This window comes from Delphinus delphis, chromosome 3 (assembly GCF_949987515.2).
Source record: "Delphinus delphis chromosome 3, mDelDel1.2, whole genome shotgun sequence".
NCBI lineage: Eukaryota > Metazoa > Chordata > Mammalia > Artiodactyla > Delphinidae > Delphinus > Delphinus delphis.
In genome coordinates this window covers 36,086,785-36,375,142 of record NC_082685.1, presented here as the reverse complement: position 1 = coordinate 36,375,142, position 288,358 = coordinate 36,086,785, and the positions used below count along the sequence as shown (strand labels likewise).

Here is a 288,358-nt window from a genome sequence, read left to right as displayed (position 1 = left end):
TGCTCCGTGGCATGTGGGACCTTCCCAGACCAGGGCTCGAACCCGTGTCCCCTGCATTGGCAGGCGGATTCTTAACCACTGTGCCACCAGGGAAGCCCTAAGCTTCTTAAGAATAAGGATATCCCTTACTCTCTGAGTCTGTTTCGCTTCTGAGTTCATATAGAATCTTTGGGTAGGGAGGGATATTGGGTTATCAAGCACTAAGACGTTCCTGAGTTTGAGAGAACAAGTGGCTGGAGTTCAGATAGAGAAAGACAGCTGTCATAACCGTAACTTGTGCGCATCACCATTAACAAGGACCAGGGCTGAACATCTCACATGCCTTATCTCCTTTAGCCTTCATCACAGCTCTTGGGGGTTGAGGGGTGGGGAGTCGGTTCTTTAAATATCCTGATTTTACAGATAAAGAGACAGAGGTTCAAGGAGGTGACCTGATTTTCTCACAGCCGCCCAGCAAGGACATGGTGGATCCTTGGTGCCCCTGGAGTCTATTCCGCCTCTCTCCAGAGCTTGAGCTGGTGCCTGTTGCGCCCTCCTAAAGAGAACAGCCACTCCCAGGCACCTCTGCGTGGCCAGAGACATCGCTTTGCACATCGTAAATGCTCCATCAGTCTTTCAAATGAATGGATGCTTTCTAATTGATATTGACAGATTATAATCTTTCATTATCTTCTATCATTAACATTGATAACAACATGGTACCTAAATGCAACCCTTTTGTCTATTTAAATAGAAGCTCTGCATGTGAGTGATAAAAAAAATTAAATCGTACAAGAGCATATAGAATGAAAATGAAGTTTCGTTCTCTCTCAGGCCGCCTAGTCTAATCCCCAGAGGCAACCACTGGTAATAGTTTCTTGTTTATCCTTCTGGAAATATTCCACGTATAAATCAGCATATATGAATATAGACTTCTTTAAAAGAAACACAAATAGAAGCCTACCGTGCATTGCTCTGCATCTTGTTTTCATTTAGAAGTGGGTTCTGGAGGATGTTCCATTCCTCACATGCAGATCTACTGCAGTCACTTTAAGGGCACCTAGTGTTCTGTAGAACGAATGTGGCTGAGATTGGCTTAACGAGTGCTATGTTGATGGATATTTATTTTGCTATTGCAAACAATGCTGTGAAGAATACCCTTGCAGGTCTTCCCTGGTGGCGCAGTGGTTAAGAACCCACCCGCCAATGCAGGGGAGACGGGTTCGAGCCCTGGCCCGGGAAGATCCCACATGCCCGGAGCAACTAAGCCCGTGCGCCACAACTACTGATCCTGCGCTCTAGAGCCCGCAAGCCACAACTACTGAGCCCACATGCCACAACTACTGAAGCCCGCGTACCTAGAGCCCGTGCTCTGCAACAAGAGAAGCCACCGCAACGAGAAGCCCGTGCACTGCAACGAAGAGTAGCCCCTGCTCGCTGCAACTAGAGAAAGCCCGCACACAGCAAGGAAGACCCAGTGCAGCCAAAAATTAAAAAAAAAAAAAAAAGAATACCCTTGCACACACTTCTTTGCCCTCACGGTGAGTGATCTGTATCCCCTTACATGTAAATGTGTAAGAGGTACACGTTAAGAGGTAACTCGGCAGTTTTCTCCCCTTTTAAAAATAGGAGAGCAAGGTACAGAAGTATTTAGGAATCTTCTTGAAGGGAGGGAGGGAGGGAGGGAGGGAGGGAGGGAGGGAGAAAGGAAGTCAGAATATTCTACATTTTTAGAACAGGGTCAGATTGGAAGGTTAACATGGAAAGATGTCCCCTGCCATACACCATTAGTAAAAATCATAACATAAAAAAGTTCAGATGTTTTTCCACAGGGACAACCTCATGGTTTTTGTTGAAGGATCTTTTGCTTTTAAGACATTCCTTTTTTGGTGTCCCTACTTTTTTCTGAGACCCAAAGCCTGGGCTTAGCCTGCCTGTGACAGTGGCCAGAGTGAGGAATGGGGCAGCACAAAGAACAGGGGTCCTCGGCCCTGGGATTGACCAGAGTCAGAACTCAGAGTGCAACAGAGCCCAAATTCACAGCCCTTATGCCAGCCACCCACTTGACAGATGAAGAAACTGAGAGCCAGAGAGCTGTCATCTGACTGTCAGAAACTAATTGACATCATCTTGACACAGGTCTACCAACTCTCAGACTAGTGGCATTTTAAAGTAAGTGAAACCCTAGGCAGATACCCATTAACAAATATAGCCCCAGTGTTTCATTTTTATTTCACAAATGCAAACAGGCAGCAGCAAGACACTCATGAGCCTGCTCTGGGTCGATGGCATGTTAAATGTCAGCTACCCCCTGCCCCGAAAGGATGCATCGCCCAGATGGAACTATGGTTTACGATGTTCTGGTAGATATGGAGAGCAGCGGTCAGTGGGTCTCAGGGGCCTAATGTGTGCTGACACTGCCCATCATTCAGACCCTTGCACGTTCTGAAGGATGACGGTCAGCTGCCTCTTAGATAATATTTCACGGCTGGCCCCAGTATTATCTGTCTTGTGTCCTGTTGATGTGGCTTGGAGAACTCCTAGACACCACACTGATCTAGGTAAGATCTGAGCTGGCAGCACTTCCTGTCGAAAGAACCTTGTAAGTCAGAACTTTCCAGAGAGCACACAGGGTGGCTTTGGTGGCTGATGTGAGTCCTTGGGGACAAGGAACCTCCTGGGCGCTCCTTGGTGTTTACAGGCACGCAACTCTCCAATTTATTTTTTCTTCATTCTGGCCCAAGTGCAGGCAGTGTGGTGTGGTGCTGGAGGGTAAGCTCAGGCATGAGGAATATCTGGATTCAACTCCACTGCACAGAGCAGTGTGACCTTGAACGAGTTACTTAAATCTCATTGTGTCTTCAGCCTGGACAGGTGCACGATTCTCTTGATGCTGTGTCCACCTGTGAAAGTAAAGGAGTTTGGACTAGAGTGATTTATTAGTGGCTTTATAGGATTTCACTTGCATTAAAAGGCCACTGGCCTGAGTGGAAATTGGAGTTGAAGCTGGGGAACCAGGCCGCTGCATTTGGATCCCTGCTGTGAATTCTTTCCCCCTTCCCACTGTGTGACCTTAGACAAATCACTGCACTGGTCTGTGCCCAAGTTCCCTCCACCCTAAAAGGGGGTAACAACAGTACTTAACTCACAGGTCATTGTGAGGATTGCCTGAGATGTGTGTATAAGGTGACACAAACACATCTCATGAAATATGTGGTAGGTTATATGCATAGGTCTTGTTTTGAAAGACAATGTCCGTACCTATAACTCCCCTGCTCCCTCCTCCAAATACAATATGCCTTTCCTTTTCCCTACACTTTAATTCACTCTAATTGTTAAAAGTATGTGTGTAATAAAAGATGCTCACACACGGGCAATTCATTCATATTTATCCATTCAACAAACTTTTTTAACATCTTTATTGGAGTATAATTGCTTTACAATGGTGTGTTAGTTTCTGCTGTATAACAAAGTGAATCAGCTATACATACACATATATCCCCATATCCCCTCCCTCTTGCGTCTCCCTCCCACCCGCCCTCCCTATCCCACCCCTCTAGGTGGTCACAAAGCACCGAGCTGATCTCCCTGTGCTATGCGGCTGCTTCCCACTAGCTACCTATTTTACATTTGGTAGTGTATATATGTCCATGCCACTCTCTCACTTCGTCCCAGCTTACCCTTCCCCCTCCCTGTGTCCTCAAGTCCATTCTCTACGTCTGCATCTTTATTCCTGTCCTGCCCCTGCCCCTATGTTTTTCAGAACCTTTTTTTTTTTTTTAGATTCCATATATATGTGTTAGCATACGGTATTTGTTTTTCTCTTTCTGACTTACTTCACTCTGTATGACAGACTCTAGGTCCATCCACCTCACTACAAATAACTCAATTTTGTTCCTTTTTATGGCTGAGTAATACTCCATTGTATATATGTGCCACATCTTCTTTATCAACAAACATTCTTTAACTTTGTCCTGTGTGTGCCAGTGACTATGTTTGAGGCACTGGGGACACATCAGTGAACAAGACAGACACAAATTCCTGCCCTCAAGAAGCTTACACTTTAGTTGGGGAAGATGGATGACAGCTAATATACTAAATAAAAAAGTTATATAGTATGTCAGAAGGTGATGAATGCTATGGAAAAAAATGTTGGGGAGTGGATAAGACAGGAAGTACTGAAGTGTGTGGGCTGTTTAAAATGTGGGGCAACTCCTTGAGAAGACGAGAGCTGATCAAAGCCTTGAGGGGGGTGAAGGAGTGAGCCATGGAGACGGTAGGGAGGAGAGAGCTCTGAGGAACAGCAAGGAGGCCTTTGTCACCCACTGGAAAGGGCAGGGCAGATGGCAGAACATGAGGTCCCAGAGCTGAGAGGTGGTGGGTTGGGTGCACATTTCCCTGGGCCGTGTAGGCCATTGGATGGATTTTCATTTTTGCTCTGAATGAGAACAGGTTCCACTGGAGGTTTTTGAGTAGAGGAGTGCCATGATCTGATGTAATTTTAAAATAATAATTTAAAATAGTCTTTTCAGCATTGGTCATTTGAGCAAAGACAGGCAACAACCTAGATGCCCATTAATAAGGAGCAGATTAAATAAACGCACTGTAGAAAAGAAAACTCGTTCTGTATGGATATGATATGTGCTATGGACTGAATGTTAAAATTTGTGTTGAAGCCTAATCCCCAATGTGATGGTATTTAGAAGTGGGCCTTAGGGAGGTAATTAGATCACAAAAGTGGAGCCCTCATGAGATTAGTGCCCTTGTCAGTAGAGACAGAGAGAGCTTGCTTTTCCTCTCTCTGATCTCCATCACCTGAGGATATGGCAAAAAGATGTCCATCTGCAAACTAGGAGGAGGGTCCTCATCAAGTACTCGACCTTGCTGGTGCCCTGATCTTGGATTTCCAGCCTCCAGCACTGTGAGATCTAAATGTTTGCTGCCTAACCCAGCCAACCTCTGGTATTCTGTTATAGCAGCCTGAGTTGACTGAGAAAATAGAATATACAAGATACATTGTCAAGTGAAAAAATGCAAGATGCAGTGTTTGTACCGTGCATTCACACAGAGATCTCCGTTTTTGCATTAACTATGTCTGAAAGATATAGAGGAAACTGATAGCCCATGGGAACCTGGAGCCTCTAGGAGGATGGAGTGAGGAGGACCCCTTTTACTCTATACACTTTTCTCTCTCTTGAATCTTGAGCCATATGAATATATTACCTATTCAAAAAATGATCACAAATAAAAGGCATACACGCTTGTACCAAGTCAGATGATATAATTTGAATATAAAGAAAATTAATAATGGTCCCGTCTGTCTTCCTTTCCTAGCCCCTGAGAAAACCCAGTGATGTATATCTTTTAACATCTTTCTCTATGTTTAAACATGAGTATATAAAAGTTATAAATACATCTACATTTTCTCCTTGAAAGCAAGAAACCAACAAGAAATGGGATTATGTTATATTCATTAGTCTGTAACTTGCTTTCCCCCAAGCTTCATAAAGCACCGTGGCCATTCTCTGGACCAAGCCAATAAAACTCATGTTTATTATTATTATTTTTTAATAGCAAAAGCATCCATCATATGAATGTGCCATAGTTTATTATTTAACAACTCCCTGTTTGGAGCACATTTAAGTTGTTTCCAGTGTGTATGTGTGTTTGTGTATATGTGTCTTTGTGTTATGCCACTTCTGACAGTGCTGCAATGAACATCTTTATATCTTTCAGCTGCTTTCAGATACTCCATCTGAGCTATTTTGGGGTGAGGGCAGGCGGTTAATCTTCTTCCCATTTGTTTGTTTGTTTGTTTTGGCCGCATCGTGTGGCTTGTGGGATCTTAGTTACCTGACCAGGGATTGAACCCTGGGCCCACGGCAGTGAAAGCACCAAGTCTTAACCACTGGACCACCATGGAATTTGCAATCTTCTTCCTATCTGTGAAGCACTGCAGTGGGTCGTATGAAGAGCTGGGCTTTAGTCCAGCTTGCCCACTGACTATAACTCACTGTGTAACTATGAGCAAGTCTCTCCCCATCTCTGGGTCTCAGTTTTTCCATCTGTCAAAGGGGGAATTGGACTAGGTGATCCTGAAGGGCCTTTCCATTTTCTAGGCTCTTCATGGGGTTACAAGTTCCACAAGGAGAGGGACCATGTTTTGTTTTATTCACTGTTGTTTTCTTTTTTAAGTTTTAAATAACTTCTATTGAAATATAGTTGTTGTGGGTTTTTTTTGTTTTTTTGGCTGCATTGGGTCCGGTGCGCAGGCTTCTCATTGTGTTGGCTTCTTTTGTTGCGGAGCACGGGCTCTAGGCACTGGCTTCAGTAGTTGTGGCACACGGGCTCAGTAGTTGTGGCTCACAGGCTCTAGAGCGCAGGCTCAGTAGTTGTGGCGCATGGGCTTAGTTGCTCCGTGGCATGTGGGATCTTCCCCAGCCAGGGTTCAAACCTGTGTCCCCTGCATTGGCAGGCAGATTCTTAACCACTGCACCACCTGGGGAGTCCTATTCACTCTTGTTTTCTAAGTATTAAGCACATAGTAGACCTTAACGAGTAATTATTGATCAAACAAGTGAATGGATTCTTTGTCTTGTTTAAGCTCATGAAGTTCAATCATAGCAGAGTAGTGTGAGCTTGTGCTTCTTTTTCCCTCTACATCATGCTTCCTCCCACCTCCGTAAATATCTTTGCCCTTGACCTTTACATCTTGTAACCACATGACCTTTTGTTCTTCTACTGATACTCATGTGATGTGTGTTTCACTATAATTTGTCTTTTACATATTAGGCCAGGATTCTGTGCCATCATTTACTACTTGTGTGGCCAGGGGACAAATTGACCCTGTTTCCTCCTCTATAAATAGGAATGGAAGTTCACTATTTACTATGCACATGTGCTTTGAAGTAAATTATCTAAGCCAATATGTGTGAATTGCCTAGCAAATCGCCTGGTGGATAGTAAGTACTCAAAAAATGGTTGTAGTTGTGGTTTGAGCAGGGTGTAGCCTACACGATGGGCATTTCAATTTGACAAGTGATCGTTGTCATCTGTTAGATGGGAGACAATGGCCTGGGTACTGGGGTGATTCAAAGCTGTGTGATAATGTGCCCTGTCCTTCAAGTAGCTCATCACGAAATCCCAGAAACATCCATTTTGTAGTAGAATTTCATCAAAATGATTAAGTATGTTACAACATACATATTTCTTGTTTTCCTTCTTGGGTAGTTACCACATTAAAAGATACATATGCACACAACATAGAGTTTTTTTTTTTTTTTTTTTTTCGGTACGCGGGCCTCTCACTGCTGTGGCCTCTCCCGTTGCGGAGCACAGGCTCCGGACGTGCAGGCTCAGCGGCCATGGCTCATGGGCCCAGCTGCTCCGCGGCATGTGGGATCTTCCCAGACCGGGGCACGAATCCGTGTCCCCTGCATCGGCAGGCGGACTCTCAACCACTGCGCCACCAGGGAAGCCCCAACATAGAGTTTTATGCATTTGACTATGTTTTTCTTTTTCCAAATGCCTGGACCATTTTTCAAGTCATGTTGTTGGTTTGGGAGGATACCTTGAAAATTGGGGTGGGTTGAAATAGTTGAGGCAGGAAAGGGTGAAGGCAGCTGAAGGCCTGTTTCCTTTCATTTTCTTCATAGAAAGGGTCTGAGACTCAACTCAAATTCTATTGATGTAGAGAATGCCTAGAACATGGTTCCAGGGAAAGAAATGCAAAGGATTATTCATCTCAGAAAAGGGAATCGATTAGTGCTTCTTATGTGCAAGTTACAGAAAGCCAAAACAAACGGCTTAAGTAATACACAGTTTATTGTCTCACATAACTGAATTGTTTAGCAGTGCTTTTTTAATGACGGCTTCATTTTCAGCTCTTACATGAGTCCCTGTGGCAGCTGCAGACCCCCCTTATGGTAGCTAAATGGCATGGCAGCTGTAGACCCAATATCCATATACTACATCATCTAGGGGGAGAGAGAGGGTGTCTTTTGGAGATTCCTCAAGGAGCCTCAGAATTGCTTCTCTTTCATTGCCCTGACTTGGGTCATGGGCCCTTTCCTGAACCAATCATCATTGTTCTGAAGTGTGGTTTAAGCCCATCAGTAACCACTTTTGGAGGGGAGCATAGGATCAATTCCATTCAAAATAACAGGGTTGAGAATGAGGGAGTGGTGATTTCACAAAGGAGATCTCCAGCAGTGTTTGGAAGGGAAGTGGATATTAGGCAGCCAGTATATAGTAAGTGCCTACTAGAATCATCAATTATTTATTTATTGAGTATCTACTGTATGTTGGCCATAGTTCTAAGTATTTTACATGTACCAACTCATTTAGTGCTAAAGAAAACCCTATGAGGCACTACTATTTTTTCTATCCCTAGGATGAGGCAACAGAGACAGAATGAGATCAAGTAAGTTGCCTACTTGGTAAGTGGAAGCAAACAAATTCAACTTAGGCAGTCTGGCTCTGGACCTGCTGCTTCAACGTTACACCATGGTTTTTACCAGACCCATGTTGGAATCTAAAGTAGTTCTGCTCCGCAAAGTCACTTCCCTAATTCTATTTGCTGTAATCTGTAGTTTTTCTCAGGATGCTTTTTATTTTATTTTTTAAAATAAATTTATTTATTTACTTTTGGCTGCATTGGGTCTTCGTTGCTGCACGCAGGCTTTCTCTAGTTGTGGCGAGCGGGGGCTACTCTTCGGGTGGTGCGAGGGCTTCTCATTGCGGTGGCTTCTCTTGTTGTGGAGCATGGGCTCCAGGCACGCAGGCTTCAGTAGTTGTGGCATGCGCCCTCAATAGTTGTGGCTCACGGGCTCTAGAGCGCAGGCTCAGTAATTGTGGCGCATGGGCCTAGTTGCTCCGCGGCATGTGGGATCTTCCCGGACCAGGGCTCGAACTCGTGTCCCCTGCATTGGCAGGCAGATTCTTAACCACTGTGCCACCAGGGGAGTCCTCGGGATGCTTTTTGAAGAAGATGATGTTCCTATATTGCTCTGGATCTTTTCACTTAGTTGAAAGCTTTTGGGCAGTTTCAGGGTCCCATCATGCTTTTAGGAGTTCATGGGAAAGACAGAGTAATTTTTGCTTAAAATTACCCTTAAATTGAATTTATCTTTGATCTATAAATATTTACACTCTGTTAACGCATGGGGTATATATTCCTGGGCTTTTATCTAGCATCTTTTACTAGCAGCATGGCTGGTATTGTTTTTCCTCAGCAGAAGCTTTGAAGGAAGAAGAGCAGAAAGGTTTGCAGAGGGGAAGCAGCTTGGTGGGAAGATGTTTATGAACCCCTGCTTGCTGACCTCCTTCCCTTTTTTCCTTCTCCTCCTCCTTCCTGTTCATCCTTTGTCTCTCTCTCAAACTAAGACTTTCCCTCTTTTTATAAAAGTAATACACTTGGATTATTTTTTAAATGTAGAAGCACAAATGAGAAAATTTAAGAAACATCTCATGTAGTTCCATCTCCCTTTTGCACGTAACTACTCTTCTTGGTGTGTTGCTTTCACTTTTTCTTATAGAAATTACATGAAAACAGCTTTTTGTAGTATTATTTCCTTTTTAAAAATATCTATGGGCTTCCCTGGTGGCACAGTGGTTGACAGTCCGCCTGCTGATGCAGGGGACGCGGGTTCGTGCCCCGGTCCGGGAAGATCCCACGTGCCGCGGAGCGGCTGGGCCCGTGAGCCATGGCCACTGAGCCTGTGCATCCGGAGCCTGTGCTCCGCAGCGGGAGAGGCCACAACAGTGAGAAGCCCACGTACCGCAAAAAAAAAAAAAATCTATAAGATCTTAAAACCTGTGATGAAGCATTCTTTAGCATCATCACTGTATTTTTAATTTATTTTTTAAAATTAATTTTTATTGGAGTATGGTTGCTTTACAGTGTTGTGTTAGTTTCTGCTGTACAGCAAAATAAATCAGTTATACATATACATATATCTACTCTTTTTTAGATTTCCCTCCCATTTAGGTCACCGCAGAGCATTCAGTAGAGTTCCTTGTTCTATGAAGTAGGTTGTCATTAGTTATCTATTTTATATGTAGTAGTGTGTATACGTCAGTCCCATTCTCCCAATTCATACCACCCCACCTTCCCTTCTTGGTAACCATAAATTTATTCTCTACATCTGTGACTCTATTTCTGCTTTGCAAGTAAGTTCATCTGTACCATTTTTCTAGATTCCACATATAAGCGATATTATATATTTGTTTTTCTCTTTCTGACTTACTTCACCCTGTGTGGCAATCTCTAGATCCATCCACATCTCTGCAAAAGGCACGATTTCGTTCCTTTTTATGGCTAATATTCCACTGTGTATATATACCACATCTTATTTATCCATTCCTCTGTCGATGGACATTTAGGTTGGCATCATCACTTTAAGTAGAGTGAATACACTTCTTTGGCAGATGCACCATAATTTATTTTGCCAACTCCCTATTTTTGACAGTTAGACTTGTCAGTGTTTTGATGTTAAGACAGCTTTACTCGTGAGCATTGTTTGGCCAAATCTTTGCTACATTATTGATGACTTCCTTCATTTGCTGGGTCCGATTGTGTCAGTCTTCCACATCTGGGGATGGTGATGCTCTGCTCTTTCAGGCCCACTGTGTCGTTCCCACCTTAGAGCTGCTTGGTTTTCAGGTTCAGGAGCAGCCTCTGAGAATGCAGGAATGCAATGGGCGTCATTATTATCTTCCTGCCTGTTTCTGTCACAGTGTAGTACCATCCCTGCACTGGGCACTAGCTCTCTGGAGGTCCAGCTTGGGGAAAGGCCATACAAGAAATACAAAGCTCTTTAACAGGTGATCTTTTTGCTTTGTCATTTTCAGGGCGTGCCAAGGACCATGTATTATGTTTGGCACTTTACTGCTTTTTTAAAATAAATTTAAGCTTTAACACACCCCTGTCAGATAGGAGTTATTCCCAGTTGTGTTAGAAGTCAGTAAAAGCTAAGTTAGTTTTTCTCAGCTGGAATCTAATGGTCTGGCTCTTTCTACTACTACTTCTTGTCTTAAAGGGTGTTAAGCTAGTTGGAGAGACCAGCTGTGCACAAACGAAAAGTTAAAAACGTTGGACAAGGCACACATGCCAGACAGTCCTGCGATACGATGGAGGGAGGGGAAGCTGGGGTGTGGCAGCCTGGAGGCCTTCTGCTGCTCACATGCTCTGTATGAGGCAGCTGAGCCGAAGGGCACTTGGTGACATTGGGTTTTCCTTTGGATAGAGGCTGTCCACCAGGGACAGCTAACCCTCCCTTGAACTTGCAGAGAGGAGGGTGAGTTGAATCCTCATTCTGAGCTCTAGCTGAACTATAAGCTGTTTGAGGCACCAGCTCTAACCCTCACCCCAACAGAGCCTGTCTTATTGGGGATTTCCTGGGTTCAAGAACCCCAAGCATCTCAGCTACTGAGTGGGCTGGAAACACAAGCATCATCGTGACACTTGGAGGTATTTTTCATAGCTATCTATGTCACAATTTCCTAGTACTGGATCAAAGCGTCTGAGGGCCAAAGAACTCAGGTGGAGACGTCCCTAAAGTACTCAGGGGCACGTTTGAGGTCATCTTTCCAGTATGACCTTTTTGTACCCCTGAGCCCACACTGTGATATTTTCAGAGAGTGGCAAGATTCTCAAGCTTCGTGTATGTGCGTCGTGAACCGTGAAGCAAGGCCATCTCTTAAACGTGGAACCAGGTAGCATATCAGAGACTCTGGATGTTGCCTATTTGTGCTTTTCCAGGGCTCATTAGGGAAGAACTGGCTGGCTCCAAAATTCAAAAAGAAAACTATAAAATCAAAGCTAATAAATGTTTAATTAAATGCCTCCCCAACATAACGTCATAATATTGTATCAATTTATGAACTTTAAGCCAAGTTATATATCAACATTAGTTTCAGTTAACACAGTTTTTTTTTTTTTTTTTTTGCTGTACGCGGGCTTCTCACTGTTGTGGCCTCTCCCGTTGCGGAGCACAGGCTCCGGACGCGCAGGCTCAGCGGCCATGGCTCACGGGCCCAGCCGCTCAGCGGCATGTGGGATCTTCCCGGACCAGGGCACGAACCCGTGTCCCCTGCATCGGCAGGCCGACTCTCAACCACTGCGCCACCAGGGAAGCCCTCAGTTAACACAGTTTTGTGGAAAATCAAGGACTGCCTTATGTAATATTTCCTGTGGGATATGGATTCATTTAGAAATGTCTAATACAATGGTAGAGGGTGGGGGATGGGTGAGTGAGTTATTCAAAAGGAAGGGTGGCCCTGCTTGGATTTAAAATAAAACAATGCAGGGCTTAAACTTTTTCATATTGATGTTGTACACATTGCCTCCCAAGTAACTGGGTAGAAAATAGGTCCAGCCCAGTAATCCTATTAATTTTCGTGTTTGTGAGCACCTGTAAGGAACGTAGCATGGCATTTAGTTAGTTTGGGGCTCCAAACCAGGAAAGGCAGTGTTCTTGTCACCCAGGAAGATTCATATTCATTCAAAAATTCCCCTCCTCCCAGCATCACCTCTCTAACTGTAACTCTGGGAAGTGATGGAACTTCTCTGAGTCTCAGTCAGTCATCTGTACATTATCACCTGTAGGATGGATGTTAACACCTATTTTATGTGCATTAAATGAGAATGTAGCTGAAGTGCCTAGCACTTTGCCTGGCATATAAATTCCATAAATGGTGTTTAAGTTCACCACCCCCGTCAACAAAATAAAACAAAAGTGATATAAATTTTGACTCTAAAAGGATGAGGCTAAATTCCTATATTATCCATGAAAACCTGGCTCAAGATTTTAGAGTCTGTTCTTACCCAGGTAATAGACAATGGAGGTGCATACAGCTGGCCGCCTGTAGCTATTTAAATCCTGGCTCTGCACATCCACTTGCTTGGTTCTAGAAAACCATACCAAAGGAGCCCCAGGTGTTGTGAAGGAGCCCTTAGGAATGCATAAGTCAAGTTAACTGACTGGAACAGGGTAATGAGCTTGTTAGCAGAAACCAGCCAGGCCTGGGTTTCTTCTGTGTATTCCATTTGAGTCAAGCCCCAGTTAATGGATCCAAATGACTTCAGATCTCTTTCAACAAGATCGTCACTAATTGGCATGACGTAGCTCTTAACCCTTTGTAAAAGCTTCACAAATAGGTCATTTACTCTTTATTTCAATGTGGAATGGGTAAAGAGTACACTTAACCCTTCTGGTCAACTTATCCTTCCTCTCATCCATCCAGTGTTTCAGAAAATGCTACGTGATGCCTAAAAGTCAGCCCAGAGCTGACTCAGATGCCTGGGGCCAGGCCCATACTCCCAAGGAGCTCCTTTCTCGTGAGAGAGACTCTCACATAAATACAGAGTTTTAATGTTGGTCCCCTTCAGCGGCAGTGTAATGCAGCACGTGGGGTTCAGAGATCCCAGGAGAGGGAACCTCAGTTCAAACCCTGGCTCTGCTAATTTCTGGCTATGTGACCTTGGGCAAGTTTTTAATCTCTCTGAGCCTCATTTGTAATCGGGATAATAATAGGATATACTTTTTGGTGTTGTTGGGAGGATTGAATAAGAACCTGTATGTATGTACAGTGTCTGGCATATAATAAGTGTTCAATAAATATGTGCTTTTAAAAAAGTTACCTATAATAGAAGGGCAAACAAAGCTTTTCGGAGCCCAGCAAGGTGAGCAATGAACACCTTCTGGGGAGGCAAGGGAAATAACAAACTCTGCTTGGAAGCAAAAACCTTTAAATTGGCTCTTTTCTGTCCATGGGTAAATTTCCAGTGTAGGGAGGGTATATTTATCTTGTCCGGGAATCTTCATTTGCAATTGCATATTCCAAGGGTTTAGGAGGGCCTTTCCAGTTTGGGAAAAGGAGCGGCAAACGGTGGTACCCCCTGGCAGCAGTTCCTAATTGTGTGACCTTGGGCAAGTCACCCTAGCCTCCTGGGAGATAAGACTCTCTTCTCAGTAAAATGGGGATCATAATACCGGCTCCCTGACATGCTGCTGTGGGATTGGGAAAGCCCTTGCCTGTGAAACACTGAGCAGAATGCCTGGTGCATAGTAAGAGCCCATTAAAGTTGAGCTATTATTGTTATCCTTAGCTGAGTGAGGCAGCTTTGTATCTCCACATTTCAGAGAAAAGTACTGGGAAAAACATTTCCGGGTCTCCTGCCTGCCAGGTCAGCGCTCACTTCAAGCAGCCAGTTTAAAAGCACCCATTTGTTCAAACAGATTCAGGCCTTGTGTATCTGCAGCACCGATCTTGACCCCAAAGGCTAATTCTCTTTTCTTTTTTTCTTTTCTTCTCCTCTTTTTCTTTTCTTTCTTTTTAAATGAATGCCTGCACACGTGTTATTTATCTATTCATTCTTTCTTTATTTACTTATTTATGGTTAACGTTAAATTGAGGTTTGAGCCGAAACTCAAGCTGCGCATACTTGAAAGGTGGACGGGCTCGTTGGGCAGCGGTTAGAGCTCTCGGGGTTTCCCCGCGGGGCTGCGAAGAGTACAGACAGGAAGCCCGGGACCCGAGCGCCTGACCAGAACTTCCCCGGGGGAGGCTGGAGCAGAGCACGAGCATCCTGCCCAGAACTCTCCAGAGCGCGCCGGCCGAGCGCGTCGTCGGCTTCCCCAGCGCGCGTGCAGAGGGTCCCGGGCCCCCGCCCGTGGGTCCAGACTCAGCGGGCAGCGGGAGGGAGGTTGAGGCTATTCCCCAGGGAGAGGTTGGCCCTGCCAGGCTGGAACCTTCCATTCCGGCCCAGCCTTTTCCCCCTTCTCTGCGCCCAGGAGGGAATCGAGAAGGGACTTTCCAGAGAGCGTTAGCGTGCAGGGTGTGGAAATGGAATAAAAGCATATGCAAATAGGCCCTTGCGTGCCTTCCTCTACCCCTGCGAGCAAGAGCCTTTCTCCAGAAAGATGTTCTTGCTCCAAGACACTTGACAGCGCTCTTCCTTCCCTGGACGGCGGCAGCAGGGCCGAGTGAAGTGGTAACACCCGGGCAGCGGCAACGCCTGGGTGGGCCGGGTGGACAGGAGGGAGTAGCAAACAGAGGAGGGGAAGAACGGCCGCTGAGTTGGAAAGACAAAGTAAAACGAAATTTTAGGAGCTCGCTGTGAGTATGAGCTGGGAAGAATAGTCATGGCAGGCTGATTTATTATGTACGTATCCTCTGTCTGAAAAGTAGCTGGCTTTTGTACAGTGGGTTATTGCAGAGTAAATGGCACATTAAAGATATAATCAAGATGTTTAAGGCATATTGAATGACGTTAAAAAGTAGGTGAGACTTCTGTCACGGTCCATAAATATAAAACTGTCAGGGCCTTGGAGAGATTTCCAGTGCTTTAGTTAAGATGTGGCTCCATTCCCACAAGGAAAATATTTTTAACCTTTCGTTATTTTCAGGGTGGGGTGGGATGGAGTCTGGAAGTGGTGTAGAACCTATAGGGATGATAAAATAATATGCTTTAAACCCTGGAGTTGTAGACTGTAACCTCTACTTAGCAAGTCATGAACTTCCTTGCAGTGACAGTAGCATGAAAATATTACATAGTGCATATGGTACTTCTTATTTTATACTGGAGTATAGTTGATTAACAATGTTGTGTTAGTTTCAGGTATACAGCAAAGTGATTCAGTTATACATATACATGTATCTATTCTTTTTCAAATTCTTTTCCCATTTAGGTTGTTACATAATATTGGATCTCATTCAGTCCTGCCTTTGGGTGTAAGAGTTTTTTGTTTTGAAAATAATCTTTTTTTTTTTTAACATGCTGAACCTGACTTTATATTATTGGGGCAAATAGCGTAGCTTTTCTTTCTTAAAGACTTAACTGTATTATTGTATTTTCTTGTCTTTTGGGACCTGTACATTCAGTGTCCATTATTTCACTTGCTTACCCAGAATTCTGCCTGATTTTTCCCCAAACTCTTCTGATTGCTGTACACTGGTGACATTTGCCCCCATGTTGTAAACTATGGATTTGAATAGAGTGGATTTCTCTTCATTTGTTAATAAAAATCACCTTGCTATCCTTAGTCATAGCACTTTTGAGAACAGATAAGCAAACTCTTTATGCTGGAGTTCACAGAGGGAGAAGAAGGTAGAAACTTGACTTGGGGGTTTGCTCAGATAGTTTGGAGCTGCTTGGATTGGTAGCACGTGGACTGGCTGGGGTCGGAGTCTTTTCTTCAGGATCTGTCCAGGCCCAGGCATGGGATGGGGTGCAGTGCTGACTGGAAGGCCGGTGATGATTCTTGGTTATCCTCTTATCTCTGAATTCCTATCATCCCACCTTTTTCCAAGGACCCTGAAGAAACTTAGTGTAGTCTTACCTTCTCAGTGTGGGCCTTTGGGCTAAATCTGTAGCAAATGTTTATTTTCTCTGACTGTCAGCATTTTATAGGCTTGGGTGTGATCCGAAAAGCCAGCTTTGGGTACTTTTTAAAATTCAAATGGTGATTCATCCCTCTGGTTGTTCTACAATCTGGCAAAAGTTCCTTATTTTGGTCCTGGCCTCAATCTTAATAACAACAAGACATTCTTTCTATTTTAATGATCACTAATGAAGTATTTTTATGGTTTACAATTTGCAAAGCATTCTCATTTGGGTCATTTCGTGTAATTCTCCCATAAAATCTGTAAGGTTAGTAGAGATAGTAGAATTGGCACATAATGGGAGCTTATTAAATATTTGTTGAATGAATGAATTATCCCCATTTTACCCATTGAGACTCAAAGAGGTCAAGTGACCTACTGAAAGCCCCACTGCCCAGGAGGGACTCGAACTCAGATCTTCTGATTTTTTTCCGCTCCAGATCGGCTCTGATATAATGTTTTACATGATATTTGTTGTCTTTTCTCTAGGAAAATGTCTTTGATTCTCCAAAAAAGATACTGAGAAACTGCAAACAGTTGCCTGTACTATCAGAGGGTGGCCAAGAGCTTCCCTACCCCTTTATACAGACTTTTCTTAGGCTCCTTACTCTGCCAGAAATTTATATCTTTAAGGTCATGACCGTTTGGATATGTTCCTTATTGGGGATAAACATTCAAGGGTATGCTGAAAAAATGACTGTCTTGGATTTTTAGTATTTCTTGGAGGTGTGGGCATAAAACCACACAGATCTCAGAGGAAACTAATACCACGGTTTTGCGTGTGTAGCTGAACAGCTGTCTCTAGCTTTGTCTCCTGAGGTATGGGGGGAGGCATGCAGTGCCATCTTTTGGCCGGGGGCCTGGTGTGCGGGGACCAGAGGTTGCCTGGCCTACAGTAGTTGTGACCACTGCTCCCACTGCTTGAGGAACTGTCATCCAGATCCGCTCGGATATTAAAATAACAAGGAAAGAGCCCCCTGTTCTCCCAAAGCCGAGACTTAGGCTCTATGCACCAGTAACACTCCATCTGCTTGCCAGAGACTTCCTTCAAGCCCCGTGACACCAGGAAGGAGAATTTCCCTTCTAAATCTAAAGCTAGTTAGAGAGGAATGACAGCGGGAGTCCACCTGGGCCCTTTCCCTTTGACTTCTGTAATTGGAGATTCAGAGCTTTGGCTGTGAAGTTTCTCCCAGAGGAAAGTTGAGAAAACAGTTCTGATTCCTTCTCTACTGAACTGACACCCCTTCTGTCTTCAGTGTGTGATTGTATGGCCACGTAGGTGGTCTCAAACCTGCCAGTATTGCCCCTGATGGCTTATGTGCCTTGTTTAGAAAGGCCTTTCTGAAGTGAAGACTATAAAGATTTATTCTTACATTTATTTTATTTGCAGTTAACTCTTTCATCCAGCTGAAGTGTAGTTTTCATAAGGTGTGAGACAGATCTGAGGTTAGTATTTTCCTCTATAGATGCCAGTTTCCCCCTCTGCAGTTCGTTTGTTTGTTTGTTAATAAGCTTTTAACTTTAGGATAGCTTTAGATTCACAGAAAATTTGCACAGAGAGTACAGAGAGTTCCTGTGTACTCCTCTCGGCTGCTTTTTGACTTGAAAGGATATATTTTTGCCTGGTCCTAAATTCCCACATATACACAGATGTCTTTCTAGAATCTTACTTTTATTCTATTGATGCATTTGCTATTTCTGCCTCAACGTCCTATGTTTAATTAATATTAGTTCTAGAGAGTTCATAGCTTTTGCTAGGGAATCTGAGATCTTACAAGGCTTTTAAGAGGTCATGTCCAGACCTCAGGGAAGGAAGGCAGTATTAGCCCTGTGTATGGGTGTTAACTGCTGCTGAGGTGACTGGCCAGGAAGGAACACATGTACCTCTCTAGTACACAGGGAGGGGTCATCATTGGTGACCTGCGTCTTGTAGAGAACGCCCTGTTCCTTGAGCACAAGCCTCGGACACAGTAACACGGACTAGGCTCTGGGGTAGGGTTTTTCCTCCTTAGTACCACTGATATTTTGGGACTGATTGTTCTTTGCTGTGGGGCTGTCCTATGCATTGTAGGATGTTTAGCAGTATCCCTGGTCTCTACCCACCAGAGGCGTTAACAGCCCTAACTACTCACGACAATCAAGTTATGTTCAGACACTGAAATATCTCCTGGGGACCAACCTGCATGCCTCACCCTCACCCCAGCTGAGAACCACTGGTCTGGTTCTAGCTGCCTGAGCGTTAACCCTGGCTCCACCGTTCAGCAGCTGTGTGCCTCTGTTTCTTCCTCTGTAAAATGCAAACAATAATGGTGTTTGTCTCCTAGGATGGTCCTAGGAGACCATTTTACCATTTGGGCAAATACACATAAAACACTCAGAACAGACACTGGTGGGACAGATCCTAGCCCAATGTTAGCTATTACTATTATTTAAAAAGCCCTTTATATTTGCTCACACGTCTAATAAACACACAGACTTCCCATTTTTCTACTACCTCCATAGCTTCCCCACCACAGAGCAAACGTGTTTAAAGCCTAACAATATTTGCCCCAAAGTTACATGTTAATGAAATGGAACTCTATTTTCAGGGTTCTGTAACTGCTAATTAATCAGCTCCCATGATAAACTCATCCGAGCTGCCTGCGATTTTTATTTGCAGCTACAGAAGAGCAATTCCAGTTAATGACAGGCCTTTAAGTGACAGTCCAGCTTTGTGGAACAGCAGAAAGGCCCAGAAACGATTCTCTAAGCAAGACAGTAATGCCAGTGGGAAGAGAGAAATCTGGGATGAGGAGAAGACTGAGCGTTTGCTCGATTCATTCACTTGGTGGCTTTGGAAATGCTGTGTTCATTTATCGTTGAAACACACCATCATCTTGCAGTTCAGAGAGGGCTGGATGGAAGACTTGTCTTCCAGCAATTCATGTGACTTAGTCACCCAGAGGTTTTTTTTTTCCCTTTTGTAGCAGTAGCTTTTATAAAACCATAATGTTTGCTGTTAAGCTTGTCCGAGAACCCCTCTCATGGGGATGATTATTTCCAGTGTGTAAGAAGAGCTGGCTGATATGGGGGAGGGGGTGTGGGCTCTTTCTACCTTCGTCCAAAGGGCTCACTTCCTCCAGTGAAACCAGGAGTGGTTTGAAGAGGCGAGGACTGCCCTGGCTTGAGCTGGAGGGGCTGGAGTCTGGGTGTGGCTCATTAGTTTGCTGGCTTCAGTGAAGCTTGGTTAATTCACTTAGCCTGTACCGCTGGGCTGTTGGGGACCTGGGTTCGGGAATTGGAATGATTAGGTTGAAATCCCAGTTCCTTAACTCTCTGGCTGTGTGGCCTTGGGCAAGTCTCTTGAACCTTTTCTCATCTTTAAAATGATGTTGATGATTGTACCTTCCTCATAGCTTTTTTTTGTGACTTTTAAGTGAGATAATTCATTTAGCCCAGTGGCTGGTGCATAATAAGCACTTAATACATCTTAGCTGTTATGGTAATTGTATAATTATCATTTATTTGAGTGTCCTCTGTGAGTACATTCAGGTCAAAATTCTACAGTTTGTGCCTCCGAAGAGTTTAATACTCTGGAAATTAGTGTTTTGACAGGTGAGCATCGAAGGCTGGGGAAGTGGGAGGGAGTCAGAGAAGTCCCCAGAGACTGGTACCTTAGTAACCACAAGGGCATGGACCCTGGATAAGGCAGAGCCTGTGGATAGAGGGAGAGACAGTCAAGGCCGTGGACACAGGGACAGGGAACTTAGAATCCTCCCCCACCCCGCCAATAGGAGACAGTTACCAAGTTTAAAGTGGATAGGCTGGAAGACCAGAGAGAGAAGTATCTCCCACTTCTGCTGAGTGAATCCAGCCATCAGTTTCTGCAGACTTTAAGCCTGTTTTGTAGTAAGCTCTGCCTGATTCCTGGCCAAGTGGGCCCTAGAGCCTAGAGGTGCCTCCCTGACCCTCTTCCCGTGCATGGGCTGCAATCAGTTGTTTGGTGAGTTGTGTTTTAAGTCTCTTTTCTCTTCATAGGAACTCACCTCATGTTTATAAGGGGATTTTGTTTTACACAAAGGGCTAGTGAAGTTCAACCCTGGAGGATAACCCTGCAGTTTCTTACTGGCAAAGATTTGTCAACTCAGTTTCTTTAATATGGCCACGTCTGCTCCAGCTTTCCTCCTAAGGCTGTGTGTGGAGACCTAAATGAGATAATCACTCAGACTGTTTAAGATAAAAAAAAATAATAATAAAGTGCTATGTAAGGGACTGTTTTTTTAGTAGTGAGCATATACAGCAATTTGGAAGCATCTCCTTTATACCTTTGGGAAATGAACTGGAAGACCAGGATTCATTTAGCTCTGAAAGGATTTTAGATTTGCAAAGTTATACCAGATGAGTAGCTCTCCTAAAAGCCTCACATACTAGAAGCTCATTCCTATATTCTAAGTGTATATAGCAAGAGCAAAGTGCCACAGTAGTAATTTTGGGGCGGCAAAATCTTATTTATAACAACTTTTGGGTTAGTTTTTATTTTTTCCTCAAAGAGTGGGGAAAATGCATGAAGGAGAAGGGCATGAATTCTTGGAAACGGAAATGAATAATTTGTCTATCATAACACACCAAGACCAAAGTCAGGTGTGGGTTTCTTTCCGTAGGATAAATTACATACGTTTACCCAACAGAGTTACACAAGGAGTTCTGTCTTAAAAGAGAATTCAGGTTTTTATTGATTTAATACAACTTTAGGTTTCCTGGGCTCTGTACCGGGGAAGTGCTAATAATGGGTAGAACAGGAGTGTTGATAAATGTGAACAGTCAATGGTTAAAAGGCCTTTGTATTGTTCTTTTGTTTCCGTGTTTTCTGACAACAGAGCTCATGAAGTTGATAAAATGTTTTATAATGTGGAGTACGTCCCGGTAAGTAGGAGGCAATTACTTTGCTGAGTTGCTCTGTCCTGTTCTCCATTCCGGCTGAGAAATGGTTCTGGCTGTGCAGTTGAAGTTCACTGTGACCTGGCTGCTTCAGCAGTGCAGGAGCAAACTCCTGCCTCACTGGGGATGCAGACTCTGAAGAACCAGAGGTTGGAGGGTCTGGGTGACCCCGTACAGGTGGGGTCCCTGATATCCCCTGTCCAGGTGATGCAGTGACTGTTCAGAGAGCTTGTGAGGAGGTTATCTGAAAGGTGTGGTGGTCTTCAGAACGAGAACATGACAGTTGGGTGGAGGGTGGGAGAGCAACTGGGAACAGGAGGGAATCTTTCAGAGGGCAGAGGGAACGAGGTGTTCATTATAAGAAAGACATAGAATTTGTTATCGCAGAACAATTACTTGAGAAATGTTTTCTAATTGTCTACCATGTGTAATGTACCCCTGTTATGGGGAGGGAGGGCAAAGAGGTTGAAAATATCACACCTGTCTTTGAGAATTTCCATCTCACAAGGCATGCACTGATGGATACAAGACCCCACAGGATCAAGTGTTAAACTGCATGATGGATATGCGGGACTATTTCATGCCCTCCCCACAACTGTTCATCACATCTGGCCAGAATATTTTAAAAATGCAGGCAGGATCACATCACTTCCCTGTTTCTTCTGTTTTCCCCTGATTCCTAAGCAAGGGTGATGCGAACTGCCCCTTGGCTGCCTGGGCCTCCTTCACTTCTGTGCCATGGCTGGTCTCAGTACCATCCCCAGGAGAGGCGTCCATCTCGGTCCCCACTTGTGTGCCTGCTCATGTCCTATCTCAGAGTGTTTGAACATTCTGTTCCCTCTGCCTGGACTCCTGACCACAGCCTATTTTTCCTTCAGGATTTCTCCTTAAATGTCACTTTTTCCTAACTACCAGGTGCTTGGTAGGATCGTGTACTTTTCCATTGGCAGTGCTTCTCACATTTGAGCTCACTTGTTTTGTATGATTGTCAATGAGACCTCAGTCTTTCCTGCTATTTGGTCACCTCCAGGAGCATCAGGGCAGCAGCCGTGTTCATCTTCTTCCCTGCTGTCTCCAGCATCGTGCTCCAGAGCCTGACACATAGCAGGTGCTCTGTAAATGAGTGATGGATGAATGGATGGCTGGATGTGGACGGAGAGATTCCACTGTCCTTTAAAAGCACTCTGTCCCTTCTCCTACTGGGGCACTTGGTATGTTGTACTAAACATCCTGTCTACCCTCACATGCCTACAACTTCCAGAGGGCAGGAATTGGATCATAATCATCTTTTCATCACCAGAGTCTGGCTCACATAGAAAGCCATGAAGGTTTGTGGATGAAGAATGTATTATGCATGAATGGGGTCGGGGTGGGGGGCTTATCTGGGTTTTAAAGTGTGCCTGGGGATGAGGGTGAAGGAAAAGTGAATTTAAGCATCTAAAATAGCAGTGGGAGTTGGGATGCAAAATAAGATTAGGGTTAAAAAAAAAAAAAAGCTGAAAACTGAATTAGACATATACCGCATAGTCACCAGACACAGCTTGACAGGATGTACTCACACTGCAGACTGGAGGCTTGGGTGGCAAGGTCGCTGGGAATTTCCCCACCCGAACTTAATGCCTTGAATAATGTCTGTCTTTCAGCCTGCTGTCCACCTCAGGAGTTTTATCTATTCTACAAATATTTATCAAGCACCTATTCTCCGCATTCCCAACAGGGGAACTGTCACCCCCAAAGGCACAAAAATTGGCTTGCAGGAGGTGAAAAATTTCATTCTTTTTATGTATAAAGCACAGATATACATATAGTACAGGAACTGATCTATAGTATGTCTATGGTATTAAAATTTCCTAGCGGGGGTGATTAGGAAAAAATCTTTCTAAAAAGGCTCTTTTGGGGGATGATAATGAAAAAAAGGTAGAGAACTGACTTGCTCTATGCCAGGCATTATTCTTGTCAAGGTGCCTACCCCCATGGAATTTTCATTCTTGTGGGGCAGGCAGTAAATAAGTAAGTAGCCATAACTGTCAAAGAGTGAGAAATCCTGTAAAGAAGAAAAAAGTAGGCATAGAGATAGTGTGCATGGGGGTGAGTATGGGCACGTCTGTGGCTCTTTGAGGTAGGGGGTCAGGTAACTTGGATGAGGTGACACTTGAGAAGACTCTGGAAGAAGTAAGGGGGAAGAGCATCCCAGGAAGAGGCAGCAGTGTGGAGGAATTGGAACGGCAAGGAGGCCACTTGGGCAGGAGTGGATGAGTGAGGGAAGGATGGTGGGAGATGAGGCTGGAGACGGGACAGGGGCCAGGTCACACAGGCCTTATATGCCGTGCTAGGGGTTTGGGTGTTGCTCTGAGCAAGCTGGCAAGCTTTATGCAGGGGAGTCACTGACCTGATTTGCCTGGCTGCTGTTTGGAGGGTGGACAGTAGAGGCAGGAGTAGAATCAGGGGACCAGCAAGGAGGCTATTGCTGGGGTCTCCGTTGGAGGTGAATGGCGGCTTGGGTGAGAGAGAGGGGTTAAGTTCCATTGTACTGTGAAGGGAGGGCTCACAGGCCTTGCAGAGGGATGGAAGGGAGGGTGCGAAAGAAAGAGGAGTCAGGTAAGCCAAGGTTTAGCCCAGGCACTGGGTTCCATTTATGGAGACGAGATCGACCGTGGGCAGAGCACGCCTTCCCGGGGACCATTCCTAGAGTGAGGTCTTCCTTCTATCAGCTGCAGGCCCCTCTTGTTGACGCTAGGCTTAGCATGTATATATATTTAATTTAATATGTATATATTTAATTTTAATTGAAAAATGTTATTTTTATACAATTTTTAAAGTTTACTTTCCATTTACAGTTATTATGAAATATTGACTATATTCCCCGTGTTGTACAGTATCTCTTTGAGCCTATCTTAGCATATATTATATATTGCCTTCTACAGTTACTTATCTTTCATCTGTATGCATCGCTACCTTACCTAGTCTTTAAATTTCTTTAGGGAAGGAACTTTTTTTGTTGTTGTTGTTCTTTCTTCAAGAGGCAGGCAGTGGGGCAGAATGGTTACAATTGTTAGTTGTTTGTGCTAGGGTGTTTTAACTGCTTAGCTTTTACCCTCTTTCCCTTTCTCTTCCCCCCTTCCTCTTCTTCCTCAGTGTTTTTTTTTGTTGTTGTTCAGTGAAGAAGGCAACCGTATCTACTTCCTACCACCACTTTGTGAAAGCAAAGTGAGACTTGCATATAAAGCCTTGCGTAGGTCTGGCAAGCGGTTGGTGGTTGGTGGTTTTTACGTCATGTGGCTCTCCCCTTCCCACTAGGTTTCTGTGTTGCTGGCTCTTGTATCTCAGGGTCATCTAAGCTGGAGCTCTTTGCGGTAAGGGTATCCCTTTTCCCCTTCCATGTCTTGGTTTTCCTTCATAAAAAAAGGGGGAAGCGAGGAAACAGTGGAGCCCCTCAAATGCGGGTATTTGCTCTGTACGTGATGTTGAATCCTAAGTGTGACAAGCTCTGTTGAGTTGAGGATGATGGAGAAGCCTTTCCATGCCACCCGGGGGGCAGTGAGCGCCAAGTGAATCATTTTCAGTAAGCGGAATTGATGCTGCAGCCTGAGCAATACAAGACGTTTATATAGTAATCACCAAATTGTGTGGATCCAACCAGAATGAAAAATGCCTGGAGCCTTGGCTTAGGGCCATGGATGAACAGAGCATGAAGCCTGGCATGGAACAGAAGGAGTGGAAGGCATGGGGGTAGCACGGTGATATAAACAGATGTACATTTAAGTAGAGATGAAAATACGTCGTTGCCTCTTTCCCTTTCTGCAGTCATGGCAGACTTCGTTAATCTATCACATCATTCATTCCTGATTCTGATATAAAGCTAACATTTCTTGAGTGTTTACTGCATGCCAGACACTGTGTTCTGTGCACATCATCTTCTTTACTCCCCACAACAACTCAGTGAGGTGGGTCTATTATTATCCTCCTAGTCCGATGAGAAGACAGTCTCAGAGTGGTCAGTAATGTGCCCAGGGTCTCCAGGCTGGCCAGTGGCAGAGCTGGGATTACAACCCTGGCCACCAAACTCTAGAGCCTGCTCTCTAATTGTTACGCTTTACAGCCTCTAGCTATGCCCAGATGCTACCTCAGAATCCTTCTACCCCGTAAATTTATTCCCATCTGCTTCATTAAGGTTGTGGGATAGAGGTTCATACTACATGTGCTCATTTGTTCATTCATTCGCTCATTCACTAAACAATACTTCTGTGCGTCTGCCATGTGCCAGGCACAGTGTCAGGTGCTGAGGATTCCGTAGTGAATGAGACACAATCCCTGCTCGGGGGCTACGCTTAGTAGATCATGACTTCTTGTCTGAGACTCTCTGCGGGTAGGAAGAAGACTCAGAATTTGTGTGATTCGGGATACTTCCCTGTGTTGAACCAGAAGGTGTCCCGATTGATGATGGAAATCAGCAACAACCTGAAAAATGCATTATAATGCCCAAGCATGCACCCTGGACCAGAAATCGGGCCACCTGCCACCTTTTTCTGACTTGACTGATTGAGCTATTTGATCTTGGGCCTCAGTTATAACTCATGTTCAAGCAGTGCTTTCTTATGTGTTCGTTCACTTTGTTCCTTCCAGTAGCTGAAGGAGTTCTTCCAGGAGTTCTCTGAAGTGCAGAGAGGTTATGTGACCTGCCTGGTTCTCACAGCTGGTTGGAGACAAGCAGGTTGGAGACTAGAACCCAGTTCTAACTTCTAGCTCCTTGTTCTTACTATCTCATCATGCAGTATCTTAATGTCTTGAGGCCTTCAGTTTCTCCATCTATAGAATAGGGAAATTAAACCACATGGTCTCTAAAAGTTCCTCCCTCCTTCCCTCCTTCCCTCCTTTCCTCCCTCCCTTTCTTCCTCCCTTTCTTTCCTTTCTCCCAAATCACTGCAGTGCCTATGTGATCCAGACATTATGCTAGAAGTTGGAAATAATGTTGTGGAGAACACACACACACACACACACTCACACTCACTCCTCAAAAAAGTTAAAAGCCCATAGAATGGGAGAAAATATTTACAAATCATATACATGGGACTTGTATCCAGAACATGTAAAGAACTCTTACAACTCAATAATAAAAACAGCCCAATTAAGAGCTTGGCAAAGGTTATGAAAAGACATTTCTCCAAAGACGTGCAGGTGGCCAGTAAACACATGAAAAGAGCCTCCGCATCATTAGTCATCAGGAAAATGCAAGTCAAAACCACAATGAGATACCACTTTACACCCAGCAGGATGGCTATAATCAAGAGAAAGATAATAACAAGTCTTGGCAGAGGGTGTGGAGAAACTGAAGCCCTTATACACTGCTCGTAGCCTTTGAAAATGGTGCCGCCCCACTGGAAAACAGTCTGGAATAGAGTTACCATATGACCAGCAATTCTACTCCTAGGGATGTACCCAGGAGAAATGGAAATGTATATCTACACATATGCTTGTACACAGGTGTTCACAGAAGCATTGTTTATAATAGGCAAAAAGTGGAAACAATCCATTTGGATTGTTTGAAGAAAATGTTTTAAAACTGGTTATGTTGATGGTTACATAACTCAGTGAATATACTAAAAACCAACAAGTTGTACACTTTAAATAGGAGAATAGTATGATATGTGAATTATATCTCAATAAAACTATTATATATACTTTAAAAAGCCCTAGCATGAGCTCTGCCCTTGTGGAAAACATAATCTCGTTTGGGAGATAAGTATGAATCAAATAACTATACAAAAGTTGTTTTGTTTTTTTTTTTGCGGTACGCGGGCCTCTCACTGTCGTGGCCTCTCCCGTTGCGGAGCACAGGCTCCGGACGCGCACGCTCAGCGGCCATGGCTCACGGGCCCAGCCGCTCCGTGGCATGTGGGATCTTCCCGGACCGGGGCACGAACCTGTGTCCCCTGTATCGGCAGGCGGACTCTCAACCACTGTGCCACCAGGGAAGCCCACAAAATTTTGTAGTTACCAATTATGGTAAGTGCTATGAAGGGAAAGAACCAAATCTTATGACAGAGACTAGCAGGAAGTTAATGGGGGTTAGGGAATAGATATTGATACTAGGAAAGCTGTAACATTCCAGTGCTCCAACAGAGATCCTCAAATAGCAGTGGCTTGAACAAGGTAGATGTTGAATTCTCGCTTATACAGTACTGCAGGTGTAAGCAGTGCGGGGCTCATATGGAAGCCCACAGTTGCAGGGATCTTCAGGCGTGTTGCTCTGTCTTTCCCCTGGGGGGGCTGCCCTCATCTGCATGGTCCACGGCAACTCTCCATCAAGTCTACAGGCCGGCACTGAGATGGGGAAGGGGGCGCTGGAATGCTCATCATTTCTGCTCACATCCAATGCTCAGTCACATGAGGCTGGGAAAGGAAGTCATATGCCAGGTGTCCATGTGCCCTTAGGGGCTCTGTTATAACCTTGGAGATCCTATTACCAAAGAAGGAGGGGAGAACAGATGTAGGGTGAACAATTAGCAGTTTCTGCCGTGGATGGCCTCTCTGAGGAAGTGACATTGAAGGTGAGAACCTGAGGATGAATTGGTAGAGAGAGAGAGGGAAGAGTTTTCCAGGCAGGGGGAGAGCGTGTGTAAGGGAAGGCAGGAAAGCCCAGCTACAACGTTTAATGATGTTTAATGATGCGCGTGTCTGCGAAGCACAGCCTCCAGGTGCTTAGGACTCAGGAGTGCCAGAACTAGACCTGGTCGTGGGAAGCAGCGGCTCTGGATTCACCTGGCTTTTCTCTCTTGTATCTTACAGGGCTGGGACGGGCCTGGGCCGTGAGGAGGGGTGCTTTGTGCCGACTCTGGAAAGCCTATGTGTATCCCCAGCTCTGAGAACTGAATTCCATGGGTTGTGTCAGTGTCAGACCTGTGAAGTTTAGTTCTTCAGCTGGGATATCTCTATCATCCTGGACTCGAGGGACATTGGAGAGAACAGATCCGAGGTCGGCTGAAGAACCTGGAAGACTGGAGACAGAAGGGCCAAGTCTCAGGCTCTGAAGCAATAGGGAGGATGGGTTCACAGGAGGAGCGCTCATTTCATTGTGAGAAGACTCGGATTCTAGCCGAGCAGCGTTCTAACTAGCTAAATGGATGCTCTAGGCAAGTCAGTTTTGCTGCTGCTGCTGCTTTTACTAGTTTACCTTTATTGATTACTTACAACGTTCCAGGTGCGGTACTAAGTGCTTTCCATGCTGTTATAGGAGACTCTTGGGAAAAATCACTTTAGTGAAGCTTGGGACGCCTGGCGCTGCCATGCAATGATTTTTTCCCCTTCTACATGGAATCAGACAGAATTAACAGAATGTGACAAGTACTCTTCAGCATGGATTGCTGAGCTAACTGGCTGGTCCCTCTTTAGGATGAGATACATGGATACATCCCTCTTGTGGTCCCCCTCTCCATTTATTTGAATCTCTACTTCCTTGCCTTCTGTAAGTACATTAGGGCTATATAGTGTCTTTGTATTCCAAACTAGGCAAAAGGAGGTTGTGATTAGACCTTACTGTGGTTCCCAGTTTCTCCCAGGGAAAAGGGATATGAGGGTTTTGAAGGCCTGCTCCCTTTGCCAGTATGGTCAGCTGTGTGCTGTAGGTCAAGCCCTCTGTTGTCCTCCTGTGTCACTGTCAGCTTGGTCTGCTCTGAGGGTCACGCTTTCTACAATAATGATGATTTCCACCTTTAGGCAGAGGGCTGAGGTCTGAGGGCTGCCTAAGTAATATCTGGGCTTTATTAGGCTTTAGATTTGATGGGGAGCCAGGCATTCCCATCTATTGGAAATTCATCTTTGAGGGTCTTGGTGTCCTGAAATGTCCATCTCCTTATGTGTACAGAATGCTCTGGGGGTAGGGGTGGGGAGCCAGGCATCTTGCCCCATTACTCTTTGTTCTTCTTGGCATTAAAGTGCTTTGAGGAACTGTTTTTGAAGGAAGTCCTGCTCCTACCTCCTAGGGCGGCCCTTCCAAGTAGAAGAGCTAATTTCAATTTTTCCTAGGAAAGGCAACAGTATGATTACAACTTTCCTATAGTAGGTGTTTGCAGTGCTCCAGGTGTCTTATATGAAGAAAGATATCATCTCCATTTTCTAGATGAGAAAACTGAAGCTCAGGAAGGTTATGTACCTCGCCTAAATTTCACACACTATTAAGTTTCACAGCCAGGATGTTAATCAAGGCTGCCTAATCAGAGCCTATGTTCTTTTCACTAAAGTTTGTACTGGGCTTTACAGTTTATAAGGCACTTTAACACACATTCTTTTATTTGTTGACTGTAGCTTTCCCCAGTGAAGTAGATATTATAACCATAATTTTAGAGATGGGAAATAGAGTTTTCAAAGGTTACACATCTTGTCTATCTCCTGTGTCATGTAGCTAGAAACTGCTGAAACAGGGACACAAATCCAAAATCTCAAATAAAAAGATAATTTTTATTCTAAAAAAATTCATAGGAATACACATAAACTTAGAAGGAAGGTAAGAAAGAAAAAAAATCCCCTGCCTCAGTTTCTCTAATGTGACTGAAAACAGAGTAGTATACATTGAGGTCCACCCTAATTCCCCTGCCTATGTCTTTGGTAAGCAGGAGTGAGCCCTTATACATGATCAATTCTGCCCTCTGGGGCACAGTTATACTTTAAAATATATTAAAATTACATTGTTGGTAGCTTTTAAGAAACCATAATATATTTTTGCCCTGGGTCTTGCCATACGGCTAAGACTGGTCAGATTCCACCTGCCTCTGGGCAACAAGTGTGTTTTCTTGTTTAAAAAAACTAACATATTTTTATTATATGAGTAATATGAGTTTACTGCAAAAGAATTCTGAAAATGCAGAAAAGTGTAAAAGAGAAAAAAATTTAAACTATCAAAAAATTTTATTGTACAGTAAAGTATTTTTTAACTGGGAATTGGGAAAATTCAGAAAATCATACAGCAGAAAAACTACCCATAAGATTATAGATGACTATTTTGGCTTATACCTTTTCATTTTCACTTTTTAAAAACACAATTGGGGTCATCATTTAAATGTCATTAGTTTGTGTTTGTTTTCCTGTTTTTGTCATAAGCATACCCTCATGTCCTTATATGATCTTTTTCATGCATTTTAAACGGCTGCATATGTAGTTCATGGAGTGGATGTGCATTTGTTTGCATGATCTTCCCCTATTGTTGGACATTTAGGACTTGGATGTCCTGAATCCAAATCTGCTGCTCCCCCCACCCGCACATATCTGTCTTTATTTCCTTTTAGCCTTTTGCTTACGTTGATTCAGGCATTATTTGTGATGACCTTAGGAGTGTTCAAAAAATAAAAGCCTAGTAGCTTCTTATTCATTAATATGTAATGACGCTAGTGTTAAGGATTTACTATGTACCAAGTTCTATTTTAAGACGTTGAACAGATTTTCATTAAAGTTACCATTTCTGTTATTCTCATCATACAGATGACACCACAGAGGCACAGAGAGGTTGAGATACGTATCAGAATGCACTCACTTGTACTGAGCAAAACATTCAGCTTACAGAGCCTTATACAGATAGGCCTTCATTCATTCTGCATTTGGGCAGCTATTGATATTGGTTTGGAGGCTCAGACACATTAAGACTGCTGTCACTGCCGTCCTCTTCTCCCATGCCTCTTGGTTTTAAAATGGCTGCGACTGATCTAGACATCACATCCCAATTCAGGGCAGGAAGAGAGTGAAACGGGTGGTTCTGACTGATCACTTCTGCCCCTTTTATCAGGAAAGCACATTTTCTTCTCAGAACTTCCTTTTTCACTCAGCAGAATTCCCCTCATGAATTATTGTATTTTATGTGATCACTGCCAACTGCAGAAGAGGCTGGGGAAAAACCTTACCTCTAGAGGAGAAGTTGACTAGATGAGAGCAATTTGGTTAGGACTGTTGGGTCAGTTAACCTACTACAGTGGCCACCACAAGATACTTGCCAAGGTCAAGTGTTGGTCTTATTTGACCCAACCAGCCTATCTCATACAGGTGCTAATACCCATTAGCTGGGAATTGCTGTTTCTCACACCTCTAGAAGTGGCTAGACTAGAAGTGGCCTGGAGCCTGCCAAAACTCATCTTTCACTGAATATAACACCATCTAACGCGTGCTAACATTTTTTATCAATATTAATATCACCGCAAAGTGCCATTAAAATAGAAGTGATTTTCATACATTATTTAACCGCAGTGTGTCCACCAAGCCATTCTTTTGCTGGAGCGCCGTCTCCTTGGCATTTATAAACTAGGTAATAAATCTGCAGCTCACTGGGTTCGTATCCTCGGTCTGTGGCAGAGGGAGAGGAGGATCCACAAGCTTTCTGGGCTAAAACAAGTTGCTGCATCACTTTTCTCTCAGCCCTGAGCATGTTCATTAAGGGCCTGGTTGCAGGTGAGCTGAACTAGGGGCTGCACAGTGGCAATGCTGAAAATGATGGCTGTACCCCACTTCTTGAAAATATGGCTTTAATTAGGAGGGGGCTCAACAAAGATCCGTCATTTACTGGAACCTTTCAATTGTGGTTATTTCTAGAGCAGAAGTCTAAAGTAGCAATTAATAGGAGTGTTTTGTTTTAGGGCTGGGACTGGAGTGAGGTGAGTGAGGTGCTTAGGATATTTAAGCAAAATTTAAGGGGATGTTCACTCCCATTGTCGTGTATTACTTGCATGGCCCTGGTTTTGTTTTGTCTTTACTAGTTGCTAATATTTAAAAATTGGAATAATTATTCAACAAAGGTTTTTTGATCACTTCTGTGTGCCTGACACTATTCTAGTCACTGGGGATACGGTAATGAATAAAATAGTCATTATTGTCCTCATGGCACTGATATTTTAGTAAAGAAGAGATTTCATAGAGAAATTTGGATTTTTGGCTCCTTAAAGTATCAGAAGAACTGATAACTGTGAGCTGGCCTTTCCTTATGACAGCCATCACTCACATCTGGGGAGCTGCCACTTCCTTTCAGTTGAGGCATGAGTTCGTCACACTCCCCATCGCTCCCTACTGTGTTGTTTGATCCACACGGGATCTCTATGAGTGGATACCACTATTATTGCCAAGTTTCAGATGAAGAAACTGATGCTCAGAGAGGTAAAGTGACTGGCCTGGGGTCTTCTAGCTATAGAAGGCAGAGTGGGATATGAGACCAGTTCTATGCAACTTCCGAGGCTGAGATTGCTGTCTCTGTGCAGAGCAGTGATTTAGGAGGCAGGAACACAGAAGTATCAGTAAGCAAAAACATTCAGCCCATATAAGATCAAATTAGAGAGGGGTATCAGCAGGAAACAGATAGCACCCTCAGATTAGGATAGCTCAAGCAGAGTTTCATAAACTATTTACAAAGGTGTGGGCAGAGTATAGGGAAACCACAAGGCATAGTGCAAGACCCCAGATTAGTAACAGTGGGACTGTACTGCCACTCCTAGACCTCTAGGCAGGTGACAGGGTGGGCTACTGGAATCGGGGAGATAGGACTGTAGAGAGGGCTGCACACTTGAGCTGAGAACTTTGGATGCAGCCGGCCCCTTGGCACCCTACGGGGAGGGAACTTGGAGAATAAATACCCCAACCTTACCAAGTTCTCTCTACTCCTTCCCATTGATCTCTTGCCAGTGCCAAACTCAATTGGAAGTTGGAGGACAAGAAGCCCATTGATGCATCCCTCCAGGTTCTGGGGGTACAGAGCAGGGTGGAGAGCAGTGGAGAGTGGCTCAGGAGGGGCAAACAAAGGCAGGGGCAGGTGAAAGCCAAGGGCATTTTAGGGGGCAGGGACTGATGATGGGTAGGGGAAGAAATTAAGATAATTGTGAATACGGGGTCCAGCTTTGTTTTTTTTCATCAATATATTTTTAAATTGAAGTATAGTTAGTTTACAATGTTGTGTTAATTTCTGCTGTACAGCAAAGTGATTCAGTTATACATATATATAAGTCCTTTTTTAAAATATTTTTTCCATTATGGTTTATCATAGGATGTTGAATATAGTTCTCTGTGCTATACAGTAGGACCTTGTTGTGTGTCCATTCTGTATATAAAAGCTTACATCTGCTAACCCCAAGCTCCCTCTCCACCCCTCCCCTAAACCCCTCCCACTTGGCAACCACTAGGCTGTTCTCCATGTCCGTGATTCTCTTTCTGTTTTGTGGATATGTTCATTTGTATCATATTTTACTTTTTTTTCCCCTGGCCATGCCGCGCGGCATGCGGGATCTTAGTTCCCCAACCAGGGATCGAACCCATGCCCCCGGCAGTGGAAGTGCAGAGTCTTAAACACTGGACTGCCAGGGAAGTCGCCATTTGTGTCATATTTTAGATTCCACATATAAGTGATATCATATGGTATTTGTCTTTCTCTTTCTGACTTATTTCGCTTAGTATGATAATGTCTAGTGGCACCCATGTTGCTGCAAATGGTATTATTTTGTTGTTTTTTATGGCCGAGTAGTATTCCATTATATATATATACCACATCTTCTTTTTCCATTCATTCTGTTGATGGACATTTAGGTTTTTTCCGTATCTTGGCTGTTGTGAATAGTGCTGCTATGAATATAGGGGTATGTGTATCTTTCTTTTGTCTGAATATATGCCCAGGAGTAGGATTTGCTGGGTCATATGGTAATTCTATTTTTGGTTTTCTGAGGAACCTCCATACTGTTCTCCATAGTGGCTGTACCAACTTACATTCCCACCAACAGTGTAAGAGGGTTCCCTTTTCTCCACACCCTCTCTAGCATTTATTATTTGTAGACTTTTTAATGATGGCCATTCTGACTGGTGTGAGGTGATACCTCATTCATGTTTTGATTTGCATTTCTCTAATAATTAGTGATGATGAGCATCTTTTCATGTGCCTCTTGGCCATCTGTATGTCTTCTTTGGAGAAATGTCTATTTAGGTCTTCTGCCCATTTTTTGATTGGGTTTTTTTGTTGTTGTTGTTATTGAGTTGTATGAGCTGTTTGTATATTATGGAAATTAAGCCCTTGTCGGTTGCATCATTTGCAAATATTTTCTTCCATTCTGTAGGTTGTCTTTTCGTTTTGTTTATGGTCTCCTTTGCTGTGCAAAAGCTTGTAACTTTGATTAGGTCCCATTTGTTTAGTTTTGTTTTTATTTCTATTGCCTTGGGAGATGAAAGGAAGAGCTTAGATGGGGCTAGGAAATTTCTTTCTCTTTCTCTCTCTCTCCCCGTCAGCTATGTTTAACCACCTGTCTACTAGAAACATCATTGATTTCATGTCAGAGATTCCTCAAGTTTGTAACACAGGGCTTGAAACTTTTGTTGTGATGACTTTCCAAATGGACAAAATTCTGAACAATGTAGGGAGGTAACTTCTTCCAAGTTTTCAGAAGGGTGACAGAGTTCATTGAACCCTAGCATTGTGGAAGCCTGTAACTTTAAACATCCAAGACTGATCTGTCTGTTTTTAAGTTTCTCCTCTAAAGTCTATTCAGCTTAATACTTCTTGTCAAACACGATATATCTTGCTAAACTGAGCCACGTATTACCACCACGAAAAATCATTTACTTGCTTGCTTTCAGAATTCTCAGTTTCTGAAATGAACTGGACCATGGCTTTGGATCTTTAGTGGATTTTAATCAGTATGTTTCAATCATCTTTACAGTTACATTTCCCATATGAGTATCCCTGTCAGCATAGTAACAGTAACAAAAGCAGGAGCACTTTAGCTAATATGGTAACAATGCAAATAGCCGTTAAACCTAGTATATGTGGCTCAGAAACAATGTACTTCTGAGAATACATAGCTGCAGGGAGGGACATAGAATGTGGCTGGGTGACAACACTCATATGAGGAGCATGGTGTCATAATTAATTTAGGGAACAGTTGTGACACCATTGGTTGGGTACCTATGAGCCTTTCCCCCTCTTTTTCCTTGTTAATAGAACCCCAATATTGTTCAGTGAGTAGGCAAGTCATGTGCCTTGAAAGGGGGCTGGCCTCTCCAGTGCCAAGGAGAAAATCACTTGTCCATTCCAGACTGGATAACCTTGTCCCTTTTACCAATGATTGGATTAGCAGGGTCATGGAGTGCAGTCCTAATAGGATGTGAGAAGTCTGCTGTGGATATCTCTAGAATAGGTTCTTCTTGTTGCTAAAAAGAGTCACATAGGAAGAAATAGTTGCCTCTTCTTTACCAGACAGTATCATAGCAGCTTGTGGTGCCTAGAACTGTGGCAGCCAGGTAATGATGTGAACGGAGCCAGGTCTCATGCTGTGGGTGGCAGAGCACAAAGATGCTCTAGGATGTCATAATTCAGGTAACCACTGAATTCACCGACCTGAGTCCTAGCCTACCTCAGGTCTTATTATTTGAGACACTGTGTTTCTGATTGTTGACACCACAGACACAGGCGGCTCAGATCTTTATGCATCGTAGAGATGCATGTAATTCAGGAGTTTAAGGGAAGGGTAACTGATGATTTTAACATTTTGTTTTCCTAATTTTTTTGAATTCCAAAGGTAATACATAGATGTAAAAATTCAGTCAAAACAGAAATGTTAAGAATAGAAGCCGGAGTAAATCCTGAGTTCTCATTGCAAGGAAAAAATACTTTTTTCTTTTTCTTTTGTTTTATATCTATATGAGATGATAGATGTTCACTAAATTTATTGTGGGAATCATTTCATGATGTATGTAAGTCATATCATTATGTTGCATATCTTAAACAGTGCTGTATGCCAATAAAACAGGAAGGAAAAAAAAAAGCTGGAAGTCTCCTATAATTCTCCACCTCCTACCTACATATGTTAATATAATGTTAAAAAAATAGGATCTTGAACAGACATACTTAACAGGACATCTTAGATGTCTTTTATATGAATAATGTAGATCTACATCATTCTTTTTAGCAATTGTGTAATATTCCTAAGTATGGCTAGATCATACTTTTAAAGACCTGATGTGGGTGGTGCTTTAAAAAAATGTGATCCATGGGTAACTATATTCATCTCTGCCCCCAATCTCTGTCTTCAGCCATTTCTGGCAGGTGTTGCTGTTGTTCAGAGGGGCGTGCACAGGGAGAAGTTGTGTGGCACAGGGAGAAGGTGTGTGGCACAGTGAAGGGACACAGGATTTGGGGTCAGGCAGGTTGGGGCTGGGATTCAGCCCTACCATGTATACTAGCTGTGCCATCTTGGAAAGTGATTAAACACTTTATGTCTCCGTTGCCTCACCCCACTAAAAGGGATAATAAAACCTACCTCTTAAAGTTGTAAGGGTTAGAAATAATGTATTAAATCACTCACAACCTAGAATGATATTCAATGAATGACAGCAATTATTCTATGAAAGGAGCCGACTCCATGAACTCGTGTAACTGTCTTTCGTTATCCTCACCGAGCACACAATGGACAAAGATGCACTAGGACTTGTTAGCCGAAAATAATTTCTTGAAATTATTGAGCAAGTGGTACAAAGTAGGTCCATGGAAACAAACAATCTAAATTCATGTTTGTGTCAATCTTGTAAAGGAGTTAAACATTTAACCTTCATTTCATGGACAGAGGCCTGCACATACAGTATGAGCAATTTGTCAAATAGGCCAAGAAAAGACACCACAGTAAGAAGGTTTCGGTAGGCTGGAGTGGTAGGCTAAATTAAACAAGGTGAACTTAATTAGGGGAATACGTAAAATTTAACTGTTTGTTTCCTTTTCTTTCTTTTTTTTGCACAATACAGAATGGGAGAAATGTGATTTAATAACAGGTATGAAAAAGGCTTAGGGTTTTCTGTGGCTGAGGTTCAATGTGAAGCCATAGTGTGATACAGCTGTCTAAGCAAGCAACTGGAATCTTGGGCCTTATAAAGAGAAATAGGAAGTTCAGAATGAGGAAAGTGATGCCTCCGCTTAGTCTGCCCTCGTCAGACCACATGCTGTAACACTAGGATGGCGAGTCACGGGCGTGCAGGCTGAGGCAGATAACACTCACTCATCATATTCCATTGTGTTTCGATGCAGCCTCTGAATCCTTCTCAACACTGTCTTTAAGGCGGCCAATATTTTTTCCACGGAGTTGGCATGCAAGATGAAACCTGTCGGTAGCCAATGGACTGCAGGCTTCTCCTATGGTCTCCTTCTAAGGACACATTTCATGCTTAAATCACATGGTTCAACTTTTTACCAGCCACAGGAGATTGGATATGGACCCAAGTTCCGCCAACCTATAGGATGCTTAAAGAGCTTTATCCAAACTAGAACAAGTTCCTCACTTTGATTCTTTTGGGAATTTGAACTGGGAAGAAGAGAGTAAATCAGGCAGTTGCTGGCGGGCTCAGAGTGGACATAATGAACGTAAGAAAAGGGAAGCAAGAATGAGGAAGCAGAAGCTCTGAGGTAGAGATAATCTATATGGGGAGAGGGGATAAGGGATTGGCTGGTGGCAGCAAAAATGGTGGAAGAAGAGGCAGAGCGCTGAGGATAAATGTCACCCTGCTGCTGAGGGACCGGCAAGATCTCTTGTCCTCTGGCTGGAGATCCAACTACATTGCCATTTCTACTCTTCCCAAGAGGCCTCATCAGCCTGGGGTCCGTCAGGCAGGCCAGAAATGTGAGGTTCCTGTTTTTCTTAAGTCCACTATAAACACCCCCTCTTACTTGAGGTGACCGAGGGAATCTTTGCTCCTTGTAACCCAGAACATCTACTTAAGGTTCTTTGTCTAGCTCCGGGCGCCATAGTGGCAAACCAGAGCAGGTGCCAGAGAGAGAGACTCAGAATGGTAAAGAAGCCCGGGAATCTCACACAGAAGGAGCTTTCAAAGCTATGAGGGTGTTCAGCCAGAGCAGTGGTTCTTCAAGTGTGATCCCCAAGCAGCAGCAGCGGCAGCAGCATCTTAGAGATGTAAATTGCTGGGCCCACCCCAGACCTACTGAATCCGAAACTCTGGGGGTGGGGCCCAGTACTCTGTGGTTTAGCAAGATCTTCACATCTGATGCACGCTCAAGTTTGAGAACCACTGGCCTAGAGGAGACCAAGGCAGAACGTTAGTACCATCTCTGGTTATTTGAAGGACTGTCAGGGCAGGTGTGATATGAGACCCCCTGAGGGCAGCACGAAAACTAGAGCTTAGACAAAATGCGGAGACAGATTTCAGGGCAATAGAAGGGGGACTTTGCAAGCAGTTAGTGTGGTTTGAGAATGGTTTGGGTCTGTTGGGTAGTGAGCTGCCCGTCCCTGGTGGTGTTCAAGGATGGGGCTGCATGACCGCCAGGTGGTAGGTATTGTAGAGGGCTGTGAAGTCCACAGGAGGGAGAAGAGAAGACTGAAGGAGGAAGTGTGAATTAGGAAGACTCTAAATCAGGAACCGTGATTGAGGACTGGCATCCTGGGTCCCTCAATGCCATGGTGACAGTGGTGGGGTGGAGCAGTAACAAGCCAATGTGTGTATAGGAGTTTCAGGTGGGGCTTCTTTCCATTAGAGGCAGATCCACAATCCTGGTCTCTGTCAGGAAACAAATCCTAACATCTAGGACCAGGATCCCACCTTGGGATTTGCTTATTATCCCTATCTCTAGATTCTAGCCCTTCATTAAACGATCTTAAGCAAAGGCAGAGACTCTGATATTGGGGCAAACAGGTGGAGGCAGTCTGATCACTCACTCACCCAGTCCTCTTGGGACAGGCAGTAGAATAACGAATATTAACATCAAAGTGTCATATTGTGCTTAGTGGGTACAAGTTTTGGCTCTGGAGTCGGAAGACCAGACATGTCATTGCATGACTTAAGCATACTTCTCTCTGCCTTATTTTTCTTGTCTCTTAAATTGAGGCTTATATGAGTTGCTATCTCATAGGATTGTTTTAGTGTTGAGATAGTAGCCGTGTGCCCAGTCCACGATGAGCACGCAATATGTTTAACTATTATCATTGCTGTTATTGTTGTATCTCATCAGACTCCTAAAGTGCCTATGAGGAGGGTAGGGTAGGTTTTGTCACCCCCATTTTACAGCCCCAGGAGCCGAGGCACAGGATGGTTAAGACCAGGCTGACATCACACTGCTTCAGTATTAGTGGCAGACTCGAGCTAGGACTTGGTTTTCCTGACTTCAGGTGGCCAGGACAAAGGACAGATTCTGTATGTGTGCTCTAGAAAGAAGAGCAGAATTAGTTTTTTGAAAAGGCCATATATGCACGTGAGAAACATTCTACAAAAAAGGCATGTGGTGCAAAGTAAGTCTTACCGTGCCGCTAACGGGCTGGTCTCCTTGTCCCTTTCTGAGCATGGACTCTGTGCATCCTCCAGGAGCTGGTTCGTGCTTGGACAAGCCTGGGGTGTATGGATCCCTGGGTACTATTTCTAAGGCCTGTTGCTGTTTTGGTCTCCGGCTCCAGGCACGCGCATGTGTGTATGTGCGCGTGCGAGTGTGCGTGTGTGTGTGCGTGTGTGTGTGTGTGTGTGTTGTGAGGAGGGTTTATGAGGGCAGAGTGGGGTTTAGGATCTAACCTTGCCCTTGGAAAGAGAGGCCAGTAGGTCTGGGCAGCACCAGAGATAGGCCAGGGCCAGTGCTGGGTGGCCTCCTTCAGCCTCCCTCAGGGCTGGGGGACTTTGAGTTCTCCACCCTGTTCCAGAAGACACAGGCGGGTGGCCTGGGGGTGTGAATGCTGGCCCACGTCTCCCTTGCTCTGAGTCTGGCTTTCATCTCTTTCTTAAGGTGCTTTCATTCCCCCTGCTCCTCCCAATCTGCCTGGGGAAAGCTGATGGGGACCCCTAGACCCCAAGCTGCTGGATCATCACACCTGAGGCACAGCACAGGGGTGGGGGTGCAGGTCATGGAGGTGCAGGTCACAGGTCCAGGGGCCTGCACTCCTTGGCTCTTCCCCTTCCTCCTGGGGTCTCTGCTCAGCCAGCTCCTGGGGGAAACGTCAGACTCACTCAGCTTCAGTAATCCTGCCAATTTCCCGGCTTAGAGGAACAATCTTAGTATTTATTATCATTAGTACTATTATTTTTTAACTTCTAGAAGCCATGCTCTGACAAACACAGCATGGCCGTAGTTGCCTGCCATTTTTGTCAGGAGACAAGGGATGGGGCCAGCTGAGAATGCCGGTCCTTTCCGGGGTCAGCTGGGCCGAGACCATCCCCTGTCAAATCCCCTGACAAGCATTCTGGTGTCAGAGCAGATTTCTGTGCTTCCTGGTTACTGGTTCTCTCCAGGCTTAGTTCCTGGCTTCCCCTTTCCCTGGTCTGGAGTTTAAAAGGTTCTGCGTGAAGGCCTTGGTGTGTTGCTTCTCTGAGCCTCCCTCATCAGGGTCCTGCCTCTCTGATGACTGGAACTATTTAAAAACATGCTGCTTATCAGTCAGCTCCTTGCTGGCCTATGCAGGCTTGAGTATATCCACTCACGGGGATACAGTCCACCACTTCTGGAATCTCCCATCTCATTCTTAGATGGTGCTAGAGAGAAGAGCAGAACTAGAATTTGTGGCCAGGACTGTTTGTTTTGACAGGTACTGGGCTTCTAACCTCAAATTCCTCTTTCACTTAAAAGTCCTATGGGTTCTTAATCTCAGGATGTCTTTGAACATTTCTCTTAGGGTCAAGTTTCCAGCGGCTCATCTAAAACTTGGATGGGCTGGGTGGGCCCATTGTTCACCGGAAGGAGTGTAAATGTAGGAGAAATCCGTCTGCCACAAGAGACAATCAGGTAGGGGATGGGCAAAGTGACTTGAGGTCCTGTCCTCATCATGCATTTGGGCTCCACATTCTCTTATTCTCTGAAGGAGCCAGAGTCTGCAGTTTTGGGGCCTTATCCTCGGTACAAGGAGAACAAGTTGAAGAAGCTACCGAGTCCTGGGATGAGCCCAGCAGCTTTCTTCCTTTTCTCACTTTGCTTCTCTCCTTCCCCCCACCCTTTCCTGCCTGAGGCGGTATGGCCAGCAGCCAGAGCTCCTGAGCCCTGTTATTTAAAAAAAAAAAAATTCAGCCATCACCATGGCAACCTTCATCCTGCACCACCTCAACCAGAGATACAAAGAAGCAGTGAAAGGGAAAGTTTAATAAGATTTTTAATTTATTTATTTATTTTATGAATCTCACTGACAGTGTCTATCTTTTTGGGAAATAGAAATGTTCCATTTTCGTGTCATTATCAAAATGCTATTCATTTTCTGCCCCTTGGCTTCAGGAGGGTCACCACCACTGCTTGCTTTCTAAGGGCTCCCTTCAGAATGCGTGAGGGGTCTTTTTTTTTTTTTTTTTGCGGTACGCGGGCCTCTCACTGTTGTGGCCTCTCGCGTTGCGGAGCACAGGCTCCGGACGCGCAGGTTCAGCGACCATGGCCCACGGGCACAGCCGCTCCGCAGCGTGTGGGATCTTCCCGGACCGGGACACGAACCCATGTCCCCTGCATCGGCAGGCAGGCTCTCAACCACTGCGCCACCAGGGAAGCCCTTTTTTTTTTTTTAATTTATTTTGCTGTGTCAGGTCTTCATTGCGGCGTGTGGGATCTTTCGTTGCAGTGCACGGGCTTCTCTCTAGTTGTGGCATATGGGTTTTCTCTTCTCTAGTTGTGGCGTGGGTTCCAGAGTGCATGGGCTCTGTAGTTTGTGGCACGCAGGCTCTCTAGTTGAGTCACATGAGCTCAGTAGTTGTGGCGTGTGGGTTTGGTTGCCCCACGGCATATGGGATCTTAGTTCCCTGACCAGGGATCGAACGGGTGTCCCCTGCATAGGAAGGCGGATTCTTTACCACTGGACCACCAGGGAAGTCTCTGGGTGAGGGGTCTTATTTGGCATTTTGGCTTTTTGAAAGGGTTTGGGGTTGGGCTAATGCTAGAGCATTTCCATGGCTTTATTCTCCCTTCCATTTCCCTGACATCCAATCAGAGTCACATCAGGGTATTGAAAGCTGGAAGGGTCCTTAAAAATCACTTAACTCTGCAGTGCCATTTCTGTTGCTGCACGTCTAGCAACTGTTCTCCCACATTCCGAGAGTACTTCCTTGATCACCCCCCGGGGTGCCTGGTCTCTGGCCGTGTCAGTCCACGTGATTCAGGTGGAGCCCAGAACTTCCCTTGACCACAGCTGCTGGCTCATCGGTGAGCGTGTGGCCCAAAGGCACCTGTGAGGGCAGTCCAGGGCCTTTTGTGTGCTACGTCTAAGAGAAAGCCCCTCTATTTTTCTGCTGTGGGGATGAAAGCCTGGAGCTGCTGGAGACCCCCATATACAAGGAACCTTCCTGCAAGGGGACCAACAGAGAGGGAAGCAGAGCTGAAGGATGGAGGAGAGAGACCAGGCTCAGAGGAAGTTGCTTGACATCCTGGACTAAGTCCTCAATCCATGGCTTTTCAGTTTCATGAGTAATACGTATCCCCCTTTTACTCCCCTTAAGGTAGTTTAGGTTGGGTTTTCTGACACCTGAAAAACAGTGGCTTTGATGTTACATACCCCAAGAGTTTAGAAATGAGACAACAGACAGCCGGGGCAGGGAGGCACCACCCAAGGTTACAGAGAGACAGCCCCGAAGGTCAGGTGTCCTGATGTCCGTGTAGCCTGTCAATCTGCTGTCCTTCAGTTCTCAGGCTGATTTCCCCACCATGGCAGGAACGAAAGCTGAGCTGGTGGGGGCAGAATGTTAACAAGTGTAATTACGGTAAAGACACCTGCCCAGCTACCTGCCCCAAGGGTGATGGTGAGCATTTGCGGTCATATTCAAGGAATGTCTCCATCCTCAGAAGATTTTTGTGCCTTTTATAGGTTAGGAGGGATCCCAAGACATGTCAAGAAAAGCACTAATCACATGATAAGTGCCGCGTAGCTGTGAAACCCCAAGACGTAGCTCACCTGCTTTCTCCACTGAGATCTGCTTTTTAACTCTGTAAACAGATATAATTCAGTCAGTAAACCAACACTTGTGATTTCATTAATTCCACGGAAAAGCATTAATTGAGGGCCTCCTATGTGCTAATCACTAGTTTAGAGACACAGATTCAGTAGTCAACAAGGTAGCCTCAGTGCCTGTCCTCAGGGAACTTACACTTCAGGGTGGGCATGAAAATAACCAGAGAAACACAGACTTAGGGACTGTGAAAAGTCTTATGAAGGAAAAGTACCCAGTGCCATGAGAGCATATGAAGAGGACCCATCTCATCTGCTGAGGCAGGGGAAGCGCTGAGCAGAGATGGGCAGAAGGAACAGATATTAGCTAAGCAGCGTGGGGACCAGTATTTTGAATACTGGACAGAGCCTGGGCAGTTAGGGGGGCAGGGCTTTGAATTCATTCATGCCAGTGTTTGTTGGGTACCATATGTCAGTGTTCCTCTCTTTTGCTTGCTGTTTTAGGTCCTTTTCTTCCTGCCATAGATTCTCAGAGCCCAGGAGTCCTTGAGTCAGTTATATAAACTATTTTCAATCTAGGATCCTTGGTGCTCTGGCCTCACGGCTCCGCAGGTTCAGATACGCTGCGGGCTAACGTCTAGTTAGTCACGCTTTTGTGTGTGAGGTTAAAAAACTCCGCCATCGTAACCAAGCCTGCTCTTTTAGAGAAGGGTGCGGATTGCTTCTATCCATCCTCAAAAGTGCCTCCTCTCCCCCCACCACCCCGCCCCGATTTCCCTTTCATTTGTCTGTAGAAGAATGTGGCGGCAGTGAAGCTTGCTGCCACTAGGGGGCAGGAGCGCCAAAGCAAAGGACTAAGTTCCGGGAAAAAAGCAAATGAAGCCCGCAGGTAACACGCAGACGGTCCGACAGGGTTTGCGCTGGTGTAGGCCCCGTCAAGCTCCGAAGCCCAAGCTTTACGTGTCTCGATTCTGATACACCAAGTGTGCTTACAATGATGATTCCCTCCTGCACACTGTTGATTGCTACAGATACTAGTGCCAGCAGAGAAATTTTAAAAAGGAGCCTCTGGTGGGGGTGGTTCTTTTTGTCCATAAAACAAAGGAATGGAGTCTTGGATTAGAATTTAAGCTTGAAAGAGCCCTTCAAAATGTGCAGAGGGGCCAGGGGGCCCCAGTCCTGGTTTGCAGTGTTCTGTGTGACCTTGCTTAAGAACATAACCTCTCTGGGCCTAAATTGCCCCTTTATAAAAGGATGACACGATGTGAAAAGTCTCTTCTGATTCAAAGAATCCAAGTGGTGAAGACAGTTAAGAGTGGAGAACTGCCCCCTCAGATGACTCCTTGTGTAATTTCTAATTTGGGGGGTTCTTTCCACTGAGGGAGTTCTGTTTTCCTGACTCACACCTCCTTTCATTTTACAGATGAATACACTTTACCACGAAGGAATGAAGAGCTATGGGCGGGGTTCTGGCAAGTGGTGAGAGAGACACTGTTGGTTCTTTCAAATCGCACCATGACCAAATCCTCTTTGCCTTTGATAGGGACGAGCTGTTTGGCTCTGATGTGGGAGACAGGGTGAGTATCTGTGAGAAGCAAGTATCTCCCTGAAACTCAAATTAAACCCTCCGTTATCCTGGAATCCAGAGCCTCGTTGAACTAGCTCACGAGGCTGCCGGCTTGAGAACAGCGTGGAAACAGGACTGCTCTGGGACTGAGAGATGATCTTTAAGTCCCTTTTCTGCCTTGTCACTCTAGAATGAGAAGATTTATGCCCAGACAAGGCTATCCCTGGGAGGCCCCACCAAGAAGTAGAGCTTCGGCCTAAAGCCACAGTCTTGTTCTAAGACGGGCCCCCTGGGACTGGCCCCTGAGGACCTGTGCTGTCCTCACCGTCCACTGCTGCTTTGGGCTGGGGGAAGATGGCGGACGATAACGGAGACAAAACCTCCAAACAAATCAAAAACCAACAACAAAAACCCTATAGGAAAACCTCCTTTCTCTGGCAGCACCAGTTTCTGGGATTCACGACTTAGACCCAAAATGTAGAGTGAGAGGGGTCAGCAGGGGCCCGGGGAGGCTCCGCTCGGATTCTCCTTCCCGCTTTGGGTGATGGCTCTCTCTCCCCGCCCACCAATGCCTGATCGACAGCAAGCGGTTGCCTTGCGTGGCTGCTGCCTTTCCCACCGAGCAGGATGTCATAGATACCTTCGCTGTCAATTAATATAGATCAGCACCATGATTCGTGTTTCTCTAAAGATTGTTTTAATGTTGACGTACATTTTAATGGAAGTTTATTTTTTGGTTGGGTGACATCAGTACCACAATTTGTAATGATCGCAGAATGTTCCAGTTATGACTGTTTTTGGCTTTTTTTGGCCAGGCCTTGCAGCTTACAGGATCCTAGTTCCCCGACCAGGGATGAACCTGTGCCTGCTGCAGTGGAAGTGTGGGTCCTAACCGCTGCACCACCAGGGCATCCCCCTGCCCCACGGTTTTAACTGGCAACTCCCCACCCAACCCACACATTGCACATCCCCTATGTCGCCTGTCTTCATCTTGACACCGGGTGGAGGCGGGGAATCACCGCATCTTAGGGATCATCCTCTCTAGCCCTTTCATCTCCCAGAGCAGGGATGCGGCTTCCAGCTGGTGGCTGACCGGGGCTAGAATTCAGGTTTTCTCAGGATTACTGAGAAATCCTCTCAGGATTACTGAAGGTGGCCAGGAAGGGAGGAAGAGGGGACTTCACCCTCCAATGCCTGGCAGTTTACAGATTGTTAAGAGTGTCCCCTCTTACACATTTTTATATTCTCTTCCATGTTTCTACAATAAGTGTCCAAAATCCTGTCCCTGGCTGCTTGCTTGTTGGACAAATTTGGCCTTCCCGTCCTTCCTGTGCCCGAAAGTGGCATTTTAAACCCCTCCTTCCTCTCTCCCAGATCTGTCCCACCTCTGCATCCCCCAGATTGAATTTCCCAAGGGCGACTGCCACACAGAGCTAGCAACCCGTCACGAGATGGCTAAATATAAACTGTACAGACTGCAAATAAGCCTCCATGATCATCTGCTCCTTTGTTTAGCTTATTATCCTCCCAAATCAGGCTGGCGGGGAGGCACGCGCCTCGTCCGTGCTGCACAGGACCCAGTGGGTGTTGGTGTCCCACAGGACAAGACAAACAAACACGCTCTGCTGTGTGCCGAGTCGTTCCCTTCTCCATGGAGCAGGCCCTGCTTTCCAGATAAAGCTGACAACCCCAGGCTCCGATTTCCAAAGCAAATAACTGTGAATCCCCTCAATATGGGGAACAGATGCAACAGTCTGGCTGAGGGCTGAGTGCAGCTAGGGACAGAGACACATGATGTGCTGTGGAAGTCGTCTTACCTCCCTCAGGGGAGGATGGGGAATGGGGGACGATGACCTGGGAAGGGATCGAGGGTTCAGAGCTGTACCGCCATCCTAGAACATGGCATGTAGGGAGAGTGACCCCCAGAGGCACACATTTTTCAGGGGGGACTTCTGATCAATTAGTGATGTCTGACATGGACCCAGGTTTGGTGGGTGTGAATAGGTGTGCCTCACACTTGCCATCTGTGATCTAGAGGAAACCAATCTCAGGAGGTAGGATTTCTTGGTATGTAGGGTGGAGCGGTGGTTCCAGAAAGTTACAGGCTTAGCTGAAGCCTCAAACTGTCATGTTGAAAACATTCCTAGTGTTCAGGATCTCATGAATGGTTGGTTTTTCTAGAGAGTTGAGGTCCATTTTGAACCTTGGATTGTAATGGGGACAAGGGCACAGGAAAGAATCTGTGTTTGGAGAGGACCCAGAATGGGATGCTCTCATGAAAGGACACCGGTGACCTGGATATTTGGATATCCTGATGGATATTTACCTGTCTTCATCTTAAATGACCCTTATCAGCGCTTGGTGCTACTGGCCATTTCTTTCTTCTTGAATTATGCTCTTCCCTTGCTTAAAAACACTCTTCTGCTTTTCCTTCTGTCTCTTTGATCTTGCCTTAATTTCTCTTAAGTTTCATCCTCCTCTGTCATTAAATATTATGGTCCCTTGTCCATAGACTTGTCCTAGGTCCCTTTCTTTTCCCACCCTGTGTTCTCTCCCTAGGTGATCTCATCCTAGCCAATTACTTTAATTCCCACCTACATGGATATACTCAACCTTTTATATCTTGAGCTACACAGAAGCCCTCAGCTCCAATGGCCTATTTAGCATATCTGCTTGGGTGCCCCAAGGGCGAGTCAAACTCAACATGTGCAAAAGCAAGTCTGTGATCTCCCTTCTGTGCCCCGCCCACTTGGATCTCTTCTGGTGTTTCTTAACTCCAGTGAAATAAGCCAGAAATGTCACCCTGAACATACCCCCTCCTTCTCTCTTCCTGTATCCAATCCATCACCTAGCCCTGATGGTTTTTTTCCCCAGTTTTATTGAGATATCACTGACATATAGCATAACGACTTGCTATATAAGGGGTACAGTGTAATGACTTGACGTACATATAAATACCGTAAGTTTAGTTAACATCCATCTCATATAGTTACAAAAACATTTATTCTCCTTGTGATGAGAATTTGTAGGATTTGCTCCCTTAGCATTTTTCAAAGATGTCCTACAGAAGTGTTAGCTGTAGTCATCATGTTGTACATGACATCCCCAGAGCTTATTTATCTCATAACTGGAAGTTTGTACTTTTGACCACCTTCATCTAATTCCTCTGCACCCTGCCCCCCCCAACCCTGATTCTAGTAAACACACATCTGTTCTCTTTTTCTATGAGTTTGGTTTCATTTTTTTAAAGATTCTACATATACATGAGACCATAACAGCTTTTGTCTTTCTCTGCCTGACTTATTTCACTTAGCCTAATACCCTCAAGGTCTATCCATGTTGTCACAAATGGCAGAATTTCCTTCTTTTTAATGGATGAATAATATTCCACTGTATGTATATATCCCTCACATTTTCTTTATCCATTCATCTGCTGATGCACACTTAGCCTGATAATTTTACCTCATAAATATTTTTGAATTTGTCCACTTTTTTCTGTCATGACCACCATCCTAGATCGTTACTAAATACTTTCCTTTCTTGCTCAGACTACAAATGGTCCAAAACACCCCAATTCCTTTCCTTAAATTAATTTCAGCTCCCAAGTTGTCAAAAAAGGTCTTTGTCAAAAGGCACCTTGGATCACCCTCTCTTTCTCCTCCCACTGTTTCTACTCTGATATTGGCCTCTAGTTTACTGCAATGCTGAGGACTGTTAAAATCCCAACATTCACATGGTGCTTTCATTTCAAAGCACTTTTTTTTTTTTTTTTTCCGGTACACGGGCCTCTCACTGTTGCAGCCTCTCCCGTTGTGGAGCACAGGCTCTGGACGCGCAGGCTCAGCGGCCATGGCTCACGGGCCCAGCCGCTCCGCGGCATGTGGGATCTTCCCGGACCGGGGCACGAACCCGTGTCCCCTGCATCGGCAGGCGGACTCTCAACCACTGCGCCACCAGGGAAGCCCCTCAAAGCACTTTTGTTCTCATCATCTCATTTTATTTTCAACTGGCCCCGTGAGTGGGTCACAATTACCGCATTTTAGGGATCTTATCTGCCTTCCTTGGAAACAGTCTCAGAGACGTGGATCACCTCTTCTAAGGTCATCACTGGTTAGTGAGCAGGGCTTACGTCTGCTGACTCCCCACACTGACCTCACTTTTCCCCCCACTACTCAGAAGAGGACTTTGGATGAGCCAGATGCCCTTTAAGGCATATTCTAGGGCTAACAGTCTGTGATTCTGTGGTTTACAGGGACCAAGAGGAAGTTGCAAAAACATTTCAAAGAGAACTTTAGAGGTGAGGTTGAGAGAAAAGGTTCAAAGTGAAACTTGCCTTTCTCCACAAGTGAGTTTCACATCTGAAGCCTGAAGACAACAGATCAATTCTCTCTGCCTCGTGGCTGCTGCTTCTCTGGCCTCTCAGTGACCATGACTGGAGGTTGGCTTACAGCCTGATGGTGACCCAAGAAGGGCCAAGGGGTTTTAATCTTGCTTGGGGAAAAGATTGAACGTGGGAGGAATGAAAACCTCATGTTGTGCTAAAGAGGGTAATGAGAAGTGAAAATAATCCACTGTGAACGAGCCCCTGTGACAAATTGAAATAGAAGCAGGTGAGCCGTAGGGATGGAGAATTTGAGGGAAGAAAGAGTCAAAGCAATGAAGGGCTAGTGATTTCATGTTCCCAGGTGCAACCCACATAGTCTACATCTGAGAACATAGCAGAAGTTTGTGTTTGTGGTATAGATTGCTATGTCTTCTTGTAGGTATGTGTGAATTAAGGGCTTCTCAAGCTGCAAAAAGATTGTTAATGGACTGAATGATCAGGAGGGACTCCGTTGATGAGATAGATGGTCATACTTCATGAACTTTTCATTAGGCTGGATACAAAAATATAGACATTTCCTTATCCTGGGTGTGAATATGACAAATGGTGAGCCTGTGGACAGGTAAAGTAGGGATGGTAAACAAGTTTAATTTCCTGTGGTATCCCTGATTGTGTACATGGTTGTGACTGTCTTTTTTCTTTTTTCCAAATGTATAAAATGTCCAGAACAGGGAAGACAGAAGACAGAAAGCAGATTAGCGATTGCTTAGAACTGGGGTTGTAGGGGAAGGAAGAATTGGAAGATGACAGGTAAATGTTACAGGGTTACTTTCTTTTAAATACCTTTTAACTCCCTTCACCCATTTCTCCCCCCCACCTCTGGCAACCACCAATTTGTTCTCTGTATGTATAAGCTTTTTTCTTTTTTAAAAAAGACTCTACCTATAAGGGGGATCATACTCTAATTTGTCTTTCTCAGTCTGACTTACTTCATTTAGCCCAATGCCCTTGAGGTCCATTTATGTTGTTACATATGGCAAAGTTTCATTCTATTTTATGGCTGAATAATATTCCATTGTAGATATATAAACCATAATTTCTTTATCCATTCATCCATCGATGGACACTTGGGTAGTTTCCAATATCTTGGCTATTGTAAATAATGCTGCATTGAACATGGGGTGCATGTATCTTTTGGAGTTAGTGTTTTTGTTTTCTTCAGGTAAATAACCAGAAGTGGAATTGCTGGATCATACGGTAGTTGTGTTTTAGTTTAGTTTTGTTTTTTTTTAACAAGTTTATTTTCTTTTTTAAAATTTTATTTATTTATTTATTTATTTTCGGCTGTGTTGGGTCTTTGTTTCTGTGCGAGGGCTTTGTCTAGTTGCGGCGAGTGGGGGCCACTCTTCATCGCGTGCGCGGGCCTCTCACTGTCGTGGCCTCTCTTGTTGCGGAGCGCAGGCTCGGTAGTTGTGGCTCACGGGCCCAGTTGCTCCACGGCATGTGGGATCTTCCCAGACCAGGGCTCGAACCCGTGTCCCCTGCATTGGCAGGCAGATTCTCAACCACTGCACCACCAGGGAAGCCCGTGTTTTGGTTTTTAAAGGAACATCCGTACTGTTTTCCATACTGGCTGTACCAGTTCACATTCCCACAACAGGGCATGAGGGTTCCCTTTTCCCCATACCCTTGCCAAAACTTGTTATTTCTGGTCTTTTTGATAATAGACATTCTAACAGGTATGAAGGGTAGTGGCTTTCTTGAACACTGGGATAAGGAAGATTTTAAAACCAAGCATGGGCTTCATGGGGAAATGTGTGATGACTGATTAGCAATTTCTGCCATGGTTGAGGAATGAGGCAGTGGGAGTACAAGTGCTGACCTGGGTCAGTGCTACTCAAAGTGTGATTTGCAGATGGATGTAGGTCTAGAAATATTTGTTACCCGTGAAGAAATGAGTACAGAAACGGTAAGTAAGCATTTAAAAACTTTTATAGCAATTTGACATTGCAGCCTCATCCAAGTATATAATTCCCGTTATTTTATAAAGTATTGATCTGTGGCAGATTGAAAACAAAATTAAAACCTGGCCCTTTACCAGAGATAGTTTGAGAAGCAGTGACCTGATGGACTGTATTTGACCCCATTAGTTCCTATAAAAGACTTTGGACTTGAAAAGCTTATGAACGCAGCCGAGGTCCTATACATGTTGGCATTTACGTGGACTTGTTGACTGAGCATGGGTGTTTGCCAGTTTTCCTCCTCTTGCTTGGCAGAAGGATTAAGGTAATAACTACTCAGAGATTGCCAGAAATGCCTTCCTGGACTTCTCTACCCATTTCTACTTTCCATTTATTCCATAAAGCCTTCACTAACATTGGCTTCTTCCAGTGGAGAGTCAGTGAGGCCAGCAAAGAGATGATGTCATAGAAGGGCCTGGAGGGTGATCAAAGAGAGGTGTCCAACGTCAGCTGTTGAATTGGCCTGGGTGGCCGCTGGGATCATACATGAAATCACCCATTCATTTGCCCATTGATGCATTCTTACTCCTTCATTCTGTCATTCAGCAACTCTTTGTGGAATGCCAAGTATAAGCGTCAAAGTGCCAGGTCCTGGAGATATGATGGTAACCAAGGCAGACGCGTTCTCTGCTTTCACGAAACTGACAGTTTAGGAGGGGGACAAGTCTTAAAGCAATAATGCGTATGAGTGGTGATATAAATCCTGGTGGGTAGTCTGATGGAGAAGCATTGGTTTCTCTGAGAATATTTAGCAGGGGCCCTAACCTAGCTAGGGCATCTTGGAAGGCCTCTGAGGAAGTGACACGTCTGCCGGAGTGGCTGGACCATGATGAATGACTGGAGAGCAAAGGAAGTGACTAAGATGATCCTGGGGAGGTGGGCGAGGGACAGAAGGTGCAAGGCCTTGCAGGCTGCAGAAGGAGTTTGCACTTGATCCCAAGAACAGTAGGGAGCCTAATGGAATTACAAATATGGTTACGCCATGGTCTCTGCTCTCAAGAGACCATCAGCACAGTGGGGGAGAAAGATACCTAAACAACTACCTATAATATAATGTGATCTGGGTTGTACAGAGGTGTACACACAAATGGGAAATAATGGGGTGAGGGGACCGAGATGCTTTAACAGGTGAAATTTGACCCTGTCATTCTCCTGCTTTAAACACTTCGGTGGTTGCCTGTTGTGCTTAGAATATAGATGAGATCTTTCTGTATCGCCCCACATGGTCTGGTTGCTCCCTCAATCCCCAGACCCTTCTGGGGGCACTGTCTTGCTTCCTCCACTTCTGACCGGCATCCTGACTGATCATTCTTTAAGTCCCCAGAAACCACACACTTTCTTCCTATAGAGTGGCTTTTATTTATTTATTTAATTAATTTTTTGGCTGTGTTGGGTCTTTGTTGCTGTGCGCGGGCTTTCTCTAGGTGCAGCAAGCGGGGGCTACTCTTTGTTGCGGTGCGCGGGCTTCTCATCGCACTGGCTTCTCTTGTTGCGGAGCACGGGCTCTAGGCACGCGGGCTTCAGTAGTTGTGGCACGCAGGCTCAGTAGTTATGGCTCGTGGGCTGTAGAGCGCAGGCTCAGTAGTTGTGGTGCATGGGCTTAGTTGCTCCACAGCATGTAGGATCTTCCTGGGCCAGTGCTCGAACCCGTGTCCCCTGCATTGGCAGGCGGATTCTTAACCTCTGAGCCACCAGGGAAGCCCTAGAGTGGCCTTTTGTTTGGAATGCAATCTCCCTAGGCCCCCACTGCACCCCTGTCTGCTTCACTCATTCTCTAATTTTTCAGATCTCAACTTAAATATCCCTAGTTCCCCAGAGGACCTTGTACTTCTCCCTGCAAGTGCTTAGGACAAGTAGAATTCTTTGTTTGTATGATTTGTTGTTTAATGTCTGTCTCCCCTGATGCAGTAGGCATCCGATACATATTGAATGAATGAATGAATGAATGCATAAGAAGACAGCTGGCCTGGCCTGGGAAGATAGAAGTGCTGGCATGAGAGAGTGGACATGGGGCATGGAGTTTGGGTCGAGGGTGGGGGAGTGGGCATGACTGGTCCCAGAGCACAGCTGTTCCTTCTCTGTTGGCTTTTCCTCTCTCCCAAGCATGTGTGAAATGAGCCACAACATGATGGGACTCTCTGAAAGGCCACTTTTGAGGGATTATGAGTGCCAATCCTTAGCTCTTCAGGGAAAGCAAGTATCCCAGGAGATAAACCGTGCCTAGTCCTATCTCTGTGAATTACAAGAAAACCCTTCAACCTTAAAGTTGCTCAGGACTACAGAGCTTCTGTTGGGGTGTGTCATTTAGCAGGTGATGAGCATGTTGGAAGGCTGGGGGCTGGGGCTGTGGTCAGCCACAGCTGAGCCCTCCCTCGTCATTCCCCTCTGCCCTGTGTGAGTCAGTCCCTGCTGGCCTTAAGGTTTTGGTTCAAGAACTAAGAGGCCCATGTCTGTAAAATTTTCTCTGTGAGTCATCTATTGCCGTGTAACAGCTTATCTCCAAATGTCGTGGCTTAAAATAATGCATATCATTGACTATGTCTCATGGTTTCTGTCGGTCAGGAATTCAGAATACAGGGGGCATGCCCTGTGTCTGATGCTCCAGGTCTGGGGCCTCAGGTGTGGGAGCAGGAGGGTTGAAGGCTGGGTGCTGGAATCATCTAAAGTCTCCTTCAGTTATGAATCTGGTGGGTGATGGTGTTGCTGGCCTGGGGACCTCACTGGGTCTGTGGGCCGAGACACCCACGTGTGGCTTCTTCATGTGCTTGGGCTTCCTCACAACATGGTGGCTGGATTCCAAGGGCAAGCATCTCAAGGGAGAGCCAGGTGGAAGCTGAATCCGTTTTAGAGCCTAATTCTCAAGTCACACAGCGTTCTTCTGCTACATTTTATTCGTTAAAAGAGAATCACTAAATCCTCCTCATGTTCAAGGGGAAGGAAATTAGACTCCACTTTTTATGGGCATATTTGAAAACTACCACATTCCCTTCAACAAAAGTCCAGAGAGTACCCTGGAATAGCGGTATATGTTCCAGTGTAAAATAATGACGTCCGGGAATTTGCTGGTGGTCCAGTGGTTAAGACTCCACGCTCTCACTGCTGAGGGCTCTGGTTTGATCCCTGGTCCCGCAGCCACGCGGCCGAAAGAAAAAAAGAATGACATCATAGCAAACATTTCATTTCTGAGATTCTCTAGGACCCTACCCTGGGCAATGTTTTGACAGCTCCCCACATCCCCCATCTCCCTTTAGGAAGAGGCACTAATTTCTGAGAAGCTTCTCTACCCCTGGTTAAATAAACATAGGACAGTCTGATTGTACTGTGTGTGTGTGTGTGTGTGTGTGTGTGTGTGTGTGTATGGTGGGGACCATCCACAGTTCACCTGAAACTCTGCAGACAGGCTACTCACTATCCTGGAACATTGGGAAGCTTCTCAAGGTTCAGTACACATTTCTGATATTTCAGAGCTGCCCAAAGACATAATAAAGAAAGAAATAAGCCACACTAATAGTGAAGAGTTACATTTAAGGGAAGGTTCTTCGACTGAGCTAGTTTAAATGTTAATTTTGTTACTCAGGAGGACGCTTTGGAACTCCCTGCCATTATCAAACAATTAAACTGTAGTTCCTTATTAATTTTTACTGCCTTCCTAGGGTAATTAGTGGCACGTAATGTGAATTGCATCCCATTAATGAATAGATTTTTGAATGTGAGTGGGCAGAACCTTTTATTTGGCTATCCAACTAGACAAGGCTCACAAAAGGAAGAAAGGTGGACCCTTGCCAGAATAGAGGGCCTCTGCATGTCTCCCTGAGTCCAGGGTGAAGCCCGGCAGTGCCCTTTATAAAATATGTAGTCATCAAGCTTCAGGAAGTATGATGGTCCTGGCGCCTTCCTTGAACTCAAAGTTGGCAGTCAGAAAAAGGATAGTTCTATTGGAACAAAGATTTGGAAACCAAAACCACGATATGGAGATTCCTGAAGTCTTAAAGGAAGACTCTCACTTGCGGATTCATCTTTTTGGTTTTGTTGAAAGTGCAGTTTATAAAGCACCTACTATAGGCCTGGTACTTTACCAGGCAACATGAGTATATTATTTAATTCTCCACACTCCTTCATGAGATCGCTATTATTATCTCAATTTCATAGACAAGGAAAACTCATCTTGGGCTTAAAAACATGAGATCATATATTAAGTGACAGATCTTGGCCCTGAGGCCAAGTCCAGCTGAGTCTCAAGCCCCAATCCTCAACCACTGCATCACTGCCTGATGGTCGGGCCATATCTTTATTCATATCCTCTGTTGCATCACTCTGATTTATTTTAACATTTTTCTTGTTTGCAGATTCTATAACTAACAAAATTGAACACAAGTGTTAAAGGACCTTAGAGATGTAATGTGATCCCTTCATCGTTTTTTTTTTTTTCCCACTTCATCTTAGAAATGAGAAAATTGAGGCCCCGGGAGGAGAAGGGACTGTCGACTGAAAACAGATGCACAACCTAAAAGTTGAGAATTATGTTTTATTTAGTGGACTTTCTGAGGACCTCAAGCCCAGGACACAGCCTCTCAGATAGCTCTGAGGGACTGCTCCCAAGAGGTAAGGAAGGAGGTAGGATATATAAGGGTTTTTGCAACAAAGACCAGGTTGTTGGAACATTAAAAGATTACCGTTAATTAAAGAAAACCAGAGAGCTCAAGTTAATGAATTTAGCACTTTTCTACGTATGGGAAGATGCAAGAGTCTGGGCTCACTGAACTCATTCCTTTGCTATGCACCTCAGCTCTCTGGGGCCAGTGTCCTGTTCTTGCACATCCTGAGTCCCCTCAGGGTGCACAGTTGGGGATGGCGGCCATGGCTGAGGGCTTGGCAGTGGGCAACCTGGCAGCCCGGAAGCCATTTGTCACCATGCTGAGTTCCTGCAGGGCTCACCACGGGGGCGGCTGTGGTGGATTGATGGCTGAAACACCCTTTGTTTACTGACATGGCAGGACACTTTTTTCATCCACAGGACCACCTGACCCAGTGAGAGAGTAGTGAATCTGGTTCCATGTACATCCTAGAGGTGGTCCTGGCTGCCAGCGGTTCCCCTGATTCCTACTCTGTTTGCAGAATCCTCAGATCCTAACAGAGAGGCTGACCTCTGGCTTCCTGGGTGGGCTTCTCACCAGCAGTGTCACCTGCTCTGAGACTCTAGGTAAGTCACATTCCCTGTATGGGAAAACCATAGCCAGCTCTGTCTTGTCCCCTGGCAACCCAAATGTCACCAGCCTGAAAATACAAATTGTGTTGGCACAAGTCCCCACCTGCCTGGATGATAGCATTCACCCTCTCCTCGGTTGACCTGGGGGTAGGTGGGGGAAAACTGCTGAGACCACAGGAAGCAAAACTGCAGATAAGGGGGGACTACTGTATAGGAGAGCCTGGATCCTGATGGCTTGGTTGAGTTGCCCAACCAAGCCTAAGGGCGCCTTCCTCTGGGCTTCTCACTTAAAAACAATCAATGCAGAATGGTTTAAGACATTCTTAACCTCTTTATCAGTTATTTCCGACTGAAAGCTAGCCTAATAGATAGTAGCATGTTGAGTGACGGGACACAGTCCCTGCCCCGACGGAGCGATGGAGCTTACACGCAATCGCTAGATGACAGAGATGCCGGGCAGGGAAGAGAGCGGAGTTGTCAGCTGGGGCAATGCCTGGGTACCAGCTCAGCCGTTCTCTTCTGCTTATCAAAGGAGAAGAACAGCATTCCTTGCTCACTGTGTCTCTGTTCAGTATAATTAAATTCCATCTCTATTTGCTTTTACTTTTAACTTCTAATTTCTCAGAGTAAATCTGAGCCAGGAAGAGCTGACCGAGGAAGCAGCTGCTCCTAGGAGCCTGGCCGGTCTGCAGGCGGCTGTGGTAGACTGCGAGCTCATTTAGAGAACACTTTTGGATCGATAATGATTTCAGTTCCACCAGAGGCAAGTGTTTGGAGCCAGTGACTCTGGAGGAGGAGTGATGCTTACATTCGGAGCGCCGGTGTCACGGGTAGAGGCTTTTTCCTTCTTGCCTACTCTGCGTGGGAGAAGTCATCTCTTTTTTGGCTGGAGGGTTGCTAGGTCAGTCAGTCCTGGCAATGGTTGATTCACAGTTCAGATTTTCTCTCGCAGGTGACAAGTTTTGCCAAGAGAGAGGCAGTGGAGGGTGGTGGTTAAGAGCTCCAGCTCTAAGAATCCAGACTCTACCTCTTTACAGGCCGTGTGACCTTGGGCAAGTTACTCAGCCTGGCTGAGCCTGGATTTCTTTATCAGTGCTCTGTGGATAATCACAGGAGACAAGGCTTCTGCTGGCCCTCAGCAGGCCTTGCATAGATCTTTCGAGGAGCATGGTCGCCAAAGGCTGGAATGGGGAGGGAGTGAATTTGTGGAATGCACAGAAATGAAAACATCCCCAGCAGCTGGGGGCGTAACATCAGTAAAGGCACAGAGGTCAAACAAAACAAAATAAAAACACAAAACAAAACCCAAAACACGTTGAGGGAGGGGTACCCAGGGCGTTACCAGGAGGTGTTGAGATGAACTCTGTCTCCCTGCCTAGATCTGGTACTGCCAAGGTCCTGCCCTGTGAGAAGCGCCTCCTGTTAAAAAAGGACTAAAACACTCCCCCAAACGTGACGTCCATAAACAAATACTTTTAATGATATTCAAAGTTTCTGTGTTTTTAATGGAAGAAATAGGCACCTTTATGCTGTAGGTAGACAAGTATTCTATTAAAATATTTTAGTAGGACAATTGTCAGTATGAATCAAGAGCCCTAAAAGTGATCACATCCTTTGACTTGGCAGTTCCACTTTCAGGAAATGATTAAAGGAACTAAGATTATGGTTGTGAGAAATTTAGTTCACATGCTTTTGGCACAGTGTTGTAAAAATAGAGAGGAACTGTCCAATAATTTCTTAAATTCTGGTGAATCTGTAAGTGGAATACCATGTTACCATTAAAAAATGTAGAACATTGCTTTTTAAAAAAATGTTATTGAAGTATAGTTGATTTAAAATGTTGTGTTAATTTCTGCTCTACAGCCGGGTGATTCAGTTATATATATATATATATATACATTCTTTTTCATGTTCTTTTCCATCATGGTTTATCACAGCATATTGAATATAGTTCCTTGTGCTATACAGTAGGACCTTGTTGTTTATCCATCCTATATATAATAGTTTGCATCTGCTAATTCCAAACTCTCAATCCTTCCCTCCCCCAGCCCCCTCCCCCTTGGCAACAAGAAGTCTGTTTTCTATGTCTGAGTCTTTTTTTGTTTCGTAGATATGTTCATTTCTGTTGTATTTTAATTCCATCTGTAAGTGATATCATATGGTATTTGTCTTTCTCTTTCTGACTTACTTTGCTTAGTATGATAATCTCTAGTTGCATCCATGTCACTGCAAACGGCATTATTTCATTCTTTTTAATGGCTGAGTAATATTCCATTCTGTATATTTTTCACATCTTCTTTATCCATTCATCTATCGATGGACATTTAGGTTGTTTGCATGTCTTGGCTACTGTAAATAGTGCTGCTATGAACATAGGGGTACATGTATCTTTTCGAATTATAGTTTCTTCTGGGTATATGCCTAGGAGTGGGATTGCTGGATCATATGACATCTCTAATTTTGGTTTTTTGAGGAACCTCCATACTGTTTTCCATAGCAGCTGAACCAATTTACATTCCCACCTACAGTATAAGAGGGTTCACTTTTCTCCACACCATCTCCAGCATTTATTATTTGTAGATTTTCTGATGATGTTCATTCTGACTGGTGTGAGGTGATACCTCATTGTAATTTGGATTTGCATTTCTCTAATAATTAGTGATGATGAGCATCTTTTCATGTGCCTCTTGGCCATCTGTATGTCTTGTTTGGAGAAATGTCTATTTAGGTCTTCTGCCCACTTTTTGGTTGGGTTGTTTGCTTTTTTGTTACTGAATTGTGGGAGCTTTTTTTTTTGCGGTACGCGGGCCTCTCACTGTTGTGGCCTCTCCCGTTGCGGAGCACAGGCTCCAGACGCGCAGGCTCAGCGGCCATGGCTCACGGGCCCAGCCGCTCCGCGGCATGTGGGATCTTCCCGGACCGGGGCACGAACCCGTGTCCTCTGCATCGGCAGGCGGACTCTCAACCACTGCGCCACCAGGGAAGCCCCTGTGGGAGCATTTTGTATATTTTGGAAATTAAGCCCTTGTCAGTTTCATAAAAAGTGTAGAACATTGTTGAAAGCCTGAGAAAAGGCTCAAGATGGATGCAGATGTGAAACATGAAGACTGGATTATACTTCTGAGGTTTAAACCTGCTTCTACCACTTCCTAGCTGTGTGGCATGGGACAAATTACACAACTTCTCTGTGTCTAGGATTTTTCATCTGAAATAGGGGTCAGAAATCATAGTTGCTTTATGGGTTTATTATAAGTGAGATAATGCTTGTAAAACTTAGGGCAGTGACAAGTACATGGTAAGTGCCTCATCTATTGTTAAGTGAAACTATGAGGACATATTTCAAAAAAAAAAAAGGAAGGGAAGCATATGTGCAAAAAAGAAAAAGAATTTACTTATCTATTCAATACATATTTATTGAGTACCTCCCATATGTCAGGCTCTGGAATACAGTGGTGAACAGAAGAAGCCCAAATATCTGCATTAGCAGGGTTTACCGATCCGAAAGGAAGTCATCCTAAGGATCGCTGGCGGTGCCTTTGCAAAATGCAGGTGCTGGGAACCCATCCATACCCAGAAATCTGGATTCTGCAGACGTGTGGACATGCCCAGGAGTCTGATTTTGTGTATGCATGGGGAGATTCTGCTGCAGGCTTTGGGAGACTGTGCTGGTGGAGGTACCACCGAGCGATGGTTGGAGAGGGATGAGGAGGACTGGTTTTTTTCCTTGTATTTTGTAAAGTTTTAACAGTAAGTAAGAATATTTTTTTAAAAATTTTATACCTTTGTAAACGTTTTTTATATATAAATATTCGGCAGCTCTGCCCCTCCAGTCTGCCTTCCCCCACATCCGGCACAACCCTTATTTCTTCCCCAATAGCAGAAGCACATTGCATAGATTCCAGATTAGGAAAGCGCTCTGGGAGTGGATAGTGGGGCTGTGATTCTCAGATACCTGCAATATCACAAAGGGAAGGTGGAAAATTTCTTGCCCAAATCATCTACTTTTACTTGAATCTGCTTCGGAGCAGGCTCTCTTATGCAAAAGCCCTCTTTAAAGATGCATTTCATTTGCTTTCTTTTTCCTGCAAATTCTCCTGACCTTGAGATTTCTCTGGTGGCTCTAGTAATTGGTGCTGTTTCCAGAGTCATTTGTATGGACACTGTAATGCGGAGGTAGGGGGAGAAATCTCCGCAGTCATCCTGTGCTTGTATCAGGTGAATTTATATTTTATGGGTTTTGGTCAGATTGATTTGTGTGAAACACCCTGGGGTGTTTGCAAATATGAAAGTTCTTGTAGTGCTGGTCGCTTGTTTGCATTTACAGGAAGAATATAAAGAAGAAAAAAAATTTGCTCTCTCTGTCGACAAACCCCATTGTCCCAGGAGCGTGGTAGAGAAGCAGATGAAGGGGTTCCAACAGGAGAGAAAATTAGAGGCAGGGAGATCAGAGATCAGGGTGAGAAGCTGCCAGTGAAGGCTCATCTGCCCCGGGAATTATTGACAGGTGTGGGCTGCATGTTTTTAAGTACTGGGTAGGTCTCACTAAAGAAACAGGTTAAGATAAACACAACTGCTATGATTAAAGGCTTTAAATCTCTGAATTCTTTTATAAGTGGGCTCCGTGGTCCTACCTTGAGTTCATTCAGCGAAACAATGTCCATTTGGGGCTGATCTTAGTAGTTACAGACACATAGAAGGAATACCTGTCAGCTTGGTTATATAAATTGAAAAACATATCTTCCCCAACCCCAAACCAAACCAAACCAAACCAGAATAGCTAACTTCTTGTATCAGTTGGTTCTGATGCCTGAAATACTTTTAGTGTGGTTTCTTTTGGTAAAGGTAGGCACAGTAAGTATGTAGCATGCATACGGCTACTTCTTACTTCTGAGCTCATGACAGCCATCACTAATCAATTATAGTATTCTCTGCTGCTGAGGCCAGATGTCAGCACTAGTGCCTAATAATCTTACTTATAGTCTGGGCAGAACATTCTTTTGGGGTTGGTCTCAAGCATAGATAGGGTTGGTGTTTGACCTAACTAGTAGAAATTATAAGGCCTTCCCTACACCACCAACCTTACCCCATTTAGCAACTCCATTCCTAAATTTCTCATCGTGATAGCCATCCCCCCTTTTTAATTGAAGTATAGTTCATTTACAATGCTATGTTAGTTTCAGGTGTACAGCCAAGTGGTTCAGTTACATATATATATATATTCTTTTTCCTTATAGGTTATTACAAAATACTGAGTATATTTCCCTGTGCTATACAGTAGGTCCTTGTTGGTTATCTATTATATAGTAGTGTGTGTATGTTAATCCCAAATTCCTAATTTACCTCTCCTCTCTCTTTCCCCTTTGGTAACCGTAAGTTTGTTTTCCATGTCTGTGGGTCTGCTTCTGTTTTGTATATAAGTTTGTTTGTATCATTTTATTTTTTAGATTCCACAAATAAGCAATATTGTGTAATATTTGTCTTTGTCTGGCTTATTTCACTTAGTATGATAATCTCTAGGGCCATCTATGTTGCTGCAAATGGCATTATTTCATTCTTTTTTATGGCTGAGTAATATTCATTTTATATATATATATACCACTTCTTCTTTATCCATCATTTGTCGCTGAACATTTAGGTTGCTTCCAGGTTTGGGATAGCCATCCCTTTTGGATAAAGCACAATTGGCAAAGGCAAAGCATCTGCATTGCTTTTCTTACTGCAATGCCTCCGTGTTTTATCCTTGACAGGCACCAGTTATAAATCACAGCGCTCACAATGAGTTCAGGAGTCATCTTAGAATCTTTCTCAACACAGCTTCCCTTGCAGCTTCTACCAATAGATGAGATTTTGTATAAAGCAGGAAAGGTATTTGCCATCCATGGGTTTCTGGTAGTGAGGCGGCCAGGCGTCTGCTTGTGAATTTTCCCATCTGATTAGTGTCATGGGGGAATGGGGGGAAGGGAGGGAATAAGGGTAGGTGTAAACTCTTCAGTCTGGTGTTTAAGACCCTTTGTGGTTTGGCCTCACTTTCTATCTCTAATCAAAGAGCCTAGGTTTGCTCAGACAAGCATTCCCACTTGCTTCCATACTTCATGTTTTTTTCCTTTTTTGGGTCCTCTGTTCACTGTTTCCCCCATTTGGAACACCCTCCCTCCTGTCCATCCAATTCTTGCTGTTATTTAAGGCTTAGCTCATGGTCCATCTCTTTTTGCTAAGTTTTTTCTAAATACTAGCAATGCTTTCTTTGTGGTTTAAAGTCCCAGGACATTTGCAATTCATTCTACTCACCTGGTATCAAACATCTTCCCCTGAAACATTTGTTTCCTTTTAATATCTATGTGTTTGAATTTTTTAGCCACTAGATAATAGACCTTGACAGCAGGGTCTGAGCCCTCATCTTCCATTGTGCTGAGTGTATATGTTGGGTAAGAACGATTTGTCTGTCCAGGGCTGGTGGAAAGAGGGGATGCTGGTGGAGGGTAAATGAGCCACACTTCATCTGCTCTGCATTCTGGTTTAAGTCCCTCTCTGTTTCCATTTGAGGCCTTTGAAATAGGATTCAAAACATAGACTAGGATGTCGGTGGGTTTTCCCACAGAAAGCTAATGCAGTATTGAGAGATGATAAAAGGGAGGATCTGGAGGGTGCAGAGCAGCGAACCGCCAACTCCAGGTAGTGGGGCGGAGCACTGAGGGAAGTTTCACTTCCCTTTGGTTCTTCCCGCCTTAGTAGGAAGTGATGACAATATCTAACATTCAAAATCATTTAATCTTCAGTCTTACCATTAGGGAGGAGTTGCATTTTATTAAAGCAACTATCTTCATTGTCATTCTGCCCCGCTCAGAATCCGGTGTCAGAGAAGTAGAGCTCATTTTGTATGTCTGAAATATTTCTTAGTAAGTTTTTAAAATAAATATTCAGTGCTACATAAAAGTGATATAAAGTTCATCACATATAAATGCTTGCTTTCTGAGTGTTTTCTATATATTTCCAGATTATATGAGGATGTTTTATTCAAAATGATTCAAAATGATTTTCCTTCATTACAATATCAACATATTTGTATTTTTATTTTACTTAGATAACAGATACACAAGTTCATAAAAGTATTCAATGAAAAATTTGTACCAGTCACTGAGCATATAAATGATCATTCTTTTTAGGGTAGTAGATACTAAGGCAGAAGTTATTGAGAACCAAAAGTTCAGTGGAGAAGCTGAAACCCAAAGGGCATGGGACTTGGCTAATGCCCTGGCTTTGTTAATTCAACTTGAAAAAATTAGCCCCAATTTTCTTCCACATCCAGTTTCCATAGCTAGTTGGTAGCTTCCTTGATATCAGAGATCCAGCTTCTGTGATCTTTGACAAGCAATTAGACCAGTAAACCCCCCCGTCCTCATCCGTAACATGAAGAAGTTGGATGAGCTGTGGTTTACAAACTGTGCTCTGCGGGATCCTAGGGTTCCCTGGGGAGGGCAACAGGACAGCTCTCTACCAATCTCTCCCATTACAGCAGCTCTTTTTAATTACTGTTTTTCAGTGTTACAGTTAAGATTTGATTTGGAAAAAATGGACTGGATGATATCCAAGTTATTGTTCAGCTTTCAAAAATTCTATGTCCAGTCTTTACTCCTAAGGTCTAATTCAGTGAACAAAAAAGGGCTTAATTGGGGCTTCCCTGGTGGACCAGTGGTTGAGAATCTGCCTGCCAATGCAGGGGACACGGGTTCGAGCCCTGTTCTGGGAAGATCCCACATGCCACGGAGCAACTAGGCCCGTGAGCCACAACTACTGAGCCTGCGCGTCTGGAGCCTGTGCTCTGCAACAAGAGAGGCCGTGCACCGGCCCGCGCACCGCGATGAAGAGTGGCCCCTGCTCGCCGCAACTAGAGAAAGCCCTCGCACAGAAATGAAGACCCAACACAGCCACAAATAAATAAATTTTTTTTTTTTTTTTTTAAAAAGGGCTTAATAGGGCTTCCCTGGTGGCGCAGTGGTTGGGAGTCCGCCTGCCAATGCAGGGGACGCGGGTTCGTGCCCCGGTCCGGGAGGATCCCACATGCTACGGAGCGGCTGGGCCTGTGAGCCATGGCCTCTGGGCCTGCGCGTCCGGAGCCTGTGCTCCGCCGCGGGAGAGGCCGCAACAGCGAGAGGCCCGCGTACCGCAAAAAAAAAAAAAAAAAAAGGGCTTAATACATTTTATTGGCTAAGAAAATAAAAGGAAACATTTTGTGAATAATGGCTGACATTGATGGGCTATCTATAATGTGCTAAATGCTTCATAATTATTATTTCATTTATCCCTCACCACAGCCCTGTGAGGCTTAATCCTTTTAGAGAAACATATTTTTAAGCAACTTGGATAGAGCATATTACTGGTAAGTGGAACTACACTGATATTTTAAAAGTATAAAGTAGTTATATTTGGGGTCCATGCTCAAAACCTTTGTGTACCATCGTAGTTTTCCCTTGAGTTCTCTCGTCCCCTTTATTCAAGAGTTCATAGCCCTCCTGAATCAAAGTTTTAAAGAATCTCAGGAAAAAAATGGAAAATCATTTCCCTAGATCTGGGCTCCTGAGGATGCTTTAATCATGCGACCCACGGGAGGCAGAGGACTAGATGAAATGACCCAGAGAGGTTAATTTCCAAGTTCCTCATTCTATGTTCTCATTCAGTGATGGCCAAGACGGCTGTTGCACGGAAGGCCATGTTTCTGAATTGACTTCTGTCTTCAGCATCCAGGGAACATGTGCCCTCTAATCACCTCCCCCCACCCTACCAACCCCCAAATGGGAATTATACACCCTCAGTGGTTCAAGATGTCCATTTTGGAGCTAGGTGGTGAGGCTAGGTTTAGGGCATTACATTTGAGTTCTTCCCCCTGTGGCACAGCTTTGACTAATGTTTCCAACATGTTCTCTGTAAGTAGCAGGAGACAATAAGGGAGCATCTGGGGTTTCCAGGAGCCTTGGAAAACAACTTTGCATAAGTCCTCTTAGGAATCAGTGTGATAATTTCTCGGGGGTTTATACCAGGAGTAAGATCCGTGAGTGGTAGGTAAGCTACACTGACCCTGGGGTAAGGTCGGGTGGGGTACACCGTGAGCACTCGTACAGTGCCCTCCAGAACGACCTTAGCTTTTCACTCCCGTGAAGATCCCATTCTCCCTTATCCTCACCGAAAGTCTGATATGTCTACAGAGGTTTCTCACTGTCATTTTAATTTGCATTTGTCTGATTGCTAGGGGAGTTGAGCAGAGGATTATCTTTCTCTTCCATGAAACTGTGAGTTCCTCTAAGGCCATGCGATAATCGTGTGTATCCTTGGCCTCTGCTACCCAGTAGGACCTCCTTACTTACATGAGTGCCCGGCTCGTCCCTCAGCAGAGGCTTCAGGTGTTCCAAATACAAGCTTTTTCTTGAAATTTCTTTAAGTTGGAAGCATCTGTGTCTAGCTAGTGTCTGCCAGAACTGCAATCAGGATAATGACCAGAGTATTCATTTGTTTCTGTAAAATCAGAGAGCTAGTGAACTTCAAGGACACGAAGAGGAATGGTCGGCTAATGACAGGTTTCACTCAGTAAACTCTGATTTCCTCTCTTGTTTTTCCTCAGTGTGATACGTCATCTTGTCAGCTTGCGTGCCGCTCACTTTTGATCTGTTTGAAATGCTTGCCTGGGGCCATCCGTGGGAAATCGTCTAGTCTGACCCATCCTGTCCCCATCTCTACACCAGTGGTTTTGAGCACTTTGGGGTCATGTGTCCCATTGATACTATGATAAAAGTTACGGACCCATTCTCTGGAAAATTCACGTGTGCACAAAATTTTGCATGTAATCTCAGTGGACGTGACACCTAAAGACTTATGTGGCAATTGTTTGTGCACTCATTTATTCATTTACTTGCTCATTCACTTATTCACGCGTTCATTCATTTATTGTTAGTTAATGCTGTGATTTAGGTGCTGTGTTAGATATTGGAGACCCATGAACAACAGTCCCTACCCTCAAGGAGTTTATAGTCCAAGCGTACAGGTGGTAAATAAACCACCTGTGATGGTAAATTTTGTGTGTCAATTTGATGGGGTTAAGGGATGCCCAGATAGCTGGTGAAACATTATTTCTTGGTGTCTGTGAGGGTTTTTCTGGAAGAGATTAGCATTTGACTTGGTAGACTGAATAAAAATGCCCTCCCCTGCACCCCCCACCCCAATGCTGGTGGGCGTCATCCAATCTGTTGAGGGCCTGATGAGTACAAACAGAGGATGGAAGGGCAAGTTTGTTCTTTTTGCTTGGCTGAGACATCCATCTTTTCCTGCCCTCAGAAATCAGCATTCCTGGTTCTCAGGCCTTCAGACTTGGACTGAGAATTAACCCCTGGCTCCCCTGGTCCTCAGGCCTTTGGACTCAGACTGAATGACTCCACTGGCTTTCCTGGTTCTCCAGCTTGCTTTTTTTATTGTGGTAAAATATATACAACATAAAAGTCACCATTTTAACCATTTTTAAGCGTACAACTCAAGGACATTAAGTACATTTACAATGTTGTGCAACCATGCCACTATCTATTTCCAGAGCTTTTTCATCACCCCAAACAGAAAGTCCCTATTCCTCCCTCCCTTCTCCCCACCTCCTGGTAACCTTTGTTCTACTTTCTGCCTTTATGAATTTGCCTATTCTAGATACCTCATATAAGTAGAAGCCTACAATATTTGTCCTTTTGTGTTTGGCTTACTTCAGTTAGTGTAATGTTTTTGAGGTTCATCCATGTTGTAGCATGAATTCAGAATTTCATTCCTTTTTAAGGCTGAATAATATTCCATTGTATATATAGACCACATTTTGTTTACCAGTTCATCTCTTGTGGACACTTGGGTATTTCCACCTTTTGGCTATTGTGAATAATGCTGCTATGAACATTGATATACAAATATCTGTTTCAGTCCCTGCTTTTTTTTTTTTGCGGTAAGCAGGCCTCTCACTGCTGTGGCCTCTCCGGACGCGGAGCACAGGCTCCGGACGCGCAGGCCCAGTGGCCATGGCTCACGGCCCAGCCGCTCCGCAGTATGTGGGATCCCCCTGGACCAGGGCACGAACCTGCGTCCCCTGCATCGGCAGGTGGACTCCCAACCACTGTGCCACCAGGGAAGCCCTGAGTCCCTGCTTTTGATTCTTTTGGGTATATATCTAGGAGTGGATTGCTGGATCATATGGTAATTTTATATTTGACTTTTTTAGGCTATATATAATTTTCTCAGAAATTTTTGAAAGGATTTTCAAATTGTGCTTTGTAAATTACTTGGCTACTTATTTAGTTTATGATTGGTTATTTTAATTTTTATTCTATAAGATTATTATCCTTTTATTTTGGTAATCGTCTAGCACAGTGGTCCTCATATTTAAGCTTGTATCAGAGTCGCTTGAAGGGCTTGTGCAAACAGAGCATTCACTGAACTCCATTCCCAGGGTTTCTGATTCAGTAGGTCTGGGGTGAGGCCTAGGAGTCTTCATTTCTAGCAAGTTTTCAGACAAGGCTGATTTTGCTGTTCTGGGGGCCACATTTTGAGAACCACTGACAATGCATACTCAGGAATTCTTGAGGTAAAAATAGAACTTACCAGCTGTTTTCAAATGTAATAATTTTATGAATACTAAACCTAACAATTGCTGAAGCTGGCATGATATATTTTATAGACAAACACATTCGTTGCAACTTTGCAGTTTTATTTTTGTATTTTGTAATCAACATTCTTTTTTCAGGTCTTTAACATTTTTATAGGCCTCTCCCAAACTTATAGGCCTTAATTGTACCCAAAGTATTGATGGAGAGAATGGTTTTTCCTAACGCTTATAGATTTGCCTTATTAAAAAAAAAAGAAGACTGGTAATTATCCCATTGTGTAGATGCATCATAATTTAATCACACCCAATCAATAAACTATAAGTTGTTTGCATTGTTTTCCTTCTAAACAAAGCTACAGTGAACACCTCTCTATCCCAGGGGTTCACATTTCTGACTGCCTGTTAAAATCACCTTTTCTAATCAGTTTTCTATTCCTATCCTTGGGCCTCACTACCAGAGGTTCTGATTTTATTGGTCTGAGTTCATGCTGCCCAGGCATGAATAGTTTTTAAAAGGTCCTCAGGTGATTTTAATGTGTAGCCAGGGTCGAGGATCATTGTCCTACATGCAACTTTGACCACATGTGCTCTGTCTTGTCTGGGCCAGGACATTCCCTTGAGATCTGATGCTAACCCGGAAGAAGATTCATTGTTATTTTTGTAAGAAAGATGTTCAAATGATTGTCCCACAAGTGAAGGCATGCTATGTTATTGCTGCATTGGCAGTGGGAACAACTGTCCTGCTGGTTCTCCTCTGCTCTAAAAACATGCACACTCCCAGCCTTTTCTGTCACGGATGCTTGTCTTGTAATTGCCAGGGAGGAGGGAAAAAGAGTGTTAAAAAGACAAGCTTCATTGCAGGAATCAGGATGGGAGTTCATTCCTTATCCTTAAGAGTCTCTGAATTTAGTTGTTTTCATTATTTAAATTCTAGCATTGAAGAAATCTTCAAGTGTAGAAACATTAGGACAGATTAATAAGTGAAAGGAAAACTACCTAAGTGTCTATTTTCTATTTAATGAAGAATAATGAGAATCAAGTCTAATCATCTTAATCAACAGCAGTGTTCAAGCGCAAATGTTACATTTTGGGTTGAAGATGAATGACTAGCAACAGATGCAGAGATTTTTGTCACTATTGTACGTACTTGGAGACAGACGTGACTCTGTAAACCAAGCCGAAAAAACAAAGGTGATGTTCAAAATATATAACAGCTGGTATGGCATGGGGCCTGGTGCTGCTTGGGACACAGTTCTGGTCTGTTTTGACCAAAACCAGCCCTCCAAAAGCATTTGATGTGGGGGTATTAAGAGTCCCCTGCTTTCACAAGCCTACCCCACTTGCCTGTCACATTGCCTGAGATTCCACCCCTCACCTGAGTAAAAATTTTATCTTTCTTGTAAGATCAATACAGATATCTTTTGGAGGAGAGTATGTGTATATATGTGAGAACTTCATTTCCTAATAGCTTTTTACCCTTGCTATTGATTATTTTATAACCTGAGCAGGTTCCCTGTTGGAAATGTTCCCTGGTGGACTGGACATAGGATATAGATCAGTGTTGGTGGGGAGAGAGAAAATTCAGGACTCTGGGCTTCTGCCTGGGAGGAAAGGCCTCCCTCGTGTAGTGACATCATTAAGGATGAGGTGGAATGGGAATGGGAAGAGGACTTGAAGATCAACGTGGCCTGTTTTTATCATTTTGCCAAGCAATTAACTTTAGCAGAGATGCCTAGATCTGGAAGGAACTGTAGAGATCATCTCTTCCACATGCCCCAATTTATATCTCAGGAAGCTGAGCCCAGAGAGGGAACGTGACTTGTTCAAGGCCACACAGTTGTTTAGTTTGGCAACGTGGGAAGAATTTTAGTGTCAGAACTGGCTTTAAGGTGGGACTCTTCTGCTGTCCTGGGAAATGGGGCATACATTTCAAAAAAGTGAAAACATGTGAAGGGATGAAGAAGTCCAGAGTATGCCCTTGTTACATAAAAATTATTTTGAGCTGAAGGCATTTGAGATCCTGAAATCCCTTATCTGCCTAAAAGCAGAGCATCTCAAAAGAACTCAGTTGTCATAAATCCCCTCCCTGGGAGCAACTCTCTAGTCTTCTTGGAGATGTAAAGCTGGCACCACACCAAAACAGACATTATTACAAAACTATCATGTCCCCCATTTATTCTAAGTGCCCTTTCTTCCCTCTCTTTCTAAAAAGTCATTTGTTTCCCAGAAGTGCCCTTCTCCCCCTTCCTTTCCCCTATTAAGATGGTATATAAGCCCCTTTGGGTCACATCTTTTTTATGAACTCCCATGATTAAATCTGATTTTTCTCTTGCTACTCTGTCTGTCTGAGTTTAATTTGCAGGCACGCAAAACAAAATGTAAGAGGTTAGAGAAAAAGTTTTTCTCCATGACACATGACTCATACAAAAGACAGTAAACATGTAAAGATTTTATTCAAAGAACATAGAGCTGGTTCCAAAAAATTTAAGAAACACATTTATATAGTATGTTAGTCAAGGGAATGTGAAAATGAATTTGCTAAAAGATACAAAATTGGTTAATGTTCTACAGGGCAATGAAATTGTAACCTTTGGGACAGAAATCTACAAGTTAACATTATTTTCACAGTGTCTGTTCTCTAAACAAGTAGTGAATGGCAAAATCATACAAAGTCCTAATTAATAATCCTCGGATGAGTCTGTTAAACAATGATACTGAAAGGAGGTACGTTTACTATGGTAGTTTATTTCCAAGTTTTGGGTAAGTTTGGCTTAGTATGGGAATGTGATGAAAAAATGTCTGCAGTACTCCTCAGTTGTTACTGTTTAGCAGGAAAATGTGCTTTTGGAGTGTTCTGGGTCCTTGATTATGTGAGAGTCCATCCATCTATACATCTCCTATGCACATACTGCAAGAGGAGGTGATCCTAGGAAAGAGAAAGTCTCATTCCATCAATCCTCCCAGTATCAATCAGCCAAACTGCTGAGGGTTTGAAATCCCGGACCCAGGAGGGGCCTATTCTTTGCTAGAAGCCATAGTAAACAGATTTAGTTGTCAGTTTTGCCAAGAATGAATGGAAATAAGTGAAGATTTAAAGTTTTTGGAGCAGAAGGCCTGTTGAATTTGGGGGTAGGGGTTGGGCAATGACAGCTCTCCTCTGGTGTTTTGGGAGAGGAGAGCAGTGCCTGAAATTAATTTACTTCCTTTTCTCACCTCAGTGACAAAATATGTCCACACACCTTGGTGATTCTCCAAGTCCAGGACTTGGCCATGAGGTCTGGTCAGGGCTGAATCTGCCCCAGTCAAGGTTCTCTTGGGAGTGCCTATTTCTTTTTGTTGTTGTTGTTTTTTGTTTGTTTTTCTTTTTGCGGTACGCAGGCCTCTCACTGCTGTGGCCACTCCCGTTGTGGAGCACAGGCTTCGGACGCGCAGGTTCAGCGGCCATGGCTCACGGGCCCAGCCGCTCTGCGGCATGTGGGATCTTCCCAGACCGGGACACGAACCTGTGTCCCCTGCATCGGCAGGCGGACTCTCAACCACTGCGCCACCAGGGAAGCCTTCTTTCTTTTTTTTTTTTTTTTTAAATAAATTTATTTATTTATTGTTTTTGGCTGTGTTGGGTCTTCGTTGCTGCAGGCGGGCTTTCTCTAGTTGCGACAAGCAGGGGCTACTCTTCGTTGTGGTGCGCGGGCTTCTCATTGCGGTGGCTTCTCTTGTTGCAGAGCACGGGCTCCAGGCGTGCGGGCTTCAGTAGTTGTGACACGTGGGCTCAGTAGTTGTGGTTCATGGGATTAGTTGCTCCGCGGCATGTGGGATCTTCCCAGGCCAGGGCTCGAACCCATGTGCCCCTGCATTGGCAGGCGGATTCTTAACCACTGTGCCACCAGGGGAGCCTGGGAGTGCCTATTTCTGAATTTACCTCTGTTTGCATTTCAAACACCTCTGTTATTTAGTTAAAAACTAGGGTGTTCCTTCTTCTTAGGCTGTCAATGACCCCACTGAAACAGTGTTTGGAAATACCACATATATTTGTATTTCTCAGCTCCTGCCTCTGAGCTGACCTCTGTGTCTACTCTCTCTCACATACCTGCAGAGGCAGGGCTGTCTTTGGCCATGTTGTGAAATGTTTGGGGAACACATTCCTCCTTGTGCCTTTGACAGCTCCCACCTCAGTTCTCATATCCTCTACACACCCCAACAGAATGGGTGGTAAACACACTATTCATTCATACCAAGGCACAAATGACTGATAGCTTTTAATTTGTTAACTATCCCAGAGGTCTCATTTCTTAATATTGAAGTATAATTGGTTTACAGAGATCTCATTTTTAAGAACTTTATTATTGTTTTTTTTTAATAAGAAAAGGTCTTGTTCATTATGAAAGGCTTAGGAAATACAGAAATGTATTAAGAAGAAAATTTAAATCACCTAGAATACCAGTATCTGGAGATAACAAATGTGGCTAACATTTTGCTATACCTGCTTATGGATATACACATACTTCAAAACATTGAGATTATACTGTTTTATTAACTTTTGACTTGTGGTTGAAAGCAGTTCCAAGGGTGGAATTTCATGTATCAGTTAGCGGATTGCAACGATTTTTTTTTTTTTTGATCTGGGGAGGAAGTAAACGGGAGTGCAAGTGGGCAGTGGGAGCTGGTGGATACTCATGAACTAACACCCTAGAGGCACCTCTATCCAAGGAAACAATTTTCTGTCCACAGGTTGTGCTGGCAGAGGTGGTCTCTGAGACAGAGAAGATTTTTGGAGCTATTTACATTACTGTGTGTGCAGAGAGTAGGTGAACACTAGGCATTTTTTTCTCCTGTTTGCGAATGTATGTACTCTAGCCTTCCCTGACTTTCTACGTGGCACCATTGCCTACCTAGCTGTTCAAGCTAGGACTTGGTTCTCACTCCCCCTCCCTGCTTATATTTTGAAGGTTCTACACTTATTTCTTTATTTTTAATTTTTAAAGTTTACTTTTGGCTGCACTGGGTCTTTGTTGCTGTGCACGGGCTTTCTTTAGTTGTGGCGAGCGGGGGCTACTCTTCATTGCGGTGTGTGGGCTTCTCACTATGGTGAGTTCTCTTGTTGTGGAGCACGGGCTCTAGGCGTGCAGGCTTCAGTAGTTGTGGCACGTGGGCTCAGTAGTTGTGACACACGGGCTTAGTTGCTCCGCGGCATGTGGGATCTTCCCGGACCAGGGCTCGAACCCGTGTCCCCTGCATTGGCAGGCGGATTCTTAACCACTGCACCACCAGGGAAGTCCCTGAAGGTTCTCCCCTTAAAATATTTCCTGAATATAATCACTTTTTACTATCTTCACTGTTATCACCTTGATCTAAGTCTCCATCGTTTCTAACCTGAATGAGTCCAGTTAACGCTTGTGGAAATAAAGACCAACCCAGTGAGAACAGGCAAAGGCTATTTGTACAGAGCTTGCTGTAACAAAGGAGCCAGCCACCATCACTTGTGTTTTGGCCGAGACTCAAAAGCAGGCAGAGGAATTGGAAAACTTCATAGTGGAGAAAAAGGAAGATTTCAGGTATGTCCCTATTGAAGGCTGTTATTGTGGGGAAGTTGTAGGTGGGCCAATAAGAGGTAGGACATCTTATGTGACTGGTGAAGGCTGCATATTTGGCTTTCTCTGGTTGGTCCTAAGTTGGAAGCTGCCAGTTATTAATCAAGTCCTGCCTGTTTTGGGCTGGTAGTTATAGGAGTTTGGCTTTATGGAATTTTTTCTAGAGATGGTGGTCTGACTTTGTACAAGTCTGACTTATAAATAATAAGTAGGCTGGCTTCCTGAGCTCCCTAGATAATGGGTCGGTTTCTAGGGCTGGTTGCAGACAGTAGGTTAGAGATCTATTTTTACATATGGTTTGGCCATTGTATATTCAGTCTGTCATGCTGCATTCAAAATTTAATGGTGTTTCTTTGGTGAACACTTGGAACCAACTTGATTGGGAAGTAACTACTATTACTGTCATCTCCATTTACCTAGAAAGAACCTGAGGGTCAGAGAGGTTAATTAACTTGCCCAAGATCACAAGGTAAGAAGAGCCTGGCTTTAAACCTTGGCAGTTTTCATTCCAGAAGTCACCACCTTAGACTACCTCCCTCAGCCACTTAGAGACTGGGGTCACCCTGTCCTTGCCAGTGTGTTAGATAAGGATTTAAAATGCAGCCTCTCCACCAGCAGAATTTGCATTTTGCCTCTGCTAATTCTCTCCCTGAGGAAGTCAGTCCATTCTGTATGACCTAACTCATCTTATATCTTCTCAGTGAGACTTGACTCCATTCATCCTATTTTCCTTTTAAATAACCAATGGATTATAGCAGATAAAGGAGTGAAACTCTGAGAGGAAAATAGAAAGCCTTGGGACATCCCTGTATACACATTTAGGAGTCATACTGCCTAGGTTTGATTCTCAGCTCCCCCACTTAGTAGCTACAGACCTTGGGCTGATCTCTGAATTTATCTAAGCCTCAGTTTCCAAATCTGTAAATGGGGATGATGATAAAATACTACCTATCCTATGAAGCATAAAGATTTAAATAACAGACACAAAGCACTTGCATGATGCCAAGGCAGATGGTAAGTGCTCAATGTAAATTAAAACACAAATACCCTTAGAAGATTCTTTCCTATGGCCTTAACTAACGTAATATGGAAAGTGGGAATTTTAATTGTCAATAGTTTGGGCTGGAAAGGGAGGAGAGAAAAATCCTAGAGTACTCTTTTTCAAAAATTTTCGGGACTTCCCTGGAGGTCCAGTGGTTAAGAATCTGCCTTCGAATGCAAGGGACACAGGTTCAATCCCTGGTTGGGCAACTAAGATCCCACATGCTGTGGGGCAACTAAGCCCGCACGCAACAACTACTGAGTTCACACGCCTCAACTAGAGAGAAGCCTGTGCGCCGCAACGAAAGATCCCACGTGCCTCAATGAAGACCCCGTGTGCCACAACTAAGACCCGATGCAGCCAAAAAATAAAATAAAATAAATAAATATTAAAAAAAAATTGTCTGGGAAAAGTGAAGACTTTTCAAAAAAGTTGACCAAAAGTGGCATTCCCACCCATCCCCACGCACACACATGCTTCTCGCTCCCATACGCTATTCACTTTTGAGATCCTCCAATGATTACAGGGAAAAGACTGAATAAGATTTTATTTTTACTGATTGAATTGAATAATTGGTCTTTGTAAATCCAAGCAAATACACAGCACATTAAGAACTTCAAATCCTATTTTATTTGTCTTCTCTGGGTCACTGTACTTGAAATAAGTAGAAGCCAGATAAATAGGCATTCACTGGAGTAACAATTCAGAGACGCCTAGCCTTTTGTTTGTAGAAATAATCGCATATCAAGGGCCTTATCCTCTACTTGGGTACAAAGCACAAAAGAATAATGTAAATTTCCAGTTCAAAAGAGAAGCGATCCACACCCTCCAACCACAGTTTATTTTCTGTCTCGGTGGGATCTTCCCATCTAGCGGAGCTAGGGAATGTGGCACAAAGAGGGTAGAGAATTGGTTCAGTGGTGCTGCAGCGTCTGGAATCCCTGCATGGCCAGAGGGGAAGGTCTCTGGAGTCCTCCCCCGTAGCCATAGTGAGGCGGAGAGAACGTGGGTGCAGGTGCCGCAGAGTGAAGTGAGGTGGGAGCTGGTGGAAGTTCCTATCTGATTGCCTTTATTTTCAAATGATTTAGAGAAGCAAGGTCAAGTGCTGAAAATGGGGACGGGGACTCGAGGTTTGTAAAGAGAGGCAAAAGCAGGAATTGTCTAGGAGAGTGGAAGAGTGAATGGGCTAGCAACAGGACCCGCTTGAGGTTCAAGGTCATGACTTGACAGTGACCAGTCAGCCCCTTTCTCTAGCCGCTTTCAGCTCTCAGGGTACAGGGGCAGAGCAGGCAGAGACTTGGTTTTAACTGAGAAATATGTGGTTTAGCCAAGTGAGTCTGACAAAGTAAGAGGAGGCCAGGGGACTGGGCAAGAGGGAACAAGGATAACAGTGGGTTGGGGAATCTGAGCCTCTGTTCACTGTCCCTCCCCCTCCCCCATGCTGTGTCCTCACTTGGAGGGTGGGATACTTGAAAGTGAAATTTTGGAGGGGTTTTAGTGATTGGTAGTGACATGGTTTAGTATCTGGGGTGAGACCATGGGGGTGATGGGTGAAGTGGGATAGAGACCAAGCTCATCAGAGGTGAGAAAATCAAGAAATCGAGTGAACAGGGTATTGGAAGGGTCAACAATGTAGATATTGGAATCATCAGTAATTAAGACAGATTTGTATTGGAGAGAGGGACAGTGAGCCAGGAGCTAAATATTCAAGGAATAAAAGGGGTGATGCTGGGAGCAGGACGGTAACAAGGAGGGGTGGGTAGTGGTGTCATCTGATAACATGAGATTCAGAGCTGCAGGGATTTTACAGAGGAAGGAAGGACAATGGTCTGGAGGAGAGGACAAACGCTCCATCTCCAAGCCTCGTGGGTGGGAGAGAGTATAGTTCTTACTCGAGGGATCTTCGGGGAAAGTCACATTCTCAGAGCAGAGCCAGGATTCTCTTAAAAAGGTCCCTTTGGAAATTCAGCAAACAGATTAAGGGGGTAGAGAATAATACATAGTAACCCTAGAATAAAATGTGATACACATGCTGCTTTGATCGCTCAGAGAAGAGGCACGCGAGAGGATTATGGGTAGGAAGTGACAGGTGACCTGAGTTTTAGAGGATGGGTAGAAGTTCTCCAGGCAGATAAAGAGAAAGGAAAGACAGAGAAGAGCAAGAATAAAGGCATGGTGGCATGGTTAGATTTGGGGAACTGAAAAGAGGCTGTTGAGAACAGAGGAGGAGGGATGCGGGGCTGCAGAGTCCGAGGCAGGGGTTCCATCATGAAGGGCCTTGAATGCCGTATTTGGAGGTTGAACTTTACTTGGAAGTGGTTATAAGCCATATGAGCAGGACAGTGACTGGATTTTTAAGTAGTATTGAATTCAGTAAAACAACCATTCTGTGATTTGCATTTGTTTTTTTCATGTATGTATCTATGAATACAGATCTCTTTCTATCTAATCCCAAATATGAAGAGGATTCCAGTTATTACAGCGCAGATTGTTGTCATCTGGATGCAACCAAATACTGAAGATTTAAGGCAGGGACCAGAGCACTAAGTGGCTTGGGGAGGGGCCTAAAGACCCCTAGGGGTTAGGAGTCTTGGCACAGACAAAACCCTGAACTGGATTCTTAGCTTGTCACTTACCATTTTGTGGCCTAGACAAATTACTTAATTTCTCTGACTCTCCTTATTGGTAAAATGGGAATAATAGTCCTTACTTGAAGGTTCCTGTGTGGATTAAATGAGGTCATGCAGTAATGTACTCAGCAGAGTGACTGTCTCATGGTAAGTGAATATTAGCTGTTATTAGCTGTTTTTTTTTTTTTTTTTTTTTTTGCGGTACGCGGGCCTCTCACTGCTGTGGCCTCTCCCATTGTGGAGCACAGGCTCCGGACGCGCAGGCTCAGCGGCCACGGCTCACGGGCCCAGCCGCTCCGCGGCATGTGGGATCTTCCCGGACCGGGACACGAACCCATGTCCCCTGCATCGGCAGACGGACTCTCAACCACTGAGCCACCAGTGAAGCCCAGCTGTTATTTTATGGTGTATGAACTTCAAGCTCACACATGCGCCTACATTACTTCCTCTCTGGTTTGGCTGCACATTGCAATGACCTGGTCCTACTTTTTAAAAACAGGCATAACTTGTTTCCACCCCCAGGGATTATGATGGATTTGGTCAGGGGTACCGCCTGGGTGTTTTTATAAGCTCCCCAAGGTGATCTTAATGTGCGATGAGGTTGAATGCTGTTGGCTCTCAGAGGGCTGCACCCTGAACTGGCAGCATTAGCATCACCTGGGAATTAGTTAGAAAGGCAAAATTTCCCTGGTCTACTGAATCAGAAACTCTGGGGGTGAGTCAGCAATCTGTATTTTAACAAGCTCCTCATGCAGACTCAAGTTTCATAAGTACTGATCCAGGGCTAGCCGTTCAGGGTGGTCATTTCAGCTGTTGACATCACTTGCACCTGAACCAACAAGTCTCTCAGACCCTCCCCCTCCACTTCCTCTGCATTCCTCTGCTTGCTCTCCTTTTTTTTTTTTTTCCTTCAGAAGAGGATGGTTAGATTTAGGGCTGAGATTTCTTTTCTTTTGCTTATTTAATTTTGTATATTTTCTTTTTCTTCTTTCAGGTACGCTTCCATTCTCCCAACAAAATGTCGGTGCTGGCTACTGGGGGTAAGGAGCAAATAAGGAAGACACGGTTCCTAATCCCATGGAACGCCCAGTTGTCGTATTGTGATTTATAATAAATGTGTACTTGGCCTTTGTCCCCACTTCTGGCACAGACCTGCGAAATTGGAAATTTCCCTTGGAATTTTCTGTGATGAGAGCGTTTAAAGGTGTCTTTTGTTGTGTTGATGGTAACTTCTGAACCACACCTGAGGATGGAGGCTGGTTGCCAGGAGAGCCCATCCTGTGATTATAAGTTTCAGTTCCACCCCCGACCTCGGGGCAGGGGAGAGGGGATGGCGAATGAGTTCAATCGCCAATGGCCAATGATTTAATCAGTCGTGCCTACGTCATGAAGCGGCCATAAAAGCCCGGAAGGACTGAGTTCAGAGAACTTCCGCGTTGGGGATCATGGAGGAGCCGGGAGAGTGTTGCACCTGGAGAGGGCATGGAAGCTCCGTGCTCTTTCGCCACATCTTGTCCTATGAATCTCTTCCTGCTGGTCGTTCCTGAGTTATCGCCTTTCATAATAAACTGGCAATCTGGTAAGTAAAATGTTTCTTTGAGTTCTATGAGCCACCCTAGCAAATTAATCGAACCTAAGCAGGGGTTTGTTGGAACCGCCAATTATCGCTGGTCCGTCAGAAAACCTGGGCTTTTGACTGGCGTCTGAAGCAGGGGTGGCGGGTGCAGGGGGCAGCCTTGTGGGGCTGAGCCCTTATCCTTGGGATCTGATGCTACCTCTGTAATATCAGAAGTGAGTTGAATTGTAGGGCACCCAGCTGGTGCTGGAGAATTGCTTGGTGTGGGAAAGAACCCGCCGCACATTGGAGTTGGAGTCAGAAACTTACGAGCATTAAAAAAAAATAAACCCTGGTGGCGCAGTGGTTGAGAGTCCGCCTGCCGTTGCAGGGGACACGGGTTCGTGCCCCGGTCCGGGAAGATCCCACATGCCGCAGAGCGGCTGGGCCCATGAGCCTTGGCCGCTGAGCCTGCGCGTCCGGAGCCTGTGCTCCGCAACGGGAGAGGCCGCAGCAGGGAGAGGCCCGCGTACCGCAAAAAAAAAAAAAATGTAGCCTACTGGGCCTGTCTTGGGCAGGGAGAAGGGTGATTTTAGGTCCTCAGCTTGGCTGTTTCATATCCTCCTCTTCCTGTGATCTTGTCCTCTCTCCCCTGCCTGTGTGAAAACCTATTCTCACGTTTGGATTTGACCTCAGTCATTTGTAATTTAGTTTGAGCTACTCTGAGAATAAGCCTTGTTTGCCTACCAGACTGCATACACCTGAGGAAAGGGGCTGTGTCTTTATTTCTCTGAATGCACACACTTCTGCAGTTCACAGTCCTGTAATAAGATGCCACTTGCACTTTTAAGTGCTGAACAGCACTGGCTTTGGCACCACAGATGAGGGTTTGTCTGCAGCCTGCTAGCTGTGTAAACTTGGGCAGCTCATGGCGCTTCTTAGCACTTCAGTTTGCCCATCTAAAATGGGCTTGATGATCGTTAACGTCATACAGTTGTGAAGACTGTGTAAGAACGCATGGAAAGTGCTTAGGTCAATACTCTACTGAGGATATTCACTGAGAGCGCTCAATGAATGGTACATGTTAATGATCATTATTAAATTTCACTTCCTGCTGGGAAAGGATAGGTTTCATCCAGAGCAATATGGTAAAATGCCTGTCAGACTCCAGTGAGCTGTTGGGAAACTTTTGGACAGAGTCTCTTTTCCCTGAGGTACAATTTCTACTCTGACAGCCCCCTTTCCAGGCAGCCCAGAAATGTCACCGCCACCAATGTCTCCAGAAACCCCTCTTACTGAGCCCTTCATACAGTTTCCTGTGGTCTCACCAATGCTGGTGCTGAAGCGCCTAGAGCAAGTCCTAAATCTTCTCTTCAGGAAGTTAATACCTTGCAGAAGCCTGAAGCCTATTTTATTTTATTATTTATTTATTTATTTTAAAATAAATTTATTTATTTATTTATTTTTGGCTGAGTTGGGTCTTTGTTGCTGCGCGTGGGCTTTTCTAGTTGCGGCAAACAGGGGCTACCCTTCGTTGTGGTGTGCAGGCTTCTCGTTGTGGTGGCTTCTCTTGTTGCGGAGCATGGGCTCTAGAGCACGGGCTTCAGTAGTTGCTGCACGCGGGCTCTAGAGCACAGGCTCAGTAGTTGTGGCGCATGGGCTTAGTTGCTCTGTGGCATGTGGGATCTTCCCGGACCAGGGCTCGAACCTGTGTCCTCTGCCTTGGCAGACGGATTCTTAACCACTGCGCCATCAGGGAAACCCCTTGAGCCTATTTTAATTGAATTATTTCATTCAGTGTCAGGCTTAAAGAGCACCCCTACAGGGTCTCAGCTCTGAATGAATGCATTAAAAAATCAAATACTGTAGATGATGGCATAATCCTCGAGGCAGTTATAAATAGAATCTCCTCTGGTGCCGTTTCATTTCCCTGCATTAGTTAATAAACACATTTTTATAGCGTCTGCTTTTCATTTTCGTCCCTTAAAGTTCTTTAGTTGCCTTAGTAAGAAAGAGAACAAAACTCAGAATAAAACAAGATATTGGGGAAGAATTTACCATCTTAATTTTCGGGGCTGGAAGGGATTTTCAACATTACCTGGTCTAACCCTTCATAATTTACCTGGCATGAGGCAGAGGTCTAGAGAAGGAGATAGCTTAGCTAGGGTCACAGAACTTCACCTCCAATGAACTTAGCTGGAAAAGACACAATCTTTGTTCTGGACGAGTATTGGGAGCCACAGTGAAACATGGTGTAGGAGAATGAGCAGACCAGGGCCATGATTAAGGGGAGCGCTTTGGCCTCAGACTACCAGGGATTGAATCTTTGTCCACTTCATGCTGTCTGCCTTTGGATAAGTGATTTAACATTGCTGGGGCTTAAGTTTCCTTACCTCCAAATAGGGATAATAATCGTACCTACCTCAGAGTGCTGTTGAGTCAGACAACAGTTCACTAAAAAGCTTAGAACTGTACCTGGCACATAGTAAGTGCTCAATACATTTTAGTTGTTATTGTTAGTAAATAATTTTTTTAAAAGCTCTCATTGGGATGGTAATGGGCAGGCCCTGCATCTTTAGCACTTTATGGCAGTGGCTGTGGGCTCCCCATAAGGATTGAATTCCTTATTTCCTCCAGTAGGAGGAAAGTCCCAGAGGTCCTTAATCCAAGGGCAGGCTTCTTTGCTAATGAGAGTATGTAGAAGAAGGGCAGGTGGTAAGGGGTCAGCTCCATCAGAGAGGGCTGAAAATGATGCTGTCTGATCCTTTGAGAAGATCAAATACAAAGTGGATTTTAAGTGCTTAAAAAATGTGGGAGCTCAGTGAAAGGGAGGTGTTAGTAACAATAGTAAAACTAATGTTACCAAGTACATTAACAGCCATTATCTCATTTGATTCTTAATTATATATGAATATATAATCTATAGATATTATGTAGTAAGCCATCAACTCTCTTGAATAAACAGATGAGTAGTTGGATAGGCATTATTGTCCCTTTTTTTCTTTTTTTTTTTTTTGCGGTACGCGGGCCTCTCACTGCCATGGCCTCTCCCGCTGCGGAGCACAGGCTCTGGGCGCGCAGGCTCAGCGGCCATGGCTCACGGGCCCAGCTGCTCCGCGGCATGTGGGATCTTCCTGGACCGGAGCACGAACCCATGTCCCCTGCATCGGCAGGCGGACTCTCAACCACTGCGCCACTAGGGAAGCCCTATTGTCCCATTTGAATGAGGAAATAGGGATGCAGTCTTTGCTATGTAACAGACCACCGCAAAGATTAGTAGCTGAAAGCAACAGCGACTCCTTTCTTTTTCTGTATGTTTATCTTTTATTTATTTATTTTTTCTTATTGGTCATCCATTTAATACACATCAGTGTATACATGTCAATCCCAAGCTCCCAATTCATCACACCCCCACCCCCACCGCTTTTCCCCCTTGGTGTCCATACGTTTGTCCTCTACATCTGTGTCTCAACTTCTATCCTGCAAACCGGTTCATCTGTACCATTTTCTAGGTTCCACATACACGCGTTAATATACGATATTTGTTTTTCTCTTTCTGACTTACTTCACTCTGTATGACAGTCTCTAGGTCCATTATGTCTCTACAAATGACCCAATTTCGTTCCTTTTTTATGGCTGAGTAATATTCCATTGTATATATGTGCCACGTCTTCTTTATCCATTCGTCTGTCGATGGGCATTTAGGTTGCTTCCATGACCTGGCTATTGTAAATAGTGCTGCAGTGAACATTAGGGTGCATGTGTCTTTTTGAATTATGGTTTTCTCTGGGTATATACCCAGTAGTGGGATTGCTGGGTCATATGGTAGTTCTATTTTTAGTTTTTTAAGGAACCTCCATACTGTTCTCCATAGTGGCTGTACCAATTTACATTCCCACCAACAGTGCAAGAGGTTTCCCCTTTCTTCACACTGTCTCCAGCATTTATTGCTTGTAGATTTTTTGATGATGACCATTCTGACTGGTATGTGGTGATACCTCATTGTAGTTTTCATTTGCATTTCTCTAATGATTAGTGATGTTGAGCATCCTTTCATGTGTTTGTTGGCAATCTGTATATCTTCTTTGGAGAAATGTCTCTTTAGGTCTTTTGCCCATTTTTGGATTGGGTTGTTTGTTTTTCAGATATTGACCTGCATGAGCTGTTTATATATTTTGGAGATTAATCCTTTGTCTGATGATTCATTTGCAAGTATTTTCTCCCATTCTGAGGGTTGTCTTTTGGTCTTGTTTATGGTTTCCTTTGCTGTGCAAAAGCTTTTAAGTTTCATTAGGTCCCATTATTTTATGTTTTTACTTTTTATTTTTTTGCGGTACACGGGCCTCTCACTGTTGTGGCCTCTCCTGTTGCAGAGCACAGGCTCCGGACACGCAGGCTCAGTGGCCATGGCTCACAGGCCTAGGCGCTCCATGGCATGTGGGATCTTCCCGGACTGGGGCACGAACCTGCATCCCCTGCATCGGCAGGTGGACTCTTAACCACTGCGCCACCAGGGAAGCCCCCATTTGTTTATTTTTGTTTTTATTTTCATTACTCTAGGAGGTGGATCAAAAAAGATCTTGCTGTGATTTATGTCAAAGAGTGTTCTTCCTATGTTTTCCTCTAAGAGTTTGATAGTGACCGGTCTTACATTTAGTTCTCTAATCCATTTTGAGTTTATTTCTGTGTATGGTGGTAGGGAGTGTTCTAATTTCATTCTTTGACATGTAGCTGTCCAGTTTTTCCAGCACCACTTACTGAAGAGACTGTCTTTTCTCCATTTTATATCCTTGCCTCCTTTGTCATAGATTAGTTGACCATAGGTGCGTGGGTTTATCTCTGGGTTTTCTATTCTGTTCCATTGATCTATGTTTCTGTTTTTGTGCCAGTACCATATTGTCTTCATTACTGTAGGTTTCTAGTATAGTCTGAAGTCAGGGAGTCTGATTCCTCCAGCTCCATTTTTTTCCCTCAAGACTGCTTTGGCTATTCGGGGTCTTTTGTGTCTCCATACAAATTTTAAGATTTTTTTGTCCTAGTTCCGTAAAAAATGCCGTTGGTAACTTGATGGGGATTGCATTGAATCTGTAGATTGCTTTGGGTAGTATAGTCATTTTCACAATATTGATTCTTCCAATCCAGGAACATGGTATAGCTCTGCATCTGTTGGTATCATCTTTAATTTCTTTCATCAGTGTATTATAGTTTTCTGCATGCAGGTCTTCTGTCTTCCTAAGTACGTTTATTCCTAGTTATTTTATTATTTTTGTTGCAATGGTAAAGGGGAGTGTTTCCTTAATTTCTCTTTCAGATTTTTCATCATTAGTGTATAGGAATGCAAGAGATTTCTGTGCATTAATTTTTCTTTCTTTTTTTTTTTTTTTTTGCTGTACGTGGGCCTCTCACTGCAGTGGCCTCTCCCCTTGCGGAGCACAGGCTCCAGACATGCAGGCTCAGCAGTCATGGCTCACGGGCCCAGCCGCTCCGTGGCATGTGGGATCCTCCCGGACCAAGGCACGAACCCGTGTCCCCTGCATCGGCAGGCGGACTCTCAACCACTGCCCCACCAGGGAAGCCCTCTGTGCATTAATTTTGTATCCTGCCACTTTACCAAATTCATTGATTAGCTCTAGTAGTTTTCTTGTGGCATTTTTAGGATTCTTTATGTATAGTATCATGTCATCTGCAAACAGTGGCAGTTTTACTTCTTCTTTTCCAATTTGTATTCCTTTTATTTCTTTTTCTTCTCTGATTGCCGTGGCTAGGACTTCCAAAACTATGTTGAATAATAGTGGAATTGTCTTGTTCCTGATCTTAGAGGAAATGCTTTCAGTTTTTCACCAGTGAGAATGATGTTTGCTGTGGGTTTGTCATATATGGCCTTTATTATGTTGAGGTAGGTTCCCTCTGTTCCCACTTTGTGGAGAGTTTTTATCATAAATGGGTGTTGAATTTTGTCAGAAGCTTTTTCTGCATCTATTGAGATGAGCATATGGTTTTTATTCTTCAATATGTTAATGTGGTGTATCACATTGATTGATTTGTGTATACTGAAGAGTCCTTGCATCCCTGGGATAAATTCCACTTGATCATGGTGTATGACCCTTTTAATGTGTTGTTGGATTCTGTTTCCTAGTATTTTGTTGAGGATTTTTGCATCTATATTCATCAGTGATATTGGTTTGTAATTTTCTTTTTTTGTAATATCTTTGTCTGGTTTTGGTATCAGGGTGATGGTGGCCTCATAGAATGAGTTTGGGAGTGTTCCTTCCTCTGCAATTTTTTGGAAGAGTTTGAGAAGGATAGGTGTTATCTCTTCTCTAAATGTTTGATGGAATTCACCTGTGAAGCCATCTGGTCCTGTACTTTCGTTTGTTGGAAGATTTTCAATCACAGTTTCAATTTCATTACTTGTGAGTGGTCTGTACATATTTTCTATTTCTTCCTGGTTCAGTCTTGGAAGGTTATACCTTTTTAAGAATTTGTCCATTTCTTCCAGGTTGTCCATTTTGTTGGCATAGAGTTGCTTGTAGTAGTCTCTTAGGATGCTTTGTATTTCTGCAGTGTCTGTTGTAAGTTCTCCTTTTTCATTTTTAATTTTATTGGTTTGGGTCCTCTTCCTCTCCCTCTTGATGGGCCTGGCTAATGGTTTATCAATTTCGTTTATCTTCTCAAAGAACCAGCTTTTAGTTTCATTGATGTTTGCTATTGTTTTTGTTGTTTCTGTTTCATTTATTTCTGCTCTGATTTTTATGATTTCTTTCCTTCTGCTAAGTTTGGGTTTTGTTTGTTCTTCTTTCCCTAGTTCCTTTAGGTGTAACGTTAGACTGTTTATTTGAGATTCTTCTTGTTTCTTGAGGTAGGCTTGCATAGCTATAAACTTCCCTCTTAGAAGTGTTTTGCTGCATCCCCTGGGTTTTGGATCGTCATGTTTTCATTTTCATTTGTCTGTAGGTATTTTTTGATTTCCTCTTTGATTTCTTCAGTGATCGCTTGGATATGTAGTAATGTATTGTTTAGTCTCTATGTGTTTTTGTTTTTTACTTTTTTTCCCCTGTAATTGATTTCTAATCTCATGGCGTTGTGGTCAGAAAAGATGCTAGATATGATTTCAGTTTTCTTAAATTTACTGAGGCTTGATTTGTGACCCAAGATGTGATCTATCCCGGAGAATGTTCCTTGCACACTTGAGAAGAAAGCATAATCTGCTGTTTTTGGATGGAATGTCCTATAAATATCAATTAAATCTATCTCGTCTATTGTGACATTTAAAGCTTGTGTTTCTTTATTAATTTTCTGTCTGGATGATCTGTCCATTGGTGTAGGTGAGGTGTTAAAGTCCCCCACTATTATTGAGTAGTCGATTTCCTCTTTTAGAGCTGTTAGCAGTTGTGTTATGTATTGCAGTGCTCCTATGTTGCGTGCATATATATTTATAATTGTTATGTCTTCTTCTTGGATTGATCCCTTGATCATTACATAGTGTCCTTCCTTGTCTCTTATAATATTCTTTAAAGTCTATTTTATCTGATATGAGTATTGCTACTGCAGCTTTCTTTTGATTTCCATCTGCATGGAATATCTTTCTCCATCCCCTCACTTTCAGTCTGTATGTGTCCCTAGGTCTGAATTGGGTCTCTTTTAGACAGCATATATATGGGTCTTGTTTTTGTATCCATTCAGCAAGCCTGTGTGTTTTGGTTGGAGCGTTTAATCCATTCATGTTTAAGGTAATTATTAATATGTATGTTCTTATTACCATTTTCTTAATTTTTGGCAGTTTGTTTTTGTAGGTCCTTTTCTTCTCTTGTGTTTCCCAGTTAGAGAAGTTCCTTTAGCATTTGTTGTGGAGCTGGTTTGGTGGTGCTGAATTCTCTTACCTTTTGCTTGTCTGTAAAGCTTTTGATTTTTCTATCGAGTCTGAATGAGATCCTTGTTGGGTAGAGTAATCTTGGTTGTAGTTTCTTCCCTTTCATCACTTTAAGTATATCATGCCACTCTCTTCTGGCTTGTAGAGTTTCTGCTGAGAAAGGAGCTGTTAACCTTATGGGAGTTCCCTTCTATGTTATTTGTCTTTTTTCCTTTGGTGCTTTCAATAATTTTTTTTTTGTCTTTAATCTTTGTAAAGTTGATTACTATGTGTCTCAGTATGTTTCTCCTTGGGTTTATCCTGCCTGGGACTCTGTGTGCTTCCTGGAGTTGGGTGGCTATTTCCTTTCCCATGTTAGGGAAGTTTTCGACTATAATCTCTTCAAATATTTTCTCAGGTCCTTTCTCTTCTCCTTCTGGGACCCCTATAATTGAATGTTGTTGCATTTAGTGTTGTTCCAGAGGTCTCTTAGGCTGTCTTCATTTCTTTTCATTCTTTTTTCTTTATTCTGTTCAGCGGCAGTGAATTCCACCATTCTGTCTTCCAGGTCACTTTTCCGTTCTTCTGCCTCAGTTATTCTGCTAGTGATTCCTTCTAGTTTATTTTTCACTTTAGTTATTGTATTGTTCATCTCTGTTTGTTTGTTCTTTAATTCTTCTAGGTCTTTGTTAAACATGTCTTGCATCTTCTTGAATTTTGCCTCCATTCTTTTTCCAAAGTCCTGGATCATCTTCACTATCATTATTTTGAATTTGTTTTCTGGAAGATTGCCTATCTCCATGTCATTTAGTTGTTTTTCTGGGGTTTTATCTTGTTCCTTCCTCTAGTACATAGCCCTCTGCCTTTTCATCTTGCCTATATTTCTGTGAATGTGGTTTTTGTTCCACAGGCTTCAGGATTGTAGTTCTTCTTGCTTCTGCTGTCTGCCCTCTGGTGGATGAGGCTATCTAAGAGGCTTGTGGAAGTTTCCTGATGGGAGGGACTGGTGGTGGGTAGAGCTGGCTGTTGCTCTGGTGGACAGAGGTCAGTAAAAGTTTAATCCACTTGTCTGCTGCTGGGTGGGGCTGGGTTCCCTCCCTTTTGGTTGTTTGGCCTGAGGTGACCCAGCACTGGAGCCTATCCGGGCTCTTTGGTGGGACTAATGGCGGACTCTGGGAGGGCTCACGCCAAGGAGTACTTCCCAGAACTTCTGCTGCCAGTGTCCGTGTCCCTTGGTGAGCCACAGCTGCCCCCGCCTCTGCAGGAGACCCTCCAACACTAGCAGGTAGGTCTGGTTCACTCTCCTGTGGAGTCACTGCTCCTTCCTTTGGTCCCGATGCACACACTAGTTTGTGTGTGCCCTCCAAGAGTGGAGTCTCTGTTTCCCCCAGTCCTGCTGAAGTCCTCCAATCAAATTCTGCTAGCTTTCAAAGTCTGATTCTCTAGGAATTCCTCCTCCTGTTGCCACACCCCCAGGTTGGGAAGCATGACGTGTGGGTCAGAACCTTCACTCCAGTGGGTGGAGTTCTGTGGTATAAGTGTTCTCCAGTTTGTGAGTCACCCACCCAGCAGTTATGGGATTTGATTTTATTGTGATAGCACCCCTCCTTCCATCTCATTGTGGTTTCTCCTTTGTCTTTGCACGTGGGATATCTTTTTTGGTGAGTTCCAGTGTCTTCCCGTCGATGATTGTTCAGCAGTTAGTTTTGATTCCGGTGTTCTCAAAAGAGGGAGTGAGAGCATGTCCTTCTACTCCGCCATCTTGAATCAATCTGTCAACGACTCCTTTTTTCAATTTAATTTTATTGAAGTATAGTTGATTTACAATGTTCTGTTAGTTTCTGGTGTACAGCCAAGTGATCCAGTTATACGTATATATGTATTCTTTTTCATATTCTTTCACTTTATGTTTTATAACAAGATATTGAATATAGTTCCCTATGCTATACAGTAGGATCTTGTTGTTTATCCATTTTATATATAATAGTTTGCATCTGCTAATTCCAAACTTCTAATCTGTCCCTCCGTCAACCCCCTCCCCTTTGGCAACCACAAATCTGTTCTCTATGTGTGTGAATCTGTTTCTGTTTCATAGATAAGTTCATTTGTAACAATGACTCCTTCTTCATTCTTCTGTAGGTTGGCAGGGTGGCTTCTCTGCTGGTTTTGCCCAGACTCAAAATGCTGGAGGGTCCATTGGGTTGAGGGTCCAAGAGAGCCTCAGTGGTATATTTGGCAGTTGATGTTAGATGTGGGTTATGATGCCTTGCTTCTCCCCACGTTGCTTCCCCTCCTGCATAGACTAGATTAGCTTCCTTACATGGTGGTCTCAGGGAAGCATTCCAAGATGGTGGAGACAGAAGCTGCAAGGCTGTTGCTTCCACCATATTCTATTTGTCAAAGCAAGTCTCAAGACCAGCACAGATCCTAAGCCTGGAGAAACTCCCTCTGTCGATGAAAGAAGCTGTAAGGAATATGTAGTTATATTTAATTACTAGGAGATAGCAGATTTCATCTTTCATTAGCATTTGGCCAGGGTCCCAGAGCCTGTACGAGTCAGGGTCATGGCTTGAACTTGGGTTCTGTGACTCCAGGGCTCGTGGCGTTTCTTCTACAGCACAACCGCCTTTGCTGCAAGAGGAAATGCAACTCAGGGATGAGGCAAAGATTTTCTGCCCTTAGACGTTTTAGGGCACTGGGCACCTGCTGTGTCTGTTGAAAAATGTCATAATCTGGAAACATTGTGGTTTGGACATAACATAGTTCTTTATTTGTACACAAAAATACCCATAATATGTTTACATGGTATAATTCAGTGTAGGCTCTTTAAAATGAGAACCTGACAGAATGGCTTGCTGTTCCAGGAGAAGTAATGTGCGTGTGTGTGGCTTGACTTAAGAGAGATTTGTTTAGGTTTCATCCTCTCAGTTATTCACAGAAATCTAGGCCTAGGAAAATAAGCTCTTTAAAAATGGTGAGGTTTGTGTAATGGTCACATGGTTCCCAAGCATTTGGCTAAAGCTTGAGAAGATGAAACAAGGGCGACTGAAAACAAAAAAGAGATTAAATTTCAAGCCAACAGGGGCTCCTTTAAAGCCTTAGAAAAGAACAGAGCAGTCTGTTGAATAGAAAACCTATAGAAGAATCTGCCCCAATAGATTCCCAAACAGAAATGATCTGTTTTGAGTAGTAGAAGAAAGTGTTTCACAGAATAGTTCGATTTTTTTTTTCTTCTTCAGCGCTTGGGTTGGCGACCTTTATAACTGTACTGTCGCCTGCAAAATGTACTTAATGTTACTCAAAATGGTTTCTTAGAAGAGAATGCAGTAAAGTATAAATATTTGGTCTCCCATTCCTGCCTGCTAAGGGGGAGGAGATTGCTGCTCAGCGGCCTGCTTCTGCAGTGCTGGCTGGGGCAGCAGACAGAAGAAAGTGCCAGGAGGTGGGCAGCTTTGCAGGAGGAAGGGACCCAAGCCACCAGGGAGAAAGGACCCTGGATGGGATGCTGCTGAGAAGCTCTGAAGGAGGAGAAGGACAGCAGTGCACAGGGCACCTTTGAGGAGAAGGAGGTGTGCTTGTGAATCACCTGGGAGGAGTTTTAGGAAATTCAATCTTGTTCTGTAGCGCGGGGCGCAATTTCCCGTTTGTGCTTCAAGATACCTTCCCTAAAGTCTTCGCTGCTTCTTGAGACTTTTGGGGTCCAGTATGTGTTTATTTTGAATATGACCCCACATGGAGAAGCAGGAGCTAGAAGACCTAGTTTCATTTGAGTTATGCTAATTTTCTCCTAATCTTATTTTCTAGGCATTTTCACCTTTCCAACCATGAATTTTTTTCCGTTGGTGGGGGGTTTACCAACCCTGCAGGTTTTTTTTTTTTTTTTCTTTCCTAATTTTGTTGTTGGTTTTCGCTAGTGGTGAGTTCTGATGTCTGTCTACAAGGCTCTCACTGAAAAGTGCTCCCTGGGCCAATAGTGAGAGTTCAAGATATTGCTGATGCAACAGCAGGCTTTTTCAGGGCCCAGCGCAGGCTGCTGTGAGCTGCTCATCTGAGCACTGGCCTGCTTTCCCTAGCACAATTTTGCAAGTAATTTAGCAACTATGATGCTGCCCCAGGGCCACGCTGGCATTGGAGCCAGGAGGCATTCAAGTCATGCCGTTTGTATTCCTTGGTGTTTCCAGACAAGCTTTGTTACTCATATGAGAATCAGTTGTCATTGTGTTCCATTTCCCACTTCCGGCCCTTTCATGTTCCTTTTGTGACTGTGGGAGAGGGCATCTGAGTGGAGGGATATTTGGATTAAGATGAAAAAATAAGAGTCTTCCCTGGGGTAGTGTCAAAACCATAATGATGATAATGAGAGCACATACATGTATAGGTGTGTTGACTCTTACAGCCTTAGGAAGTAGGAGTGTCTAAATTTTGCAGGGGCTGGGAAATTATTATTTTTTAAAATGGTTTTTTATATTGGAGTATAGTTGACTTACAACGTCATGCTGGTTTCAGGTGTACAGCAAAGTGATTCAGTGATACATATACACGTATCCCTTCTTTATCAGATTCTTTTCTCATATAGGTTATTACAGAGTATCGAGTCTAGTTCCCTGTGCTATGCAGTAGGTTCGTGTTGATTATCTATTTTATATATAGTAGTGTGTATATGTTAATCCCAACCTCCTAATTTTCCCCTCCCACCCACGTTTTCCCTTTGGTAACCATAAGTGTGTTTTCTAAGTCTGTGGGTCTGTTTCTGTTTTTAAATAAGTTCATTTGTATCATTTTAAATTAGATTCCACATATAAGTGATATCATATGATATTTGTCTTTCTCTGTCTGAAGGGCTGAGAAATTAAAACTGACTTTTTAAAAGAAATATCTTTAATTTTTTAAAAAATTAATTTAAGTTTTGGCTGTGTTGGGTCTTTGTTGGTGCGTTCGGGCTTTCTCTAGTTGCGGCGAGCCAGGGCTACTCTTCGCTGCAGTGTGTAGGCTTCTCATTGCGGTGGCTTCTCTTTTTGTGGAGCATGGCTCTAGGCGCACGGGCTTCAGTAGTTGTGGCTTGCAGGCTCTAGAGTGCAGGCTCAGTAGTTGTGGCTCATGGGCTTGGTTGCTCTGCGGTATGTGGGATTTTCCTTGACCAGGGCTCAGACCCGTGTCCCCTGCATTGGCAGGTGGATTCTTAACCACTGCACCACCAGAGAAGTCCCCCAAACTGACATTTGAACCCATATCTTGGCATAAGTTCCTAACCCTTAAGCTACAGTGTACCTCCTAGATGAGGGTCAGGAGGTCTGGGTTCTAGCATAGCTGTTTGCTGTTGTGCAAGTCAGTTCCCCTGCCCAGATCTCAGTTTTTTTCAGGTGTAAAGTGAAATTTGGCTATAATCTTTAAAGTCCATTCCAGCTGTATGAGTTTGTGATTCAGGAATTTACAGACACTTCTTATGTGCCAGGATGCTGATCTTATGATAGAAGGGAAGGCATTCCTGCCTTCTGAGTGGGCCATGGAACCAGTTATAGTCTAACAGGAGTAAATAAGAGTATAATGGTCCTGGCACGTAGCAGGCAGAGGTCATGCTCAAAGTAGTTAATAACTTGTTTGGTAATGAAAATCAACATATAAAATAAACTAATTTGAAAAGCACTTTTAGTGTATATACTATCTATCTATCTATCTATCTATCTATCTATCTATATATTTTTTTTTGCGGTACGTGGGCCTCTCACTGTTGCGGCCTCTCCCGTTGCGGAGCACAGGCTCTGGATGTGCAGGCTCAGCAGCCATGGCTCATGGGCCCAGCCACTCCGCGGCATGTGGGATCTTCCCGGACTGGGGCACGAACCCATGTCCCCTGCATCGGCAGGCGGACTCTCAACCACTGCGCCACCAGGGAAGCCCATCTATCTATATTTTAAAACTGCTTGGCAAATAATGTAAGTTGTGGTGCATATCATTGGTCAAACCTTTCTAATTTCCAAGTCATTTGTTGAGTTTTAGATTTTTTCCAGTTTTATTGAGATATAATTGACCTATTTAAGATGTACAATGTGTTGATTTGATACACTTATATATTGCAAAATGGCAACTACCATAGCATTAACTAACACCTCCATCACATCACAGAATACTTATTTTTGTGGTGAGAACATTTAAGATCTAGTCTTTTAGCAACTTTTAGCAACTTTCATATATATAATGAATAACTTTATATCATGCAGTATTATTAACTATAAGCACTATGCTGTACACTAGATCCCCAGAACTTTTTCATCTTATGACTGGAAGTCTGTATTTTTTGACCAACATCTCCCCCTTCCCCCCAGACATTGGTAACCACAGTTCTAGTCAGTTTCTATGAATTAGGTTTTTTGATTCCAAATATGTGATATCATAGTAGTATTTGTCTTTCTCTGTCTTACTTATTTTACTTAGCTTTATGACCTCAAGTTTCATGCATGTTGTCACAATGGGCAAGATGTCCTTTCTCATGGCTGAATAATATTCCATTGTGTATATACATATATACGCTACATCTTTATCCATTCATCTGTTGACTAACACTTAGGTTGTTTTGATATCTTGGCTATTGTGAATAATGCTGCAATGAATATGGGAGTGCAGATAGCTCTTCCAGATCCTATTTTCATTTCCTTTGGATATATACCCAGAAGAAGGATTGCTGGATTATGTGGTAGTTCTGTTTAATTTTTTGAGGAGCCTCCATACTGTTTTCCATAGTGGCACCACCAATTTACATTCTGATCAACAGTGCACAAGGGTTCCCTTTTCTCCACATCCTCCCCAAAACTTGTTGTCTCTTTTCTTTTTCATGGTAGCCATTCTAATAGGTGTGAGGTGATACCTCATATGGTTTTGATTTGCGTTTTCCTGATGATTAGTGATGTTGAGCACCTTTTCATGTACCTGTTGGCCATCTGTATGTCTCCTTTGGAGAAATGTCAATTCAGTTCCTGTGCACCTTTTAAAATTATATTGTTTGTTTTTGAATTGTATGGGTTCTTTATATATTTTGGGTATTAAACCCTTATCACATAGGTGGTTTGAAAATATTTTCTCTCATTCAGTAGGTTGCCTTTTCATTTTGTTGATGGTTTCCTTTGCTGTGCAGAAGCTTTTAATCTGATGTAGTCCCACTTGTTTGTTTTTGCTACTGTTGTTTTGCTTTTGCTGTCAAATCCAAAAAATCATTGCCAAGACTGATGTCAAGGAGCTTACCTCCTATGTCTTTTTTTTTTTTCTAGGAGTCTTGTCATTTCAAATCTAAATCTTCACACCATACACAAAAATCAATTCAAAATGGATTAAGATAGGGGTCTGGTTTCATTTTTTTGCATGTGGCTTTCCAGTTTCCCAGCACCATTTATTGAAGATACTATCCTTTCTCCATTGTATATTAATGGTTCCTTTGTTGTAAATTAATTGGCAATATATGTGTGGATTTGTTTCAGGGCTCTAAATTCTGTTCTGTTGATCTATGTCTTTATTTTAATGCCAATACCATACTGTTTGATTACTATAACTTCATAATATTGTTTGAAACCAGGAAGTGTTATACCTCCAGCTTTGCTCTTTCTCAATATTGCTTTGGCTATTTAAGATTTTTTGTGGTTGCATACACATTTTAGGATTGTTTGTTCTATATCTGTGAAAAATGCCATTGGAATTTTGATAGAGATTGCATTGCATTGGGTAGTATGGACATTTTAACAGTATTCCTCAAATCCATGACCATAAAATATCTTTCCATTTGTGTCTTCAATTTCTTTCACCAATGTCCTATAGTTTCCAATGTATACATCGTTCACCTCCTTGCTTAAATTTATTCCTAAGTATTCTTTTGGGTGCTATTTTAAATGACTTTATTTTCTTAATTTCTCTTTCTGGATAGTTCACTATTATTGTATAGGAATGCAGTTGATTTTTGTATATTTTTACTGAGTTTGTTTTCGTTCTAACAGGTGTTTTTTTTTTTTTTTTTTTTGAGACTTTAGGGTTTTCTGTATATGATAGGTCTTCTGCAAGTAGAGAAGATTTTACTTCTTCCTTTCTGATTTGAATAACTTTTCTTTATCTTGCCTAATTGCAAGTCTAGGACTTGCAGTGATATGTTGAATAGGAGTGCTAAGAGTGGACAGTCTTGTCTTGTTTTTGACCTTAGAGGAAAGGCTTTCAGCTTTTTACCACTGACTATGGTGTTAGCTATGGGCTTGCCATATATGACCTTTATTATGTTGAGACTCCTAGAAGAGAACATAGGTGAAACATTCTTGCATATAAATTGAGTAATATTTTCTTAAATCATCTCCCAAGGCAAGAGAGATAAGAGCAAAAACAAACAAATGAGACCTAATCAAACTTAAAAGATTTGCACAGCAAAGAAAACCATAAGCAAAATGAAAATATAACCTATGGACTGGGAGAAAATATTTGCAAATGTTGTGACCAAAAAGGGCTTAATTTTTAAAATATACAAACAGCTCATACGATTCAATACCAAAAAACAAACAAACAAACAAAAAAACCAAAAAACTGCAACAACCCAATCAAAAAATGGGTAGAAAGAAGACCTAAATAGACATTTCTCCAAAGACATACAGATGGCCAACAAGTACATGAAAAGATGCTCAACATTGGTAATTATTAGAAAAATGCAAATCAAAAGTACAATAAGTTATCACCTCATACTGGTGAGACTGGCCTTCATCAAAAGGTCTACAAATAATAAATGCTGGAGAGGGTGTGGTGAAAAGGGAACCCTCCTACACTGTTGGTGGGAGTGTAAATTGTTGCATGCACTATAGAAAATAGTAAGGTGGTTGCTTAAAAACTAGAGTTTACCGTATGATCCGGCAATCCCACTCCTGGGCATATGTCCAGAAAGATGAAAACTCTAAAAACATACATGCACCCCAGTGTTCATAGCAGCACTATTTACAGTAGCCAAGACATGCAAGCAACTTAAGTGTCCATGAATGGATAAAGATATGGCATAATATACATCAATATATACACATACATACAATGGAATATTACTCAGCCATAAAAAAGAATGAAATAATGCAATTTGAAGCAACATGGATGGACCTAAAGATTATCATACTAAGTGAAGTCAGACAGAGAAAGACAAATATTATATGATATCACTTATATGTGGAATCTAAAAATAATACAAATAAACTTATTTACAAAACAGAAGCAGGCTCACAGACATAGAAAACAAACTTATAGTTACTAAAGGGGAAGGCAGGGGGAGGGATAAATTAGCAGTATGGGATTAACAGGTACACACCACTATATATTAAAAAAACAAGGATTTACTGTATAGCACAGGGAACTATATTCAAAATCTTGTAATAACATATAATTGAAGACTCTAAAAAAGAATATATATGTATGACTGAGTCACTTTGCTGTATACCTGGAACTAACACAATAGTGTAAATCAACTATAGTTCAATTAAAAAGAGAAAGACAACAAATAACAAGTGTTGGAGAGGATGTAGAAAAAAGAGAACCCTTGTGCACGTTAGTAGGAATGTAAATTGGCACAGCTGCTATACAAAACGGTACGGAGTTCCCTCAAAACATTAAAAATAGAACTGCCATACGATCCAGCAGTTCCACTTCTGAGTATTTTTCTGAAGAAAACAAACACTAATTCAAAAAGATATATGCACTCCTATGTTCATTGCAGTATTATTTGCAATAACCAAGATATGGAAGCAACCTAAGTGTCCATTAATAGGTGAATGGACATAAAGAAGATGTGATATACACACACAATGGAATATTATTCAACCATTAAAAAACAATGAAATCGGGCTTCCCTGGTGGCGCAGTGGTTGAGAGTCCGCCTGCCGATGCAGGGGACACGGGTCCGTGCCCCGGTCCGGGAAGATCCCACATGCCGCGGAGTGGCTGGGCCCGTGAGCCATGGCTGCTGAGCCTGCGCGTCCGGAGCCTGTGCTCCGAAACGGGAGAGGCCACAACAGTGAGAGGCCCGCTACTGCAAAAACAAACAGACAAACAAAAAAAACAAACAATGAAATCTTGCCATTTGCAACAACATGGATGGACCTAGAGGGTATTATGCTAAATGAAATAAATCAGCCAGAGAAAGACATATACCATGTGATTTCACTTATATGTGGAATCCAAGAAAACAAAACAAATGAACAAACAAAACAGAAAAAGACTCATAGATACATAGTACAAACAGGTGGTTGCCAGAGTGGAGCGGGGTGGAGGGATGAGTGAAGCAAGTGAGGGAGATTAAGAAGTGCAAACTTCCAGTTACAAAATAAATGAGTCACAGAGATGAAGGGTACAGCAAGGGGAATATAGTCAATAATAATGTAATATCTTTGTATGGTGACAGATGGTAACTAGACTCACTGTGGTGATCACTTTGTAATATATAGAAATATCAAATCATTATGTTGTACATCAGGAACTAATTACATTTTTCTTTTTTAATTCCAAGCAGCCAGAATGAAAATTTAAAGAATTTGGCTGCAGCTGTTTAACCTAGGGGGTAAAAAATGTTTTACTTGTAGAGGATATCTGCCAGCCAGTTTTTTTCTTTTCTTCTAAGTTAGAAATACAAGGAAAGAGACAAAAACTGCAGCTTGAGGGAATGAAGCTAGGAAAAGAAAAGATCCCCGACAGTGCTGTGATGTTTCTTGGACATTGGAATTGGTTACCAAATATTTGATCAGACTGAGGTTTTGCCTAAAGGTGATCCTATCTATAAACTGCTTGAGAGGTGAGAGTTTAGACAAGATAATTTCCACAGCCCCTTGAAAGCTGTGTTTGGCAAAGAATGTTCTGAGGCCACGTATATCAAAATTGCCTGGGGTGCTTCAATTGGGCTCTTGCATTTTTAGTAAGTTTCCTTTATCATTCATGATCCAGTCAGAGAAACAGCAATGGAAGAGAGATTTAATGAAAGGAAACAATTATTACATGAATTATCTGTTGTGGGGTTATAGAACACCCTAAAACTAGTAGCGTAAAGGAACAATTGTTTGTTATTGCTCCCCAGTCTAGTGGACAACTGGATTGCTCTTCTGATCTTGGCTGGCGTCCCTCATGTATCTGTGGTGGGTGTCAGGCCAGCTAGGTGGCTCTGGTTCTGTGGTCTGACTGATTGCTGGCTGGGGAACTTGCTTCTCCGTGAGGTCTCTCATCCTCCAGCAGGCTAGCTCAGGCTCATTCACGCAGAAGCTTAGTGAGATTCCAAAAGGAAGCATGCAAGGTCTTTAGGTCTAAAATCGGAACTGGCATATTGCTTTTGCTACTATTTACTGGCTTAAGCAAGTCATAAAGCCGGCCCAGACCCAAGAGATGGAGAAACAGATTTCACCTGTTGATGGGAGGAGCTTTTTTTTTTTCTTTTAACAAATTTATTTATTTATTTTTGGCTGCATTGGGTCTCTGTTGCTGTGCGCGGGCTTTCTCTAGTGTGGCAAGCGGGGGCTACTCCTCGTTGCCGTGCGTGGGTTTCTCATTGCTGTGGCTTCTTTTATTGCAGAGCACGGGCTCTAGGCATGTGGGATTCAGTAGTTGTGGCACGCGGGCTCAGTAGTTGTGGCTCGTGGGCTCTAGAGCGCAGGCTCAGTAGTTGTGGCGCATGGGCTTAGTTGCTCCACGGCATGTGGGATCTTCCTGGACCAGGGCTTGAACACGTATCCCCTGCATTGGCAGGCGGATTCTTAGCCACTGTGCCTCCAGGGAAGTCCAGGAGGAGCTTTATAGTCACATTGCCAAGGGGAATAAATAGAAGGGATTAATGGGGACCATTTTGCCTATAGTCTGTCATGGTAATAATGGTGTGAGGAAGAGGGGGAGTAAAAGGAACAAGGGATGTGCTGAGGGTGAGGACTTCGTTAGTAGGATTTTAATGGGACTGCTCCTTTTTAATAGGTGGAGTCTATCCCTCCATCTCTTGAGTGGGCTGGACTTATGACTTGCTTTGGGGAGTGTGGGGCTGCGAGCAGACTGGAAAACAACTGCCACGCCCCTGTGGAATTCTTATCCCATTAGAGTTTTGAGATCTATTGCTCTAATATGCTATGATTCTAGGTGGGTAGTGAACTATAAGCCCCATCCCAAAGATGAACACTGGCTTGGTGAAGAATTCCTGGGAAATTACTCTTGCTGATTTTGACCTATAACTAGGCTGGAGGTAGGGGTGAAGACAAGATAAGTATGCTGAATGGGCAAGAAAGTCCGAGTTTGGTCTCATTCATTATTATCTCAAAGGAGATTATCTGTATGGAGAAGCAATAGACACAAAAATCTTGATGTTTGTCATCTGATAAGTTGCTTGGCCAATGGCTTTAGCCAGCAGCACAGAGGATTTGCATGATGGTGTGAGTGAGTGGGGTATAGAGAGGCAGGCAATCAGCATGAATATTAATCCAATCAGTCTGTTAAAGGTCTGTAAAAAGTCACAATTCTGGATCCTCTAATGAGCAGAGGGAATTTACATATTGTTAGAGAAACCCAGTAGCTTCCACTTAAGTCAGATAATGACTAACTACCACAGCTGAGGGGACATCCAAAGGATGGGGCAAGGGGCAGGAAGACAGAAGGCAGGGTGACAAATGGTACAAGGATGACTCTGCTACTGGGGAGTTTACAAAAATTCCACACCGAACGCCGCAGAAGCTTAATTATGGATCCCGAAGACAATTAAATATGTAATGGACTGATGTGGCACGAGTGTGTTTTAAATATGCATTACTTTCCTGTAAGAACTATTTAACAGTGATTATTTATACCAAGTCTTAATCAATTAGTGTTTGAAACTGGCCTGCACATGTAAAAGAAATAACTCCATAACCTGAGCTCTTTAAGACACTTTGGAAATCATCTACTCCTTCTCCCCTCATTGTGTCTCTAATGAAACTGGGGCCCAGAAAGCTGCAGTGGCTTGTCTGAGGTCACACAGCTGATTAAAGACAGAATCAGGACTAGCGCTTGAGCTGGGTGATTCCCAGTCACATGGGTTTCATAATCTCTACCTTGTATTTTGACACCAGTGAGGCCTGTATCTATATGAAACTTGAAGACAGTGTTTTCTAGATTCATCAGAATCACCCATGGGTGCTTTTATAGATCTGCCTGGAGCCTAGGCCAGAACTGCAGAGGCAGAATTCTGGGACAGCAGAACAAAACCTTAGGAGTGTGTATTAAAAACAACAACTCCCTTACGCGTTTTCGATGTCCTGTCTCCCTTTTCCCTTGCCCAGCTCTGGGTAAGGATATGGTTTTAGGCATTGATTAGCAGGAGAGAGAATTCTTTCCAGAGGTCTACATACTTTCAGTTAGGTAAGGCCTGAAGCCCCTTCTTGACTGAGTGACTTCCTGAGGGGCTCATGTGCCATACACCCTCACTCATCAGTGATTTCCATGGGCCCATCCTTTGTACAGGGAGTATTAACACTGAAGGTGCAGCGTTGGCTATTGACAAGTTGGCTCCCCCAAGTACCTTCAGAAAATTGTAGGATGACATCCAGTTCAGGCCACCTCAAGTATTGATCCCCAGGTGCCACATTGTTGGTGTGTTTGGCCAGTAGTGAGTGTGAGTTAACAGGGAGGGAAGCCAGCTCTAAGGATAAATGAGTCTTTCTTGCCCGTTGTGTTATCTGCAGTTTCTAAAACAGTACTGGGCATATGTTAGGTGCATAGTTAATATTTGTTGACTGACTGAATGAAATGGAGCCCCTTATTGGGTGCCAGCTGTGAAATAGCTGTACTTAATGTATCTTGAGTCATTAAGTGTCCTCTTTCCAGAAGTGTGGTTGGATTCTGAGTGTAGTTGGGATTCATCCTGTAAAGCTCCACAGGGCCTAATGGATGATGATAAATCATAACCTTCCTAGGTGTTCAGAATCAATTTCACACCTCATCTGTTATCGTGAGCAGAATGTGTGAGAAAGTACCCTCATCGTGGTAATACATCAGCTCACAAAAATAAAAAATGCCTGAAGATCGGAAAAGGGAACACCGTTATAGTCCATGGTGCTTAATCAACTACCCAGACATTGATGGATTTCAGGGGATATTTACATTTGAATCATGGCATCTAGAATGTCTCGAGTACAACCCGTAGTTTATGGAAAGCATGGAAGCAATTTAAAAAAATCATTTCTCATTGTCTGTAGTTAAAAACAAGGTCTCTCTTTGTAGAAATATTCTTTCTACCAAAAAACAACAACAACAAAGGATAAATCCTATCTAGAGCAATGATAGCCTCGACTGCCAGAATCCTCAGCGTGTCCCTGACAGACATCACTAACTGATGACAATATATTTTCCTGCTGTGCCCAGTACAGTCTCATTGCTTCTCCATCCAAGGCTTTAAGAAACCATTACTGATTGATCTGAGGTGAACGGAAACTCACTATTGCTGATCTAGAGTTTGTCTTTGTTATTTCTCTGAAAAGCTAATATTAGCAGATAAGAGGATGAAGGGAAAAGCAGAGGAAATGCTATCAGTTTGGAAAGCATCTTGAATTGGTCAGCTGGTCCACTCCGTTGCTTCTGGACAGGGTCATATTCAAAGCCATGGGCTGAGGATGATTTCCTCGCTGGCAGTGTTTCACCAACTGAGATTTGGGGGCCGGGTGCATCAGAATCACTTGGGTGATATTGTAGGTACTTGCGCCTCACTCAAGACTTACTGGATCAGAACCTCTGGATTTGAAGTCAAGTACACTGCATTGGAACAAGTATCCAGGTGTGTCGTAGTCACTCTAATGTTGGAGAACCACTGCCCTACGGAGATCTGGGGTCTAGTCTCAGCTCTTGCCATTCACTTGGGCCCATCCCTTACTTGAGCCTCAGTTTTCTTGTCTTAAGGAGAAATAATAACATCCTGTGCCGTCTACGTCCTAGGGCAGCCATGAAGCTCACTTGAGTTGAGACACCTGAGAATACTTTGAGGCAAAGTGACTGCTATAAACATGGGGTATATTGCTGTCCACCTATTAAACTTGGTGGGGAATTGGGGTATATTTTCAAAAGTTTATTTTAACTTTACCAGGAGCCAGTGATCTACTAATACACAGAATGACATAGGAGAAAAATAAAACAACTCTGCTGAAGAGACCAGAGCAGTAGTTCTCAACCATGCTTACAAATTAGAATCATCTGGGGAAGTTTTAAAAACTGCCTAAGGCAGAGCCCCATCCAGGACAGAGTTCCAAGAATCCAGGGAGTGAGCTTGGGACTTGGCAACCCTTGTGGGATGTATTCTGGTTTCCAGCCTTCCTGAAGAATGGCTGACGTGTTTGTCTTTCAAGCCTATCGGCATTTCAGTATTTTGCCAACACATTTCATTTTATTTAAGTTACTCAGGCTCACACTTGTTGCTTGCAACCAGAAAACCTTAATTGACATCTCATTAGCTGGTTAACCCTCAAAGCTAGGGACTGTGGCTGTCTCCTTCACATCTGGATCCCGAGTGACTCACGCAGTTCCTGACATAGAGTGGAGATGAAAAATTGGCTTATATAAATTGCGAGCTACACAAGTGCTGATCCTAATTGGGGCAGAGTAAATCTAGGTGTCCTCAAAGTGAAGAGATAATGCCTGTAAGGTTCCTGGCATTTATATGTGGACACTCAGCAAATGATTGTAGTGGTCGTTTTTGAACACTGTGGAGATACAAAGGTGGGTAAGACTTAAATGAGTTTGTGGTAAACAAAATTTTATAAATAAAGAATGAAAGTCCAGTGTTATTGAACACAGTCATGCTCATTCATTTGTGTTGTCTGTGACAGATTTTGTGCTATGAATACAGAGTTAAGTAGTAGCAACAGAGACCATATGGCCTGCAAAGGCTAAAATATTTACTTTCTGGTTCTTATAGAAAAGGTTTGCTGACCTCTGGTCTAACGGTGTAGATTGGATAAATGAGTGTGTGCTGGATAGTCTCCTTTTGCCCCTCAGGATCAACTTTTCACCCCTTCCACCATGTTCTGTACCCTAGGAGGCTGGCCTCTAGGGTAGGGTTTCTGGCAGTTGTTCTCAGTGTCTGGTCCTGGAATCAGCATCATGCTAGCATTGATGGTGATCTTGTGGCAGATTCTTGAGCCCCATTCACCCCAGACCAATTGAATCGGAAAATCTGGGGGTGGGGGCCCAGGAATCTTTAACAGCCCTCAGGTAATCCTGATGTACGTTAACATTTGAGAACCACTGATCTATGAGTTCCCTTGCTCTTCAGCTTCCTGTCGATTTCTGCCAGTTAGGAGCATCGGCGAAAGATGGATTGAGGGAGGGAGGAAGGAGAGCGAGGCAAGGTATTCGTTCACTGTCTCTCACCCTGTGGAGTGATTTGTGTATGTATGTCTGTATGTATTTATGTCTTTCCCCATCTGGGATTCTTTTAAATTGAAGTATAGTTGATTACAATATTTATGTTAGTGTCAGGTGTACAGCAAAGTGATTGTTTTATATATATATATATATATATATATATATATACTTTTATAAATATTTATACTTTAAAAAGTTATTTTCCATTATAGGTTATTACAAGGTATGGAATATAGTTTCCTGTGCTCTACAGTAAATCCTTGTTGCTTATCTGTTTTATGTATAGTAGTTTGTTATCTATTAATTCCATACTCCTAATTTATCCCTTCCCTTTCCCCTTCGGTAACTGTAAGTTTGTTTTCTATGTCTGTGAGACTGTTTCTGTTTTGTATATAGATTCGTTTGTATTATTGTTCAGATTCCACATGTAAGTGATATAATATTTGTCTTTCTCTGGCTGACTTACTTCACTTAGTATGATAATCTCTAGGTCCATCCATGTTGCTGCAAATGGCATTATTTCATTGTTCTTTAATGGCTGAGTAATATTCGTGTGTGTGTGTGTGTGTGTGTGTGTGTGTATCTCACATCTTCTTAAGCCAGTTGTCTGTTGGTGGGCACTTGGGTTTTTTCCATGTCTTGGCTGTGATAAATAGTGCTGCTATGAATATTGGGGTGCATGCATCTTTTTGAATTAGAGTTTTAGTCTTTTCTATGGAGTTATTTAATTCCTCAACTGATAGTCCCAGCTCCTGTAAGGCAGCCCTCTCCAGGCAGCCTTCTTTGTATTGGGTCCCATTAGCAATAACTGTTGCCTCTTCACATCCTTTCTTTAGGCCTGCGAGTGGTTATAGGGGCTTCTATTGCCAGACTTGGGGCTCACACTAGCTGCCATAGTTTCCCTCTAGACTTCCCACACTTCTGTAAACAGTCCCTTTATGAAAAACAACTCCAATTATTCTAAAGTGAATGTGCTTTGTGCTGGGACCGTGACACATACCATACATAAAATGCTAACTTGTAAGGTGTCATACTGTAAAGGCAAAATGACGGATACTCAGTAAGGGTTTGGGGACCCCAGAGGACAGAAAATCATTTCAGAAACTTTTAGGTGCTAAAGTCCTCACAGAAGGCTTCAGAGGAGGTGTGACCTTGGCCGGTCTCTTCAAGATGGATAACATGCACCTTAATGTAGGAAGCGTTCCAGGACTTGGGTAGTGTGTATGACTGTCTAGGCAGCCATGAGTCATTGAATTCGATGAACATATAATGTTGGGTTGAGAACCACTGTCATAGGTAGTAAGGTGCCATTGAAACTTTCTAAGTAGGTAAGTGATGTGGAGATAGCTTAAGAATGAACAATCCAGAATTTGGTGGTTAAGCAGACAGGCTATGGGATCGGAGGGACTAAAGTTAAAATCCAGGCCTGCCTCATACTAGCTGTGTGTCTATTAGTAAATAATTTAATATTTCTGAACCTTAGTTTCCTCTATAAAACAGAATTGGTGATACCTTGTATAGATGTCATAAAGGTTAAGTGAAGAGTTGTATGTAGAGCACTAGTACTGTGCCTGGAATACTGTAAATGATCAGTACATCGTGTCATAAGTATGGTCACTCTTATTATCCTTCTGAACCCCAAGAACTTACCGCATGCCCAAGAGCTGTGAATGTTAGACGGGAGACCAGTGGCCTGGGCTCCGACAGCTAGAGGATACATCATTGTTGTGACTTAGCGTCATCTTCCAACATGCTTCTCCTTTCTCTGATGGCCTTCTGGAGAAGTTGCTGTGCACGCTCTAAGCAAGCTGCTATCCCTACAGCTATCTCTAAGGGACACAGGGTCAAAAGAGTTCTCATTTAAGGGTATCAGTACAGAAATCACTTGCACATTCTTAATTTTTAAAATTTTATTCAAGTATAGTTGAAGTACAATATTATATGTTACGGGTGTACACCATGGTGATTCACAATTTTTAAAGGTTATACTCCATTTATAGTTACTACAAAACGTTAGCTGTTTTCCCCATGCTGTATAATATATCCTTGCTGCTTATTTTATACCTAATAATTTGTACCTCTTACTCTTGTACTACTATTTTGTCCCTCCCCTGTCCCCTCTCCCTACTCATAACCACTAGTTTGTTTCTATATCTGTGAGTCTGCTTCTTTTTTGTTATATTCACTAGTTTGTTGTGTTTTATTAGATTCCTTATATGTGATATCATACAGTGTTTGTCTTTCTCTGTCTGACTTATTTCATTTAGTATAATGCCCTCCAAGTCCATCCATGTTGCTGCAAATGGCAAAATTTCATTCTTTTTTATTGCTTAGTAGTATTCCATTGTGTGTGTGTGTGTGTGTGTGTGTGTGTGTGTGTGTAAATCTATATAGTTATATGTATATCACATCTCTTTAATTGTTTTTGTTGAAGTATAGTTGATTTATAATGTTGTGTTAATTTCTGCTGTACAGAAAAGTGATTCAGTTATGTACATACATACATTCTTTTTTTAATGCTCTTTTCCATTATGGTTTATCATAGGATATTGAATATAGTTCCCTGTGCTATACAGTATGACCTTGTTGTCCATCTATTCTGTATATAATAGCTTACATCTGCTAACCTCAGCCTCCCACTCCATCCCCCCCCAACCCCCTCCTCTTTGGCAACCACAAGTGTGTTCTCTGTGTCCATGAGTCTGTTTCTGTTTCGTAGACCTGTTCATTTGTGTCGTATTTTAGACTTTACATATAAGTGATATCATATGGTATGTGTCATTCTCTTTATGATTTATTTCACTTAGTATGATAATCTCTGTTTGCGTCCATGTTGCTGCAAATGGCATTATTTCATGCGCATTTATGGCTGAGAAGTGTATATATGTAACATCTTACAGAAAAACCCGAACGAACTTTTTGGCCAACCCAATATATCATCTTTTTTTTTTTTTCCTGAAGGATGTATAGTTTTGTTTTTTTTAACTTTTTATACTGGAGAACTGTATAGTTGATTAACAATGTTGTGTTAGTTTCAGGTGTACAGCAAAGTGATTCAGTTATACATATACATGTATCTATTCCTTTTCAAATTCTTTTCCCATTTAGGTTCTTACATAATATTGAGCAGAGTTCCCTGTGCTATACTGTAGGTCCTTGCTGGTTATCCATTTTAAATATAGCCTTGTGTATATGTCAATCCCAAACTCCATAACTATCCCTTCCTCTGACCCTTCCCCCCGGTAACCGTAAGGTTGTTCTCGAAGTCTTTGAGTCTGTTTCTGTTTTGTGAATAAGTTCATTTGCATCATTTTTTTTTTAGATTCCGCATATAAGCGATATCATACAATATTTCTCTTTCTCTGACTTACTTCACTTAGTATGACGATCTCTAGGTCCATCCATGTTGCTGCAAATGGCATTATTTCATCCTTTTTAATGGTTGAGTTAATATGTACCACATCTTTATCCTTTCATCTGTAGATGGACATTTAGGTTCATTCCATGTCTTGGCTATTGTAAATAGTGCTGCTGTGAGGATAGGGGTGCATGTATCTTTTTAAATTATAGTTGTCTGGATATATGCCCAAGAGTGGGATTGCTGGATCATATGGTATTTCTACCTTTAGTGTTCTGAGAAACCTCCATAATGTTTTCCATAGTGTCTGCACCAACTTACATTCCCACCAACAGTGTAGGAGGGTTCCCTTTTCTCCACACCCTCTCCAGCATTTGTTATTTGTAGACTTTTAAATGATGGTCATTCTGACTGGTGTGAGGTGGTACCTCATTGTACTTTTGATTTGCATTTTTCTAATAATTTGTGATGTTGAGCATCTTTTCATGTGCCTGTTGTCCATCTGTATTCTTCTTTGGAGAAATGTCTATTTAGGTCTTCTGCCCATTTTTCGATTGGGTTGTTTGTTTGTCATTGGGTTGTATGAACTGTTGTATATTCTGGAAATTAAGCCCTTGTTGGTCGCATCATTTGCAGGTATTTTCTCCCAGTTCATAGGTTGTCTTTTTGTTTTGTTTATGGTTTCCTTTGCTGTACAAAATCTTGTAAGTTTGATTAGTTCCCATTTGTTATTTTTGTTTTTATTTCTATTGCCTTGGGAGACTGACCTAAGAAAACACTGGTATGATTTATGTCAGAGAATGTTTTGCCTATGATCTCTTCTAGGAGTTTTATGGTGTCATGTCTTTTTTTTAAAATTTATTTTGGCTGCGCCAGATTATGGCATGCGGGATCTTTAGTTGTGGCATGCGGGATCTGCTAGTTGCAGTATGCAGACTTCTTAGTTGTGGCCTGCATGTGGGATCTAGTTCCCCGACCAGGGATCGAACCAGGCCCCCTGCCTTGGGAGTGTGGAGTCTTACCCACTGGATCACCAGGGAAGTCTCAGTGTCATGTCTTATATTTAAGTTTTTAAGCCATTTTGGGTTTATTTTTGTGTATGGTGAGAGGATATATTCTAACTTCATTGATTTACATGCAGTTGTCCAACTTTCCCAACACCACTTGCTGAAAAGACTTTCCCCATTGTATATTCCTGCCTCCTTTGTCGAAGATTAATTGACTGCAGGTGTGTGGGTTTATTTCTGGCTCTCTATTCTGTTCTGTTGATCCATATGTCTGTTTTTGTCATACCATGCCATTTTGATTACTGTAGCTTTTTTTTTTTTTTTTGCCGTATGTGGGCCTCTCACTGTTGTGGCCTCTCCCGTTGCGGAGCACAGGCTCTGGACGCGCAGGCTCAACGGCCACGGCTCAGGGGCCCAGCCGCTCCGTGGCATGTGGGATCTTCCTGGACTGGGGCATGAATCCGTGTCCCCTGAATCCGCAGGCGGACTCTCAACCACTCTACCACCAGGGAAGCCCGATTACTGTAGCTTTGTAGTATTGTCTGAAGTCTGGGAAGGTTATGCCTCCTGCTTTGTTCTTTTTCTGCAGGTATATCACATCTTCTTTACCCATTCATCTGTTGATGGACACTTAAGTTGCTTCCATATCTTGGGTATTGTAAATAGTGCTGCTATGAACATTGGGGTGCATGTATCTTTTCAAATTAGTGTTTTTAGTTTTTTTGGATATATACCCAGGAGAGGAATTGCAGGATCATATGGTAGTTCTATTTTTAGTTTTTTGAGAAACCTCCATACTGTTTTCCACAGTGGCTGCACCCATTTACATTCCCACCAAGAGTGTATGAGGTTTCCCTCTTCACCACATCCTCACTGACATTTGCTGCACATTCTTAATTTAAATGCAAGAAAAAGGGTAGAATTTTCTCCTCAGAGAATGCCAAAATGAATTAAGTTACACTGCATGCAAAGACATTGGGGTGTCCTTGGTGCTTATCTGCAGATGGTTTCATTTGAGGGGGTGGTCTTTTTTGACCATTTTAAAAATGAGCAATTCTCAACCAAGACATGCTGGTGGGATGCAGACAAATAACTGGGTAGTCTGGATGTGGCAGCCTCTGTTCTTTCCTGATGCCCCTTTGAGGTAGGACATGGAAGTTTGATTCATCTCCAAAGTAGATACAGTCCAAGGAGTGTCCAGGAGAAGTGACATTTAACTAAAGATTGTGTATGGGGATTAGAAGAGGGACCTACCTTTATACATCTTGTCCTTCTCCCTAGAGTAGTTCTTCCTTGCAAGCCATCTTTTGTATCCTTTCTTTTCTTTTCTTTTTTTTAACATATTTATTGGAGTATAATTGCTTTACAATGGTGCGTTAGTTTCTGCTTTATAACAAAGTGAATCAGTTATACATATACATATGTTCCCATATCTCTTCCCCCTTGCGTCTCCCTCCCTCCCACCCTCCCTATCCCACCCCTCTAGGTGGTCACAAACCACTGAGCTGATCTCCCTCTGCTATGTGGTGGCTTCCCACTAGCTATCTATTTTACATTTGGTAGTGCATATATGTCCTTGCCACTCTCTCACTTTGTCACATCGTACCCTTCCCCCTCCCCATATCCTCAGGTCCATTATCTAGTAGGTCTGTGTCTTTATTCCCGTTTTACCCCTAGGTTCTTCATGACTTCTTTTTTTTAGATCCCGTATATATGTGTTAGCATACAGTATTTGTTTTTCTCTTTCTGACTTACTTCACTCTGTATGACAGACTCTAGGTCCATCCACCTCCGTACAAATAACTCAATTTCGTTTCTTTTTATGGCTGAGTAATATTCCATTGTATATATGTGCCACATCTTCTTTATCCATTCATCTGTTGATGCACACTTAGGTTGCTTCCATGTCCTGGCTATTGTAAATAGAGCTGCAGTGAACATTTTGGTACATGACTCTTGTTGAATTATGGTTTTCTCAGGGTATATGCCCAGTAGTGGGATTGCTGGGTCGTATGGTAGTTCTATCTGTAGTTTTCTAAGGAACCTCCATACTGTTCTCCATAGTGGCTGTATCAATTTACATTCCCAACAGTGCAAGAGGGTTCCCTTTTCTCCATACCCTCTCCAGCATTTATTGTTTTTAGATTTTTTTGATGATGCTCATTCTGACTGGTGTGAGATGATACCTCACTGTAGTTTTGATTTGCATTTCTCTAATGATTAGTGATGTTGAGTATCCTTTCATGTGTTTGTTGGCAATCTGTATATCTTCTTTGGAGAAATGTCTATTTAGGTCTTCTGCCCATTTTTGGATTGGGTTGTTTGTTTTTTTGTTATTGAGCTGCATGAACTGCTTGTAAATTTTGGAGATTAATCCTTGGTCAGTTGCTTCATTTGCAAATATTTTCTCCCATTCTGAGGGTTGTCTTTTGGTCTTGTTTATGGTTTCCTTTGCTGTGCAAAAGCTTTGAAGTTTCATTAGGTCCCATTTGTTTATGTTTGTTTTTATTTCCATTTCTCTAGGAGGTGGGTCAAAAAAGATCTTGCTGTGATTTATGTCATAGAGTGTTCTGCCTATGTTTTCCTCTAAGAGTTTGATAGTGTCTGGCCTTACATTTAAGTCTTTAATCCATTTTGAGTTTATTTTTATGTATGGTGTTAGGGAGTGTTCCAATTTCATACTTTCACATGTACCTGTCCAGTTTTCCCAGCACTACTTATTGAAGAGGCTGTCTTTTCTCCACTGTATATTCTTGCCTCCTTTATCAAAGATAAGGTGACCATATGTGCGTGGATTTATTTCTGGGCTTTCGATCCTGTTCCATTGATCTATATTTCTGGTTTTGTGCCAGTACCATACTGTCTTGATTACTTTAGCTTTGTAGTATAGTCTGAAGTCAGGGAGCCTGATTCCACCAGCTCCATTTTTTGTTCTCAAGGTTGCTCTGGCTATGCGGGGTCTTTTGTGTTTTCATACAAATTGTGAAATATTTTTGTTCTAGTTCTGTGAAAAATGCCAGTGGTAGTTTGATAGGGATTGCATTGAATCTGTAGATTGCTTTGGGTAGTAGAGTCATTTTCACAATGTTGATTCTTCCAATCCAAGAACATGATATAGCTCTCCATCTATTTGTATCATCTTTAATTTCTTTCATCAGTGTCTTACAGTTTTCTGCATACAGGTCTTTTGTCTCCTTAGGTAGGTTTATTCCTAGATATTTTATTCTTTTTGTTGCAATGGTAAGTGGGAGTGTTTTCTTGATTTCACTTTCAGATTTTTCATCATTAGTATATAGGAATGCCAGAGATTCTGGGCATTAATTTTGTATCCTGCTACTTTATGAAATTCATTGATTAACTCTGGTAGTTTTCTGGTAGCGTATTTACGATTCTCTATGTATATTATCCTGTGATATGCAAACAGTGACAGTGTTATTTCTTCTTTTCCAATTTGTATTCCTTTTACTTCTTTTTCTTCTCTGATTGCTGTGGCTAAAACTTCCAAAACTATGTTGACTAAGAGTGGTGAGAGTGGGCAACCTTGTCTTGTTCCTGATCTTAGTGGAAATGGTTTCAGTTTTTCACCATTGAGGACGATGTTGGGTGTGGGTTTGTCATATATGGCCTTTATTATGTTGAGGAAAGTTCCCTCTATGCCTACTTTCTGCAGGGTTTTTGTCATAAATGGGTGTTGAATTTTGTCAAAAGTTTTCTCTGCATCTATTGAGATGATCATATGGTTTTTCTCCTTCACTTTGTTAATATGGTGTATCATGTTGATTGCTTTGCGTATATTGAAGAATCCTTGCATTCCTGGAATAAACCCCACTTGATCATGGTTTATGATCCTTTTAATGTGCTGTTGGATTCTGATGAGGATTTTTGCATCTATGTTCATCAGTGATATTGGTCTGTAGTTTTCTTTCTTTGTGACATCCTTGCCTGGTTTTGGTATCAAGGTGATGGTGGCCTCGTAGAAGGAGTTTGGGAGTGTTCCTCCCTCTGCTATATTTTGGAAGAGTTTGAGAAGGATAGGTGTTAGCTCTTCTCTAAATGTTTGATAGAATTCGCCTGTGAAGCCATCTGGTCCTGGGCTTTTCTTTGTTGGAAGATTTTTAATCACAGTTTCAATTTCAGTGCTTGTGATTGGTCTGTTCGTATTTTCTATTTCTTCCTGATTCAGTCTTGGCAGGTTGTGCATTTCTAAGAATTTGCCCATTTCTTCCAGATTGTCCATTTTATTGGCATAGAGTTGCTTGTAGTAATCTCTCATGATCTCTTTTATTTCTGCAGTGTCAGTTGTTATCTCTCCTTTTTCATTTCTAATTCTATTGATTTGAGTCTTCTCCCTTTTTTTCTTGATGAGTCTGGCTAGTGGTTTATCTATTTTGTTTATCTTCTCAAAGAACCAGCTTTTAGTTTTATTGATCTTTGCTATTGTTTCCTTCATTTCTTTTTAATTTATTTCTGATCTGATTTTTATGATTTCTTTCCTTCTGCTAGCTTTGGGGTTTTTTTGTTCTTCTTTCTCTAATTGCTTGAGGTGCAAGGTTAGGTTGTTTATTCTAGATGTTACCTGCTTCTTAAGGTGGGCTTGTATTACTATAAACTTCCCCCTTAGAACTGCTTTTCCTGCATCCCACAGGTTTTGGGTCGTCGTGTCTCCACTGTCATTATTTTCTAGGTATTTTTTGATTTCCTCTTTGATTTCTTCAGTGATCACTTCATTATTAAGTAGTGTATTGTTTAGCCTCCATGTGTTTGTATTTTTTACAGATCTTTTCCTGTAATTGATATCTAGTCTCATGGCGTTGTGGTCAGAAAAGATACTTGATACAATTTCAATTTTCTTAAATTTACCAAGGCTTGATCTGTGACCCAAGATATGATCTATCCTGGAGAATGTTCCATGAGCACTTGAGAAAAATGTGTATTCTGTTGTTTTTGGATGGAGTGTCCTATAAATATCAATTAAGTCCATCTTGTTTAATGTATCATTTAAAGCTTGTGTTTCCTTATTTATTTTCATTTTGGATGATCTGTCCATGGGTGAAAGTGGGGTGTTAAAGTCCCCTACTATGATTGTGTTACTGTTGATTTCCCCTTTTATGGCTGTTAGTATTTGCCTTATGTATTGAGGTGCTCCTATGTTGGGTGTATAAATATTTACAATTGTTATATCTTCTTCTTGGATTGATCCCTTGATCATTATGTAGTGTCCTTTGTCTCTTCTAATAGTCTTTATTTTAAAGTCTATTTTGTCTGATATGAGAATTGCTACTCCAGCTTTCTTTTGATTTCCATTTGCATGGAATATCTTTTTCCAACCCTTAACTTTCAGTCTGTGTGTGTCCCTAGGTCTGAAGTGGGTCTCTTGTAGACAGCATATATATGGGTCTTGTTTTTGTATCCATCCAGCCAGTCTGTGTCTTTTGGTGGGAGCATTTAATCCATTTATATTTAAGGTAATTATCAATATGTATGTTCCTATTCCCATTTTCTTAATTGTTTTGCGTTTGTTATTGTAGGTCTTTTCCTTCTCTTGTGTTTCTTGCCTAGAGAAGTTCCTTTAGCATTTGTTGTAAAGCTGGTTTGGTAGTGCTGAACTCTCTCAGCTTTTGCTTGTCTGTAAAGGTTTTAATTTCTCCATCAAATCTGAATGAGATCCTTGCTGGGTAGAGTAATCTTGGTTGTAGGTTTTTCTCCTTCATCATTTTGAATATGTCCTGCCACTGCCTTCTGGCTTGCAGAGTTCCTGCTGAAAGATCAGCTGTTAACCTTATGGGGATTCCCTTGTGTGCTATTTGTTGTTTTTCCCTTGCTGCTTTAATATGTTTTCTTTGTATTTAATTTTTGACAGTGTGATTAATATGTGTCTTGGCGTGTTTCTCCTTGGATTTACCCTGTATGGGACTCTCTGTGCTTCCTGGACTTGATTAACTATTTCCTTTCGCATATTAGGGAAGTTTTCAACTATAATCTCTTCAAATATTTTCTCAGTCCCTTTCTTTTTCTCTTCTTCTTCTGGAACCCCTATAATTCGAATATTGGTGTGTTCAGTGTTGTCCCAGAGGTCTCTGAGACTGTCCTCAGTTTTTTTCATTCTTTTCTCTTTATTCTGCTCTACAGTAGTTATTTCCACTATTTTATCTTTCAGGTCACTTATCCGTTCTTCTGCCTCAGTTATTCTGCTATTTAGCCCTTCTACAGTATTTTTAATTTCATTTATCATGTTGTTCATCATTGCTTGTTTCCTCTTTAGTTCTTCTAGGTCCTTGTTTAATGTTTCTTGCATTTTCTCTATTCTGTTTCCAAGATTTTGGATCATCTCTACTATCATTATTCTGAATTCTTTTTCAGGTAGACTCCCTATTTCCTCTTCATTTGTTAGGTCTGGTGGTTTTTTACCTTGCTCCTTCATCTGATGTTGTGTTTTTCTATTGTCTCCTTTTGCTTATTTTACTGTGTTTGGGGTCTCCTTTTCACAGGCTGCAGGTTTGTAGTTTGCGTTGTTTTTGGTGTCTGTCCCCAGTGGCTAAGGTTGGTTCAGTGGGTTGTGTAGGCTTCCTGGTGGAGGGCACTAGTGCCTGTGTTCTGGTGGATGAGGCTGGATCTTGTCTTTCTGATGGGCAGGTCCATGTCTGGTGGTTTGTTTTGGGGTGTCTGTGGCCTTATTATGATTTTAGGCAGCCTCTCTGCTAATGCATGGGGCTGTGTTCTGTGCTAGTTGTTTGGCATAGGGTGTCCAGCACTGGAGCTTGCTGGTCGTTGAGTGAAGCTGGGTGTTGGTTTTGAGATGGAGATCTCTGGGAGATTTTCATCGTTTGATATTACGTGGAGCTGGGAGGTCTCTTGTGGACCAGTGTCCTGAACTTGGCTCTCCCACCTCAGTGGCACAGCCCTGATGCCTGGCTGGAGCACCAAGAGCCTTTCATCCACACGGCTCAGAATAAAAGGGAGAAAAACTAGAAAGAAAGAAAGAGGATAAAAGAAAATAAAATAAAGTAAGGTCAAAATAAAATAAAGTTACTAAAATAAAAAAATTATTAAGAAAAAAAGTTTTTTACAAGTAAAAACAAACAAACAACAGACAGATAGAACCCTAGGACAAATGGTGAAAGGAAAGCTATACAGACAAGTATAGCTTTCTATACAGAAAGCTATACTTCTCACACGGAAGCATACACATATACACTCACAAAAAGAGTAAAAGGGGAAAAAATAATAAACCTTGCTCTCAAAGTCCACCTCCTGAGTTTGGAATGATTTGTTGTCTATTCAGGTATTCCACAGATGCAGAGTTCATCAAGTTGATTGTGGAGATTTAATCTGCTGCTCCTGAGGCTGCTGGGAGAGATTTCCATTTCTCTTCTTTGTTCGCACAGCTCCCGGGGTTCAGCTTTGGATTTGGCCCCGCCTCTGGGTGTAGGTCGCCCGGAGTGCGTCTGTTCTCCGCTCAGACAGGACGGGGTTAAAGGAGCCACTGCTTCGGGGGCTACGGCTCACTCAGGCCGGGGGAGTGGGAGGGGCACTGCGTGCGGGGCGAGCCTGCGGCGGCAGAGGCTGGTGTGACGTTGCACCAGCCTGAGGTGTGCCGTGCGTTCACCTGGGAAGTTGTCCCTGGATCCCGGGACCCTGGCAGTGGTGGACTGCACAGGCTCCCCGGAACGGGGGTGTGGATTGACTTGTGCTCACACACAGGCTTCTTGGTGGCGGCAGCAGCAGCCTTAGCGTCTCATGCCCGTCTCTGGGGTCCGCGCTTTTAGCCGCGGCTCACGCCCGTTTCTGGAGCTCCTTTAAGCAGGGCTCTTAATCCCCTCTCCTCGTGCACCAGGAAACAGAGGGAAGAAAAAGTCTCTTGCCTCTTCGGCAGGGCCAGACTTTTCCCCAGACTCCCTCCAGGCTAGCCGTGGTGCACTAACCCCCTGCAGGCTGTGTTCACGCCCCCAACCCCAGTCCTGCGCTCCGACCGAAGCCCGAGCCTCAACTCCCAGCCCCACCCGCCCCGGCGCGGGAGCAGACAAGCCTCTCGGACTGGTGAGTGCCGGTCGGTCCTGATCCTCTGTGCGGGAATCTCTCCACTTTGCCCTCCGCACCCCTATTGCTGTGCTCTCCTCCGCGGCCCCGAAGCTTCCCCCTCCGCCACCCGCAGTCTCCGCCCGCGAAGGGGCTTCTAGTGTGTGGAAACCTTTCCTCCTTCACAGCTCCCTCCCACTGGTGTAGGTCCTGCCCCTATTCTTTTGTCTCTGTTTATTCTTTTTTCTTTTGCCCTACCCAGGTACGAGGGGAGTTTCTTTCCTTTTGGGAGGTCTGAGGTCTTCTGCCAGCATTCAGTAGGTGTTCTGTAGGAGCTGTTCCACGTGTAGATGTATTTCTGGTGTATCTGTGGGGAGGAAGGTGTTCTCCGCGTCTTACTCTTCCGCCATCTTCTCAAATCTCGTATCCCTTCTTTTTTAACTCACAAATCTCCAGTATTAAAAAAAACACTCTGCACTCACATTCTGTGGCATTTCACCCTCACCCTGTGCTTGTACACCTGCACTCAGCAATACCTACCATTATAAGGTATGCTACTGATTACCCTCATTCCGCCCCCCGCCCCCTGCCAATGAAATGGGGTAGATTCGATTAAAGCCTCCATTCACCATACTCTAGGTAGAGTTCAGCTAATGGTGGTGGCAATGGAATTCCAAACAGAAAAGTGTTGGGTTGTGTCTCTCTAGGGCAGAGGGAAACAGTGGGTCTTGAACACAGTTTGCTTTTCAAATGATGACCCGCCTGCCTTCTTTTTTATTAAATTATTATTTTTTATTTTTATACAATTTTAAGGGTTAATTTTCATTTACATTTATTATAAAATATTGGCTATATTTCCCATGTTGTACAATACATCTTTGAGCCCATCTTACACCCAATAGCTTGTATTTTCCACTCCCCTACCCCTCTGTTGCCCCTCCCCACTTCCCTCTCCCCACTGGTAACCACTAGTTTGTTCTCTATATCTGTGAGCCTGCTTCTTTTATTCACTAGTTTGTTGTGTTTTTTAGATTCCACATATAAGTGACGTTGCACAGTATTTGTCTTTCTCTGTCTGACTTATTTCACTTAGCATAATGTCCTCCAAGTCCATCCATGTTGCTGCAAATGATAAAATTTTGTTCTCTTTTATGGCTGAGTAGTATTCCATTATGTGTGTTTATATGTGCCACATCTTCTTTACCCATTCATCTGTTGATGGACACTTAGGTTGCTTCCATGTCTTCTGCCTGCCCTCTTTTGATGGTAGTACCTGAAAATCTCTTCTCTTAGGCTAGTCAGCTTACCAAAACAGAGTTCTCCAATCTCCTGTTTGGGAGGGGCCTTGGCTTTGGGGCTGCCCACATTCTAAGAGCTGAGGGTCTAACCTTCTGATCAGGGAGGACCTTGCTCTCAGCCTGTGCTCTGCTCATGGTACCTCCTGCAGAGTCTGCATTTCAACCTCCCACCTGGTTTGGGGAATGGAGGTTCCATGTCTGCACTGGTTGGGGTAGGGGAGCTGGCTCAGGCTTGGAAACACCTTGTTTTCGGCTCTACTCCCTGGATCCCCAGTTTTAGAGTTACCTGGTGCTTTTGATTCCCAAACCTCTGAGGTCTGTTTGTAGGCACTGCCGGGATTTATGTTGGTTTCTCACCCTGCAGGTCCTTTGCAGAGAGAAGACAGCTGAAGTGTAATCCAGTTACCCTTCCTTTATTTCTTTTCCATTTTCCTAAGTTTTTTTTTTTTTTTTACTCCTCTTTGTCTTTAGTTCTCTCCCCTTCTCTTTGTTCTTGAAGATTTGCACCTTTCTACTCCCTTAACTCGTATTCTAGTGGGATTTTAGGAGAAAGTGGAGATAAGTGCGTATGTCAATCCACCTCATTTAACTGGAGGTTGAGCTGATGTTCTCTTTTTCTGTTTCAAAAGTTAACTTTTTCTGTTGCTGGTTGTGTGGGTTTGCCAGCCTTTCATTAACCAGAGTCATTTGTTTTCATTCTGGAATACCCATGGAGATTTCTTCTAGGTTTCAGAATTTGTCTTTAGAAGATTTTCAGCCAAGGAGCTGATATATGCCCTATTTTCAAAGCTTGCGTGGGTGAGCAATGCATCCATTCAAGAGAGAAGTGGTAGAAGGTCTTATCAGTCTGGATCTGTCAGCCTGGATAAAGGGGCCTTGCATCTTCCCAGGAAATCTGCCACAGAATGATGCTGAGCTATCTTAGTTATTAAAGGAAGCCTACACATCACTCAAATCAGCTCCCAGCTCCCCTGTGCTCTGAGTGTCTGTCTACAGTCATTAGTATCATCTCTGGGTGTTTTCTCTGCTTTGCTGGGATTCCGTGTTAATCTGCTTCTTCCTTAGCCCTTGTGTCTCCTTCATCACTCAAAATATACAGCTGCTCTGTCTTGGCACGGTGGGTTCCTTACACCATTTCAGTTCTTGCTACTTCATATGCTCCAGAGCTATGAAGGATTTTAGAGATCACCTAGTGGCTTCAAACGTGCAGTCTACAGATCAAAAAGAAGAGTTTTAACCAATCTTGGGGGAAAGCCTGGTACATGAAGCAGGTAGAATGAGAGCGGTTCTGGGTAATGTAGGGGAGGGAACCTACCCCATCCCGATCACATCTCCCCAAGGAGATGGATTAACCACCACTGATCCCGTTTTACTCTCATCTTGAACGTGAGAGGCTGAGTCCCTGAGTTGGGAAGTAACTTGCAGAAGGTCGGGTAGTGGACTAGTTCAGGATTTGAATCAAGGCCTCCTTACACTTTACCATTTCCTCTAGATCCACAAATGATGAAGCCAGAAGGGTGACTGTGGAGACCTTCAAGTGAGTGATCAAACCGTGGCTGCATCCTATGAGCCTGACTGCCCCTTTTTTCAACGGCTCCACTCATCCATAGTCTTGTATGAAAAAATCATAAATAATAATTCTCGCTGAAACGGCCTCCTGTCTGCCCCGGAATTGGTGTCCCGCTGGCTTGTTAATTTTAGTTTGGGAGTCAGAGACCTAGTGACACCTGCTATCGTGCAGGGCTCCTTGGCTGTTCAGTAAATGCTAATAAACCGTAAGTTGCAATCCTAACAATCCCTGCCGCCCGAACCAAACTGCAAGGGCAGAGATGACTTTGGTCTGAATTGGATTTGAAAAGGCTGAAAGAACAGGCTTTGAGTACGCAGTGGAAATGCCAGTCGAATATTAATTATAGCGGCAGTGCCGGCCCGCGGAAGGCGCCATGGTTCAGCCCCGAGAACGAAGAACGGGAGAGGGATGATGAATGCAGATGAGATGCTTCTGCCTGTGAAATCCAAGTGTGGCTTCACAAAAGAGGCCAGGGAGCCTCCGGTGGTTTTCTGCAGCTCTTCTGGTGTTCAGAGAGGTCTTTCTGGTCTTCTCATTTGCTCGTTTTATTTATTCCTCAGAATCACCAGGGTGACGCGGCCATGAGCTATCTTAGGGGCAGGTTTTAATTAGTGGCTTGGGATTCCAAAAGTGGCAGCGAGGTAGATGGGGCCTCCGTAACCTCTTTGACCCAGTGATTATTTACCACATTCCAGGAATGGGCTGTTCTGGTCCACAGTGAACCAGACACATAATTATAACCGGTCCCTTTATGCAGCAGACGTCTACACACAAACGCACACCTACCCCCCCCCCCGCCCCCCAACACACACACACACAGACACACAGCATTAACAGCATCGGGCTGTAGTGTGGGCAGGGATAGAAGTTTGCTTACGAAAACAGGGAGCCATAGGTAAGGGATAATTTCCATATATCTCACCGCCTGGCAAACTTTTAAATTATGTATACTGAAGAATTTCCTACAGCTCTAACTGCCCAACAGATTGTGTGACTAATTGTTTCTTTCTACTTAAAATGGGAGCCTCCTGGTAGGCTGTATGTTTCGGTGCAATTATGTCAACCGGACCAGGGCCGAGGCCATTTTAGCCACCTGAGGGGTGTGCTAATTGTTCTGAAGTGTGCCGCCTGGGGTGCGCCTCATTGCTGTAGTGGTTTTAACGGAAATTCTAATTAAGAATAAGAAGCGAAAAGGGGCTGGGTGCATTCCTCCCACGTCAGGGGTTCAGGCAGGCTGCCTTTGAGCACAACAGTGTGAACATGCCCATGCTGGGAGCCAGCTGGGGCAGAAATTGATGTGCCTCAGGTGTGGTTTGTCTACAGGCTTGGTGCAGGCTGTTGGAGCTGTAATTAGAGCTGGGCCAATGTCAACGTGGTGTCCGGGCTTCCAGTCTTTCCAGGCTCTGTGTCAGTGTTTGGAGGGGGTGCCTGTGGAGGAGCTGGAGGGGAGGAGGCTGGAAAGTTTAAGTAGCTGGAAGTACAGCCTGAGGGAGTTGGTGAGACAGGACTATTCTGGCAAATCGCACGCCCTGATGCTTCTGTAAGACCAGGCTGCCCTGGTTGTTAATTACAGTTGGGCTGGGAATCCCACCGGGGTTCGGAACACTAGTTTTGTCTCTTGTTAACAGAGCATCTTTGGGTAAACTGTTTAACTTTTCTGAGTCTCAGTTTGCTTTACCTGTAAAATGGGGATTAAAAATATGAATTAAGTTTGATGTTATTTTGGCATCACGGACTTAGAACTCAGGAATGTCTGCATCCCACATGGACAATCATTTCTCCCCTCTGTGGGACTCCACTTCCCAATTCCCCTTACTCCGTCCTTCGCAGACTAGTACCACAAGGAACATTAGCAGAATGGGAACAAAAATAATTAATTTATAACTGAGCCCAGTGAACCAAAGTAGGAGAAAGAAAAGGGAACGAAAGAGAGGTTGGCTTCCTCCATGAGACGAGTCTCAGCTTAGTGTGCTGACTGACCTCATGGAAGGAGGAAAGAGAGACGCAGGAGAGCTCAGATGTGTCTGGAACTCTTTTTTTTTTTTTTTATGCGGTACGCGGGCCTCTCACTGTTGTGGTCTCTCCCGTTGCAGAGCACAGGTTCCGGACGCGCAGGCCCAGCAGCCATGGCTCACGGGCCCAGCCGCTCCGCGGCATGTGGGATCCTCCCGGACCGAGACGCGAACCCGTGTCCTCTGCATTGGCAGGCGGATTCTCAACCACTGCACCACCAGGGAAGCCCTGGAACTCTTTTAAAATATAGGCCGTCAAGAATCACTGATTTTCCTGGCACTCTGACCATTGGATCATTCTCTGGTCTTTGTCTATAGGGAAGAGAAGAGTGGGAGGCTGAGACAGAGACCTCATGGTATGAGAGAGGCAGAGGAAATGTCTCTCCCCACCTCTGTCTCCTAGATTTGTAGTCAGGACTAGATGAAAGAACATTCTTAGGAGCCAGTCTGCTACTATCATTTGGCCAAGGCTTGGTTCTAGCCCTGGAATGACCTGTGATTTCAGGCTCTGACATTCTATCAGGAGTGATTAAAAAAAAAAAGACGCGAGTCTGTATTGAGTTCCGTAAGTGGTGTGCAGAGAGGTTTGAGAGTTAGTGACTAGGGAAAGCTTTATGGAGGAAGTGGTCGTTAGAGGTCTGAATTTGAGATTTGGGCTTTGATCAGGCGTTCTAGGCAGAGGAAGTGGCCCAACCAAAGGAACAGAGGTTGGAAAGTGTAAAATGTGTTTAGGATGGCAAGCAGCCTGATTGCCTCAATTGCAGGCTCTGAGCTCGGCAAGGTAGGTCAGGGTCAGGCGATGGGGGCTCAGTGAACACCTGGTTCAGGAGTTGGGCCATAAATAGAACACACAGCTCTTGCTTATCTCCTTTGGGAGTTATTTTTATTTTTTAAATTTATTTATTTATTTATTTTTGGCTGCGTTGGGTCTTCATTGCTGCGCGTGGGTTTTCTCTGGTTGCTGCGAGCGGGGGCTACTCTTCGTTGTGGTGTGCGGGCTTCTCATGGTGGCTTCTCATTGGGGAGCACAGGCTCTCGGCGCACAGGCTTCAGTAGTTGTGGCTCGTGGGCTCAGTAGTTGTGGCACGTGGGCTCAGTAGCTGTGGCTCACGGGCTTAGTTGCTCTGCGGCATGCGGGATCTTCCTGGACCAGGGCTTGAACCCGTGTCCACTGCATTGGCAGGCGGATTCTTAACCACTGAACCACCAGGGAAGCCCGGGTGTTATCTTAATATCCTTCAGATTCCTTCCCTGCCACCTGCTTACTCTCCCTGCCCACCCCCCACCCTCCAACTATGTTTGTGGTTTGCTAGTGCTTAGCCAGCCAGCAGGTTTTCAGTTGACTTAGTAGTGGCTTTAATTATCCTTTTGAAAAGCTGATTAGTCTGGTTTCAAACACATCTACTGAAAAAAAGATTTCTTACTGATAGCTTGAGTGGAAGCTTCAAGGGCATTTAGGAGTCAACTGAGTATGTGTTCTTACAGAGGAGAATCATGAATTCAGAAAAATGTGGTGGCCTTAGTCGTCTCCAGGCCAGCCTCTTCATTTTACATATAGAGAAGAGTGAGAGAGGAAAAAGTCCCACAATAAGAAATTTGCAGATCTGGGAATCAGATCTCCTGACTCTTAATTCAGTCAGGTGTCTTTTCACTACATTGTGGAAGGAGTGTAACCTAGAGGTTAATATTTTGGGCCCTGAAGTTGGGCTCCTCGATGTTGAATCTTGGCTCTTAGCCACATAATTGCCTGTTGACTTTTGGGAAAGGTATCAAGCCTCAGTTTACCCATCTATAAAATGGGACAAGGAAGCCAAGTGGAAAAATACATTATCATTTTCAGGGAACAAAAAAAAGGGTGTATATTGATATTTCCTATTTGTAAAAGAGCTGCCTGATGTGTAGGCAGTCATGTCCAAGGGGTGAAGCAAGGGTCTTCTAAAGAAAGGGTCTTTTGGCCAAAGATGTCGATATCCTCACTGTGGCCTGCCACCCTGCCTGCTTTATCTTCGGGATGAAGGACCCCAAGACCTCCTAAAATAGATGAATTACCAAGGTGGGGTCTCACATTAGATCATGATGTTCATTAAGACCGTGGTTTGAATGACATCCTCTGGTTTATCCTGAGCCGATAGTGAGGCCAGGAGGGTGACATGAGGTCCTGCTTGGAAGGGTATCCATGGGCCCATTTGGTAAAAGCACTTATTGAGGGTACCTCAGAGATTCCATTTTCTTTTTTCTTTTTTTTAAATATATATATATATATTTATTTTATTTATTTACTTTTGGCTGCATTGGGTCTTCATTGCTGCGTGCGGGCTTTCTCTAGTTGCGGTGAGCAGGGGCTACTCTTCCCTGCGGTGCGTGGGCTTCTCATTGTGGTGGCTTCTCTTGTTGCGGAGCACAGGCTCTAGGCGTGCAGGCTTCAGTAGTTGTGGCATGCGGGCTCAGTAGTTGTTGTGGTGCACGGGCTTAGTTGCTCCGCGGCATGTGAGGTCTTCCCGGACCAGGGCTCGAACCCGTGTCCCCTGCATTGGCAGGCGGATTCTTAACCACTGTGCCACCAGGGAAGCCCCTCCATTTTCAACATGGAACAGATCTTCTAAATCTCTGTCCTCTGGCCAGCTGGGGCAATTGAAGGTAGCAGAGGTGACCCTCAACCTCCGGCAAGTTCACATCCCCTCTTTGGGCCTTTTATCCCTTGTCTGGTTCCTTGCTCCTTAAAAAGAGGAGGACTTGGCTAGAAGCCTAGCAATCGTTAAGCTCTCAGGGTTTCTGTATTCCCTTCTTGAAAGAGAACCCTCACTGTCCAACATACTAGTCTGTTACAAATGGGGAAAGCAAACGTGTGCTGCTCTTCACACTTTTGTCTTTTGCATCCAGTAAAAGGGATAAATGCTGCTTTTTCGTGTGTGTGTGTGGGGGTGTGGGGGGGGGGACGGTGAGTTGTCTTAAAGGCAAGATTGGAGGTTCAGAAGAAGCAGCTAGGGGAGCTTCAGAATTCTGTTCTGCCTCTGCAGACCAGAGAACTCCAAGGTGACTTTAAAAAAAAAATTAATTAAGTTTTGGCTGCGTTGGGTCTTCATTGCTGCATGTGGGCTTTCTCTTACGGCAAGTGGGGGGCTACACTTCGTTGCAGCGCGTGGGCTCCTCATTGCGGTGGCTTCTCTTGTCGCGGAGCACAGGCTCTAGGCGTGTGGGCTTCAGTAGTTGTGGCACATGTGCAGGCTCAGTAGTTGTGGCTCGTGGGCTTAGTTGCTCCGTGGCATGTGGGATCTTCCTGGACCAGGGCTCGAACCCGTGTCCCCTGCATTAGCAGGTGGATTCTTTTTTTTTTTTTTTTTTTTCGGTACGTGGGCCTCTCACCGCTGTGGCCTCTCCCGTTGAGGAGCACAGGCTCCGGACATGCAGGCCCAGCGGCCATGGCTCACGGGCCCAGCCACTCTGCAGCACATGGGATCCTCCCGGACCAGGGCACGAACCCGCGCCCCCTGCACCGGCAGGCAGACTCTCAACCACTGGGCCACCAGGGAAGCCCCTAGCAGGTGGATTCTTGACATGCGCCACCAGGGAAGTCCCCGAGAGGTGACTTCTTACTAGTATAGCCCCATCCTTCACCCCCGAGGCTGCCCTTTTGCAAACAGGCTGATATGAATTTCATAGTCAAACAGATCTATGCTGGCTCACCTGCCGTGTGGCCTGATATTTTAAAATTTTACCCTTTTGGGTTAATCTTCCCATTTTTAAATGTGCAAGCAGAGCTGGAAGGGACTGCCAGTTCATCTCTAGCTGATGAGATGGTTGAAGAGACCTCCTTGGGGGGTGTCAGGAGACTCCAATTCCAATCTCTGCTCTAACTCCAAATTACTGGGTGACCCTGCGCACAGCCACTTATGTCTCATCTCAGTTTTGTCATCAGCATCTTAAGGAATATCTCCCACCTCAACCTGTGGGAACATAAGAGAGCTGGGGTAGGAAGGGCTCAAGACACGGAGGAAAGAACACTTTTCCTCAAAGTTCAGTCAAGTGTCTGTCAGGCAGCCTCCCTTTGCTGCACTGGGGTCTGAGAACAGGCTCTGAGGATGCTGTGCCTCCCAGGTGGTCTGGGGCTTTGTTGTGCCTGAGCTTACCTTCCTCCAGCCCTGATCGGTGAGGGGCTGGCTCCTCCGATAGCCTGGGAGTCAGGGGAGAGATGGTGGCTGTTTAAATTTGGGGTCAGAGGAGGGGCGTAGGGGCGGTGATGTGCATGGTATTGGAGCTGGGCTTGGTGTTTTATTTACACAGCAAGCCAGCCATGTTTCCGGAGGGGTGTGGAGGTATTGACAGAGATTATAGGAGAGTGAATTTCCTATTCGTCCACCCCTTTGCACCTGGAGCCAGCTGACAGTGTGTGAGGGAGAGGCGTCCTGGCTCCAGCTCCCTGCTGACAGCTGGAAATGCCGGCTGCCCTGTCCCCTTCTGAGGTGTTTGTAATTCCTTAATACCTACTGATCTCAGAAAGGCAACGTGGCGCCTCCCCGGGTGCATTATCTTCCCAAATAGGGTTGCTGCCCTCCTGCCTTCTCTACTCTCTCTGAAACCAGCCCCCATCTATGATTTTCTTCAACAGCAAGAGTCACCATATTGCTGAGCTCTGACATGGGCAGGGCGCTGGGAACACATCAGAGAACAAGACCACTCGCTCCCTCCCTTATGGGATCGTTCGTGTGTGTGGTGTGCGCATGCGCACGCGCAAGAATCAAACAACTGCGCGAACAGTACATTGGTTTACCAGAGGTCCTTCCCCCACTGTAACCAGCCTCCCCAAAAGAGCTTTTAGAATCACAGAATATTAGAACCAGGCCAATTCCCACCCTGAGTGTTTGGGGAATCTGAGTGAACCTCAGTTTGAGGTTGAAACCCCGGGGAAGGGATTTGTCCAGAGTCAGAGCAGAAACTGTGGGCGGGGCCAGAGTTGAAACTTGGCCTCCAACTCCTGGCTCGGCTTCCCCTGCGCCTTGTTATTCCTGCTCCAGCTGCAGGAGGAATCCTCAGGTGTGGCAGCTCCTCCGCCGATGCTAGATGCTAGGTGGCACCAGCACACCTTGGAACAAAAAGGCTCCCAATCTGGCTCCCATCTGAAAATGCCCGAATCCTCACTGCTGGCAGCCTGAAGTCCAGGCTGGGTGCTGTCTTCTCCTAGTGCCCTCACAAGGCCTGCCTGCTCGGAGGGCTGCCCCTGATCACAGTCCCACTTCCTTCATCCCTTCCTGGGTCCCAGGTGCCTTGGGGACCTGTTCGCTGGTTACCTGGAAGAATTCACTCCTATGTGATTGATTTCTTCTGGGGGCTCTCTGTGCAGAATGGAAAGTTCTGGCTGGGTGATCAGCTCAGGGGAGCTATTTTAGGGCCATGCAGGCACAAATTCCTCTTAGGTGCTGGTATCTTTCTTACTTACTGAAGCTTCTGTCTGGGTGAACAACCCAGCTGAACACGGTGTGGTCTCTCCCCAGGTCACATTGCCAGTCTGTGACAGAGGGGGGATGGAGTCCAGGCTTGCTAAGGACCGCACTACTTTGTCTCTCAAGAGAATGTCCAGAAGACAAGACCCTCTGTCACTTGGTCCCTACCTACCCTTCCAGTGCCATCTCACAGTTGTGGAGCTCTGTGGCTAAGAGTATGGCTGTGGTTTCAGACTCCTGGGATTGGAATGGCGTCTCCCCAGTTGTTAATTGTGTTACTGTGCCATGTTTATGGAACATTTCTCTGCCTCAGTTTCTCCCTCTGTGAATGGGATGGGGTAGGTTACATAGGATCTCAAATTTCTTTGCAACTTCCCAGCTGGCCTTGTGACTTGCTTCCATAGGAATGGGTGGCAATAATGTGTGAGCTCTGAGCCTAGGTGTCAAGAGGCTTTGCAACTTCTGTTCTTTCAGGACATTGCTGCCATGTGACAAGCCCCGCTGATGCCACTGAGGATGTGAGGCCACGTGGAAGGAGATCCCAGCCATCCAGCCCAAATTGCCCACTCACAGCATTGTGAGTACATGAATTATTTTGGGGGTGGTTTGTTATGTTGCTGAAGCTGACTGAAATAGGGGAGAATAATAGTACAGTAGTCTCTCCTTATCCATGATTTTGCTTTCTACAGTTTCAGTTACCTGTGGTCAACCATGGCCCCAAAATACCAAATGGAAAATTCTAGAAAGAATTTGTAAGTTTTAAATTGCATGATTTTGTGCGTAGTTTGATGAAATCTTGTGCCTTCCCACCTGGGACATGAATCATCCCTTTCTCCAGCATATCCGAGCAGTATATGCGACCCCCATTACTCACTTAGTAGTGCTCTAGTCTCAGTTATCAGATCGATGGTCCTGGTATTGCAGTCCTGGGGCAGGTAGGGACCAAGTGACAGAGGGTCTTGTCTTCTGTCCAAGTCACTCTTACTTCACTTAATAATGGCCCCCAAACACAACAGTAGTGATGCCAGCAATTTGCATATTCTCTTACTGTGCCTAATTTATAAATTTTATCATAGGTATGTATGTATAGGAAAAAACATAGTGTATATAGGGTTTGGTACTATCTGTGGTTTCAGGTATTTACTGGGGGTCTTGGCGCATAATCTCCTAGAATAAGGGGGACTGCTGTACCTACCTTGAAAGGTGGCGGTGAGGTTTACATAATAATGGGAACTTAGATCAGCGCCTAGCACACGTGAAGCAAATACAGTCGTTACTACTAACATCATCATGGGGCACTTCCTCTTGCTTATTGCATTCTAGTTCCACCGACCTCCTTTCTTCTTATTCTGCTTTTTTCCTTGTTCCTTCTTTCCTCCTCCTTCTTCTCCCCCTCCGTTGTCTTCTTCTTTTAAATATACCAAACTCTTCCTTTTTCAGGGCTTTCATACTTAATTCTCTCCGTTTGAAATTGTCCTTCCCTGCTGTCTTGTTTTCATGGTTGCGGTCTCAGCTGAAACTTCTTCTCCTTGGAGAGGTCTTCTCTGAATCTCCCTCCTCCCTTCCTCTCCATTTTTGCTTCCTTTCATTGTCTCTGATCATCACATTTATTGATTTCCTTGAATGTTGTCTGTCTCCCCTTCTAGATTTCAAGTCCCTTGAGGGCAGGAGCTGGGCTTTTATCCTTGCTGCCCACCACGGTGCCGTGCACAGCAGGCACTCACTTGGTATTTGCTGAATGAGTGGATGAAAAGAGGCATCTAGTCAATATGAGTTTGAGGTTGGTGTCTGGTTTCCAAGAACAGGGGAGTATCCATCCAGGTTGGAGTTTCAGAGAGAGGAGACCATGTGTGCTGCTTCTCATTCTTACAGCCGTTTAGGTTTTTGTCACACTCTTTGTTGGATCAATTATGTTCCTGATATCCTATGCCCAACAAGGCTATGGGCTTCTTTAGAAAGAGATTGAGTCCCTCACAGCCCCAAGCACATTGTCAGGCACCTAGTAGAGGCTTAACAGAAGTTTATTGGATAGATAAATGGATGGACGGGTGGATGAATAGATGAATAAATGAGTGAATGTAAAGAAGGATGGATGGACAGTAGTACTCAGACTGCAGGCAACAATGGAAAACCATGTTTATTTTTTCCTTCTAATAAAGGACAGTACATTTCCAGTCAATCTGTAAAACATCATGAACATATAAAAATGTATTAAGTACAGTCATTAGCATTACATTGCAGAGAAATAGTTGTTATAACCTTTTCCCCTAAGATGGTACTTGGATGGTCACTGTTGGTTTGCTTTAACAAAAGAGGGCAAGAGTAGGTGACCAGTTGGCCTGGTTGGCCCAGGACTAAGGAGTTTCCCAGGATGTGGGGCTTTCAGTGCTAAAACTGGGAAAAGCCCAGGCAAACTGGGATGGTTGGTCATGCAAGAAAGAGAGCAGCACGAGAATGTTGGGTGTGCTTTGGTGTTTAGGTACACGGGGCCGATATTTTCTCAACTTCCCATGACCTCGCTTCCTCTTAGCTCTGGAATAAAAATCCCTGTGTTATTATCAAGGGTGTTGCAGCTTTCAAAGGGTTTTAACAGCCCCGTGTAATTTTGACTTGATCTTTATGCCAAGCCTGGGAGGTAGGGCAGTTCTAACCTAATTTGCAGGTGAAGCATGCTACATCAGTGCTCCTAGCTCCTAGAGAATACGGGGCAGAGAAAAGACTGCCACCCCCATCTCCTGAGGCCAGTGTTCTTCCCACTACTCTGTTCTCTTCTGAAACATCCTGCCTGTCTCATCTGGCTTTCAGGAGTGAGCAGGAATCATACGGGGGAAAGGAAGGACCCTGAGATCCAAGCTTTGGCTCAATCCCCTCATTTGGGACAATTTTATATGATTACTACTTTGCCTGATGTGTTTACCTGCTCCTCCTCTAGCAATCCTCATGAAGGATTCCCCTGAAGACCCACCAGCTGGTCAGTGCTGGCATCATTATGTGGCAAAGTCAGTGAAAGAGATCCAGTATATTTGGGCCATGTCCCAAATGGCCCTTCCAGTTAAGGTTTGCCAGCAGGATGGTCAGAGGACCAGCTCAGTCTGCCATGTGCCAGCTTGATTGTTGAGCTCTTTTTGGGTACTTCTGCTGAGAAATTACTCAAGTGATAAGTCAATTCATGGGGTGGCTGTAACTTGCCACACTTGTTCCCACCCTTGTACTTTTTGCCTGACATAAATGGGTACCACCTTAAGGCGGGAGGGTTCAGTAGTCCTCCCTGGCTCACCTTAAAAGACTAGGGACAGGCTATCCTTGCCCATGGTAGACCTCACTTCTTTTGACAGTGTATTAGAATCCTATCATCCATTCTTTTATTCCAACACTGTTTTGAGCTCGTTTGCATTTTTGGCATTTATGACCTCTAGGGATAAGAAGTCTATGTAATCCTTCTTTTCCCTGTGAAGTGAGACTTCCTCTGGCTCTCCCTAATTCAACTGAAGCCTGTGATATTCTGGGATAAGCTTAATAAATGGGGTTTGACACTGGTCCTACTCTTTCAGATGTTGTTGTTTGGGCTCAGAGTTGCTCTGTCATGCGGGTCGTCTGTTTTGGGTGCAGCTGTGTAAAGGTCTGATCTTAGAGCTTTCCTTTTCTGAGAGTTGAATGAGGAATGGGTACAGGCTTCCCCTGCTATCTGAAAGTAGAGCGTTAGTATGAAAATTTTCGTAAGCTGAAATGGTGTAAACAAAGAAGCAATTACCTTAGGACACATCTTGCTAATGGATGCACAAAATGGATAGATCCAGATAAAGCACAGCTGCTTAGACACAGTTCAAAGCTATGGCGGTTTGATTCTGAGATGCTGAGTGGAGTTCCTGGGGAAGGAGTTGGGTGGTGCCACTCAGTGCTCAGTGCTCTATAACCGCTGGCTGCAAAATAAATGCTGAATGCTATTTTCACTTTTCACCTTTTTTGGAGGGTAAAAGCAGAAAGAAATGCAACTCTTTGGATTTCTTTCGGTTAGCAACAACAGGTACCAATGTAGGTCTTTGGTAGAAGTGAAATGGCTTAAGTCAAACTTGAAAAGTGGGGCATATTTGTACTTTTATTTAAAAATAAATAAAGTAAATATCTTTAAAAGAAGGGTGTTGCCCATGCCCTCTTGGTAGATTCCCCAGACTGTGGGACATGTAGCCTATTAGCTGAAGCGTGGAGTTTCTGCTTCACGTGCTTATGTCCATTCATTTTCACATGCTTATGTTCTTTCTGCCTCTTAAACTAGCTGCGGCCTTATGACCCTCAGAAGTGTCTGTGGCTCTGAGTTCAAATTTGATTTTAGGGCTTCCCTGGTGGCGCAGTGGTTGAGAGTCCGCCTGCCGATGCAGGGGACACGGGTTCGTGCCCCAGTCCGGGAAGATCCCACATGCCGCGGAGCGGCTGGGCCCGTGAGCCATGGCTGCTGAGAGCCTGCGCGTCCGGAGCCTGTGCTCCGCAACGGGAGAGGCCACAACGGTGAGAGGCCCGCGTACCGCCAAAAAAAAAACCCAAAACACACACACACACAAATCTGATTTTAATCTTTAGGTGTGATTTTCTTTGGTTTAGAGCAGACCCAACTCTGGAAGGGATGTTAACCCCGATATGACCATCCCTGCAATACATTTGAGATGAGGCACTTGTGTGTATGAGACTCTTCTGAAACTTGAACTCTTGACACCGAGGGGTGAGGTGATGGTTTGACAAGCCCAGAAACTTCCAGATCTTGAGATATTGGCTGGCTCGCTACACACTTCTTGGCATCTGGGAAACTGATGGCCCAGTTGCATTGGGTTGTAGGCTGTACTTATCTAGAGGGTCAAAGAATGTCTCTGGGTTAAAAAATGAAAAATGCTCAATGCAATAGAAATATAGCCTCCTTATAGAAAACCTTTTGCAAGAAGTGCTGCCTGGCAGCAGGAGAAAACTAGAGGTCGACTGGTTTCCAGTCCTTTTTTGTCAGACCCCTTGGGGCCAGCACTTCCTCTAAGGAAGTCAAGCCTGGTGGGGAGAAGAGGATAAGACGGGCACATTCTTCCCTTCATGAAGAGGAAGAGTCGTGGTTAATTAAGCCAGTGATTAGGCGGCCTCCTCTGAGTTTGTGCAGATCTCTGCAGGCCCCTCATATGGTCACTGAACTCTGGGATCGGCGATGGCTGCCCTGGCTGAAGGGCCGGTTCGACTTAGTCTGTCCACTTGAGTAGGCTCCGGACGCCATCATCCTACTAGGCTCCAGGAGAAGGTGCTCCCCAGATGAGAATTTAGCCCAGGAGTCCCGTGAGCATGGGTCATCCCTTATGTGGTCTCCACTGGATCTCTCTCCGGGCAGCACCCAGTCCTCTTTGTACTTGCACTCCACAGGGCTCGAGCTCTTTGGGGTGCTGGCTCTGAAGCTCGGTTCTGGGGCAGGTGGGCCTCTCCAGGGACAGTGGCAGGCCTCTGTCGGCTTCTCCAACTCCGGATTTCCAGCTCTCTTTTGTCCATGGGGAGTTTGTCAATTTTCTGAGCTTTTAAGATCAAAGACTTCCCATATGTCCCTTGTAGAGCCAGGAGAAAGTACCTGGTGGGAAATAATAGAATAAAGATATTTTCTGACGTCTGACTTCTGAATTTCAGCATTGAGAGGGTCCTTAGAATCCAACTCCCTGCCCAGGGAAAGATCATCTTTTTTTTTTCCAAACAATGGTAATTTAATGTTAGTTACTATAAAGAAAAGGTTACCATGTATTGGCCTTTAATGACTGCGTGAATCATGGGGTACTTCCTTGGGGAAGCCTTATTTGATTGAACTTCCTTCTCATAAATGCTTGTACCACCTCTTAGTTCGTAATGATGGCACTTAAAAATTTTTTTTAATTTTTCATTTATTTATTTTTAACATCTTTATTGGAGTATATTTGCCTTACAATGGTGTGTTAGTTTCTGCTCTATGACAAAGTGAATCAGCTATACATATACATATATCCCCATATCTCCTCCCTCTTGCGTCTCCCTCCCTCCCACCCTCCCTATCCCACCCCTCTAGGTGGTCACAAAGCACCGACTGATCTCCCTGTGCTATGCGGCTGCTTCCCACTAGCTATCTGTTTTACATTTGGTAGTGTATATAAGTCCATGCCACCCTCTCACTTCGTCCTAGCTTACCCTTCTCCCTCCCCATGTCCTCAAGTTCATTCTCTGCATCTGCATCTTTATTCCTGTCCTGCCCCTAGGTTCTTCAGAACCTTTTTTTTTAGATTCCATATGTATGTGTTAGCATACGGTATTTGTTTTTCTCTTTCTGACTTACTTCACTCTGTATGGCAGTCTCTAGGTCCATCCACCTCACTACAAATAACTCAATTTCGTTTCTTTTTAGGGCTGAGTGATATTCCATTGTATATATGTGCCACATCTTCTTTATCCATTCATTTGTCGATGGACACTTAGGTTGCTTCCATGTCCTGGCTATTGTAAATAGTGCTGCAGTGAACATTGTGGTACATGACTCTTACTGAATTATGGTTTTCTCAGGGTATATGCCCAATAGTGAGATTGCTGGGTCGTATGGTAGTTCTATTTTTAGTTTTTGAAGGAACCTCCTTACTGTTCTCCATAGTGGCTGTATCAATTTACATTCTCACCAACAGTGCAAGAGGGTTCCCTTTTCGCCACACGCTCTCCAGCATTTATTCGGGAAAGGTCATCTTTGCCACTCTCTTGACTGATGGATCAAATCTATGCTTGTATGCCTCTGGTACTGGGGAGTTCAACAACAAAATATAACAGCTAACATTTGTTAGGTAGCAAGATTATTCTAAGTGCTTTACATATTATTAACTCATATTATTCTCCCCCACATCCCACGTGGTTGGTACGTTTGTTTCCCGCTATGTACAGACATGGAAACTGAGGCACCGAGAGACTGAATGGTTTGTCCAGAGCCACACAGTGGTCAAGCTGTGGTGAAGACCAAGTGCTGTGGATCCTGAGGCTTTTCTCTCATCTACCATGCATGAGGCAGTCCATTCTATTTCTGAGCTGTTCTAATTTAGGCAGATTTTCTTGCTTTGGAATGTCAACTCTTTGTGGAACTTAATAATTTTAAAGTAGTTTCCCAATACGTCCTTTTCTTGAATCCACAGGCTGTGCTAGCTTCACAGCATCAGTGTATTATCACTATTTTCCAGATGAAGATACTGAGGTCCCAAGTGATGAGATGGGTTTCCTCAGGTCTCCCGAGAAGTTGATAGATCTCCTTGATGGTTAACTCAAGGTTCCTTTCCCCTGCCAAGCTTCCTGTAGCCTGTAGTGGACTCTGGAATCGGGGGTCTCTATATGTGCCTAGAATATTTTCCTGTTCCAGGTTTAGGTAAGAAGGTAACTAAAACTATGTGATCTGTGGTAGAAGCATATACCATCTTGTGATGCTGGGCAGCTCATACCCCCTCTCTGGGTGTCAGTTTATCTAAAACGTAATCCAGTTGGGCCAGAGGACATCTAAGGTCTTTTCCAAAAATAATCCTTAAATGTTTTTTTTTTTTTTATTTCTAAAGCCTTATAAGCAGAGAGGCTCCCATCCTTCTATTATGTCTAAAAGATTCAGGATGATCTAAAGTGAGCAGGGGTTTCTGAAGACCACAGTAGATCCCACGGAAACAGAAACTTCTCCCTATTCTCTCTCATCTCACCCAGGGCGGCAGTGCAGGTGACCATCACATATGTGTTTCAGGAAAGACTCTTCTTGCGGGAAACTGGAATTTTCTCAGTTTAAACATTCCCCCAAGTTACCAATTTCCCTCTCTGTCCATTTAGTGAACATATACCTGGCAAGTTCCTACAATGGGCCAAGCCCCAAGGGATTATTAAGCTGGGAACCAGACTGACCGGAATCTTGCTGTCAGGAAGCACAGGAACAGAGTTAGAAGCCTCAGGAGCAGTGAGAGTATCAAACACGTGATCTGGTGCAAGAAATCTTCCTTGAGGAGGAAACATTAAAGGTGAGGACTGAGGGATGCATAGGAGGAAGCCAGGCAAAGAGGGGGTGAGAAGCAAATCCTGGGCTCAATGGCTGCAGTGTGGAGAGTGAGGGCAAGAGTGAGGGACTAGGACACAGAGGGGTTGGCAGGGTCAGAGCAGGCAAGGACCATGGGGAATGTTTTGGGTTTTGTGCATTATTGTAAAGGCCTTGGAAAGTTATGAACATGACACGATTACACTTTGACACAATGATAATGGATTAGAGTAAAACCCAGTAGGAGACTATTGAAGTAATTCAGAATGAAAGTCTTATAACCTATCCATGGTGGTGGCTGTAGAAATGGAAATAGCAGATGGCAATACCTACTGAGAAATAGGTTAGCAGATAAAATTGTCGGGTCTTGGTGATGGGCGAGAGAGGGGCATGTGGTGGGTGGTATCAAGGATAAGTCTCAGGGGCCTGCCTTGATCCTAAGTGGTCACAGTGGATGAAAGGAACTCGGGAAGAGAGCCAGGTTTCTGGGATGGTGATGGTGACAGAAAGTAGATAGCGAATTAAATTACAGATGTCTCCCACTTTCCTCAGATGTAGCAGGCCCAGTGCTGGTGAGGCATAGGTAGCTTAGAAAGATGTATCTGGGATTCCGGAGAAGGATCTGGGCTGGGAGTTTATATTAGAGATTCATTTGTGAAAAATGATATTTAACTTCACAATAGTGGTTGCTATGTTTATGGAAAGAATTAAAGTGAGAAGACAAAAGAACCTAGGACAAAGGCTTGACAATACACCATGTCAAAGACATGAACCAGCAAAAGAAACAAAGAAGAAGTAGGAGAAAAACCAAGAGAGTTCTGTGTTACTGAAGCTAAATGAAGAGTGTCCAAGGGCTCTGTTGTAGCGAATTACGATGCTGCATTGTGTTTTAAAGTTTGTGTGTTTGTTAGTTATTTAAGAGATAAAACAAAAGAAACTTACTTTCTCTTAGTTTAAGAGAATCCATAGTTCCTTTATACTGGTTGAAGTAATTAGACCAAGATAAGTGAGGTCACGGTTAGTGGCTAATTATCACAAGCTTGGTGAGTGAAATCAATCTTATTATGAGTACAGCTTACATCTTTAAGTGAACAAATAGAGTTTTCGATAGCAAACATTCTATCATGTAGATTTCTGTAACAAAAATTAATTGTTCTAAGGTTACAAGTCAACAGTCCTTGGAGCTATTAAAATAATCCTTTCTCTGTCAAAGGAAATCTCTTTGCCTTTCTTAGGCAACAGAATTAAACAGTAATTCAAGTTTATGATGATAATATAGAATAAGCAGGAATTTAACTTGTGCACTGTGGTAACTGGCAAGAAAATATTTGCCTGCTTTTCCCTAAGTTGTCCCTCATTTGTTTAACAAGCTGTAATGTTGAGTGTTTGTCTTTTCCAAGAACGTTCACACTTTTCAACAGCCCTCATCAAGCTGGCAGCCTCTGGCTCCAAATGTGTCTTCTAACCAAGGGTGGGACAAGAATCCTCGGCTGTTGATTTGCTCTTTCCATACCCCAGATAAGACACAGAACAGAGGAGGTCAGTCCTCGGTCAGAGGTGATCATAACCATGTTTAACCCCAAAAGCGTGGACAAAAAGATTTAACCCACATATCTGATGCCCTTTTCCAATGAGGGCAGGACCTTCACGGTCTCTCCCAGGCTCCGTCTCCCAAGGGGTTGGGCTGAGAAAGGGGGTGGGTGGGAAATAATGTCCTCCGAGGCTTGTGCTTAATTGCTTCCCACCCTTCAGTCCCAGGGCCCTGTTTTAATACTAGTTACTTTCACCTGTATTACGATCAAACTTCTGTCTGAATTGTCCACTGGGCTGTAGACTTCTGGAGAGCAAGAGTTCTGTTTTATTCATCTTTCTGTTTCTTTAGCATCTTTTTCTCATTTATCTCTGAGGGCAGCCTACATGACAAGAACTCTGCTAACTGTGGGTTATATAATGATAAGGAGACACCTTCCTTCCCGGAGTTAATGGTCAGACCAAGACAAACAGATAAAACAGATGATGTGGCTAAACGGAGTAGTGACAGATAGACCCAGGTCATGGGAACACAGGAGCGAGGGGGATCTGTTTCAGCCTGAGGGAGGTAGGTGAGGTCATGCAAGGGTTCTGGAATTGCTCATGCCTGAAATGATGTCAAAGGGTGAGGCGGTCTGGTAACGAAGGGCATTTTGAATAGAAGGGACAGCATGAACACAGGCAGGAAGGGGAGAGGGCAGGGAGCCTTTAGGGAAGTCCAAGAAGCTTGGTGATGTGGAGCCCAAAGTTTGAGCTTTGGGAGCAGGGGGATGAGGCTGTAGAGGCCAGTAGGGGCCAAGCAGGGAGGCTACGTCCACAGTGCATACTCAGCCGTTTGCTGAGTTCACAGTAGTGTTTGTCATATTGGTATCTTCAGCCTCTAAACCCTGCATCAGATGTCAAGGTTCTGAGGTGGCTTATGAAGAAGAAATGGAGCCCAAACTAGGTTAAGCAAGCTTCCAAACTTATTAAAGGAAGCAAAGCATGCTAATGGCTCTCTGCCTATTAGAAAAAGTTCTACACAATGTTGCAATGGCTTCTTGACTGTGGCTTATAACGATAAAGTAGCTGAATTTCAACGTTCAGAGCAGACGCGATCCTAAGGATGGAGAGAGGCTGAGTCTTGCCTCTGGGTGCAGCATCGTTAAGTTCACCGAATGCTCTGACTATAGAGAGCGTGGGATGGAGAACAGAACGCTGGCCTCCGAGTGGGGAGAACTCAGCTCCCACTGTGACTTGCGGTGGGCTGGAGGACACATTCTGGTCCCCCGTAGGACTTAAGCTGTTCCATGAGCAAGTAAGACTACAACCACCGCTTTGCCTAATTTCTAGGTGATTTTGCAAAAGGCAGTTTTTGCACAAATGGAGGAGCTAGATAGAAAAGCATGTGTCAAGAGTAAGTTCTAAGGACACGCCAGGCGTTGTTGCTGTTTTTCGGGAAAAGGCGAATGTAGAGGATTTAGGCTGGAAATGTTAGAAATAGTCCCTCTGCATGAATGACTTATTTGGCAAATGCAGGGTGTGTGTTTTAACAAATTTGAGTAGTATTAAAAAGTTGGCTATTTCATGCAAAATTTGAATTTCTGGGAAAAAGCTAAAGCTCTGAAATGCTGGTCTTGATCTTTCCTTGTGGCAGTGATAGGCTGAAGCTTAGAAGTTCCTTCTCCTAATGTCTGTCTGTACCTCACCTGGTTTGCTGCTGTTGCTTACCTGTCCCTGTAGGCATTTGAGAGTGAGACTCCTGGGCTAAGGAGTAAAGGACTATAGAGCTTTTCCAAATGATTCTTTTTACACAACAAAGTTTGTATGGCAGGAGGGTAGGAATTAGTACTCTCATTTTGCAGGTGGTATAACAGAGGTTGTGCCAGATTTGGTGACTTTGCTGCTCTGTGGCTGAGCTGGGACCAGAGTCCGTGCTATTTGCCTCCAAGTTCATTATTCTTTCTGTCCTAGCTCCCTATCTTTGAAACAATAGCCTCAAGCATCCCAGCTGGAGTCAAACTCCTGACTCTTGGGCTATGAAAATGGCTGATTGAGGGGAGAGTGGTAGTTCTAGGAAGAAAATAGCACCCCCTGTTCAAACCTTGGGAGAAGAGCCACGACCGGTGTGAGGAAGCAGACGAGGTAGAAAGTGGGGTCCGAGAGCTGGCCTTCCATCACCCAGTAGGGGTTGATGGGACTGTTGCAGGTGACGCAGGTGGCGTTGTACACTAGGGATACCACAAAGTACATCAGGAAGCTGCCTGCGAGAACAAGCCCATGGATGATGGTCTGTGGAAGGAAAGAAGTAAACACTGTTGAAGGGATAGCTTAGATTAGGGGGGAATGCAGTCACGCTACTTTAACTTGTTTTAAACTTCTTTTTTTGGAAATGCCACATACCTATAAACAATTTAAAAAACTGTGCCATTTAATGGCTTATGATAAAGTAAACACCTATACTGCTACCACCCAGAATTTGAACACACATACCCCGGAAACCCCTAAATCACCTTGACTTCGGTGATAATTTTCATGATATTCTTTAGTTTTACTACCTATGTTTCTCTCCTAATAGTCTGTCTTTAAAAATTAATCATATTTGATGTGACTTTTGTCTTTTTTCCGCAGTATTATGTTTGTGTGATGAATTCATTTTTTCCACATGTGGCTGTTAGTTATTCATTTCCAAAGCAGTGCAGTCTTCTGCAGTCTGATCTCATTTTGCCCTGCCTGTTTTATGCTGCTTTCCTTCCAATTCTTGTCCTCTTTTAAACTTACTGACGATTCCATATAATTTCATTTCCCTGTCTACTAGTTTGAAAGTTATATATTTCATTTCCATTCCTTAGTGATTACTCAATAAATGCTAATAAGCAGTTTTAACTTACTGTGGTATATAAAGTTTCTATGTTTCCCTCCTCCTGAATACATTAACTTTAGAACACATTAACTTTGTTTACCTCCCTCCTGACTCATATCTCATTGCTACTGTGTATTTAAATTCTATCATCTTTTTAAATCACATAAGTCATTATTACAGTGTAATATGGTCAGTATTCATTAAGATTTACTTACATGCTTGACACTTTTTATGCCTTCATTCCCTCTTGCATTTTGGACTTTCCATCTGAGCTTTCTTTCCTTATACTTTTTTATCTCTTCTTTTTCAGATTCTTTTCCCATTTAGGTTACTACAGAATATTGAGCAGAGTTCCCTGTGCTATATACAGTAGGTCCTTGTTGGTTATCTATTTTAAATATAGTAGTGTGTACATGTCAATCCCAATCTATCCCTCTCACCCTCCTTTCTCCCTGGTAACCATAAGTTTGTTCTCTAAGTCTGTGAGTGTTTCTGTTTTGTAAATAAGTTCATTTGTGTCATTTTTAAAGATTCTGCATAGAAGTGATATCATATGATTGATATTCATCTTTCTCTGACTTACTTCACTTAGTATGATAATCTACAGGTCCATCCATGTTGTTGCAAATGGCATTATTTCATTCTTTTTAATGGCCGAGTAATATTCCATTGTATATACGTACCACATCTTCTTTATCCATTCCTCTGTCGATGGACATTTAGTGTGCTTCCATGTCTTGGCTATTGTAAACAGTGCTGCCATGAACATTGGGGTGTCTTTTCTTATACTTTAAATAGAGTTGACCTTTGAACAACATGGGTTTGAACTGTGCGGGTCCACTTACATGTAGATTTTTCTCAACAAATACTACAGTATTACCTGATCTGTGGTTGGTTGAATCCACAGATACGGAGAACTGATTATCGGACTTGAGCATCCACAGATTTTGGTATTTGCATTGGGTCCTGGAACAAATCCCCTGTGGGTACTGAGGGATGGCTGTACATCCTTTAGAATATCCTTTCGTGAAAGTCTGCTGGTGATGCATTCTCTGATCCATTATTTCATTCTCATTCTTAAAAACTATTTTTGATCTTGTTGGGAAGTTATTTTCTTTTAGTATATTTAAGATAGCATTTCACTATCTTCTGGCTTCTGTTGTTGCTATTGAGAAGTTAGCAACTCTTTATCTGTTATTCCTTAGAAGGAAGTCTCTTATAACGTGGCTGCTTTTATGATTTTTATTTCGTCTTCAGTGTTCTATAGTTTTTTTATAAGGGTGGATTTTTAAAAAATTTATCTTGCTTGGGTTTTGCTGATCTTCTTGAATTCGTGGATTGATGTCTTTCATTACTTTTGCAAAATTCTCAAGTCACTATCTTTTCAAATATTGCCTCTGTCTCATTTTCTCCTTTCCTTCTGAGACTCTAATCAAATGTATGTTAGATCTTTTAAGATACCACCATATCTTCTATATATCTCAATATCTGTTCCGTAATTTTCATCATTTTACTTTTGTTTTATATTCTGGATAATTTGACCATTTCACTAATTCTCCCCTCAGCTGTGCCCAACCTGCTGTTAATCCAGCCATTGAAACTTAAATTACAGTTATTGTATTTTTTAATTTCGAAGAGTTTTATTTGGTCTTTTTTTCACATCTTCTAGAATTCTTGCAGATATTTTAAAGCTTAATCTTCTTTAAACATAGCAAACAAACCTTTTCTATGATTTCTATCTGATAATTCCAATACCTGAAATATTTGTTACTGATGTTTGTGCTTGTGATCCTCATTGAGTTCTTGTTTCATTTTGAGCTTCATTATTTATTTGTTTGTTATTTTTTTTTTTTGCGGTATGCGGGCCTCTCACTGTTGTGGCCTCTCCCGTTGTGGAGCACAGGCTCTGGACGCGCAGGCTCAGCGGCCATGGCTCACGGGCCCAGCCGCTCCGTGGCATGTGGGATCTTCCCGGACCGGGGCATGAACCCATGTCCCCTGCATCAGCAGGCAGACTCCCAACCGCTGCGCCACCAGGGAAGCCCCATTATTTATTTTATTGTGTGTTTTTGAAAATTTTATTTTTCTTACTCATTTGAGAGTTATTGAAACTTCTTAATGCAATCTGTTGTTATATAGTGCAAAAATCTTCTTAAAGTCTACTGTTTATTATTATATATATTTTAATTGAAGTATAGTTGCAGTGATTCAGTTTTTATATATATATATATATATATATATATATATATATATATATATATATATATATTCTTTTTCAGATTCTTTTCCCTTACAGGTTATTACAAAATTGAGTATAGCTGCCTATAGGTCCTTGTTGGTTATCTATTTTGTATATAGTTGTGTGTGTATGTTAATCCCCACTTTATCCCTCCCCTCCCCCACCCCTTTCCACTTCGGCAACCATAAGTTTGTTTTCTACATCTGTGGGTCTATTTCTGTTTTGTAAATAAGTTAATTTGTATCTTTAAAAAAAATTATGATATAAGTGATATCATATATTTGTCTTTCTCTGTCTGGCTTACTTCACGTAGTATGATAATGAGCTTCCTTATTTTTGAATATGTGATGCTTCTTGGCCTTGGAAAATTAGTGGGGATACTTTGAGGCTTAGGAAAACGTTCCCTGGAGAGGGTGTATGTGTATTTTGTAATATCCTTGTGCACTGTCAGTTACTTTAAACTGAATTCATAAGTCAAAATTTGGCTCACCCAGGGGGTACAAAGAATCTGGGCTGCAAATCGGTGTGAGGCCAGCCCATGGTCCATTTCGCAGGATAAGTCCTTTTTACTGATTCTCCCTGCTCTCTTCAGCACAGTGGGAACAATCCCTACAGTCCCTGCTGGGGAGGGGAGTGCAGGTAGGTCCACTTTTGGGTATACCTTTACTCTGAAGGTAGAGCCTTTGGGGTCCTAATTTAATGTGATCTCTTATTAGACTCCCACTTTAGCAGCCTGGCTTTTAATTTCTGAACTTTATGCTCAATGAAGTCTGCCAAAAAGTTCATTTTGGGCAGGGTTGCAAACGCTTTGAAGAAAACAGAGGCTTTGGCTCAGCTTGCTTCTCTACAAACCCACTTTCCCAGAGGCTTTGGTCTTTATCCTGTCATCTTTTTCATACCTTTAGCATATGTATACATATATACTTGTGTGTGTGTGTGTGTGTGTGTGTGTATATATATATATATATATATAATGTGTGTATACATATATATGTTTATGTATACATATATTAAATACATACATACACACACACACACATTAATTTGTTTTCAGTGGAAGGGGTGGTTTGAATATCCTAGCCCCTGTTCCTGAAAAGAAAGCAGTTAGCTAACTTTTTAAATCACTTTGGTGGGGACTGTGAAAGCTGACACAGCTATTAAAATTCATGTTAGATTTCTACCCAGGGAAGAAAGACATTCTCCCTCTGCTTCAAGCACTTTAAAAAGGGAAACACTTTTTTTCATAATGATTCTAGTAGCTAACTAACTCCTTCCCCAAGAGCAACAGAAATCACCAGTAACTACCAGGATACCTGGTCTAGAGATGCATTAGGTGGATTAATAGTGCTGAATGGTGAGTGAAAGGAACAGGTTCTGTCTTTTAAAGCAGATGAATGCAGTGCTCTGAGAAAGAGGGCCGAACGACCAGTCATTATATTACACATTGAGGCCTGATTATTTACAGGGGAATTTTGAAAGGTTAATAAGATACCTAATGGTTAAGAGGGTCATGGAGAGCAGAGATCCTCTTGGGAAATATCTTGTGCTGGTGTTTAAAAAAAAGTAATTAAATTATTGTGAAATATTGCAAGTGCATAGTCAACAAATCTCATATACTTGACATCCAGCTTTATCCGTTTTAATCTTATGCCATATAAAGGGGAGCAGAATATATCATCCCCAAATAAGTCTCCGGCATAAGGATTATCTTGAGCTGGTTATTTTTAAGAAAGAGCAGACAGAGGAGGAGCTCTGGAAACTGAAAAGAAGTTATCTTTCTGTAAGAGACATTTACAGTTATAAGGGAGATCTCCATTTGTAAGGGTGTCTCCCTCTCTGTACCTGGAAGAAAAGGACAATTCTATATTTCTAGGAAATCTTTATCAACTCCAATATCTGGCCTCCCCTAGCCTCAAAACTTCTTTTGTCTTTAGCTAGAGATGGTATTTAAGGTGGTGGCCAGGGCCATTTCAGAAAGTTACTCAGTTTCCTGGCCTCTCCCATGTGTATAGGAAGTATTTATTAAACTTCTGTTTTTCTCGCATTAATCTGTCTTTTATTACAAGAGTGTCTAAGCTGAGAACCTGGAAGGGTAGAGGGAAAATTATTCTTTCTTCCTCTACACATATTTGCCTCAGATTTTATTAAAAGATTAAGCCTTACAGATACAATTCAAGCACCCATGTATCCCTTGCAAATGCCTTCTCGTTAGTCTTGAAAATAAACTCAGTGTTCCTCATTCTTCTGTGTATTTTCTATATACATGTTTATGCATCCATGTTAATGGATGCTTTTTAATTTTATCATGTATAGGTATCCCTCTGAATTATGCTTTGGACCTTTATTTTTGTTGATAAATGCCATTCTAGTTGATTCATTTTAACTGTTCTAGTGTATGAATATGCCACTATTTATTTATTTTCCTGTTAATGAACATTTAAGCTGTTTCCGATTTTTTTTTGCTATTAAGAACAATGAAGAAACAAACATTCTTGTACATGTCTATGTATATACATGTGCAAAAGGATGGCCCAGGGTGCATATTTAGAAGTGGAATCGTGTCATAGCATATAGTGAGTACTTGAACTCCTCTAGCTATTTTCAAGTTGCTCTCTAGAATGGTGGTATCAGTTTATAGTTTACCAACAGAATATGAAAGTTCCTTGGTTGGGCTTTATTATGTTTAACCTGCTACTGAGTTAGTGTGGCAATATTTTATTTAGAATTTTTTACATTATGTTCATTGAACAGATTGGTCTGTAATTTTGTTTTCTTGAACAGTCCATGCTCATTATTTTCATATCAGAATTATTCTAGCCATGAACATTGAATTGCCTATATTTTCTAATATTTGAATCCATGAAACAATGGGTATGAGAGAGGAATTATCTGTCCCTTATAAGTTTGGTCAAACTGACCTTTATAATCCTTGGGCTTGGTGTCTTTAGGAACAGGGTTACCGAGTCAATTTCTGTAATAGTGATTGGTTTATTCATGTTTGCTGAATGATTTTGACTATGCTTTGGTAAATTTTACATTTAAAGGAATTATTATTGTTATTATTATTTTTTGCGGTACGTGGGCCTCTCACTGTTGTGGCCTCTACCGTTGCGGAGCACAGGCTCTGGACGCGCAGGCTCAGCGGCCACGGCTCACGGGCTTAGTTGCTCTGCGGCATGTGGGATCTTCCCGGACCGGGGCACGAACCCGTATCCCCTGCATCGGTAGGCGGACTCTCAACCACTGCGCCACCAGGGAAGCCCTAAAGGAATTATTTTTATTATTATTTTTAAAAGGTCAAGTCGTGGGACTTCCCTGTTGACACAGTGGTTGGGAATCTGCCTGCCAATGCAGGGGACATGGGTTCGAGCCCTGGTCTGGGAGGATACCACATGCCGCAGAGCAACTAAGCCCGTGAGCCATGGCTGTTGAGCCCAAGTGCCACAACTACTGAAGCCCGCGCACCTAGAGCCTGTGCTCTGCAACAGGAGAGGCCACTGCAATGAGAGGCCCGCGCACCATGGTGAGGAGTGGCCCTGCTCGCCACAACTAGAGAAAGCCCGCACACAGCAGAAGACTCAACACAGCCAAAAATAAATAAATTAATTTTAAAAAGCCAAGTCTTTATTTATTTTTATTTGGCTGCGTTGGGTCTTCGTTGCTGTGGGTGGGCTTCTCACTGCAGTGGCTTCTCTTATTGCCCAGCACGGGCTCTAGGTGTGTGGGCTTCAGTAGTTGTGGCTCACGGGGTCAGTGGTTGCAGCTCCTGGGTTCTAGAGTGCAGGCTCAGTAGTTGTGGCACATGGGCTTAGTTGCTCTGCGGCATGTGGGATCTTCCCGGACCAGGGCTCGAACCTGTGTCCCCTGCATTGGCAGGCGGATTCTTATGTAGTTTTAGCTGTTAGCTTTTATGTTCTTGCATGTTTCTTTCTTCCTTTAGTGAGGGTCTGTGGGTGGTAGACCTTGCAGAGTTTATCTGAAAATGTCATTTATCACAGTCTTAAGTGGTAGTGTAACTGTTTGTTATTTTGCCTCAGGTCTTTGAAGATAATTACTCCATTGTTTTTTCGGTTTCTACTTTTTAAACTGCTGTTAAATTTCAAGTAATTGGTGCATAGTCTGTCTTTCACACTGTACAGTTTTACTATGATATACCAGGCAATATACCCAGGTTTATTTTGATTAATCGTCATTCTCAGTGATTATCTCTTCAGATACTGCTTCTCTACTATTCTTTGCTTGTTCTTCTGTGACTCTGACTCCTATTATGTAGCTGCTGGAACCATTTATTCTAGCCACCATTCCTCTTGATTACATTTTCATATTTGTGTGGCATTCTGGATGGGTACCCAATACTACCTTCCAATTTGGTAGTTTACTTTTAGCCTGTGTCCAGCCTAATTTCAATGACAAAATTTTTGTATTTTTCAAGAGTTCTAAATGTTTCCTTAGTTTGGCTCAGTTCCCAGTATTAAAGTTATGACTGTTGTCTGTCTTCCTCACAGCTTCTAAGTGGTTTTTCTGGTGGTTCTGAAAGAAATTTATCCTGTGTACTTAAGCTTGGCTAGGCCTTTTTGTTTTCATCATTTTGGTCTATCTGTCATTGGCATGAATTGGAGCAAAGGGGTTTTCCAGATGGGAACTGCGTGATCTGGAAGCTCCCTTGGGTGGCTCTTATCAGCCACTGCCCAATGTCAGGGCCTGGCCTAACTTGTGATAGTAGGGCGTGGGGAGGAAGTCCCATTGCAGAATGCTGGGAACCCACTGAGCCTACTTGGGGAAGTCTTCGAAATGGTTAATACAAATGCTGTCAGAAAGAGCCATTTCAGCTTGGCTAAAGACAGATCTTTCTGTCAAGGGGTCTCCCTGCACCAGTCAGTCTTACCTTCTCACACTGTTAGCACAGAGGTTAAACGGTCAAGAGTCAGCTGGCCAGGGTTCAAACTTGCTTCTGTCTTGAACTACTTGGGTAAAGTTTCTTAACCTCTTTATATTCATTTCTATAGCTATAAAATGGGAATTAAAAAAAAAAACACCTAACACACGCGTATCTTGCAAAAGGATTTCCACAGTAAGTTTAGTTAAGGTTCATCACTTTGCAGTACAGTTGACTCTTGAACAACACAGGTTTGAACTGCACGGGTCCACTTATACACAGATTTTTTTCACTAAGTACATACCATAGTACTACACGATTGAAGCCATGGATGTGGAACTGCAGGTACGGAGGGCCAACGGTAAAGTCATGTGTGGAATTTCCCCTGCGTGGAGGGTTGGCGCCCCTAAACCCCAAACTGTTCAAGTGTTAACTATATGTGTATGTCAAGTCATTAAACTTATACAGTGCTGTATGTCAATCATATCTCAATAAAACTGAAAAAAGCAGAACAAAACGCTCCAAATACCATCTAACACGAAGGGTTCTGGGAGGTTAAGTAAGATGTAAGATAATACATTAAAACATGTAGATATGTACCTGGCATATAATTTTAAGCTCTTTGTTTTTATAATTATCATTGACTAGTCTAATGAGAAAGATGGTGTTACCTTTTTAGATACTAAAATGTGATATTTGGACGTGCTTGAGATATGCTTAATGGAGACAGTCTTCTAATCTTTTACCCCCAAGTTAAATGGGGAGCATACCTCCCTAACACAGATCAGTCTAATGTTTTCCTTTGTCTCTCAAACACCCCTGAAATTTTTAATCAAAAATTTGCATTTTGGCAACAAATTGTCTCATTGTTCTTTATGAATTAGTTTTTTCATCCTGGCTGGATGGTTACAAAGTTGAGGCCAGCAATTTTATCTTCTCTACCTCTTTATCCCTGTACAAGTGGAACGCAGGTAGGGGTTCAGTATGTGTTTATCCAGTGGCTCAATTATATGGAGTAAAGCAGCTCAGAAATCTGAAGGTGGTTGATGAACAGGAACACAATTCTCAGGCCATAAGGGCTCTGGGGCACTTACCCAGGTCTTCATTTCCATTGCCTGGTGCAGGAGGATTGTGGCGAGGGAAACGGTGTTGATGGGTGTCCCAAAGGTAAAGATGTCGATGTCAGAATCCTTGTAGGTCTGCAGAGGAGGAACAAACAGGCACTGGCAGATGTGCCCACGGACTGAAGGCCTTGGCTTTGACAAGTGATTGTAAAACATCAGTGAAGGCAGGTGTCAAGGGAGGGGCAGGCTGGGGAGAAGGCATCCAGCTGCCATCACGTGGAGCTGACCCAAGGGACAGACAAGAGGAGGAGTGAGTTGACAGGACTAAACTCTTGAAAAAGCATTTGCAAAGGAAGCCATGATGAGTATTCCAGAACACTGCAGAAGGAGTCAAGAAAGAATTTACTGAGTACCTACCAGGCACAATGCCAACTGCTAAAGACACTGCTGTGTCCACTTTCAAGGAGTTTAGAGACCGACTAGGCAGGGCAAATGTGGTACAATTTTAGGGTATAAATGCTATAATGGCAGCACGTACAAGGAACGCCGGGAGCAGAGAAGAGGAATCAGCTGAGACTATAATAAGAGGATTGAAAAGAAAAGAGAGGGGAAAGGCAAAGGCCACAACTGAGGGTGAAAAGTCCAAATCGTCCTAGATGGTAGGTCTGTTGAGCACACAGTAAGGGCAAAAGGTGACGCAGGAAAGGCAAGCAGAGGCCTGACCAGGGAGGGTATTGTAAACCAGGAAATTCAAAGAAAGCACAAAATGCCCACCTCAACACTCATCGTGTTGCTATTTGCAAACGAACACGAGCCAGAGACTAGACACCACTGGCTTCCTGGGAGCAATTACCCCACACCTGAGTTCCCTGTCTAGGATGAATACAGATATCCTATGCTATATAAATTCTCACTCTTTAAACTGGGGAACCAAACTGAGATGGGGCTGGAATCCCTTACTATCTGCATTCTTGTTTTTATTTCATAGAATGTAGTATCTCTTATTATCAGAACTTCATGCCTTGACCTTGGAAGGTCAAATCTAAATATAAACCAAGGGTTGCAAATTCAAATACCTTCAGTGCTCAAGTAAGAAGCGGTAAATGAGTGAAGAAGGCCAGGCATGACACAAAAGGGCATGGTGGGGACTATGGCAAACTGGAGCACATGCCCCCCATCTAAGCAGGGCAGTGAGTCAACTCTGGATTCTCGCCACGAGGGAAAAATGACCCAGTGTAATAATAGCTTTCAGTGTTTCAGAAGCTGGCAGAAATGAAGACGTTTTGGTAAAATATTCTGACTTTTTGAATACCAGGGTAGGGTGGAGTCTGCAGGCCTCCTCTTTGGAGCCCCTGCTCCGAATATTAGGAAACTATTAGCTTGGGATTTCATATAAACAGGACCAGTTCTACCCTGCTATTTGTACGGTTAGAATGGGACCATACAACTTACCAGGTAGGGGATAAAGAAACAGACGAGGCTCTGGTAGAACGCATCCGCCATGGAAATCCAGAAAGTCAGCAGGTTATAGCACTGGCAGGAAATAGCACATCGACAGTAACCACCATCAAAGCAAGCCTCTGTTCTTTGTAAGCAACTTTCTTGTGCATGGCTGGACTAGACAACACGGCACTTACAATGCTTCTTATCTTAGAGGCAATAGAATGGAACGATTAAGAGCATGGGCCTGGGGGTGACAGACCTCAGGTCCAGTTCCAGCACTGTGTGGCCTTAGTGAAAGTCACTAAGCTTCTTTGAGCATTGTTTCCTCTTCCTTAGAAAGTAGAGAAAAACACCACCAACTATTTCCTTGGGTTTCAAGAGGTCTAAATGCAGTTGTGCTTTGGTAGCTAGTAAAGGCTCAGCTACCAAATATATTACCAAATTATTACCAAATGATAATGAATGCCTATCATTCATTAGCACATTGTTAGTGCTCATACAAACTTGGTAAGTTTAGAGATTCTGAGGTTTCTGAATAGCATCTGAAAGAGAACCCTCAATCACAGCCCAGGGTCACAGGTTCCCAAGATCTCAGTGGCTTCAGAGACAACCTTTCTCATTTTGTGCTTCACTCCTCTTGCCTTCCCTGGGAAAAGTGAAACTGTTCACATTGTATGTTTTTGCCACATTAACTTCTCTTAATGTTAGTTACTCAAGGAAGACATTATGCAGCTAGCTCGCCTCTGGGAAGGGGACAGTTAGAAGGGCCCAGGATGTAGGCGTGCCATCGCCACCTCTCCCTTGCTTGAAGTGCTGGGGTTGCTGTGTTGCTCTCCACCTGTCTCTGGTTGAGGATGGGGCTTGGTTCTTCACTGGCTGTCCCCAAAATATCACCAGCTCTCAGGCACCACATCTGGCTTTGCCCTCCTTTTCCCCAGGTGCAAAGGTACCCTTGTGCATATCGACATCCCTTTTCCCAGAGCTCCCCCTTCGAGGCAGTCAGGTCCCCTCTCTGCCTCCTGCATCCAAGCTCCTGACCCGTGTCTGTGCTAGTCGGGCTGCCTGCTGTGTGACTTCTCCAGATCATTTAGGGCATCAGTGTGGCCTCTGTGCCTTGTAAGAGACTGTTCTGTGGTTTTAGTCCAGGGGTTCCCAAACCAAGCCTTGGGCATTCTGTTGAAAGCCTACAGACAAGGACCAGATAAGGGTGATGGGCTCTTTCTGTAAGCCCTCTTCCCCTTTAACTAGGGAGTCCCGTATTAACGTGTGATGTAATTAAGAAATAACTGAAAAGAAAAATACCCACTGGTCTGGTCCATCACCTTCAACAGCAAATGAGAAACAGGCCAGAAGCAGGGAGCAGTGTTTCCGGGTCACATGGGAGGTAAGTGGCAGAGTGGTGACCAGAACACAGGACCGCCAGCCCAGCACTCCTCCTCTGACACCTCAAGGGAGGAGCTGGAGGTCACCTCCCCGCCTGCCCGAGCCCCTTACCTCAGAGTTCTGACCACTCTTGTACAGCTCAGGCAACGCCAGGAGTGTTTCCATAGAGACGTCTTTATCGAGGACTCCGAAGACAAGAGGAGGCAAGGAGGTGAAGAAGAGATTGAAGAAGATCAATTGCCAGTAATCGATCATGGTGGAGCCAGAGAAACCACAGAAGAACTGGTACCAGAAGAGCAGGTTGACGTAGCCCTGCAGGCAGAGGGTGCGGCCTTGTGAGTGAGGACCCGCGGGCAGCCGGGTCCCAGATGCTGCTTAGGAGCTCTGACAAGTCCCTACTCAGACTTGGAGCTTCAGTTTCCTTGTTTGTGACAGGCAAGGTTGTATAAGGACTGCAGGTAATTTTCATCCCTTAGATTCTACCATTACCACTTCTGCTACTACTACTAACCTTCTTTAGGACCTGAAAGTAATTCCACCGATTTGTTAAGTATACGTTGTCAAGAGCATAGGGTTTTGGAGGCAGAGAGGACTGGTTTTGAATCCCCAGTTGGGTCATGTACTAGCTTGAGTCACACCCCAGTTGGGTGTGAACTCGGTCAAATTGCTTAGCCTTTCTGAACGTCATCTTGCCATCTTTCGGATACGATTAGTAGTACCTAGACCATGACATGTGATACCAAAAGGCAGTAGTTGTGATTAGCAGTATGGTAAGAGGAAGGGATGCTAGAAAGACTTGACTGCGGGCAGGAAGGCTGGCGGGAGGATGACTTCCTGAGGAGGTTGACCTCACAACACTTGCCTCATGGTCACACAGCTCCAAAGGTGAAGAAGAAAACCTTGTGCCTAAGTTGCTTTATGCTTTCGAAAGATCTTTCTACCCAAGACCTCCTCACCTGAGAAGGGCTGGGTCACTATTACTATCTAACATATTGTGATGTGGTTTGGTGACTTGACCAAGGTCACAGAAGCAGCCGGTCCTGGCATTAGAACTAGAACTTCTCAACTCTACGTGGCTGGGGCACAGAGGCATGAAGGATGTTGTAAGGAAGCTTTCAGTGGGTTTGTGTTCAAGCTAGAATTCTCATTCCCTGATTGCTGGGCCAGTGTTATTTTTAAGAGCCTCTCTGTTTAGTACTGTAATACTACTAGTAATATTAACATTCATATTAACACCACGATTGTTATTTGAGCTTCTATTTGTGACAGGTGTGTGACATACTATATTAGTATATACCACAGTAGTAGATGTGCAGTATATATAATTGGTCCCATCAACCTGGCAAGATTAATGTCATTGCTAATAATATCATACTACTATATTTATGTATTATATTAACTATTATAACTTGATCTACAGACAAGGAATCTGAGGCTCTGAGATACTCAGTTACTCCTTGCCTGTGTTCACAGCCAGGAAATGGCACAACCAGCCACTGAGTTTTCAAAGCTTCCTCCTCAACCACCCGCAAGAACTCTTAGTCCCGTTTTTGGATTATATAATAACAATGCTAACCAAGATTCTCCCAGCTGAGGAACTCCATCCTTTGGCTTTTCTGCCAAGGTGACTAATGGGAGGTTTTCTGGCTCTGAAGGAGACCCCGGTGCTCTGAGACACCCTGGATGGACCTTGCATCTCTCTGTCTGAGGGCCGGGCTCCCCTTCATTGCTGCTCTGGGGCTTCAGGTCATCCTGCTCCCACTCCAGTCCTGTGATGCTGTGAGGGCTTTTCTCCTATGAGTTTTGGTGAAGTTCTTTCTCAGAGGAGGAGATTTGGGAAGGAGAGGGCTTGGTCTGTTTCCTGTGCTGTAGGTAGGTTTGAAATATACTATGGGCAGACACTGAGTCCCCAAATCAACATCACCCACTTGTGCACTTGACAGGATTGGTTTAAGAAGAACCAAAGTGCTGAAGTCTCCTTGATACTAGGGTTCAACAACTGCATGAGGCTTTGACTGCTTGTTTTTTTTTTTTTAAGCCCTTTGAGCACCTTGCTTCTTCCTCCCCAGCTAGCTGGGTAAGACAATAACTCTTATCTCCATGTACGCACAGGCAGCTTGAGTGGCTCAAATAGGGTAAGTGACTACACCAAAGTCCCTCTGCCAGTTGGGCCTGGAACTGTGACTTGAGGTTGTAGAACCTTAGGACGCCAGGACTGGAAGTGACGCCATCTACAGACGAGGCCAAGAATAGCAACGGCAGCAAACACAACAGCAACCGAGACTCCTAAAGCGCATCTTATGTGCCAAACTCTGTTCTGACTCACTCAGTCCATCTACCAGCCTTATGAGGATATCACTACTATCCTCATTTTACAATTGAGAAAACCGAGCCTCAGAGAGGTCAAATCATGGGGCTGGGGCTACAGACTAGTAAGTAACAAAGCTGGAGTCCAGACCTAGATGTTCTGGCTAAACAATATACTACTAAACAACCAATGGATCACTGAAGAAATCAAAGAGGAAATAAAAAAATACCTAGAGACAAAAGACAATGAAAACATGATCATCCAAAACCTATGGGACGCAGCAAAAGCAGTTCTAAGAGGAAAGTCTATAGAAATACAATCTTACCTCAGGAAACAAGAAACATCACAAATAAACACCTAAACTTACACGCAAAACAACTAGAGAATGACAAACAAAACCCAAAGTTAGTAGAAGGAAGGAAATCTTAAACATCAGAGCAGAAACAAATGAAATAGAGATGAAGAAAACAGTAGAAAAAGATCAATGAAACTAAAAGCTGGCTCTTTGAAAGATAAAATTGATAAACCTTTAGTGAGACTCATCAAGAAAAAAAGGGAGAGGGCTCGTATCAATAAAATTAGAAATGGAAAAGGAGAAGTTACAATGGACACCACAGAAATACAAAGGATTGTATGAGATCACTATACACCAATAAAATGGACAACCTGGAAGAAATGGACAAATTCTCAGAAAGGTATAACCTTCCAAGACCCAACCAGGAAGAAATAGAAAATATGAACAGAACAATCACAAGTACTGAAATCGAAACTGTGACTAAAAATTTCCAACAAACCAAAGTCCAGGACCAGATGGCTTCACAATCGAATTCTTTCAAACATTTAGAGAAGAATTAACACCTATCCTTCTGAAACTATTTCAAAACATTGCAAGGAAGGAACACTCCCAAACTCATTCTATGAGGCCACCATCACCCTGATACCAAAACCAGACAAAGTTACCACACATGAAAAAAATTACAGGCCAATATCATTGATGAACATAGATGCAAAAATCCTCAACAAAACACTAGCAAACCAAATCCAACGATACACTAAAAGGATTGTGCACCCTTATCAAGTGGGGTTTATCCCAGGGATGCAAGGATTTTTCAATATCCACAAATCATTGTGATACACTACATCGAAAAATTGAAGGATAAAAACCATATGATTATCTCAATAGATGCAGAAAAAGCTTTTGACAAAATTCAACACCCACTTATGATAAAAACTCTCCAGAAAGTGGGCATAGAGGGCACCTACCTCAACCTAATAAAGGCCATATATGACAAACCCACAGCAAACAACATTCTCATTGGTGAAAAGCTGAAAGCATTTCCTCTAAGGTCAGCAACAAGACAAGGATGTCCAGTCTTGCCACTTTTATTCAACATAGTCTTGGAAGTCCTAGCCATGGCAATCAGAGAAGGAAAAGAAATAATAGGAATCCAAATTGGAAAAGAAATGTAAAACTGTCACTGTTTGCAGATGACATGATACTATATATAGACAATCCTAAAGATGCTACCAGAAAACTACTAGAGCTCATCAGTGATAAAGTTGCAGGTTACAAAATTAACGCACAGAAATCACTTGTATTTCTGTACACTAACAACAAGAGATCAGAAAGAAATTAAGGAAACAATCCCACTTACCATCGCATCAAAAAGAATAAAATACCTAGGAATAAACCTACCTAAGGAGGAAAGAGACCTGTACTCTGAAAACTATAAGATGCTGATGAAAGTAATCAAAGATGATACCAACAGATGGAGAGATATACCATGTTCTTGGATTGGAAGAATCAATATTGTCAAATGACTGTACTACCCAAGGCAATCTACAGATTCAATGCAATCCCTATCAAATAACCAATGGCATTTTTCACAGAACTAGACCACAAAATTTTATAATTTGTATTGAAACACAGAAGACCCCATATAGCCAAAGCTATTTGAAAAAGAAAGAGCTGGAGGAATCAGGCTCTCTGACTTCAGACTATGCTACAAAGCTACAGTTGCCAAAATACTATGGTACTGGCACAAAAATAGAAATATAGATCAAAGGAATAGGCTAGAAAGCCCAGAAATAAACCCACACACCTATGGTCAGTTAATCTATGACAAAAGAGGCAAGAGCATACAGTGGAGAAAAGACAGTCTCTTCAATAAGTGGTGCTGGGAAAACTGGACAGCTACATGTAAAAAAATGAAACTAGAACATTCTTTAACGCCATACACAAAAATAAACTCAAAATGGTCTAAAGACTTGATATAAGACATGACAGCATAAAACTCCTAGAAGAGAACATAGGCAAAACATTCTCTGACATATATCATACCAATGTTTTCTTAGGTCAGTCTCCCAAGGCAATAGAAATAAAAGCAAAAATAAACAAATGGGACCTAAAGGAAACCATAAACAAAATGAAAAGGCAACTTACATACTGGGAGGAAATATTTACAAACAAAGCGACCTACAGGAGATTCATCTCCAAAATATACAAATAGCTCACGCAGCTCAATATAAAACAAACCAACCAACCAGTCAAAAAATTGGCAGATCTAAATAGACATTTCTCCAAAGAAGACATATGGATGGCCAAAAAGCACATGAAAATATGCTCAACATCACTAACTGTAAGAGGAATGCAAATCAAAACTACAATGAGGTATCACCTCACACTGGTCAGGATGGCCATCAGCAAAATACCTACAAACAACAAATGCTGGAGAGGGTGTGGATAAAAGGGAACCCTCTTGCACTGTTGGTGGGAATGTAAATTGATATAGCCACTATGGAGGTTTCTTAAAAAACTAAAAACAGCTACCATGTGATCCAGCAATCCCACTCCTGGGCATATATCTGGAGAAAACCATAATTTGAAAGGATATACGTACCCCGGTGTTCACTGCAGCACTATTTACAATAGCCAAGACATGGAAGCAACCCAAATGTTCACTGACAGAAGAATGGATGAAGAAGATGTGGTACATGTAGACAATGGAATATTACTCAGCCATAAGAAAGAATGATATAATGCCATTTGTAGCAACGTGGACCTAGAGATTGTCATACTGAGTGAGAAAAGTCAGAGAAAGACAAAGATCATATGATATCACTTATGTGGAACTAAAAAATGATATAAATGAACTTACAAAATAGAAACAGACTCACGGACTTTGTAAACAAACTTATGGTTACCAAAGGGGAAAGGTTGGGGGAGGGATAAATTAGGAGTTTGGGATTAACATATACACACTATATAAAATAGGTAATATAAAATATATAATCAACAAGAACCTACTGTATAGCACAGGGAACTCTACTCAATAATCAGTAATAACATTATTACTGTTATTATTACTAATAGCATATATGGGAAAAGAATCTGAAAAGGAATGGGTATATGTATATGTATAACTGAATCACTTTGCTATACCCCTGAAACTAACGCAACACTATAAATCAAGTATACTCTTATATAAAACAAAAATTAAATTTAAAAAGGAATAATCCAATTAAAAAATTGAAACTGTATTAATCCTTAAAAAAAAAAAGAATACAAGGTTCCTGACCTCCAAGACAATATTTATGAGCAGGCCCTTTGCAGAAGAAGTTTGCAGAGCCCCGATTTAGACCGTAAGCCTCATGAGAGTGGGGACCACGTGTGTCTAGATCTCTGCTCTATACCCAGTGCCTGATAATGTTCCCGACACAGCATATGTTCAGTAATTATTTGAACAAACTAAGTACATCTTGGTGGTTCTATTGTCCTCACATGCATCCTGGAGTTTTAACGTGAAAATGTGTTTCCTTCCACAGGTCGTGTTAGGACCTTGTGCGTTTCCACTTGCTCTGCCTGGCTGGAATCTCTGCACCCCGGGGAGACCGTATTGAACCCCGTGATGGCATCGCTGAGACTGGGCGCCTGTTTTTCCTCCCAAGAAGCCACAGTGCCGTAATTAACTCACTGTCCACATTTCAGAGCAGGCAGCGTTTTAATCCCCTCGGAAATTGGTTTTGGACATGGAAGTTATAGTTCTCCACCCTCTAATTGCAAAGGGGAGATAATAGGGCAACAGTATCGCCATTTCGATCCCGGTATCGAGCTGGAAATAAATATCATTTAAGCTCTGAAAGCATGGCTGGCTGGAAACGTTTCCTTTTCTATTTCACAGATTTAATGCAGAGAAGAGGCTGTGCTTATTCAAAAAAACGATTCTCTTGGAGGCAAGGAAAAAACATTAAACGGGGGCATTTTGAATTCTAACTACACAGTCTTTCTGGTCAAATAGAGACTTGTTTGCATGGGTTTGCTGAAATAATGGTACCATCCAGTGTATGGAATTTACATTATTTTTTGTCATGCTGCTTATTTACATATACATTGAACTTTGCACAGAAATGCCTATTCCCGAGTCCGGGTAACTGTGACTTTCCTGAAAGCAGGCCTGGGAGAATGGAGTGAGAGGAAAAAATATATGCCATTTTGTAGCTGCTACTTGGCTACTGTGTTTCACTTCCATCACTCTGGTCTTAATCCTCCCTTTTTCCTTATGCAAAAAGGAATTGGATTCTATTTGGAGTCTCTTGGGGATTATTCAAAGGTCCTCAAGCTAGATAATGAAAAGCGCAGGCCCTGTTCTCTCCCTTAATACAGCAGTGCTCTGACTTCTTCCTATGCCCATTGTTAATCGAGGGCTTTGCAAACAAGAGCCTCTGACAGTTTTAATACCTCAGTTGGTGTGTGCCTGCTTTGGGCCCTTATCAACAAGACAAAAACACACATATCTTTCAGAGAAACAATCATACCTTCAAATGATTCTATAGTGCTCCGTGCCATCCAGAGCTCTGATGCTAAAACCTCTCGATAATACTTCTAGGGACAGAGAGAGTCCTATTCTCCCCACATTATGGACGAGGAAACCAAGGCTCAGAGAGTTGAAGTAACTCTTTCAAGTTTACAAAGCATACTAGAGTCAGGCAAGACTAAAACCCAGATGATCACCCTCCTCTAAACATTTTTGCTAATGTATATTTTATTTAGAAGTCCTTGTTGGGAATGCTGGCGATGTTGAAGTGATACACAGGGTCTTGGGTGGCAACCTTCCCCTTCACTCTCCTGAGGGTGAGGGTTCTGCTCTTGCCTATCCGGGTGACTCTATCTGGGGAGGAAACCTAAGCTCCAAGTTAGGCGAGTTGTTCTTCAAATCCTTCTTCCTTGCAGTCAGAAAATCTCATTTATGGAGGCCCTCTAAGAGTTACGACAGCAGCAACAATGATAAAAAGAAGAATGGCTAACTTTATAGGGTGATCACTAAGCGCTAATCACTTTCCACACAAGCTGTCAGTTCATCCCTGTGGCAAGTGTGCGAGAAAGGTACTATTACCATCCCCATTTTAGAGATGAGGAAACTAAGGTGTGAAGCCATTACCAAATAAAGGAGCCTCAGTTTGAACCAAATCTGATCTGACTCCAGAGTGCTCACGCCTCCTCCTACGTGCCAGGTGCGTGCCAGACAGTACTGCCGATGTTGACGATCATCTCACCAAATAGTACTAGCCCCATTTTATCAAAGACGAAATTGAGGCTCAGAGAACTGAATTATCTTGCCCAACGTCACTGAGCTAGTAAGGGACAGTTTCAGGATTCAAAATCCAGGTTAGCCTGACTTATTTCCTTACATAGAGATGCTTTGTCTATTTCAGCGGGGAAAGCTGGCTGTCCCCTGGCCAGGACTCCCAAGGCTCGGGTGGGAGGTTACCGCAGGGCCACTCACCACGTTCTTGTAGAAGTAGTACGCCACCATCCTGGCCAGGCGTGAGTAACACCAGTGTCCGTGCACAAGCAGCAGCTTCTTGAGGTGTCTGAAGTGGGAGATGGCAAAGTCGCTGGACATGACGGCCTGAGAGGGCAGAGCAGACACATCAGCTTCCATTCACTGCTGCCAGTGCACCAAAGAGGCTCCCTGGAGGGTGCTGCTCTGTTCCGGGTCCACAGCCGGTAGGGTCTAAAAGACCCTTTGTCACGTGTAGCACCCTTGGGTGGCTTTATGGACTCTGACACCCCACCCTCTCCTCTGGGAAATGCAAATCCCACTAGAATCCAAGGAGGGCAGGTCAGAAGGGACCAGTGGTCTGGCCTGGCCCTTGACCTCCTTCCACTTATCCAATAAGCATTTACTGTGAACCAGTGTGTGTTGGGCACCATCTAGGGATGTGATGGTTGACCAGAGAGTAGGGGCTTCCATGCGAGTGATCCTCAAACCTCTCAACGCCCTTGGCCACCCACCAAGGCAGGCCATTTGCTCCAGTCTCATGCGGAGCTGATGGATGGAGAGCTCTTCCTTTCCATGGAGCTGAAGTGTGTCTTTTGCCCTTGGGATGACTCAGAAACAAGGCCCAGTTCATGGTAATTTTTTAGAGTATGAGGTTTGGACGTGCCTGGTTATAAATCCTGGTCCGAGTCTTGGTCAGGGCATTTAACCGCTCTCAGCCTCAGTTTCCTCATCTGAAAAAGTGGAATAACAATCCCTAACACACAGGGTGGTGGCTGCTGAAATTAACTGGGATAATAAGTGTGAAGTGCGAATAGAGTGCTGGCCTACGATAGACACTCAAAAGGTGACGGTGTTCGATCCTCCCCACCAACAAATTTAGGCACCACCTAATGTCTGCACTGGTGGTGGGAATACAGTTGTTAATGGTTCAGAACGCCAAGGTGGGGTCTGTCTTAATGGGAAACATTAGCAGCTCCAGTTAGTATGTTTGTTCCAAGCTGAATTTGAGTAATTTTGGTACACTTTTAAGGTATACCAAGCAACTTATAGGTCCGTCTAGCCATCACGACTCAAATGGCAGTTGAAAAATATTTTCCGATGTCCTTACAACTGTCACTGCTCACAGAGGGCACTGCAAACTTGGATGTGGGTGGAGGTTACAGGGAGGAAGCATGGAATCAGGAAGGCTTTGTTTTCCCTGAATGGTTGGGTACTCTTTGGCTTTAGAATATGGGTATCGCCAGCTGTCTATAAGAAGCCAAGCATCTTTGATCACTCTCTTTATTCTGAAGGACTGGGCAGTAGGGATGCGGTGATGGAGGTTATGTATAGGCAAGGATATCTGTCTTTCAGATGATAATTCTGCAAAGCTCTTCAGTATAAATTCCTCCAAGACTGTGGGGAATTGCTTAACTCACTAATAAGGATAATGGAGAGTAAGAAAGTAACAAGTAGAGTTGAAGCAAATGATACCTGCATGCCTTCCTGTCCAGATATTCCAATCCCAATATCAGCAGCTTGAATCATGCTTACGTCATTTGCTCCATCACCTGAAAGGAGAGAGGTCATGAGATCCTGGTCCAACTGCTATGTGACAATGAGAAGTTTTATACAAGCGGCACTAAATCGTCCCTATTTTATGCACAAGTGAATCCTTTTAATGTTGCTCTGAATAGTCCTATAGGAAGAGTCATTGCTACAGGACTTTAGCCTGAGAGATCTTTTCTTCTTTGGACAAGAAGCCCTACTCTTTCTTTATCATTTACCAAATACTTATTGTGTCCTTTTTTTAGGTACAATGTTAGGTATTGGGAATACAATGGTATGTGAGCCTTGGGCAGTGCTTTACAGTTTGCCAAAAAGGCCTTCTCAGGTGTTACAGTGGGCTTCACTGAGAAGCAGATGGAGAATTTGAGCAACACAGGGGCTCGGCAAGGGTAATCCAGGTAGTGAAGGGACCCGGAAGCCCTGGAACTAAGATCTTTCTGTTTCCACGGCCAGCAAACCTCCCCTCACTCAGTATAACTTACACTGACCATATCAAGACAACTGGAATGCTGGACAGCTAAATCATCAGAGATTGTCAGTGGTGTCCAAGGACAGAGACAATGTTCAGTGATGTTTCTAAACAGAGGAACATGGGATTGACTCATTTTTTAGGTTGAGGTACATTGAGTCACTTTGGGTTCCCAGTCAATGAATCAGTTGATTCAGGGAACTGGAGGTTAGGGCATGGAAATACATACACACACATGCCACCTTTTATACCAGCACCGTCAAACAGATTTTCCTGTGATAGAAATGTCCTATATCTTTACTGTCCAATTTGAAAACCATTAGCCCCCTGTGACTACTGAAATGTGGCTGGTGAATTTCTATTTAATTTTAAGTTTAACTTTAAATAGCCACATATAACAGGTGGCAACCATGTTGGACGGCACAGCTCTCAACAGTGAGGTCTTCCTCACGAGCCTGGCTTTTCCAGACTATGATGCCTTATCCATCAGACTAGAGTTTAGCAAACTTTTTCTGTAAAGGGCCAGATAGTAAATATTTTAGGCTTTGTGGGCCAAGAAGCAAAACTGAGCAACTGTTCCTGCTGAGAGGCAAATCGTTTTTACACATTTTACTATTAAAAACACAAAAACCATTCTTAGCATCTCTACAGAAATATGCAGTGGGCCAGTCTCAGCTTGAGGGCCATGATTTGTAGACTGAACTGGCTTCATCCTTCTCCTTCTCCTGGCGCCACCTGTTTTTCCAGTGGGTTCTCATAATGATCTGCAAGTCAATTTATATGAGATACTAGAGAGAATATGGATTTGAGGGAGAAAATTTCCTTCTCCTAATTATCTGGCAACAAAATTCATTAAGCTCAAAAATTGTGTCAGTGTAAGTTGCTGTTATTCTTCTAACGATGATTTTTTTTCTCCTTGATAGCACAGCAGTGCATGATTTTCATCTTCCCCATGGCAGGACAAATCCACCCTTTAACCTCTTCTGTTTGCAAGGCAGTGGAAGCAGAGGTATGGAATCCCGCTATTTCTTGCCCTGCTGGTTTTGTTTCTGTTGCTGTGGCAGTGAAGCCAGTCCCTTACCTCTGGGAATCAATCCCGGGCTATTGCCTTCAAGTTTGGAAGAGGACAGTTCAGGGAATACAATTAGGATGCAGTTGCTAAAGCTCTGCTGCCTCTATTCTTTCTGCCCACTCCCTCTTTTTTTTTTCTGGTTTTGAACTGCTTTTACCTGAAGACCAGGAGAAAAGGAAAAAAAAAAAACAAACCCACCAATGTAAAGTAGGCCCCTTATTTGAAATGCCAGGAAAGAAAATCTCTTTCCATGTCTTCGCAGGAGGAAGAGAACCTGAACCATCTGTAAGAATGTCCTCACACAAAAGCAACGTTTACCATGTGCTTGGTATGCGCTGGGCACGGGATGGAACTGAGTAAGACTGACATTGCCCCTCCACTCAGGAAACTTCTGGTCTCCTGAGCAGCCCAGCACTGAAGGCGTAACAGTGCTGTGGAGCCCTGTGGGAGCCCACGGAGTAAAGGAACATTAGGCGGGATTGGAGGAGGTTTTACAGAGGAAACGGCTTGAGCAAAGGTCAGGAAGCGAGAGAGAGGACGAGGCTCCTGGAGAATGGTAAGCAGCTTCATGTGATTGGGACATGGACTGCTGAATGTTGTGGGGAGGAAGGTGGCTGGACAGATAATGGAGCCCAGATCGTGAAGGTTCTTGTAAACCATCTTTGGTTGTTCCTGGAAGGTTTGAAGTAAGGACACTTCATTTCTCTGCCTCAACCATGGCTAAAATTTAATCCCCTATGAGAAATTCTTCAACAACCAACAAGCCAGCGTTTACTGAGGGTATGCTTTGTGTAGAGTCTTATATTTAGAAATGAATATACAACACTAAACATGGGACAAGCTTCACTTTTTAGATCTCCCCACCAGCCATCAACACTCGCCAGAATATCAAGTCCACAGGCACCTGAGGTGCGTGGTATTGTGCCATGTGTTAAGTATGGAAGGGCACATGGTCGGCATCCCAGAAGTGAGTGGGCCTGGATGTATATTGAGCTACCTGGATATTCTGAACTTGAGGCCCCTCTTGCCTTTGGCCTCCATCCAAGTCCTGACTTTTCCTTAGCAGACCTGCTCATCCTGAGAACTTGGATTTGCTCGCCCACCCTGCTTAGCTGCTGCTCACCTGCTGACTGCCACATCTTGATTGTCACGTTGAACTCTCTCCCTCTAAGACAACGACCCTCAGCTTGAGCATCCTGACGGTGATACGTGACCCCTCACCTCTGGTCCAGAGTGGGCTTGCCCAGCGTCCCCCCCACATCTCCGCATGATGGGTACCTATGGAAAGGGTCATGGCTCTCAGCCTGTCTCGCACCAGCTTGACGAGCATACTCTTCTGGAGTGGGGTGGAGCGGCAGCACAGGACAGACCGGCAGTACTGGGTCAACTCCAGAAATTTCTCCTCCAGTTTTTCCTGGAAAATGGCATTCAACGTCTTCCCATCGATGACCAATCCAACCTCTGGAACTGCAGCTCCTGAGGTGGGGGGTGGCGTCGCAGAAGGTAGGCGGAAGAACCCAGAGAGCTTGTGGTCCGGCTTCTGTGGTCCATGAAGTTGCTTTACCTCTTCCAATACCAAGTTGAGGATGGATTCACAGGTTTCCTATAAAGAGCAGAATAATGAATTTGGTGTCAGTAGGCAACATTAGAAACAGGTTAAAAATGTCACTTTATCCTTTAGTTAAAGAGTTATAAAACTCTACCCCCATAGAGATGACCCGGGATTTCACTTTCTGATTTTGACATTTCTCTGCAATATTTCAAACAGCATCAAAGCAATAGTAATTTGGAAACAAATTAATGGCCAAAATAGGAGAGACAGCTTGGGAATGGGAGTGGAGATAGCACAGCAAGATGCGGGCCTTTTACAGGGATGACAGAGTGTAGCAAATGATACTGATACGATGGCAAATGATGACAATGTGTCATGCTGGTACCCTACTTTCCATTTCTCACAAGTCATTTCTGTTCTCCTTTGTTCCTCAGAACATTCCTGTGTGGTAGGTAGGGTGAGTATTACTGACTTTAGTTTCGAGATGAGGAAATTGAAACAGTGAAATCCTTAGTAACTTGCCCAAGGTCATCTCGAATTGTGGCTTCTTAACTGAAAAAATACATTGCATGTTTATCCGTTTGTATAAATGTATTGGTCGTACTGGTTAAAACTGACTATGTGGGCTTCCCTGGTGGCGCAGTGGTTGAGAGTCTGCCTGCCGATGCAGGGGACATGGGTTTGTGCCCTAGTCCGGGAGGATCCCACATGCCACGGAGCGGCTGGGCCCGTGAGCCATGGCCACTGAGCCTGCGTGTCCGGAGCCTGTGCTCCGCAACGGGAGAGGCCACAACAGTGAGAGGCCTGTGTACCGCAAAAAACAAAAAAAAACTGACCATGTATGTGAGTCTTATTGAGTTTTTCTGATGTTTACCTTGAAACATGGTGAAGAAATTATTTCCTCTTATCAATTCTCCTCCATTACTTTTGATTGTATAAAAGATAAAGACAGATCTTGGATCTAAAGATATCCTTAATACCTCTTTCACTTGTTTAAACATCACTTTTAAATAAAGATAGAGAAAAGTGGTGGCAGTCAGCTAGCTGTACTATCAATTTTAATTTCATTGTTGTGTTCACGGGGTCTTTATTTAGCAGTGTTCTTTTATCCGTGGCAAGGGATGATGATTTTTCATTTACTTTAGTGCTAAAAATTCTTCTAAAAATAAGTTTTGAAAAGTTCAAAGTGAGTCTATTTAAATGAAATCATTAAATAAACAACAGTATAGATAATATGTGGATTTAGGCAAAAATCGTGAAGGTTGTTCTGAAATGACAAGTTTGGAGACCCCTGATCTAGAAGCTTCTGAGAATATTTGGAATAATTGCTTCTGGAGTGAGTAGGACTGCAGCTCATTATTCTGGAGGCTTCCTTTAGGGGATGCTAAACTGAGCACTGCAAGCAAGAGGATGTGCACGGGACCTAGCGGGGCCACAGGAAGTAGCTCAGGAGCAGGTGGTTATACCCGAAGCACTTTTCTGGGAAAGAGATCAAGGTAGTCCTTGCTGGAACTTGGGGTTGGCACACAGTATATACAGGCATACCTTGGAGATATTGTGGGTTTGGTTCCAGACCACTGCAATAAAGTGAATATTGCAATAAAGTGAGTCACATGAGATTTTTGGTTTCCCAGGACATATAAAAGTTATCTTTAGTAAGTATACAATAACATTATGTCTAAAAAAACTGTACATACATTAAAATACTTATGGCTAAAAAGTGCTATCATCTGAGCCTTCAGCAAGTTGTAATCCTTTTGCTGGGGGAGGGTCTTGCCTCGATGTCCATGGCTGCTGACTGATCTGGGTGGTGGTTGCTAAGGCTGGGGTAGCTGAGGCGATTTCTTAAAATAAGACAACAATGAAGTGTGCCACATCGATGGACTCTTCCTTTCATGAAGGATTTCTGTGTAGCCTGCAATGCTGTTTGGTGGCATTTTACCCACAGTAGAACTTTCTAAATTGGAGTCAATCCTCTCAAACCCTGCTGCTGCTTTATCAACTGAATTTATGTAATATGCTAAATCCTTTGTTGTCATTTCAACAATCTTCACAGCATCTTCACCAGGAGTAGATTCCATCTCAAGAAACCACTTTCTTTGCTCATCCATAAGAAGCAACGCCTCAACTATTAAAGTTTTATCATGAGATTGCAGCAATTCAGTCACATCTTCAGGCTCCACTTCTAATTCCAGTTCTCTTGCCATTGCCACCACATCTGCAGTGACTCCCTGCACTGAAGACTTGAACCCCTCAAAGTCATCCATGAGGGTTAGAATCAGCTTCTTCTAAACTCCTGGTAGTGTTGGTATTTTGTCCTCTTCCCATGAGTCACAAATGTTCGTAATAGCATCTAGAATGGTGAATCCTTTCCATAGGTTTTCAATTTATTTTGCCCACAACCAGCAGAGGAATCACTGCCTATGGCAGTTATAACCTTATGGAATATATTTCTTAAATAATGACTTGAAAGTTGAAGTTCCTCCTTGATCCATGGGCTGTAGAATGGATGTCATGTTATCAGGCATGAAAACAACATTAATCTCACTGTACATCTCCATCAGAGCTCTCGGGTGACCAGGTGCATTGTCAGTGAGCAGTAATATTTTGAAAGGAATCTTTTTTTCTGAGCAGTAGTAGGTCTCAGCAGTGGGCTTAAAATATTCATTAAACCATGCTGTAAACAGTTACGCTGTCATCCAGGTTTTGTTGTTCCTTTTATAGAACACCGGCAGAGTAGATTTTAGCATAATTCTTAAAGGTCCTAGGACTTTCATAATGGTCAGTGAGCATCGGCTTCAACTTAAAGTCACCAGCTGATTAGCCCCTAACAGAGTCAGCCTGTCCCTTGAAGCTTTGAAGCCGGGCACTGACTTCTCTCTAGCCATAAAAGTCCTAGACTGCATCTTCTTCCAATATAGCACTGTTTTCTCTACATTGAAAATTTGTTGTTTGGTGTAGCCGCCTTCATTAATGATCTTAGATCTTCTGCATAACTTGCCGCAGCCTCTACATCAGTACTTGCTGCTTCACCTTGTACTTTTATGTGATGGAGATGTCTTCTTTCCTCAATCCTCATGAACCAACCTCTGCTAGCTTCAAACTTTTCTTCTTCAGCTTCCTCACCTCTCTCAGCCTTCATGGAATTGAAGAGAGTTAGGGCCTTGCTCTGGACTAGGCTTTGGCTTAAAGGCATGTTGTGGCTGGCTTGATCTTCTCTCCAGACCACTAGAACTTTCTCTGTATCAGCAGCAAGGCTGATTCACTTTCTTATCATTCATGTGTTTATCGGAGTAGCACTTCTAATTTCCTTCAAGAATTTTTCCTTTGCATTCACAACTTAGCTAACTGGCACAAGACACCTAGCTTTTGGTCTGTCCCAGCTTTCAACATGCCTTCTTTACTAAGCTTAATCATTTCTAGCTTTTGGTTTAAAGCTAGAATTTCTAGCTTTTGGTTAAAAGCTAGAGATATGCAACCCTTCCTCTCAAACACTTGGAGGCCATTGTAGGGTTATTAATTGACCTAATTTTGATATTGTTGTGTCTCAGGGAATAGGGAGGCCTGAGGAGAGTGGGGGGAGATGGAGCAACCTGTTCGTGGAGCAGTCAGAACACCGACAACATTTATCAGTTAGGTTCGCTATGTTATATGGGTGCAGTTCGTGGTACCCTAAAACATCAAAGAACACTAGTCACAGATCACCGTAACAAATACAGTAATAATAAAGAAGTTTGAAATACTGCGAGAGTTACCAAAATGTGACCCAGAGACCCAGAGTGATCAAATGCTTTTGGAAAGATGACGCCAACAGACTTGTTCAATGCAGGGTTGCCACGAAACTTCAATTTGTAAAAAACAGTATCTGCAAAGTGCAATGAAGTGCAATAAAATGAGGTATGCTGTCAATTCCTCCAACATGTGACTGCAGCAAGTCATTGGAAATATAAGCTTCAAAATAAAATCTCTGAATTTACTTATTTCAAATTTTCTATGGAATAATCATAATCGTTACCATTCATTTAACATTCAGTATCTGTCAGTGCTGAGGCAGGCAGCCTCTAAGATGGTTCTCAGTGATCTCCATCTCCTGGTATTCATGTCCTTCCTTGTGTAACCTCCAACCCTTGAGTGTGGTTATGACTAACGACTCCTTTCTAATGAAGAGAATTCTGCAAAAGTGGTGGGATGTCGCTTCCCAGGTCAGTTTATCTAAAGACTGTGGCTACCAATCTTGGCAATCTTTCTCACTCTCTCTCTTGAATGGCTTACCCTGGAGAAAACCAGCTATCACGTTGTGAAGCAGCTCAGTAGAGGGGCCCCTGTGGTGAGGAACCCAAGCCTGTCAATAATCATGTCCATGAGCTTGCAAGGACTCCTCTCCATCACCAAATGACCCAACCAGTTGAGCCTTTAGATGAGCTCACATCCCTGACCGATAGCCTGACTGCAACCCCAGGAGAGACCTTGAACCAGAGGTACCCAGCTAAGCTGCTCCTGGACTCATAACCCACACATACTGTGGGATAATAAATGTTTACTGTTTTCAGCTGCTAAGTTTTGGGGTAATTTGTTAACTCTCATAAATGCAGTGCTAGTAAGTATTGTTCTTCTGTGAACTTATTTAACCCTCCCAATAGCCTCTGAAATAAATATTTTTAATCTCTATTCTACAGATGAGAAGAACGAAGTTCAGAGAGATATGGTATCTGGATCATATTACGCCTTCAATATGCTGTTAATAATAACAATAATAGCTGCTATTACCAGTTCCTATCTAATACTGTATAGTCCCTTCTAAAATTCCTTGACAGATCAACATTTCCAGTGATGGATTAGTAATTTTCTCGTGTTATGGATGAGAACGCTGAGTTCTAGACAGGTCCCATAGCTTGCTTATAGCTTTAAGATACATAACAAAGAAACCACAGCCCTAACTCAATTTATATTGAATCAGGCAGATTAAAACCCTTGGAGGAAATAGCCACCAAATATGTAATTACATTAAACTGGGGTTTAAATAAGTCTGAGATTTAGAATAGGTTTCCCCAGTTTCTGTCTTAACATATCTCTGCACCTACTACTTTCCCAACGGGATGAGAAAGCCTAATTTTCCAGGTTTAGTGGGCCTGGGGGTGTAGGCAGGGTCCAACATTCAGGTACCATCTTGGAGGGTTGTGGACAGCTTTAAAATTGTTGACAGTGACTGAGCTCAACTTGGAACGTGGCCCACAGTTGGGAACTTTGGCTAATTAATCAAGAGGCATCTTCCGCTTCCTACAGGAATGCATTGCATTTAACAGAACCCACAGAAGCCCACTCTGTCCCCCTCAGGAGCACTCACAGGCTTGTTGATATCCTCCTCCTGGAATCTGCTGGAGTGAAATGATCATTGCAAATGGAATTTCCATTGCAAGTGGGGCAGGCAGACATCCACACTATTACAGGGATCAAGCACTCAAGCCAGCTGCAAATTACTTTCTTTCCTAGGCATCATATTAACGCCAAGATTTCCCTGAGAATAGTTTCATTTTGAAAATTCATTGGGGTTTAATCTAATCATGGCATTATCTGTTCACCTGACAAGAAAGTAAGTGATTTTCCCAATTCATCTAAAGGGCCTCTGGCACTTTTATCAGGATTCACTACCTCTTTAAAAAAATATGTGTACGTGGATTCTTCATGGAATGAAAACCAAATTGAAACCTGTAAACGTCTCTTCTGGGTCCAGTTCAGCCCCAGGCAAAAGTGAAGGAGTGAGATTGCATCATCCTTCCTGCCTCTCTTTCTGCGCTGTTCTTTCCATCTTCCATCTTCCTCCCTGTCTCCATCCTTCTCCCCATGGTATGTTCTAGGTCTCCAGGTGCCCCCCACCCCACAACCCACTGCTTTCCTTGTTACAACCGCACATCTAATCCAGTCCTGTTCCCTTTGATAGGAGCACACAACTCAATGCCTACTTCCCATATTCATCAGCCACGGAGATAGTGGAACTTTACTTTCTGCAGTTTGCATCGTGAAAATAGATTTTTTCCTCCTAAATATAAAACTGTGTTATGACTTTAAATACGCTTCTTTAGACTTTATACAGTCCTCTGTCTCCAAACCTTGCTCCCTGCCACTCACAACCTATTCAGGCTGAAAATTACAGTTTTCAAACTTCGCTTATCTTTCTCTCTCTCCTCCATCCCATCAAAACATACTGGTCTCACGTGTCATTTCCTTCAGGTTTTATTCTGTGGCAACAAATTGCACATACGAATTGGAGCTGAAATTTTAAACTCAGAATCATTTCTATTCAATTGGGGTTTTTCAATGGATAAGTTTATCCAAAGTATAAGAAACAATTGAGGATCTGTGAGCAAACAGTCTGGTATAATGCAAATAGCACTGGCCTGGCCGGAGAAGAGCATTTTAGACTTGGTCCATCAGAAACTACCAGGGTGGCCCTGGGCAAGTGACTTAGCTCCAGTGGTCCTCAGTTTCTCACGTGTAGAATGGGGAGACTGGGCCAAGGATGAGATTCGAGATAGGCACAACTTGCTACTAGGTACTGCTAGATGTAATATAAATAGACTGGTCAACGATATGTGGGGATGGGGTCGAGGATATTGGGCTGGATGCCTTCTAGGACCCTTGGAATTCCAAGATTTGGGGGTAGGGGTGCGTCTCCTGTGTACCCAAGTCCCACCCACAATCCCTCTCCTGTTGGCCTAGAAGCTGCTCCCCACTTGGACATTTGAACTGTACTTTGGCCTCACCTGACTTTCTGTGTTAATGGAATAAACGGTGTCCTTCTGGTCTAACAGTCTGCAGGCATAGGCGATATTGACTGCCGTCTGCTGCTTATCTCCAGTCAGGACCCAGAGCCGGATCCCAGCCTCCTGCAGAGCAGCGACTGTATCTGGAACTCCTTCCTGCAGCCGGTCTTCGATCCCAGTGGCTCCTGGAGTGATTAGAGACAGCAGAACTCACATTTATGTTGAGAAAGTAGCTGCTTAATTTCCCCAAAGCCCTATCAAGCCAGGCAATGATTATTAACTTATCTCTCGTGTTCTAGGCTGTGCTAAATGCCCAGGATACAGCCGTGAAATAGACAGAGCTGGTCCCCACCCTCTCGGTACTCAAAGGCCTGGCGAGTAAGGATTTATAACTGAGCTATTTGAGGAGAGAAGCCCAGGGTGCCGGGCAAACATATATCAGGAGACCCAGACTTCATTTGGAAGGTCAGGGAAGGCCTTGCTGAGGAAGGGCCACTTAAGCTCAGACCTGGGAGATAAACCCAAAAGGTGGGGAAGGAGGGGGAATTCCAGGCAGACGGATCAGTATGTGTGAAGGCCCAGAGGTCAGAGTAGAAGATGACACAGAAAGGCAGACAGAGCAGGGAGAGAGACGAGGCCAGGCAGGGAGGGGTGGAGCTGGATCTTGTAGAGCCTATCAGGGCATGAAGGGATTTGGCATTTTTTGGTAGCAAAGAAAGCTATGAAAGGGAGTTAAGTTGGAGAGTGATGGGATCGGTTATGAATTTTAAGAAGATCATTCTCAAGAATGGATTGGAGGGTGGAGGAAGCAGGATGAGATTCAGGGCTAACAGAGGAGAGCTGGTGTGGCTGGACTGGCATAGCGGCAATAGGAGTGGAAAGATATGGAGAGACTGGAATCTTTGCTCTGCAAGCGCTCACTGCAGAATTAACAGAGACTTGGGTTTTTGATAACGTTCTTGGAGGGCATTAAACATGCGGATTCCATCATTTTTTGAATGGTCTCAAGCTTTGAGCCAAACTTGATGATTGTATACCCAAATACCCAATAGCTGCTCAGTGATTAAGCAAAAATAAATCTGCATTTAAATTGAGATTCATTTCAGACCACAGACTAATGGCTACCCATCTCACTCTGGGCAGGAGCAGGCGTGCCATTTCTTTTAATAATCCCGAGTGACAATAGCTTGGCAAAGCAGTTGTACTGAAAAGTTGATTTAATATCGTGGGACTCGGTGTGAATGCATGGCAGCTTTTTAGTGGCGTGACAGTTTCTTCGTGGCAGGATGCAATCTCTTCCCAGCCCTAGTCCTCTCCATCACAAGCCATCTGGAGGGAAGAAAACAAACCTCTCTATCCCGAAATGTGCCTGTTTTGTATTTCAGGCCCAAGTGCACAGGTAAACCAACCCATGAAAAGTGATGCCCGACCCTCATCTTTTCCGCCTAGCGTTTGCCTGGAAAGTGAGACTGAAAATGATGTGTGTTACCGGGAGGCAGGGTGAAGGAGAGAGCAGGAAAAACACATTTAGTTGTGTGAAAGAGAAAATGAAACAGGAAGGTGGTGAGAGCCTTTCTCAGCCAGGGAAGCCCATGGGTCCTGACAAGTGTGTTCTCTTTCATGCACTACCGGCTCAGGGGCATTTCTCACCAGCTGAGGCCAGAAGGCTCCCCTGAAACAAAAGAAACCGCAGGGGAGAGGGTGTGAAGGGGGTCAGGTGCCCTAATGGGATGACATTCCGGGGGTGGCCCGGGGTGCCGGGTGGAGCTGTCTGGACTAGCTACTGTCTACTTCCTGTTAGAATGGGTTCTCGAGGCCAGCTTTCAAGGGGGCCTTGTGAGGCAACAGACAAAGGCCCCTGCAGTCCAAACACAGGAAACAGAAAAGCCGAAGGAGGTGGGGAGCAAACCTGTCTCCCCCTGTTTTCCACCCATCTGACCAAATCTTGCTGGTACCTTTTTTATATAAAGAGGTATTACCGTCTTCCTACAGCGACCCTGGGTCTTCCCCCTTCAACCCTGCCTGGCTGAGCTTGGTGATTTAGCCAGAGGAGGCGCAAAGGCTCAGAGGGGTGTGGGGATGTGTCCCTGGGCACACAGCAAGGTCACCACAGGGCCAAGATGTGGCCTTCATCCCCAGGCCAGCACTGCCTCCCAAGATGAAAGAAGCCTTTTGCCACGTGGCCAGTATGTGCACGCTGTTCAGGCATCGCCTTTCCGGGATCTTATTCCCGAGCTGTGAAGAGATTAGTCTGATAAATAAAGCCTCCCCCTTCTCCCTTGGCAACGCTTTTCCTTCAACAGAAATCCAACCCTGTCTCTTAGCTGGTGTTTTCCATCTTTCCCCCGAGAGTATCTATCTAACTTCTATACGTCTTTACAGCAGCAGAGTGATTTTTGTAAAACGCAAATCTGTCCCTGCTTTGATCCCCTTCCCCTCTCCAAAGCTTTAGCCTGTGATCTACACGGCCCTTCATAACCTGCGACCTGCTGCTCTCCCCCGCACTCTGGGGTCCAGCCGTAGGAGACCTCTGAGTCCCAGCCAGCCCAGGCTTTCCTGCCTCCAGGCCTTCATTTGGGCCCTTCCCTCTCCTGGAACACCCTCCCCCTTTGACCAGCTCCTTTTCTCTGCTCAGTTCCGGCTGTCCTGCACCCTCCTTGGCTCCGCAGTAGGTTGCCACCTTCTCCTTTGTGCTTTCATCCCACCAGGTACATCTTCCAGCCCACCTCTCATCACACTCTGAGGAAATTACTTGTTTAATCATCCAAGTGTCTTTGCTAGACTCTGAGCTCCAGGAGGGCAGGGTCTGTGTTTTTGTTTTTTTTTAAATTTTTATTGGAGTATAGTATTTACAATGTTGTGTTAGTTTCAGGTGAGGGTCTGCGGCTCTTGTTCCCTGTTGTAGCCACGATACCTAGCATGCTACTTGGCACATAGTAGGTGCTCAATAAACATTTGAACGACTGGAGGAGAAGCAACCAGGCTTCATCCGGCAGGGAGTGCAGGAATGCTCCTGGGGCATCCTCAGGAAGCTGCGCGTGGAGTCTGGGTTGGATATCGGCACAGCCCATTGGCGCCAAATGCCTGGAAGGGCACCCCAGGGAGGTTCCTAATTGAGACACATTTGAAGCAGTGTCAGAATCAAGGCCAAGAACTCCCTTTCCAGCTTGCAGCATTCCGTTTTTAAAATGTAATGATAACTTATTTTTACCTACCGAGTAAGATGAGTTGGTTCTCCAGGTGCTGTGCTGTCTCCAAGAGAAGCTCATCTCTGTTGTTGAGGGACGCCTCAGCCTCACGCCGGAAACTGGCCCATCTCTGGAAGTCCTCTTCACTTAAGATCTATGCAAAAAGAAGAGGCTTGTTCACAGCTCTGGGTGACTCCCTCCCCCTGCCCATGTGCTGGGCCTCCTACGGGCCAGTTTGAGCTTCACTGTACAATTAGATGGGGCTTTTCCCTCAATTTTTTTTTTTTTTTTGGGTCTTAAATTGATGAAGGATTGGTTCTTCGTGTTCCATTATCATCAAACTTCTGTTGAGCCCCTGTGATGCTCTGGTCACCGGAGATATACCAGTGATCGAGACAGACAAGAATCCTACAGGCCTGGGCTTATGTGCTAGTGGAGGGTGAGAGACATGATCCAAGTGAATAATTTAAAAGAATGGATCATGTCAAGGAGTTCCATACAGAAAACAAAGAGGGTGATATGACGGCGTACGACAGGGTAGGGGGATAGTTGTGGGAAGAGGGGTTATTTCATTTGGATCGTCAGGTCCCTTAGACAAGGTGACATGTTGGCTGAGATCCAATGACGAGAAGGCTTCTGTCACGGGGAGGGGTAAGTTCAAAGGCCATGAAATAGCAATGGACGTGGCTTTCTTTCTGTCCCTTGAACTTACCAGTTGGCTTAAGGATGGAAAGCCAGGTGGAGAGGACCAGCAATGAGGCTGGAAAGGTGAGAAGCATCCAGATCTTGCATAGCCTGGTAGACCATTCCACTAGCTGCTGGGGGTGCCCAGTGGCTGAAAGAATCCAACTAGAGGGCATATCTGGAGTCCAGAGCACTTTTAGACCCCTCTGTTGGCATTATATCCTCACTGTCTCTTTTTTTTTTTTTTTGCGGTACGTGGGCCTCTCACTGTTGTGGCCTCTCCTGTTGCGAAGCACAGGCTCCAGACGCGCAGGCTCAGCAGCCATGGCTCATGGGCCCAGCCGCTCCGCGGCATGTGGGATCTTCCCGGACCGGGGCACGAACCCGTGTCCCCTGCATCGGCAGGCGGACTCTCAACCACTGCGCCACCAGGGAAGCCCCTCTCTGTCTCTTATAGTAATGAATGACTCTTTCCTTCAAGCATCAACTATTCTTTAATTTTCCCTCTGTGCGCGGCACTGTAGGGAAAACCAAGGGGACACAGGTAGGCCTTTTGCTCTCAAGGAAGAAGAGTCTCATCAGAGGAGGCAAAATAGGAATAGATAATGTAAATAAAAAATAGAAGGTGGTAAGGATATAATTACAATTTATAGAATAGTAATGCGGGTCACTGTCCCAGGTGCTGTACCTGTGTTATCTTAGTTGATGTCCCTGACAATTATATGAGGTAGGGAACACTAGCACCTTTTTACAGATAAGAACATCCCCAAACTCAGAGAGGTGAAGAAACTCGCCCAAGGTCACACCACAGATACGTGGTGAGATTGGGACTTGTCTCCTGGTAGGTCTGGCTTTAAAGCGGGTGCTCTTAAACTTTATGGTGCACTAAGCACCTACAAAAGAGATGAAGAGCTCTGGGGATTTATGGAGAAGAAGCCACTTCTAGCCATCTTGAAATGTATGCCCATCATAGCTCCCCTGATTTTAGGTGCCTCATTAGATGCCCCAGCTCTGGGATTCATAGCTCTTTGCCTCCTTTCCTGTAGGGGCAGCAAAGTGAGAGACCTGAAGGGCATAAGGTGGGTAATCTACTTGACTATAGCTGGGACAAGGGCAATGCAATCGGGAATGGTAGGAAACATGACCAACCCCAGAACACAGCAGAATATATCCTTCATCAAAGGGATCAGCTGCTACATGGCTCTAGCTATTTGTAGCTATTCAAGAATGGAGATCCAGTTTTCCAGATCCTCTGCACTTTGAAGAGAAACCAGAAATCTAGATTTGTATGTGATCACATAAAATCTCCCCAATTCCAAATCTAGACAAATAATGCAAATGTTCAAAGGATATTTGAAGGCAAAATTATAACATTAAAAATTATGAGTTATAGGTCATCAGTTACATAGACAATGGAAAGCAAGGAACCACAAAGCCACACTAATAAGGAACCTTCCCACTCAGATTTTTGTCCCAGCAAAATTGTCAAAGTCATGGGTCTCTGTGGTCAGGATAGCTAATTTTGAAAATATTAAAACAACCAACATTGAGGATCTTCTAAAACAGAAATAGAAAAGACAGAAGCAGGGTCGAGGCCTTTCAGCCACTAAGCGTGGAACTTGTTCTCACCTTCTTGGCGATGCACAGTGTTCGAAGGCCATCTCTTGCATACAAGTCTAGATGCCTCTGGGTCTGGGCTCGGATTTTCCTCACCTTCTTTTCCACATCAGTGTCAGTCACTGTCAAATAGTCATTATCCCCCATGAGGTCGTGGGCAATTGCTTAGGGATCCCGTTCCTAACACTCAGGCATCTTTAGAGGAGGAATTCCCTCATACCCCCGCCCCCCCGTAAACATGGAACAGCTCTCCCAGGCTGCCCTGGAAGGCGGTAACTCCACGGGTCCTTAAATTGTCTGCTCTATCTGATCATCCAACGTCTGGCTGAGAGAAGTACTATTTAGGGAAGGTAGGTGGTTCCAGGTATTGTTCCCAAATGCCTGTTTGCAGGAATTCCCTGGCGGTCCAGTGGTTAGGACAATGTGCTTCCACTGCAGGGGGCATGGGTTTGATCCCTGGTCAGGGACCTAAGATCCTGCATGCTGTGAGGCAAAAAAAAAAACAAACAAAAAAAAACATGGATAACCTAAACATCTGTTTGCATCAGAACCACCAGGGAACTTAAACCAATAATTCGCAGGTCAGGTTGAAGGCCTGCTGAATCAGGGGACGAGAAGTCTGAGTGTTTCTTGTTACCTAAGGAGTTTTCCATGTGGCTAGTTTAGCCCTGGATGACCAGTTTGCTAAGTCTCAGAGATACTATCCATCACCTTCTCCGTCATCTACTTTAGTCCTTATAGCAAGTTGCTTCCAAGGTGGCTACAGACCTGAATCTCATTACTAAGTCCCTCACCATACTGGGTTTGCTGAGTTAGGCTTAGAAAAAGTATTTTTTGGATTCCTATAAATCTAGTGTGAAAAATATTTCATTGTGTTGCTCAAAGTCCCCCTTTTGAAGTCCTACATAATACGATTCTCTTAGAAGAAATTTATCTTTTTCTTTTGAAATTCCAGTACTTTGATCTATCAGAGAAAAAAGAATTTTTCAGCCTGGGCTGGTGGTTGTGGGGCAGGATTGATGCAATCATCGCTTCCTTTATCTAAGATGTCACAGACATCACTAATCAGTAGCAGCACTTTGTAAATGTGAGCTTGGAAGAAGCTTCTGAATCCTTCTTTACCAGGGCTGGACTGAGATCTTCAGAAGCCCTAAGCGGTAAACAGATTTTGTGCACTTTGTCCATCCCTCCATATGATGCAAAATTAAAAGTACAATTCTTAACAGTATGATAAGTATAAGGAAGTCCAACAAAGCTCTCACTTTCTCCATGATACTATTCTAAGGCTGCTTTTATGCAGTATAAAAATCCCTTCAAAGATTATTTTCTCATTTTTCAGATGCTACTGGTTTCCTGGTACCTTAACAACAGTCTTTGTACCTTATCTTTTTGAGCACTATCTACAATATTTTATTTTCAAAGACATCAGCTCCCGAGATTAAACACCTTTTGCCTTCTACCTGTGTGCCTTTGAGTTTACATTTTTGCTCAGGCTACCAGGAACCTCAGGGTCAAATTGAATGTTCAAACACTGTAAATATATTAAACCCTGAGGTTATTTTTTCCCCCTCTTTTTGAAATCTTTGCTTCGCAAATCTTATAGTAACACTGTCTATGTATTTTTTATCGGAGGCATCGGTAATCCATTTTGGAATCAGGTGAGGAACAGAGAAAGAAACATCTCCAGGGCAGTGTGGAAGGCTGTTGCCCGGGGATAGAATGCCGTGGCACCCTTGACTCGGAAACACTGAATTCACTTGTCTGCCAGAGTCTGGGGATGAAGAGACTTAATTAGCTCCCTTCCCCTTCAAAACACTCATCAACCCCCATGATCCTCTTGGCTCTCATCCATAGCTGATAATTCAGGAGGCACAGGGCTGCCTGGGCAATTCTAAAGCTTGGCTAGAATCTACTACCCTGGGAGAATCACAGCCCCATAACGGTCTTCTCCTTGCTAGCAATCAGGAAGCGGCTGCACACTAATTCATGCTGTTCCAAAATTGGACACTGATATGTAGGGACTTTGGAACATTTTTCTGGCTTGGAGCAAGTTTATGAAAATCTGTTTGGGGGAGGCTGGGGAAAGGCATGATAAAGAGGACCACCCGAGGCTTCCCAGAGTGAACCGAGCCTGATGCAGAATTCTGGCAGCATGGGAAGAGGCCTGAACTGGGATTCAGGATACCTCCACATAGGATTTACCACTAGTTAGCTGGGACCACTCTTTTAAGTCACTTCCCTCTTTGGGTTCAGTTGGCTTCTCTCCAAAACTAAGAGTTAGGACCACAGTGTGTTCTAGGGTATGTTAATGGGTGTCCTGGTGAAAAAAAAAATTGTGTATGGAGAGTCCATCTTTAAATGAGTTTGGAAAACTAGAAACTGGGATAAATAAAGTTAAAGAAGTTCCTCTATGACAAGACTGCCCAAACAAAGCCTTTAATAAGTTCATAATGAGCTCCGTCATTCTCCAGGTCGTGGAGACGTGGAAAGCAAGCTGCTTTGTGGAGAGCATCTTGAGGGTTTGTGTTCCAGTTGGGACCTGCCGGACTGAGTGACACTATAACCTGAGCCCCTGGTTACCATCCATGCCGCCTGTTAAATAAGCCCTCTCTTCTTGGAGCCCGGTGGGGTGGACTCACCACAGGCTGGGTCTTCCAGCAGGTCCATGATAACGCAGTCGGCACCCTTGGTGTAGACGATGATCTCACCGGTCAGCGGGTGCCTCACGACCACGGACATCCTCTTCCTGACAGAGTCAAACTCCAGGGTGCAGAGGACATCGAAGGTGAGGCAGGTGCCCTGGGGCAAGCGCACGGTCACCTGCTTGGGCGTCCGGGACACCAGCGTGAAGCTGTAGGCACGGGCAGCGTGCACCAGGGCAGCCTCATCAGGGCTCTCGGCCTCGTAACAGACTTCGGGGCCGGCCAGGCTGAGGGCCGGGTCCTGCAGCACCTCCTCCAGGGAGGCACCCGGACCCACCCCCAGGATGTCACCCTGCTCCCACGTGCTGCTCCTGTAGCCGCCGTCGGTGGAGTAGCCGCCACTGCTCACAGACGCGTCGTCTCTCTCTTCCGAGTCCGTGGTGGGCATGTTGGCCCCCAAACTCTCCCCCAGGTCCACGTCGGAGGGTGCGGTGGTCGAGAATGACTGGCTGAGGCTCGAAAGCTTCAACTTGCGGAACAGCTGCTGAATCTTCTCCAGGGATGTCACCAGAGCCTTGGTCGAGGGTGGCACTGTGACCTTGTGGTAGAGGAGGGAAGGAGACCATGACTCTCCAGGTTGGGAAAACTGTCAAGCTGTCTTATGCATCTCATTTTGCAATCAGTGAATTAGGTGGGCCTTCAGTGATGATGGGCAAGTCTTCTCCCCTCTGTGAGCCTCGGTTTACCCACCTGTAGCATGAGGGAGTTAGGCCATTGGTTTCCTTCCAGCCCTGACTTCCTAGGGATTGGCGATACTATTTTCCTCTATCTTATGACCATCCCACTCTGATCATGGGCAAAGCAAAGGAGACAAAAGCCAGACTCACAGTAGGGGTTCACATGCCCTGCACCCTTATCATCGCCTTGTCTGCTTTAGTTTTGCACGCAGCATCTCACTTCATCCTCCCAGCGATGCTAGGGGATCCTATCATTATCCCAATTTCTGGATGAGGCAACTGAGGCATAAAGAGGGTAAACTGGCTGTGATCACCCAGTGTGTAGATAGCAGAGCTGGGTCTCAAGTCTGGGTCTGTCTGACTCCAGGGACTGGGCTCTTGAGCTACCTGCCAGCTACCTCCCCACTGACGTGCAAATTGAAAACTGGATGCTGTCCTTCCCCAAATGGTACTGCTTTCTCCCTTGAAAATAGGGAGAATTGCTCAGATAATGCTTCCTGCGTTCCCCAAACTCCCTGAAGACTTCTGATTACTTGCTGACTTTTCAGGGTAGTTTAGAATCTGGGTGTAATAATGGGGGCTCTGGTTTGGTGCCTGGATGAACGCTCTTCTTCTTGATTTTTGTGGCCACATGTTGTAACACCCAATTATTCTTATTTTTCACTTACAAGGGAGCTTGGGTGAGAGTATGTGGATAATCGAAGGTAAATCTACCTTCTGTACTGAAAAATAATTCAGAGTATAACGTCCTATGAGTGGCCATCCAGGTGCACTATCTCCAAACTGGCAGAACTTCACACATGGTGTTAATTGTTTTTTTAACCCTCCATTAAAAAGCAGATACCACTATACCGTGATATTATTACAGAATCGTACAGATCGTTCTGCCGTGTATTCACCCTACATCCTTCCTTAAGTTCCTCAAGCTCTCTGAGCCACGCCACTGTTTCTTCACTTGTTAAATCCAAAGACATACCTCCCAGGACTGTTGGGCTGTGAGGATTAAATGATAGTGCAGGTGACATGTTTGGCATGGAGCCTGGCACAGAGCAAGTGCTCAGTAAATATTAACTTTTAACATCTACCCTGCAGACAGACAGACACAAAAATGTGAGATCTATATAGAGAGCTCATATGGAACTTTTAATATTTTATTTAAAAAAGGAGGAGATTGAGGCCCAGAGAGGCTAAGAGCTCTGTTCAAGGTCTTACAGTGATGAAATGGTGACAGTGTGGCTAGGACCCAAGTATCTTGTCCCCCTGTGCAGGGCTTCCGCCCTCGCCCCTCGCCCTCCTCTCATCCATCCCACCTTACCATCAGCGGTCCTTACCCTCTGACGGGGCTCTGCGGTCGTGGAGACCGTGACGGAGTTGCAGATGGTTAAGGCCAGGAAGAAGTCAGCAGTGGAGGAGGTGGTGGAGAGGGAAGGCTTGGCAGGTCTGCTGTCTGACAGGGTTTCCAGCCACAGGGCTGCATCTCGTACCTTGGTCAGGAGGTTTTTATCCGGAGTCACATCTTTTTCCTGGGAGAGAAAGGCCCGGGTCAGAGTCTCCTGAAGGGACTGGGGAGGAAAGCCCCCTCCGGCAGATCCTTTCATGCCTGGAAAAGGCTGATACAGTCCCCCCCACTGCGATCCTGCGTCCAGCACGTCTCCCCGCCTCCCCTGGGCCTGGTCATTGTAGAGTGTGATTTGGTTCCTCCCTTTCCCTCAACCCCACATGCCCATCAGTTATAGGCTCTGGTAGTTCTTTCCCCACAGGGTCTCCCCGCCATTTCCCCTCATTCCTGATGTTTCCAGCCAAGCGCAGACCCTCTAGCCCTCCAGCTTGGATTTCTGCATCAGCCTCTAAAGTGAGGTGGCTGCCTTTCACCTCTCTTCTTTCAAACCCTTCATATGTATCACCCATTCATCCTCCTAAAAATACTATTTCCCTCAAGGTATTCTTGAGCTTGAAAAAATTCTGGGAGATCTTCATTGTAAACACGATCAATTCAGTCTGGCACCTAAATTCTTTCCCATTTGATTTCCACTCTTGATTCCCACCACTCTGCATTGTGGACCCTCAGCTAGGCCGGGTGGTCTGTCTGCTGCCTCCTGGGGGTATACTCCCCTCCTATGCCTCTGATCACACCCTGTTTGAAGTCCTCTCCTGTCTACCCAAATCCTACCTAGACATCAGTAACCATGAAAACTCCACGGGTCCATGAGATCTGATCCAGCCCACAGTGAGCTCTCTGTCTTCTGAGCCACAGTAACAGGCTCCTGAATGCAGAATGTGCACAGGAGTCAGGGTAAGGTGAATGAGGCAAGCTGGCCAAGGTACGGTTGAGGACACTATGGGATGGGGGGCTGTGAGACCTGGCAAGTCCCACACCATCTAAAAGGGGGCGACTGCTCTGCTACTAACAGGCTCCAGGGCTGGAACATTTTGCCAAATCTCTGGATTTTTCAAGATAAAGTAGAGACGATGTGAGAACTGTGTTTTGTTTCTTTTCTTTTTTAAAAAACCAGTGGGCTGGATCTGACTCATGGATTTCCAATTTTTCCACATCTTTGTAGAAGTTGCCACTTCTGCCATCCCTCTAGAATTCACTACATATTGACCTATATTTTAAATTCAATTTTCTTAAGTCCATGTTTAATCTCTCTAGAGATAAACCAAGAGGCTGAAAGACAAGAGACTGCCTTTTCCATGAAGTTGTATCTTCTGTAACTCCAAAGATTGCTTTGTTTGAAGCCGAAGTTCAATAAACACTAGCTCTTCACAGATATGACAAAAGCCATTCCGCAAAAAGCCATTTCGATCCATGTTCAGAGTTCACAGGTTAATTAAAGTTTAGAAGAGAGTCAATGATTGGAAACGATGGACTGACGAATCTTGACTGATTCGTGCAGAGTGAAGACCGAGGGCCAACAAGCTAGCAAGTTTTACGAACAAGAACCCAAGTTGAGATGAAAAACAGCCTGTGGGGAAAGAGTCCTCAGACTGTGTCCTCTCTGACTACCAAGTGCAGTGACTCCAGAAGTCAGCTTCTCACCTCCCTGGAAGTGCTGGCACAGGCGAGAGCCACAGGGGAGGAAACCCAGACTGACGTGGAGGTGCTGGATGGCTGGAGGGATGAGAGTCGGCTTTTCCAACAGCACAGCTTGATCGGGGAAGTGGACTGCGGGTGGAGCTCACACTGTAAAGAGTTCTGACCTTCATTTGGAGGGCTTTCCCAGAGCCAACGCCTACACTTCCAACTTGTTGATACCATCTTAAGAGGACAGTGTCCAGAAAAAAGCCTTTTCATTAAAAGGAAGAGTGCGAGTAAAACCGCATCCAGTCTGCATTCCCTTTCCTTGCCCTGTAATAAGTAATGGTGGGCTGTCCATACCATACAGTGACCCTATTTTCAGAAAGCTTAGGAAGGAGCAGGAACCATCCATCCTCCCTGCCTCTGAGTACAGTTGTCATAGCAGGAACTCACAGTGATGGAGCTAATCCTACCTTTCCAACAATGTCAGTTATGTGATCTCACTGGGTTCTCACAGTCCCAAGTTGAGATGAAACTAGCCCCAACTTAACTGAAACCCAGAGAGATGTCTGACTTGACCAGTGTCACCCAAGGAGTCATTGTAAAGCCAGAATTGATGTCAGACCCCTTGACTGTGAACCTAGGGTCTTCCTTTCTGTGGTCGTGGTAAAGTAGCTATGTTCCCTTATGAATGCTCCCGTGTGTACTCCTTTAACCAGATTCCAGGGTCCATCCAGTTTGCCAACATCACTCACGGAACTCTGAGCCAATGTCTTTTTTTTTTTTTTTTTTTTTTTTGCGGTACGCGGGCCTCTCACTGTTGTGGCCTCTCCCGTTGTGGAGCACAGGCTCCGGACGCGCAGGCTCAGCGTCCATGGCTCACGGGCCCAGCCGCTCCAAGGCATGTGGGATCCTCCCGGACCGGGGCACGAACCCGTGTCCCCTGCATCGGCAGGTGGACTCTCAACCACTGCACCACCAGGGAAGCCCTGAGCCAATTTCTGATAATAGTAGTGACAGTTCCATTTCGTGGAGTGTTTCTTATGTTCTGGGTACATCCATTATCTCACTGCATCCCCACAGCACACTATCTATTGAGTACTATTATTCTCCCAGTTACCTCTGCACTTCAAACGAGGAAACGGCTGCCCAGGGAGATTAGATGTCTGGCCTAAGGTCTCACAGCAAGTTGATTCAAGATAGTCCGACTCTAGAATTCATGCTCTTTAACCTCCACGCCAGGCAAGATCTCCCATGAGAAGGAAGTGGCCTTTGATACTTGCTGACAGTTGGCATCTTTAGTGTCTGGGATCCCAAATACAACTGACGGGCTTATATATCTAATCCTTAGGGCTCAGCAGGGAGTCCATGAGATTATAAAGGGGATTATGGGGATCTTTTTCAGAAAGTAGATTTCATTTTTTTTTTGGCAGGGGTACATGAATGGGATGCTTTTAACCCTTACCAAAGATACCCAGACTTGGGAACAAGCTTGGAGGTCATCAAGGCCAAATCCCCTATTTTCCTGATGCTAAAACTGAGTGCCAGGGAGGAGGGTAGTGAACTCCCCCAAGATTGCACATTGAATCAGAGTCAGAACTAGGACAGTTTTCACACCACCTGACTCCGGCCTCTGACAGCACACCGCTTTGCTCCAAGCTATGCATTATGTATTTCCAAACGGTGACACAGTTAAAATGATTTAACGGTTAGGTATTGCATGTCCATTACTCTCTAGTCTCTAAGTGCCATGAGGGCAGAGACTGTGATGTGTCCCCGGTGCTTGCCAGCCTGTAGGCACTCACTCGAACCTTTGTTGCCTGACTCCTGTCTAGGACACCATGCTACCTCACCGCTGATTAACCCATGGGGGCTCTTTGTTAAAACTCTTATTTAGTATATTTCTACCCAATCTTATAGCAATGCACACACACAAAAAGTTCTGCAAAGGGCCTGCTTCTCTCTGGCATTGGCAGCAGGCCCAGCCTGCAGGTGTCAGCGGCAGATGTCAGGGAAGCTTCATCCAGGCACGCAGACTTGTTTCTGCAGGGCAAGCTTCTTCGTGGTTCCCTTCATCCACAGCCCATTGGTTTGCTGTCCGGTTCATTAACATTTAGGAACTTGGCATGTAGGACGCTTTTAGAGAAAACAGTGCCCCCAACCCCCTCCGGGCCCTTTGGCTAGTCTGTTTCTCTGAAGGAAAAGAAATATACATTTGTGGGGCTACCAGTTGCTCAGATTAGAGCTTTGTGGCAGCTGGGCACCCAACTGGTTGGATTTCTTTCTATTGCAGAACACCCGAAGCTCAGATAAACCCTCTTTGGGGAAGGTGATCTCTGACCTCACACCACATCCTCAAGGATCCTCCTATTATCATCAGATTATATCTATTGACAATTTATAGCAAAGTCATGGGCTTTGGTAAGTGCTTCCATGTACATCCTGTAATCATTATAACAGCATCAAAATAGCTACTATCATTCTCCCATTTTATTTATGAGGCAAATGAGGCTCACTGAAGATAAGTAACTTGTCTAAGGTTCCAAAGTCAATTAAAAAGCTGGGTCTTGAATCCAGTTCTGCTGATGCCAAAACCCAAACCCTTAAACACGATGCCAGCACTTCCCAAACTCTAACATATACACAAATCAGCTGGGTGTCTTATTTAAATGCATATACTGATGCAGCAGTTCTGGAGTGGGGTCTGAGCATCTGCATTTCTACAGGCTCCCAAGTGGTGCTCCTGCTGGGGGTCCGAGGACAAGAGTTTGAGTAGCAAGGCTCTAGGCTCTAGGGCTGCCCTATAGATATAGCCCGCTCCCTCTCTGACTGGGGAGTGTTCTGCATGGAAGGCTGGGAGAAGAAGGCCAAGCTCCATTCCATTACTCTCCTCTCAGTTTTAGTGACGGCTCACTCATGGTCACACTGGTGACTATCACTAATTGGGTGCAGCAGATTGTTGCCATGGGAACCCACAGAGCCAGCGGTGGAAATGAACAGGAACCCTGGTGCATAGGCCTGGAAGCAAACTCTGTGGCTTGGTTCCTCCCATGTCTCTATCTCCTCGATCGCCTCTCTCCGACCTGTGCCTCTTATTCCAGCCATTCCTTGGAACCCCAAGTCTCCATTTGCTTGTGCAGAATGTCTCCCCTAAAACATCATGCACTCTCCCCACTAGATGGTCTCTTCTCTTTGCTCTGGTTAACCTTTAAAATTTTGTCTCAAATTCAGCTCTGATGCTAACCCTTCCAGGAAGCCCCCTGATGCCTAGTTTGATGTAGGTGCACCTCTTCTGGGCTCCTATAGCACCTCTGCACCCATACACCCCAGCACTGAGAGCAGTGTCCTGTAGGCACTGGGGTTCTTGCCCCTTCACTGGGCTGTAAGTGCCTGAAATCAGGAACAATGCCCCATTAGACTTTACTCCCCCAGTGTCTAGAACAGTACTTGCTATATTATTTAGTATTTGTTGACCGACCGACAATAAATGAAAAGCTATTCTAAAGAAATGTAGACACTGAGAATACAAAGACTTGGAAGAAGGGGAGGAGGCAGACCCTTCTATTTGCTTTTGTGGGTGTCTGAACTCGTACAACCACTTGAGAAGTATCAATCAAAAATTTAAAAATGCACACAATCTCAATTTAGCAGTTATGCTCTAAGAATACCATAGAAAAACTTACATACATGTATAAACGTGATGGCTCGACCATCCAACAAATTCTAACAGCCATTAAAAATGGGATGAAGTGGCTCTCTATTGAATAGCTGTCAATTTGTCTACATATATGAAATATTCCCCAAGATTCATTAGGTTAAAAAAAAGTCCAAAGTCCAAAACAGTGTGTATGCTATGCTTCTGTTTGTGGGAAAGGATGTGTTTATGTGTACACCCCACTTGCCTGCTTCTATATAGATACAGCACCTCTGGCAAAGACACAGAAATATACAAATAATGGTTGTCTCTGAGGTGGTGGGGAATAGAGTAGGGAGGGAGGCTTACTCTCTTCATTTGCCCTTTGGTTCCTTTTGAATACTTAGCCACGTGGTTGTATTGCTATTGTCGAAACAAACTTTCCCAGTTGTTGGGGAGATGAAGGCTGAAGTATTATTTAGGGCAGTCATGTTTTTGCCCTTGATGAGGTTGTGGCCTTGATGATATTGAGTTTGGTTCGAGAATGGGGAGAGCTCAATATTAGTAAATATTTGCTTAAATAGAAGCATGTGGATTACTAAGGTAAGCTTTTCCCAAATGGGACAGAAGCCCCAGGGAAAAAAACTCAATGGCCTAGCAAGAAGAGAGTTTCCCACAGCATCCATTCATGATAAAAACCCTTACCAAAGTGGGTATAGCAGGATCATATCTCAGCATAATAAAATCTATTTATGACAAACCCACAGCCAACATAATACTCAACAGAGAAAGCCTTCCTGCTAAAATCTGGAATGAGACAAGGAGGCCCGCTCTCACCACTTCTATTCAACATAGTATTGGGAGTCCTAGCCACAGCAGTTAGACAAGAAAAATAAAAGATATCCAATGTGGAAGGGAAGAGGTAAAATTGTCAGTATATGCAGATGACATGATATTATACATAGAAAACCCTAAAGATTCCACACAAAAACTACTAAAACTGATAAATGATTTCAGCAAGGTAGCAGGATACAAGTTTAACATATAGAAACCTGTTGCATTTCTTTACACTAACAATGAAATATCAGAAAGAGAAAGTAAAAAAAAATTCCTTTTAAAATTGCATCAAAAAAGCCCAAAACCAAAACCAAACTTAGGAATAAACCTGACCAAGGAGCTGAAAGACTTATCTGCTGAGAACTAATAAACAATGATAAAGGAAGCTGAAGATGATACAAAGAAATGGAAAGATATTCCATGTTCTTGGATTTGAAGAATTAATATTGTTAAAATGGCCATACTACTCAAAACAATCTATAGATTTAATGTGATCCCTATCAAATTATCCATGACATTTTTCACAGAACTGGAACAAAGAATCCTAAAAGTTTTTTGGAGCCACAAAAGACCCAGAATTGCCAAAGCAATTCTGGGGAAAACCAGCAAAACTGGAGGCATAACCCTCCCAGACTTCAGACAATACTACAAAGCTACTGTAATCAAAACAACATGATATTGGCACAATAACAGACATATGGATCAATGGAACAGTAGAGTGAGCCCAGAAATAAACTCACACACCTATGGCCAATTAATCTTTGACAAAGGAGGCAAGAATATACAATGGAGAAAAGACAGTCTCTTCAGCAAGTGGTGTTGGGAAAGCTGTAATGTAAATGTAAATCAATGAAGTTAGAACACACCCTCAAACCATACACAAAAAATAAACTCAAAATGCCTTAAAGACTTAAATATAAGACATGACACCATAAAATTCCTAGAAGAGAATATAGGCAAAACATTCTCTGACATAAATCGTACCAACGTTTTCTTAAGTCAGTCTCCCAAGGCAAAAGAAATAAAAGCAAAAATAAGCAAATGGGACCTAATCAAACTTATAAGCTTTTGCACAGCAAAGGAGACCATAAACAAAATGAAAAGACAACCTACGGAATGGGAGAGAATATTTGCAAATGATGTGACCAACAGGAGCTTAATTTCCAAAATATACAAAAACTCATACAACTCAACAACAAAAAAACAAACAACCCAATCTAAAAATGGGCAGAAGACCTAAAGAGACATTTCTCCAAAGAAGACATACAGATGGCCAATAGGCACATGAAAAGATGCTCAACATTGCTACTTATTAGAAAAATGCAAATCACAACTATAATGAGGTGTCACCTCACACTGGTCAGAATGGCCATCATCAAAAGTCTACAAATAACAAATGCTGGAGAGGGTGTGGAGAAAAGGGAACCCTCTTATACTGTTGGTGGGAATGTAAATTGGTGCAACCACTATGGAAAACAGTGTGGAGGCCCCTTAAAAAACTAAAAATAGAGTTGCCATATGATCCAGCAATCTCACTCCTGGGCATATATCCGGAGAAAACTCTAATTCAAAAAGATATATACAGGGGCTTCCCTGGTGGCGCAGTGGTTGAGAGTCCGCATGCTGATACAGGGGACACGGGTTTGTGCCCCGGTCCGGGAGGATCCCACATGCTGCGGAGCGGCTGGACCCATGAGCCATGGCCGCTGAGCCTGTGCATCTGGAGCCTGTGCTCCGCAATGGGAGAGACCACAGCAGTGAGAGGCCCGCGTACCACAAAACAAAACAAAACAAAAAGATATATTCGGCCCAGTGTTCATAGCAGCACTATTTACAATAGCCAAGACATGGAAGTAACCTAAATGCCCATCGACAGATGAGTGGATAAAGAAGGTGTGTGTGTATGTGTGTGTGTGTGTGTGTGTGTGTGTGTGTGTGTCTAAGTCAGCCATTAAAAAGAATGAAATAATGCCATTTGCAGCAACATGGATGAACCTTGAGATTATCATACTAAGTGAAGTAAGTCTGACAGAGAAAGATAAATACCACATGCTATCACTTATATGTGGATCTAAAATATGATACAAATGAACTTACTTATGAAACAGAAACAGACTCATGGATATAGAACACAAACTTATGGTTACCAAAGGGAAAGGGGGTGGGTAGGGATAAGTTAGGAGTTTGGGATTAGCAGATAGAAACTACTATACTTAAAACAGATAAACAACAAGGTCCTACTGTATAGCACAGGGAACTGTATTCAATATCCTGTAATTAGCCATAATGGAAAAGTATATGAAAAAGAATATGTCTGTATCTATCTATCTATCTGAATCACTTTGCTATACACCACAAACTAATACAATATTGTAAATCAACTATAGTTCAATAAAAAAAAAAAAGAAAAAAAGAAAGAAGTATCCCAGATCTTGTAAGACCAGTTCCGTGAAAAGGGTCACCACAGCTGTGTGCCCCTATTTGGGACCCTGGGAGCTAAGGGAAGCAAAGCTGAGACAGGCTTCCTCCATTTCTTGCCCTGTGTGGTCACATGACTTACTAAAAGATTTTGCGTGCTTGACTAGTTAAATCAGGACTCTTACCTAACCTTGCCGTGGGAGTTTGTGCACGTGGGCTGTCCCTGTCAACCCGGAGCAGACTATAAGTATGGCACAAATATCTTCCCAAGAATGAAAGGAAGACCAAGTTTCAAGAAAGGAGGCAGAGGGCCAAAGACACCACCTTTACTTCCCTCTATTGCATTCTTTCTAGACAGGTGGGAGGGGTCGTGCCCACAGAAGGGAGAGGTGGTGGGGTTTGGAGCCTAAACGGCCCTGATGCAAACTTTATGATTAGGAAAGCAGTCTTCGGTCTGATGACTCAAAAATATTTTTCCAAGTGGCATGTCTAAACAAAGACTCTCTACTCCAATCTTGTCTGCTTACAGACCAGGGGGGAAAAGGCATTTCACTTTCCCTCCGGCAGGACTATTAAATGCTGGCTCAGAACTCACCACTTTCCTAAGAATATTACCCCACCCTAAAGCCACAGATTTTAGAGCAGCCAATTAGACAACAATAACAGATGCTTCCTTGATCTGTGTAGTAAAAGAAAAAAGCCAGCTTTTGTTGTAGTGGTTGTTATTGTTCATTTTATTTTTGGTTCAGAGCAATGGGCTTCTTTGGAATGGGGTTGGGTGCTCCGCCATGACCTGGCATCCCTGGGGCTTCAGAGGCAAGTTCTGGCTGAGTTTACAAAGGAAAGGTAAAGCACTGGTTTTGCCAAGACATTACCCAACGAGGTTGGTTGCCAGACGGGCGGGTGCAAGAGGAGCAACACAGAAAGCCTGCCAAGCGGGGGTGAGTGGGAGCCAGGAGCCAGGGCACCCCCCCGGGGCTGCCACGGACGTTCTCCATGGACTCACTCAAGGGTCTGCCACTCAGACACAGAGAGTTTACAGGTTAGTGTCAGAGCCCTTTAAGGCAACATACATCACCCCCTTTAGCGAATGCCTCCCAGGCTGTACAAGGCGCCCGTCTGAGCCAAATGAAGACCATTTTCCAGTGGAGTGATGGTATGCTTAGAGCGTTTCTCAATCTTGGTTGCTCACTGGAATCATCAGAAATAGAAACATGAATGCTCAGGCCTCACCCTAGACCAAATATCCCAGAATCTCAGGGGAGAGAGCTTGACATTGTGTTTTATGAAAACTCCCATTTCCCCTCCCTGTCATCAGTTATGTGAACATTTGTCCAAGGCAGACGGCTTTCCTTTAGAAAAGTCATTTAAAACTTCTATTAGTTATCCATCTGTCTAGAACACATGAGCTTTAAGAATTAAATCCTCAAAATCAACTCACGAGGCATAACAATAATCCCTTTTCAAGGTGAGAACATCGAGGCTTCCAGCTCAGTGAGTTGACCAAAGTCACGGAGCTAATACACGGTGGAGCAAAGATGAGAACCTGGGACATTTGCCCCAAATGTGCTGAATTCATAGCTGGCAGCGACCTTGCTGGTCAGCACAAGCATCATGGTATTTGACTTTTAGGACAGCCAGTCAGAGTTGTAAGCAACGTATTTTCAGGTGATGAAACAGGGAAAGAGAGAGGTTTAACATGTTGCATAAGGCCACCCTGCAAGCCTCAGCAGAGTTGAAACCAGAGCCTGTGTTTCCTGACCCTTGGCCCAGTGCCCTCCCTGACACATAGCCAGGATGCTGACCCCACTGACCCCAGATTTTCAGCCTGACTTGTAGAACAGCATAGTTAGCAGCTCATAAAGAGAACACATCACCATCCTGTCTTGCTCAGGCAACAAGAGTCGGGTCTTACTCTATGTGTCCATTTCCTTATTGTTCCTAAATGCATTTAGTTAGAACTGGACTTGGAATGTGCCAGCCAGGGCAGAACAATGACATCCAGGATCTGGAGGCAGCTCATAAGTTAACGTGTCCCTTTCACTGACCATCAGCTAAGGGCCCCGAATAAAAGTTATACTGACTGACTCAGGGCTGCAACTTTTCTGGGCTGCTGAGATTTGTCCGGCTGGGCAATGCATCTGTGTATCCCAAATGAGACGTACACAGGAAAGCTTCCTTTTTACCCCCGTGTCCTGGGGGAGACATTCTCAGACACACGGGATGCCCACGGTATCTAGAACTGGAAGATGCCAAAAGACACTGGTAGTGCAAGACTTACTACCTGTGCCCAATGAGAATTCACTGAATTCATTGTCCAAATATTTAGGTAAAGAACTGAGGGGAAGGGCATTCCATTCAGAAGGGACAGAATTAAATTAAAGAAGGAAAGACTTGACAATATGCATGTCCTGTTGTTACTTCATTTGGGAAAATCAAAAAGAAAAATAAAACCTAAAATCTTCTAAAAGGATCATTCTTCTTGTAGTTTTATAAGCATTATATGTCTTAACACACTGTTATTGTTTTCTCCTTGCTACTATTGCATTTCTGTGCACGATAATAACATAAGAGAATTAAATTTGTACTTACTTAAAGTTAGATAAACACAACCCAGAACATACAGTCTCACAGCGTTTCTTGTCACAGTCAGAAAACAGAGTCCTGGATAATGAATACTAGGTAGCAATGTGGAAAAGGCTCTTGATATCATGTCAGATGAAAAAAACCCAGCAGCTATAATTTATGTGTACTATGACTGCAAAAATGTTAAAATATGTAGTTTGTGTGTGTGCACGTGTGTGTGTGTATTAGTGGGGGAAATAAAAGACTGGAAGGAAATTCACCAAAATGATCATTTTGAAAATCTAATGTTCTAATAATGGGATAATAGCACTTTCAGTCCCTCTGTATGTGTGTCTTGTTCAAGATACCTGGGGCTCCCTGAGGCCTTTTCTGTAAGTGCAGAAGACTCTGGATGATGGGTTCCCCAGAGGAAGAGCCTGGTGCAGAGGAAAGTGTGATGAGATGGGAGTCAGAGGCCCTGGTTCTGGCCTTGACTTTTTGGGCATGCTGTGTCATCTTGGGGAAGGAACTCAGTTTCTTCACCTGCTGCCTGGACGTCTAGTGGTAACTATCCCAATGGATCAAATGTGAGGGGCCAGATGCAGAAAGCCCCAAAGTTGCAAAGTTGAACATCCTAGGGGCCTGGCAGTTAGCCTAAGGGAGTGACGTGGACTGAGTAAATTTGACAGAGATGTTCTTTGCATCATAACAATTTAAGACTCTTTATCACAATAAATACCTTCTCCCATTTTTCTTGAAACCTAAGCCTTACGGGCTCATCTTTTGTTTTTCCACTTTATAGAAACGTGGACATGTCAGATATTTCTTTTTCCTCTTAGCTGTATTTTGGAAAAAATGCATAATGAACATGCTGCTGGGCCTCACTCAGCTCAGGGATGAGGATACAGAGAGAGGGGGTGAGGGACAGTGATGGACTGAGGACGGCACGCCCAGGCTGAGCACCGACTTCTTCATTCAAACCACTTACTGCCACAGGGAAATGCCGGCTTAGTGGGGACACTTTTTTCAATTCCATTTAGAAATCTCCCAATTTCTAAACATTGAACATTTGAAATTAACAAGAATCGTACGTGCCCCAAAAAACCTGTGTAGATTAAATACAAGACCAAGAGCTGCCATTCTGAGAGCTCTTCAGGGTTTATACACCCTTTTCTCTTTCATACCCCAGAGCCCTCCCCCTTCTCTCCCCGAGACAGGCCACCAGCAATTCAAAAAGGAAAAGGCAGGGACTTACTATGGAGCTGCTGAAGGCCACAGGGGGCTGTGAGATTTCACAGCGCCCCCTGGACCTTTGTCGCCAGTGGCCCTGGATGCGTGCCCGGGCACTCTGGCTCCTCAGAGGCTGGGACCCTCCTTGGCCCCTTATTGTTGCTGGTCCCTGGTCCCTGCGGGCTGGGAAGGACAAGCACCGGTATTGGGTCCACTCTTCACTGTCTGAGTCCAGCTCCTCTGGGGTCTCTAGTCGCTTAGCTGCAGGAAAGGAACCCCGTTATTGCGCCAGTCACACCTTGGCCAGATCATGGTTGGGGAGATGCCAGACTTTGGGGGTGGAGCTAAGAGTAGGCAGCTGGCTACCTCAGCTGGTGAAAGAGGGGTGCAACTAAGTTGCACAGGTTCAAATCCTGGCTCTCCTACCTCCTAGCTATGTGACTTCGCGCTTCGCATAACCCATGCCTCTCTTTCCTCAATTAGGGGTTATAAAAAAGTACCTAACTCACAGGGTTGTTTTGAAGACTTAATGATATAAAAGTGATTAGCATACTCTAAGGACTGGTAGCGGTAGCTGTATTATTATTAAGAAGAGATTAGAAGCTCCATGTAAATGGTTACCACTGTGGCAAAGGGGATTGGACCGCCTTTAATGGATATTAAACATCCATTAAACATCTTTTCTCTTTCTCCATCCCTCCCACTCAAAAGAATGAATGCTGCTCTTGTGAGTTTCTTCTCCTAGTTAGAAAGTGTGTGTGTGTGTGTGTGTGTGTGTGTTGTCGGGGGAGGGAGCTGAGGGGATCAGTCAGCTCTGTCGGCCACCTTCAGTCTGTGCAAGATGACAGTCCAGGCATTTTATAGCCACATCCCCTAAGGCAAAGCTTTGCGTCAGTGAACATCTAAGAGATCAGTTAGTATGGAGGGCGCTTCCTGGATGTATCACATCTCACCATGTGCCTACACCTGGGCCTGTCCTGTCAGGTAAGGGGACGTGAGAAATTCTTAAACTTTGGCTACATGACTGGCACATAATTTGGACACTTCCCCAGTGCATTCCTGACAGATAAAAATCCTGTGTGTAAATGGCACCAAAGATCAACCGACTGGAGGGCTACCACACAGGAGATCACTGATAGCCTTTGTGAACAAATGAAAGTTTACAAGTGATAAGAACAGCATTGATCTTTGACAAGGAAGCCACAGGGATGCAGGAAGCTACTTCCCACAGAGCCACCCAGCCTCTGCTGGGAGCCAGGATAATGGTTTTTATCATCATTCTCTCAGGAGAGCAGGGGCAATTCCTTTAGAAGAGGGGTGGGAGCCCCTGGAAGCCCTCGTACCATTTTCTTGGTGAGAATACTCGTGGCCCATGATGGTACAACGCCTGAACACCATCTTGTTCTCGGTCAGCGTCCCCGTCTTGTCAGAGAAGATGTACTGGATCTGGCCCAAGTCCTCAGTGATGTTGAGGGCTCGACACTGAATGGACAAATAGGTCTCTTCATCGTACAGGTCAAGGTCATTGTGCAGGAAGAAGACTTGCCCGAGCTTCACCAGCTCGATGGACACGTACAGGGAGATTGGGATCAGTATCTGTGGGGAGATCAATTCCCATCGTATCAGAAAACGGGCCGGTCCCCCATCTCAGAACCTTCACTGGGTGATGGGAGTAGCAAAGGGATTTCATGGAAAGCTCAGGTCAGCTCACATGTGGACTTTCTCTGAGAAGTTAAAGATTAATGACCTCATGCCTCCCTTGGCATTCTTAGGGTCATCTGAAAAAGAGATACACCTTCTTCAACCAGAGATATCCAGTATGGGGTAGGCACTCACCATTGCTTGTTTAATGACTGAGCCAGGAGGAGGTAAGGAGCTCTAGCTACCTCTGAAGGATAGTTAACTTACAATGTTGTGTTGGGTTCAGGTATGCAGCAAAGTGACTTAGTTTTATGTATATAATATACATATATATATTCTTTTCCATTGTCGTTTATTACAAGGTTTTGAATACGCTACACAGTAGATTCTTGTTGTTTATCTATTTTATATACAGTAGTGTGTATCAGCTAATCCCAAACTGCTAATTTATCTCTCTCCCCCCCTTTTCCCTTTGGTGACCATAAGTTTGTTTCCTATTCAGACTCATGGTTGACCACTGCCCACTGATCCAATACCTAGTACCTATCAGGTGCTTCAGGTGTCACATGCCGTTCTAGGTCCCGCAAATGGCAGTGAGCAGAACAAAACCTCACATTCTAGTAAACAAACAAAGAAATAGATACTGGGTAGCGGTAAGTCTCATGAAAAAGTGTAAAGAAAAGTGAAAAGGGTGAAGGCTGGGAGGGAGTGGGTCATAAGCCATGACCTTTGCGCAGAGACTTGAAGAAATGAGGGTGTGAGCGTGAGGTTATCTGTGGGAGGAGGAGGGTTCCGGGCAGCGCATGGGTGGCTGGGTGCTTGCAGGGTGGGCGTGAGAGTCAGCAGGCCTGTGTGTGAGTGTGCAGGAAACAGCTTGGAGACGTGGTCCAGAAAGGAGTCAGGGTCCAGATCACCTAGGACCTTGTTGGTTGCAGTCAGAACTTCAGTTTTCACGTTGAGTGGATGTGAAACCACCAGAGGGTTCAGTGCAGAGGACAGCATGACCCGACTCACATTTTAAAAGGATTACTGTGCCCAATGAATGAACGAACTAATGAATGAAAAAGGATCATCAGTAAGAGGACAGTGAAACACCCTCAAATACTGTAGGGACTCAAACATAGATGGGGTTTTGTTAAAACAAAACTACAACCTGCCTTATCTTTTCATAGACTGTGATTACTTATAGAGCCTGAGGATTTTTTTAATCTGTCTCTTTATACTTCACTGCAGGTGTTTACCTACAGTCGTTGCCTTTCTTACGTCCCTCGTAGGTGCTCTATGTTTTTGTTTTTTTCCTCCTATATAGTGCCAGTTCTCTTTTTCCATCTCAAACTTTCAAATGAGAAAACACTAACCTGTGGTTTCTTTCTCTCAGTGTTTGGGGTCTGAAAGTTCTCTGTAGTTCTCTGTGCTGCATTGTCTTTTGTTGTTCCCAGGTCACTAGGGTTTACCTGTTTAGGTCTGGCAGAGGGACAGGCACACGTGGATCACTGCTATAATCTTACTTTTAAATGGAAAATGCTGATAACTATTTTCCTCTGCTATTATCTGAGGCCAAGGTCCCCTCCACAAGGCAGGGCTGGTCCTGGCATAATCCCAGTTGTGAATACTTTCAAAGACCCATAAGAAAGCGATAAAACATTTCCCCATCTCAGTCCAGTTAGTTCTTTCACGGGGCCAGCGCTGATTTTTCTTTAGTTTGCAAAGTTGTGCAGATATTGGCCACGGGTCTTCTGGGTCCCAAGTTACAGAGGGCCTCCTACCTGGAGCAGAATGATCATGGTGAGGAACATGTAGAAGCCTCCAAGGGCAAGGGGAAGGAAGTTGCCCTCGGCATCTGGCACATCAAAGGGAGGGTGTTCTGCAAAGGTTCCATTCCAGAGGCTGTGACCTAAGAGGAGGCAAAGCCAGGCATGAGGCAAAATCTCCCATTAATCCTAAATGGGTCACTTACATCAGCCCTTCCCTGATCTATTGCCAGAAGTGAGCGTGCTTTGGAGGAACCCATCCTTTTTCTATATAACATAGGTGTGTGTGTGTGTGTGTGTGTGTGTGTGTGTGTGTATTAATTTAGCTCTAAAGTGGTCCATCATATATACTACATTTCAATCTCTCAATAGGCATTAGGTCTGTCCTCCCAGAGGAGACTAGCATGGGGATTACTTACATTTTGTGGAAGTCCTGTTATTCAGGGGTTGGAAAGCAAGAAAGGGGCATGAGTTTTTTTTTTTTCAGTTGTGTGGTAGAAAGTACATGGCTGGGAAGTCTTCACAGACCTGTATCCTAGTCCCTCTTTCTCTCCCATGCACACACCCATCCACCCATCCATCCATCCAATCAATCATCCAATTACCCATCCACCCGTCCACCCGTCCATGCATCCATCTATCCAACCGTCCGTCCGTCCATCTATATCTCTGTTCACTCACTCCTCCCTGCCTCCTTCCTTTCCCTCCCTTTATCCAAAATTTTTTAATTCAAGAAGGAGTCGGTCCTACTTCTTGTCTTTGAGGAGTTCCCGACCAAGTCAGGGAGTCCGATGGAAAGATACAAATCCCACCTAGCATGAGGGGTGCCAGATCCTGGAACACTACGAGAGCCCATAGTGACAGCACCAGATGCAGACCGAACCCTCTGTTTCCTTAACTGTAAATGGGGATAACAACACCCATCAAGTGAGGATTGATAAGTGCACCTCGCACCAAGCTCTCTGAATCTCAGCATCCTCATCTCTCAATTAGTAATAATACCTTCTCCATGGGGTTGTTGTGAGAACAGGATAACCTAATGTGTATGATGCTCTTGGCCCCAGGGCAGGGACTATAGAGAATAAAAGGCATAGGGGTTCCTACCCTGCCCCTAAGATACTTCTTTGCACAGGAGGTTGGGTCACATACCATCAGATACAGCAGAAGAAAGGAGACTTACAGACGTGAGGTTAAGGGTCAAATGTAAGGCACAGAGTAAGGGTTACTACAGACCGTGAAAGAAGTCAGAGCAGGCTGCATGGAGGAGGAGGCCTGGAGGGGTTCTGAAGCCCAGGTGGGTACTGGGTGATCAGAAAAGCCTGGGGAGGACATTCTGGGCAAATAAAAAAGAAACACCATCTTCACACAATTAAAGCAAACATGTGATAAATGACCCTGAATGGTGCTCATTCGAGAGCTTTCACCTCCCGCGGGAGCTGTGTTTGATATGGTGCCAGCAGCGGCCTGTGTTATTCTCAGGCAGAATAGAATCCTGCCCCTCCCAATTACTTTCTCCATGTATTTATTATCTTGGGCAATCTACCAAGCTGCTTCTGGTTGGCCTGTACCTCATCTAACTCTGTGACCTTTTAATCATTCACTTCCTTTCCCTGGAGACGCAGTGAGATGATCTCCAATGTCCTTTCCAGGTCTGACGTTCCCTGAAAAACCTGTCCCGAAGCAGAGTTGACAGTTCTCCAGAATTTCCGGGGACACAGGGATGGCCCACAAAACGAACAGCTGGTTTTCTGGTTTGCCTGCTTCCGTCCCATGTGGGTGCTGCCCTTCCAGCCACGAGCCCCTCACATGGAGTGCCACTAGACACACCTGGGAAGCATATTCATTCAAAACTCCAGGCCACGCACAAGATTGAATCCCACTGTCTTCACTGTGGTGACATAGAAAATCTCTGTGGGCCTAGGAAGATCTTAAGCTTTGGACACTGTCTTTCTTTTAATCTTTTTAAATTTTGTCCACACCTCATGTCTTGCAGGATCTCAGTTCCCCTGCCAGGGATTGAACCCGGGCCACAGCCGTTACAGCACTGAATCCTAACCTCTAGGCCACCAGGGGGCTCCCTGGACACTGTCTTTTAAAAACAGTGATGGGTGCGATTTCTGACAAAAGTAAAGCCCAAACGCTATAGCTGCTCACTGGCGTGGGGATGGCAGGGGGTTCTGGACTCAGCATACGAGTTCTCCCTTTTGATCCTCCCTGCTTCTTTTTGGGGTCTCCTTTAGGGTCCTGAGACCCATCCTTAGTGTTAAGCCATAGAGGGGGAGAGTGGGTAAGAGTGAGGGCCCCTCTTCCCCTACCCTCTGAGGATCTACTGAAATGGCTCCGATCACTCGTGTCTACACCTCCCACAGCTGTCTACACCTGGCCGTCGTAGAACCTGGCCACGGCCCATTTCTAATCAGGTCTCCATCCTTGGCCTTGCTCTTGGCACACCAAATGGCCGAACGCTCCTCTGCATAACATGGCTCTCCTTCCTGCCGCTGTGCTTTGCTTGTGCTGCCCCTGGGGTCAAGTGACCTCTCTCTTTCCTTTCACAGCTGCCTGCCCCCTCCTGTTCCTGTCCCCGCCCTCCTCTGGTGAACACCTGCTGCATCTGGGAATCAGCTCCAGCGAGACTTTCCTCCTTGATGCTCCCATAATCCCGGTCGTGGGCTGAATAATGGCCCCCTAAGGTGTCCATGCCCTCATCCCTGGGCCCTGTGAATGTGCTACCTTAGATGGCAAAAGGGACTTTGCAGATGTGATTTAGTTAAGGATCTTGAGATAGGAAAGAAGAGCCTGGATTATCCAGGTGGGCCCAATGATGGAACTACAAGTGCCCTTATAAAAGGGAGGCAGAGGGCCACACTCCCACAGACAAGGAGAAGGAAGTGTGAGTGGAAATTGGAGTAATGCGCTTTGAAAATGAAAGAAGATGCTTCAAAGGGAGAAACACAGGCAGACGGTAGAAACTGAAGACAAGGGACTGATTCTCCCCCTGGAATCTGCAGCCCTGAGGACACCTTGGTCTCAATCCAGCGAAACCGACTTTGGACTTCTGAACCCTACAGCTATAACAGAATCAACTAGCATTGTTTTAAACCACTTAATTTGTGTTGACTTTTGACAGTGGCACTAGGAAACGAGCACAGTACCTGGTACCGCCCTCACTGAGTGGGACAGATGGTGTTACTGATTCTGTTCTCAGGTTGGACTTCCTCCTACTAGACTATGAGGACCTTCCTGCTCTTTGAGGACCGGTCCTGTGACTGATTCATCTCGTTACCCTTTCATGACAAGGGGGTGCCTGGGTTCAGGAAGTATTTCTTGGACAGATACATGATAGATGCTCTTCCTAAGATTTAGAGTACATACTACTTTCAGGAGAATGTCGTCTGCGTTTGTACTTAATTGGCACCCTGTTAAAATACGGAGTAGGCTTTCTTTGAGGCTTTTCTTTCTTTAGATGAGGAAACTGAGGCTCTGAGTTGCAGCAACTCGCCCAGAGAAACAGAAGATGATTGTGGGGTTGTCCTTTCCAGAACATTCCATACCTACAGCCCCAGTGAGGCACATGAGGAAGAGGATCCCGATGCAGAAGAAGATGTCTGTGTTCATGCGCCGCTCGATCTTGCTGCGTTTGTACCGCGGGCCGCTGTTGTTCAGCATGGCTTTTGTCTCATGGCCTTTGAGAGAAAATGAGATTGTCAGCCCTTGGCCCCTGTTTGCCTCTGGCTCTTCTCCCATGAGATTTCGATACAAGAGAAGCTTCATTCTCTAACCTGAATCTGTCCTGCTGCAGGGAGGTTCTGGGAACGGCCGGAGAGACCTCACACAACTTGTCGGCAGGTTTTTACTGAACATCCCCTACCTGCCAGACACTGGTGGGCATGGACAGAGCTACTGTGCACAGGCTGTGCCCTTGCACAACTCGAGGGGTAGCCCTCATTTTGTAGCTGTCATAGATTTGTAAGCCCATTAGGACACATTTGTAGCAAATGACAGTAAGCTGTCTTGAGGAAGGGCCATCTTTTTCTAATTTGCGCAGAGGTGCTGTTATGGGCTCAGTGGTGGGATACAGTGGTGAGAAAGATGATTCACAATCTGGTGAAAATATACAGGGAAATAAGTAAATAAGGTAATTACAGTTAGCCATAAGTCCCATGAAGTAAACAATAAATAAAGGGCTAATAAATAAGAGATGGTGTTAGAGTGTGGTCAGGGAAGGCTTCTCAGAGGAGGTGACATTTGAGAGAGACCCGAAGGGAGAGAGAAGAGTTGGGAGAAAAGGGTTTTAGGCTGGGGAACAGTATGTGCCAAGGCCCTGTGGCAGGACTGTACTTCAGGCCAGTAATTATCATGCTTGCTTCTTTGCCTAAGGTGTTGTCGTGCTCGTGCAAGAGTGGTAGTGGCTAAAGGTCTCCACCCCAGCATTAACTCTGGGCAGCTACTCTCCTACCCTGGAGTTCTGCATAAAGTTCTGTTTAAAGAAAAGACAGTAAAATTTTAAAACTACTGAGCTCATTCAGGCACCACCCTCCCTTTCTTTTTTGCAATTAGAGAAGTTCAGGACCAAAACGTAGAAGGGACCCGCTCCAAACGAAATAATAAATTGACACCAGAGCCACATGGAGAACCCAGGATTCTGACTCCCAGTCTGTTTCTCCTTCCAGTAACTCCTGGAACCCAAACCACCCAGCTAAGAGTTGAGAGTCAAACTGAGCCTTTGTCTTTAGAACAGAGCCTCCCCTTTGGGGCTGCCAAATTGTATTCACCACGCAGTACCCCTCAGCAGTCAAATTAAAAGAGACCCGTCACACATTTTCTGTGCAAAATTAGAGAAAACCAATACATCAGCTCCAGCAGTGTGGGGTTTAATGCCGCTTAGCTGGTGGCCTCGTGGATTTAAAGCAGCAACAAAACTGTAGGCGTGAGCATGCTAGGCTTATTAAATTAGACTCAAGTTGCTGCAGCTGTGCAGGGGCTGACACAGCTGTGGTTCCTGCGTGCCCCAGGCTCACCCCGTAAAAGGGGTCCTCGGACCACCCCCTTCACCCACCTGCTTCCTCACTTCCTAAGATCCCCCTGTTCTTTTGGCAAAATTTGGGCTCAAGGGGGAGGCAGTATGGTGTAGTGGATAGAATGTGGGCTCTAGTGTCCGACAGAGCTTGGCTCTGCAGGTACCTGACCTTGGGTTATAGGGAACTAATCTCAGGAGACATGTGACCTTGGGGGAATTAACCCTTTTGTAACTCAACCCCTCATCTGCAAAATGAGATATAATCGTTGCGTGTTTTGGGGTGGGGGAGTGAACTGATATACACAAAGTACCTAAATTAGTTTCCAGTACACAGTTAGGGGCTCAATAAATGTTTGCTGTGAGGGGCGCATACCTCCACACTGAATCTCTTCCTTCTGGAAAGCTCACTTGTCCATTTTCTGGCCTTTGACTGTGAGGTGCTCCCACTTTGTCCATCTGTATTACCAAGGCAGAGAATGTAGCTCTAGGCCAGTCATTCTCCCCAGGGGACACCTGGCCAAGTCATGAGAAATTTTTGGTTGTCACCTTTGAGGAGGTGGTGCTCATGACATCTAGTGAGCAGAAGCCAGGGATGCTGCTAAACACCCTATAGGGTGGCCCCCACCACAAAGAACAATCTGGAACAAATGTCAGTGGTGCTGAGGTGGAGAACCCCTGGTCTAGACAGTAACACTAAACACAGTTTGCACCATTTTTGCTCACGTTTCTTGAGGCCCTAATGTGTGCCAGGCATTGTGAACCTTATAACCCTAGGAGGCAGGGGTTATCAGTGCCCCTTGTGGTGAAAACTGAGCCAGCTTCTCAGCAACTTGCAGCCAGGCAGCGATTCAGCCCCAGGCGGCCTGAGTCCCCGGTCACGATTAACTCTCCCTCCATCTGCCTCCCCAGACACCACTCCCATCACCCACTCCGACCTTTGTTTCTGATTAGGCAGAGAAGCAAATCCATGTCTATGCAGGTTTTTTGGTGCGGTAGGGATTGTGGAAGTGTTCTTGTCTAGTAGGTCTACCAGATGGCATTGAACTCCATTGCCAAAGACCCTTGAAAGCAGTGACCTGTACTGACAAATATAACATCCCTCCCCCAAATTAGGGAAAGCCAGCTAGATTGTGACACAACTTTTTAAAAAACATATTTTTGGTTTTTTTAAATTTAATTTGATTATTTTTTATACTGCAGGTTCTTATTAGTTACCTATTTTATACCTATTAGTGTATACATGTCAATCCCAATCTCCCAATTCATCCCACCACCACCGCCTCCCCTCACTTTCCCCCCTTGGTGTCCATACATTTGTTCTCTGCATCTGTGTCTCTATTTCTGCCTTGCAAACTGGTTCATCTGTACCATTTTTCTAGATTCCACATATATGCGTTAATATATTTGTTTTTCTCTTTTTGACTTACGTCACTCTGTATGACAGTCTCTAGGTCCATCCATGTCTCTACAAATGACCCAATTTTGTTCCTTTTTATGGCTGAGTAATATTCCATTGTGTATATGTACCACATCTTCTTTATCCATTCATCTGTCAATGGACATTTAGGTTGTTTCCATGACCTGGCTATTGTAAATAGTGCTACAATGAACATTGGGGTGCACGTGTCTTTCTGAATTATGGTTTTCTCAGGGCATGTGTCCAGTAGTGGGATTTCTGGGTCATATGGTAATTCTATTTTTAGTTTTTTCAGGAACCTCCATACTGTTCTCCATACGGGCTGTATCAATTTACATTCCCACCAGCAGTGCAAGAGGGTTCCCTTTTCGCCACACCTTCTCCAGCATTTGTTGAAAAACCTATTTTTCTTTCACAGTCCCCCAAAGGGAATCTTAGGATGGATTGATGTTTTAGTGCTCTATGTCTAACAAAAGTGGGAGTCTACTCCGACCAAAATGAATCAAATCAAACAAGCAAATGAAATACTACAAGGTGTCCCAGTGAGTGGAAGATCCAGGGAAACATACTCTGGAGACTTCCAGGGAAGGTAGACACTCCAGGGGGACTCTGTTTCCTCTATAGAAGAAGTCTGCAGTTGTTCACGTAACAATAGACACGTACTGAGTACCCACGGAGTGCCAGGTGCTAGGTACTGGGGATACAGCAGTCCCAAGACCTCCCTCCAATACTTCAGGTACCATTGTGAGAAGTGCTGCTGTTACCTTTTATCAATGGGAAGCAAAATCAAAGTGCAAAGGAGAGATAGACCACCATATATGGAGCCACAAGATGCATAAAGGTAATAATAAAAACAATAACTAAAACCCATCCCGCCCTCACTTGCTACACACAGTTCTGGGTTCTTTCCATGTGCTGGGTCACTGGACCCTCATGGGGGGCCTATGGGGCAGATAGAAATATTCTTCCTGTTGTATAGCTGAGGACACTGAGGCACACAAGGTGAAGTTGCTAAGTTTGGTGAGGTTATTCCTCAGGCTCAAGGAGATACTCTTCATCCCACCTGTGGGTAGTGTCAGAAAAGTGTTAGGGACACATGAGCATGAGTCCCCCTCCCTGTCTTATCTGGATGAGTGACAGTAACTTGGAACTGAATTATGTCTCTGTGGACCAAGTGAGCTGCTGTGATTCCAGCCTCAGTTTGCTTAGCTGAGAAATGGGAAGTCACATGACTCTACTCCTTAGAACAGATGTGAATTCCCACTGACTGAAGATAAATTTGGAGGAGGTTTTGGAGGAGAGAGGATAAAGGACAGGGACATAGGAAGCTGTCCAGGGACAGTTACCCGCGTAGATGACAATGCCAACAGCCACTTTGGTGTTTCTGATGGTGCAGCCTCGAAGCAGAAGACTCTCACTGCCAAAGCCGGTTCTGCTCTGGTCGGGATGTTCCCTGGGGATGAGGAAAGACAGGGAGCTGTTTGGTGGCCTCTCCACGCTGTCACCGGTGAGTGTCATAGAATTAGAGGGGCGTGTAACAAGATCACTCTTCTCTCCCTCAGAAGAGTGATATTAACTCAGAATCTAATCCCCGAGTTCAAGTGCAACCCTTCATTGCTCCTGGGATGTCTAGTGGGGGCTGGACCATTAGAAGGGAATTACCCATCCCTAAGGACGTAATCATTTACTCACCTAAAAGGCAGAACTCTGCTGAGGAAGCCTTAAAATAAACAGACCTCACAGGAGGTGGACCAGCGACCCTGTGCAACATCCTGCAGGGCAGCTTCTCAAAAGCGAGGTGCATGGAGTGTTTCCCTTTCTCTAGCCTCCAGAAGCACTGCAATTTTCCACCTCACACTAGAAACTTCTGAGTCAGTCCACATTAGTGATTACGCAGCATCTGGCCCTTATTCTATCCTGATGCCCTCCATTTGGGTTTTTCAGGAATTTTAAATATAACTTTCCCCCAACATTGGGGAGAACAGAAAAGCCATAATCTGAACCCTTAGGGATTTTTCTCCTTCTAATTCTTTAATGCTTCATGTCTCTAGGTCCAGTTATAAGTGTTTTCCATGTATTAATTAATGGTCATGACAATCTTATAAGATAGGTCATGTTTCCTACTCATTTTATAGATAGGGAAATTGAGGCAAGTTCACAGAGCTAGTACGTGGCAGAAAGGGGATTCAAACCCAGGGAGTCTGCCTCCAGAGTGCTATACTGCCACTCAATACTCCTCTTAATAATAATTCTTTACTGTGTTTGTAAACTACATTTATTTACATTATTTTATTTGTCGCTTCACAGCTCTGGGAAGTTAGTATGGTGATCATCCTCACTCGTAAGAAAGATGAAGCTCAGAGAGGGTGAGAGACTTTTCCAAGGCCACTCACCCAGTACATGGAATATCCTAGGACTTGGGAACCCAGGCCCCAGACACCAACCCTCATGTGGTTTTCACTACACCAGGGTTCCCAAGGTAGCACCCCGTTAATTGACATTGAATCGGAGTCATTCCCATTTGCAATTCTTTGAAATCTAACGAGGAAATGTCTTAGTATTTCGTTAACGTTTTTCTAGCCCTTATTTATCTAACTTTTCAACACAGAGGAGGCTTTGGCCAGTAATAGTCTGTAGTTAGAATGAAATAATAAGTGTTTTGATTTCATTTCATTAATTTTACTGCTATGAAATTTATATATGGAAAGCAATACTGCCCTAAATCTATGGCAGCCTACATAGGGCAGTGATGCCTGATGCCCACAGTGCCAGTAACATACATTTTCCTTTGGAAATAAAGAAAGCCAATTAAAAAGTTGGAAAGTAGAGGTGTTTTATGAATGTGATACAAATCATAAAGGTGGTCCAAGAAGGGCTAAATTTTATGACCTACCTCTCTTTATCAAGGAGGGAGTTGGCTATGGATAGAATATTGGGATAGAAACTTGAACGATTCAGTGTCAGTAGCTAGTGGTTTAAAGAGCGTTTTTTTATGATTCTCTGAGGTGATAACATATGACAGCATCTTTTTCTCCCGGTCATAATGTTCCTTTTTCAATGGATGGTAGAAAGAGATTAGCCATCTCATAGCTCTTCTATTTAGTGCTCTGTTTACAGGGATTTTTTTTTTTTTTTTTTTTGCGGTACGCGGGCCTCTCACTGTTGTGTCCTCTCCCGTTGCGGAGCACAGGCTCTGGACGCGCAGGCTCAGCGGCCATGGTCCACGGGCCCAGCCGCTCCGCGGCATGTGGGATCTTCCCGGACCGGGGCACGAACCCGTGTCCCCTGCATCGGCAGGCAGACTCTCAACCACTGCCCCACCAGGGAGGCCCAGGGATGTTTATTTAACCAACACAGAGCATTATGAGGGGGAGCATGTTTCTCCAACTCAACACTACTGACATGCTTTGTGGGATCGTTCTTCGTCGCGGGCGCTGTCCTGTGCTTTGTAGGGTGCCGAGCAGCAGCCCTGGCCTCTACCTACCAGTTGCCAGCAGCACCCCTTTCCCTAGTTGTGACAACCAACAATGTGTCCAGACTCGCTAAAGGTCCTCTGATGGAGCGGAGGAGATGGGGTTTGAGAACCACTCCTTTAGAGAGATCTTATTGTTTAAAAGTTACATTTTCAAATCTGATATTCTTAACCTTCAAAGCATTAAAAACTACTCATTTTCTAGCCAACCTGGCTATCCCCAGGAGAACTCCTAAATTAAGGGGACCCAAAGAAGCTTCCGGAGACCTGGAGGCATCAGACAGTGGGTTTGTTCCGGAAGAGAGTGCTTATCATCTGTGGGTGCTGGGCCTTGGCAGGGATGTAGGACCACAGTGAATTCCCCAGCATCCCATGGCTTGGCTGCTGGACTGACCAACTGGACTTTCAGGGCTCACCCATGAGGCCCGGGCAGGTGGGGAAAGACAACTCTAAGGGCAGCAGCCAGGAAGAGGAGGTGCTGGGGGTTGAATGGAACTGGGAAAGTTCTGTCTGAGATGAAGGGCCAGAGCCCAGGATGAAGCTTAGAAAGGCTGGGTGCTGGCATGAGCTGTTTGGGGGAGAAAGGATTACAAAGAGAAACCCAGCGATGAGGCTGCTCTCTAAGAGGAAGAATGGCTCAAGGCATGGGTCACTTGGGATGAACCAAATCCACAAAACTCGGGCACGAGGGGTAGACTCCTTGCCCGGGCAGGTGGCAAGCTCTACCTTTCCAGATGACTGCAACGAACCCTCTTCTCCCCCAGGAGCTCGTGCCCTTCTCGCCTGTCTCCGTCTGCTCTCTATGAGCTTTTAAAAAGAAATTTGCATTGAAAAGCTTCTATTTCTCTTGTACTGTTCTTACCCTTTCCCCTCTTATCTTGCTCCTCAAGATATCTCATATGGCCTGAGAAAATGTGGGTGGAGGGGAAGCATTGACACCTGCCTCCCAAGAAGCCTTCTTAAGCTTCATTGCAGGGCACATTGGTAGAGAAGTTGCTATAACATGTCTGAGCTGTGTGTGCAGACAATGGAAAACACACCGGGGTTGGAGTGAAAAGACCCAGCTGTAAGTCCTGGCTTTGCCTTGAAGCTGCTGTGTGCCTCTGGGAGAATCCTGAAAAATCTTATCATCAGATGTCCCATCTGAAAAATGGGAATCATAATTCTCACTTCCCTGGGTTGTTTTGCAGATTAAATGAGACGATGTTCTGTCAAAGTCCTCTAACTCTTAAAGCCAGAATACGGGCATTTATTCACATCTGTTACCACTACTCTTTTTTTTTTTTTTCCAGTAAGACCGGCAGTCAAATGTGGGAGCAAAATTACAGTAAAACTCTTATGCTGAACCAGAGATGAGGAACAATAACAACAATAATTGCAACAGCAGCAGTCGCATTAGCTATCTACTCTGTGCCAGTTTCTGTGCTACGGGCTTTGCATATGATCGGTTCTTAGACAAGAAAAATCCTGTGATGTAGGTATAATCTTTATTTTACAGATGTGGAAATGAAGGCCCAGAGAGGTTAATTAATTTACTCAAGGTCACACAGCTTGTAAGTGATAGAGCCTGGTTTCGAACCTAGGTCTGTCCAACTCCAAAGTCCCCATTCTTACCTACAGGGCAGTAAAGGCCCCTTCAGAAATCTGATCTAAATTCAGTCATACTTGCCTCCCCTGAATCAGAGTGTGGTCTCGATTTTGATGCTGTTTCACCAGAGTTCTGAACTATTAGTGAATTTAACCCTGTGAGATAATTAAATATCACTCCAGCAAAAAAAAAAAAAAAAAAAAAAAAAGACTAGAAAAGTTTTCCCAATTTAGTTAGTTTTCTTTGGCCCTTTTTTTTTGTGATAAAAAGAAATAAACTTCCTTAGGACCCAGATGCTTATCTGTTTGGCCATTTCAAGAAAAAATGTTTTCTAGCTGCAGAGGAGATATTTACAAGCAGCACACAGGCAGCACATACTTACATATAACCTTTAAACCTGTTAAGGTGGTTGTTAGGCTTCTCACACACGATGATGTTGTGGAAACCTTCTGGTTGGAACTGTACCTCCTGTGAAAGAGAGGACGCTGTGAGGTTATTAAGTCAGAGGGATCTCGTTTTAATAGGATCATCAGGAGAGCTAATCACTGTTAGAACCATTGCAAATAAGGTAATCCCCGCTTTGTCACACTGTGATAGTTGTAATGTGTTAAAAGAAACAGTTAAATCCTCATTAAGGAGGAGAGAATAGATGCAGATGAAAAGTTGGATGCGCTGCAAAGGGAGGGCCCTGTCCTGACCACTTTTGCCCGGCCTGGGTTTGAGTCTCTAGACTCAAGCTGCCCCACAGAATTTACTGCAATGATGGAAATGTTCTATGTCTGCACTGTATAATGTAGAAGCCACGCATTGCATGTGGCTGTTGAAATATGGTAGTATGACTGAGGAACTGATTTTTAAATTTTATTTAATTTCACTTAACTAATTTAAAGTTAAATAGCCACATGGCGGCTAGTGGCTACGAAACTGGGCAGCATAGAAATAGATGATTAAAAAAGTAGAGATTATAAATCACACGACCTACAGCTAGCCAATATTCGTGTGTATACAGAACTTCCAGGCTTTAAAAAATATATGCATATACCTACATACACATTTATGTATGGACAAACATACACATTTATGCATTTCAACAATGAGATTTAGTGTTCATACAACTTGAACATTTTTACATGTTACCTGGATAGATACCTATTGCATGAGTGTCGCCCTATTTCATTTAATTCTTTCACTACTGAACATTGACATGGTTTCAATTGTTTGGCTATTGCAAAAATGCTGTGCAAATAGTAGCTAATAAAATAAGTAGGGACTTCCCTGGTGGCAAGGTGGTTGGGAGTCTGCCTGCTGGTGCCGGGGACATGGGTTAGAGCCCTGGTCTGGGAGGATCCCGTGTGCCGCAGAGCATCTGAGCCCGTGCACCACAACTACTGAGCCTGTGCTCTGGAGCCCGTGAGCCACAACTACTGAGCCCGTGAGCCACAACTACTGAAGCCCGCACACCTGGGGCCTGTGCTCTGCAGCAAAGAGAAGCCACCACGATGGGAAGCCCGTGCACCACAACAAAGAATAGCCCCCGCTCGCTGCAACTAGAGAAAGCCCACGTGCAGCCACAAGGCCCAATGCAGCCAAAAATAAATAAATTAAAAAAATTCTCAACAAACAAACAAACAAACAAAAAACACAAAACAAGTAGCATTTACTAGACTCTTATTTCTGTCAGATGCTGCAATGAGAACTTAAGAAATGCTATTTTTTTTCAAGCTTTCAATCATTTTATGAAGTAAGTACTTTGATTAGCCCCTCTTTAGAGATGGGAAAACTGTGACTCACAAGGGTTAAGTGGCTGTCCGTGGTCATATCAAGACTGGGATTTGAATCCAAGTCTGAGTGCAGACCCTCTGTTCTTTACTTGCACAGCACACTGCCCCCTGGTGAACATTCTTATAGCAAAGCATTTAAAACACATTCTTGACTTCACTTTTTCTCTTTCATTCAGTATTTTAGTTGTACAATCTCTTTAAGTTCAATGAGTGGGAAAACACAACTAGGGGTAGGGAGATCTTGCTTTCTAATTCTACCCCACATTGCCTAATAGTACATTCAACTCTCGAGCCTCAGTTTTCTCCTCTGTAGAATGGGGCTGACACCCCCTCCCTGTCCATCTCACTTGTGCCCCAGAAGATAGAATCCATGTGGGAAAGTTTTGAAAGGTATAACATGCTATGCATATAGAATGAAGTACTACTAAAGGTGGGATTGCAAGTGGTTCCCAGGGTAGAGCTTTTAGCACGGGGAGTGAATTTATCACTCCAAGCTTCAAGGTACAGCTGTTCAAAGGAGTAAATTGATTAGAAGAAATGATAGCATTTTCTGGCTTCGTGTAAATATACTGTCCATTGGTTCTGTGGGGCGCCAACATAAACTCTCCATTCACTTGAAATAAATTAACCATCCAGGAGTTTCTAAAAATACAGCCCTCTTCCCTCTGAGTATTGATTCTTTCAGGGACAAACACTTGCCGAGTTCTGAGATGATGACAAATCATGCTGTAATTTGTCAGCTGCTTTCACGGCCCTGATTAAGCCGTGTGCTTCCCTCCTGATCTGTACCACTCAGCTCATTGCTAGCTTTCTAAATCCAAACTTATTTCAAATGTGAGTGGCAGCAGGGTCTGAGAGCTAATGATCCTGCTGCAGTGAGTCCCTGTCAGCTGTTTAATCATACCTGGCGGATCCCCGGCAGTGCTCAAGTCTCTTGTCCCTCAGTGGGGCTTCCCAATGACCTTCCTCTTGAAGCATCCCTTGCTCTTTTATTCTTCCGGGCACTGGCCTTGGGTGCTCTGTCTCCCTCTCTACACGGAGAGGTGATTTTGCCCTTTCTAGCTCTCTGTCCTCGGGCCCCTTCTGTTCCTCCCCGAGATGGACTGTGGAGAGGGCCACACAGCCCTGCTGTCTCCAGAGACCCCATCAGCATTGCTTGCTTCTTAGGCTTTCCTGTAACTCACTCTAGGGAGCTGCTAGGAGAACTCAAGGACAGCAGCGGCGGGGGCATTGCCAAGCCCTACAAATCTATCAGGGTCCTTATTTTTTACCTTGTTCAGGAATTTCTGATTCACTCCTGACTCATTACCCCTTAGCTTTTCTTAGCTTGGGAATGAAGCCCACCTAACCACCTTTTCTTTCAGACCCAGCCTTTTATCTAAGGTGTTGTCCTTATGAAAGGAACAGCCATCAGGGTACAGGAAAAGGCAAACCCTTTCCAGAGAGCACAGTGTGTTTGTGGTTCTTCAGGCCAGACCTACTGATCTGGAGTATTTACTATGTGCCAGGCACCTGTCATTAAGTTCTCACAGTAACCTTAAGAGGTGTGGACAGAAGTGCAAATGCAGATTCAATAAAGCAATTGTCTTATGGTTGGTAAGTAACAGAGCCAGCAATGCAATCCACATCATCAGACTCCAGAGCCAATCATCAATCATTATTGTCTTTGTTATCATCGTCATCATCACCAATACATTTATTCCACTTTCTCCTCTCATTATTATTATTATTACAGTACTTACTGAATGCTTATTGTGTGTCAAGTATAACTAAATATTTTATACATGCTATTCTCTTGAATTCACACAATAACTCCACCAGGTAGGTACTATTATTACCCTATTTTACAAATGAAGGAACTAAGGCTTAGAGAGATTCAGTGAATTTTCCCAACGGTGCACGGCTAGCCAAGCAGAAGACAGGCTTTAACCTCAGGACGTCTGATGCCACACAGCCTGCTCTCTTAAACCACAGTGTTATTATTTTTTTTTTTTAATTTTTTTTTTGCGTTATGCGGGCCTCTCACTGTTGTGGCCTCTCCCGCTGCAGAGCACAGGCTCCGGACGCGCAGGCTCAGCGGCCATGGCTCACGGGCACAGCCGCTCCGCGGCATGTGGGATCTTCCCGGACCGGGGCACAAACCCGTGTCCCCTGCATCGGCAGGCGGACTCCCAACCACTGCGCCACCAGGGAAGCCCCACAGTGTTATTTTGATGCACAATGAAAGATTATTGTTTAAGATCTCCTTTTGGCTCTATTTCCTTTTCTATATTCCTTTTCCACTTCCTATGACCGAAGTACAATAAATGAGGTCTGTATATAGTTGACTCTTGAACAACATGGGTTTGAACTGTGTGGATCCACTTATGCAGGTTTTTTCAATAGTGAATACTACAGTGCTACCCGATCTGTGGTCGGTTGAATTGGTAGATGTGGAACTGCGAGTACAGAGGACTGACTATAAATTATATGTGGATTTTCCACTGTGTGGATGGCTAGCATCCCTGACCCCAGTGTTATTCAAGGGTCAACTGTATGTGGAATCTAAATTTAAAGAAAAAAGCTTATTGCCAGAGGCAGGGAGTTGTGGGTGGGTGAAATGGGTGAAGGGGGTCAAAAGTTACAAACTTCCAGTTAAAAAATAAATAAGTCAAGGAATATAACATAAGCATGGCAACAATATTTAATAATACTGTATTGCATATTTGAAAGTTGCTAAGAGAGTACACCTTAAAAGTTCTGTTCATAAGAAAAAAAAGTAACTATGTATGATGACAGATATTAACTAGACTTACTGTGATCATTTCACAATATATACAAATATAAAATCATTATGTTAGACACCTAGAACTAATATAATGTTATATGCCACTTGTATCTCAATAAAAAATGTAAGCAAACCCCAGTGTCTAGAAACTATCATCATTATCACCATCACTACCACCCTTCTTAACTTGGGTCAGATAAGGAAGAATCAAAAAGTAAATTACATAATATTGTCCTGCTGACCTTTGATTGACTGCTATTAACATTTTTTTATTTCTTTGATTGTTTCTAAAAGATTTGTATTTATGTTTCATGAAAGGTTTTGCACTGGCTCACTTTCATTTTTTCTAGTGTCTACATAGACATCTGGTTGATTGGCAGCTCAAAGCATTTTTAGACCAGGGTAGCTCAACTTGCCACTCTTGACATTTTGGGCTGGATAATTCTTTGATGTTTAGCAGCATCCCTGGCCCTTACCAACTTGATGCCAGTAGCACCCTCTCCTTCTCCCCCTCAGTTGTGACAGCCAAAAATGTTTACAGACATTTCCAAATGTCCCTTGGGGGAGGGGGAAGAACAAAAAATTGCTCTAGAAAAAGTTCCAAGTTAACAGGAGATGAAGTTGCAGAGATTGAGAATACCCTCTATCCTAACAGTCCATTAGGAAAGGACACAATCCAAATTTCTATATTTTCTTCTCTTCAGTTGGAAAAAAGTTAGGTTTTATGACTGGGGGTCATAATGACTTGTAATAAGAGAAATCTGTATATATCATTTGTATACCACAGAAACTACTGTATAAGCATGGTGGAGGTTCCTGGCAATATATGTACTATCCTACAGTTACAAATAAAAGGGGGGCGCTTCCCTGGTGGCACAGTGGTTAAGAATCCACCTGCCAATGCAGGGGACATGGGTTCGAGCCCTGGTCAGGGAAGATCCCACATGTCACGAAGCAACTAAGCCTGTGCACCACAACTACTGAGCCTGCACTCTAGAGCCCGTGAGCCACAACTACTGAGCCTGTGCTCTAGAGCCCGCGAGTCACAACTACTGAGCTCCTGTGCCACAGCTACTAAAGACCGCACGCCTAGAGCCCATGCTCCGCAGCAAGAGAAGCCACTGCAATGAGAAGTCCACGCACTGCAATGAAGAGTAGGTCCTGCTCACCACAAGTAGAGAAGGCCTGCATGCAGCAACAAAGACCCAACGCAGCCAAAAATAAATAAAAGGGGATTTGTTATGAAAAAAGAATGCACTTTTAATATATAGTAGAAAATATATAAAAATTACTACAACTAATAAGCAATGTGGTGTGTTACCTCTTCCAAGTATAATTTGCATTTTAAAGTAGGGTACCTTCAAAAGGTAGAGGTTAAGACACTAAATTGCCTAGACAGAGAACATTCTTTTGAGAATTATTACTATATATATATATATATATATATATTTATTTTAAAAAATAAATTTATTTATTTATTTATTTTTGGGTGTGTTGGGTCTTCGTTTCTGTGCAAGGCCTTTCTCTAGTTGCGGCAAGCGGGGGCCACCCCTCATCACAGTGCGCGGGCCTCTCACTGTCGTGGCCTCTCCTGCTGCGGAGCACAGGCTCCAGACGCGCAGGCTCAGCGGCCATGGCTCACGGGCCCAGTCGCTCCGCGGCATGTGGGATCCTCCTGGACCAGGGATTGAACCTGTGTCCCCTGCATTGGCAGGCAGACTCCCAACCACTGCGCCACCAGGGAAGCCCCTTTATATATATTTTTAACATTTGAGAGGTTTTTTATCTGCCACCTCCTCTATGAAGCCCACCCATATCCCCAAAGACTGTTTCACCCTAGCCAACAAAAATTGCTCTTTTAACATGTTTCCACATCCACTCTCTTGCCTCCATTTAACACTGATGTATCTAGATCTCTGCTTCCTTGAATAAACTGTCAGCTTCCTCTAGAGCATCTCCTGTGATACCTTGTGTTAACAGGCACACTATAAAGATTTGGAGAGGTAAGGTTAGTGCTGGGGAGATGAATATTATAAATATAAATACTGAAAGGTGATGGATGAGGAGGTAACAAAGAAGACCTCTCTGTAAAGACTGCCCCACACAAGTAGGAAAAGCCCCAGGTACAAATCTTAACTTTGATTGATGGGAATAAGATTGCTTCTTGCAAGGAAATTCTTTGGCTCAACTAATAAAAAAAAGAAAAAAAGTAGTCAAAATCCTAGATCCCAACATGGGCCAGACTAGTCTCCCATCCATCCATCCATCCATCCATCCATCCATCCATCTATCCATGTATTCAAGTATTTATTGAATACACATAAGGTATGAGCCATGGAAGTGAGAATTAGAGAGAAGGAAGAGGTTATTGACACAAATCAATTATTGCAGCCATAAAACAACTCAAAGTTCCCAGTTTAGCTGGATGTGTCAATGGTGGTATCAGTGAAAGCAAAGGAAAGTGAGCCAAGTGTTAGTGTGTAATGACTCTCCGGGATTAATGTACTCCTCACTGACCTATGCCCTAGATACAGTAGGCTGTATCCTCCTGGGGCAACCGGGAAGGCCATGGTGAAACAAAGAGGTTGTGATATATTCCTGTATCTAGACTAGGCCATTTCCTTGAATTAGCCTCAACTTTTACTTTCCTGGGCTTATTTTTCACTATTATTCAAAGTTCATCAATAAATATGATTACATAAATGTATGGATGATCTTCTGAAATTGTCTGTAGTGGATAGATGTTTTCTGGTGACTCACTTACTCACTCTCGTGTTCTCCTTTCTTTAACAATCCTTTAACTTCCTTTTGGAAAACTACCTTTTCTCCCTGGTTCATAATCTTAATGAGACTATAAATCACGATGCCCTGCCCACTAAATTTGCTCACTGTGGGACTTTGCCTTGAGTAGAATAACTCAGGGAAGGAAAAACAAAGGAGAACATTAAGTAATTGCTGCTACCGATATTCTCCTGCTGAGCTGAAATTTCCTGGTACTTGTTTCTGAGCCTGGTTCTTCAGATTTCCTTAGAATCTGTGAGTCATATTGTGTACTTCACCCCTTCCACCTCACCTCCCGGCACATTTTTTGATAATTCCGTTTTGTTTAAGTGAGCCAGAATCATTTCTGTTCCTTGAAAACAAAGAATCCTAATCAACACAGTGGTCTACTCAGTCCACTGGACATCTCTAGGCCTTTAAAAAATAATGATGTGTATTTACTTGGTAAAATCACACTTCACAAAATGCTGCCCCTTATTTATGTGATCTTATTTGATCTTCCCAACTCTTCTGTGAAGTGTTCAGGACAGGTTAGTCCCATTTTATAAGAGAGAAACCTGAGTGTTGGTGATGCTAAGTAACTTGCCCAAGGTCACACAGCTCATGAACACCCACATTTGTCTGATTCTAAAGCTTGTGCTTGTTCTTTGCTGGATGTAAGCATTTAATGCTGTCTTCTTATAGAGCAAACCCTCTGAGCCTTTTTCATGATGTCTTTGCAAGTTTTTCTCATTGACAATTCCCTTAAACCTTCATTGCCAAGCTCAAGGGTTTACCTCTTAAGGACCCATATGTCTACCATAGATCATACAAATTCTCCTTCCTTTGAGCCTAGACAATTTGTAACAGCCATACCACTCACTTGGAACTTGAAATGTTTTACACTTTTATTTGTCAAATACCAAGCTGTTTCTATAAGCCAATTGGTAGATGAAGCACTGCAACTTGTGTATACATCCCCATGTGCACCAAAATGCTGTCTGTAGACAGAGTAAAAATAACTCTAACACATACGTGGTTTTCAAATTTCTGTAGGAATTCCTGAGATCAAGAAATACCAATCCATTTAAAAAGGTCACCAAATTCATGGTCGCTTGTTTTAATTTATTTTCTTAACTAACGGACACTGAAAAGACAACCACCTTCAGGGAGGCGGGATTTGGGGGTTAGGATTATCAAAATTTTTTGATAGTCACTGAGGGTATTTATGTTAAAGAAAAATAGGGACCCACAGTTCTAAGCTCTTACAGGACAGGAAGTATGTCTTAGACCATTCTGAAACCCCTCTACAGCCATTAGGAAATATTCAAGAAAGATTCTGCTAGCCAGATGGCAGAGTAAGAAAACCATGAGCTCAACTCCTCCCATGGGCGTATCAAATTATAACTATTTACAGAGCAGCTATCGATGAGAATGACCTGAAGACTAGCAGAAGAGAGCTTTCAAAACTAAAGCTATAATGAAGGAACCACAAGGAGATGGGTAGGAGGTACAGAGATGTGGTAATAGTCAAGACCCATACCCCCAGGTAAGCAACCCACAGATGGGAGGATAATTCACAACTGCAAAGGTTCTCCCCAAGGAGTAAGTTCTGAGCCCTACATCAGGCTCCCCGGCCCAGGAGTTCTGCATGAGGAAGACAAGCCCCTAGACTACCTTGTTTTGAAGGCCAGTGGGGCTTGTGTATGGGACAGCTGAAGGAAACAGAGACTTCATTCTTAAAATTCATATGCAAAATCTCACACACTCTGAGACCCAGAACAAAGGCTGTCATTTGAAAGGAGCCTGGGTCAGACCCACTTACTAATCTTGGAGAGCCTCCCAGAGAGGCAAGAGGCAACTTAGACTCCCTCTGGGAGATGCTGGTGGAAGTCATTTTCAGAAGCTCAATCTACCACGAGGACTCTGATGCTGCCAATTGCCATCTTGAAGTCCTCTTTCTAGCCTATTAGAGCTGGGGCCTGGCCCCACCCACCAGCCTGTGAAACACAATGATTCAAAATCTATGCAACACAGCAAAAGCAGCTCTAAGAAGGAAGTTTATAGAGATACAAGCTTACCTCAGGAAACAAGAAAAATCTCAAAAGAACAACATAAACTTATACTTTAACTAGAAAAAGAAGAACAAACAAAACTGTAAGTTAGTAGAAGAAAAGAAACAGTAAAGATTAGAGTGGAAATAAATCAAATAGAGACTAAAAAACGAAAAAGAAAGAACAATGAAATTAAGATCTGGTTCTTTGAAAAGATAAACAAAATTGATAAAGCTTTAGCCAGACTCATCAAGAAAATGAGAGAAAACTCAAAAAAGTCAGAAATGAAGGAAGCTACAACCGACACCACAGAAATACAAAGGATCAGAAGAGATTACTATGAAGAGTTATATGCCAATAAAATGGAAAGACAGAAGAATGGATAAACTGGTAGAAACATATCATCTCCCAAGACTGAATCAGAAAGAAATATAAAATATGAACAGATCACTAATACCACAAATGAAATTGAATCAGTAGCCAAAAAAACTCCCAATAAGCAAAATTCCAGGACCAGATGGCTTCACAGGTAAATTCTACCAAATACGTAAAGAAGAGTTACTTCCTACGCTTCTCAAACTATTCCTCAAAATTGAAGAGGAATGCTTTCAAACTCATTCTATGAGTTCAGCATCACCCTGATTCCAAAACCAAAGACAAAAAAAGAAAAATTAGATATGGGGAGAGGGAAGGGTAAGCTGTGACAAAGTGAGAGAGTGGCATGGACATATATACAATACCAAACATAAAATAGATAGCTAGTGGGAAGCAGCTGCATAGCACAGGGAGATCAGGTAGGTGGTTTGTGACCACATAGAGGGGTGGAATAGGGAGGATGGGAGGGAGGGAGATGCAAGAGGGAAGAGATATGGGAACATATGTATATGTATAACTGATTCACTTTGTTATAAAGCAGAAACTAACACACCATTGTAAAGCAATTATACTCCAATAAAGATGTTAAAAAAAAGAAAAATTACAGGCCAATATCAATGACAAATATATATGGAAAAATCCTCAACAAAATATTAGCAAACCAAATTTAACAATACATTAAAAGGATCATTTACCATGATAAAGTGGGATTTATTCCAGGGCTGCAGGGATCATTCAGTATCTGCAAATCAATGTGATGCACCATATTAACAAACTGAAGAATAAAATGTCATATGGCCATCTCAAGAGATGCAGAAAAAGCTCTGACAAAAGTCAACATCCATTTATGCAAAAAAAAAAAAACCTCTCAACGAAGTGGGCATAGAGGGAATACAACTAAACATAATAAAACCCATGTAAGACAAACCTACAAGCAACATCACACTCAACAGTGAAAAGCTGAAAGCATTTCCTCTAACATCAAGAACTAGACAAGGATGCCAACTATTACCACTTTTATTCAACATAGTATTGGAAGACCTAGCTATAGCAATCAGACAAGAGAAAGAAGTAAAAGGCATCGAAATAGGGAAGGAAGAAGTAAAAGGTCACTATTTGCAGATGACATGATACTACGCATAGAAAATGCTAAAGACGCCAACAAAAAACTACTAGAACCCATCAGTGAATGTGGTAAAGCTGCAGGATACAAAATTAATACATAGAAACCTGTTGCATTTCTATACACTAACAATGAACTATCAGAAAGAGAAATTAAGGAAACAATCCCATTTACATTTGCATCAAAAAGGATAAAATACCTAGGAATAAATCTAACCAAGGAGATTAAAGACCTGTATTTGGGAAACTGTAAGACACTGATAAAAGAAACTGAAGACAACACAAACAAATGGAAAGATACACCATTCTCATGGATTGGAAGAAATAATATTGTTAAAGTGACCATACTGCCCAGTGCAATCTATAGATTCAATATAATCCCTATTAAAACACCAATGGTAAATTTTACAGAACTAGAACAAATAATTCTAAAATTTAATTAGAAGCACAAATGATGCAGAATAGCCAAAATAATGTTGAGAAAGAACAGAAGAACTGGAAGTATCACACTCCCTGATTTCAAACTATACTACAAAGCTACAGTCATCAAAATGGCATGGTACTGGCATAAAAAATGACACATAGATCAATGGAACAGAATAGAGAGCCCAGAAATAAACCCATGTTTATATGGTCAATTAACTTATGACAAAGGAGGCAAGAACATACAATGGGGAAAGACAGTCTCCTCAATAAATGGTTCTGGGAAAACTGGACAGCTACATGTGACCTAAACCGTACTACTTTCTCATACTACATACAAAAGTAAACTTAAAATGGATTAAAGACTTAAATGTGAGACCTGAGAGCATAAAACTCCTAGAAGAAAACATAGACAGTACATTCTTTAACATCAGTCTTAGCAATATTGTTTTGGATCTGGTTCCTCAGGCAAGGGAAACAAAAGCAAACTTCCAGTTACAAAATAAATGAGCCATGGGGATGAAATGTACAATATGGGGAATATAGTCAATAATAATGTAGTATCTTTTTATGGTGACAGATGGTAACTAGATTTGCGGTGATCATTTTGTAATGTATAGAAATATCGAATCACTGTGTTGTGCACCAGGACTAACATAGTGTTGTAGGTCAATTATAGTTTAATACCAGCCAACCAATCAAACAAACTCATAAAAAAGAGATCAGATTTATGGTTACCAGAGGCAGGAGGTGGGGCGGAGGGGAATTGGATGAAGGCAGTAAAAGGTACGAACTTCTAGTTATAAGATAAATAACTATTAGGTAAGGAATGTACAACATGATTAACATTGCTGACATGAATTAACATTGCTGTATGTTATATATGAAACTTGGTAAGAGAATAACTCCTAAGAATCCTCATCACAAAGAAAAACATACTTTTTCGTTTTCTTTTATTGTGTATCTATATGAGATGATGGATGATCACTAAACTCATTGTGGTAATCATTTCATGATGTGTGTCAGTCACATCACTATACTCTATACCCTAAACTGAAACAGTGCTGTATGTCAATTGTATCTCAATAAAACTCAAAGAAAAAGAAAAGCAAAACAAAAAAATGAAGAGCTAAGCGCATTAAAAAAATAAAACGAAAGATTCTGTTCATTGAAGAAAGAGAAATCAGCTAAACTCTTTCCTCCAACAGAGAATGCACTTATATACTGAGCTTTTATCATAAGCTGGTGATGTATGTGAAAAAGAAGAGTTGAACAAGGGATTGCCAAGCTTCTGCAAAGCTCTCAGAGTGTGTTTTTACACAACCCTCAGGTTAGACGACTAGAAGAGCCAACTCCACTCCACGCCAGGAGGAGAATGACAAAGCAGCATTTGTAAGTCATTTGTGGACTCTGCAAGGACTCACAGGCTCACAGGAACTCTGCAAGGATGGGGGTTACAGGGTACACAAACCACACCAACCTGGGCAGCTACACAGGAGATATACTGAGACCTTAGAAGAGTGCTACTTAAAGTGGTTAAAAATTTTTTTTTTCTTTTTTTAGCATACTAGTTTGGATAAATGGTAGAATTAAATGTTCTTCATGCTCCAGCTGCTGAGTCAGGTGACTGAGGTTTCCTCCCTGACATGCAAATTAATCCTGTGATTTCTGAGAATTCTATCTGAAAACTAATGACATTTACCAGCACTCGATAACCTTTCTGCTTTCTGGTCAGAGTCCTTTTCAAGATAACCTGCAACAGTGACTGGCAGATACTTTCCTCTCTGACCCTGGATGAGGAAATTGTCTGCGTGTGCAAGTAACTGGGTCTTCCTACCTGCCCCAGTGATTCCCACAAAAGCACACAGAGAGGGCTGGAGGGCTGTGGGAGAAAAGGTCTATTTAAGGATTCCTTATAGTCTGTGTTCCCTTTTTTTTAAGTGGACAAATATTCTGATTTTTATTCAGGGCGAAGACTAAATTTAGTCTTGAAATCTTCCCATGACATTTGTCCAACAAAAAGGCATGGGTATGGCATGTGAAGCTAATACTGAAAAAAGAATGATTTCTTCTGTCATTCCTAAAAGGAATCAATTAATTATTTGTGGAATTGTTTGTTAACAATTGTCTGTTTAATTCCCTCTTAGAGCCTGTATGTCTCTTGTTTACACCTGGACCCCCAGAACATGCTACAGTACTTGCCGTATAGAAGGCATTCAGTCAATACTTGGTGAATGAATGCATGAACGCATGCTGGAAATATGGGCAGCTGCCACCAGATGGGCAGTGGAGCCTTAAGGGAGTGTTGCAAAGATATTCTTTTCTGTACACATTTTTATTGCTGTGGATAACTGAGACGCAAGAAAATGACATGAGATCCAATGTTTTGTACCTCATGTTTTGGCAAAAGAGGTGACAAAGAAGAGAGTATGAATTCCAGTTTGAGAAACTCTATATTCAGTTATTTCCAGAAGAGATGATCATAATGAGTCACCCCTGTGATAACAACAACAACAGTGACAAATCCTAACACAGTGTCTGGCAACAGAAGGACCTAATTGGGTGCTGGTTGAGTAAATGAATTTATCAAATGAACTACAAAGAGGTATGTGCAGTGGTTGAGAGTGGTAAGAACGAAGTCTATGGGAGCACAAAGAAAGGAGGGATTCATCCCACGTACCTGGTGCCTAGGCTAGAAAGGGCAGATGGGAAAGGGCTTTTGGGGAAGAGGAAATGCCACTGGGAGCTATAGGAGAGAGGACATTGGACCCCCCTCCTTAAGCATAGATGACCTTGGTTGTACCTAAGTTAGGCTTATATAGCCCTGATGCAGAATAGATGCAATGGATATTTATTGCTGTGCTGCTCAGTACCCTCCTGCTTCACAGGCCAATTTCAAATATGAAGTTGAACTAGAGGATGCCAAGGACAGAATCCTTCCCCAGTGGCCAGAGTGAATTGTTCTAGGGGTGGGCACATGATACCAGCCAGGCTAATCCCTGGGATGCTTTTCAAGTGGGACAACAGGGAAGGTCCCCAGTCCCTTTTTGGGGGGTGGGGCATAAATGCAGTTTTATTGGTGCCAATTTTTCTTCCACATGAAAGAAACTGGTTTGAGAGACTAAAACCAAACATGGAGAGAAATGTAGACAAAGGAGATGGAGATTGTACTGATGGATAGAAATTTCGGGTCCACAGCACTCTGAGGCCCATCTCACACTGTATCCTTCCAATAAGACTCCTTTTTGTCCAAGCTACTTCGAACTGGAGTTCCGTCACCTGCAAACAAGAGTCCCGACTAATCCATATACTAGAGTGGTATGTCTCCCCTTTGAGATACCAAGTATTTCCCACATTGGCCTGAAATATCCACAATTATTCATAGTGTTTAAGACAGTGAAGGCCACTATTACAACATAAATATATTATCGTGGGGTATGGAGACAGTGGGAGGGAGAAAAACTTTAAGCTGTTAAAGATTTCGTCTGTTAACACCTTAATGAGATTATATCTTTCACACAACCTGGCAGAGCTTCCTAATGTGGCCCTTAAGGGGTAAAAATAGAAAAAGAATGTTTAATAGAAGTGGGCAAACCATTGGGAACAGGGCAGCCCATGTCTGTGTGTGTGTGTGTGTGTGTGTGCGTGCGTGCACCCATGCCCCAGCAGAACTCTGGAGGAGAGGTTCACCAAAAGGAAGTCAGAAAAGCAAGAAGAACTACAATCCTGCAGCGTGTGCAACAAAAACCACATTCACAGAAAGACAGACAAGATGAAAATGCAGAGGGCTATGTACCAGATGAAGGAACAAGATAAAACCCCAGAAAAAAAATGAAATGAAGTGGAGGTAGGCAACCTTCAAGAAAAAGAATTCAGAATAATGATAGTGAAGATGATCCAGGACCTCGGAAAAACAATGGAGGCAAAGATAGAGAAGATGCAAGAAATGTATAACAAAGACCTAGAAGAATTAAAGAACAAACAAACAGAGATGAATACAATAACTGAAATGAAAACTACACTAGAAGGAATCAATAGCAGAATAACTGAGGCAGAAGAACGGATAAGGGACGTGGAAGACAGAATGGTGGAATTCACTGCTGCAGAAAAGAATAAAGAAAAAAGAATGAAAAGAAATGGAAGACAGCCTAAGAGAACTCTGGGACAACATTAAATACAAGAACACTCACATTACAGGGGTCCCAGAAAGAGAAGAGAGAGAGAAAGGACCAGAGAAAATATTTGAAGAGATTATAGTTGAAAATTTCCCTAACATGGGAAAGGAAATAGCCACCCAAGTCCAGGAAGTGCAGAGAGTCCCATACAGGATAAACCCAAGGAGAAACACGACAAGACACATAGTAATCAAATTGGCAAAAAATAAAGACAAAGAAAAATTATTGAAGGCAGCAAAGGAAAAACGAAAAATAACATACAAGGGAACTCCCATAAGGTTAACAGCTGATTTCTCAGCAGAAACTCTACAAGCCAAAAGGGAGTGGCATGATATACTTAAAGTGATGAAAGGGAAGAACCTACAACCAAGATTACTCTACCTGGCAAGGATCTCATTCCGATTCAATGGAGAAATCAAAAGCTTTACAGACAAGCAAAAGCTAAGAGAAGTCAGCACCACCAAACCAGCTCTACAACAAATGCTAAAGAAACTTCTCTAAGTGGGAAACACAAGAGAAGAAAAGGACCTACAAAAACAAACCCAAAACAATTAAGAAAATGAACATAGGAATATACATATCGATAATTACGTTGAATGTGAATGGAGTAAATGCTCCAACCAAAAGACACAGGCTTGCTGAATGGATACAAAAACAAGACCCATATATATGCTGTCTACAAGAGAACAACTTCAGACCTAGGGACACATACAGACTGAAAGTGAGGGAATGGAAAAGGATATTCCATGCAAATAGAAATCAAAAGAAAGCTGCGGTAGCAATACTCATATCAGATAAAATAGATTTTAAAATAAAGAATGTTACAAGAGACAAGGAAGGACACTACATAATGATCAAGGGATCAATCCAAGAGGAAGATATAACAATTATAAATATATATGCACCCAACATAGGAGCACCTCAATACATAAGGCAACTGTTAACAGCTATAAAAGAGGAAATTGACACTGACACAATAATAGTGGGGGATTTAACACCTCACTTACCTCAATGGACAGATCATCCAAAAAGAAAATAAGTAACGAAACAGAAGGTTTAAATGACAGAATAGACCAGACAGATTTAATTGATATTTATAGGACATTCCATCCAAAAACAGTAGATTACACTTTCTTCTCAAGTGCACACAGAACATTCTCCAGGATAGATCTCATCTTGGGTCACAAATTAGGCCTCAGTAAATTTTAAAAAATTGAAATCATATCAAGCATCTTTTCTGACCACAACGCTATGAGATTAGAAATGAAGTACAGGGAAAAAACTGTAAAAAACACAAACACATGGAGGCTAAACAATACATTACTAAATAACCAAGAGATCACTGAAGAAATCAAACAGGAAATGAAAAAATACCTACAGACAAATGACAATGAAAACACGATGATCCAAATTCTATGGGATGCAGCAAAAGCAGTCCTAAGAGGGAAGTTTATAGCTATACAAGCCTACCTCAAGAAACAAGAAAAATCTCAAGTAAACAATCTAACTGTACACCTAAAGGAACTAGAGAAAGAACAAACAAAACCCAAAGTCAGCAGAAGGTAAGAAATCATAATGATCAGAGCAGAAAAAAATGAAATAGAAACAAAGAAAACAATAGCAAAGGTCAATAAAACTAAAAGCTGGTTCTTTGAAAAGATAAACAAAATTGATAAACCATTAGCCAGACTCATCAAGAAAAAGAGGGGGAGGACTCAAATCAATAAAATTAGAAATGAAAAAGGAGAAGTTACAACAGACATTGCAGAAATATAAAGCATCTTAAGAGACTACTACAAGCAACTCTATGCCAATAAAATGGACAACCTGGAAGAAATGGACAAATTCTTAGAAAGGTATAACCTTCCATGACTGAACCAGGAAGAAACAGAAAATATGAACAGACCAATCACAAGGAATGAAATTGAAATTGTGATTAAAAATCTTCCAACAAACAAAAGTCCAGGACCAGATGGTTTCGCAGGTGAATTCCATCAAACATTTAGAGAAGAGCTAACACCCATCCTTCTAAAACTCTTCCAAAAATTTGCAGAGGAAGGAACACTCCCAAACTCATTCTATGAGGCCACCATTACCCTGATGCCAAAACCAGACAAAGACACTAGAAAAAAAGAAACTTATAGACCAGTATCGCTGATGAATATAGATGCAAAAATCCTCAACAAAATATTAGTAAACAGAATCCAACAACACATTAAAAGAATCATACACCATGATCAAGTGGTATTTATCCCAGGGATGCAAGGATTCTTCAGTATACGCAAATCAATCAATGTGATACACCATATTAACAAATTGAAGAATAAAAACCATATGATCATCTCAATAGATGCAGAAAAAGCTTTTGACAAAATTCAACACCCATTTATAATAAAAAAAAAAAGTGGGCATAGAAAGTGGGCATAGAGGGAACCTACTTCAACATAATAAAGGCCATATATGACAAATCCACAGCAAACATCATTCTCAATGGTGCAAAACTGAAAGCATTTCCTCTAAGATCAGGAATGAGACAAGGATGTTCACTCTCACCACTATTATTCAACATAGTTTTGGAAGTCCTAGCTATGGCAATCAGAGAAGAAAAAGAAATAAAAGGAATAAAAATTGGAAAAGAAGAAGTCAAATTGTCATTGTTTGCTGATGACATGATACTATACATAAAGAATCCTAAAGATGCCACCAGAAAACTACTAGAGCTAATCAATGAATTTGGTAAAGTTGCAGGATACAAAATCAATGCACAGAAATCTCTTGCATTCCTATACACTAATGATGATAAATCTGAAAGAGAAATTATGGAAACTCTCCCATTTACCATTGCAAAAAAGAGAAAACCTTGGAATAAATCTACCTAGGGAGACAAAAGACCTGTATGCAGAAAACTATAAGACACTGAAGAAAGAAATTAAAGATGATACCAACAGATGGAGAGATATACCATGTTGTTGGATTGGAAGAATCAATATTGTGAAAATGACTATACTACCCAAAGCAATGTACAGGTTCAATGCAATCCCTATCAAATTACCAATGGTATTTTTTACAGAACTAGAACAAATCATCTTAAAATTTGTATGGAGACACAAAAGACCCCGAATAGCCAAAGCAGTCTTGAGGGAAAAAAATGGAGCTGGAGGAATCAGACTTCCTTACTTCAGACTGTACTACAGAGCTACAGTAATCAAGACAATATGGTACTGGCACAGAAACATAGATCAATGGAACAAGATAGAAAGCCCAGAGATAAACTCACACACCTGTGGTCAATTAATCTATGACAAAGGAGGCAAAGATATACAATGGAGAAAAGACAGTCTCTTCAATAAGGGGTGCTGGGAAAACTGGACAGCTACATGTAAAAGAATGAAATTAGAGCACGCCGTAACACTGTACACAAAAATAAACTCAAAATGGATTCGACACCTAAATGTAAGACCACACGCTATAAAACTCTTAGAGGAAAACATAGGAAGACCACTCTTTGACATAAATCACAGCAAGATCTTTTTTGATCCACCTCCTAGAGTAATGGAAATAAAAACAAAAATAAACAAATGGGACCTAATGAAACTTCAAAGCTTTTGCACAGCAAAGGAAACCATAAACAAGACGAAAAGACAACCCTCAGAATGGGAGAAAATATTTGCAAATGAAGCAATGGACAAAGGATTAATCTCCAAAATATATAAACAGCCCATGCAGCTCAATATTAAAGAAACAAACAACCCAATCCAAAAATGGTCAGAAGACCTAAATAGACATTTCTCCAAGAAGACATACAGATGGCCAAGAAGCACGTGAAAAGCTGCTCAACATCACTAATTATTAGAGAAATGCAAATCAAAACTACAATGAGGTATCACCTCACACCATTCAGAATGGGCATCATCAGAAAATCTACAAACAACAAATCCTGGAAAGGGTGTGGAGAAAAGGGTACCCTCTTGCACTGTTGGTGGGAATGTAAATTGATACAGCCACTATGGAGAACAGTATGGAGGTTCCTTAAAAAACTAAAAATAGAATTACCATATGATCCAGCAATCCCACTACTGGGCATATACCCAGAGAAAACCATAATTCAAAAAGACACATGCACCCCAATGTTCATTGCAGCACTATTTATAATAGCCAGGTCATGGAAGCAACCTAAATGACCATCGACAGACGAATGGATAAAGAAGTGGTACATATATACAATGGAATATTACTCAGCCATAAAAAGGAATGGAATTGGGTCATTGAGATGTTGATGGACCTAGAGACTGTCATACAGAGTGAAGTAAGTCAGAAAGAGAAAAAGAAATATCGTATATTAATGCATGTATGTGGAACCTAGAAAAATGGTACAGATGAACCGGTTTGCAGGGCAGAAGTTGAGACACAAATGTATTGCACAAATGTATGGACACCAAGGGGGGAAAACCGTGGTGGGGTGGGGATGGTGGTGTGCTGAATTGGGTGATTGGGATTGACATGTATACACTGATGTGTATAAAACTGATGACTAATAAGAACATGCAGTATAAACAAACAAACAAACAAGCAAGTAATACTAAACTTTCTTTGGGTTATTTGTATGGAAATATGTTAATATAAATGTTTCAGACATTACATGAAATTTCTAAAAATCTTATATGTTCTGGTATAATGTTATAAGTCATAATTCTAGTTATTACTTTAAAATGTATATCTCAGAAATAACTAAATTTCCTTGTCAACTGCATTATATGAACTTTCATCAAATCTTTAACCGTGGTCGTTTTTAAGTCTTTTGTCATTTACAGACAGTTCCGGGTGTACTCTGATGCTTTTGTAAAAATGTTCCTATAAAAGGGTTTCATCTTCAAGGAATTCATGGAAAAGACTCTGACAAGTACAGGTTTCTGGTAACTGACTATACTGCTGAAGTGAATGAATAAGCATTTTCAGAACTCTCATGGAAAACTGATGAATTCATAAAAGTGCTAACAAAAGATCAAGATAAAAAAATTAATTACATGGGACTGAGTGAACTGATGAGGATGATTATAATTTTTGTGACTTTTTGTTTGAATTAAAAAAAAAGGAAGTCAGGGGGCTATAAAAATAAAAATAACAGCTTTTTATAGAGTTGTGTCCATCATGGTCATACTAAGTATTATTGTATATTATTATAACTAAAACTTATAAAACTTCAGTATTTTCATATATATGAAAATTGTATTTATTTGAGAAATGGAAAATACATATAAAAGAATCTAAAATTTACTTTAGCAGTGGGAGAAATAATCAGGTACATCAGAATTTAGTTCCAATTCTGTCTCCGTACTATATTGGCTAGGTAATCGTTGACAGGATTCAATCTCTCTGAAATTAATTTTTCTCATCTTGAAAATGTCGTTAATTCTACTTCTAACGGTGAGTGTCCAATATCGAGGGTCAAATATCAAAAGGGAGCTGTGTAGTACAGTGGTTAAGGACGTTGCCTGATGTGGGAGAAGGATTTACATACTTAACATTGATGAGGTTGAGTAAAACCCTCTAGCCCTTAATTTGAAGTATCAGCATAATTCTTGATGTATTTAATCTTAAAAAAAAAGTCCTAGTTCTGTTCACTTAAATGCCCTAGAAACAATGATTAACCCAATAGCAAAAAGTACCTCTAGCATGTACTTACTATGACTTCTAAACGCCATTTTTCTATCGAAAGGGACTAGATTTGTCAAAGACTACTGAGGTCATGGCAAAAGAACTTGGAAGCCAATTTGAAGAAGTTCCCACTGGCTAAAGATGGGATACTCAATAAAGATAATAACTGCAATGATTTGACATACATCAAACATGTTTTAATCCAGGAGTTCATATCGATACTAAGAAAGAAAAACTCACTGGTCAACTACGGAGGATGTTAGGGAATCAAATCATTGTTTTAAAACTGGTAAATAAAAGGAAAGGAACAAACATCCTGCCTTTATAGAGGGTAGTGCACAGTAACCAAATACTTGATGAGGGGAAATTCCTCTTTATACATGAGTTAGAGTATCGCCATTTTGCAAATCCCAATTGAATTAATGGATCTAAACAATGATCATCAATGACTGCTTACACTGAAAAAAGACCACCAGACATTTTGTACCTCAAGATGGTAACACACTTTATTTCCTATGGTGTAATGTTAACATAAACATGCACACAAACACAAGTCTAACCTGAGTCTAATTTAGGCACTAGATCCAACCACCAATTTATAGAAATATAGTGGGTAGGAAAACAAAATGGAACCACAAGGAAACAACACAATCAGCAGAATCCAGACTATGGGAAATTTTATGGGACAAACAACTTGTTTTATTCAGCAGCAAAAACTAAATATGCAAGGGGGAAAAAAAAAGCTGATTAGGGAACCTACAGAGTAAAAGAGATTTAAGAAAGTAATCTTAGTATTTGGCCTTATTTTGATCCTTATTCAAACAAACTGGAAGTATTGAACACTGACTTGGAAGTTGAGATCAAGAAATTACTGCCACTATTTTAGGCGTGACAAAGATAGAACGGTATAATTTTAAAAATCCTATTCTTGACAGATAGATAATGAAATATTTACAGATAAAATGCTGGGTATTGAAAAGACATGCTTCAAAATAATTAACAGAGAGAAGAGGGTGGGGATCTAGATAAAACAAGATTGGTTATGAGCTGATCGTTGAAATGTGGTGATGAGCACATAAAAATTTATCATATTATTCTCACTTTTGTATATACTTGAAAATTCCCATAATGAAAAGTTAAAATAAAAGAACTCTTCTTGGGTTTAAAGCTGAGCTCAGTCCTTTGCTTGCAGAGTTAGTGAACTGTTCTTGCTTCATTTGTCAAATGCGGATAATCAAAGTGCCTGTCTCATAGGGTTTTTTAGAAGGAGTAGAAAGAAATAATAGGTATGAAACACTTAGAAGAGCTGTTTATGGCACATAGTATGTGCTCAACCAAGTTACCTATTGATACTGTTTATTATTATTATTATTGTGTATTGTTACGTAGATGCAGTCCCATTATAAAATCCAGCAGGAAAGAGGATTCTTCTCTGGTTCTCAGGGCAGACAAGTTGAATGGACAGGCAGAGACTTTTTGTTTCATTCAAGATGCATCATCACTGAACTGGGATGGTGATAGATAATTCCCCACCCCACCTCAACTCCGTAGGTAAAGTGCTCTCCTGTCTAAATACGTTAAATCAGCACACACATTCACTGTGGAGGATCCAGGTTACAATGGCTCTTTTTAGTTGAGCAAATGGCTTAAAAGCACTAACCATCAGTGGAATTCAAGCTTGTTAAAAGGCAGAGTCAATTAAGAATCTTTAACGTGTGCAATAAAACAGATAGGCACAATTATTACATTAATCAAAGATGCTCTAGGCCCGTGCTTTCCAACTTCAATTGCACATGAATCACCTGGGGATCTCTTAAACTGCAGAGTCTGGTTTAGTTTGGGGCAGGGCCTGAAATTTTGCATTTCTGACAAACTTTCAGGTGATGCTGAAGAGGCTAGTCCATGTCAACTTGGTGTCCCAAGTTCCTTGTTACTGGGAAATGATCTGACACACACTTCAGTAGGATTTGGGCTTCAATGGTTTGGATAAAAGATAACTAGGATAATTGCTCTGAAATACTAATTGGAAGAATTCATTTCTGATTCTTTGGCTTTGGTAAATGTTCCATCTACCAAAATAAATGACACATACTTATTTTCAGGTGTTAAATCTCTAGTGCCCATCTTGGAGCCCCTTTAAAGAAGAGATTTTACTAAGCGGGGGGTGGTGGAAGAAGGATGGATTGGGAGTTTGGGATTAGCAGACGCAACTATTATATATAGAATCGATAAACAACAAGGTCCTACTGTATAGCACAGGGAATTATATTCAATATTCTTTGATAAACCATAATGGAAAAGAATATAAAAAAAGAATGTATATATGTGTATAACTGACTCATTTTACTGTACAGCATAAATTAACATAATATTATAAATTAACTATACTTCAATTAAAAAAAATTAAAAAAAGAAGACATTTCAGGTGTCAAAAATGTCCCCAAAGAGAAAACTGTACAATTTTTTTTTTTTTTTTTTGGCGGTACACGGGCCTCTCACTGTTGTGGCCTCTCCCGTTGCGGAGCACAGGCTCCGGACGCGCAGGCCCAGCGGCCATGGCTCACGGGCCCAACCGCTCTGTGGCACGTGGGATCCTCCCGGACCGGGGCACGAACCCACATCCCCTGCATCGGCAGGCGGACTCTCAACCACTGTGCCACCAGGGAAGCCCCAGAAGTGTAAAATTTAATTCTCTAATGAAGTTTTCTTGCCTGCTTTGCAGACCTCGGCATAATCCTAATTTTGTATTCCTTCCCTTTCTGTCCTTTTCCCAGCAATGGGATGTAGGAATAAATATTTCAAGAACAGGTCAATAATGTTGTGAATGCAAAGATGGCCCATCACGATAAAAGTTCCGACTGAAAAAAAAAAAACAACAACCCTGAAACCTGACTTGGTCTAAGTTGCATTCTGGGAAATGGATTTTGAAACTAACTCTTTGGCAACCTTGAGAATGATGTGCTGTGTCACAGGAGAAATATCCTTTTGAGAAGCTCTCTCATGTTTATAATTTTCCCCTGAACCTAGACAGGAAAGGCAAGGATGAGCTGTCTAAGCCATGAGGATAGTCAGCCTCTCGGTCATTCCTCACCTGTTGTGATCACGTGTGTTCCACACAATGTAGATTAATGTGTTCGAGTTTCCATATTAAGGTGAAAAATTATTGTGCCCCAAATGGTTCTGAGGTTAAATAAGTTTGGAAAGCTCAGGGTTAAAGAAAGTTTAACTGGCCTCCTTCCTCTAGGTCTTCTCTGAGACCTTAAAATATTCATGGACATTGGAACCTCCAAGAGGGGTCCACAGGACTTCTGCCTCCTAATCAGATTTGACCACACACCTTTTTTAGTTTTTTAAGAACTATCTCTTGAGATAAGGATTTGGCAGACTCCACCTTGAGAAGTGCTGATCTAGGGGAGCTGGGACAAAGTTTGTCTTATTGACTTTCAATGAACAGAACACAGCAGTGAAAATGGTTGTGGGTATAGGGTGTGGGGTTGGGAGTTTCTAGAAATCTCTGAGGTTAGTAAAAACCCCCTTTTGGCAAAATAAAAGTCTCATAGCCAATAGGAATAACAAGCTAAAAAAAGTCATTAATACTAATTATTTAAGATATTAAATTTACAAACCACATTTGCAGGTGTTCAAAATCTTCTCTGAGACAAGTGGTGAATTTTGCCTTTTTTGTACCTTAGGGTTTTCATCTGTCTAATGGAGTAGTGATGTCCTCCTCACAGGATGGTCATGAGGACAAAGGACAATATGGGCAAAACATGTAAGACTCCTGTAGATGGTGGCTTTACTCCCATTATTATGATGAGTGTTTTTTGGAAGTAACAGCTTCCCTTTATTATACAGGTTTTTGATGAGCTAGTGGTAGGTTCATATTAAGATCATCTGGGAGAACATTTAAAAAATATGCATGCCCAGACTACTACTCAGTCCCCATGAATCATAATTTGGTGATAATAATGGGGAAGGATGCATGTATATATGAAAAAGTTTCTCCCTGTGATGGTTATGATACATCCAAAACACCTTCAATGCATTTAAGGCAAATTTCTAAATTGTGATCCCACCTCTCCTGTAGTAGGCCTGGGATATGGTCCTTGGAATCAAAGGTTTCTGTGGTTAAATAATTAGAAATATTATATACTAGTACCTTCCCCCCCTCCCCCTTTATTAAAGTATCTGAGAAGTTCTGCAGTACACACTATTGGAAAACTTGTAACCTATTGCCTTCTGATCTTATTTGACAGTGCAACACGTATTTTTCTTGCAACTCTCATCAACATCTTTGTTCAACACTTTTGAGAAATATTATATATAGAGTTAGTCAGAAGAGAATTCTATCCATATTCAGAAATATTTTTGCACTGAAGACATAAGGGAGAAGCAAGATCGCACAGAGCAGCTAAAATTCCTCCTCCCCAGGGAGCTGGCTAGGCCTGCTTTTATTCTTCCTGCTGCTTGTTACTTACATGTGGAAAGAATATTGAAAACGATAAATGTGTGTTTTCAAGTAAGCAATTCTGGGTAAAGTCTGGGTGAGAGTCAAAGGACCAGGGAGGTGAGCTACTGCAAACCTTAAGAGCTGAGACTGGACAAACTTGGCTTTGAATCCTGGTTCCAATACTTCCCAGCTTAGTGACCTTGGGCAAGTTACTTCACATTTCTGTGCCTCACTTACCTTATAAGGGCTTTACAAAAGTGCATTATTATTAGTACTATTTATCCCTGTTCTTATAGAAGTGGAAAAGCACATTTAAGCAAAGTGAGGGGGAGAATCAAGAATTGAAATAGAATAGAGAATTCTGGAAACTTTCCAAATCAAATAAATCTTGTTCCCTTTACAAGTGAATTTATTTATTTATTTATTTTTTTGGGTAAATCATTACACCAAGTACCCTATGAGAATTCAGAGTTAGAGTTTGAGAGATGTGATTAACTTGAATTGGCTGGTTTATAGCAGTGGAGCGTGAATGACCCTTTCATCCAGCTCTTCATTCTAGTCAAATCCCAAACTATCAGACTAATTAATATACAAGAAACAGCTTGGGAGCTGCTGCCAATGGCAAAAAAGAGAAGGGACTGGGTGAACCTCAACAGCGCCGAAATAACTGCCCGAGAAAGAGAATAAAAGACTCAGAGTTGTGGTGAGGATGTTGGGGTGGGCCGGCTGAAGGGTAGATTTACAAACACACACACGTTTTGCTGCTCTCAGAACTTAAAAACAACAACAACAACAAAAACCAGGGCTTCCCTGGTGGTGCAGTGGTTAAGAATCTGCCTGCCAATGCAGGGGACACGGGTTCGAGCCCTGGTCCGGGAAGATCCCACATGCCGCGGAGCAGCTAAGCCCGTGTGCCACAACTACTGAGCCTGCACTCTAGAGCCCATGCACCACAACTACTGAGCCTGCGTGCCACAACTACTGAGCCTGTGTGCCACAACTACTGAGCCTGCATGCCACAACAACTGAGCCCACACGCCACAACTACTGAGCCCACAAGCCACAACTGAGTCCGTGCACCACAACTATTGAAGCTCAAGCGCCTAGAGCCTGTGCTCCACAACAAGAGAAGCCCCCACTCACTGCAGCTAGAGAAAGCCTGTGCACAGCAATGAAGACCCAACACAGCCCAAAATAAATAAATAAATAAATTAATTAAAACAACAACAAAACCCAAAACCCGATAGAATAGAATAGAAAGTTTCAGAGTCCTTTGCACGTAGTATGACTGAGGCGGCAGTTTTATACACTCACACACATACCCACATGTGCATGTGGATAGGTGTGTTGTGCGATATGTATTTCTTATTGTGAGTTATGGTTAAAAAAGCTTGAAAACCTTTGCTCTAGAGGGCAGCCCACAGGGCCCTGAGCCAAGAAATAGACTGTTATTTTGTGTCTAGAATGGCTTTGTGAGCTTACCCAGATTCCACCCTACACTTCTGTAAACACTGGGATGATTGGGTGAGTGTGACAAGGACAAGCAAAGGAGAGAAAACTCAGACGCCAAGTCCCAGGGCAGTGATTGACTCAATAGAGCCTGGGCACCAATGGGAGGACTGAGCCACTATCACAACCACAAAGCAAGATGCCGGCGTGGTGGTCATGGTAGTTTCCATTCCCATTGTAGGAACTGTAGCTGAGGTAGCAGCAATAGACCATTTATTGTGTATCTACAATGCAGCAAACCCTCTACTTTGTTCTTTACTTTCCTTGTCTCATTTGAATCACACAGTAAAACTTTGGGGGAGCTATTATTACTATTCCCATTGTAAGGATGAGAAAACAGAGTTCAATCATAGAAAAGCGATTTTATGAGAACTGTTCATCCGGGGCTTTGAGAGAGGCAAAGTGAGGTATGATGAGTGGCCTTCTCTTGAGACGTTTCTGTCTAGATAACGAAACGTTAGCTCATGAGCATCTCTGAGGAATGAACCACTTGCCTTCCTTCTTCTAAATCCCCTGATTCATCCGTTTTCTCCCCAGCCACAGGCTGTCAGGATGAAGAGGAGTGATAGAATTTTATTCTTTTCCATGCATAGAGCAAGGTACCAGATGGGAAATCAACCCTTTCAAGGGGAATTTTAATTGAAAACTGGAATATCACACCCAGTTTCGATCAGTCAACACATATTCCCTATGCACGCCACTGATATTTACTGCCAACTATTTACTGGTCTCTTACTATGTGCCTAGCTTCATGCCAAGTAATTCATGTACATATTATTTTATAATCAAGCAGGACCTTATGGGGCCTTTTGGGGGCTGACCTCTCCCCCATATTCCCTGCTTTAGCTCCTTTGTGAAGTACCTAGATAATAGTATCTGATGCACATTTCCTGAGTTGTTTTACAGACATGAAAACCCCCATCAAATGGAAGATGTTAAGTACTTGATGACCATGAGCACATAGCCCCAAGACCTACTGGAGCCTGTGGATTGATAAACCCTGTGACACCACCCTGTTCCCTCACCATCAATCAATCAGAGAATTGTGCACGAGGAGATCACATACCCTGTGACCCCCCTCCCTTAGCTGGCCTTTAAAAATGTCTTCCTGAAACCCATCAGGGAGTTCAGTCTTTTTGAGCGCGAGCTGTCCCAGACTATTTGTATGCAGGCTTACAATAAATGCTGCGTCTCCTTTACTACGACCCAGTGTCAGTAGACTGGCTTTACTGCACGGGGGCACGCAGAAGCAAGTTTGGCTCAGTAACAACTCAGCCTTCAGAAACACCCTATGGAGAGGGTACTATTTTTGTGCCCATTTTCCAGATGAGGGAATGAAGGTGTGAGAGGGTGATAACTTGCCTTAGGTGAGACAGCGAATAAATGGTGGGGTTGGACTTTTGAGTTCAGCTCTGCCAGATGTAGAGCCTGGTCTCTTAACTACCAGACAATCATGATTCCTCCATGATATCCAAGGTATCACACACATAAAGTGGGGATTAAATTAAAATGTTGATGATCACTCCCTGGCCTTAAAGAGGTTTCAGTACTGTTGAGAAGGTAAGACCTACACGAATGGTAAAATAGTTAATGGTACCTTGCTGCTTTTATGCTGCAGTCAAAGGAGTACTAGCAAAAATTCATGGAGGGAGAAATTGCTGAAGCTGAGCTGGGCAGGATGAGCCAGGATTGGATACGCACAGAAAAGTGGGTTGGTCTCAAGAGTAATTGAGCAGATACTAGACTCCTCGGTTTAGAGCAGAGAGCACGGTTTCTTCAGTTGAATGGAGGGGGTCTCCATTTAAGGACTCTGAGGCCTTCAGCAAGTTATTTACCTTTCCCAAGCCTCAGTTTCCCCATCTGTGAGAAGGGGATGATATCCATCTCAGAGAGTTGGTGGGAAGATTAATTGTACCTAAGTGCCTGGGAAAAGGAGGCATCTACTACCTTCTCCTCTACACACCAGATTAAATCCAGTTTCCCAGTAGAGCTGGCTGGCACCTTCCCTTTGCCATTCAAGTTGAAGATCTTAGAAAGAGCCCTACCTGCTGTGTGAAGCCCTTTACAACACGTCTCTGCTTGAGGTTTGTCTCTCCATCCAAGTTGGAGGTTTCCAGATGACAGATCCCACTGGGGTCCGAGGAAAAGAGGAGGAGTATGTCGGCTGGGATGATCTCATTGCATTGCATTTGGATGAAGTCCCCCACTTGCACATCCTTCCAGCACTTCTGCGTGTAGCTCTGCTCTTTTCTGGGGTTGGAGAAAGACAGGGGTCAGAGTGAATGTTAAAGTTCTCCAGAACATGAATGAGTGAATGGAAAAGGTCCCCCTGCACCTAATATCCTCCAGTCAGCCTGTCACAGGACCGCTCTGTATTCTACCTTGCCCCAGATGACCACTCTCATCATCTCTAGAAAAGCTAAGCATGATCTACAGAATCTCACTAGTAAAGATCCCTCCTTATGACCATGTAGACTTTTGATTGACCGTCGGCTATCGACTGGTTGCTGTGCTCAGCCCTTGCTTCCTAGCAGGAGAAAAAATTTAAAGGAGAAGGTGATTATATAGTCATATTAACATAGTATTCTTAATATACATCACTTCCTAGAATACCCAGTTATCACTGTAGAAAGCAGAGTCACAAAAGAATGGAGTATAGGAAAGACTGCTTCTGGTTATGGGTGGAGAGCAGCAGTGGGAAAGGTGAGAATATAGACCATTGCCTAGGAAGATCTGCAGTGGTGCTGAAATAGGAAGCAGGGAATTAGGAAGATGGCACCCGGAACTTTGATAGGATGGGCCCCACAGTGATCACAGGATCAGAGGGCTAAAGAAATCTGAGAAAATGATGTACTTTCTCTTCCTATCCAATTTATCAAGCTCAGGTAATAACAGGGGCAGCAATTGTGAATTTAGCATTTCTACCGTGCCAAGCACTAGGGTGAATTAATACTTGATTTAATTGCATAATAACTCACTGGAGGAGATGTTATACCCATTTTATAATGAGGAACTTGAGGGTTCAAGAGAAATTTCCCAAGGCCTTACAGAAACAGAGCTGAACCCCGAGTCTGGGTCCAACTTGACACCAAACCCAGTTTTCACTGCTTGAATATCCTACCTCCTGGAAATCATTCCCCTCTTTCCTCTCCAGTGGAACGGCAGCATCAGCTTTTACAGCCCTTGCAGAAGGACTCGCTACTCCCCAAGGCAATACATCCGTTTCCAAGAGCCTTCATTTTACGAAATTCTTCCTTCTGATTAGCCAAATATTGAACTAATTCTGCTCTCCCAGGCAATCTGATTTACTCCATCTTCTACCATTAAAAAAAATATATATATATTTTAATGAATTCATTTATTTTATTTTTGGCCGTGTTGCATCTTCGTTGCAGTACGCGGGCTTTTCCCTACTTGCAAGTGGGGGCTATTCTTCGATGCGGTGCGCGGGCTTCTCATTGCGGTGGCTTCTCTTGTTACGGAGCACGGGCTCTAGGCGCCTGGGCTTCAGTAGCTGTGGCTCATGGGCTCTAGAGCGCAGGCTCAGTAGCTGTGGCACATGGGCTGAGTTGCTTCCAGGCATGTGGGATCTTCCCGGAGCAGGGCTCGAACCAGTGTCTCCTGCACTGGCAGACGGATTCTTAATCACTGCGCCACACAGGGAAGCCCTAAAATAATACTTTAAAGTATTCATCGGGTGTCTTCTGAAGCCTTTTGGACTTGCCAAGTCAAATTCAACTTTCCAAGTGCCCTCAATTATTCTGTGTGACACAGTTTCAAGATCTGTCTTAGAGGTGAGGGCTCTTCTGACTAAGGCTGTGTTTGGAAATGTTCCTCTTTAAATGTGGGATCTGGGACCAAACCAATATTCCACATGTGGTCTTTTAAACTAAGTCCAGCTGGCTTGCAGCTGGTTGCCTCTGAGCCCAGCCAGGCCTGGAGAAGCAGGCTCTCTTTTGCTATTTTTCTCCACTGATGCTGAGCCTCTCTGGGCATGTTACTGATTCTGTTTTTGTTGGAATCTGAGCTGCCCTGGGCATGACAAGACCACTCTTCCACGGAGAAAGAGACGTGACGAATTTCACTTTTCTCCTCTGAGTTCGTAAAAGTCCTTGAGGAGGATAAGGGTTTGATGCCTTTCTCCTTTCTTTGGCGGCCCTTTAGAGAACCCCAAGCAAGCCCTCCTAAGACCCCATTTTCCTTGTCAAAAAGATCCTTTCAAAGGAATCCCCCAGTTTCCTGAAATAGATGCACATCCATCTGGAAGACTTTCGGAAGGCCAACCAAGGGAAGGTCTGATCAGAGTCTATAAAATAATCAGGGATTACAGTTAGGGAGCAGTCTTGTAACTCTAAAGACCCACAGAGTTCTGTGGAAGTGCCCATGCTCTAGGGAGCCCAGTGCAGCAGCCACTGGTCAACCGTGGGCAGTATCACCCAAACGGGGACCACTTCTGAGCATTTTGTGGGCAGTGCATCTGTAGCTTTTTTTTTTTTTTTGCGGTACGCGGGCCTCTCACTGCTGTGGCCTCTCCCATTGTGGAGCACAGGCTCCGGTTTTTTTTTTTTTTTTTTTTTTTTTTTTGCGGTACGCGGGCCTCTCACTGTTGTGACCTCTCCCGTTGCGGAGCACAGGCTCCGGACGCGCAGGCTCAGCGGCCATGGCTCATGGGCCCAGCTGCTCCGCGGCATGTGGAATCTTCCTGGACCGGGGCACGAGCCCGTGTCCCCTGCATCGGCAGGCGGACTCTCAACCACGGCGCCACCAGGGAAGCCCCATCTGTAGCATTTTAATAATAATAATTCTTTTAATGGAAAAATGATGTAACAGGTTTCTAAGCACTTTTTCATTCCATCAACTTATTTTAGAGCAGCTTATCATCTGCTCTTATTTTTTTATTTTTTATTTTTACCATGGAAAATAGAGACAGTCCCCCCAGATCTGTTTCTCACTGCCATTTCAGAAAAACATTTATCTGTTGATTCGGGGAAGAATTTTTTTCTTCAGAGCAGCCTTGGGAACACCTGTTAAATGTCCAAATATGAAGCTACTTAAAGAAATTGGAATGGCAGATACTCTCCATTGGAAAAGGAATCTTGTATGGTGAAGGAGGGAGGCTTTCTCTAGTGCTTTTTTTTTCCTTTTTGAGAGGGCACTTAAAGAAAAGGATCCTTGAATATTACAGCAAAATTGCTCCAAGGAATAAAGGATTATCGCTCAACTTGTCCTTACTCTTCTCCCCTTTGACTTCTGCCCTATTGGGTAATGCCTTTGGGGATGGCCCACCATTGGTTGCTTGCTGTAATCTCAGCAATCTGGCCGGTATTGAGATTGGATTTAATGAGAACACCTTTGACTCTGAGCAATATCCTGACTGCCAACACTTCCAAAGCACACTGGTTCAAACCAGAAGGTTTGCAAAAGCTAGTTGGGAACGCTACATACATAGACATACCGAAGGCAAGGCCAATGCACCGCCACCCGTGAACACTGAAATTCATTTTCTTCCTTCTAATAAAGGGCTCCACTGCATATTATGGGATGTAAATTATTAATGGGATGGAAGATGGATGTTATGCAGATGAACTTATGAAATATATGTGTGTATATATGTATGTGTGTGTGTGTGTGTGTGTATGTATATATATTTATGAGCAGTCACTTCTGTGAGTTTGGCTGGAGTGCTGTCTTGTCAATTCCCATAATGATGATAGGTATCGCGAGGTCAATGGAACCACACAAGAAGCTATAAGTCAGACTGGTCTCTGTTTTCTTTCTATTATTCTTTGGGTCCCTGGGAGGTCCTGTCCAGTACTGCTGTCCCGTTAATAATCACCTGTCTTTCCTTTAGATGTAATCTTCTCTTCCATAGGATGCAGTGGTGAAGGGACACTCTTCGTCCCTGTTGTAGGCTTACCCTCCCCTAAACAGAGATTGCCCATCTCCGGGTCACGCTCAAACAGAGGCACATATGCCTCCAGGCACACATCTTGTCGTGTGTGTCCAGGAGCACTGAAGCTATGGGAACAACATGATTTTTGGGGTGTTCAAAATTTTTTTGGGGGGGGACATAATTTAGTAATTTAGCTGGTACAAAATTTGAAGAATTATATATTTATATTGACCCAAATGTAGTAATATTATAGAATCAGAGTCAGATTTTATAGGAATTTTGGGATAAGAACAAGTGGCATCAGGGACATTTCCTTCTTGCACTGGGTTATTCTGTGCTGGTTTCCTGATCCTCTGGGGGCCCACTTTGCAGCACCTCCTCAACTGCAAAGTGGAAGGTGGAAAAGGCAAGGGTACATAGCTCCGGGGTTGGGGCGTCCAGTCCGAGGAGGTGCTGAGTGGCTGAATCCAGCTGAGGCAGAAAAGCGGCGTGCTTCTGCATTGAGGGATGCCCAGATGTGGCCACAGCTGGCTGGGAGCCACTCTGAGGAGTCATTCCCCGGTTAATCCAGCCCGTTCGGAACAGCTGCCATGGGTGGACACATGCACACACTCCTGGTCATTTCCCTGCTCAGTGAGTCCACACCTGGGAACTGATTGCTATTTTAGTTTTGTGGCATGTTCACTGCTGCTTAAAAATAAGACAAATCGACATGGCTGGGGACGAAGACTCCATCTGGCAGATTCTGCCTTGGGGAGAAATTAAGTGGTGCAGCGCTAAATGGCTTTCTGAGAGGAGATAGGGCTTATTAAGAGGTAAATAAACAGCAAGAGAGGTTTATAACCAACTGGATCCTGTGGGGAAGCAGGTGAAAGGGGGGGAATGGAGGAGGAGAAGGTGCTTAAGCTTCCATTGCTCAAGTGCTATGTGGGTTTTGTAAAAAGGGTTTCAAGGAACTAGAGTAGAGGGCATTTATCAGGAAGCTTAGTCGTCTGTGGGATTTCCCATTCAGTGTAGGATGATGGGCTGACCTGGGCTGTCCTTCAGGAAGCTGGAATGTCAGGCCCAGGATGGTCAGCATCGCTACCGCAGGGTGAAAGGGGAAGCCAGTGAGAATGAGTGCAGTCTAGGGATTAAGAGTGGGTTTGAATCTCAGCTTCACCACTTACTACCTGTGTGACTTGGGGAAGTTACTTAATCTTTCAGAGACTCTATTTCTTCAGTTGAAGGTAATACGTGTATTTGTCTCAGAGAGCTATTGGAAGGATTAGTGACATGATGCATGGAAGGGACTGAGTTCTTGGTTTTGCACTTAGTAAGTACTTAATGAATACAAGCTTCCTTTATGATGTTGATGACAATGATTGTTAATGTTATGGTGAGGGCTAACCGCCACCGCCAGCCCCAGCATTTTCTTCTTCGTGCCATTGGGGTCCCCGCTTTCTGTCCGTGAGTACATTGCATGAATTGGGCTCAGGCACATAATGTGCAAATACAAGGAACTTAAAAAATCCAAACATTTTCCCCAAGTCCAGAAAAGAAGGACCCAAATTCAGCCCACTGAAGACCAAGGGCTCTGGATGCTGGCTACTGGGCAAATTCCCAGAAAAATATATCGTTAAGATCAGGGCTGCCCAGCAAGTTCTTTGTGGATGTCGACAAACTAGTTCCAAAGTTTATATAAAGAGGCGAAAGACCCACACTAGCCAACTCGATATTGAAGGAGAGGATGGACACTACCCATCCTCGAGACTTACTATAAAGTTACAGTAATCAAGACAGTGCGGTATTGGCAAAAGAATAAACAAATGGATCAATGGAACAGAATAGATAGCCCAGAAATAGATTCACATAATTATAGTCAACGGACTTTTGACAACGGAACAAAGGCAATACAACCAAGCAAAGATAATCTTTTCAACAAATGGATATCCACATGCCAAAAAAAAAAAAAAAAAAGAAAGAAAGAAGAATCCACAGACCTTACACGCTTGACAAAAATTAACTCAGAATGCATCACAGACCTAAATGTAAAATGCAGAACTATAAAACTCCTAGAAGACAACATAGCAGAAAACTTAGATGACCTTGGGTGTGGCGATGACTTTTTAGGTAAACACCATAGGCACTATTCATGAAAGAAGTAACTGAGAAGCTGGACATCATTAAAATTAAAAATTTCTGTTCTGTGAAAGACAATGGTAAGAGAATGAGAAGACGAGCCACCATCTGGGAGAAAATATGTGTTTTGCAAAAGACACGTCTGATAAAGACTCATTATTCAAAATATAGAAAGAAAAAACACACTCAAAACTCAACAATAAGAGAACAAACAACCCAATTAAAAATGGACAAAAGATCTGAATAGACATCTCACCAAAGAAGATATACAGATGTCAAATAAGCATGAAAAGAGCTCCACATCACATGTCATCAGAGAAATGCAAATTAAAATGAGATACTGCAAAATACCTATTTGAATGCCCCGAATCGTGAACGCTAACACCACCAATTGCTGGTGAGGAGGTACAGCAAGAGGCACTCACACACTGTTGGTAGGAATGCACAACGGTACAGCCACTTTGAAAGACAATTTGGTGGTTTCTTATAAAACTAAACGTATTCTTACTATACGATCTAGCAATCACGTATCCTATTTACCTAAACGAGTTGAAAACTTATGCCATGCAAAAACCCACACATGTATGTTTATGGCAGCTTTATTTGTAATTTCCAAAACTTGGAAGCATCTAGATGTCCTTCAGTAGGTGAATGAATGAACTATGGTACATGCAGACAATGAAATATTATTCATAGCTAAAAAGAAGTGAGCTATCAAGCCATGCTGAGACATGGAGGGAACTTACATGCATATGGCTAAGTGAAAGAAGCCAATGTGAAAAGGCTACACACTGTATGATTTCAACTGCAAGACATTCTGGAAAAGGCAAAACTATGGAGACAGTAAAAATATCAGTGGTAGCCAGGAGTTGGGAGGTCGGTAGGGATGCACAGGTGGAGCACAGATGATATTTAGGGAGGTGAAACTACTCTGTATGATAAAGTAATGGTGGATACACGTCGTTATACATTGGACCAAACCCACAGAATGTATAATACCTAAAGTGAACCATCTTGTAAACTATGGACTTTGGGTGACTATGATGTCTCAATGTTGGTTCATTAATTTCGACAAATGGACCACTTTGGTGAGGGATGTTGATAATGGAGGAAGTTGTGCATGTGTGAGGGCAGAGGGTATACGGGAAATCTCTGTACCTTCCCCTCAGTTTTACTGTGAACCTAGCTCAAAACTCAACAATAAGAGAACAAACAACCCAATTAAAAATGGACAAAAGATCCATTAAAAAAATAAAGTCTTTAAAAAAAAAAAAGGCTGGAGGAAATTTGATAAATCTCCAATTTGGGTGAGGAAACTGACCTGGCCAAGGTGTATAGGAACAAAACTTGGGTTGGAACCTCTATTCTTTCCATGGTTCCAAGAAGAGTCAAGCGTCCTGTAGCTGGTTCAGGAATACTTGAAATGCCCAACTGTCTTTGTCTTGACAGTGGTGTGCTCACGTAGAGACAATATCGTGGGGTGGTTAAAAGCTCTGGAGTCATGTGAGCCTGACTACAACCCAGAACTACTTCTTACTTCTTACATACAAGGTAGTGTGACCTTGAACCCACTACTTGACTCTATGACCCTCAGTTTATTCATCTATCAAATGGACAAATAAAATCTATTCTACAGGTTAAAGTGAGAGTTCAATAAGATAATACACGAAATGGCCTTAGAGCAAATGGCATTTACTGCTGCTATTAGTATCATCACAGTTATTATTAGCTTGGAGGAAACAGGGTCACTGCTGTGGTGACAGCAGAACAGAATCTGTGTGGTTGTCTATTTTCATGAGCTGTCGTGAATGAGGGGTGGGGCTTTGTGGTTGGAGGAGGAGCTTAGCAAGGGAGAAGGAACTGAAAAGGGAGGAAGGGTCCTGTGGCTTCTGTCCTGACCTGGTCCCACAAAATGGAAATGGAACAGCAGTTAAAGGTTTAGCGTTAAGTTAAAGTTACGCTAAAGACAACGTGGGCCTGGGGCAGAGGGCAGTGAGTGCAGCTGTGTCCCCGCACCCGCCTGTTTGCTACAGACCACGATGATGGGGGCTTTAGACTCAGGCAAGCTCCAGAAAGAAACAGCTGAGGCTGGAGGAGTGGGTAGGAGACCCGGACCCCTGGCTTGGATGGAAATATTGGGGGACATGAACATATTAACTATACCTGAGGATGCCCAGATATATCTGGGGAGGCCTGAGTATTAGGGTGGGAAGAATGAAGACCCAAATAAGCAGCTTGGGGCATCTGTATTTATGTGAATTCATTAACACCCAGAGACCTAATTGTTTCATGTGTTTTCTACTTTCAACTATGCAATAAGCTTGCTGACACCTGGGATGACCCTGGGTCTTATATCTCCGTACCTACGTGGAGTCTGGTATGGTGTCTAGCGCACAGGGGAGTGTTCAGGAAATATTCACTAATTGATTCCTTGTAGATTTGTCTTGAACATGAGGCAGTAGAGGAAAAGCTTTTCCTAATCTTAAGTCATTTTGACGTCTATCTCTTTTTGTTATGGACGCACTAACGGAGACTTCCAAAAATGATATCATAATAATATAATATGATGGATGATATGAATAGATATGATGAGATGATATAATGTATTTAATGTAATGTAATATAATAAACTTATTTGTATTAAGTGCCTATAATAAGCCCAGCACTTAACCAACGTTACCATTTAGCTGCCTAATAATGACACAACTTTTATTATTATTGTTATCTGTGTTTCATAGATGAGGAAACTTAAGCCCAGAAAGGTTATCTAACTTGTGTAAGGTCACACAGGTGTGTCTGCCAGGACATAGGAGTGATAGCTGTGGGGACTTCACGGCTCAGCGTGGTCTCTTGGTCCTGTTCGAAAGTGCAGTACTAAGCAGATGACGCCTCAGAAGCTGGCGACATAAACATAACTGAGGCTGGGTCGGGAACAGCAGCCTCAGCTTTTGGAATTGTGAGCTCCATAATGGCAAATCAGAGGCTATAAACGCTCACCCGCTCACATACAGATCACGCCTGTTGACACAAGTGCAGAGCTTCAGGGACACCTGAATTCTTGTTTTTTGATTCTTCCACCCATTGAGTTTGGGGGAGAACCTAATGCATTCTATCCTGAAATGACAAGCTGAATTGGCCCACATAGTTTATGGCCTTCTGTGAGCACAGGGCGAGGCCATGGGAGTCGGGTGGGCACTTGCAAAACCGACCCTTTAGAGAGGAGGCTACTTGGCTGGTGCCAAATGCAGAGCAAAGACCTGCAGAGTGGATGCAGCGGTCTGCTGGTCTGTCAACTACAGCCAGTGGCACTTTTCATAGTCATGCTTCAAATGACACTATGATCCTCTGTTTTGTGCACTTTCAGATTCTTTCCCCAGGCCTATTTTGCTACGTTATTATAGCTTGGAGTCAAGTTCTATGGTAAAGCGTTTGTCCTCTTCTATGCGGTTCAAAACCCCAGCCAATGATCTATCTTACTCCCCTTGAGTCAAGCTCATGGTGACTCTTGGCTGTCAAGGTTATCGAACTCTCCTTAGTAATATTTTAGGCAACATTTTCTGAGGGCTACTGAATGCCAGGAACTATACTAAGCATTTTACATGCATTACTTCATTTAACAGCTGCAGCAAACCGAGGATATAGTTTTAGGGTAAAGAATACATTGAAATATTGTATTTCAATGTTAGGACGGCCCTGGCAAAGCCTAAATTCTACCCTGTCAATCATTTCATATCCTTTCGGTTTCCCAGAGGGATGTTATATGGAGGAAAATGATAGTAGAATGGGGATCAAATAGCTACTATATTAAGAGCCACACAGATATGATATTTGAATGTACATTCTATGTGAGAAGCTGGGTTGGGAGAAGTGGCTTAGGCTCCGGGCCAGATGAAGCCACCTAAATCCCTCGCCTAAATCTAAACCTTGGTCTGGGTGTGCTCAGGAGTGACGTGGAAACGGAGTTAGGGGAAAGAGGTCCAGACTCTAGAAGGGTTTCCCAAATTCAGATTTTAAATCCTCCCACATAGAATAGAAGAGAAATGAGAGAGCAGAGCATAAGTTTTTGCTTTTAAAACACTGTTACCCTGCCCACTGGTACATGTGGCTCAGTGAATGTCCTTGACCTTTGCCAATAAAATAAACAATTCCTCCCTTGTATGGGTGGGAAATGTAGCAAGAAAGATGAAGGCTTAGGTTGGGCCTGACATTGAAAAAATGAGAGTTGAAGTGAATGGAAATTTAAAAAATTATGTAGCGCTAATTATGGTGCAGACACTGAGTTAACAGTTTATAAGGATTATTTCATTCAACCCACATGCCCCTGGGAGACAGGTGCTAATGCTGGCCCTACTTTATACGAGTTGAAATGGCGGCTGCAGTGATCACGTAACTGTCCACACATTTAGTAAGTGGCAGTTCTGAGACAAGCCCGGGTGTGATGCCAAGCGTCCAGTATGATGTCATGTTTTAAACATCCCTGCTGAGACTGCTTTAAGCACTCTCCTTTGGCACTGCATTGTAGAGTTGTTTCTATAGCTCTGCTACGTTCAAGCCCTCTGACATGTCATCTCACATCTTTTCACAAAATTTCCCGTAGAGAGACCATGACCATTATTTAAAGATGAGACAAATGGGGACACAACTGCCTAAGTGGCTTCATTTAGGTCATGTAGTTAATTGGTGACAGACCCAGGATGAGGACCTCTGGTTTCCTCATTCTCAGGCTTTCCTACGGGGACACCGGCACGGAAGGAAGCTGACATACAAATAAAAACAGGCTGCAGGCCAGGCATCTGCCTTCTCCAGCAGAGCTTTCCACAGCTGGGAAACCAGGCCCTCAGTGCCATGCTGTCAGAAGACTGGCCGCGATCCTGTAGCATCTGGAATCTTTTTTATGTTATAGCAGCCACCTGACTTACAGAAAAGAGAATCTCCAAGTCTTGGTAAAAAGTCAGAATTTAAACGTTTCTAGGGAATTCCCTGGCGGTCCAGTGTCTAGGACTCGGAGCTTTCGCTGCCAGGGCCCGTGTTCGATCCCTGGTCGGGGAACTAAGATCCCCCAAGCCATGCCGCGTGGCCAATAAAATAAAATAAAGTTTCTAATCGATTCATTTCTCTCTTAAGCTCCTGCTATCTCTTGATCCTGGTCTTTTTGATACCAGCATAAATCACACATACAACCTTCAGGTGACACACGAAGAGGCTGTGAGCTGACCTGTTTTCTTTACCTATTTGAATGCTCATCTTTCAGTGCCCTCCTGAAATGTCACCTCTTCAGAGAAGGCTTCCCTCAGCTGGCTCTGATGTTTTTGGCAGGCAGATGTGTCACTGCAGCCCATGCATGACTGTGACCCTTTGTCCATAGGCAAGGGACCCTGTAGCTGTTTACAAGTTCCTCATGCTCTCTGGACTGAGAGCCCCTCGAGGGTACATGGGGCCTTCCATGTTGATATACACGTACTCGGTTCAGACGTAAGACTTGCTGAACAGATGAATAATTGTGTGCTCGGCTGCTGAAACACTGGAAGGCTTTTGCTGCATTACAATATGGGGACAAAAACCTTCATGGATTCCCTTAGTTCCCACTCCTGCTTCCTTGTTGCCTGTTTTCTGAATACAAATAAAAATATACGAAGCTGGATGGAAAAATACAATTCTCTTGCTCGGTATGGTTTCTAGATTCATTAAATTGAGCCCTGGGAGAAACTAAGCTAATACAATTCTGAAGCTAATCTCTCCTTGAAGTCATTCCATAAATCTGATTAATGGGTCACTTTTAGACCACAAGCACAGTTGCTATGTTAAAAGAAAATGCTCTAACAGGATTGTAATTCTGTAAACAAGGCTTCTGCTGTTTGCAAAAAGATTCTCTCACAGTATAAACAAGTCTAGGCTGGATGACGCATGGGATTAAGGTGCAAAATTCTTAGGGTCCTAGTATTCAACTGTACAAAAATGAGGACATTTGATATCAGCTTCTCAAATGTGTGAAATTGAGACAAAATGGATAGAACTAGTGCTTGAGATATAAGCTTTCATGTTGCTTCTCAGAAAAAAATTGTCCTCTCAGATCTTGTATTCTTTGCCTGACATACCGTCATGTATTGTGTTGGTCAAAAAGTTCATTTGGGGTTTTCAGTAAGATGGGATGACAAACCCGAACAGACTTTTTGGCCAGCCCAATATCTTCAACGTTTGGCAAAAGGAAATGCTCCCTCAGCATCATCACTTAAGATAATAATAACAGCTAGCATTTTCTATCTTCCTATTCTGGAGTGTTTCATAGAATTAATCCACTTCAGGGTTAGAATAACTTTAAGGATATATATTACAGAATGTCCCAAAGTGTGTCTGCTCCTGTTAATATGTGAAAAGCAATTCACAAGGAGTCGAGGCTCAAAACTATTTTAAGGTGATGATGTTGAGGACATAGTGGTGGCCTCTCCAACATGTGTTTCTCCTTCTCTTGGAAAGACCTCATTTTTTAAATCTGGACTTTTCACCTTCCCTGTGTAGCCCATATGCTTTCAGGGAAGTGAACCTCATGCTGGGCTCTATGGCTCAGGTATAACCTAATCAGCGTAATCTCATCTCCTGCTCAGAGGGATTGGTTCAGGGATGGGCATGTGACCCACTGGGGTCACTGAGAGATGAGGAGGATCTGTGGAGTAAGCTTCCTGGACCTTCCAAGAATGCTTCTGGAAGTGCTTTTCTTTCTCCCTTTGTGGGTTATTATATGTAGATGTGAGGGCTGGAGCTGCTGCAGCCATCTCATTGCCATGAGGGAAATCTACCTGGGGGTAAAGATGACACAGAGGGGGACTGAATGAAAAGGACAGCTAACTGCTGCAGCTAGAACGCCAATTGGCTGAATAAACCATGCTTGATCACCTGCCCACCTCAGCATATTTGTAGTGACTTAAGAAACAAAGTCTCTTCATTGTTAAAATTGTTTAAGTCGAGGTTTCTGCTTCTTGCAGTAGAGAGCATCTCAACTGACACAACACAATATATATAAAACTGAATCACCTTGCTGTATACTTGAAACTAACACAACATTGTAAATTAATTATACTTCAATTAAAAATATGAATTTGTATATCCATTATCAATAACCATAAAGTCTTCTCAAGTACAAATTGCATGATGTGTGCTTTTCTCTTTTTTTAAAAATTAATTAATTAATTAATTTATTTATTTTGGGCTGTGTTGGGTCTTCGTTTCTGTGTGAGGGCTTTCTCTAGTTGCAGCGAGCCGGGGCCACTCTTCATCGTGGTGTGCGGGCCTCTCACTGTCACGGCCTCTCTTGTTGCGGAGCACAAGCTCCAGACGCACAGGCTCAGTAGTTGTGGCTCACGGGCCTAGTTGCTCCGCGGCATGTGGGACCTTCCCAGACCAGGGCTCGAACCCGTGTCCCCTGCATTGGCAGGCGGATTCTCAACCACTGTGCCACCAGGGGAGCCCGATGTGTGCTTTTCCAAGGTAATTTTTCAGTCCTGACAACTATGATAATCAAGTATTGAAATAAACTGAACTTAGAACCTGGTTTTCAAATACTCTCTTTGTTAAACTATGATTCACCAAAATAGTGAAGAATGATCAAACCCATTATTATCACTAAACTTTTATCTATAATCATTTTAGAATGATTTCTCTGAAATTATATTATTAAGAAATAAATAAAATAATATTATTTGTTTTTTAAAAATAAAAAACCTGTATGTCCCTCCCTGCCAGTGAGCCTTTTTTCTGGATTGTTATCTCCTCAGTTTTCTGCCACTTTCCTGGAAGCTATTTTGAGAACAGAATGACAACAGCCTGGCCTGTATCAGGCCAGCACCCAGCACAGGTCAGTCTGTGATCTGATTGACACTGAGATTATCCCCAAGAACAGGCCTATTTTTCTGGGATGCTCAGGGCAGAGGATTTCTGGCAAAGCAGGGAGAAGAGAACCAGGCTCGCTGAGGTCCCCCTGTATCCCTCCCCAAGGAACCAGCCTCACTGTGCATCTTCCATGAGAAAAACAACAAAGGAGAAAGACAGAAAACAAAAAGTGATGGGGTGGATTGGTGACAAGAGAAAAACAATGTTTTCTTAAAAAATCAGTCTCTTTAGGAAAGGCGGCACACTCCAACAGTTTTTTTTTTTTTTTCTCTCTCTTTATAATCTCCTTACTCAAAGGTGAGGAATGACTCAGTCTCAACTCTAGGTATTCAGTGTGCTAACAATACTCAAGACAATTAGATCCAGCTGAAAAAAAAAAACCCAAACCTTCAGATTAATATTTTTAGATGTGCAATTTTGGTCCTGTAGGCAAACAGAACAGAAGCTCATCTTTTGCTGAGGAGAAGGTACGGAAGTTCTCTTAGGGGTGCCCTGGAGACAGCTGAGTCCCTTGCATTACATGATCTCCTTAGAAGCTTCCCCAGGCTACAATTTTCCGAGTGAAGTCTGCCTCATAAACTGTCATCAGCCAGCTCCAAGTCATAAGCTCCATGTTCTCCCCCGGGGAAGGGAACTTCTTAGAAAGAAGCAGCCCCTAAACAGCTGTAGGGCACACATCGGAGCAAGCGCCTTTCACTCTAAGAAGGACCAGAGCAACTGCAGAACGTCTTGGGGTCCATAAGGTCAGAGGAAACAAGTCAGAGGGATGGTGCTTCTTGAGAGAGATGGACTTTTTCCCTTATTTGGCAGGAAGTCAAGCCCCTACCTGCTGTATTCATCTAAGTGACTGACTCATCCAAAGTTTCTTATTGCCAGCCTAGAAAGCACTCTTTGTCACCACAATCTCACTGCAAGCCCAGCCTCCATTCCCTTGCTTCTTTCTGGGCTACATGAATTGTCACAAAGTTGAGACACACGGTAACTCTGTTTTCTTCCCTTACTGATCGAGAGCGTGTCCTTTTCCTAACAACCCAGTTTGGTTTTTGACTCAATGGAGTCTTTCTAAGACAACGACAGGTATAAAATTATGTTAAAGTACTTGGCAAGACAGGTGGTGAGCCATGTTTCTTTGGGTTGGGATATCAGAGAGAAAGCTTAAGGACAGTCTTGATCGAGCTACTGTGCATTTCACATTCTAAAAATAAAGCAATTACAGTTTGCAAACTGAGTATTTATCATACATCAGGAGCACTGCTAAGTAATTTCCAAGGATTATCACATGCAATTCTCACGACCACCTCAGGAAGTGTTCCAATTTTACGAGGGACAAAATGAGTCTCAGAGAGGTTAGGTCACTTGCCTAAGGTCACAGAGTTAACGATTGATCGAGACAGCGTTCAATCCAGGCAGTGTGTCTCCAGGACTGGTTCTCCTAATACACTGCCTACTGCTTTCCTGAAAAACAGTGATGCCACTTTTCTCCAAGGGTCTCCAAACCTGCTCCAATGTGCTCATGGCCACACTGGACCTAAAATGGTTGTGAATTTATGCAAAACTCTTAAATGTCTAACACATCTGAAACAGCAAAGAAAATGTCACATAATAAAGACTTCCTAATTTTAATCAACGATTGACTCAAGGCTCAATTCCTTTTGTTTTATGTTTTTCAGTTTTAAACCATAATCCCCATTGTGGAGAACTGAACAGCTTCACTGTGATAAAATGATGCTATCTTCCTACCCCATCCTTCTAGAAACAGCACCTGCGGTGGCAGCAGCCACAGAAAGTTCAGAGCTGGGGCCGAGACTTCCCCGGGTGTTTCGTTTTACCTGCTATAGACGAGGCACTCTCGGTTATTGATCACTGTATCGGATTTGTACCTCCGGAGGTCTTCCCAAGCATCCTTGATGGCAGTGACCGTCAGGATGATACAGATCGGTATCATGCTCACCTCAGGCTGGAAGGCATTGACCACGGGGATAAAATTCAGAACCACAAGGCCCACAAAATAGAAATTGGCAAACCGGTGTAGCTGCTCAAAGATGTTCTTGGGTATGAAGGACAACAGAGTGTACTTGCTGGTCTTAATTTGATTCCCATGGTAATGTCTGTTGGGGTTCTCTTTGTGGGACCGTCCTTCAAAGGGCAGGTTGGAGACCACCACTCGTTTCCTGTCTTCTTTCCTTTTCAGCCTTTCCTTGCCTTCCTTTCTCATCTCTGCTCAATCCCGTCTCTTTAATTCTCATAGCAGGACACTTGAGCTCCCCATAAAAGAGGTTCTTCCCTGATCAGTTCCGTTGTTCAGCTGTCAGCGAGTGATGTTCCTGACATCTTTTACTCGCCTTGTCTGCTGAAAATTTCTCTCTTCTTTCAAAAGGAAAACTAAAAGTAAAAAGCCGGTGTATAAACTCTAGGGGAGAAGTATGACAAGGAAAGAGCTTGCAGAGAACAGGTGCAGAGAACCAGGTCACTTCCTTCTATTTGTTGAGACTCCACCTGTTGGAATGCAGACGTCACCCACAGGTAGCTTCCTTTTCCACCCCAGGCAACCAAGAACAGGTGTGCCAACTCTGGGTCCTAAAACCTACCTGGCTAAGTTCTAAAAGCAAGGAGTTTTAGCCAAGAGCCACAGATGCTTTAAAAACAGTATACATTTTCCTGTTTGGGAGACATTGCCTGTCACTCTCCAAAGAGCTGTTCCTGAACTTGGTCTCCTGAGATGATTCAGTCAATTTTAGAGTTTAGTTCTTGAGGTTTCAACCCTGCTCTTATGGCAGTTACACGAGTTAAATTAAAGGTTTCTAAATCTCAGCACTACTGACATTTTGGGCTGGATCATAATTCTTTGTTGTGGAAGGTTGTCCCGTATATTGTAAGATGTTTAGCATCATCCTTGGCTTTTACTCACTAAATGCCAGTAGCAACCTCCTTCCCGATATGGCAACCAAAAACATCTGCAGACATTGTCAAAAGTTCCTTGCAGGGCAAAGTTGCCCTGGTTGAGTATCACTGAATTACATGAATTGAAGAAAATTAATGTGAGAAGAGAGACCAATTTTTTGAAAACACTGATAAGTTTGCATAATCTATTTGCCACAGAGAAAACAGAGGAATGATTTCCCTTACCTTTCATATATCTGGATGTTGGAGCAGTTTATCTCTCTATCAAGGCGGTGTCTCTTGAAGTCCTCTATGCCATCCTTGACCATGGTGATGAACAGGACAATGGCCAACGGTAACATAGTAATCTCCCTGTGGAAGACTTCCATGGAGGGCATCCAGTTCAGAATCACCAGGAACAGGAAATAGAGGTTAGCCCATCTGGAAGGGGCAAGCAAGGTATGAATGAAAACCGTGGAGAAGAGAAATATACTTGTCGCATTACTGCTTCCCTATTAGCCCTTGCCAACTAAAAATGACATTCTCTTTCAGTGTCACCTCGAACATCATGGTAAGGGCTTTAAAATCAAATCCATTTAAAATGGGGATAGTACTGTCTACTTTATAGGGCTCCTATAAATATTACATGGGATGAATATTTGTTATGTATGCAATGGAGGGTTCCAGAGTATAGTAGTTGCTCAATAAATGATAGGTGCTAATAATTACAAAACTTAGGATAATGTCTAGGTGCATATTTTGCTTTATAATTAAAAGATAATTTTGCATATATTACCTCAAAAGAGTGGCTTGCACTTTTACGTTTTCCAAGTGCATCTTTCTCCCTCTTGCCACAGTGCCTTTGCACATGAAGGTCTGTTTGAAAGAACATTCTTCTGGCTCCCTTCTCTGACTTCTCTCTGCCTCTTTCCACCTAGTTAACACATTCTCTTCTTTCATATTAGACTTCCACAGTTACTTCCTCCTAGAAGTCTTCCTTGACTTTCCTAACTAGGCCCGATTTCTCTTGTACTCACTCTAATAGCACCATATCCTTCTCCTTGGAAGTATCTATCTGAATTACAGTTTACACCAATTTACATAATTCCTAAAATTAACATCTGTCTCTTTCACTAGCCAATATAGTCAGGACAATGTGTCTTTTTCTTTTCGCTCATGTATCTCTAATACACAACACATGGCTTAACACAGAGTAGAATCTGATAAATACTGAATGAATGAATGACAAAGCTTCTCAAGGTACACGCATTTGGCCCAGAAGGTAGCATTTCTGAGTTCATCTGAGTGGCAAATACTTGGCTCTAAAGTGTGTACTGTTCAGTCAAGTGGTCGTATACCTGTGAAACTGCTCCAAGAGATTCTGGGGCAGGAAGGTGAAGAGGGTATACTTGGTGGTGCAGATCCTGTTGCCAGAGTATCTCCTGGAGACCTTGGCCCAATCCCGGTGGAATACGTTGTTGTTGGGGAACACGACCCGCTGCTGCGCCAGGTTGTAGTTCTGCGCCCCCTCCTCTGGGGACAGCAGTGGTGTGGCTTCTGATGGAGACTGTGGGAGGCCATCTCTGACTCGCCACTGCCACCGGTACCAAGACGAGTCCACTGAGAGGGCCATGTCTGGCAGCAAGCTACGATCTGAGAAAGGACATGAAATCACCGTGGTCAGGAGAAATATGAGGCTTGTCAGCGCAAGGTGTGGATATGTTTACGACACACGGGTGGCATATTGGCTCATCCACTTGTCCACCCAACCATCCAAGGTAGACTGTGGCACACGAGGTGAGAAAAATATATTCAATCCCTATAATTCATACATTCTAGGGTGAGAGACATTAAGCAGATGATCATATAAATAAAATGCAACTAACACTCTGATAAGTGCCATGAAAGCATTTCAGCTGGTCGATGGTATGGAGAGGGTGTAGATGACCTCGATGGGGCAAAAGTGTGGCCTGGAGGACTGTGAACCCAGGGCTCAGAATTCTAGCTCTGGTTCATTCCTGACTCCAAACTGCCCCTTTACCTCTCTGGGGTTGTGTCCTCACCAGAGTATGAGGAGACCTAGTCTTACTCTAATTTTTTTCACAAGCCTTTTGTGAGGAACAAATCGGACAGTATAAAAAGTGGAGACGTGTCTGAAAGGGAAAGCTGTTTATTCTCTAGGTTTTCCCTCGCTCTAAAGTTTTCTGATACTGATGATATTTCAGAGGCGCTCATTTGTGGTCAGAACCTCATGTGAGAGTGATTGGTGAAACAAGAGAAAGTCTCTTTCCTAGGAAATTTGGGCCTGAGGTGACTGGGCTGCACTGAATGCGGATCCATGAACGCCATGGGCTTTTCCTGATCTGGTTGTCTGGGGGTGAGGGCTGGAGACCCCTCTCTTTCTTGCCATTCCATCTGGTGGTTTCTGAAACTGAGCCCTTAGTCCTAGATGGAGGAAGGAGGCTGCTTTATCTAGGATATTCCAGTTTCTGAGCTCTTTTAATAGAACCTATAAGCAAGCTCTCAAGGTTCCTTTTGGCCACATCTTGCTTAGAGACCCAGTAGAATTAATTCAAATACATACTTTATAAGGTTAGAAGCTGTAGATAGTTTGCTTCTCACCTAGTAGGCTTGCAGGATGATTTTCTTTTGAATAAATGGATGAGGGAATGTCAGGCATTATTAATCTCACAGTGAGCAACCCCATCTGTCATTGAAGATGTGATTCACTAAAGGAGAAGTTCCATTTCCCATTTAAGTGGTAATATTTTACCTTCCTGATGCTCCTATGATCTGACCCTTACCCTAATTCTCCTCATGACTTTAATGAACCCAAATGATTTCTAATGCACAGACCCCAAGGCTGAAAGAAGCTCTTCAGAGTCTTAAGTAAGCCCTTGTATCATGCATGAAAAAAAGTAAATGCAGTTACTGACGCCCATCATAACGAGACAAAAGCAATATTACGACATGTGGTAAGCCCGAAATAATCATGTATGTCTTCTTTCTCATTATTAAAATAAATGCCCCTTTCACGGATTCTTTTTCAAAAATATTATTATTATAAAAGGAAAGGAAAGGAAAGGAAAAGATCATTCATGAATAGAGTGGAAAATGCAAACAAGAAATCTTGCCTTGGCTAATGCCATACATATCAGATGTCTGTCAATTTTACGTGATAAGGTCTTCACAAAGGAAGACTGGATTGACACGGGAGATGCAGGTATTTTAGGTGGGGCAATTGAGAAAGTCCACTTATCATATTATATTCTTTTCTTTATTAACAGTGTAAAATGAGCTTACTTAAAAGCAAAGCAGATATAAAGTGGATGCCAAACAAGTAGATGAAGTTTGATGAGGAACTGAATATTTGCATAGTTTCAAAGTATCTTTCCTTCAAGTTATTAATTACAATGGTTAAAGAAAAAGAATCACTTTGTAGTGGAGAAATGTGGCAGACACCACCTTACCCAAGAGATCAAAGCAAACATCACCCATTTTGGGATAACTGGATATGTTGGGTCTCCTGATACGATATACTGAGAACGTCACTTCTGTGGTAGTCACAAGGAAACACTGAAAAATCTCAACCTGGGGGCTGGTCTCCAGAATTACTGGCTTAGGTTGTTCAAATGTCAAAGGTCAAAGAAAAGCAGAGGAACTGCTTCTGATTAAAGAAGACTAAAAAGGTATGACAACTAAGAGTAATGTGTGATCCTGGATTGGCTCCTGGACCGGGGGAGATAAAATAGGTATAAAAGACATTATTGGACAATGGGAAAAATTTAAATATGAAATGTGGATTAGAAACAGGGTCTTAATAATGTTAAATCTTCTGATTATGATAATTACATGGTGGTTATATAAGAAATTGTTCTTAATATATGGAAACCAAGAGCGGAAGGGGTGGGGTGGGATGAATGGGGAGATTGGGATTGACATATAAACAGTACTATGTATAAAATAGATAACTAACGAGAACCTAACTGTATAGCACAGGGAACTCTACTCAGTGCTCTGTGGTGACCTAAGTGGGAAGGAAATCCTAAAGAGAGTGGATATATGTATATGTATAGCTGATTCACTTTGCTGTATAGCAGAAACTAACACAACATTGTAAAGCAAGTATACTCCAATAAAAATTAATAAAAAATAAAAAGCAACAAAGAGGTCAGCAAGAAGAAGCTAAAGAAAAATAAGGGGAGGAAGGAAACTGACTTATTTAGCTAGATTATATTTAAGTATGGTTAGAGGTAGGTACTCAAATGATGTCAACAGTAAACCATCTCAGCTCTGCTTTCCCTTGCGTTGACTTTAGTGTCATTTCCTAACTCCTGCACGCATTGAAATCTTACTTCTCCCCGCGCATACATGTATTACCTGATCCAGCCTTTTCAGCAGTTGGCTATATTTAGTCAGTACTTAATTAAATAATAATATATATGAATTTAGTAAATAAGCTCTTTTTCATCAGTCATTTGAAACAAAGAATCTGAAGGAAGGGGCCATATATCATGTCTTTTGGATTATCTAGCAGCTTGCATACGACCTTTCACAAAGCAGATGATCAATATATACTAAAAAAAAAAAAAAGAAAAGAAAGAAATTGCTCTTGTTTGCAGGAAATCCATCCTAAAGTAGTTATGGGTTAAGGAGCAAGACACTTCAATGGTGTGTATGTATATGTGTGTGTGTACATATATGCGTATGTGTATATATACACAGTTAGCTAGGTAGGAGGTTGTGGAAGCGTGTTCCAGGTAGAAGAACTGGTTCTAGAAAGTTCATAGGACTGTTCTATAGAGGCCATGAAGTAGGGGACAAAGAGTAGCAAAAGGTGAGGGTGGAGAGGCAGGCAAGGGCGAGGTGGCCTGTTAGAGCCATTTATTACGCTGAGAGTAAGAAGTCCTGGAGGGTGTTGGGCAGGGAAGCGGGGAGCAGAGCTGTGGGCCCCAGGCTGCGTGAAGCACACGAGAATGGGCTGGACGGACCAAGACGGGGAGGCAGCTCCGTAACCCACTGCTTCCCCTTTGCTCCAGAGAAGCCACTTCTTTCCAAAAGTAGAACAGGAAACAAAGGGGGATTGTGCAATTCTTTTATCCGAGGTGTGGTTTATTACTGCTTTCAGAAAGGGAGGGGCATATCTGAAGCAACTCTCCAAGGTCCTTCCGATTGTACAATCTCTCTCTCATTCTAATTTTCCCGAAATGGCACTTTCCACTAACAATAAACTTGGGGATTATCTTATTTTGCTAATGAACACTCAGATCACCTCTGGCTTGAGACAGTAATCCTCTCTGGCACCAATATCACTTTTCCACTGGGCAGAATGTCCCCTAGATGGGGTGTGTGTGGGGAGTATTTCTATACGGTGGACCATTAGTCTAAAATACTGGGTTAATTAGAGTTTGCTAAGAAATTCTGTTCTTATTCCCAAACTTTCTCTATCCTGCCTGGCTCACGTTTTCAATTAACCCTAGTTCCTTGCTTTTACATTTTAATGAACTCAGCTAAACCCCACCTTTAGCAGATTCCATTTTTATTCTTAGGGGTCAATTAACCAGTTATTCATTGAATCAAAAAAATACTTATTGAACCTTTGTCAGGATAAGTGCCACAAAGGAGAAGAGGGTGCAATGTGATTGCAGGACAGAGGGATGTGACCCCGTCCCTGAGGAGGTGGGGTTCACTGAGCTGAGATCAAGAGATGAGAAGTAACTGCATAAAATTGTGTGTGTGTGTCTGGATGTAAGTGAGCAACCTAGGAAGAAGCCACATTTGCAGGCTTCCTGTGGCTACAGCAAACATGTTGACTTTAAAAATGAAAAGACCCAAGTGGGGTTAGAAAGCAGGAAAAAGTTGTTACTAGAAAATTATTTTCCCTTCATGTACAGTTCTCTGAAAAGGATATCAGTTGGTCAGGACCGTGGGAGCGGGGGGACCCTATAAAATTAAGTTTAATCTACACTTAGATTCTTGAAGAATAGTACCCTATCCTGATATTAGAGTTAATTAGAATCTAAGAAAGTTTCATCCTCAGTTAACCACAGGGGTTTTTAAAGCACTCCACCCTGAGGACAAAATGTGTAAATCTTACAAAAACAATTTCCTGTTAGACACTGAGTTAAACAATAACCACCTTAGAAGAAATAGTCTGGGGTTAGTGTGTCCTCAAATCTATCAATTATATCAGTTTTCCCCAAATTGCAAGCATTCTTGGGTCATCTTTCTAATTCTTGCTATACCCTAATAACATTTGTTTTATTAAATGCAGTATATTTTATTTCAAGTCAACTCACTTTTTAAACACTTAATCAACTTTGGCTTTGTGCTAAAGCACTGATAACTGAAATTAGGAGTTTGACACACATTATTTTTTTTAATAGGCATTAACAGGTCCGACTTTTATCAAAATAAAACTGTTGTCCTGTTACTACAACATTTGTCCTAGACCATCTATAACTCTATTTGCTATCTGGAAACCAGGTTCAGAAACATCACCAATCACCGAGAAAGTATCAGCCATTTTCATTATTTGAAGTATTTCCAACTACTGCAGGAAAGACTGCTAACATGTTTTGTAAGATTTTTGTTTGCTTCTCACAGAAGTTTCAGAACAACAGAGGCAACAGCAACAAAAGGTTTTCATCAACCCTGAATTAAAGCAAAAGTCCAGTGACCACATTCCTATCCATTCCCCAAGAATTTTACCAGATCAAGGAAAGATTTGCAACAATCTTATCATCAATTTCTTATTCATTTTGCTTTTTCCATTTATGTTGACTGGATTTGCTTAAGGAAATGGCCCTCACGTTTATGTAGTCTTTTGCCAATTTTACCCATACTCATTTTACAGATGAAGAAACAAAAATAAGGGAAATAGAGTAATTTCTCTGAAGAACCTGTCATTTCTTCCTACTCCATTTCAGGAAAACCTATATTTGCTAGAATCTGAGGTATACCTTTTTTTTCTTTTTAATTTTTTTATTTGGCTGTGTTGGGTCTTTGTTGCTGCGCATGGGCTTTTCCTAGTTGAGGTGAGCAGGGGCTAACCTTTGTTGTGGGCGCGGGCTTCTCATTGCAGTGGCTTCTCTTATTGTGGAGCATGGGCTCTGGGCATGCAGGCTTCAGTAGTTGTGGCACGCAGGCTCAGTAGTTGTGGCTCGTGGGCTCTAGAGTACAGGCTCAGTAGTTGTGGCTCACGGGCTTAGTTGCTCTGTGGCATGTGGGACCTTCCTGGACCAGGGATTGAACCTGTGTCCCCTGCATTGGCAGGCGGATTCTAAACCACTGTGCCACCAGGGAAGTCCAACTTTTTTTTTCACATTTGTTTTGAACCTAGGACATGTCACATTATTGATATGGTAATGTTTCTTTGTTTTTTTACCCTTGTAACATTACTAAGAGTCTCACGCTCTACCGACTGAGCTAGCCGGCAGGCTTCCTCACAACATTATTAAATTGATAGCGTCTTAGATTCAAAGAAATGTCTTTGGCTGCAGGCCAGAAAACAGAAATCATGGTTTGAGAGCCGCTCACTAAGGTTTCTAGTTCTGGGACCCGTCCAGGAAAGTTCAGTAAGGCTTCATGAGAAAGGAATGGTCAAAGGGGAGACCTTATCCTGCAGTAGAGTTCAGCTCGGGCAGGAGCCTTGTGGATGCCTCAACTTCAGAGTCTCCATTGGCCTTGAATTCAGTACAGGAGTCTACATAGAGCTGCTATGTGCCAACAGTTCCTGAAAGTACTAGACGGTGCTCTGTCCTTCCCAAAGGGAAGGGCAAAAGCTGTGACTGTGCCTCATTCACAGACCACAAAACGTGTCCTATAATTAGGATGCCAGATGCTGCCTTCCTCTAGAGAGGAAGAAACACTGAATAAGAACCGAGTCTGCAGGCCCTTGCACAGGGTGGGGTGCGGATGGCTGCTTTTAGAGGTTGGTGAAAGTGGGAGGAGTGTGAAAGGTGTGGGGAGAGTGAGAACGAAACAGCAATCACCTTAAATAAAACTAACCAAAGGATGCAGTTCTGTAGAAGAGAATGAAAATACCTGACAAATGAAATCCTATAGGACCTTTGTGGGAAAGGAACGATCAAAAGATAGATTTTTATAAAACTTACGTACTGTCAGCATGCCACACTCAGTGTCCATCACGAGTCTAGTTAATGTTTTTTACCTGATTGATTTTCTCTTAGCTCCTCAGTCCATAAAAGACTTACTCCAACAGATTTTCAAGGACAACTATTTTTTAAACAGATGAGAAGATATTTCTGCCATGTTAAACGTCATTATCCTCTGAGTTCATTAGCATTTAGGGCACCACCAGTGATCCAGCAAGCTTATCTCCCATTCAGTGTATTTGGAGCTCAAACCTCACTCATGGAATATTGGACAGTGGTAATCCCACTGCCTACCTGCCATCTCTACTTCTTTGCTGAGTATCTCAACTTTATCATTTCTAGAACTCCTGGATTCTCTCCAAAATTCACTTTGGCTCCAGTAGTCCTTATTTCTATGAATAGCATCTCCAGTTACCCAAATGACCTAATCATTAACTTTGATTCCTCCTTCATTTGATACAGCCAATCTATCTTTGTGTTCTATCCATTTTTGTCTTCTGAATATTCTTCAAATCCATCAGCTTCTCAACATTTCTACTGCTTCCATTTAAAAAAAGGCATTAGCACCTCTTGTCTTGGATGACTGCAACAAACTTTTAACTGGTTCCTACATCCTTGCTTGTTCCCTTTCCAATCTAGCCTTCACATAGCAGCCAGAGTTATTTTTCTAAAGTGTAAGTTAGATCATGTCAGTTCTCTTATTAATGCTCTTTATGATTGATTGCCTTTGTACAAAATTGAGACTTCTCCCTGTGGCCTACATTTCTTTATAGGATGCAGCTCCTGCCTACCTCTTTCCTTGCTGCTTAATATTCTCAAACACTCCAAGCTCTCCCTCTCTCTCTCTCTCCCTTTTTCTTGGTGCATGGATCTAGGCATTTAGTAGTTCCTTTCCTTAAAAGCTCTTTTTTCACTTTTAAGCTAGGCTAGGCTGTGAAACAAATAAGTCTCCAAATCTCAGTGGTTTAGCACAATCTACGAAGAGTTTGCAGGTCCAAGTAATTCACCTCCATCCAGTGACTCAGGGATCCAGGCTCCCTCCACCCCATGATCTCAACATGTGGCTTTAAATATAACCATGACAAGGACCCAGAAGTGAATAACATTACCTTGCTCATAGTCAAATGGCCAGAATCAGTTACATGGCCTCATCCTAACTGCAAGGGAGGCTGGGCTACGTGGGAAGCACACAGAATCTTTGGTGGGTATTGGTTGTCTCTGCCAGGTCGCAGATTAAAAGACGTTTCTTCAGAGAGTTAAATAACAGATTAATCCAGTGAGTGCTACTGGAGGAACGTGGCAGCATGACGACAGGACATGGTCAGAACGTCATTGTTGCCGTTAGCTGAAGGAAGAGTTTACATTTTCCAAATACTCTGACTCCTTCTACTTGCGTGTCCTGCTTCAAATTTGAGGCCAAGAGAGTAGCTCCTAAACTCTGGCCCTTCAACATTGCCCTTGAGGTAGACCGCTGACAGCAAGAGGTCAGAGAATTCCCATGTGCTCCTGGCACAGTCTGTAGGTGGAACACATTATATGCTGCCTACATATGAGAGCCCCTATTTTAAAGTGTGGCAGATACTTTTTTTTTTTTTTTTTTTTTTTTTTTTTTTTTTTTTTTTTTTTTTTTTTTTTTTTAGCGGTACGCAGGCCTCTCACTGTTGTGGCCTCTCCCGTGGCGGAGCACAGGCTCCGGACGCGCAGGCTCAGTGGCCATGGCTCACGGGCCCAGCCGCTCCGCGGCATGTGGGATCTTCCCGGACCGGGGCACGAACCCGTGTCCTCCGCATTGGCAGGTGGACTCTCAACCACTGTGCCACCAGGGAAGCCCGTGGCAGATACTTTTAAGATAGATATATTGTAAATTTGTATAAAGTCATTACCAAATACACAATCGGATTCAGCTGCTGTGCATTTTTCAATTAAAATTATAGCAAATTCCAGGTGGACGTTGTAAAATTCTTTGATGACAAAAGAGATCGTTGGGCTCTGAAAGGTTGGAAACACTGGTGTAGTAAAGGGAGCCCAGGACTGCACGCAGGGTGATTGGCCAAGAGACTGATCTGTAATGCACAGTTCCTGACCTAACAAAATAATTGTAGACATGAGATGTATACACAGGAAAGGTAACTGGATAGGCTATCAATGGGGAATTGAATAAATGCAGACATCAAGGAGTGGTGGTTGTCAGAGATGGAAGAAAACCTGGATGACTAGGAAGGATGAGGCAAGTTCCTGGGGAAGCAGAAGTGGCCAAGTAGTGAATATGAGGGCTTGGGTATTGGTCCAGAAGCAGGCGTTGGTCCAGAAAGTATAAGAATAGGCAAGTGAGAAGCCCCATCTGTTGTCCCCACCTCTCAGACCTACTAGTCAGAAAGCCCGGGGCTAGGGTGGGGAATCTGCTCTCTTAACCAGTTCCCAGATATTCTATGGCAGGGGTTGCCAAAGAACCAACCTGGAGAGGCCCTGCCTTATGCGCTCACATATCTGCTCTCTATTGAAAATGACCTTTTCCCATTTTCTCCCCTCTACTCCAAGCCTGATTTCCCAAGTCTTTTCCTTAATGAAAGACAAAAGGTCTTGGGAAATAAAAAGACAATCTGGGCAATCCTGTCTTTGTAACAGGCAGGTAAAATGAGATACGCAATTTCATTTTTTATATCCCTCCAGGCAGAAATGTGATTTCACTTAAAAGTTGTTTTATAGATTCTTTTGGTTTGTTTTACCGACAAAATATAAGTTGGGTCTAATTAAAAGTGAATAAATTGCTTGCAGAAGCTGAATAAATCAGTGCTGAGCTGCAGGGTGAAGAAAGCTGTTCAAAGTCTGCAGGGCTGAAAGCAATTAAAAGACAATAGTATACACTGGCAGGCTCAGTTCACGTCACTCAAAACATATGCGTGCTTATGTGAGTTTCATGCTGACTAACAAGCCCAGGAAAGCCTGAGGTGGGGACAGGCAGGGAGCAGGACCTGGGAAATTTGGGAGGAGCTTTCTACAAGGTCAGATGGACGAGTCACCTGGCTTAGTGCAAAGAGCGTAGGACCAGATTTGTTAAGTGGGGTGAGAAAAATGGATATTTTAGCAGGTACCTCCAGAGTTTCTCTAGGGAGGGAATATCCTCTGATTAGTACGTGGGATGAATGGCAAGGGGACAAGAATTAAGGGGAAAAGGAAACAGGAAAGGGAACGGGAGAGAATCAGTTGCCCAAAGCATGAGAAATGAGATTAAGATGGGAGCAGGTTGGTGCTTGTGTTGTCAAAAAAGGGCAGAGGGGCTATTTTTAAAATTGAGGTATAATGGACATAAAACATTATATAAGTTTCAGGTGTATAACATAATGTTTCTATAATTGTATACTTTGCAAATGATTAGCACAAGAAGTCTAGTTAATATCTGTCACCATATACAGTAACAAAATTTTTTTTTTCTTGTGATGAGAACTGTTAAGATCTACTCTCTTAGTAACTTTCAAATCATTATTAACTATAGTCGCCATGTTGTACACTACGCATGACTTAATTTTATGACTGGAAGTTTGTACCTTTTGACTCTCTTCACACATTTCACCGCCCACACCCACCTCTAGCAACTACTAATCTGTTCTCTGTATCTATGAACTTGTTTTTTGTTTGTTTTATATTCCACATATAAGTGAGATCATACAGCATGTGTCTCTGTCTGGCTTATTTCGCTTAGCATAATCCATCCTTAGGATACATCCATGTTGTTACAAATGATAAGATTTCCTTATTTCTTTATGGCTGAATAATATTCCATGGCATAAATGGTACTTTAAACAATATTTACTTACAAATAGGTATGGTATTCCAATGTGATATAATATCCATCCATGTTACTTTAAAATTGTCAGTAAAACTTTGCAACACAGAGTGGCCTTGTCTGATTGGTACCGTTTGATTGGGGGTAGAGGTCTAAAAGTCAAGAAGGAGGTGTCCCCATATCTGGCTCAATGCCAGGGGGAGAAGCTAAAAGAAGAGCCACAAGAAAGAGTAGAGAGTGAGAAATTTGGCCCATGCTGGGAATGAGAACCAGAGATGACTGGGAGAAACGTCAGTCCCACAGGCATTCACAGAAGTTGGGGGCAGGGGACGTGGTGGCATGGGGTTTTCCATAGGATATGGGATGGGGGCTCAGGTTGATCTCATCTGGATTTTAAAGGGCAGAATAAGACACCAAGCTGACATCTGGCTTACACATCCCATTGACCAGCTGTGTGAGCATGGGCAGGTCAGTCACACTCTCTGGGTCTTGCCTTAGTTCCTTTCTCTATAAAAGGAAGGAATTGGACCAGGTAATGGTGAAGGCCCATGTATGTCTCTCACACTTTCACATCAGCTTTAATTCACTCTGACTTTTCTGAAATCAAGGGGATGAGTGCCCCTGATGAGGGATACTGCCAGAGGGCAGATTATTTCCTCCCCAGATGCCAGCGTTTCCATAAAAGGTAAATGACCTCACAGCACCTAATTGCTAAGTGGCTGATCTTTTCTCTTTTCAGAAATGCAGCTTTTTCATCCAACCATTTTGGTTGAGTTACTCTCTCACACATACTTTGGACTGAACATTCTCTTATTTCCAAAGAAATAACTTACTCTCTCATTTTTATTTCTCCTCTTTTATTAGATTAATATATCAATAACAAGGTTCTCAAAAGGTCTCCATATGTTCCAAACTCCTATTCTCAAAGTGGAGAGAAATTTCAGGAAAGATCCAACTGTCTGTTGGACATCACCACTTGGACATCTCTTAAGAATATCAAACTCAGTTTGCCTCCAAGTAAACTCATTACCTTTACTCCTACATCTGCTATTACCCCCTCTTTCCTATCTCCATGGAGTGGCAATGCTACCCTTTCTGTTGCCCAAGCTTTTGATTCTTCTCTCATCCAGTGTATCCAATCAGTTACCAAGTCCTGTTTATTGTAACCTCTACATATCTGTCAGTTCTGTTGACTCTTTTCTGGGCCCACTGCCACCACCCCAGTCCAGGCCACTCGCATCTCTTGCCTTGATTACTTGAACAGTTTCATAGTTTGTCCTTCTGCTTCCAACCCGCCACCCCCACCCCCCCACCCAATCTGTTTTTCCACAGTAAAGTCAGAAAGACGTCATCAAATTGTCCATCCATTTATGTCACAACCTTGCTCAAAACCCATTCTGGGGACTTCCCTGGTGGTGCAGTGGTTAAGAATCCACCTGCCAATGCATGGGACATGGGTTCGAGCCCTGGTCCGAGAAGATCCCACATGCCACGGAGCAGCTAAGCCCGTGCACCACCATTACTGATCCCACACACTAGAGCCTGCTGGCCGCAACTACTGAGCCCACGCACTGCAACTACTGAAGCCTGTGTGCCTAGAGGCCGTGCTCTGCCACAAGAGAAGCCACCGCAATGAGAAACTCACGCACCAAAACAAAGAGTAGCCCCCCGCTCGCCGCAACTAGAGAAAGCCTGCGTACAGCAACGAACCCCCAACGCAGCAAAAAATAAATAAATTTATTAAAACAAAAAAAAAAACCCATTCTGGCTTCAGTTTCCCTCAGACAGGATAAGGAACAAAACTTTAACATAACTGACAGCTCCTTCCCTCCGTGAACTAGCGATGGCCTCTCTTTCCAGGCTCATCTTTTGTTAATCTCTCGTTCATGCTCTATTCTAATCATAGGAAATTATTTTATTTCCTTTTGTGCCTGTCTCTGTCACAACCAACACCACCAGCACTCCCTAGCTCCCATCCCCCCAAAACCTAGCTAATTTCCATTCATTTTTTTTAGGACTTAGATGTTACCTCCCCCAGAAAGCCTTCCTTTGTCCTGATACATGATTGAGGGGCAACTCATGTGCCTCGTAGTACCCTGTCCTTATCCCGTTTTAGCTCCTAGCTCTGTATATTAAGCCTATGTACTTGTTGGGATTGAGGGCTTCTACAGGGTAGTCACCACTCTACCCACCAGTGTCTTGTGGGAGCAGTCAGCACTTTACGCCACCTTTCCCAGTGCCATGATAGGCACCAAGACATGCTTGATTTCTCTGATGAATAAAAAACATGTATATCAATATTATTTTTAAAAATTTCAAAGAACTTCAACTCTATTACAAGCATACCCTTAGAGATATTACAGGCTCAGTTCCAGATCACCACAATAAAGTGAATGTTGCAAAATAAAGTGAGTCACATGAATTTTTTGGTTTCCCAGGGCATTTGAAGTTATGTTTGTACTACACTGTAGTCTATTAAATATGCAAGAGCATTATGTCTATGGCTGCTGACCGATCAGGGTCGTGCTTGCTGAAAGTTAGGGTGGCTGTACAAGTTTCTTAAAAAGAACAATGAAGTTTGCTGCACACGATTTCTCTGTAGCATGAAATGCTGCTTGATAGCATTTTACCCACAGTAGAACGTCTTTCAAAACTGGAGTCTGTCCTCTCAAGTCCTGCCACTGCTTTGTCAACTAAGTTTATGTACTAACAATCAAGTTCAATGTCTTATATGGGTGTGGTTCGTGGCGCCCCAAAACAAATACAATAGTAACATCAAAGATCACTGATCACAGGTCACCATAATGACCTGTAATGAAAAGGTTTGAGATGTTGGGAGAATTACCAAAATGTGACACAGAGACACGAAGTGAGCAAATGCCATTGGAAAAGTGGCATCGGAAGACTCGCTCGAAGCAGATGTGCCACAAACCTTCAATCTGTAAAAATCGCAGTATCTGAGAAGTGCAATAAAATGAGGTATGACTGTATTCCACTTTACCCTCCAAATAATCCTTTGAGGTAGGCTGGGTCTGTATTATACTGGTTCTCCCCAGCTGTAGGTGTTAAGTTCCTCAATATGCCCATTTAGGAGAACCTGTGGTTAAGGAACTTCAGAACTCATAGTAGAAGTTCTTCCTTGCGACCAAGTTTGAGAGTGTAATAAAAAATATTTTGAACAAAGGCAATCAAGGTAGCATGTCAATATCAATGACATTTACCTTTTAAAATAACCATAGGTATGGCACGATTTCACTCAGAATCTGCTCCCTGGAACATTTTAATGCTTGCCTCAGCTAACACGAGAAACTTGAAATTAATTTTGTTTGTCACTAGCATCTGTTATGAAGCATGAAAACAAAATTGTTGATTTATGACTCAGAGCTTTTGATTTCTGGCTCCTCAGATCTCAGAGACACTGAATGACTGGATTTTTGAGATGGGCAAATTATTGGGGACGTGCTTCTGAAACTACCTTCCCATAACACAGTGTTACATGTCCTTCACTCTGCTCAGAAGGAATTCTGATCAAAGTGCTTGTAACAAAATGCTCTCATACTTCTCAGCAAAGTCTTTCCCTACAGACCCAGGGTGCGGTTCTAAGATCGCAATTCCCATGCTTTCAGTATTCTTTATCTTTCAGTATTACGTCACTCCCATCTCTACTTCCAATGTACCATCTTCTTCCTCTTTAGTTCCTTGTTCTGTTAGAAATGACGTGATATTTGCATATACCAGAACTGAAATTGCCTGGGTCAACTAGATGTGCAGAAGTAAATCTGCTGCTACTGAATTTTCATATTTGGTGGAATCATGCCTTGGAGGGTATGGCTGTGGGTAATTCTGAACTTTTCCATATTTTGCAGATCAATCTGATTGCCCTTTTTCTCTGGAATCATAAATAAAAAGAAGAGAGGTTAGGTGACGTGCTTAAGGTCACAAAAATAATCAGCGGTAGAGCTGACATCAGTTTCCTAATGTACAGGCTGGACAAATGGCTTTTGGTTTTTCTATGTCAGTGTGAGCCATTTATGTTTATTCCTATAATTTTAGACATCTGTGATTGCCCTGTGATTGTTTGTTTGAAAATAAACTTTTGATTTTGGAATAATTTTAGGTTTACAGAAGAGTTGCAAAGATAGTACAGAGATTTCCTTCACCCGAGATTCTCCTAACGTTACAAAACCAGGATACATTTGTCAAAATGAGAAATTACTGTCCGTACACTACAATTAATTAAACTACAAACTTCATTTGGGTTTTACCTTGGCATTTTACGATTTCTCAAGTTACAAAGCATTTCAAATTAGAGAAAAATACAGAGCTTGACCCAAGTGCCACAGTACTTGATCACTGGCAGCAAGAGACTCAATCGGTTAAATATTTGTTGGTGGATTGTTTGTTTTCATATCCTTCTATTCCTATCTGAAACGATACTAAGTGACTTTCTCATGCGACCCACACTCCTTCTATCTCTCCCACTATGGTAGAGCCCTGAGCTGGTGTGGGTGGGCAGGGGGCTAGCTCTTCAGGGCAGTAACTTTGGACTCTTGAGAAGAGCTAATCACAAGCTTCTTGCCTCATTTCAGACTCTGAAAGGTTCTCTGGCTATTTTAAGACCCAGTAAACTGCAAGCCAGCAAATTTCTGGACAGAGACTTTGCATTGCCATGTGACAACATCACATACTCTTTTTCCTTTTTGGTAATATGCACAATTTACCTTCAGGACAGGGGCACACAGATCCACATACGGCTTTGTGAAGAATAATAGACCACAGTTGTTAATGTTTGTTTCCCACAGTAAAGAAAAGTTTGTTAATATCGGGTGAGTGAATGGAGGTCTACAAGATTGTAAAGGAGAAACTGACTGTGGTTTCCTATGGTGAGATCATAAACCCAGAGACAGAAGGAGAGAGAAAATAGACAAAAAAGAAATGGGAAGAAAGTAGGAAAACGGGTTTCACCATTTAAATACTCTTCTGCCTTAAATGGCAAAGGCCCATGGAGATAGGGGAGCAGCAGCACAGTGATAAATCAATCAGCCATGATCAGCTTGAAAGAGAATGGCAGAGTGATGTGCCCTGGCTGGACTGCTTGATGGAGCTCGGGGGCTGCGCACTTCTCCAGGAAATTTACCCCTTCTGAAGACTTGGTCCCCGAGGCCCAGTTCTCCCCTCTTCATTAAACCTCAGTCCTTGGTGAGAGATCCTGGATGTTTAGAAAAACCACTGGGCCTTGCTTTTTCTGTTCTTGTCTGATTGAATTCTGATTGAGGCTGCTGAAGCAGACCCACTGACATTTCCTGGTGCCCAGGGGGGGTTGCAACCATTTAAACATTTACTTAGGGTGTTGCAGGGGTTTTGTTACCTGATTAATAAAGCAAAATCAGCATTCTCTCTGAGGCACTTTGTTTGCCTATTATTCTGATACAGAAAATTGAGATAAAAGCAAATTAACACATGTAGGTAGCTACACTCACTCTCCTTCCCACCTCCTAATCACTTCATTCTGGCCTTTTATGAAAGAGCCAAGGAGATGACACTCCATCTGGTAAGCAGATAATTTATTTCTAATTTTCTCAACCTTTTCAGAGTTGTGCGTGTGGGGATTTGGTGATGTTTTACATCTCCAGTATAATGGTTCCTGTCCCAAGTGCTTCATAACTATCCAGGCTATAAATATTGCATCTAGGCACCTTTCCCTTTCTTTGGACCATTAGAAAGACAAAATGGCTTTGCTATCAAGCAGAGTTGGGGGGTACTGTTGAGTACAGCATCCTGTAGAGTAAACTCTGATGGTGGCAGGATGCACGTATGGGTTTTGGAGTCTGAAACACCACAGGGTGTATATTGAGAAGAGAGGGAAGATGCAAGTTTGAGTTAAACCTATTTCTCCCTTCTGCTGTGTCCCTGTGGCACTGAGACTTGCCCTACATAAAGCTGGAAGAGCTGTCTGAACAGGGGAAAATCCATCCTAACTATGATTTGATTTATCTGCACGAGGCCAAAAACCCAGGGTTCTCATGGACTAAAGACCCTTTAGAGACTGAGATTCAGGCAGTGCGCACTGGCACCAGGATAGCAAGCAGACAGATGATACACACCAGAGAGCTGGGCAACAGACTCGTGTACATATGGGGACTCAATAAGCGACAGAGGTAGACTTACAAATCAGTGTGGGTGGACGGACTGCTCAATCAATAGTGTTGAGATCACTGTTAACTCATACAGAAGCAGCCAATTTCTATTTCACACTGCACGTACAAAAAACAATGGCAGGTGTAGCCAAGGCTCCCTTCCTGGGGAGAGGAATTTAAAACAAAATATAGGAGAAAATCCCTATGACCTTGAGGTTGAGAGGGAACTCTTAAGGCACAGACATCAATAATTAAAGTTTGATAAATTTGACTCTATTAAAATTTCTATGCCCTAAAGAATGTGGAAAGACAAGTCACAGATTGGGAAGATATTTTTGTAACGTTATTATAGATACAAATTCAAAAAGGAAAAGGTAAACAACCCTGAAGAAAAATGAGAGATGATAAGAACAGGTTGTTCACAGAAGAGAGCACCCAAATGCCTCCAAATCACATGAGATTATTTCCAGCTTCACTACTGATCAGGGAAATACGAATTTAAACAACAACAAAGTGATACCTTGCTACGACATCAGATGGGCAAAAAATAAGAAGTCGAATTACGTTAGGATTTGGGGAAGATGAGCTGTAATGGGCACTTTCTTAGATTGTTATGACCACTTGGGAAAGCAAATTAGCTTTATCAAGCCAGGTGGAAAGTGCACATGGCCCTGGACTGAGCATTTCCACTTCTAGGTAGATTCCCTGGAGAAACTCGCACACGTGTAAAGAAGGAGACATATTCAGAAATGTTCAATGCACCATCATTTAGTAAAAGTTAAAAACCAGAAACAACTTAAAAATCCATCAAACATAGAATAAAAAAATAAATTATAGCATGTTTATAAAATGGAATATTATATGGCAGTTAAAATCGAACTATATCACCATCAATAAGCTGCAAAGTAATAGTTAATAAGTCTCTACAGGTTTACTTATCATGTTGCTGTATTTACAATTGTAAGCACTTTGCATGTGAATATTAACTCATTTAATTCCCTTGCCAATCCTGTGATAAGGGTACTATTATCATTCCCATTTTATAGTTGAGCAAACTAAGATACAGAGAAGTTTAAGCAGTTACCCAAGGTCTCATAGCTGTCAGTGCCAGAGTTGGGCTGTGACCCAGCCTGTCTAATTCCAGAATGGGTGCGTTAAACCTTATACCTGTCTTGTAAAATAAATAGAATGCTGAGCAATGAAAATATAATGTTGAACAAAATTTCAACTTGGAAGATGATACATACAGTATGATTCTCTGATTCTCTGGTTAGTATGATGAGGCTTAGCTTCAACTGCATTTAACCACAGTAACAAAAAACGTGCCTTAACCAGGATATTTAGTCATGACACAAAACAAATCTAGAGGTAGGTCTCCAAGGCTGGCTGATACACAAGCTCCAGGGGAATGAGGGACGCAGGCCTTTCTGCTCCACCATGTTTAGCACTGGTGCCCAACCTCCAGGTGTGTTATAAATCAAAGAGCTACTGGAGCTTCATCCACCTCACTCATATTCCAGGTAGGAAGGAGGAAACTGGGAGGAAGGGCAAGGGTACACCTGGCAGCTGAGTCTCTTCAAAGGGTCATTCCAGAAACACTGGCCAATGACCTTCACCTTCATCTCACTAGCTGCCTCTCTAGCAGCAAGTGAAGGTGGGATATGTAGGCCTTTAGCTGGATGCAGTGTTGCCCAGAACAAACTACTTGTTCTGCAAAGAAGGAAAGTAAATATTGAAGTAGGTCGACAAATAAATAAATACTGAGTAGGCAACAAAGAGTTTCTTTCAGAAATGCCATTTATATAGGGCTTAAAGGAATGTGATATACTGTTTATAGATTTATACATACTTATTATGATATAAAAACATGCATGGGAATAATTAATACCAAATTTAGGACAACAGTTATGTTTGGAGAAGGACGGAAGTGGGGGGATACACAATAAACTTCAACTGTATCTCGACCTAAAAAAAAATGTGAAGCAAAAATGACGGTTAAACTGCAATAATTTGGGTGGAGGGTAAGGCCGGGTGTGCCTTTTGGGCATGTAGGCATGTTTTCAGTGTTCTCCTTCTTCTTCTGCCTGATTCATTCACTCCTTCTCATTTTCCTCTCTTTTTCTAGAGAAGGGGAGATCCCCCAGAGCCATGTCCCCGGTTCAAAGCTCAAGCCCTCTCTGAACTTACGGCAGTTTGTTCCAAACTGCAGCATTTTTGGAGTGTGCCTGCTTGAACAGGAATAAATTGGTTGAGGGCTTATCAAATGTCAAACACTAAGCTACGGCCTCGGCAAGCATTAACTTATGTAATCCACAAGAGCCCTGGCAGCTAAGAACTACTGTTATTTCCATGTGACAGAAGAGGAAATAGGGCTCAGAGAGTTTGCGTATCTTTCTGAAGATCCCACAGTCCACGGGGGCAGAGTCCTGATTGGAAGCCACACCTGTCTGGCCTCTAGACCTGGGCTTGTAACCAGCTCTTCTGATGTCCAATCACTCCCCTGCCCCATCTCCTGCTAGAACTTCTAAGAAGGGCTCTCTGGGATGTAGCCAAAGCAAGATGCCAAGCATAAGGTGGGATGCTAGGATCGGGATGGAAAAATAGGCTGGGTTTTCCTATGGTTGGTAGGGGTTCTCAGTTTGGAAGGGCCACAGAGGGCCAGGCTGAGATGAAGGAGAAAGCTAACTGCTCAGAGCGGGGACTTGGTCTAGAAGCCAAAGAAATAAGGGGGGCTTCTCAAGGGCCTTTCATTAGTCACAGTGTTGCTGCCACAGGGTAGGAATCAGCCAGGTCCTCAGGGTGGAACCCTGGCCAGGAAGAGTGTACCTACACTGACGTCCCCACTGTCATTTCTCCCCGAGTTTTAAGCAGGACACAGTACCAATTACTTGTGCTCTCACTGCCTGTTCCCTCTGCTTCCCCTCTAGAGAGCTCCTTGAGGAGACTGTGTCTGGTGCAAGATCTGAGATGGTGCTGGCATACGGTAGGAACACAAATGTTTGCTGAATAAACAAGTGAACAAACAAACAAACAAGTAAACTCAAGAGGACTGAGGTTCGCTGGTGTCCTCTGAGTTAGGGCTGAGCACTCAGCACAATAAACACAAATTTAGTTTAAGTTCCTTGAGGACAAGGCATTATTCGTGTTTGCACACTTCGCCCCGGCATCATGCCCACAGCTGAGCAGAACTGAGATGAATTACAAAATAAAAACAGGGATTTATAACAATGAACTGGAATCGTATGGCGTATTCCAGAGATCCACAGGTAAAGATGCCAGGAGGTTGTTTGAAAATGATCCCAAACCTCTAATAAAAACATCATGAATCTCATCATCAAAAACAAAATAACTATGGCCACAATTTATTTGGTCTATCTTATGTGCCAGGTGTTGTTAAGTATATTATCTCTAAAACTTACCATCACCTTGCATGGTAGGTATTATCCTTACCATTTCACAATGAAGAGGTTAAGTGGCCTCTTGAAGATCAAACATATCACAAGGAGCCCAGTTAGGATCCCAGTTAGGATTTAAATGCGGGTCTCTTGGGCTCCAAAGTCTATACTTCTACTACTGCGGTGGCCAGACTTTTCCCCTTTCACAGACTGAGTCGCAACATCAAAAAATGGCAGTAAAGAAGTTACATTTCTCCTTAAGGAAAGATTCTGGCATGTTCCCATAACTCCTCCCAAGGCACAGGTGATCTTATGGCTACTCTGAGTATACTTAAGCTGCAGCTCCTAATCTAATTGTTTTCTGCTGGCAAATCTAGTTGACTTAATGTAAGTCCTTATTTCCCAGAGGAGTGACGCTGTGAATGGGTATTACCCTATGGAAACGTGGTATACCCTAAAAATACCAACGTTAATCTTGAACATAAACGAAGGAAAAAGCAACCCCCAAATGCATGCTTTTGCAAACATTTATTAAGAAGCAAAAATCAAATAGGGAATGTAAAGGCTACATTGTATTTTCTTCTTTCTGTTCTTAAAGAGGCTTTATAAAAATCTGAGAGCAATGAAGTCTGAGATGCAAGCGCTGGCTTCCTTTTTTGGCAAATATCCTTCTAACAAGCTTCCTAAGCACTCTTTTTTGCTCCAGGGTCCTTTGAATTGAATTCAGATGAAAATCAACTCAAACTTTTCTTATGAGTCAATATGCCTGAAAACCTCTGCAATCAGGCTTTGACCAGGAAATCTTGATCCTTGTTTTGTGATGTAAAATACTCTGCAATGACTACCCTCTTCAAGAGTTTCAGCTCAAATCTCTTGAAGATTCTTCTTTGGCTTCTTTTATATTTTCCCCCTGAGTTTATAGCCTTGAAATCTCAAACTATCCTTAAACTCATGCTAGAAACTCGTCTTTGATATCTCACCACAAGTGCTGTTAGCTTTTCAGAGAGATATTGTCTTGGTAAAAATTGTTGCTTTGGTGGAAAAGTATATGATTTGCATGTCTGCACGTAAAGCCATGCGATCAAAAATTATTCCACCTCATGACTTAGCCCATTGCTTTTTCTTTTTTTTTCCCCCATATTCTTTTCCATTATGGTTTACTACAGGATACGGAATACACTTCCTTGTGCTACACAGTAGGACCTTGTTATTTATCTATTTTATATATAATAGTTTGTATCTGCTAATTCCAAACTCTTAATTTATCCCTCCCCCACCTCCTTTCTTCTTGGGTAACTGTAACTTTGTTTTCTATGTCTGTGAGTCTGTTTCTGTTTCATAAATATGTTCATTTGTGTCATGTTTTAGATTCCACATGGTATGGTATTAGGGAGTGTTCTAACTTCATTGATTTACATGTGGCTGTCCAGCTTTCTCAACACCACTTGCTGAAGAGACTGTCTTTTCTCCATTGTCTATTCTTGCCTCCTTCAAAGATTAATTGACCGTAGGTGTGTGGGTTCATTGCTTTTTCTAATTATTGTTCTGCCAATTCACTCAGCTGATCGTTGGCATGAGTGACTACATTGGTTGTAGTAAGTAGGCCAGTTTTAACACAAGTTGTGGGTGCTAAGGACTAAGAGTGTGTGTGTGTGACTTGTGATAAGAACAGTATGAATGTGGAAGGTTGCCAGTTGGGCCGTCTAAGTTGGGGACAGTGGACACACAGCGATCTCTTTGAATCACAGGATAGGATGCATCAGAACACCTAGGGATCCATGGACAATGGTGCTCGCTCCTTATGGAACATGCAGTGGTGGAAAACTTTCCCCTTCTTCCTTTTTATGTTCTTTGTTTGGTCTAATAATGAAATTGACACATGACAGATTAACAGGAGAAAAACAAATCTTGTACGTATGAGAGGCCTGTGAAGATGAGACTCCCCAGCAGTCAGGTGACTGAGGCTTACATACCATCCTGAGCTAAGAAGGGGTAAGGGATCTGGGGCTAAAAGGGAGGAAGACAATTCACAGGAAGATGAGACGAGCAAATGTTTGGTCAACAAATGTTTGCTCTGCCATCCAAATGAGTGTTTCTGATATAAAAAGTTATCTCTGGTAATAGTTCTCTTCCTGGTACAGGCCCTCTATCTAAAATTCTATTATTTATTTATTTATTTTTGCGGTATGCGGGCCTCTCACTGTTGTGGCCTCTCCTGTTGTGGAGCACAGGCTCCGGACGTGCAGGCTCAGCGCCCATGGGTCACGGGCCCAGCCGCTCCGCGGCATGTGGGATCTTCCCGGACCGGGGCACGAACCCGTGTGCCCTGCATCAGCAGGCGGACTCTCAACTACTGTGCCACCAGGGAAGCCCCTAAAATTCTTTTAGGCGGTTAAGGGGGAGGTAAAAAGCGCTTTCTGAGTTTGCTGGGCCTGAATTGTCTTCAGCTCAAAATAATCCACGGGCCCAAGTGGCACATTCTGGAGATGGTGTATTCTGCTCCCCACCAAATGTTAACACTTCCTGAGCAATGAGCTTTCATAGGTAATTATGGTGATATTGACCTAATTCATAATACTGATTGAATATTGAAATGAGGTTTCAAGATATAAAATGGGTTCTGCTAGATCTTCGACACTGTCATCCCTAGGCTAAAGCTCACACGTTTGCCTCTTCTTGGCCCAAGTCCATTGCCATGAGTATGATGGCATGAAGGAAGGAACATGGAATGGGGAGTTCCCAACAGGCTGCTACAGTGCAAATCAAGATTTCCAATGAAGCTTCTGGAGATTAAGCTTAGGAAGCTCAAGCTGTGTTTTGATCAGCTATAACGAGCCATGTTCAAGCTGATGGATGGGTTCATAGGACAGTCTTGCAGAGAAGACACACAGAAACTCTAAGAGACCAGATAGATGGCTGCAGAGCTTCCTGATGACTTGACCTCTGGTTCTCCTCTCTGTGAGGGTAGCTGCTTTCTTGCCCTTGGAGTCTATGAGATGCTCTGATTTCTTTCAACATACCCTCCTTTATAAAACAAAACTGAAAAACAACTCCACATCAATGCTTTCTCCTTGACCTATCACGACATCATGTTTACAATTTGATCCAGACTACCAGAGTTAAAATGCCAGCTCTGCCAGTCCCTGGCTCTAAGTCCTACTTATCCTTTTAGTATCTCAGTGACCTTATTTGTGTGGAGATAGTAATAATATCTACCTCCTAGGGTTGTAGGGATTACATGAGAAAAAATTTCTGAAACATTGGAGCAATGACTGCCCCATACTAAATGTTTCTTTTTTAAGTGGTTGCTAACTTATATAAATACATACATTTGTATTTCATATGTAAATATATATACACAGTTTGTGGATACTTATAAGTCCATTGACTTATAAGTTAGAAAGTTATAAGTTAGAAAAGTTCCCTGATTTGGATTAAAATTTGTGTTTATAATCAGAATGGGTTATTTACTTGAAGATTATATTCCATGGAATATCATCTATACAAAGACTAAATTTCTTAGACCAACAACAGAAAGACTAAATAATAGAATTTAGGTTACTTCCTCTCCTCTCAGCTAAAATCAGAGGAAATAAACTTTGAGGCTTCACTCATTTTCTCACTCATTCCTTCATTCAGTACCCCAGTTGCTCTATCTTATCCTTCCCAGTGGGTTGTCTTAGCACCATGTCAGTTGATCACTGGCACCCTCACTGAATCTGATTGCTATTTCAGCTGCTCCCAAGAAAATGAAATATTCATTACAGACCAAACAGCCTTTCTGCAGACAGCAAACACGTCAAAACACAGAGAAAAAGACTCAGGGATTAAAAAAAAATAAGGCAAGAAGAACAAGACTTGCCATGCCAAATGGACAAAATCTTATTTACAAATGACCTCTAACCTCTGAGATCAGCTCAAATAAAGAAACATCTGTCATCTTTGGGAACATCCAAAACTCTTTACCCTGACAGGGGCCGCCAAAGACCAGATTCCATTTCAATCTAATTGGCTCCTTGCCCTTTTCCTGCCTTCCTCAGCCATGCACAGAGAGCTAAACCATCTCGGGACAGGCAGCCAGCCCAGAGACGTGCGACATCTTGACAGCAGAAACGGGGTAGAGGCAGGGCAACAGCTCTGCTAATTAAAGAACTGGATGCACTGATTTCAGCTTCAGAAGGAGCAGCATAGGTCGTGGTGCCTGGAATCTCGGAGCTCCTGTTGATGGCAGCACTTAGGTAGAACTTTTCTCCTCATCAAGGCATAGTACAGAGCCTTCTCTGAGGGAACTATTTAGCCTAAGCGTCATCCACCTTTTAAAAAGACCCTCCTCAGTGCCATTTTCTAAGCTGCAAACGGACAAGTGTGAGTGTGTGAAACAGACAGATGTCAAGCAGGGATACCACGAGAAATGCAGGCTGAGTGTTATAGCCTTTCCTGCTTCTACTCGTAAGTATTTACCAAGCATATATTAAAGCTGAAACAGTGTTGTAGAAGCTGACGATATGGCATGAGCTTGGTGGATGAGATCTTTCCCCTCACGAGGCTTCTATTTCGGTGGAGGGGATAGATGACAAAGAAAAGTAAACAAGATCATAGCCGACTGTGCTTAGTTCTCTGAAGGAAGTAAGCAGGGAAAGGAGGATAATCCTGAGATTAGTAGCTAACACTTGATTTTTACATACCAGGAATAATTCTAAGCCATTTGCTTGTAACAACTCATTTACCTTTCACATTTTAATTAATTGACCCATTTGGCAGATGAGAAAAAGGAGGCAGAGAGACGTTAATCATAATTTGTTCCCAAATTACAACTCCATCCTTCCAGTTGTTGGCCAAATACTTTTGTGTCATTCTTATTTCTCTCGATCTTTCTGTCTCTCTCCATTGTACCCCATTAACCAATCATATATAATCAATCAGGAAACCTCTACCTCAATATGCAATTGACCTTTGAAACAAAGCGGGAGTTAGGGGCACTGTCCCTTCATGCAGTCGAATAACCAGCCCCTGGTGTGCGTAATTCCTCTGTGATTGTGTTTCTGTATCCATACATCCAACCAGCTGTGGATGGTGTAGCACTGTAGTATTTACTATTGAAAACAATCCACGTATAAGTGGACCCGCACAGTTCAAACCTGAGTCATTCAAGGGTCAGCTGTATTTACAGAGTCTGACCACTTCTCTCCGCCTCCTCTGATATACGCTGGTCTGAGCCGTCATCACCTCTTAACCGGCTTGCTGCCATCAACTCCTAACTGGTTGCACTTCTACCCTGGCTCCTTGGAGCCTGTTCTTAACAGAGTAGCTACAGTCATTCTGAAAAAACAGAAACCAAGTGATTTCACAACGCCTTTCAAAACTCTCCAATGGCTTCCCATACGCTCAGAGTAAAAAACATAACTAAATTCTTTGTTTGTATTCTTCAGTTACCTGCAGTCACCGCAGACGGCCCTGTGCATTGCGGCCCCTCCTCTCACCTTGACCACCTTTCTAAGCCCCTCCCCTCCTGGCTCACTCTGCTCCAGCTATGATGGCCTCATACTTGTTTTGAGGGCACTCCTGTCATATGACCCCTTAAAGCCCAAGAATCTGTCTTGATGCTCCCTGGGATCCCTTGATCACCCGGTTTTTGCTCAAATGTCATCTTTTCACTGGGGACTTCCCTGACCAATTTAATCCTTAAAACCACAAGCCCTGTAGGCCCCAACACTCTTTATCATTTTTCCTTACATTTTTTTTCTCCAAACCATTTATCATCATTTGATAGAACATGTTTTTACTATTTTTTGTTTGCTTATTGTTTGCTCCCCACTACCAAAATATAAACGACTGAAGGCCATGCATTTTTGTCCATTTCATTTTTTAGATTGCCTAGAAGAGTTCTTTGTGTGTAGGAGGCACTTAGTAAATATCTGTTGAGTTAATGAATTAAGGAAGAGGACCTACTCCTCTGATTTGATAATTTTTTTAAAAAATCAAGACTGAAAAATTAGTTGGATGCTAAATAAGAGAGGTCAGGCATAAAAATAGCCTGAATGTGTAGAAAGCAAAATGTTTGCTTACATGCACTGCAGTTTAGTCTTCACGGATTACCCTAGATTATTCAGTCACTCTCTGTGCTCACTAAGAACATCTGGGAACTCAGAGAAGTGACTTTCTCTCTCTAGACCTAACAGGTAAAATAAGGGCAACGCACCAGCATTTATCGTACGCAGCTCTAATTGCTGGGGCTACGTCACAGGCTCATCATGGGATTCTCAGGCAGCAAATGTGCAGGCGCCTTATCATTGATCATCCCCAATGCCACGTTCATGGGAAGAGGTACAGGGAAGAAAACAGCAAAATCTGTGACTCAGATCTTCAACAGTCAGAAAACTGAGACCCTAAAGCAGGACTTTTTCTTATTCATGATTGTAGCTCTGTAGGAGAAGGTATTTTTGGGGAAAGTGTACATGGAAGGCTGATCTCAATCATAGAATAGGAGTCTGGGGGAAGGTTTGCCTTTTCCCAAACCACAGAACAATTCCAGGCAGCATCAGGAGAGCTGCTGAGAGCCACACAAGCCTAACTCAGGATGACGCAAGTTGCGGTCTTGATGAGACCTTGCTTCATAACGTGGTCAGTGTTCCTCTTGGGTGCTTTAGACTCTCTGTCTGTACAGTGGGTGGGCTGTGCTAATGCTAGTGAGGAGGGCAGGGCTATTCTTAGGGAAGTTTCCTGGCATGTGAGCCCAACCTTCCCTGTGAGCCCAGAAGAGAAGCCCAGGCAGGACTGTTGTGTAACCAAAGGTGAAACAGGCCCAGACATCTGTAGCAGCCCAGGTATTTTTAGAAAACGTATTTTCGTCTTCAATTTACACCAGATCTGGAGTGGAGCTAAGTCATTACAACGTGTTAGGTCCTGTTTATTCCAGCCCTGGACAGCTAGCTTTGTTCAGTAGACACTTGTAGGGCCTGTCTATGGGGGCAGTGTATGCCAAGGCTGCTGCAGGAATCTGCGTCCCTTGAATTTGGCGTTTCCTTAGTCACAGCGCAGTGAAGTGACATCCTCCTATCCTGAGAGAAGATGCAAGGTTGGAAAAGAAGAGAGCATAAGTGAGGAGGGAGGGAGGGAGGGATGAAGGGAGTGGGGCTGGAGAGAGGGAAAGAGAAAGAGAGGTGAAAAAAGAATTGAAGAATAGGAAAAGGCTATTCAATTTACTGGGTATCTATCACACATCAGCATTATATTAAGAACATTAAAAACATCAACTCTAATCCATACAAACACTGCAAGGGCTAGGCATTCGTATCTCCATTTTCCAAAGGAGAAAACTGGGGCTTAGAGACGTGAGTGACTGGTGAGGTTATACAGGGATAATGGTCGATCCTGCACAGCCCTGTCTGGCTCCAAGTTCATGCATTTCCCAGCATGCTGAAGTGGGGGTAATAAGGGTCAGGAAGGGTGTCTATGCTGGACTCTGCATAGTGAAGAACTTAACCTTCTGCCCCAAAGAGGTCTGCTGTTTGTCCTCGGCTTCTGGGAAATAATCTCTAAGGCCTCGGAATGTCATATGTGAGTGTTTTTGTTTGCTTGGGGATGTTGGGTCATGTCAAATAAACTAACAACATGACTTAGGGTGGATGCTTTGGGTCACGTAGTGTCAATTCAATGTCCAGAGGGGCTGAGATCAGCCATGTGGGCAGACAGCTGTATCTATAGGATGGAGCCCCAATAAAAACTCTGGAGACCAAGGCTTGGGGGAGCTTCTCTGGTTGAGAATACTCTGTGCATGCTGTCACACAGGGATGTTGGGAAAGTAACACTGTCCACAGCTCCATGAGAAGAGGACAATGCAAACTCTGCCTTTGGAACTTTCCTGGAATTGGCCCCATGATTCCTTGGCTTATTTTTATCCATATCCTTTCCCTTCTGTAAACTATGACCTTGAGTATAACAGCTTTCGGTGCATTCTGAGTCTTGCTAGTGAATGAGCAACACTGAAGGTGGTCTTGGGAAACCACAAACTTGCAGTTGGTGTGAAAGGTGAGGGTGGGCTTATGGACTGTGCTCCCTCTAACTTTGTGGGCTCACTCAGCCCTTGCGCTGGCAGCTTTCTTCTTCTGGACTGTGTTTCTCTCTCCTCTCCTTGTCTGACTAGCAAATCCTGGAATGAGCCACTGTAACACTGGGTTGGGCCAGCAAGGGACTGGCGACATGAGATCAGGGGTCAAGTCCAGGAAAGTGACAAGCAAAACCTGGGAATGGCAGGTAGGAGCTGATGAAGGGCTGGTCTGGACACAGCAGTCAGAGATGGCCCCTGATCCTAGCCTAGCTCTGCCTCTTGTTTGTTTAATGCCTCTGGGGGCTGGAGGTTAAATCTCTCTGGGCCTCAGTTTTTTCATCTGTAATATGAAGATACTGAAATAATTATTATTAGATTGCTTAAGGCTTCAGATTTTCTGGGATTCTATGGTCTGACAGCATGGAAATAGTAACGACCCCTTGGAGGCTTAGAAGAAGATGTTTTTTGTCTATTTCTAGATATTCTTGCAGGGCTGGGCAGCTGGGGTGCTTAGAACACAGTGCTAATACTTATTGTGATCACAGATTGATGTCCACAGAGGCCAGGTTACAGCACCATTCCTCCTGTCTTCCTGCCCTCCTTCCCTCCCTCCCTTCCAACAGCTCTAGTGTTCCACCCATACACTTCAGCCACTGTGCTAGCCAACAGGGACTACAAAGGCCATCATGACACAGTCCTGCCTTAAAGGGAACTTTAATAAGGTGGGATGTTGGGTCACATGAACAACTTCATAGAACATCTAAGTAAAATAACGGTTAACTAGGAGTAGAGAGACACGCAAAATTTGAAGGAGTGAACAATTGTTCAAAAGGTGACAACAGTAGTGGCTGCAATAACGGCCTAGAAGGAGGTATTATTGAACTTGAAATAACAATTTCAATGGATAGAGGTTGGTCAAAGTGTCTTTCCAAGAGATGAAAGTGGCAAGAATGAAGGCACAGAGTTTTAAGTACAGAGTGTGTCATAGGCCCACAGCCTGTGAACCTCCGTGACGAAGTGTAGCAGGGGAAGCAGCAGAGCAGGAGAGGGGGGGAGGGGGGGAAGGGAGGGAGGGGGAGAGAAAGAGAGAAAAAGAGAGAGAGAGAGAGAGAGAGAGAGGGAGGGAGGGAGGAAGGGAGAGATGAGGTTGGAAACACAGAGATCGGAGAACGAATGGCCTTGTCTGTCAAGTCAAAGCATTTTTATCTTGGTAGCAAGGAAGAGTCTGCTGAAGAAGGAAGGATAAGACCATCCTGTGAAACTATGTTTATCCTTGTTTCTACTGTGCTTTCTTGAATCAGTGGTGATGTGATGATAGTAGTGGTGACAAAAATAATATAAAAAAAAATCACAGTGCACCCTTGTAGATATTTTACATTTTTCAAACCACCATCACTTAAACACAGTTTTTAAGAAGCACAATTTTAAGCCCTCACACTGCTACGCCCAATGCACAGAGTTTCTATAAATCATTTCATGCTGACAAAACCCATGATGGGTATACCCGTCTGTTTTAGAGACACAGAGCATGCAGGTCCAAGAAGGTGAGCTTGCACAGGGGCCCAGAGCTGGCGAACAGCAGGGCTAGCCTTGACTTTGCCTCTCAGACTCAAGTCTGTTCTCCTGACTCTTGTGCTGCCCCATTATCTCATTTCATTCTTACCCTGCCTGGGGAAATACTACTGTTCCCATTTTATAGATTAGGAACCTGAGGCGAATAAAGATTAAGTCATAAACCCAAGACCCCACAACAAGAACGAAAATTATTTCTTTGGCTTCCTAATGCGCTCTCTTCTTGCCTGACAGGAGATGTAATGACACATGCTACATACAGTGTGCACAGCTGTTGCATATGCTTAAGTCTGAATGAGCTGCTGGGATAAATCAATATTTTTTCATTATTGAATTGGATGACTGAGCCCACATGGAATCTTTCTTCTGCCTGTGTATGTTGCCCATAGTGGCTCCTCTGAATTTGCATTCTATTCTCCCTTATGTGTTCTAGACACTTCCCAGGGTATTTCTTCAATTATCCTTCCTCTTGTGAAAACTTTACCGCTCTAACCTCCAGCACCATGTCTCTACTATATGACCTATCCCCTGGTCAATTGGTTGGACCAGTTGGTTGGACCTAAGGGCATTCTCAAAATCAGCCAGGTCAATCAAATTCAGGGAGAGGACTGGGGTTGGCTGTGTGAACACAGCCTTAAGGGGGCTACTGCACCACAGCTAGCCAGGAAGGAGTTCGGGAAAAAGTCTGGAACTGCCTAAGAGGCAAGAGACCACTGTTTCGGGGTGCGCAAGCACAGGGGATTCAGAGCACCACCTAAATGAGCTACAGAGACGCGTGCGAGCCGCAGCTATCAGCATGGACCCCAGAGATGGGCATGAAATGCTAAGGCTGCTGCTGCAGGCACCAAGAAGCCTGTGTGCAAGCACAGGTCACTATCCACACCTCCCCTCCCACAGCCTGTGCACTCCGCCACTGCTAGGGTCCCGGGATCCAGGGACAACTCCCCCGGTAGAACGCACGACACGCCTCAGGATGGTGCAACGTCACACCGGCCTCTGCCGCTGCAGGCTCGCCCTGCATTCTGTACCCCTCCCTCCCCACAGCCTGAGTAAGCCCGAGCCCCCGGAATCAGCGGCTCCTTTAACCCTGTCCTGTCTGAGCGAAGGACAGATGCCCTCAGGCGACCTACACACAGAGGCAGGTCCAAATACAAAGCTGAACCCCAGGAGCTGTGCAAACAAAGAAGAGAAAGGGAAATCTCTCCCAGCAGCCTCAGGAGCAGCGGATTAAATCTCCACAATCAACATGATGTACCCTGTATCTCTGGAATACGTGAAAAGACAACGAATCATCCCAAAACTGAGGCGGTGGACTTTGGGAGGAATTGTAGACTTGAGGTTTGCTTTCTGCATCTAATTTGTTTCTGGTCTTATGTTTCTCTTAGTTTAGTATTTAGAGTTTATTGTCAATGGTAGATTTGCTTGCTCTTTTCTTTTTTTTTTTTAATATATATATATTTTTCCTTTTTCTCTTTTCGTGAGTGTGTATGTGTATGCTTCTTTGGGTGATTTTGTCTGTAGAGCTTTGCTTTCACCATTTGTCTTAGGGTTCTGTCTGCCCATTTTTTTCATTTTTTTAGTATCGTTTTAGCAGTTGTGATCATTGGTGGATTTGTTTTTTGGTTTGGTTGCTCTCTTCTTTCCTTCTTTCTTATTTTTTTCATTACTTTAAAAATTTTTTAAATTTTTAATAATTTATTTTTTATTTTAATAAATTTATTTTCTTTTTTCTTTCTTTCTTTTTTCCTCGCTTTTCCTTTGAACCGTGTGACTGACAGGGTCTTGGTGCTCTGGCCAGGTGTCAGGCCTGTGCCTCTGAGGTGGGAGAGCCGAGTTCAGGACATTGGTCCACCAGAGACGTTCCGGCTCCACGTAATATCAAACAGCGAAAGCTCTCCCGGAGATCTCCATCTCAATGCTAAGACCCAGCTCCACTCAATGACCAGCAAGCTACAGTGCTGGACACACTATGCCAAACGACTTGCAAGAAAAGAACACAACCCCACTCATTAGTAGAGAGGCTGCCTAAAATCATAATAAGGTCACAGATACACCAAAATATGCCACTGGACGTGGTCCTGCCTACCAGAAAGGCAAGATCCAGCCTCATCCACCAGAACACAGGTAGCTCCACCAGGAAGCCTACACAACCCACTGAAACAACCTTACCCACTGGGGGCAGACACCAAAAACTATGGGAACTATGAACCTGCAGCCTGTGAAAAGGAGACACCAAACACAGTAAGTTAAGCAAAATGAGAAGACAGAGAAATACACAGCAGATGAAGGAGCAAGTAAAAACCCACCATACCAAACAAATGAAGGGGAAATAGGGCAGTTTATGTGAAAAAAAATTCAGAGTAATGAGAGTAAAGATGATCTGAAATCTTGGAAATAGAATGGAGAAAATACAAGAAATGTTTAACAAGGACCTAGAAGAACTAAAGCAAACAAACAATGATGAACAACACAATAAATGAAATTAAGAATTCTCTACAAGGAACCAATAGCAGAATAACTGAGGCAGAATAATGGATAAGTGACCTGGAAGATAAAATAGGGGAAATAACTACCACAGAATAGAATAAAGAAAAATAAAGAAAAGAAATGAGGACAATCTCAGAGACCTCTGGGACAACAGGAAATGCACCAACATTCGAATTATAGGGGTCCCAAAAGAAGAAGAGAAAAAGAAAGGAACTGAGAAAATATTTGAAGAGATTATAGTTGAAAACTTCCCTAATATGGGAAAGGAAATAGTCAAGTGCAGGAAACACAGAGAGTCCCATACAGATAAATCCAAGGAGAAACATGCCAAGACACATATTAATCAAACTATCAAAAATTAAATACAAAGAAAAAATATTAAAAGCAGCAGGGGAAAAACAACAAATAATATACAACGGATTCCCCATAAGGTTAACAGCTGATCTTTCAGCAGAAACTCTGCAAGCCAGGTGGGAGTGGCAGGACATATTTAAAGTGATGAAAGAGAAAAACCTAGATGACTCTACCCAGCAAGGATCTCATTCAGATTTGATGGAGAAATTAAACCCTTTACAGACAAGCAAAAGCTAAGAGAATTCAGAACCACTAAATCAGCTTTACAACATATGCTAAAGGAACTTCTCTAGCAAGAAACAAAAGAGAAGGAAAAGACCTACAATAACAAACCCAAAACAATTAGGAAAATGGTAATAGGAACATACATATTGATAACTGCCTTAAATGTAAATGGATTAAATGCTCCAACCAAAAGACATAGATTGACTGAATGGATCCAAAAACAAGACCCGTATATATGCTGTCTACAAGAGACCCATGTCAGACCCAGGGACACATACAGACTGAAAGTGAGAGGATGGAAAAAGGTATTCCATGCAAAGGGAAATCAGAAGAAAGCTGGAGTAGCAATTCTCATATCAGATAAAATAGACCTTAAAATAAAGACTATTACAAGAGACAAAGAGGGACACTACATAATGACCAAGGGATCAATCCAAGAAGAAGATATAACAATTGTAAATATTTATGCACCCAACACAGGAGCACCTCACTAATAGCCATAAAAGGGGAAACTGACAGTAACAAATTCATAGTAGGGAACATTAACACCTCATTTTCACCAATGGACACATCATCCAAACTGAAAAAAATAAGAAAACACAAGCTTTAAATGATACATTAAACAAGATGGACTTAATTGATATTTACAGGACATTCCATCCAAAAATGACAGAATACAGATTCTTCTCAACTGCTCACGGAACATTCTCCAGGATAGATCATATCTTGGGTCACAAATCAAGCCTTGGTAAATTTAAGAAAACTGAAACCTTATCAAGTATCTTTTCTGACCACAACACTATGAGACTAGATATCAATTACAGGGAAAAGTCTGTAAAAAATACAAATACATGGAGGATAAACAATACACTACTAAATAACGAAGAGATCACTGAAGAAATGAAAGAGGAAAACAAAAAATACTTAGAAACAAATGACAATGAAAACATGATGACCCAAAACCTATGGGATGCAGCAAAAGCAGTTCTAAGAAGGAAGTTTATAGTAATAAAATCCTACCTCAAGAAACAAGAAACATCTCAAATAAATAATGTAACCTGACATCTAAAGCAATTAGAGAATGAATTATAAAAAACCCCTAAAATTAGCAGAAGGAAGGAAATTATAAAGATCAGATCAGAAATAAACGAAAAAGAAATTAAGCAAATGATAGCAAAGATCAATAAAACTAAAAGCTGGTTCTTTGAGGAGATAAACAAAATTGATAAACCATTAGCCAGACTAATAAAGAAAAAGAGGGAGAAGACTCAAATCAGTAGCATTAGAAATGAAAAAGGAGAAGTGACAACTGATACTGCAGAAATAAAAAGGATCATGAGAGATTACTACAAGCAACTATATGCCAATAAAATGGACAACCTGGAAGAAACAGACAAATTCTTAGAAAAGTACAATCATCTGGGACTGAACCAGGAAGAAACAGAAAATATAAACAGACCAATCACAAGCACTGAAATTGAGACTGTGATTAAAATTCTCCCAGCAAACAAAAGCCCAGGACCAGATGGCTTCACAGGTGAATTCTATCAAACATTTAGAGACAAGCTAACATGTATCCTTCTCAAACTCTTCCAAAATATAGCAGAGGGAGAAAAACTCCCTAACTCATTCTACTAGGCCACTGTCAACCTAATACCAAAATCAGATAAAGACGTCACAAAGAAAGAAAACTACAGGCCAATATCACTGATGAACATAGATGCAAAAATCCTCAACAAAATACTAGCAAACAGAATCCAACAGCACATTAAACGGATTATACACCATGATCAAGTGGGATTTATCCCAGGAATGCAAGGATTCTTCAATATATGCAAAACAAACAATGTGATACACCATATTAACAAATTGAAGGAGAAAAATCATATGATCATCTAAATTGAGGCAGAAAAACCTTTCAACAAAATTCAACACCTTTTTATGATAAAAACCCTCCAGAAAGTAGGCATAGAGGGAATTTACCTTAATATAATAAAGGCCATATATGACAAACCCACAGCCAATATCATTCTCAATGGTGAAAAACTGAAACCATTTCCTCTAACATCAGGAACAAGACAAGGTTCTCCACTCTCACCTCTATTATGCAACATAGTTTTGGAAGTTTTAGCCACCTCAATCAGAGAAGAAAAAGAAAGAACAGGAATCCAAATCAGAAAATAAGAAGTAAAGTTGTCACTGTTTGCAGATGACATGATACTATACATAGAGAATCCTAAAAATGCTACCAGAAAACTACTAGAGCTAATGAATGAATTTGGTAAAGTAGCAGGATACAAACTTAATGCACAGAAATCTCTTGCATTCCTATACACTAATGATGAAAAATCTGAAAGAGAAATTAAGGAAACACTCCCAGTTACCACTGCAACAAAAAGAATAAAATACCTAGGAATAAACCTACCTAAGGAGAAAAAAGACTTGTACGCAGAAAACTATAAGACACTGATGAAA

General features: G+C 43.3%; 1 protein-coding gene across 1 annotated transcript; it reads right to left on the bottom strand.

Moving 5' to 3' along the window:
- Positions 1 to 130,718: 130,718 nt before the first annotated feature.
- ATP10B (ATPase phospholipid transporting 10B (putative)) lies at positions 130,719 to 253,398 on the bottom strand. Its single transcript, XM_060006814.1, is given in 23 exon segments — positions 130,719 to 131,008; positions 131,011 to 131,156; positions 137,203 to 137,390; positions 146,171 to 146,275; positions 147,593 to 147,673; positions 149,078 to 149,278; positions 157,058 to 157,183; positions 158,531 to 158,607; positions 161,425 to 161,749; positions 168,460 to 168,644; positions 171,675 to 171,801; positions 173,961 to 174,070; positions 176,588 to 177,188; positions 178,659 to 178,850; positions 191,056 to 191,291; positions 192,374 to 192,626; positions 194,438 to 194,565; positions 197,974 to 198,105; positions 202,203 to 202,309; positions 206,299 to 206,384; positions 235,033 to 235,237; positions 252,012 to 252,206; positions 253,124 to 253,398. Coding segments are annotated over 23 exon segments (4,371 nt in total).
- Positions 253,399 to 288,358: the final 34,960 nt, after the last annotated feature.